General features: G+C 45.2%; 2 protein-coding genes, 4 non-coding genes and 1 pseudogene across 25 annotated transcripts; 1 reads left to right on the top strand and 6 right to left on the bottom strand.

The window, feature by feature from the left end:
* Nucleotides 1-56,355: 56,355 nt before the first annotated feature.
* On the bottom strand, nucleotides 56,356-94,499 carry SDC3 (syndecan 3). Of its 2 annotated transcripts, none has more exons than XM_060140798.1 (5): nucleotides 94,421-94,499; nucleotides 65,994-66,111; nucleotides 63,746-64,344; nucleotides 61,377-61,668; nucleotides 56,356-60,414 (listed from the first exon to the last, which is right to left on the bottom strand). In XM_060140798.1, the coding sequence occupies exons 3-5, from the start codon at nucleotides 64,310-64,312 to the stop codon at nucleotides 60,248-60,250; spliced, it is 1,026 nt and encodes a 341-aa protein (XP_059996781.1). In that variant the 5' UTR covers nucleotides 64,313-64,344; nucleotides 65,994-66,111; nucleotides 94,421-94,499; the 3' UTR covers nucleotides 56,356-60,247. The 2 variants fall into 2 exon arrangements, with proteins under 2 accessions (XP_059996781.1, XP_059996780.1); XM_060140797.1 differs by lacking the exon at nucleotides 94,421-94,499 and adding an exon at nucleotides 87,879-88,010.
* Nucleotides 94,500-106,358: 11,859 nt separating this feature from the next.
* PUM1 (pumilio RNA binding family member 1) lies at nucleotides 106,359-234,728 on the bottom strand. 19 transcript variants are annotated; one of them, XM_060140776.1, is made up of 22 exons: nucleotides 234,628-234,728; nucleotides 229,538-229,911; nucleotides 198,516-198,584; nucleotides 180,275-180,383; nucleotides 179,130-179,308; nucleotides 169,547-169,713; nucleotides 167,281-167,551; nucleotides 156,521-156,614; nucleotides 155,036-155,152; nucleotides 147,643-147,794; nucleotides 142,097-142,235; nucleotides 140,677-140,820; nucleotides 139,552-139,848; nucleotides 138,240-138,476; nucleotides 127,198-127,465; nucleotides 125,726-125,855; nucleotides 123,761-123,895; nucleotides 119,725-119,862; nucleotides 117,355-117,480; nucleotides 116,041-116,162; nucleotides 111,314-111,506; nucleotides 106,359-108,219 (listed from the first exon to the last, which is right to left on the bottom strand). In XM_060140776.1, the coding sequence occupies exons 2-22, from the start codon at nucleotides 229,898-229,900 to the stop codon at nucleotides 108,088-108,090; spliced, it is 3,582 nt and encodes a 1,193-aa protein (XP_059996759.1). In that variant the 5' UTR covers nucleotides 229,901-229,911; nucleotides 234,628-234,728; the 3' UTR covers nucleotides 106,359-108,087. The 19 variants fall into 19 exon arrangements, with proteins under 19 accessions (XP_059996759.1, XP_059996761.1, XP_059996766.1 ...); XM_060140778.1 differs by having other exon boundaries at nucleotides 123,767-123,895; XM_060140783.1 differs by having other exon boundaries at nucleotides 139,552-139,767.
* LOC132516568 (small nucleolar RNA SNORD103/SNORD85) lies at nucleotides 110,368-110,452 on the bottom strand. Its single transcript, XR_009539393.1, has one exon. It is a non-coding gene; the product is annotated as a small nucleolar RNA SNORD103/SNORD85 (small nucleolar RNA).
* LOC132516567 (small nucleolar RNA SNORD103/SNORD85) lies at nucleotides 122,777-122,861 on the bottom strand. The gene has a single exon (XR_009539392.1). It is a non-coding gene; the product is annotated as a small nucleolar RNA SNORD103/SNORD85 (small nucleolar RNA).
* LOC132516569 (small nucleolar RNA SNORD103/SNORD85) lies at nucleotides 141,905-141,981 on the bottom strand. Its single transcript, XR_009539394.1, has one exon. It is a non-coding gene; the product is annotated as a small nucleolar RNA SNORD103/SNORD85 (small nucleolar RNA).
* On the bottom strand, nucleotides 150,073-150,155 carry LOC132516570 (small nucleolar RNA SNORD103/SNORD85). The gene has a single exon (XR_009539395.1). It is a non-coding gene; the product is annotated as a small nucleolar RNA SNORD103/SNORD85 (small nucleolar RNA).
* A 9,891-nt stretch (nucleotides 234,729-244,619) lies between the features above and the next one.
* On the top strand, nucleotides 244,620-245,339 carry LOC132516307 (60S ribosomal protein L7-like; annotated as a pseudogene).
* The last annotated feature ends 43,019 nt before the right edge of the window (nucleotides 245,340-288,358 follow it).

The raw sequence follows: 288,358 nt of genomic DNA, 5'->3' as shown, positions 1-288,358 counted from the left end.
CTTGGATGGACACGTGTGCCTGGTGTAATGATCTTATTAAATCCTTACGAAACTCCTTTGGAGCAGGTAATAATACCCCCATTTTACAGAGCGGGAACTGAAGCTTAAAGGGAACAAGTACATTGTCCAAGATAACCCAGAACATACGTGGAAGAAGCAGGATTTGAACTCAGATCTGTTTCACTCTTCATCCTGCTATTACCCAAATGTCAGCTTTGGGCTCACGCCCTCCTGACTCCCCAGCAGGGTCCTCTGGGTGATTCCAAGAAGCAGACAAACATAGGCCTCAAATGGACTGGCAGCCCTTGTCCTAGTTTTCACTAATTCTATCCTGACTCTCAACCTACCCCAAATTCTAGAGAGCCTAATTCTGACCCCACCAGTAAAAGCTAACATCTACAAACAGATTACTATGTGCCAAGCACTTTGGATGCAACACCAAAACCTGATATGAGGCATATTATCCCCATTTTATAGATGAGGAAACTGAGATTCCAAGAGGTGAAATGATTATCCAAGGTCACACAGCTAATAGGTGGCAGAGGCAGGATTCAAACCCAGGGTGTCTATTTCCATGGCCCAAGCTCCTAACCATTACTTAAACTTACTCGTTCTCCCATCCTCCAGTAGATACTCCAAAGGTCCTCTCTTGGCCAGGCCTCCACTGGACTCATCCTGAAAAGGTATGACCTTCCTCAGCGCCCACCCCCGCCAACAATCAGAATCCAGTCCACAGCCCCAAACCCTGGCTTCAGTTTGGCTTTCTGGGATTATCATCCAAAGAGGAGGAGTTTTGATGAAACTAAAATGAACACCTCTTCCCCCTCCAGATGCATTGGGGCCCCCAGACACTTGTCCTAAACTGGGCTCTGAATCACACGTGTCCTGGCTCTGCCACTGAATCTCTCTGGGCTTGGGAGGGTCCTTTAATAGCTCTAAGCCTCCGTTTTCTCATCGGTAAAATGAGATAGTAGTATCAGGATCTCAGGGCTACAGCGGGGGCTCCTGGCACATTCAGGGGCTCACCCTAGGCTAGTTCCCTTCCCTTGAAGCTCCTAAGGCTGATCTAAAGGCCCAGCCATGCGAGACCTCCCATTTATTCATGCATTCATTCAGCCAACCTCTGGGCTCGGCTGATTTGTGCTGGGCTCTATGCTCTGTGACCTTGGGCGAGTCACTTCACCTGTCTGTGCTTCCACTGATCATCTGTAAAGTGGGGATGAATGTGGCACCTGCCTCCAGGGCTGTCGGGAGAACTAGAAATCATGCAGGTGAAGTCTTAGCACGGTACCTGGCACATAGGAAGAGCTCAGTGGTGGCAGCTATTTGGATATTATTGAGGAGTTTTCAAAGTCTGATTGAGGGAAGGAACAGCTAATCAAATAACTGTCATACAACTGGATCACTGCTAATACCAGGCCAAGCTGGGTGCTGTGGGGACACAGGGGATGAGGCAACCAGCCCTGACTGGGGAAATCAGGGAAGGCTGCGCAGAGGAGGTGCTATTTGGAGGATAAGGAGAATTTCACCACGAGAATGGAGGAGGCATTCCTGGCAGGGGAACAGCAGTTGCAGAAGCTCAGAGGCTCTTGGAGGGATAAGCAGATGTCCAATGAAGAGGCGGTTGTGTCTGGGGAAGTTTGAGGACACGGAGCTGGGAGGTGATGGTGAACCACATCACTGACCTGTCTGGGGGATTGGGACCCTCTTCTGGGGCAAGGAGCCAGAGAGAGACAAGATCCAGTCATCCTTGAGAAAGATGTTCCAGGTGGTGGCACGGTCCAGGAGGACGGTGCAGGGCAGGGCAGAAGGCAGAGACCGGTAAGGATGCTCCTGAGGAGGGAGGGGGAGGATGAAGGAGAGGAGGAGGGGCTAGAGGTTGGAGAAACTATTCAGACTCCAAGCTCCCAAGACCGCTGCCAGGAAGGAGGGGCTGAAGCGAGGTGAGGGCCGGGGGCGACCACCTCCCCAGTCAGCCAGGACCAGAGCTGAGGCCGGGGTCGGGAGGGGGGCTGCGGGCACACTGAGTCACTCACTCCACTTATTGGATTTCTGAGAAATTGTTCCCTCCCCCAGGCCCCAGCAGCCAAGGCCGCTCCATTAAAGTGGCTTTGTCAGTCAGCTCAGGAGCAAGAACCAGGTACTGACCAGGAATGGGCCGGGCACCAAGGGGACAGATACATGACCCTGGGAATTCTCAGAATGGCCATGGAAGGTCTGATGCTCAGGGCTGATCACACAGGAGGCAGGAGGGGACATGGCAGCCTGGTTCAAATCCCTGCTCAGCCTTTAAAGGCTGTGTGACCTGGGACCACTTCCTTAGCCTCTCTGTGCCTCAAATGGGATCCCCAAGCGTCTACTCAAAACAGAGGGTTGTTCTGAGGATTATAAATAAAATCTGACAGCGACTGGCCATGCTGCGGTCTCTGGGTGAGGGTTGGGTGCTACTGTTACTGTGGAGAGTGGGCTTATCTCATGCCCCCCAACTGTCTCAACCCTCAGCTTTCAAAGATTCCCCAAGATAAAATCCAAGCTCCTTGAATGTACCCTGTTCCCTCACCAGCCCATCCCCGCTCCTTCCGTGCTACACCTCCACACCCTTGTCTATAGCGGTGCTCGTGCCAGGATGCCCTCACTTCGTCCCCTTGTCTCTCTGATAGGCTCCTCTTGTTTCCACAGCAGGTCTCCACGGAGAGATGCTGTCCTCTGGTTTGGGACGCCTCTCCCGGCCCTCTCCATCCCCCGCCATCAGGAGTGGCTCTCTCTTCTGGACTCGCACTCAGGGCACTGGCTGATATCTGCTATTTATGGATTACAGGTCTGCTCCCTTCAAGGAGAGGGGGGATTGTGTCCACATGCCAGGGCCCAGCACACCTGTGGGCCTCAGCTAATCGTGGGTGACTGAATGAGCGTATGAGCACCAGCCAGCGCCGACGTCAGCTACCGTGTATGAAGCATCTCCTCTGAGACTCCATCCTCACAAGTGTCTTGTGAAGTGGGAGCGTTACGATGCCCACCTCACAGGTGAGGAAACCGAGGCTCAAGGCTGAGGGACTGTCCAAGGCCGCCCAGGAAAGAAGGGACAAAGCAAAGATGAGAATTGGGGCCTGTCCCGCCCCGCCTCAATCCACAGGTTGACCTCAGGCTCTCTCTCCTCCGTCTCCCTTAAACCCTCCTCTCTGTAGCTGACAAAACACACTGACAGGCATTACCTCCTTTTTGGGAGAAGCCGCGTAGAACCCAAGACTGCACTTCCCACTCTGACTGCCGGGTTTCCTGGCTGTGGACCCTGAGCACGTTCTAAGCGAGGAATGAGAGGAAAGGTCTGCTTGCCCAGGGTCACGGTGAGAATCAAGTCCGGCACACAGAGCAGGTGGCACCACGCTAGGCTCCCCGGGGGGGAGCTCGTGTTTTATTACTGATCTGCATAATAGTCAGCTCAGATGGACATTCCTCCCATTTTACAGATAAAGAAACTGAGTTTCCAAATGCTGAAATGACTAGCCCAACTCACAGATATAGTAACTGACTCAACAGAGTCAGAGGCTCAAACCACTGCTTTCAGCTCCAGACCTAGCACCTTCCCCTAGATCACTCGCAAAACAGTTCTCACCCCTCGGTAACCTAAAGGTGTCAAGGGCCCCGTCCAACTGACAAGAGCCAACATTTACTGGGCACTTAGCCTGTCCCCGTTCTAAGCCCTTTACTTGTACTGAGTCACGTAATCTCACAACAACCCTAACGTGGGTGTTATGATTATCCACAGTTTACAGACGTGAAACTGAGGCACGGGTGGCTTGAGCGACCTCCCCAAGGTCACAATGCCACTAAGAGGCTGGAACAGGAATTCGAAGGCAGGCAGCCTGACCCCAGGTCCAGCCACAGGTTGGGTGTGAGGTCAGGTAAATGTGAGGTTATAGGTAAGTCATCCAGAGACCAGACCCAAAGTCAGTGCTGGAGGGTGCAGACCCGGAATCCGAACCTGAGGGCCTCCCCTGCACCACCGCCCTCCGCTTACCTGTGGATCCGGGGACTCTGTAGTGGGCGGGGCAGGGCGGTGTACCTCCCATCCCCCGTTCGCAACCTGGGGGCTGCCCCCATCCCCACCCCGGCTAAGGTTAAGCTGCACCCGACGGGTCCCAAGTGCTCCCCCGGCAGCGCCCCGGAAGCGATGGCAGCCGTTTCATTAGCTACTTGGCCGCCGGCCCGCAGCGCCCGGGGAGCGAGGAGGGGCCCAGAGCCTGGGGCCCTTCCCGGCCTGGCTGCTCCTCCCAGCTCCAGTATCCCCTCCCCGGGGACACGTCCCAATCCATCCCCTCAGCGCAGCCGGGCTCCGCGCCAGGCCCTGCGTTGGTCCTGAAGACTCAGCCCTGACCCAGCGGCTCAGCGCACACAGTTACCACCGCGCGGAGGATGCCCTTCAACCAGGAGATTAATGAAAACAATAGCTCGCGTTGGGGCCACGCTTCCAGTACTCAGTGTTGAGAATGCTTCACACACGTTAACTCCTGCGATCTTCTCCCACAACTCTCAGAGGAAATGCTACAATTTCTCCATTTGACCGTCGAGGAAATTGAGGCCCACGGACATGCACTATTAAATGGTGGACACCCATTTTCTGGAAGTTGCTACGCTGAAGAAGGAGAGCAGCCTTCTCATTTACTGAGCACCGACTTCGTTTTAAACCTCACCACTCTCACTGTATATCAAAGAAAGTTCATGAGCTATCCTGTTTTTTTGCCTGTTAAATTAGGGAGGTGGATACAACCAGGGTGTTACCACACCATCTTCTCAGGAGAGGGTGGGCGTGGGGTAAATCTGGGTTTTGAATTTGGAGCCAGAGTTGATACCAAAGCGTCATTTTTGCATCCAGACCACATGCCCCGCTGTGCTGAGGCCTGTGCAGGAGGCCATGTGAGCACTGGCAGAGAGATATTAGGAGAGGGTCCCTAGAAGAGATGATAATTGGACTGGGTCTTGACGAATGAGTAGGAGTTCCCAAGAGGGCAGCGTGCTGCAAAGGTCAGAATCCCTAAGGACAAGCCCTGACTTTCCCTCTTAATTGCCGGGTGACTTTCACAAAATCTGTTCACCTCTCTGAGCCTCAGTTTCTTCATTGGCAAAATGGGAATAATAGTCCTGAGGTTGTGAGGATTGAGTGAGATCATGGAAGTATAAGTGCTTGGTCAGCTGTCACTAGGGGAGTAGGAGGGTATGCTGGACAGCTGACCACCCGCTGCGTCTTGTATGCTGCCCAGAGGGCTTATCAGTTCCTCGTGGAAATGATTCTCTGCTCATGAAAAAAAAAAGGAGCTAAATGATATCCCTGTTCCACCAATGAGTAAACTGAGGCTCAGTGAGGTTAAAGAACTGACCCAAGAAAACACAGCTGTGACTGGAAGAGTCGGGATTTGAACCCAGATTCACCTGACCACAAAGACCATCACCATTTCACTGGATCAGCACGAGTGGCTGCCCTGCATCCCATGGGTCCATCTGTCACAATTAAGCTTTTTCTCACCGTTTCACACTAAGGCAGTTTTCAGTTTTGCATTCTTATAAATAACGTTCAACTGAACATGTTTGTGCACAAACATTTGCCGTAGTTTACATTATTTCCCAAGACTGATCCTCAAATAAGATTATTGGAGGTAGGAACATTATAATAGCTTTTGATAAATATTTTCAAGTTACTTTCAAAAGGGTCACCATTTTGCAATCCCACCTGCAACCGAAGAGACAGGCTGTCACTGGATTCTCACCAGTTTGTTTTTTAATCTCCCAAATGTCCAAGATGAAATAGGGTATCACATAGATGTGTTGCCTTTATTATTATTATTACTATTACCAATAAAGTGGAGTGTTTTTAAGGGCTGTGAATTTAACAGGATGTGTATCAGAAGTCATGGGCCCTGGGGAGGGACTGGAGTCAGGTGTGAAGGCACCCAAAGCAGAGAGTGCTAGTTTCTGGTTGAAGGATTGCGAAAAGGAATGCATGGCCAGGGCGATCAGGGGTTTCTGGAGCCTGGGAACAGGCTTTAGCACTTGCTCTTTCCTCTTTCTGGAGCACTCCTTCCTGGCTCCTCACGAGCTGGGCTCTCAGCTCCACGGGCAGCTCCTCAGAGAGCTCCCCTCGACCCCCTCCATCACAAGGTGCTGTCCTCCCAGTGTCTCTCTGGTTTGTTCTCTTCACCGCCCTCAGCATACCTGAAATGCTTATTCATTTATTTCCCAGGCTGTTTTCTGCCTCTGCCTCTAGAATGTGAGCCCCTTGAGAAGAAGGTTTGTGCTTCACCCAGTGCTTGTATCCCGTGCCTGAAGCGATGTTTTTAATGAATTACTTAAATGTTTCTATTTCTGGATCATCTTACCATCCAGCAGTGCTATTCCTGTCGGCATCACTTTGCCCAGAAGTGAACCGACCCATTTTCTTGCATCCTGCACCCCCCATCTGCCCCGAACACCACTCGCACCCAACCCCACCCCACCTGCCCCCAACACCACTACACCCCCACCCCACCCCACCTGCCCCCAACACCACTACACCCCCACCCCACCCCATCTGCCCCCAACACCACTACACCCCCACCCCACCCCACCTGCCCCCAACACCACTGCACACCCACCCCATCTGCCCCCAACACCACTACACCCCCACCCCACCCCATCTGCCCCCAACACCACTACACCCCCACCCCACCCCACCTGCCCCCAACACCACTGCAACCCACCCCACCCCATCTGCCCCCAACACCACTACACCCCCACCCCACCCCACCTGCCGCCAACACCACTACACCCCCACCCCACCCCATCTGCCCCCAACACCACTACACCCCCACCCCACCCCACCTGCCCCCAACACCACTGCACACCCACCCCATCTGCCCCCAACACCAATACACCCCCACCCCACCCCACCTGCCCCCAACACCACTACACCCCCACCCCACCCCACCTGCCCCCAACACCACTACACCCCCACCCCACCTGCCGCCAACACCACTACACCCCCACCCCACCCCATCTGCCCCCAACACCACTACACCCCCACCCCATCCCATCTGCCCCCAATACCACTACACACCCACCCCATCTGCCCCCAACACCACTACACCCCCACCCCACCCCACCTGCCCCCAACACCACTACACCCCCACCCCACCCCACCTGCCCCCAACACCACTACACCCCCACCCCATCCCATCTGCCCCCAATACCACTACACCCCCACCCCACCTGCCCCCAACACCACTACACCCCCACCCTGCCGCCCTCTGTCACCTCACCACTTACATGAGGCATTGTGTCCATAGCAGCCTTTCCTGAAGTCTTTACACCACCATGTTCTCACACTCTTCCCTCTCTAGGACTCTTCTTCCTGGGTGTCAGGGGTCCCGTTCCTTAGGACTGCACCTCAGAATTCCATTCCCCTCACTGTGTCAGACAGGACAAGTTCACTCTCTCCTGTGGCCAGCCTCTGATGACCCACTAACATCCCTGCTCCCAGAAGGGCCACCCACTCCAGGTCCCCTGTGGAGCAGCAGGCTAGGAAGGCTGACAGAGGCGTTCCAGGGTCCACTGTCCCCTTCTCCCTCCCCCCACTGGGCTCTGTGCAGTGACGGAAGTTATCTAGAATGTTAACTCCCCATGAGATGAAGTATGCCATGACCACCCCACACTCATCCTCAGAACCAGAGCCAGAACTGGTATAGACTGCATGGGTTTTAATATTATTTTTTTCTCTGTGTTCTCAAATCATATCAGTCTACCATAACCTTCACATAATAGTATTTCTCCTTTGGAGTCTCTAAGGAACCCCCTGTGTGTGCAGGATTCTAAGTGGCCAGTGCCATCTTCCCTCTCGCCAGTTCCCCTGTGGGCAAGGCCCCAGTGACCCGCTTGAATGCCAGAAGCCACCGTGGCGACTCTGCTGCCAGCTCCACAGAGATCGCCAGCCAGTACTTTTTGGCCGAGCCCGAGTTAAGATGACGGCCTCAGGGGCCCAGGGTGAGGGGATCTGTGGGGTTCAAATGAGTTTCCATATACAGAGGGAGGAAAAGACTGTCACCTTTAAGAAACGGGTTGACCTGAATGAGTAGTTTTAACTGTAAGGCAAAGCATAGGAGTGATTTGGTGCTAATGAGTATTGATTACAGAGACGAAGCAGGTTAATTGAGTGAGTTGGGAAGTTGGTTGCTAAGGTAACATCTCACTTGGAATAAAATCATCACAGTGAGTGCAAACTGTATCTGGATAAGGACCAGAGGTGCAGCTGAATCCTTCCTGGTTTTGGACCAAGAATATGAGCATCGAAACATTGGAAAGTACTGGAGGAGGGAATTTTAACCAAGGCTAATTCCTTTCTACCAAGAAGATATATGCAAATGAGCTGGAGAACAGAAGCCCTTGTCTTCTCTGGATCTCTTTGTCCACAAGATGCAGGAGAGAAACCGGGGGCACCCCTCTATGTCGAGTGGGCAGGACGTCAACTTTCCACTGGAAACAGTGGAAGTGAGAAAAAGGACCTATTTTCCTGAGATTTAAAAGTCAAAGTTTATTTGTATAGAAGTTGATCACAGTTGAGCTTAAGAGAAAGGTGACAGTTTATGCCTAAGGTTTATATTTCTTTACATTTTGCTCTATATTCGATCCTTTTAAATGCTGAAAACCAGCCACTGGAAAGATCAGAGCAAACCTGACGTCCCAATCTAGCAAATATTCAATAACTGGAGGCATGTGTTTTGTTTATTAACTTTACTCTTTATGTCTTATTTTCATATCATTAGCTTTCCTTCACCCTGATCTCCTCAATTGTTTTTACCCTATTATCTGCATATATAATTTGGTGAGCCACTTCAAATTCTTTTTGAAATGAGTCTAAAGAAATAAAATCTGTCATTTCTGTAAGGTGTTGTAACAATAACATGTACATTTTGAATAGAAAAACCAAAGAAACCTAATCTCAAGCTTTATATCCCACTTCTTAGTTACCCCACCTGGAGAAGTCCTTCCTGACACGCCTGTTATGGTGCTCACGTGATGGCAACGAACAGAACCCCCGAGTTAATATCTAAAAAGAGATGATAGACCTCCATTTGCAACTAGCAAGGGAATGAAACTGTCACAGCCTGTAAAAATGAAGAAAATGATTATTTTTTTGAATGGGCCATGTCTCGCTCTAGCCTCTGCAGAAAAGTTAACAAAAAAATAACTGGTATAAATCTGTGTGAATTGATATGGATGAGGTGCAATTCAATTATGACCATCAAAGTCCTGCTGGATTATCACACTCTAGACTGTGAGCACCTGTTCTCCTTTCCTCTGAGGATAGAGCAAAAGGCAGGAGGGTGACCTCCTTGTGTAAGAATTCTTAATGCATAGACAAGATTTGAAATAACTTTAATTGTTTTTATTGTCACACACCACACTTATTACCTTGGTGATAAAAATTCCAGCTATTTCTCCATGCACACATGCAAACATATCTTTTTCTAACAAATTGGAGGTATGTATTGTACCTTTTTGAAACTTGCTTTTTATTTACATAATAATATCTCGTGAATATCCACACAAATGAGTTACAAGCTACAACATCATTTTAAAGGCTACATAGAAATCCATTCTGTGAATGGAACATCTTTTATTTATGTATTCACCTGTTTTGTGCATTTAAGGTTAGAAGTGTTTTTTGTTTGTTTGTTTGGGGGGTTTTGTTTTGGGTTTTCTTGTTTGCTGTTAAAAACAGCACTTGAAAATCATCCTTGTAATTAAACCACCAGTGCTTCCATGAGTTTTTCCTTTGAAAACGTTTTAAGAAGTGAAAATTCTGGGTCAGTTTGTCTTCAAATTATAAAGCTTCTCATAGGTAGTTCCAAATTGTAGAAAGTTTGAAAAATCCAGTTTACATCTGGAAACCCTGTCTTTATTTTGTTTTATTTATTTTATTTATTGTTTGTGGCTGCATTGGGTCTTCATTGCTGCACGCGAGCTTTCTCTAGTTGTGGCGAGTGGGGGCTACTGTTTGTTGTGGTACACGGGCTTCTCATTGCAGTGGCTTCTCTTGTTGAGGAGCACGGGCTCTAGGCGCATGGGCTTCAGTAGTTGTGGCACACGGGCTTAGTTGCTCCGCGGCATGTGGGATCTTCCCGGACCAGGGTTGAACCCATGTCCCCCCTGCAGTTGCAGGCGGATTCTTAACCACTGTGCCACAAGGGAAGCCCCTGGAAACGATGTCTTTAAAAAGATACTTATTTAAGTAATCATAGAGAAAAATCCGAAAATAATATGACCAAAATATGGAAGTCAAAATCATTCATAGTTTCGCTGTCCCTACATAATGTGTGTTATTGCCTTGGAATCCTCCACCTCTCTGTCTCTCTGTCTCTGTCTCTTTTTGTCTCTGACTCTTTCTCTGTCTCCCCGGTATCTCTGCCTCTGTCTCTTTCCCTCTCTTGCCCCCAAATCTATCTGTCTACCTACCCACCTATCTCTTGCCCGCTCTCTCCTCCCCCCGTCTCTCTCTCTTTCTTGCCCTCTGTCTCACTGTCTCTGTCTCCTGCGTCTCTCCATCTCTCTGCCTTACTCTTCTCTGTGTCTCTCTGTCTCATTCTGTCTCTGTTTCTCTCTCCCCCGTTCTCAACAAAGCCAGGGTCACATCTCACACGGGGCTCTGCGGCCTGGGCGGCACTACTAGCTCCCCACGCGCAGGCAGAACCTGCGAGCTGCCACGGCACTTCCTCATGTTGTTGTCGCCTTTTTCCAGGCAAGACCCCGAGGCTCAGGGCACTCGCTCCTTGCCCGAGGCCCACAGCTCCTAAATGTCTCCAAGTCAGGATTTTCAAGACTCCATGACGTCCCAGCCATTTGCTGAGCCCACACATGTGTCAGGCAGCTAAACCCAAACCTCACCCAGCCCCAGGCTGTCCCCAGGGAGCCAGGGGTCCCACCAGGACAGGGACTGGGGGCAGCGGAGGAAGCTGCGGACACTAGCCTTCTGCTTCTCCCCTCCACCCTCCGCCCTCCTCTCCTCCCTGGACACCAGGCTAACTCATGCATCAGGTCCCAGCCTCTGTGCTGCCTCTCCAGGAGCCCTCCCCTCCCCACACCCGAGTCCAGTTTGGCCACCCTCCTCGGGCCTCTCACAGGAGCCGCTTCTCACCCCTGGCCTCACATGCTCACACACATGCTCTCATAGCCGGTTTCCCTGCTGTCCAAGGCTGAGCGTCCCTGGACTCAGGGCGGGAGCTGGACCCACCATCTCCTCTCCAGTGCCTGACACACAACACACACCAGGGAAGGTTTGGCAAAGGAATGCACAGGGTCATTCTGGGCCCCAGCAGCCCTCCCCTCCCTTCCCCCTTCCCATCTCTTCTCTTCTCCTTTCTCTCATCTCCGCTTGTCTCCTCTGCCCATCTCTGTCTACACTTTCTTCTTCTTTGATCGCATCAAATCCCATGACTTTAAATACCACGTCTACACTCTCAGCTCCCAAACGTCTCTTCCCTGAATTCCAAACCCAGTATCTGTACTCACATGGCCCCCACGCATCTCAAACACAACACATCGAAAAACAAGCTCTGGGTGTTCTCCTCGAAAAGCCAGTTGTCCAGCATCCCACCCCCAGCACCATCCCGGGTCTGTGCCCTCTCAGTAAACAACATCAGCCATCCACCCAGTCGCTCAAGACAGAAATCAGGAGCCATCCTTTATTCTTTCCTGTTTCTCATCCCCTACGCACAGTCCGCCAGCTAGTTCTGTCTACTCTACGTGCAAACTACGTCACACTCAGTACCTCCCTCCCTCTCCATTGCCAGCACTGCAGCCCAGGCACCACCATCTCCATCCTGGATGACTACGATGACCTTCCTCCTGGCCTCCTTTCCTGCCCCTCTCCTACCACTCCCCATGCAGCAGCCAGAGGGAGCTGCTTCTTACCGAAATCAGGTCAACGCACTCTCCTGCTTAGAACCTTCCAGTGGATTGCACTGCCCTTAGAATAAACCACATTTCACATCCCAGCCTAAGAGGCTCTGCAGGGTCTGGCCCCTGTCTGCCTCGCCAGCTCATCCTGGGCCTCCCTCCCCCTGGCTCACCACCTCCAAGCTCCTCTGACCCCTTCCAGCCTCGAGGACACAGCAAACCCATTCCCACCTCCAGGCCTTTGCCCATGCTGTGCCGCCTGCCGGGGTCTCTGGTCCCTCTCCTGGCTAACTCTTCCCACCATTCAGGTCTCTCATCCTTATATGTCACCTGTGCAGAGAAATCTTCCCTGACCACGCACCCTCTCTAAAGAATGTTCCCTCGTTATCCTCTATCTCAATGTACGACTTACCACAATGTGTATTATACTGATTTCCCTTTTTCTCCATCTCTCCAGCAGATGCTCCATAGGGCAGAAACTAGGTCATCACATAGCAGGTGCTCAATAAAAATTAACTGACCAAATAATGAAATGGTTAAGTGCGCAAATCTGCCACGTGACAGCTGCGGGACCTTGGACAGGGTCCTGCACCCTCTTCGCCTCAGTGTCTTCTGTTATAAATTGGAAAGAAGAATCTGCCTCATAGGGTTATCATAAGGAGTAAATGAGACGAGGTTACGTGCAGCTTTTCGCACAATAAATGCATTAAAAGCACAATAAGTAAATAAGCGCTCAATAGATACAAGTATTTTTCAACACATTTGTTGGTTGAATAGCAGTCCTATAAAGCACGTATTCAGAGATGGGATCCAAGGCTCACAAAGAGGGAGTGACTTTTTCAGGGTCACGTGACTAATGAGTGTGGCGTTAGGGTCCCCTCCCAGGTCTGTCCAATGGCAAATGTGTCGATGATGTATCGATTCTCCGAAACAGGGTGTACGTGGGGGCCATGGTGTGTAGACGGTGGTTGAATAGACCTGGAGTTCAGAGACCAGCAGGGCCAGGGGAGAAACAGAATGAAGAGAATGCAGCCCTGGTAGGGGAATAGCCCAGGGTGCGGGGACAGAACGGGAGGGACATCAAGTGATGGCCACATAAAGACTTACTTACACCCAATTTGCCTAAGTAGAAGGGAATTTGGATCTCCATGTCCTGAGTTTAATGTGGGGTCCTGGAGCAACCGGCGGACTCTACATGCTGGAATTACCTCCTCTCTGACCCTGGGGACTCTCCTATCCCTGCCAAGGTGGAAGGGCGGGGGGGTGGGGGGACTCAGGCAGCAGAGTGTCTCCCTTGGGCATCTCCTCAGGATGCTGAGGCCAAGGGAGACAACGCATCAGCAGGTGGGCTAGGTCCAGGCCCATCCTGGAAAAGGCTGACTGTGAGTTGCCATGGTAACCAAACCTCAGCGGCAGGACTCCAGCAGAGCCAGGAAAGACAAGCTCCTTTCTTGTCCATATCCCAGGAGCCTAACAGGAGCGGGGTGCGGAGGGAGGTGGGCACAATCAGGCTTTCTGAGCCAGGATGGAGGTGGGGGCAGGGAGAAGTGGAGGTTGTCTTCCTGCTCAACGGGTCAGCCATAAAGCACAGGAATGTGGCACCCTATTTCACGCCTAGGTGCCTTTGCTCACCATTCCTTCCCACGGGCTGCCCTCCCCCAACCTCTGGCTCCCCGAGTACTCCCCTCAGTCACCCGTGCCTCACTTTCTACCTGCTGACCCTGCAGGCAGAATCAGCCCCTCCCACATCTGGCCACCCAGAGTCCTTCTTTCTCATACATTCCCAGTATGTCTGGCTCCCCCAAGAGCTTGGGGAGGGGGGGTGGTGGTTAAGAGCACAGGCTCTGGAGTCAGAGAGACCTGAGTTCAAATCCCAGCCCTGCCAATAACATGTGGGGTGAGTCACAGTGAGCCAGGTACCCCTCTGAGCCTCAGCTTCCTCCCCTGCCACTGTCCAGCTGTGTGAGCTTGGGCAAGTTTCTTTTCCTTTTTTAATACACTTATTTATTTGTGGCTGTGTTGGGTCTTCATTGCCGTGCGTGGGCTTCTCACTGTGGTGGCCTCTCTCGTTGCAGAGCACGGGCTCTAGGCGCGCAGGCTCTAGAGCGCAGGCTCAGCAGTTGTGGTGCACGAGCTTGGTTGCTCCACGGCATGTGGGATCTTCCCGGAAGACCAGGGCTCAAGCCCGTGTCCCCTGCATTGGCAGGCGGATTCCTAACCACTGTGCCACCAGGGAAGTCCCATCTTGGACAAGTTTCTGAACCTCTCTGAGGCTCAGTGTCTTCTGAGAAATGAAGTGATGCCCGTGTCTGAGGCACAGTCAGTATGTAATAAATGTCAGTGATTATTCTCGGCTCTGCCTCTCTGTCCCATTGGGAGTGGAGTTCCAGCCCCCACCAGGCCCAGTTTTTCCCCGGGCTCACACCCAGATCCCCAGCCCTGTACTGAGCCCCTCTTCTGCCAGGACTCAGGCCTGGCATTGCCCATGATTTTCAGGGCAGTGTCTTTGAGGCACGAAGTCTCCCTGGCACTCAGAACAGAGCTGACATTTCCAGTCCAACGCCTGTGAGGAAGCCTTGTTATGGAGGATAGATCCCCTTGGGCATGCTGACAGCAGGGCCAGCCTTTGGGCTGTGTGTGTGTGAGTGTGTGTGAACGGCTGGTGGCAGATGTTCTGATACACACTCAGACACACACACAGTCTCGTCGTGTACCCACATTCTCACAAATTCTCTCACACACGCACCCCACACAAACCTGACAAAGGAAGGTGCAAGGGCATCCCTGGTCACTTTGGTCAGTATCCCAGAGGCCACCCTGTGACCCTACTTCTCCCCAAACTTCCCCCTCTGGAGCCCAATCCCAAGGCTTTCTGTTTTTATGGAGCAGGTGAGGGGCAAAACAGCGACCCTTCTCAGTCTCCTGAACCTATGACTCAGGCTATGGAAGTGAAAAGGCCAGGTCAGCGGCCAGACAACGGGTCTATCTGGACACTGTTCTCTACCTTTGGAAGCACCCAGATACCTGGGATCACGCAGATAGCACTCCTGCTCCCAGCCCTGCTGAAGTGGGCCCAGCGAGGGACTGTCACACTGTCCCCCATCCTGCTGCCACCTCCCTTTGAGTTCCCTAGCTGAGGCTTGGGTCTCCAATCCCCAGCCCTTCTGTTCCATCCTGGGCATCCGAGTCCACAAGGAGGAGGCAAAGCCACACCCCCTGCCTTCCTGGTGTCCCTCCATAGCCATCCTGAGAAGGAGGCAGGGAGGTGGTCACCTCCCCCAAGCCACAAAGCTGAAAAACACTGGATGACACTGATGGAGCCCTTACTCTGTGCCTAGGTACTTTACTGGTACTGTCCCTTGATCCTCATGGTAACTCCATAAGGGAGGACAGCTTATAGTCCCCATTTTATAGATGCGGGCACTGAGGCTCGGAGAGGTAAAGAAATACGGCTAAGAGGGTATTCCCCAATGCAGGGTTCGATCCCTGGTCCAGGAAGATCCCACATGCCGTGGAGCAGCTGAGCCCGTGCACCCCAACTACTGAGCCTGCGCTCTAGGGCCCATGTGCTGCAACTACTGGGCCTGTGTCCTGCATCTACTGAAGCCAGTCTGCCTAGAGCCTGTGCTCCGCAACAAGAGAAGCCACTGCAATGAGAAGCCAGTGCACCTCAACGAAGAGTAGCCCCCGCTCACCACAATTAGAGAAAGCCAGCACGTAGCAACGAAGACCCAACACAGCCAAAAATAAATTAAAAAAAAAAAGAGGGTATCCCCATTGGAATTTAAATTCAGTCTGGGTGCAGAGCCCAGGCTCTTGAGTATTCGACACATTACGTCTCCTCAGCCACACTGCACTGAGCGCTGGGGGCCCAGTTCCCCTCCCAAAGGACTGTGAGATCCGTGCAAGTAAGGGACAGAGGCGAGCAGAATGCCGGATCCATTCATTCATTCAACGAATGTTTATTGAGCCCCTGCCACGTGCGAGGCCTGCACAAGGCTCTGAGAAGCTGCAGTGAAAAGAGCAAACAAAAATCCTTGGTCACATGGAGCAGTCATTTTAGTAGGGGAGACACAATAAACAAGGTAAATAAATAAAATACTAGTTTGTTAGGAGTAAGTGCTAAAAAGAAAAGTAAAGCAGGGAAAGGGGATTATGAAGTGCTGAGGGGTGTGGGAGACATTCTGATTCTAAAAAGCCAAGAAGGTGATACTTGTGTTAAGACCTGACGTGAGCAAGGCCATGCACTACGCACACGCATCTGGGGGAAGAGGACTGCAGCTTGCGGGAACGGCAGGTGCAAGGGCCCTGAGGCAGGAGCGTGGCTGGGTAGCCCAGAGTCAGCCTGGCCAGCGTAACTGGAGTGAAGTGAGAGGAAGGGGGAAAGTCGGAGTAAGGCTGGACGAGGCCGGGGGGCACCCAGACCTGGACGGTGAGACTCGTGTAGTTGATCATGAGGAATCTGGCCTGTACTCAGGTGAGATGGGAGGCCATGCAGCGAGGTGACATGACAGAGCTGCCGGGAGGAGGGCGCTTCAGACCTACAGCCAAGTGGGCTTTCAAACACCCAACCCCTGCATTAGACAGATGTCACCTCGGGGAGCACCTTGGCAGCACTGGGCAACCAGAGGCCTCCCCAGAGAGGCAAGGCCAGCCCGCCGAGACCACCTGGTATCAGAGAACCAACCAGAACACAGCTCTTCCGCAGGCCCAGAGGGAGCAGGGCTGAGTTCACCCAGTGCCTTCCCCCAGACTAGCTCTTGAGCAACAACAGGGGTCAGGGACAGGCAGAGAGAGGCCTGGTAGATGCCCCTCTGCACCCCTCCTCCCTATCACAAGCAGTTTGGTTATAAAAAGGCAGGGAATGAATCCGGCTCAGGTGTCCAGTGGTGGGGAGCCTGGCCCAGGCTGGGAAGGCTCTGGTTATTCGTGTCTACAGGGCCACCAGCTCCCTTTGACAGGAAGAATAACCCCTCAGGTCTGTAGAGATGTGTACATTCTGTAATTTGCTTCCCATTCAAAGGAGGGGAAAACTGAGCTCCAGAGAGAGGAAGGGTTTGCCCACAGCCCCACAGATAAGTGACAGAGCTGAGACTTGAGCCCACGTCAGCCTCACTCCACACCTCCTGGCTCTTCTGCATGCCCTAGCTGGTGACTGGGTTACCATTTAGGGTTAGCATTTCAGCCGAGGCAGCAGCACCGTCTATACTTGGAAGTTGTATGGGAAAACTTCCAAGAGGGAGCACATTTAGTATGAAAAAGAATAAGGCATGTGTATTTTACCACAATAAAAATAAAACAATAACAACAAATAGTAGATATAAAAGGGCGCACTATTATCTATACTTACCAACCAGCGTGAGACTCACAGTGATGGTGCCTGGCGGTTGTGAGCACTGCCTATGTGCTAGGACCATGCCAAGCACCTTCCAGGCTCCACCTCTCAGGGGACCACCACCCTCGCATTCCAGCCTTTGCATGTGCAACTCTCAGCTATTTCTTGGGATAATTTTGAGGGCCAGTGACCTCAAAGAGCTTTGCCTTCTCTGTGCCTTATGACAGCCTCTTGAACAGGCCCTTTCCTTGTGAAGCCAACACTCGGAAAAATCCTGCCCTGGGGGTCCTCACGCCGTCCCTTAACTAGCTGTGAGGCCCTGGACACGATTTCCTCAAGGTGAGATGAGCCTCAGGTTCCTCATCTAGACGATGGAGGAGAGGTTATTGGTGTTGCGTTGCTCTGAGGTCTAGATATGAGAACCCATATAAAGCAGCTGGGAATCCATGACACAGGGCATGGTGGTTGCCAGTGGGTGGGAACTGGTCCCTATTCCTGCCAGACTGGGAATAACAGAATGCTGCTTACAGCAGTGGCTTTGAAAATCATATATTGTACTTTTCAGCCTCTAGATCTGTGGTTGCCATTCTTCAGCTGCCTCTGAATCTTCTGGAGGGTTTGTTAAAGCAGACTGCTGGGCTTCTCTCCCAAGAGGTTTTAATTCTCCAGGAGAGCTGGGGTGGGGTCTGAGAATCTGCATTCTAATGAGTTCCCAAGTGTTGCTGGCCCTGCCGGTCCAGTGTCGACTGTGAGGACCACTGTTCCGGCTCTCAGCGTTGGCTGCACACTTGCCATTGACCTGGGAGGGCACTAAAAAGCTAATGTTTCTGGGCACTCACACATGCCAGTCACTGTCCTAAATACTTTACATCTAATAATTCATTTAATCCCCATAACAAGCCCATGAGTGGGGTAATAGCAATATTCCCAATTTACACTTGTGTCTAACTGATACACAAGGAAGTTGGGTCATTTGTCGAGGGTCAAACAGCCAGAAAGTGATGGGGTGGGATTTGAAACACTGGTGGGTCCTCACTTTGACCACTGGGCCACAGAGAATTAACTTTTGTGAAATAAAGATGTCTTCAATTGGGGCAGGAAATCCCACTTTGCATCTACTTTTTGCTCTGGAAGCCTTTCAGGGACTTTGGGCCAAATGCGATGTGATGCAGACTCGTAAGTATGTCTTTGGCTTACGTTTTCCAAAGCACATTTGCAGGCTTCCTCGTATTTTGATGGCAACTCTCACTACCACCCTTCCCCCAATCCATACTCCAGCCAAATAAATTACTTTGTAATTTAATCCAATTAAACCAACATTTATTAAATGCATACCTTGTGCCAGTCACCAGGCTACAGCCCGAGGACACAGAGATGCTGAGACTCTGAGACGCTGGAAGGAAGCAACGTGCCCAAGGGTGATTTCAAGGCAGAGCCCAGCAACTCCATCCAGTGCCCTGGCCCCGAGGAGCAAGGAGCAGGGAGAGGAAGGTAGCGGTGCAGGCCCTGCAATGCTGGGCTTTCCTCCCACGGAAACCCACAGGCCTGGGATCAACACAGCCTCTGAGGGCTCTGGGAGAAGGGACTCCATGTTGGCGGCTAGCAGGAACCAGGGGAGGGGCATGAACATCCAGGCTTAGAACAAGAAGCAGCTGCGGCTCAGACCTGCACCCTGGCTCTGTCCCTCCCCGCCCCCAGCCAGGCGCCTTTCCTACCAAAAGGGGCAATTACTCCAGGCAACCTGGAAGGCCCTACTGGGGATCTAATTTCCCAACATGACTGATCTGGGCTTTTATCTCCAGATGAGGTCATACATGAAATCCCCGTATCTTTGTTCATAATGTTAATTTGTAAATGTGACTAAGGTAAATAACCATCATTTTTGTCACCCCATTTTGGGCACATCTTCATTTTTTTTTTTTTTTTTTTTTTTTTTTTTTTTGCGGTACGCGGGCCTCTCACTGTTGTGGCCTCTCCCGCTGCGGAGCACAGGCTCGGGACGTGCAGGCCCAGCGGCCATGGCTCACGGGCACAGCCGCTCTGCCGCACGCGGGAGGGATCCTCCTGGACCGGGGCGCGAACCTGCGTTCCCCGCATCGGCAGGCGGACCCTCAACCACTGCGCCACCAGGGAAGCCCCTCTTCATACTTGTTTTAAACCATATCCAAAAGCCTTAAAAAGAGAAGTAGTCCAAGCCTCTCTCCATCTCTGAGAGGCTCTGCTGACAGACAGGGGGACAGCAGACCGGAGAGGACCTTGCCTAAGGTCACACAGCGAGCCAGCGTAAGAGTCCAGACCAGAACCCAGGACTCCCGAACCCTAGCCAGGTCTCCCTGAGGTTCTAAAGGACACCCTTACCTGACAAACCTGCTCTTAGGTGTCCCAGTCCTTAAGTGGCTTCCGTAGCCACCATTATGCTGGTCACCCTAGCCCAGACCTCCCCACAGACAGCCCCACCTGGACATCTCACAAGCACCTCAGGCTCTGTGGGTCCAACTCTAAATTAACCACCTTTCCCTTGAAATCGTTCCCCCCTCCCCATGTTCCCCCTCCTCCCATCCTCAGAGGCTCAAGCCAGAACCATGGGTGTTACCCTGGGCACCTGTCTCTCCATCACCCCCACAGCCTCTAACGAACCAGCAAGCCCCGTCCCTTCTACCCGTCTTTTCCATCTCTTGAACCCATCCACTCTTCCCATCCCCTCCAGCACCACACAAATGCCGGCCTCTTCATTTCACCCCTCATCTATCAGAACAACCTCTCCCCTCCAGTTCATGCTTTCCTTCAACAAAAGCTGGAGCCCCTACTGTGGACTGGCACTGTGCTCTGTGCTGGGACTCAGCGTAGAGCAAGACACATGAGATCCCAGCTGCCAGCAAGATTGCAGGATACCCACATCTGACCATGCCTCTCCCCTGCTCAGATCCCTTGGGTGGCTTCCCATCAGCCCTGGGATCGCATGCAAACTCCCAGGTATTCACATTCCTGGACCCTCTACCCACAAGGATCCATCCACTGCTATCCTGCTATCCTGCCCCACCCAAGCTGATCCGAACAAGCTATCATCCATTCGCCCAAACACATCAGCTCAAAGGATACCTTCTCCAGGAAGCTGCCCTGGCTGAGCCCTCACACCTGACAGGTGAGTTTTGCCCTCCTCTGGAATCCCAAAAAAATGAGCTTTGCCTTCCTCTGGAATCCCAAAAAAGCCCAAGGTTTGTATGTCTCCCTCCCTGACTGAGCTGTAACTCCTGGAGCCCAGGAGACTGAGCCAATGCCAGCACAGAGCAGCCTCGCCCCGAGAGGCACCCATATGTTGTGTTGATGGATGGACGGGTGGAAGGGTAGAGAAGTGCAACTACCTTTTTCGGTCACTCGTTCCAGTGCCTACGCACTTGTCGTTTTCTGGAAGTTCCCCCAGTTGTGTTACCTAATCCTCTCTGCTCTAATTACTGAAGTTTATGCCTGTTCCTTCGCTAAGTCTGTCCTCTCCTCCCTTCCTTGCTCCAAAGCACAGAACATCCGGCCTTCCCCTTGACTGGGTGACAAGTCAACAAGAACAAATACCTGTGAGGCACATCAGAGAAAGGCCTAGCCCGGGCCCTCACCAGGGTCTCAAGAGCTGGGCCCGGGGCCCAGATCTTTCCAACAGACTCGGGAAGAAGGTGCCTCGGAGGCTGAGGAGGCAGGCCTTGCGGTTTGAAGCAGTGAGTCACCTTCTGGCTGCAAGTCAAGGAGCTCTCACTGCGCCCTTGTTTGGAGAAGGCACCCGCCAGCAAGACAGGAGGGAGAGACGGCCGGAGAGGCAGAGCTGCCAGGAGAGACAGGGAGATGCACTCAGAGTCAGAGGGACCCTAAGGAAGAGACAGAGGGTGGGGAAGAAGGGGCCACCCAGCCCTAAGGGAGACAGATACAGACAGAAGGACCCAGACAACCCGAGATAGGAACGACGCGCAGAGAAAGAGAGAGGAGAAATTCAGGCGCAGGGCAGAGGGAGAGGGAGAGGAAGAGGGAGCGAAGGCAGAGCGAAGCATGCAGCAGAGGGCCTAATCACACGACTGAATCGGAGATGGTCCCAGGGCTCCCAGCGCTCTTTCCTCCCCACCGCATCTCCCACCCACAGCCCCGCCCCGACATGGACAAAAGCGGAGCCAATGAGCTGCAAGATCTGGGCATTACGTCACCAGAGCCAACTGCCATTGGTTGACCCAACCACCCGGGCGGGCTGTTGCTATGACAGCGCAGGCTGGCGCTGGGCAGGAATGAGAGGAGGAGGCTCCGGGTGGGAGAGCCCAGTTTCCAGGTCTTTGGAACCTATGGCGGGGCCCGGGGACTCCCCGCCCCCCACTCAGCCCAGGGACCTAAACTCCTCCAGAGACGGTCATTCACACACACACACACACACACACACACACACACACACACACACACACACACACCCCGTTACTGCCTAGCCCCCAGTCCCGGAACCGAGCACCCATCCATTCACCCTGCAAACAGCAGTGAGCACCATCCACCGTCCAGGTGCCGCCTGGGTTCTGCAGATACAGACACGAGCACACCTCATCCCCCCCCTCACGGAACCCCCAGCCTGAGCAAGCCAACAGTCCAGCAGAAAATCACAAGGCAGTGTGTTGAGGACTCAAAGGATGGCGAGCACCCGTCCTGTGGGAACACAGAGGAGGGCGTCCCTACTCAACCTGGCAGGCCAGGATGTCTTCCAGGAGAAAGGGATGCCGAGCTGGGACCTGAAGGAGTTAGCCAGATGAAGAAGGGTGGCGAAGGGAATTCCGGGCAGAGAGAATGGCCTGTGCAAAGACTGGGAGGCAAGAGAAAACAAGGAGCACTTGGGGCCCTTTGGCAGGAAAGTAGATGGTGGGGGAGGGGAGGATTGAAAAGGGAGAGGAGTTAGGGTGAAGCTGAAAGGGGAAGCAGGAACAACATCCCAAAGGGCTTGAGAGGCATGCCGGGGGATCTTGGACCATATTCCCAGAGGGGTTTGAGGGCAAAGGTTAGGTTAAATTAGGTTTGCATCGTAGAAAGGTCTTCACTCTTGCTGCTATGCGGAGGATGGGCTTGAGGGAGCTATTGCAAGGACTGGTGGGATGACTAGGACCCCTACAGTGGAGACGGGAAGAACCAAATTCAGGAGGTGGCGCCACAGGTTCAGTGACTGAGTGGATGTCACCACCACACCTGGGAAGCTGGGAGGGCTTTCCAGGCATCCAGACAAGACCATCACTCCCCCTTCCAAACAACATTGATGTCCTGTGTACGCAACTTTTTGAGTCATGCTGCATTGAAAAGATGTCTATCTGTCTCCACGTCTGTCCCACCACACACACACACACCCAGACTGTCATTCACCTCTGTGTTCCCAGCACGGGGCACAGAGCCTCGTCCCAAGTACAAGTTCACAAAACTGATCTGAACCGCCATCATCCTCCACCCCGTGACCTTCCGCTGGCCCCAGCCCCCATCCGTCCTTCCCATCCTCTGTGTACTTCTCTCCCCTCTCAGAGTCAAGCTGTAGCCACCACCTATGCGTGGGGCTAGTGCCCTCCTCTATCATGTCTCTCCCCCCTCTCACCCCCCAGCACAAAGGAAGAGTTTCTTCTCTGTTAGGTCAGATTTCAAAGACAGATGGGGCCTGTTTTCTGGTTAGCCGGGTCATTATAGTACCATCATAAGGTTGTTACTGGGAATTAAATAAGGTTTGTTGCCTGGCACATAGTAACTATCCAATCCATCAGCTAGCGATGACATTATTATTACTGAGTGTTAGAGGAGGATGGAAAGGCTGGGAGTCTCATACAGTACAGCTCTGCACTGGAATATGGGGCGTTTGCTTAGCTCATCACAAAGTGGTGTTTTGACTCCTCATTGGTCACATGTACTTGTTATACACTCTCTTGGGGAAAACACAAGACAAAGTGTGATGGTGAGACAAGAATCATGGATTTTTGTCATAATGCCATGTTAATACCATCAAACCTCTCCTACAACCTTAATACGATGGTTGCAGATATCCTCTCCAAAGGAACAAAGGTAAGACAACCTGGAAGCTTCTTAAATGTCAGGAGAATCAATCCAGATCTTATAATCAAGGACTCTTCATGATGTCAGAGCTCGTAGTGCCCTTAGTTGGAATTCTCTTGTTCAATCTTAGGGGTTTTTTGTTTGTTTTTTTGTTTTGTTTTGTTTTGTTTTGGGCCGCGCCGCACGGCTTGCAGGATCTTAGTTCCCCGACCAGGGATTGAACCCAGACCCACGGCAGTGAAAGCGTGGAGTCCTAACCACTAGACCAGCAGGGAATTCCCAACCTTTGGTTTTAGAGATGAGGAATTGAGGGTCAGAGAAGGGAAGTGACTGCCCAGAGTGACACAGTTGAGCTGTGTGGCAGAACCAGGAGATGCTGTAGGTTCTCCAACTTCTAATTCACTGCACTTTTCCAATTCTGGTCTATCTTGCAATTGAACAGTAGCTAGAACTTTCTCCAGCCCAGGGCACATTTGGGGTCTTCACATACATTACTACTTTAGACATTAATGAAAACCCTGAAAGGTGGGTATTATTTGAAAGTTTCAGAGAGATAAAGTGACTCACCCAAGACTACACAGCCTACTGGATCGAACCCAGGTCTGTCAGATTCCAAAGCCCACATTCTTGGCATGACAGTATGTTGACTCTAGGACCACTCGATATGGTTTGTTTGGGGCCTGTGGGCATCAGAGAGTGTGGCCGGTACAATCACTGGAAGGAGAAGAGGTGAACCCCTCTATGTGACAAAAACAAAAGAGGTCCTAGAACCTCCTGCATGTTTGTGTTTTATACACCCACCCTGTTTTGCAGAAGCACTTCTTAAAGTAATCATAGGACTCATAGAGCTACATCCCAGCCTGAGGATTTAGCAGGGGACCACCTGGGAAGCTGATTTAAAGACTTGGGCACGTTTACATCTGTGAATGAGAGAAGGTTGCCATGCAGGGCCATACAGAGGTTTGCACCTGGGGAAATGGCACCAGCAAGCTGGAAGGTAGGCGGCAAGCAGGGTGGGGTTAGTAGGTTCTGGGCTTCCATGGATTGAGTATTTTGAATTTTTCTTACAGCCCAAGGAAAAGGGGGTCCTCCCTCAATGCCCTGCTTCAGGGTCTCTGTTAGTTGGGAGTGTTGTTGTAACCCAAGAGCATCAGAATCTGGTAACAGAAGAGGCTGGGATGTTGGCTTAGCAAAGTGCCCACAAAGAGGATTGAGAGTTTTTAGTCAGGATCTCAAAACCGAGTCAAGACAGCAATTATGAAATATTCTATTGCAGGATGATAGCTAGGAGTTGCGGGTGGGGCTGGGGTCTGTTTTAGGAGCAGAGCTGATGGGACTTATTGGTGGACAGTCTGCATGTTGGACCTGAGGAAAAGAGAGGAATCTTGAATGATCATGAACTTCCAGAAACAGAGGGGCTGGTTTTCAAGACTAGCTCTCCCATCAAAAACAAATAAAGATGCTTGATAAACACGTAAAAGCTGCTTCAGAGCAATGAAGAATAGACAAGATCACAAGAAATGAGCAGGGCAAGTTGGATGGAAATATAAAAACCCAGAGACGAAGGTGATCACGGAAGCCACTTTTGCCCTGAGGACATTGACCAAAAATAATACAGAGCGGGCTTCCCTGGTGGCACAGTGGTTGAGAGTCCGCCTGCCGATGCAGGGGACACGGGTTCGTGCCCCGGTCTGGGAAGATCCCACATGCCGCGGAGAGGCTGGGCCCGTGAGCCATGGCCGCTGAGCCTGCACATCCGGAGCCTGTGCTCCGCAACGGGAGAGGCCACAACAGTGAGAGGCCCGCGTACCACAAAAAAAAAAAAAAAAGAAAAAGAATAATACAGAGCAGACACAAATAAACAATGTCAAAAATAAAAGGGGGAGGGGCATCAGTGCGGATGCTACAGACATCAAAAAGAAGAGGACATGGTTAGAATGTTCATGCCCAATAAATTTGAAGTTCTAGGTGAAATGGACAAATCCCTAGAGAAGTAGAGCTTCCTCATACTGACTCAAGAAAAAAAAATGTTACAACCACTTTGGAAAAGAGTTTGGCTTTTTCTGGGAAAGTTGAAAATAGATACACCCTGTGACCAGCAATTATAGTTCTAGGTACATACCTTAACCAAATTTATGCATTTATGTATCATAAAAATGTATAAGAATATTTTTAGAGTCGCAGAAGCACATTCATACTAGCTAAAAATTGAAAACAACCCAAATATCCATCAAGAGTAAACTGTGGGGGCTTCCCTGGTGGCGCAGTGGTTGAGAGTCCGCCTGCCGATGCAGGGGACGCGGATTCGTGCCCCGGTCCGGGAAGATCTCACATGCCACGGAGCGGCTGGGCCCGCGAGCCATGGCCGCTGAGCCTGCGCGTCCGGAGCCTATGCTCCGCAACGGGAGAGGCCACAACAGTGAGGCCCGCGTACCGCAAAAAAAAAAAAAAAAAAAGAGTAAACTGTGGCATATACATTATAGTGGAATAATATGCAACAATAAAAATGCATGAACTAGAGTTACACACAACGACAGGATGGGTATTAGCAACGTAAGTTTGAAAGGAAGAAAGAAGACATGAAAAAGATGTATTCAGGGTGACTCCATCAATATAAAGTTCAAATACAGGAAAAACTAAAATATAATATAAATACTTTTTTTTCGAGATTTACAAGAAACTTTTGGCCTAGATGGTAGTTACATGGGTGTTTATTTGTTAAGTTAGCATTTATTTTTTTACATACTTTCTGTTGAAAAGAATGCAACTAGGCAACTGGATGAATAATGGTGCCAACTTCTGATCTGGAAATAGTTTCAGGAGACGGGATGAAGTGGGAAGATGGAAAATCCAGAAACAAAAGTTCCATTTTTACCATATAAAGGTTGACTTGTCCATTGGACATTCAAGAGGTGATCTTGAGTATGCAATTGATTATAGAATTTCAGAAAAGAGACCCAGACTCTCCATTTCAACTGAGTGGAAGAAGATATTTACAACAGATGTATCTGGCAGAGAACTCACATCCAGAACACATATAGAACTCCATCAGGGACTTCCCTGGTGGTCCAGTGGTTAAGAACCCGTCTTGCAATGCAGGGGGCACCGGTTCGATCCCTGGTCGGCAAACTAAGATCCCACATGCCAGGGCAACTAAGCCAGTGTGCCATAACTACAGAGCCCACGTGCTCTGGAGCCCGCACACCACGACATGACTAGAGAGAAACCCACGCACTGCAATGAAAGACCCTGCCTGCCGCAACTAAGACCCGACGCAGCCAATAAATAAATAAATTTTTTTTTTAAAAACAGAACTCCAACAAATGAAGAAAAAGATAGACAGCCTTCTAGAAAAATAGGCAAGAGACTTGAGCACACTAGGTATTAATGTAAGAAATTATACAGTGGGTAGTTTTATGGGAATGTAGTGAAATGCAGTGGCATGGAATCCCCCTTGTTTATTTAAGAGACTGGCCATTTCCAAGAGAGGACCTGAGATGTAAGAAATTGAAACCTATATTATTGGTTACGTTCCAGCCAAAAGGCAAGGGTTCAGAAAGTGGTGAACACGTGGCCAACAGAATCTTACCTTGAGATGGAGGCCAACCCATCTGATGCCTGGAAAGTCTACCTATGCTTGGACCTCTGCTGGTCTTGAGCATTTTTGACTAGTGTCCCATGGCCCAATCTTCAAGATTCAACCCAATAAAGTCACCCCACCTATGTCATGGACCTGAGTCTTTTACTGAGTAACCTTAGCTTTAATGCAAGATAGTAATGTAGTTCATTTTAATTGGGGTGAGAAATTTATAAACTAACACACGTTTCTTTTAACAAAGTGAGACAATAAAGAAATGAATCATAATATTGCTACTTTTATACAAGCTATGTTTACAGTTGCAGTAAATTTTATAATCATTGTTTTGTTTTATGGATGTTCTACTTGGGTTTTTTTTATGATGTATGAAACGAAATCTAAGCAACTAATTTTATGTCTGATTAGATGTATAGAAGTTGTTTAAGTGCTTAGGAATAATTCGTTCGTCATATTTGTAAGTGTCCCTTGTCAGGTGTTTGAATCAAATTGAATTTGTAACTGTAGTTTGAAATATCTAAAGGAATTTGCTTAATTAAATGTGTAAATGGCGTTAAAAGTCTATGGGAATTTAATCTATGAGATGTATGAGTTAATTGAATATGAATCAATGAACAAGTAAATGTGATCTTGCTTTTATATAAAAATTACTAAGTTCATAAGTAAAATATCAAGATATATAAGTTGAAAGTGAAAGCTAAAGAAAGAGCTAGGGTCTGTCTATAACTTTAATAAATTGAATAGTGATGGAAATGTAATTGTAATTATTTCACAGTAGCTGAATCCTAATATCTGAATGGCTTACAAAAAGAATAGAAAATATGTGGTAATTAACAGACATGTGTTCCTCACTGCCAGAGCATTTACACTGTACACAGGTCCAGGCGGGAGAATGCACTGTGCACTGCAGGGGAATCTCCACTGTACTCCCATAGGGATCAGGCTTTTGCTTGATTCTTTTCCATACACTTTCCTTGCTTCTGCCAGACACCTGGGGGCACTCCCAGCCCAGGTCCAATTCAGATGGACTCTAGCATCTTAACCTATTCCTGTACTTGTTATTTACCCTGTAGCACGTGTTCATTGTGGCACAGAAGGAAAACCTCCTTCACACCCTACACTGTATACGTCAATATACACAAACCTACTCCCCGATTATTCATGCAGGGTTAAATAATTGGGTAATATTTTAATGATAAAATGTAGGAAATAATAAGTTCTTATTGATTTCAATTTTTCAATGCTTTATTTGAGGCAGAAATCCTTGAAAGGTTGTCATTTAGGTGTTTAACAGTGTTTTTGAGATATTTGGGTTAATTGGTTGGGAGTTTGGGAAACCAGCTGGGAAACCAGCTCCAAAGTGTCACTTTCCTACACATCTTCAGGAACAGATTCCGTTCGTGTGAGGAGAAATGCCATACTTCCCTTCTGGGCAGATAGTCCTTCTTGAAGAGAGGATTCAGCCTTCACTTCTCTGTTGTCCCTGGACCACTTTAATTTCCATTTTTGTTTTCCATCTTTACACGTAGAGACACCTGGGGAATCTCGAGGGAGGAGGATTGATGAGCCAGGAGGTGTCTTCCATTCCTGGGTCCTTGGCCGAGTCACCATGTTTATACCATGAGAACCTCACCTACTGCTCCGACGAGATGTCAATGGATGTCATTACAGACACTGAGAAATGATTCACCTCTCCCTGCACAAAGGATAGACTTTGGGGCAGCTTTCTAAAGGCCAAGGTTCAGTTCCTAGAATGTAAATATGTGTCAGAGCCCGGTGTGGGCATGTGTTGTCATCATCTCTTTTAACCCTTGAGTTTTACAGTTTACAGTTTTACCCCTTGAGGGTCGGAGGAGGAAGTGAGGTCTCCCAGGGCACCCCATCAAAGAGTGTCGGCCCCCAGACAGGCCAGTGCTTGTTCTTCCTCACTGCCTACATTGTTTCTTACATTGATTAGAAGGCTTCTGTTCCCGTAGGCACCATTCTGGGGAGCTTCACACACAGAATGGGCTGTACGGTTGCCATTTGTCAAATGAGAAAACTGAACACAGACTTGGTAAGTAACTTGCCCAAGGATCCTCACCTGGTTCTGATGATGCCAAAGCCCCTATTTTTTCCAAGGTCCAGGTCTACTCACAACTATTTATTTAGGGCACGTGGTTAAATTACCAAGAAGTGACCAACATAATAATGAATGGAGAAGGGCTCAACACTCCAGTTGACAAAAGAGGCTCTGAGGTCCTTCATATCCAGAGGGTTAATGCAGGGAACGTGCTTTTAGACTTTTCTCCACTGTAGTAAAATGACTCAGTGAGTTTTCACTCAGACCTTGGGTGAACTGTGCCGAGAACTCGTTCTTCTGGGGAGTATGAACCATTTTCAAGTTTATTTACGAGGCTGAGATGCTGACAAGATTTGCCACCCTCTATCTGGGAGCCGTAACCAAGGACAGTGGGTTTGATAGGGTCTCCGTGTGAATGTGGAGACCCTGAACATTGAGCAGCCCAGACGCCAGCCTCCTTTGCCTCTGAGGAGATGCCGTTCTGTACCCTGAACTGAGACACAGTGGTCCATTTTGAACATTTTCCTTGCCTACCTCTGGAAAAGTCTACAACTATGAACTGGGGGAAATTGTTTCTGGCTCAAGAAAACTCTCAAACCCCAGCTCTGGAAAATTCAATTCCTAGGCCTGAGAAAAGTTCCATCCATGGCTCTGGAAAACCCTCCATCCTTGGATCTGGAAAACACTGGTCCTGACCCTAGAAATCACTCCACTGCTGGCTCTGGAAAGCACTCCATCCTAAGCTGTAGGGAACACTCCCTTCATGACTGAAAACTACTCTGCCCAGAGCTCTGGAAAACATAATATCCAAAAATCTAGAAAATCTTTTCATCACAAGATCTGGAGAACCAGCTGCCCTTGGCAGTGGAGAATCCTCCACCCCTAAATCTGGAGGGCTTTCAGCTCTAAGTCTGGAGGTCTCTGAGTGGGGTGCTGGTGAATTTAACAGTGGGCTTTTGCTGGGGGAGGGGAACTACTGATCGGTAGCGTTTGCCGATTTCCGTGGCACTTGGAATACTCCCATCATGGCTGACTTTGAGCTATCAATCTGACATCGCTGAAAGGGGATTTGGGAAGGGATGCTACAGTCACCTCTTACAATCACCGGTAAGAACCGGCTGCCTCATCCTATACCATTCTAACCCCCGTGGGTGGGGGACCGTAACCGTGGGGTGTGGACTCTAAGTCCCAAAGTGATGACTCAGTCTGGAGTGATCAGAGCTCAGGGGTCTGAAGGACTCCCAGGCACTGGGTATGGAGGATTGCAAGGCATGAATGTAGCTAGCCCCTTGTCACTTATTTATGGCGTCCCTCTGTTAGGGAACCATTGATCTAAACAGCCCGCCTTGGCCAGGAAGGAAGATAAACACTTGCCCCAGTTGTCTCACAACAGGGGGTCCTGATAAAGAACACAGTGCCGCGTTGACAACGAACTGGGAGAATTCGGGAGGGGCCGAAAGGAGGAGGGAGGAGACATATGTCCTGCCCTAACCTCCCAGAAGCCCTCTCGCTGGAATCCCCATCTTGGCTGAGAGATGCATGTACCCAGGAAGGACCCTGAGTCAGACCAAATATGGGCCAAGCAAGATGACTGGCCAGGGCCAACCCGGAAACTAACCCCATTACCATAAAACCTGAGACAGTGGGCCACGTGGCAGAACAGTTCTCCTGGGTTCCCTCGCCCTACTGCTCTCCGCCCAGGCGCCCCTTTCCAATAAAGCCTTTTATTTTGTCAGTACCTGCGTCTCCTCGGACAGTTCATTTCCGAGTGTTAGACAAGAGCCCACTCTCAGACCCTGGAAGTGGTTCCCCTTCCAGCAACACCTCTCTAAACCAATAATTTCAACCCAAAGATTTAAGGGGACATGACAAGCAAGAATGTTCTGAAAAGCTGACATTCCTAATGTCCTGATATGTCCTGCCGGCCATTAATGTACGTATTGGAGGCATTTCCTCCCATCTGCGAGGCCTGGAAGGTGAGACCCATTTCAGGCTGCCGCATGGATGGAAATGGTGTTTAGTACAGGCACACGGCCCCATCTGTGTGAGCAAAGAGGCCCAGGTGGAAGAACATGGGATGGTGAGCTTGGGTGGGCTACCAGGGTGAATTTGGAGGTCCTGAGACGTTGCACAGACCGGTAGCAGGCTCAGTGTATATCGGGCTTGAAAGGTGGGGGAGTGGTGGACCTGACTAAAATGGAGGCGTCTGTATCAAAGACAAATTCACATCTACCAATCGCACAGCGCCTGGAGGGCTGGCCGGAGACATTGCCCAGTTCAGCAGAGCAAAGACCTGCCCTTGGGTCTAGTGGAGATGCCCACTTCGTGCTGAGCACAGTGCAATCCCATCATACCTGGCCCAGAAGACACCCTGCCTGGGGACTGTGAAACCCCACCCTAGCTCTGAACGGCACCCATCATGAGCTCTAGAAAATGCTCAGTCTGTGGTTCTAGAAAGGCCCTGCCCTGTCTCCAGAAAACACTACCTTACTTCAGAAGGAGCTCTTCACCAGCCCTGACCCCAGAGGACTCCCCACCCCTGGCTCTGAGGAAGGCCCGAGGGGTGCTTCATCCCTGCCTCCAGAGAACATTTGGTTTCTGACTCTGGAGGGCTCATTCTGACAAATGCAGGAAAAAGCGCTTTGTAAAACTGAAAAGCTCTGCCTGGCATGCGGCAGATGCTGAATAAACGTGTGTGGAATGAAGGAGTGGTCCTTGGAGATCTTTGCAAACTGCAGTGCACAGCACGATCTTCAGATATTATTCTTAATGTGACTAAATAAAGCAGTTATCGGAGGTATTATGGGAAACTCCATATTTCTCCCTAGAGAGATCTTTTTCTTGTGAGTTCCCACCAGACGGGGAGCGTAGGGCCCGGCTCACAGTGGGCATCAATAAACATTTGAGAGATGAATGGATACATGGATGGGTAAATGAGGGATGTATGGGTGGGTGAATCGCTGTGTGGATAATGAGTGAATGGAAAGATGGATGGAGTGGCTGACACATTTGCTTACTCAACAGCCACCTTCCTCTCCCCCTTCCTTCTTCCTTGCTTAATGAATCCCAACTTTATTCCAGTCTCTAGCAGCTTAGGAGGACACTGGGGCCCCAGGCAGCACATCTTGTTTAGTTCAAGGCCATCATGATGATACTTGTTCCCTTGCCAGAGAGTTGTTTAGAAACAGCCATGTGATGCAATTCTGACCCAGGAGATGCAAGGGGAAGTCTACTGGGGATCCCACAGGAGAGCTTTCCTCATTAAAGGGACACGATGAGGAGATGTTCTCTCTCTGGCCTTTGAACACTGATGTGTGAGAACAAGATGCTGAGAGATGATGCAGCCATGAGATCTGGAAGCCTGAGGTGATAAGATGGAGGACAAAAGCCTGACCTTCTGAATACCACAGAGCAAAATATAGACAAAGCCTGGGTCCTTGAAGCTTCTCGCTGGAGCACTGAATTAACCCATGAGTGTGTGGTGGTAGACGGATGGATGGGTGGGTGGATGGATGAACTGAGAGTGGATAGACATGTAGATGGATGGATGGATAGGTGTATTGGTTGATGAATCAGCAAGTGGATGCAAAATGTTCATGGGAATGGGGATACACGAGCGGATGGATAGATGCATGGATGGATGGATAGACGGATGGATTGATGGATAGATGGATGGATGGATGGATGGATGGATGGATGGATGGACATTTATGTATATTAAAATATAAAGGACCATCAGTAGTATCCTTGTCTCCCTCTAAAGAGCACTCATTCCAAGGCGTCAGGGTCAGAACTGGCTGAAAAGAACCAAGCTTTTCCAACCTCTCCTCCAGGCCCTCGTGACTTCTCCTTACTTCATGCGCCCTGGGCCCACCTGTCAGGGCCAACACTCACCTTCAGTATCAGTCACTTGGCTGGACGGGCTTTTCCCCACCTGGCCCTTTTGTGCAAGGCCTTACCCTGCTGGAGAAATGTTTGGTCTGTTAAGAACTTCAGGTGAGTTTGGAAGGCAGCCTGGCACAGTGGACTCAGACACTCCTGGGTCCAAATGCTGGCCCCATGGTTTATGAGCTATATGTCCACAGACCAGCCTCCTAATCCCCCACCCCTCAAGCGTCAGCCTTCTCATCCATGAAATGGGAATAATGGTGCCACCTCAAGGCTGCAATGCGGAGCTGAGATAATGTATGAAAGCGCCCAGCACCAGGCATAGCCCCCAACAAATCCTCAACAAATACTGAGTCTTCCTGGTTCTTCTAGCCAGCTCAGCCTCAGCTGGACGCACACGGATTGTGCATGCAAAGGAGCCCCAGACAGGAAGAGCAGCCTCTGCCCCTCCATCCGTCCTGCTGTGCAAAGCTATTTTGAGGCATTGCTCCTTAGAGCCAGCACAGGGATTACGGAAGGACCAGAGGAAACTGAACAAACCAAGATTGCTTCCTCCTTTCTCGTGCCACAGGGTCTGGCCTGGTGTGTCAGTGGCCGGGAGCCACTGGAGCGTGCAGGTTCAGAGATGCAGAGTGATCGGCTGGCTCAGGAGACTGGGGCGAGGCCAGTGCTGGGCCGCAACCTCCCATCCTGCCGCTTCTGGTGCCCTCCTGGACAGACAGGTCAACCCAGCAGAGCCCATGTTCCCTCACCCCTGTACCTTTGCACAGGCTGTTCTCTCTGGTTAATGTCAAGTACTCCAGGAAACCTTTCCTGGTTCCGCCCCGGGTCAAAACACATGCAGGACCCTGAAGTTCTGCATTTACTGAAGGTGTCGTACTGTCTTTCCCCATCTGTCTCCCCCACTAGACTAGGGGTTCCTTGAATTTAGAGATGATAGCTCATGGATAGCTGCATCACACCAGTGTGTGAAACAGTGCCTGACATGTCATCAGCTCGTCCGTTCTTCCATTTCTTTCTCTTTTTTTTTATAATTATTTATTTTTGGCTGCATTGGGTCTTTGTTGCTGTGCACGGGTTTTCTCTAGTTGCGGCGAGCGGGAGCTACTCTTCGTTGTGGTGCGCGAGCTTCTCATTGCGGTGGCTTCTCTTGTTGCGGAGCACAGGCTCTAGGCACATGGGCTTCAGTAGTTGCAGCACGCAGGCTCAGTAGTTGTGGCGCACGGGCTTAGCTGCTTCGCGGCATGTGGGATCTTCCCAGACCAGGGCTCAAACCTGTGTCCCCTGCATTGGCAGGCGGATTCTTAACCATTGCGCCACCAGGGAAGCCCTGTTCTTCCATTTCTGAGTGTTTATTCTCAGGCATCCAAGTGGTCCTCTTGCAGGCATGTGACCAGGCAGTGATAATGCCAGTACCTCAGCTTATCCTTGGTCCTGTACACTTTTCAAAGCACTTGAACTCTCTCCTCTCACTAGTACAAAGTACTCAGTCAAACAGGTTGATTCCTGGTTCTGAGAATTATTAACTCTGTATCCTCGGGCAAGTTACTGAACCCCCATGAGCCTTAGTTTCCTTATCTGTCATTCATTGATTCAACAAACATTTATGGGGAATCTACTAGAGGCCTGTCCTAGGTGCTGGGAATGCCAACATGAGTCCAAAATTATCTTGGCCTTTGCAGAGCTCACAGTCCAGGCAAAGAGATGACAGTTCAACCCCCAGGACCGTAAAGACCCCACCAATGTCCGGGAATGGAGATATAGAGTCATCTGGCCCAAACTGAGGGCTCCGGGAAGGCTTCCTGGAGGACGTGGCATCTTGGTCAAGTCCTGTTTGGAGGATTAAATGATATCTCATCAGTGATATATGAAAGGGGTTTCACTGCATGTGTGAAAGGCTGAGCACAGCACCAATCACTTGCTGAGTCTCGGCTTCCCTTCCTTCCCTGTGAAATGAGCAGGACCAAGAGCTTGCCTCATCTTCCACAGAAAGAGGCTGGAAGGGGAAGAGAAAGACTCAAAGCCCCCTGCAAACCAGCAGCTGGGCAGGAGCCAGACCTTACCCTGCTCATCCACGAGGCCTGGGAGGCCCCCCCCAGATGCCCACGCAGGTTGGCCTTCCCTCCTGTGGTGACTGGGATGCCAGTTAGATCCTGGACCATCCCCAACTCCATGCAGCTCTCCTGAGACACTTCACAATCACACTTCCTTCTGAGTTTGATAAATAAAGGTAATTGTGGGACAATTACACTCTCTTCTCTTCCAACATCTTAATTGGGACAAGATGCTTGATTCTTTCTTGCCCATGATTTTTCCAGCATGTTTGAGGCTTTCATCTGGGCCTCCTCCTGCACTATAGGAAGAGTGATGGCCCGGAAGCTAGGAGGCAGTTCCCCGTGGCCCCTGACTAATCATCATGGATGTCTCCTGTCACATGCTGGTAGGATCCCCAAGTAGATCATGGTCTTGTAACCACCACCATCTGTCACATGGTCGTGGTGCTCCCTACAGGGCCCGTGCAAGTCAGAAGCACATGTCTTTAAGAAACTAAAGATACAAGTTCAAATTCCAGTTCCATTACCACTTTGCTGTATGACCTTGGACAAATTGCTTATCCTCTCTGAGCTTCAGTTTGCCCCAAAGAGGGGTGATTATCCTTAACACTATCAAATGAAGCAACACATGTGACAACGCTTCCTAAGGGACTGGGCAGGTATCACCTGTATGCTGCACTCCCTCCCCTGCCCATGCCAGCCTCCATCCACATAACCGGCAAAGCAAAACCTGACCAAAGAAAGGGAAGGACAAACATAAAGATGGACAAGCCCTACCCTTGGGATCAGCAGCTCAAAACTGCACACTGGAAATCAGATGCACGAAGGAAAAGTAAATGTAACTTTCTTAGACTTCTCACAAACGACCTCATCTCATGCTCAAACACCCATCCCAGTGATGATGGGGGTCGGGGGAGGAGAGAGTGACTCTTAATTGGCAAGTTCATCACCAATTAAATATGACCCCCTCCAGTGTAACAGTGTCTCTCTGGGGTTATCGGTTGCCTTGGGGTGAAGGCTCAGTGTTTCCCCCTTCCCATCTTTCCTTCCAAATATGACAGCCAGGGTAAAGACATGTGGGGGAAGTTGACAGAGCTTCTTGGAGGCAGTGGGGTGAGGTCTCCCGCCTGTGTGTTGCCCACCTGGTCCACACTGACACCCATTTGAGGCCCCGTCTTCCTGCTCCTCTCAGTACTGGCTGCAGTCCACACTGTCGCTGCTGGTGATAGCGCTGGTCCAGCAGACCTGGACCTGAGCCAGCTTCCACTGCAGTGGCCCAGAGAGGCTCCCCACCCGTTGCCCCTGGTCACAAGGGGCCTCTCTTTGCTGGTCTCATGATCCTGGGGGCATGCTGGAATTCTTGACCTCCTGGTCACCCTACTCAGGTCATGGGGACCCAGTAGTGCTCTCAGTCGACCACATCAAACCAGACACCCTCTCCCACCAACGTCATGTTCTCAGCTCCACAATCCCACCCCCTTCCCCACACTGGATAAGTGGCATAAAGAACTGTCAGCACTGATGTTCTAGGACCCTGTGTAGGGGTCCCGGTGTCTGTGGTCACATCCTCTCCATAGGCTGATGCCCGGAAGAGTGGGCCCCTGGGTGTTTCCTTGGGACCCAGGCTCTGTCCCCAAACTAGTCCTCCCTCACCAGAATTTGTCTTTCCCACTCCTATAATAGCAGCCCCTCACTTCCTCTCCTTGCCTGGTGGGAATCTCCCTCTTCATCTCCTCCATCCTCTCCACACTCTTCTTGTGATCTCAGAGGCAGCCAGACTGGGCTCTTGATATGCAAAGAGGACTTTGGGGACTTAGAAAGACTTTCCTCTCTCTCAACAAAGCCTGGCTTTCAAGACCATTATCTGGCTAACGGCTGCAGGATCCTATTCAGTCAAAAGCTGAGCATCAATCCTTCCCCATTGTGCTTCTGTTCCCCAATCCTATTCCTCTCTAAGACCCTGGACGCCTCTGGCTGAAAAGGAAGAGAGTCACATAAAAGCAGTGAAGAAACACAGAGGTACATTCAAAAGCGATATCATTCTAGTTACACCAGACTCTCCGGATGTCAGAGTGAAACGAGTCCATTGGGAGAGCTTCTCCCACCCACTCTAGAGACCCAGAGAGGGCAAAGAGTCACTTCAGGCCACACAGCAAAGCCATGGCAGGACAGGAACTAGAAACCGTATCCCAACACTCAAAGGCTCTTCCCAACATGCCTCCTTTAGGGATGGGGTGCTGGGGTCCTTCCTCTATCGGACCTCTGTGTCTGAGCACCGTTCAGCAGCTCTCTGGAGCAGGGAGGCTGTCTGTCTTGCTCACAATACATCGCCATCCCCCAGCCCAGGCTCTCGAAGATAGCGACTGGCCCTTCATCTCCCTTGTCGTGCTGCTGCCCAGACTTAATCACTGCCCCAGTTTCCATCTCTGTCACCGTGGATTCCTCCATCCAAGTGCATCTGAGGCTCAGCTGTGCTCTCACTGTCTGCACCTGCATTCATGGGCTGCTTGCTGTCTGACACGGAATCATCCCTCCCTGCCCGCCCCTTCCTCCCTGCAAGGTGCAGTGAGGCCTCTTCATCCCTCCTCCTGCTACTCTCAGCTTGAGTCAAGCATTGTCTCACTGAGTCTCAGATTCCTCACATTTCAATGTCAGAGTTTGGGGGCCTCCCTGGTGGCCCAGTGGTTAAGACTTCACCTTCCAATGCAGGGGGTGTGGGCTCGATCCCTGGTCAGGGAACTAAGATCTCACATGCCTCGTGGCCAGAAAACCAAAGCATAAAACAGAAGCAATAATGGAACAAATTCAATAAAGACTTTTTTAAAAAAAATTTTTTTAATAAATAAATATAAGAGTTTGAAGAGATGGCAGCCTTCAGACATAATTTTAGCAGTGGAAAAACAGACCTTCCCTCTTTTAAGCAAAGAGATGGGGTCCTCCCACAGTGTCTGAAAATTGAGATGGATGGATAGATAGTAGATAGAGGACATAGATGGATAATAGAGAGATAAATAGATAGATAGATAGATAGATAGATAGATAGACAGATAGATGATAGATTTCAAATCAGTGGTTTTGCAGGTCCTGTAAAGCACATATGCAGCACAAAATTTGAAAAAAAATCACTGAACCGGGGACTTCCCTGGTGGTGCAGTGGTTAAGAATCCGCCTGCCAATGTAGGGGACATGGGTTCAATCCCTGGTCCGGGAAGATCCCACATGGCGCGGAGCAACTAAGCCCGTGCGCCACAACAACTGAACCTGCGCACCGCAACTACTGAAGACCACAGGCCTAGAGCCCATGCTCCGCAACGAGAGAAGCCACTGCAGTGAGAAGCCCACGCACTGCAACAAAGATTAGCCCCTGCTCGCTGCAATTAGAGAAGGCATGTGCAGCAATGAAGACCCAACACAGCCAAAAGAAAAAGAAAAGAAAATCACTGAACTGGGTAGTCTGTGACCTTCTGACACCAACTTGATTAGAATTCAAGATTCAGAATCTAAACCCAATAAGTCAGAATTACACTTAGCAGTAAGTAATAAAATTAAAAAGAAAAAACTGAACTGGGGTTTAAATCACAGAGGGTGTTCTTGTTCTCATGTAATAGGAAGTCCAGAAGAAGGCAGCCCCGGGCTGAGAGACACCCCCCTTGGCTCCTATCCTCTCTCTGCTCAGCTTTCCTCAGGCTGTGGCATCATCCTCTGACACGTAGCCTCAGGATCACACAATGGCTGCTCCTGCTCCAGCATCTTGTCTGTGTTCTGGACAGGAAGAAAGGGATTGGCAAAGAGGTAAAAGCCCATACCAGTTGGGTGGCCTCCCTTTAAAGACTCTTCTGGAAGCCCTGCTCAGTGAATCTGCTCAGATTTCATGGGCTAGAATGTGTCACGTGGCAACCCAATATGCTAGGGAGAATAGGAAAAAATGTTTGTTTTTTTTTAATCTGGGCACACTGCCACCGTGAAGAAAGCCTGGGTCCTGTGAGTAAAGATGGAGAAGTTGATGGTAGGCAATTAACTGTGTCAGCCTCAGGAGGCCTGGGGCCAGTCCCCGCCTGCCATTTACATGTGTGATTTGGGGCATGTCGCTTCACCATTCACGCCTCAATCTCCCCATTTCAAAAACAAGGGAATTGGGCCAGATGCTATAGGACTTTATCCAGCTCCAATTGCCTGGGTATAAATCCTGACTCTGCTACCTATTAGCAGTGTGTCCTGGGGTGAGGTATTTGACAATGTCGTACCACAGTTTCCTCATCTGTAAAATAGGGGTCCTCATGGTATCTACCCTGTGAGGTTGTGAGGACTGGATGGGCTGTTATGTGTAATGTATGCAGCTGAGTCTGACAGAGAGTCAGAGACCAAGATCCATTATTGCCACTGTAGCTGCTGAGAGTCACAGGTCCTGAGTTCTACTCCTGCCTGCCCCTGGGTGCTGTGTGACCTGGGCCAAGTCCCTTCCCCTCTCTGGGCCTCGGCAGCCCGTCCTATAAAATGAGGGAACTGGATGCTATCTTGGACCCTAGCAGCTCTGAGTGTGGCTCTCAAAAGGTATGCTGGGCTGTTGACAGGATAGCAAGTCCCTTCCTGGGCAGGGACAGGAGAGGAGGGCGTCAGCTGGTTTCCTGTGGCTGGGGCGGTGACCTGGGCAGCCTGGACCTCCTGTTTCCCTCCAGTCGCTGGGGCCACGGTCCCTACATCACCTCCCGGTGGGGAGCCGTGTGGGTGAGGGAAGCGCCAGCCACAGTGGTTCTTTGTCTCCTGCTGCCCCAGCCCCGAGAGCCTCGTGCCCATCTTCCAGATGAGGAAACTGTGGCACGGGGAGGTGAGATCATTTGCACAAGGTCATGAGGCTGGAGAGGAGCAAGGCTGGGATTAGAACCTGAGTCTCCTGAAACCATGGGCTGGCCTCACCCAGGACCCTCAGCACCAGCTGGACTCTCCTCCAGCCCCACCCACCCCACCCCCCCACACACCCTGACACAGAAAGAGCCTGGAGCTGAAGCCCTCAGTGGCCTGGTGACCTACAGTGTGACTTGCAGGCCGGCTCCCTGAGGTGCAAGGCCCCTGCTGGACCCCCTTTTCTGCCTTTATCCTGCTCACACTGAGCAGCCCCTTGACCCCTCCCTGGGCATGCAGGGACCCATGCCGCGGGCCCTGTGCACAAATAACCAGAAAACAGCACAGTGGCCAACCTGCCACTGAGCAGGAGCAAGGGCTCTGGAGCAAGGCAGCCCCAGGTTCAAACCCTGACCCTGGCGCTCGGCAGCTGCGTGCCTTGGGCTGGCGACTCAACCTCTCTGAGCTCCGGTTTCCTCATCTGTGACATGCGGCTCTGTTTGTTTCCTAGGGCTGCTGTAAACAAGTCGCCACAAACTCGGTGGCTTAAAACAACAGATGTTCATCATCTCACAGTTCCAGAGGTTGAAAGTCTAATGTCAAGATGTCGGCAGGGTTGGTTCCTCCTTGAGGACTCTGAGAGAGAATCGCGTCCATGCCTCTCTCCCAGTTTCTCATGGCTGCAGCCCTGCTTGGCCTTCCTTGGCCTGTGGCAACATAACTCCAGTGACTGCCTCCATCGTCACATGGCCCGTTTTCCCTCTGTGTGTGTATCCAAATTTCCTTCTCTTATGAGGATGCCAGTCATTGGATGAAGGCCCACGCTAATCTAGTATGACCTCATGTTAACTTGATTACATCTGCAAAGACCGTCTATTCAGATAAGGTCACAAGCACAGGTAGCAGGGGTTAGGACTTGACCATGTTTTTTGTGGGGACATGATTCAAACCACAACAGGCGCCATGAGAAGATGCTTGTGTTAGTGGATTGTGATGCAGATTTTATGAGTAATTCCTATAAAATGTCCACCCCTGAGTCAAACCCATAGAAAGCCCTCAAACAGTACATGCTGTTATTCTTACTTTGGTTCTCTCATCCCAGCAACAAGCTGCAGATTTGACTGTTTGCCTGGATCCCAGAGCCTGTGGGTCTGAAATCCTGACTTGTGCCGTCAAACACCCAGAGGCTGCACTAATAAAAGCCAGCATCTATTGAGCACTTACTGTATGCCAGGCACTGCCTATACACAAAACAAATATCATATCACTCTGTCTTCACAATAATCCTATGAAATAGTAACTACTGTAACCCCCGTTGAAAGATGCAGAAACAGGTTCAGAGAGGTTAAGTAACCTGCCTGAGGTCACCAGCTAGAAAGAAGCTAGCCTCAAACCAAGTGAGTCCAGCCAGCCTGCCAGGGTGAGGACTCTCAGCCATCCTTCCAGAGGGGAGCCTCATGCAGAGCCAGCCCTGGGCAGGGCCACAGGGGCCTCCAGAAGGGCATGTGTGTGTGTGTGTGTGTGTGTGTGTGTGTGTGTGTGACTACTGTCTGTTTCTGTATATCTGTGTCTCTGTGCATCTGTTTATGTGTGTCTATACCTCTGTGTTGGTCTTTATGTGTATTTGTGTGTGTGTACCACAAGGTTACCAAGCCCCAGAGGAGAGCGGTGCCCCAGACCATCCTATATACACGGTCACACTGAAGCAGACACACAAAATCCCCATATAAAATCCCACAGAGACACACTACACACGTAGTGTGTAGACACACACACTACACAGTCTAATATGCACGTAGGTGTACATATGTACATAGACACGCACTCATGACCACAGACACACACAAACAAACATATCTTCACATGGGGACACATGCAGACATCCAGGAGCTAGCGGGACCTGTGGTGTGTGTTGGGGGGGGGCGGCGGGGAGCAATCTGCTAACTAAGAAAAGTCAGAGATGGGCTTCAAAAGGCCTTCATACAGCACAGATATGGGGGTCCCTCACTGGAGCACAGGGGGAGCTGTGCCCAGATCAAGGGCAATAGTGGGAGCATAGGACCCAGAGGAGGGGGCCACGAGCTCTGCCAGACTGGGGAGAGGTCAGGGAGGGCTTCCCAGAGGAAGCGGCAGAGTGTGCTTTAGAAAGAAGAGCCTGACGTTTCTCAGTCCATCACGCTCATAGGAAGATACTAAGAGTCCAGAGACAGGAAGAGCGGGTGGGAGTGCATTTTGGAGTGTGCTCACTGCTGGGAAAGAGGTGCAGGAAAAAAACGTATCTCCAACAGCCATTAGCCTCTCCCCGACAGGCCTTCCTACCCCCAACCTCTCCCCATCCCGTCATAGTTTGACATCCTCCCATAAGTCCCCTCTCCATGTCTGCAGTCACTATTGATTGCTGTTGTCCACCCAGAAACCCTGTCCCTCGTCTCCAGGTAAAAGAAAAATGCTTCCTTCCTTAGGGGAATTTCCTCTCCCTCACTCCATGTGGCTGGCACAATGCCAGGACCCCAGGCCCTCGGCCCCAGGCTAAACAAGAGATCCAGGCCTGGCCATCATTCCATCCCATCTCCCTGACCACAGCGATCGGCCATGGATGGACAGGTGACCCCAGCCTGGCCGTCGGTCTCCTTTCCTAGGATTTACTGTGGCTTCTGGAAGGAAGAATCTCAGTCTCCTGCCTCAGGAGCTAAGACGGTGTGACCCCTATGCTGCCTGTGGCCACGTCCACCTCTTGCCCCAGCGTGGAGAAAGGCTGTCTGCAATGGAAAGAGGATAGGTCCAAAAGAGGAAGGCTGAGCGGAGAGAATGAGAGCCCTGACAACTCAGTCCGAGTCTCTGATCCAGGGGCATCTTTCCCAGGCTTGAGAGCCAGTTAAGTCCCCTTTTTGCCAGTTCTGGCTGGGTTTCTGCCACCTGCCACTAAAGGAGACGTGACTAGCACAGTCCCCCTTCTCATTCCTCTCGTCTGTCCTTCCCCCACCACCATCTCCCACTCAAACCCCCTCTCCACCAGAGGCACTGCCCGCCTACCTCTCACTCCTCCCAAATCCATCCTCCCAATCTCCCTGACTCCCACCCTCAGCCCCGCATTACCTACCCTCCCCAGAAGGAGCTGTCCTAGGGCTCCCATGGCAGCTGAGGCCAGGACAGATTCCCAGGCCTGGGTGAGGAACCTGGTCCTCCCTCTGTTAGCAGGGACATATAGAGCAGGCCTGCTCTGGGACAGGCCTGGGTATCTCTGCCCTATTCTTAGGCATCAACCCTTTCTCTGGTCTCCCTGCCTCCTGTCTCTCTCCCCTCCAACCCATCCTGCACTCTGCAGTCAGACAGATCTTCCAAAAGTGCAAATCTGACAGCGTCAAACCCACTCCCCCAGCCCCCAACCCCGCAGAACTCTGACCAGTCTCTGTGCCCTAGGGGATAATAGCCTTTAGCCTGGCTATTAGCTAGGGTATAGGTTTAGCATCTCTTCTAAGGCAGAGATGCCAAATGACACTGGCTTAAACAAGAGAGAAGTTTATTTGTCCCTTAGATAATAATTCACACATAAACCATCCAGTGGCTGGTTCCCTCTGTCTCGTTGCTCCGTTGTTCCCGGGCTGTTTGTTGCCTTCGTTCACATGGTCTAAGGTGGGACAAGTTCACCTTCCAGCCAGTTGTGACAAGGATAAAAGGTAGAGGAGAGGGCAGACCACTACCCTTTAAGGGAACAACCCTGAAACTGCCTACTGTACTTTTGCTCTACTGTATTGGCTACATTGGTCACATGGGAGGCTGGGAAATGTAGTCTTTCTTTCAAGCAACCATGTCTCATCACTGTGGAAGGGAAGGAGAATGGATATTAGGGGACAGCCAGTCTCTGCCACAGCCTGGCATTCAGTGTCTTTCTCAGCAGCTTTACTCTGGGGCTCTGTATCTTTAAGCATGTTGTGAACCTTTGCCTACCTTCCCTTTCCTGCCTCCCAATTCAGGAAGCCTTCCCGGATCACCATCACCCCAGCCTGGATTAAGGGTCTCAGTGTCCATTGATCACATGGTGTTGTGTGTAAGGGCCCATCTCCTACCCTAGTTGGGAGCAACTCCAGGGTAGGGACCATAACGGATTTAATTCTGTGTCCCCCTGCCCAACGCCAAGCCTGAAAGGGAATGGGCATCAGGGAATACAGAAAAAAGGAATGAATGAGAAAGTGAACCATCTAAATTAGAAATTTTCAATTGATAAATGATTATTGAGGGCTTCCCTGGTGGCGCAGTGGTTGAGAGTCCGCCTGCCGATGCGGGGGACACGGGTTCGTGGCCCGGTCCGGGAAGATCCCACATGCCGTGGAGCGGCTGGGCCCGTGAGCCATGGCCGCTGAGCCTGCGCGTCCGGAGCCTGTGCTCTGCAACGGGCGAGGTCGCAGCAGTGAGAAGCCCGTGTACTGCAAAAAAAAAAAAAAAAAAAAATCGTATAATTAAAAAAAAAAAAAAGATTATTGATTGAATGAATGAATGAGCCCGGAAAGGCGCCCGTGCGTTGACGCGGGGCTGATCAGGCAGGCGAGGCTTCCCTCGGGTCTCACCTCCACAAACGCGGTTCCCTCTGCCCGGAGTGCTCTCTGCCTCCTCTGTGACTGCCCAGCTCATGCTCAGCCTGTATGTCTCATCTTAAATGTCACCTCTCGAGAGGGGTCTTCCCTGACTCACCTCCACTCCAGTGCAGAGCAGCCCCTCCAGAGGCAGGCCCATTCACCACCCCCCACTCCACAGGCCCCTGTCCTGCCCTTCGGAGGCTCAGCCCAACTGTAATTAAATAATGTGCCCACACTGATTTGTCCACAAAACTGAAAATTCCATAAGGTGAGTCTGTCTCTCTCATTGTGTCCCCAGGGCCTAGCACTGTGTTGGACACACAGCAGCTGGCCAGTGAAAGTTAAATGAGTGAAACTCAGCTCTCCAATATCTTTAAAGGGGTTGACATTTTGATCCAAAGGAGGGTCAGGATAATGGTTGTCGCGTAAGTCGGTAGGTGGCAGCTTCAGCGCTGCATGGCAGGCGGCACCAAGAATCTGTGCGCCGGGCTAAGCCTGCCTGAGGGGCCAGCGAGGGACAAGGAGAAAACTGCCCGCCAGCCCCTAGTCACAGAGCCCTGCACTCAGCCTGCCACATAGAGAAAACAAAGCATTCGGGAGCCCCACCTTCACCTCAACCGCTGGGAGGAGAGGGGCCCACTGCGGGCAGAAGACACTGCGACATGGATGGCAAGTTATTCAGCTGCTCTGTGCCTCGATTCCCCACTGTGGAGGGCGATCGATCACAATAGTACCTTCTTCATGTGGTCTTTGTGAAGATTAAAGGGTTAATCCATGGACAGTGCCAATCCAGGGCCTGCTTCATTGTAAATGTTTGTGAATAATATAAAGGGACAATGAAAATACATGTGCTCTGGGCTCTGGCCTGAGAGGCCCCCAATCCACTGTCACTGAGCCTCAGTTTTCTCATCTGTAAAGTGGGGGTGCCAATACCCGCCCTCAGGGGCTCGGAGAGATGCAGTGAGACGAGGACGCCACGGGCTCAGCGCCAGGCATGGCACCAGGGAATCCTCTCCTCTTCTCCCAAGACAGAGAGGGACGGGGCAGAGAATGTCTGTCAGCCTCACCTGCCTGAGGCAGGAGGCCTGGGGAGGGAGGAGGCTGCCTGATGAATAATCTCATTAATGGTAATCATCACCCTGATGCTTGTTAATATAATAACACTGGGCTCCCAGCCACCGCTTGGCTCTGAGCTGGCTCCTCTGCGCCTCTCATCTCTGCCTGGCGGGGGCTCCGTAAACACTCATTACACTCCCGTCCCCTGGGAGGCCGCCAGGAGAAGCTGCTATTCCCGGCACACAGCTCAACTCTGGGTCGTAGGCTCTGCTTTTAATAAGCATCATCGGGCTTCCCTGGTGGCGCAGTGGTTGGGAGTCTGCCTGCCGATGCAGGGGACGCAGGTTCGTGCCCCGGTCCGGGAAGATCCCACATGCCGCGGAGTGGCTGGGCCCGTGAGCCATGGCCGCTGAGTCTGCGCGTCCGGAGCCTGTGCTCCGCAATAGGAGAGGACACAGCAGTGAGAGGCCCGCGTACCGCAAAATAAATAAATAAATAAATAAGCATCATCACACACACTCAGGCAAACACACACAGTTTTGCAACACTTTCCAAGCTCCTCGCTGACCACCAGTAATTGCTCACCATGGCTGAGCCTCACATCGTATCAATAACAAGGATAGTGGCTACTCATCAAACACTCCCTGCTTGCCAGGCCCTGGTTCTAGGTGCTCCACTTGTTTTAACCCATTTAATTTAAGTGAGCATTCCTGTCATGTCCGTTTTGCAGCCGAGGAAACTGAGGCACCTGAAGTAACTTTCAGCCTTGGCTGAATCACTGACCCATGAGCGGCAGAGCTGGGACCTGATGCTGCCTTCCAGAGCATGAGCTCTTTCAACCCTCATGGCAATTGGAATCCTCGTCCCCACTGCGCTCATGAGGAAATGGGCTTAGAGAAGTGATGTCATTTGCCCAAGAACACACAGCTAGGACCTGCGGGCCATGGGCTGTCCAACTTGAGAGTCTGTCATACTGCTCCCCCGGGATGGAAGCGGGGAAGGAAATCATATTCCTCTTTTAAAGACGGAGAAACTGGGGCTTCCCTGGTGGCGCAGTGGTTGAGAGTCCGCCTACCGATGCAGGGGACGCGGGTTCGTGCCCCGGTCCGGGAGGATCCCACATGCCGCGGAGCGGCTGGGCCCATGAGCCATGGCCGCTGGGCCTGCGCATCCGGAGCCTGTGCTCCACAACGGGAGAGGCCACAACAGTGAGAGGCCCGCGTGCAGCAAGAAAGGAAGGAAGGAAGGAAGGAAGGAAGGAAGGAAGGAAGGAAGGAAGGAAGGAAGAAAGAAAGAAAGAAAGAAAGAAAGAAAGAAAGAAAGAAAGAAAGAAAGAAAGAAAGAAAGAAAGAAAGAAAGACGGAGAGACTGGGACCCAAAGAGATTAAGAGACTTGCCTCACATCACACAGGCATCGATGCGGAGAGCGAGGGCTAGCTCAAAGCCTGGATTTCTGGCCATCTCTTCCCCACCTCCCCCCCTCCCCCCCAGCAAGGAGCCTCTTGCTCGGAGACCCTAATTCAGACCCAGAATCAGCTGGCTCAGACATAGTGGCGTTCAGCATCAGAGGGCCCCAGACCACCTGGGGTTCCCTCCAGGCCATGGCCATTCTGTGTCACCACTGACTTCCTAGCTGCGTGCCCCTGGGGAAGTCACATCACCTCTCTGGGCCTGAGTTTCCTCAAAATGGAAACAAGAGCTGACACTTAGGGAGCATTTACAACATTCCAGGACTGGTCTATGTGTTGGCCATGTAATATCTCATTTTATGCCCACTGCAACCCTAAAAGGAAGATATTAAAAGAGTCTATGATTTGAAAGATTCTGTTATCCTACAGGATTCTATGATTCCCACAGGGTCTGTTATGAAAGGCCCTGATCTTAAAAAGAGTCTAGAAAGATTCTATTACTCTAGAATTCTCAGGTGCTGGAAGGTTCCATCCATCTGTCTGTGAATCGTAATGATAAAGGATTTCATGAATTGGTGATTCATTGAACCTCAAGGGTAAGAGACAATTTGTCAGCCTTCAGTCAGCCATGAAGGCCACCAGTGTCCACCCCCTGCCCCCGCCCCCTCCCTCCGCTATGACATCAGGGCCAGCCGAGGCGGAACATCTGCCTCTATGACAGGCCTTGGGTCCAAAACCAGCAAGGACCGTGGAGGCCGCCGGAGTGCTTGGGGGTGGCTCCCAGACAAAGGGCTCCATGGACCCGCCTCCGCTGCCCTGGCCCCGTCTTTCACACAATGGAAGGACCTTTCGAGGCTGCATCCAGCTCGCCCCCTCCCTCAGCCAGAGACACCCAGAAATACAGCTGAGTGCAGTCTCAGAGCAGCCCCCTTCCTGCTCAGAAGGGCCCCAGCAAGGAGGTGGGGAGCAGAGAGAAAGGCAGGTGTCTCTTCATTCTCTTAGCCAGTCTGACCTCTCTGCTTTTGCTCATGCCCTGCTTGGCATACCCCTCTTCCTCTTTCTCTAAGAATCCTTCAAGGGCCAGCTCAAGCCCCACCTCCTCCAGGAAGACCTGCCTGGTTACTCTAAACTTCACTGATTCCCCCTGTCTCTGAAGTTCTTTCGCATGACATTGAGTACTAATGTGGGACTCAGATTCCAGAGCCTCTTTTCCTCTCCAGTCTATCCCCCCTGCTACCACCAGAGTGATCTTTCGGGAACACACATGTGACCTTGTCACTCTCTTTCTACAGATCTTGACCCCCAAGCATGGCATTCAAGACCATCCCTACCTCTGGTCCCACCTTTTCTGTCTGGCTTCATTTCCTGCCTCAGATCTATGCGCTAAGGCTTGACCAGGTGAAGCGGGGATCTGCCTCCCAGATTATGTGGGCACCGAGGCGGCCCTTCTGAGGCTGGAGCAGCTGGGACCCTGCCTTGATCCCAAGAGACAGATGTTGAAGGTCTCCTCTACCACCTCATTACACAAGCACACACACACACGCACACACACACGCACACGCACAAACACACCAAGCTGCCACCAGGGAGCCCACTGGGGTTTGCAGCCTTAGAGAGCATGTTAGTACCATGGACAGCGCCACAGGCAGGCTCTGGGTGCTACTAAAATCCATCTGCATGCATGCACGTCCCGGGACATGCATGGATTTCATACAGCAGGCATTTGCTGAGCACCAGCTGCATGCCCCACACCTGCTAGGTGATATGGAAAATGCCAGAAGGAGAGATATTGACCTTTGCTGCACCAAAGAAACTTACAGTCTTGTTGGGGAATTGATTGCCCTGGTACCAACTTCTCACCTCTCTCCCTGCAGGCTGCCAGAGCCATGCTTACAAACCGTAAATCTGATCATATCACTCTCTAAAAAGCTCCATGCACGCGCGCACACACACACACCAATGTTTATAGAGTAAAATCCAAGCCATTGAACGTGGCATTCAAGGCCCTCTCTGACCCAGGCCCAGCTAGTCTCTTGCCCTTGCCAACCCTTTTAAATGCAACACTCAGTCTCACTTGATTTCCATACATTCCCAAATATCCTGGGGTGTTTTTCTCACTTGAGGAGTAGTTCCCCTCTTCTTTTCACAGAGAACTCCTATATAGCCTTCAAAACTCAAACCAAGGGACTTCCCTGGTGGCACAGTGGTTAAGAATCTGCCTGACAATGCAGGGCACACGGGTTTGATACCTGGTCCGGGAAGATCTCACATGCCGCAGAGCAACTAAGCCGGTGCGCCACAACTACTGAGCCTGCGCTCTAGAACCCACGAGCCACAACTACTGAGCCCACGTGCTGCAGCTACTGAAGCCCGCGTGCCTGGAGCCTGTGCTCCACAGCAGGAGAAGCCACTGCAATGAGAAGCCCACGCACCGCAACGAAGAGTAGCCCCCGCTCGCCGCAACTAGAGAAAGCCCACGCACAGAAACGAAGACCCAATGCAACCATAAATTAATGAAAAAAATGAATTAATGAAAAAACCCTCAAGCCAAATATTTCCTCTTCCTGGAAGCCCCAACGTTCATTGTTCCCTCCTCTGTACTCCCAGAAGTTAATTGTTCCCTCCTCTGTACCTGCATCACCTGGCATCATTGAATTCTGACTTACCGTGCATCCCTCAGGTCAGACAGAAGTTAGCTAAATTTGCCCGGGCCCATTAGAAAACACTGGTGGTTACCAGAGTGCAGGGGCTTTCTAAGAACTGTAGTTGATTAACCACAATGCCAGCAATACTCATATCCAACAATGTCAGATTTACTTGGAAGTCTAAAAATAATGTCAAAGCTGTGCTTTTTATATCATTTTTTTCACTCTAGAAATCTGTCTGCCCTGTCTTTGGGAAGAGCGTTATTTATTATATAGCTCAAATGCCCAATAATTGTTAGCAAATAAAACATAGCCTCTAGTGAATCTAATGCAGATGTGAGGCTCAGCCCTGTTCCTTCCATGTCATGAGTATTCTCAAGTATCTGATTCCAGGTCTGTCTTCTCCACCCCAGCCTGTGAGTTCCCTGAGGGCCAGGACTGTGTGTCTTTTAATTCCATATCCCTAGTACCTAGCACTGTGGCAGGCACAAAGTAGGCTTCTATCAATATTGGATGAATGATTAACAAACTAGAATGAATCACATGGACTTGTTAAGATTGCCTACGTTCAAATCCTCATTCTGCCACGTGTTAGCTATGTAACTTCAGGCACATTTTAAAGAGATCTGTTTTCCAATCTGTAAAATGGGCATATTAATAGTATCGACCTCATGAGGTTATTACAACATCTAAATGGAACACCGTATATAAAGGCCCAGGCATAGAACCTGGCCAAAGTGAGTGCCCTATAATGGTTCACTGTTATTATCAATGCTGTTGGGTTGACTTGCATGGTTTATACTTAAGCTCATTTGAATTCACAGGAAAGAGAGCACCACGAAGTAGAGCCATCCAAGATGATGTCATGAGCTAATATTTACCAAGCATCTTCTATGTGCCATGTATTAACTTAATTAAACCTCAGGACCATTCTATGAGATGGGTACAATGATTCTCCTCCATTTCATCCCCATAGGATACTAAGGTATGGGAGGATAAATGAATTGCTGGAGATTACATAACCGATAACTAGAAGAGCCAGGATTCAAACCAGAACAGTGTGGCCCCAGTCCATTTCTTAACTTGTATGCCACAAAGCTAACCTCGAGAAAGCTAGAGGCTGAGCGGGCCTTGAAGAACAAGCCACAAGACAGAGGCACCCATGATAGGAAGGAGGACTAAGAACTTCCCCCTTCATACCTTCCCAACAGCCAACCCAGGGACTGACTCTCTCGCAAGCCTGCCTCCCTCCCTGCAGTTCTCTTGTTCCCACTTCACTCATCCGACCGCCTCCATCAGGCCCTGCCTTCTCTCGATCCTCCACTTTTCCAGGTCTAAGTATTTCCTCCTGGCCTCTCTTCCTCCCCTTTCCAGCCACAAGGACTAATGCTGCCTGGGAGTTCCCAGAGGGGGTGATGTTGGAGTAGGGCTTTGAAGGACCCATAGGAGTTTGCCAGGAGAAGGGTGGAGAGGGGTCAAGGTTTTCTTGACCAAAGATTTTCTTGGTCAAAGGTTTTACCATTTTCTTATCTACACCCTTAGCCTTCTCAGAATCTCCATGCATCAGTCTCCCCATCTGTAAACATGAGAGTAATAAGAGTACCTACCGCCTCTCAGAGTTTTTGTAAAGATTAAATGCGTTAGTCTGCTTGGGTTGCCATCACCAAATACCAAAGACTGGGTTTACTGACTTAAACAAGAGACATTTATTTTCTCACAGTTCTGGAGCCTGGAAGTCCAAGATCAAGCTGCCAACATGGCTAGTTTCTAGTGAAGGCTCTCTTCCTGCCTTGCAGATGGCCACCTTCTCACTGTGCCCTCATGTGGGCCTTTCCTATGTGCTCACAGAGAGGGGGGCACACAGTCTCTCTAGGGTCTCTTCTTATCAGGTAAGGACACCAATCTTATTGGACCAGGGCCCCACTCTTATGACTCCATTTAATCTTAATTACTTCCTTAGAGGCCCCATCTCCAAATACTGTCGCCTTGGGGGTCAGGGCTTCAACATATGAATTATGCCAGGGGAAAACAATTCAGTCCATTGCATTAAATATGGTAATAATGCAAACTTATTTTATTTAATAAATACCTATATAGCACTTGCCAGGCACTTTTCTAAATGCCACACATTATTTTATTTTATTTTATTTTAATTTTGTGGTACGCGGGCCTCTCACTGCTGTGGCCTCTCCCGTTGCGGAGCACAGGCTCCGGACGCGCAGGCTCGGCGGCCATGGCTCATGGGCTCAGCCGCTCCCTGGCATGTGGGATCTTCCTGGACCGGGGCACGAACCCTTGTCCCCTGCATCGGCGGGTGGACTCTCAACCACTGTGCCACCAGGGAGGCCCTGCCACACGTTATTTTAAATGCTTAGATCATGCCCAGCATGTGGTAAGTACAATCCACGTGTTCTCTGGTTGTCATTATTGGACGCTTAGATCTGCCTGCTCTTTGGATCCCCACAAATTCTTCAGTGGTCTTCACTGTGTCCATTAGACAGAGGAGGAAGCCAGACTCAGGAGCAAAGTGGCTTCTCCAGGACGATCCAGGAAGAATTTGCTGAGGCTGGTGGAGAGCCCACATCTCTCCACTCTCTTTCAGTATTTCCAGCGAGACATAATAAATGTCTAGACTTGGCCAGAGCCATGAAAATGGGGAGAAATGACCAAGTTCAATGTCCTTCAAAGTGGGAGGAGTCATCCTCCCCAACCAGTCCACCTTCCGGGACTGATGTGGACTTTAAGCAAGGCCAAGGATTCCCTGGAAAGTGCTCTGTGAGCTGTGACACCCACTCTGGAAGGGCCATTTCTCTTACTCTCTTTGGCAGAAGGCAAATACCTCTGGAGGAGGCAATAGCTGAAACCACGTCACTCATCACAGTTTCATGTGAATTTCTTCATCAGAGCTATTCACGAGAGCCAGTTTCCGTAAAAGGGAAGGGAGCGGTGCCCTTGAAGGTGCTGGCCATCTGGAAGTGGACGACATCAAGCCAGGGAAAATATATGACATTCCAGGAGTCCACAGCAGGGATAGGGTGAGGGCCAGGGGGCCTGGGCTTGGGGTCAGAAGACCCAGCTCTGCATTTCCCGGGGCGGGGCGGTGGCAGGGGAATTCCTCATGCTCCCTGGGAATCAATTTCTTTTTGTTAACATTTTATTATGAAGAATTTAACAGTTAAACTTAGAGCTGACAGAATAATATAATGAGCCCCCTATGTGCCTACTACTCAACTTGTATAATTATCAACTCAAGTCCCATCTTATGTCCTCCGTTCGCCCACCCACTCCTCCCCATGTTTTTTAAGCCAATCCCAGACATCCCACCACTTCATCTGCCAAAATTTCAGTCTGTATGAAGATAAAGACCCTTTAAAACAAAAACATAACTACAGGGCCATTATCACATCTAAGAACACTGACAATGATTCCTTTATGACAAATATTCACTCAATGTTCAAATTTCCACTTGCCCCATAATTAGCTCTTTTTTTTAGAATTTGTTTGGATCAGCGTTCAAACCAAGTTCCCACGTGGATCGGTTAACACGCCTTTTAAGCTTATCTATAAAATCCCTCTCCATCTCTTTTCCTTTCCCCTTCCTTACAATTTATTAGTTGAAGAAGCTGGGTGGTTTGTCCCAAACAAGTGTCCCACAATGTGGATTTTGGTCACAGGGTCAGTGTCTTTATCTGTAAAGCAGGGGAATCATTCTCTCCAAGAATTAAGTGAGATAATGTCTTGTGAATGGGCTCTGACAATTGGAAGGCACCCACAATTGTCATGTGTTAATGTAACTTTCAAGCCTTTCAATACCCTGTGCATCTGTTTTTCTGATGATATAATTGAGGTTCAGAGAAGCTTAGTAACCTGCCCACGCTCACACAACTAACTAACAGTAGAGGGAGGAAAGGGTGGTGGAACTGAAAGAACATTGACTCCATGTGGAAACTCACACTCGAATCCCACTACACCTTTTAATAGCATTATGGCCTCAGGTTTCTGCTTTTTTTTTTTTTTTTTGGCTGCATCGGGTCTTCGTTGCTGCACGCGGGCTTTTTCTAGTTGCGGAGAGCGGGGGCTACTCTTCATTGCGGTACACGGGGCTTCTCACTGTAGTGGCTTCTCTTGTTGAGGAGCACGGGCTCTAGGCACACAGCCTTCAGTAGTTGTGGTTCCTGGGTTCTAGAGCGCAGGCTCAGTAGTTGTGGCGCACGGGCTTTGTTGCTCCGCGGCATGTGGGATCTTCCCGGCCCAGGGCTCAAATCCATGTCCCCTGCATTAGCAGGCAGATTCTTAACCACTGCGCCACCAGGGAAGCCCTCTGCTTTCTTCATTTGCAAAAACCAGTCAGGAGGGCAGACCTGCACGAGGCTAAAATGAGCTAATGTGAGACGAGCCTGTCTCACGGTGCCTGGCAGTCAGTGCCTCACCCATCCCTTCTGCTGTCTGCTCTCTGGCCCAGCCTCCTTCTTCCCTGAGTGTGGATAAGGCTTGCAGCTCTGGCAGTAATAAACCTGGACCTTCGGTCTGTCCCGAGCCCACCCTCAGGCCAGCAGAGACGGGGTGGGCGGCCCTCGGAAGCTGAGCACACTCTGTTCTTGGGGCAGCTTGGCAGGAGTCTGCAACCTCATGGGCCTCGGGAAACAATCAGCTATTCTTCCTCCTTCCCCCTCTGTTTGTTGCTCATCCCTGGGCCAAGGGGCCCAGAGAGAAATGCTCCAGCTCCCAGCAGCTTCCAGCCCATCTGTACAACCTACATGGATGATTTCCAGGCATCAGCCTCATCTCTGAGAAGCTTCAGCCTAAGTCACAGTTCACTCCAGAGCTGACACCGATATTTTGATTTCTACCCAGATTCCTTGTCATTTACTCATTCAACAGGCAGCAGCCTGGACCCTGCAGATGATGACAGCAACAACAAGAAGAACAACACGAATAATATATAGCACCTACTGTATGCCAGGCATGGTTCTGAACACCATGCACATGACGCAGGCACTATTAGCCCATTTTACAGGTGAGGAGACTGAGCACTAGGAGTCTGAATAACCCGCCCAAGGTCCCATAGCTAGTCAGTGGTGGAGTTGGAATTTGAGTAAAGTTTGCCTGTTAAAGACTGATTGTACAAAGAGGGATTGAAGTCCAGCAGCTGGGTGCCACATATGCCAAGGTCCATGCTAGTTGCTTTCAATATGTTATCTCATTTAATCTTCACAAGAGTCTCCAAATATTGACCTTATTGTCCACATTCGCACATGAGGAAACAGGCTCAGAGAGGTACAGCATTGTGCCCAAGTGCACACAGCTGAGTCCACTCGACTCCAGGATCAGACTTTTTTTACTCTTCCAGGCTGAGAACACAATATGATGCAGGTCACTTGAATTCAGATGAGAAGGTGGTGGGGGCCCTGCAGGTGGGAAGATAACTCCAGGCTATAGGAACTCAGAGAGGATGGAATCAACTTCCAAAACTCCCTGGAGGAGGGACCGTGTCAGGAGCTGGGACTTGAATGGCGGCAAAACCACCCCTCATGGCATAGCAGGCTTCTAACTGGGGCCCAGGCCTCTGTGAGAACCTCAACATGGCGAGGCTGGCCCCTTCACCCCATTCTATAGCCGTGCAGCCTGAGGCCGTCAGGGCACACACAGTCTGAGGTCCCCCAGTGAGGACCCAGGCCTTGGGGCTCTGTCCCTGAATTGTCTGGCAGTGAGGGGAATGCTTGGTGGGGGGTGGTTGGAGGTGGTGGCTGAGGAAACACACCCCCACAGGCCAGTGTCATTACATAGTCATGAGCCCCTGGTTTTTAGCTCTCTCCCGAGTAGATCTAAGTGCTCGCCAGGATGGCACCTGGGGGCACTCAAGAAACTTTAGTGAAGGGAGGGCAGGATGGGTAGGATCTTGTACCAAATCCGGGGGCCTCAGCCTCCCACCCACCCCAGAACCATCAAGACCCTGTGTATCACATTTTAAGATGAATAGATCTCTAGAGGACATGGAGAGGTTTCCTTTGGAGGAGGAAGGGTTTTGACCATGACACTCATGCCTGGAGCTATCCCACAGCAAGGGGGCAGAGCCCTGCGTGCCTCCAGAGAAGAATGAGGACCAGAGGAAGGAAACACAAGAGAGGCAGATTTGGGCTAAAAATAAAGGACTTCTCAACAGGCAGAGTGACCTGGTCCCCAGGGTGCACCAAGTCCCCGTCATAAGAGGTGTGCTGGGGGGCAGGGAAGGCCCCCAGGAGGCACTGAAGAAGGGATTTCTACCCCAAGGGGCCCAGGGCTGGCTCTAAGGCCCTCCCAGCTCCATGACCCTGTGATCCCAGGAGGCCATCTGGGCTTCCAGGCCACGGAACTCCTCCTGTCCCGGGTTCAGTTCCGTCCCAACACCATCATCCGAGACCCCGTGAGCTGAGGCTGACCGTGCCGAGTGCTCCTCCTCACACAGTACTTGGGGATGTTGTTCACGCTCACCTCATTTCTCAGGTAAGAACACTGAGCCTCACGCCAAGTAGCTTCTCGAGTCAGAGCTCGGAAACGTCCCCTAGGCTTGAAACCAGGCCCTTTAGACGCCAAAGACATCTCGCCTTGGCCAGTCCAGTTCCAATATCCCGCGGTCCCGAGATTCTCTCCTGTGGCTGGAAACCACAGTTCTTCTTCCCCTGGGGCTGGACCACAGGCCCCCAGTGTCACCACAGCCTAACCCCGCCCAACCGCAGCGCCCACTCAGCCTCGCCGCAGTCAGCTCCACGGCTTCCCAAACGCTCTCAACCAAGAGCAGCTTTCACCATAACGGTTCCCGCGAGGGGCCGTCGCTCAATTTTCTTTGCTTGCTTCTCAATTTCTTTTAAAGGGGGATGTGGCTGAGGCCCAAATGGGACTGTGGGCTGCCCCTCCCCAAACGACCTCCATGCTTATCTCACACTCTGACCACAGGACATCATTTCGGTTTAATTTTATTTCCTCTTATAAATGGGCACAGCACAGGAAGTGTTAAAAAAAAAAAACAAAACAGAAAAACCACAGTTCCTTCACAAGGCTGGGACAGGTGAGCACCCACAGTGGGGCAGGTGCCTTGGTTTCTTTTTCCACCGCTTTTTCGTATTTAAAGTTTTGGCCATGAACTCAGGACAGGTATGGTTAATAAACAGGTTATGAGGGAGAGAAGGGGCAGGGAAGGCCTGGGGGAGGGAAGGACAAACTCCCCCCACCCCAGGCCGGGTTCTTGGAGGGATCGTATAGGAGAAGGGACGCACAGGAGGGACACTGTCTTCAGGGGGCTCTCCGGAGCCACACTGCTGCCTACGAAAAATATTTACATGCATTCGCCACGCTGGGGCTGGTGCGCTGAGTTGCCTGGTGGGCACCCGGGGGATGCTGGGGCCATCAGCCCTTAGATGGCAACTCGGGGGCCCAGCCTCGGCGTCTCTGTAAATCTGTACACAGTCTGTGGGCTTCTATTTACAGGCAGGAGGCCTGGGGAAGCAAGTCCAGGGTGGTGGCTGTCAGGAGAAGAAATTCAGGAGCGCCAAGTAGGCAGTGCCCACTCCTGTCCCATGAGGCAGAGGTGTGTCTGCTCCCCGTGCCCAGGGCCCCAGCTTGGAAGCCTGGACAGATGGCTTCGCCAACCCCAGGAGGGGCTGACCTGCCCGGCCCGGCCCCGGTGACCACCCATCTGCTTCCGCACAAGGGGACCAACCCTTCAGGGGAGGCATCCCTCTGGCCCCCTGGGGAGACAGAGCTTGGGCTCTAGGAGTCACAGCTGAGGGGTGGCCCCAGCCCGCCTTGCACTCTCTGGCAGCTGAGGCCCCAGGGAGGCTGTCAAGCACACACGCTCCCTCTTCCTTTGGAACTGGCCACGTTTCCCGGCAATGCCAGGGCCCTGCAGGACGCCCTCCCCAGGAGCAGCGGGGTGGCTGGGGACATGTTTGGGCAGGGCCTGCACGCATCACACCATGTATCCAGGCAGGGTGAGGCCTGCACTCACACTGCACATAGGAGAGCTCCAGCTCTTCCTCTGTACCGCCCACTCTGGGATCGCCCACTCTGGGATCGCCCACTCTGGGATCGCTGCGCTGGACTTGGGCTGGCTGGGATGGATTTGGGCTGATCGGATGGTGTGAAACTTCATGAAGGTAAAGCCTGGACATTTTTCTTGGTTCCAGGGCTCCATGAACGAGGCCCTCGGCCTCTTCTCACAAATGCTAAGGACACAGAGAAAAGGCCGGTGCCAGGAGGCCCCAAGTTAGAAGCCAGCCCACAGAGCATGAGGAGTTAGGCCTGCTGGGGCCAGGCTGGACCCATGCAGCCCCTCTGAGCCCACTCCAGCCAGCCTACGCCCTGCTCAGCCGTCCTGTGCTCCACCCTGCACCCACCACGGGCCCCAGCCCCATGCCAAGGCTGTGCCCACTGCTGGGTCTCTTACCCCAGACGCAGCATCCCAGAGCTCCCCTGGGTGGTCCAGATCCCCTCTCCTCGCTCCCTGGCTTCTCAGCCTTGGCCTGCCCAGGCCTTCTCACCAGAGCTGCTGCCCCAAGACAGCAGCCCGCCAGGAAGCAGGGTAGAGGGAGGCTGGGACTTTGGTCTCTCCTGTCCCCCAGCCCTTACACTCCAGGGATGACTGAGGCCAGGTCACCTCCAACAGATCGTGGGCCCAGGAGGCCTCCCCCTACTCCTGCCCCTCAAAGAGTGGGACCAGCTAGGTTCCTCACCAGCCTCCAGGCCCTGCCCAGGGGGCCTGCGAGTCTGAAAGATGGAGCCCCAGCCTGGGAGTAGGACAGTGGAAAAGACAGGCTGCAAAGCTCCCCGGGACCTCACCCTCACCGCCTCAGGCACCCCCAGCCCGCACCCTGCACAAGTCTATTGCCAGCGAGTCTTGAAAAGGGAACAGAAATAAAACCCGGTCTCCTGACTTGAATCTGGGTTGTGGGCAAGGGGTGGGGGTGTGAGGCCCAGACCATCACAACTCAGACCACATCCCTCGGCTCCAAGAGGCCCCACCAAGCACAGCCCCCATAGGAGATTCGTGGCCCCACATTTAAAGTATCTACATAAGAGGCCCCATCTGCAAGGGTAACAGAGACGGGGGAGGCGGGCTGCGGCCTGTGACACCCCCGCTCCAGCCTGGCCGCAGCCCTCGGCCTGGGGCAGTGCGTCTGGATGGGCTGCTTCCAGCTGCAGCCAGGACAACCGCCAGGTTGTCTGGCCAAATGAATGGGCAGGTGTCCACGGGAGGCCCCCAGGGGCCCAGGGGTGGGGCTGAGGTGGACCCGGCAAGGCCAAAGGGAGAGGGCGCAGAGGGCCCAGGCGCAGGGCCCACCCTCGCAGGCACTTTGGAGACTTGTGTCCTGGGAGGCAGAGTCAGACCCCAGCTCAGAGCAGGAGGGGGATGTAGGGAGCCCAGGAGCCCCACCACATGCTCCCTCCCGACCCGGGGCCTTCGGTCCTGGGGGACCCAAGCCCCCTCCCCAGCCCAAGGCTGAATTCCGGGAACCAGTCTGCCTTCCTCAGCAAGTGGGGGACTTGCCCCCGAGCAAGCCCTTTGCAGGCTACAGAGGGGAGGGAAGCAGGCAGGGTGAAGCCAGGCTCAGCAGGTGTGCAACATCCTGAGGGGGCTTGTGGCAATGGCCCCCACACCACACTTCATTCCAGGAAAGGCAAGTGTCCAAGTGTGAGAGCGGGGCTGTGTGGGTGAGACTGCCTCCACGTGGGATTGCATCAGACCTGCCAGGGTCGGTGGCAATGTGGTTGGTGAGGGTGTCGTGAGGGCTGAGTGTGACAGGGCACCTCAGGGGACCCAATATGGGCTGATTGTTCTGGCCTAATGGCACCCTCCCCAGTGAGCCTGAAAGCTGGAGGCAACGTGTGTGGTGTCAGGTGTATGGGTGGGTGGGGGGTGGGAGGAGTGTGGCAGAGAGGGAGGCAGGCCACACCGTCACCACTGGGTAACGATGATTAGTGACTTGCATTGTCATAAGCATTTGGGGGCACGTAAGAAATGAATAAACCTCTTTGGAAGAACGTGTGTGTCTCTGACATGTCTGGATTGGCTGGGTGGTCAAGACTGCATATGATTTTGTCACTGCGTGCTTTTGTCTGTGTGTGACAATACGTGTGACCATGTGGGAGACAGTGTCTGTGCAGAGACCACTCGGAAGGAGGTCCAAGCAGCCCAGCCCCTCCTCACCAGTGGCCGCCAGAGCCCTCTCGGGAAGCCGATTCCTCAGGGGCAGCCCGGGAAGGAGGTGAAGCCTGTGGGTGCATGTGCAACGGGCAAGGGTGAGGGAAAACGACCCCACAACCCCAGAGAGGCCAGGACAATACAGGTTGGTGGTGAGGGGTACTGTCTCACCCAGGCAGGGAGGGGGCCTGGGAGAGAAGCCAGAGGTTGCAGTGTCTCAATGATTTCAAGGGCTGAGTTTGCCAAATGCTTGTCCTGGAAACCAGCCTGAGTGCCTCTCTGCCCCCAGAAGGAAACCTCAGTCAGCCCCACGGGGCGAGGTTGGGGCTTAAGCCCCACCCCTTCTTCCACCAGCCAATCAGGAGTTTCCTTCCTCCTGTCCACCTGACATGAGGTCCTAAAGCCCCAGGCTGGTGGGGGCGAACAAGTGATGAGCTCATAAGGGCACAGTCTGGAGCAGATGGCAATGCCCCCTGTCCCTTGGGGAAGAGCTGTGTGAAGCTGGCAGTCTGGGCAGACCTTGGGAGGGTGGCAGAGATGAACTGGGGCCAGGCTGTCTCCCAGGCCCAGTCCCAGGGTGAGACTGGTGGCTCTGGGCCAGGGAGTGGGCGCAGGGGTGGCGCTGAGGCTACAGGGAGGCACTCTGACTCCGCTAGGCGTAGAACTCCTCTTGCTTGTCGGGCTTCTGGTATGTGACGCTCGCCTGTTTGGGCTCCTCCAGCGTGTAGCTGCCCTCGTCCTTCTTCTTCATGCGGTAGATGAGCAGTGTGACCAGGAAGGCGGCAAAGAGGGCGCCCACCACCCCGCCCACAATCACAGCTGTGGAGGAAGAGGGCAGAGGTCAAGAGCCAGAGGCAGGGTGGGACGAGCTTAGAGCCTGAGGAGAGGGCAGAGGGCCCTGGGGGATGGGGGCAAGAGTTGGGAGAGGGCTGGGAATCTCGAACCTGAGACCAGAGTTGGAGTGAAGTTTGGACTCAATGCTAAAACACCAGCACTGGCTGCCCTTTACAGCCCTCACTGCAGCCTGGAACTGTTCTAATCACCTGTTCTCATCACACGAATGCATGGAGTCTTCACACAGTGCTATGAGGGAGGTGCTGTGCTACAGTCCTCATCAAATGTAAGATGCCATCGATCAGAAGATGCTCCAGTGTTTTATATACCCTTAGGATGGAAAAATCTCTGCCATCTAAACTAGGACACATCCCAACTGCAGAAGGGTTAAATATGAATAGATGTGCACTTAGAATTGATTAAGTGCAAAATGATTATCCCCATTCCACAGATGAGGAAAAGGGAGCCTGGAAAGGTGAAGCACCTGGCTGAGGCCACACCGCTCCTAAGTGGGGAGCAGGGTTTGGACCATGAATCCAGAGACTCTTCAGGAGACAAGGCCAAGGGCAGGTCCTCAGGGCTGGCATCAAGGGTGGGAGCAGATCAAACCAAGGATGGGACCAGGGATTAGGATCCAGAGGTTGCAGTCCAGGAGGGGTGAATCAGCATGGTCCAGGGAAGCAGGGGTCAAGGGCAGAGTCTGAGGAGGGGTCGGAGGGTGCTGAGGAAAGTGCTGGAGGTAGGATGGAGGTCTGACCCTGGGGTAAGGAAGATCAGAAGAGGAACCAGAGGGTACATCCTGGGGTCCCCGAGTCCCCAGCTTTCCCTTCCTAGGAAACTAGGCTCCTAGGAAACCCACATCCTACCCTCCCTCCTGGGTTCCTAGAGGGCAAACTGGAGCCCCACCAGCTGCCCCCTCTGGGCTCCTCCCAGGCCCCAAGTCTCACCTACGAGCACTTCCTTCCGCTCCAGGATGCTCTTCTGGGGCAGCTGAGCCGCCGAGCTGCCCGAGTCGATAGCATTGTCCAGGAGGCCGGGGCCTGGGCGGGCACCCTTGGGCAGCGTCCCAGGTGGAGGTGACGGCTTGGCCGCGGCCCCACCCACAGCCACCACCTCATTGGCTGTGTCTGGCTGTGTGGTCTCTTCCTCCGGCAGCTCAAAGTCCCCACTGGGTCCCCCACTCACTGGCACCTCTGGCTCATCCCGGATCGTGGTCAGGAAGAACTCTGGAGTTGGGGTCTGTAGGGAGGGTAGCATGAGCCCAGGAGCCAGGCCCCAGCACCCCCTGCCACAGTGCAGCCATACACACATGCACACAAGCCCACTGCCACCACGCCACTTCCCTGGTGGGGCTGACACTCAGTAAGCATGCGCCATGTGCCAGGCCCTGTGCTAAGCACATCATGGGCGTTTTATCCTCACAATATCCTCATAAAGGAGGTATCATTACCCCTAATTTATAGAGCAGGAAATAGGCCCAGAGAGGTTAAATGACTTGCCCAAGGACACACAGCTAGTAAGTGGTAGAAGCAGAACTAAAATCCAGATCTATCCAACTCCAGAATCTGTGTTCCTAACACTATACTACACTGCCTCTATTCTCACCCTGGACACATCCCGGTCCCCACCCCATCTCCATTACTTCCTTCTCCAGCTGCCTTTCTAACAATCCTTAGGGGGTTCCTATCAGGGACTGCTGCTTGGGGACAGCTGGGTGCAGCTCTTAAATACGTGGGCCTGATCCTGGATCCATGTGCCTAGGGCAGGTGTGAGTCCCTTAGCCTGAAGGTCAGTCTAAGAGCACCACAGATCTCAATGGCTCCCACCACATGGAGGCAGGACCAGAGTTAGGATCATGCAGGGATGTAGCTGCTTCCCAAGTGGGCATGGAGAGCGTGGGTCTGGTGTCCAGGCCGAGGAAAGGCCGTGAGCAGAGGCTGCACCAGCAACCTGGTCTCAGTACCCTAGCACTGTCTCCCCTGCCTGCCTGGCCAAGCAGCTGTGAAACACCAGGTTGTCCCGACTGCTCAGAGGAGCAAAAAGCAGGGCCTGCGTCCTGCTGCAGCTGGCTGGGGAGTCGGAGGGCCTGACGATGACCCGAAGGCAGCTCCATAGCCTGAGGGCCCTCCTCTTCGAGAGACGGAGACAAAGGGCTTTAATACCCCAACCAACGTCCCTACATGCCCTCCTTGCCCAGCACACCCAGCAGAGACCAGGCTACTTCTGCCACTTCCTTGATCCCACCCATCCCGGCATTCCTTACCATCTTCATCCTCTTCCCTTCAACCTCCCCATCCATAATACCCCGAACACACACACACACACACACACACACACACACACACACACACACACACACACACACACACACACACACACACACACACACACACACACACACACACACACACACACACACACACACACACACACACACACACACACACACACACACACACACACACACACACACACACACACACACACACACACCCCTGAGGAGCTCTGGAGCTGACTGCCAGGTTCAAATCCTCAGTCTGCCATTGCTGCCTGTGAAGCCTTGGAAAGGGGCCTCACCTTTAAGGGAGGATGACGGCAGTGCCACCCCGTGGGGTGAGTGTGAGGGGGAGAGGAGATGGCACAGGTAACGTGTTCAGCACGGAGCCTGCCACCCAGGCAGCACTCCACGAACGTAAGATGCAGTATTCCTCTCACACAGCCCCACTCTTAATCCCCCTCAGATGGATAATAACAACGATGACGATAACAAAAGTGAAACTTTTAGCTTACTTAGTATTGCCAGGCACTGTTCTAAGCACTTTGGATATGTTGGGAAACTTAATTCTCACAACCCTATGATTTGCATTCTATGATTTTCTCCTTTTCACAGATAAGGAGACAAAGGTATAAAAAGGATCAGTGACTTCCTGAAGGCACATGGCAGTGGAAGAATTCCAACCCAGGCTGCAAGGCTCCTGAGTCTGTGCTTTTAATCAGAACACACAGGCCCCTGGCCCCTCCCCACATCAACACTCCCATTCACCCAGCTCCTTCCCCATTGATGTCTTGTCCTAACATCTAAAGACCCAGGCCTGGTCCCTCTTCCATCCCCATCCATCTCAATCTCTTTCCTCGTCCTGTATCTCACCCCCAGCCTTGGCCCTCCGGCCTCAGGCCTATCTTACCCTCCCCATCCCTGTCTGGCTCATCTTCAGAACCTCCTAGATCTCACCCCTGCCCAGCTCCGTCCTCCCTCCCCCAGGCCCTGACCCACCCTCCTCTGCTCTGATTCCCTGTCCTCTCCCCACCCACTCACCTGAGCCACCTCCGTGGGTCCAGGGGCAGTGGTCCCCAGGGGCAGGGTGCTCTTCTCAGGGATGTCAGGCTCCTGGGTGGTAGCTGGCCTGGGAAGGGTCCTTGGCCTGGAGGTAGCTGTGTTGACCAGCCTGGGTGTTGGGGCCTCTGTGTCCAAGACAGCCACTGTGGTGGGGGGTGAGGGTACCGCCGGGGTGGTGGCCCGGGCTGTGGCTGCCGTGGTCAGTGGAAGAGGCAGAAGCCTCCGTATGCCGGTGGTCCTTACGATGGAGGTGGTGGCCGTGGAAGGAGGTGCTGCAGGGATGCTGGGGGCGGCGGTGGCCACTGTGGCGGGCACTGGGACTGTGGTTGTGGCAGCCGTGGTTGCCGTAGGAGTGGAGATGGTGGTGGCTCTCTGGCTGGGCTCTTCTGGGACCTCGGTCACCAATGGGGGGCTGGTGGCTGGCCCTGGGGTGGGGCGCTCAGAGGGGAGCTCTTCAAACGGGGTGCCCACAGGCTGGATGTCCACGGTGGGCAGCACCACGGGTGTGGTGGACACTGCCAGGGCCACATCTGGGCTGAACCGCATGGCTGTCTCGAGGCCCGACTCCTGCTCGAAGTCTGGGGGGTGAGGGGGAGAGGAGAGAGCTCGGGAGCTGGGTGATTTGAGGGGCATGAGGATCCCAGGTAGCAATGGCCATCGAGATGGGGGGCTCCCAACCCTCACACTTGGCATAATTTTCCCAGGACAGGATGAGGGAAAGGAGGAAGGCACAATGTAGCCAACGGTTACCAGCTGGCTGACAGCCAGTGAATGTTCCCCAACTCTTCTCTGCCTAGCCAAAAATTCTAAGGGACCACGTCTTCCAGGAAGCCTTCCCTGACTATTCCAGCCCACCCAGCCTGGAGCTTCCAGCAGGTTGAATCCAGGCAGTGGCAACTCAGGACCTACTGGCTGCAAATCTTGCTGGAGGTTGCAGGGAGGAGGGGGAGAGGGGAGTGGCATTCTGGGAAGAGTCAGACATGGGTACAACCTACATGAACACACATGGTGGGTAAACTAAGGCTCCCTCGGAGGCACAGGCAGAGAGCAAGAGGGAGAACAAGCCTCTCCCACAGGGGATGCTTGAGCACTCCGGACTCCAAGCCAGGACAAGTGAAGGGAGGGCCTCGGGAGAAAATGAGGGGAGAGAGAGAGAGAGAGAGAGAGAGAGAGAGAGAGAGAGAGAGAGAGAGAGAGAGAGAGAGAGAGAGGCCACAGCAGCTCCCAGGGGCCTGAACTAGGCAGAGGAGGGGTGGGGAGGAGGTTTGGCAGTAGAGATGTGACCCATTGGGATGGATTTCATGAAGATTAACTCACAAGAGGCTTACAGGAGTGGGCTAAAGTGGGAAGACTAGAGGCAAGGAGCTGTACGTGGCCAGTTCCAAAGCGCACAGACCCCCTACCATCCGTTAGGCTCGTCCTGCCCCCTCAGGGGGCCCGATCTCAACACACACCCCTTTTTACTACCATTTTTAGAGCTCCATCTCTGTGCCAGACCCTGATGTCTTAAACTGAAGCCTTCCAGAGGCTCTGAGAAGGCATATTTATCACCATTCACAGATAAGAATAGATTGAAAGAGGGAAAACGGCTAAAGGTGGCACAGCTATTTAGTAGCGAAAGTGGGATTCGAACTCAGTGTGCCTCCCTGATCTCACGCTACTCTATTGGCCTTTCTGGCCCGGGCCCCGGAACTGGGTTGTCCCAGGCACCACAGGAGGTACCTGCCATTTCCCTTCACTGCCCTAACCCTGCCCTTGGCCACCGCTGATTGGACAGAAGGGGGCCGCCTGGCCTAAGCTGAGCCAATCAAATGGTCTCTGCTGGGGATCGGCCACTGCAACTGAAAAGGGGCTACTGAGTTCCTCCAAGTGGTCACAACAGTACTGAAAACTACGTTACTGAGGGGCGTCTGTGTTCCCTGTCAGAGGCCGGAGGTCTGCAGGGGACCCAAGCAGTGCACAGAGAGATGCAGAGACAGAAGCAGTGGGGAGCTGGGAATGCTAGGCTCTGAGGCCTCCAGGCCCTGGTTCCACCCCAGGAAGAGTGGCCTGCCCTTCCTGTGCTTGAGGTCCATGAGCTCCCCCTGCCTGACCCCCCTCCCCTCCCCCACCATTTAACTGAGCCTGCGAGGGTTCCTCTTCCTTGCCGTCGCAGCCTCGGATGGGGCACTGGAGGCAGACCGGCACTGCTGACACAACATGCAGGGAAAGGGAAGGGGGTACTTACAGCCCGAGCCCGACCCGGAGTAGAGGTCATCCAGCTCATCGTCGGGGAAGGAGTCATCGTCCCCAGAGCCCTCGAGGTCCACGGGCCTCTCGAAGTTCTCACTGCGCCAGCGCTGAGCCTGGGGAGGGCAGAGTCGGGCACAGAGCTCAGCACCTGAGGCCAGCAGCCTGGACATGCCCAGAGGAACCACAGACACTCTCACGGGCCAAGTGACAGTGGAGGGACAGCATCAGATGTGGCCTCCACGGGGGTAAACAGAGAGCCAGAGTAAGCCGGATTACCACTTCCTGCCTTGTTGGGTTGCTGTGAGCATGCAGCATGCTAATATGTGCTGAGTGCACCTCAAAGCAGCGGGTTCTCAGCCCAGTTAGCATCACCCTCGGTGTGGCCAGCACCATCTGACCCCGTCCACCGCGGAGAGGAGGGAGGCCCCATTGCCCCAGGTCACCAGAGAGCACGTGAATGATAAGATTCGCTAGGGACCCAAAGTCTCACACCTCAAAATCCCAAAGATAGGGCAATTAGTCCCATTAGATAGACATGGGTGTTGCGGAGGTTTGGGGCTCTGGGAGGGAAGTACCTTGGATAAGTGGGGGAGGGAGAGAAAGGAGTGGGCTCCAGCGCTGGGTCCTCCCCAAACCAAAGTCAGCCCCCCTGTCTACACTCCCCCCAAAGTATCTCAATGCCGAGAGTCAGCTCAGGGCACGGATGCCGCTTTCACTTCTGCCAAGGGTCTCCTGAGAGTCTGCAGGCGTGAGAGGGGCTTCTCCCAGGGTCCTGCTCTCCAGACCCAAGACACCCCCCAAAATCAGAACCTGGGAAGGCCAGGTGCTGTGGCTCCTGGGCCTGGACCATCCCTCCCCACTGCAACCCCGGGCTGAGAGCCAGCCCTAAGGGCATCCAAGACAGGAGCGAAAACCCCCAACCACACTTTTGACCCTGGATCCAGACTCAGCCCAGCCACAGTCCCTGCCCCCTGAGAGCTTACAGACAAAGATGACCTGGTGCTCAGATCTAAAGGATTAGCACTTGGATCTTAAGCAACTGAAATAGAGAGAGAAAGGCATCTCAAGCAGAGATAACAGGATAAGCAAAAGTTCCGAGGTGGGGAAGCACAGCCTATGCCACCACAGCTGGGACTGACAGCCTCATCCAGGGTCCCTCAGAACCCCTGCAATCACTGGATTCCTACCACCGGGCCCCTGTCTGTTCCTGGAACATGGTCTCTCCCGCCTCTTTCACTCATGCTGTTCCCTCCAAGAGAATACCCTACCTTCCCACCCCTTATCCTCCAGCTTCCCACCAGCTAACTCCGCTCCCCATCGCTTCTTCTGAGAAGCCCTCCTGCTTTGATCTTTCAGAGTATCCTGTGCTTCTGAATTCACAACTACCACTACTTGTGAGCGGTGCTGGCTTTGGGTATATACTTTTTCTGTGACTGTTCCCACCCCCACTAAACTACACCTCGATGGAGGCAAGACCGTGTCAGACACACAGTAGGTATCAGGAAGTACCTGTTAGGGAACAGGCTTGGAGTTGGGGGATGTAATTCCCGGGACAGGGGTGGGGCAGAGACAGGCTGGAGTTGAGTTTGGGGAAGCCCCATCCATCACAGGCTCTCAGTGCTCGGCTGGTGACTTTTATCTTGGAAACTGGTCATGTTTTATCCTGACTGCACATCAGAATATTGTGAAAACGGAACTTGGCGGCTCAGCGGGTGTGAGGTGGAGTCTGAATGTCACTACTGTTGGACTGACATGGGGAGCCATAGAAGGTGCGTGAGCAGGAGAGGGGCTGGACTGGCGCTGTGATCTCTGCTCAGACTCTCACACTCCCACCCCTGACAGGCCCCCTTCTGGAGTTCCTATGGAGCTAGAGAGAGGATCCCAATTCTGGCTTCCGGCCCCGAGCCTCGACCACCTGCTCCAAAGCCCTACACAGGCCACGCAGGGCAGGAGGCCAGGGCAGGGAGCCAGGAGATTCCCCCCACCATACCCGTTACCACACAACCACACACGCACACACAGTCTCAAAATAATGAATTAATCAGTATTTACTTGCTACCAGTGAGTCATGGAGTGGAACAATTAGAGTAATTGCTCTGTGACTAATTGCTGGGTCTTCCTCCCTTTTAGACATTTCAGGAGCTCAGAACAGCTACCATCCAACCTTCCCCAGCTCCCATCTCTGCTCCCACTTCCCAGAAGAACAAAGCCCCAGGACCTGAGGTGAGGGGGCTAGGAAGCTCCCACACTACCAGCCTCTACCACCTGGGCCAGCTAAGTTGGGGTCCCTTGGAGACTTTCTGCTCCATTCTTAGGCAAGTAGCCTGAAGCCAGAGACATGCAGCAGGATGGGGACTGAGCAGGGACGGGGCTCAGACTGCCTCTCCTGAGCAGGTCCATCTTCACTGTCTCTCCATCCTTCCAGGCAGCCAGCGAAGGCTGGAAGCCCTTTAGCTGGGAGGAGGGGTTCTAAGAAGTCTGTGGTCCCAGGGGAACCCCAAAGTGGGGTAAATGCGGGGGCCAAAACAGGGTGTCCTCATGATTCCACAGTGACCAGCACCACACACCAGCCCCTAACACCCTGCAAAGCCACACAGGCCCTTGAAATGACACACCCAGAGACATAGAAAGAACACATACAGACACACCCTGACACACACTCACCTAAAGGCAGAGAGAGGCCCCGCGTGTTGGCGTGCCTTTGGGTGCAAACAGGCACATGCATGGGGGCGGGCACTAGATGGGGGCACACACTGTGCAGCTCTGAGGCTCAGAGACGAGTATGGAACCTCCTGTGAACCCATCAGCCTCCACTCAGGTAGCTCTCACCTAGATACTATTCATCCCTAGCTCAGTAGCCATCGGCATGACAACCGTTACCATGACAACCATCTCCTCCATGCTAAGGACCAGGAGCTCCAGATCCCCACAGAGATTGGGGGGGGACAGGAAAGGGAGAGATCATGGAAGAACAGAGAGAATGATGGGGGTGGGGGGAGACACTGGATGGAGACAGAGATGCAAGGACAGAGGGAAGCCAGGGGGTCAGAGGGGCGGTGTGGGGGGACAGGGAGGAGGGAGTGGAGGGAGGACTGGGTGTGCGAGAGAAAGGGAAGGCAAGAGTGGGAGGCTGAGGGAGAGAATTCTCTCACATCTTAATTTAGCCTCACGCTCATCAGACAAAGCTGGGGAAGGGGCCACCTCAGTGATTTTCCAAGCCTACATCCAAGAGAACATTCTTTCCAAATAATAAGCAGCCCCCAGATGGGGTAGAAGGGGTGATGGCCAACAACAACCCAGTCACCCCTGAGCTCACCCTGGGAAACTTAACACCGGGACACCTGAGACCTGGCGGGTGGGGGTGGGGTGCATGATGCCATCTTGCCCAGCCCCCTCCCCGAGTCTACTCAGTGGCAGCTGTACCCCCCCCGGGGGACCAGGGCTCACGGGGACCTCCCAGGAACACTACAGGGGTGCTGGAAGCTGCAGCTACGAGGGCTACAGAGAGGAGAGAGATGAGGGGTGGGGAACTGAGCCTGGGAGGCAGCAGGGAAAGCCTCAGAAGTCACAAATGCCAGAGGGGGATGGTGAAAACAGCCTCTGACCCCCAAACGACCTCTCTATTTGCATAATTCCATGCATAATTAGCATAATTATCCACGCCATTCCCTTAAAGGAGAACTGAACTCAAATGCCGGCCTCCCCCTGACCCTCAACTGTGTCCCCTCCAGGTAAACCACACACCCTCCCATGCCTGATAAGCACATCTGCACACCCAACCCAAGTGTGCGCGCGCACACGCGCACACACACCAGCACAGACGCATACACAGTCATGATCCACATTTACTGACCCTAACCTGTGTACCCACCACAACTCAGACAACAGCCTGGCACATACCACTGTGGGCTCACCCGTTTACCACCTCTCTAGATGAACACACACACAGCTGCACCCCTCTCCTCACCTAACACACCCCACACAACGTCCGTGGGTTGTGGCACACACCAACCCTCCCCACGTCCAAGCATGCCCCCTGAGTCACATATCACAGCCCACATTCCCCATGGCAGCGACACCCTCGGACTCTGACAAAAACCTCACGACCTGTAAACAATCTTTTCTCACCCTCACATCCCCACACGCCCCACACAGCCCACTGCAGAGGCCCCTGCACCTTCTGCTTTCTGCCACCACCAGTCCCGGCCACGACACCCAGCCGGAGGCTCCCCCAGCAGGGGGTAAAGGTCTGAGCTCCCCTGGGGAGCTACTGAGGGTCCTCAGGGGGTTCCAGAGGCCTCTGCCCACCACTACGGAGGCCCTGTCCCAGGTCAGGCGCTGGAAGAACTCTACCTGCGCCACTGCCTTCAACCATCACAGCCTCCCAGGATTTTATTATCCCCACTTCACAGATGCAGGCACTGAGGCTGGGGTTTAGAGCTGAGACATGAGCACGGGTCCTTAGCCCCTGGAACCCTTGCCCCGAACACTCCAGGGTAGCCCCCAATCTGCTGCTCATCTGGGGTTCCTACACCTGTGACCCACAGCCCCTGGACAATCTCAGCTCAAAACTACCACCCCTCCACCCCTGCACACCATACACACCCCCACACACCATACACACGCCCGCACATGGCAAACACCCCAAATGCTCCCAAATACCCACTCCTGCTCCCCACATGCTCCACCCATGCGTCCCTGAAAAAGCACCCACTGCACCATACATGTACCCCATCTCAATCAGCCACCAACAGGCCCCTAACACCTGCATCCCACTCCCCTCCACACCTGCACACGTGCACACACACCATGCACACTTTCCCTCTGGGGTATGTACAAGCACACCTGCAGTGCGGGGTGAGACATGGCACCTTTCCCAATGGACTGGGACAGCCCCTGGCACTTTCCCTCACTGCCCCCTTGCCACCATCCTACCCTGAGCTGACCCACAGCCTTGACCCAAAGAAGTACCTCAGGCCCTCTGACCTGATGGGACCAGCAGTGACCAGAGCTGCCGCCACTCACCCGCCCCCACGCCTACCTGATCCTCTCCATAGTTTTAGAACTGCTGGGATGGGTGGGTAACTTCCACTGCCATCCCTCTCCAGTGGGGCTGGGTGGGGGGGACATGTTCAGGTAGAAAGGCAGGGCATCTCCCTCCTCCGGCCCCCAGCCTCCTTCCAAGCCCTCCTTGGAGACCAGAAGTCTGGGTCTTTCGTGCCCAGCTCCCTCCACCTGCCCCTGCCCCCATCATGAGCCTTCCCAGAGAAACAGGATAACACAGAGGTTAAAGCCAGAATAAATCAGCTCCTTCCCTCACTACCCATTGGACATCAGGCAAGCCACCGAGTCTCCTGGCACCTCAGTTTTCTCATCTGTAAAATGGGGATGCTAATAACAGTATGGGACTCATACGGGTGCCGTGAGGATCAAATAAGATCATGCAGGTAACGGGCTGAGCACAGAACCCAACACTGCGAGCTGAATAAATAAATGTAGCTGTGATTATTGTTAGGTACGTGTTAATACTTCCATGATGAATTCTGAAGCTTTTATCTCATTTAAGCCTCACCAGCCTCCTGAGGGGAGTAGAATCGGGATGATTACACCCATGCTGCAGACGAGGCTATTCCTGCCCAAAGAGCCTAAGCGGCATCGCCAAAGCCACAAAGCAGGGGAGAATGCAGAGAAAGAAAAAAGGAGAGGCTGGATGCGGGGAGAGGAAGGGCGAGCTACAGAAACAGGCGCGGACACACAAATTAGGTCAGCTGTAGGTGGGCCAGGAGCCCGGCACCCTGTGCAGTGCTAATCATGCCGCAAAAACTAAGAATAAAATCAAGTATAATGAATTCTGCCCGAGCTTCCTTCCCCACAGTAGCCAGTCGCAGGCTCCGCTCTCCTGGTGACTGGAGGCGATGTGAGCAGGGGTTGGGAGCCCAGCTTCAGGTTCAAGTCTTGGGTTCAAGTCCAGTGCTGCTTACTTGCTGGGTGACTCTGGGCAAGTTACTCAACCTCTCTGAGCCTCTATTTGGTTAAATAATGATATACTCTTCATGGAGCTGTCGTGAGAATCAAGTACGACGATGCACCAGAAGCCCTCCTGCGGCCCAGCGCACAGCCGGCACTCAGTAACCATTCGGGGGTCTTACTGTGGTACATTCTTCTCACCTTCAGGCCTGAGTGATGACTGAGTTCAGTTCTCCCTTCTTACAGATGTAGAAATTGAGGCTCAGAGAGGGGGATAAGAGGGGCAGGTGGTGGGGAATTAGCCTGCCAAGCAGCACTCAGAGAGGTAAAGTGATTTGTCCAACGACACACAGTGACTTAACACTAGCTCCCAGAAGCACGGTGGTCTCAGCAGAGCCCTCTGGATCCCCACAGGCTCCATTCTCCACCAGCCCCCGTCCCCAAAAGGCCCTCAGTCCTGTGAGAACTCAGTGCCCCTCACGCTCACCAGCTCCAACCCGGAGACCCAGAGCGTCACCACAGGAATGTGGGCCGGGGCCAGGCTCTGGGCAGCAGGACAGCCAGGGGGCTACACAATGGAGAGCCTGGACCAGGAAGGGGGACGCTTCAGGCTCCACCCCCTACCCATCCACAGCTGCCCTGGCTGGGAACCGAGCCCCCACCACATTCACTGGCTGCCGGAGGGGTGAGGGGCACGAAGGCTGCATCGGCCAGGAAGGGGCCACGGAGCCCAAGTCCCAGAGAGCAGAGGGGTCTGGAGGAGAAGCAGGGGGAGGAAGGGCTGAGGAGGCTCACTTGACAGACCCCCCCCACCCAAAACAATCAGCAAAGCCCAGACACACAGTCACCCACTCACCCTCCCACCACCCTTCTTCCAAACACCCACCCCCAGACCGCCCACAAGGGCAACTGAGAGGGCAGGAAACACCCCTCTGGGTCCATCCCACCTCAGCCAGCTGCTCTGCAAGAGACCTCCCGACAGCAGAGCCCTCCCTACCCCACACCCGTACTCCATCAGCTCCAGCCCACCACCCCCATCACCTTCGCCACTACCCACCCCTGTGCTCCCACCATCCTCTCCAGAACCCCCTTCCCCATGGTGGCACTGCTCTCATCAACACTGGACGAGAGAGCTAGCAGCATCCTGGCTCAGGAGGCCGCAGCCTCCCAGACCCAGACAAGCCCCCTCCCCCTTTCTCTGCACTTCCGTTGCCCCATTGGGAAATGAACCCGTTGTCAGCTTGGTGCTCTAAGTGCCTTTCTGATTTGGACACTCTGGGTGTCCAAGAATTCAGCCCTCAGGTCAAAGAGAGCCAGGGCAGTGTTATTTATAAGAGAGAAAAAGGGGAAATAACCTACATTCCCAATATCCGACGACTAGTTAAATAACTTAGGGCACAACCACGACATGGAATATTATGCAGCTATCAAGAACTGTGTTTTCACAAATCCACACTAAGTCATTCAAAGGCATAAATGCATAACGAAAGGCTTTTTTTTTTTTTTTACTTGTTTCAAAGAATATGCAAGGACAGGAGAATGTACACTCTGGTTGTCAAGAGGCAATGCAGCACAGCTGTTGATAGGATCATACAAACAGTTCTGTCTCTCAATACCTGGGTGACCTTGGACAGGTACTTAACTCTCTCGGCCTGGTTTTCCTGGTAAACAAAGATAACAATAGCCACCTCCTGGGGTTCACTGTAGGAGACTCCGGGTGCCCACACGTTAAGGAACTGCTCCATAAATGCTGGCTATTAATACTATTATCATTAAATTTAAAAATAGGTTATAAAAAAAATACGTAGAACTTGATCCTGTTTTAATGAACTCAGTACCAAAGTGTATTTCTAAACACTGAATTCTAAGACTAAAGGTTCCCAGAGGCTCTCTCTGGGTGGTGGGATTACAGGTAGTTTTTCATTTTTTACTCGGGACCTGTTTGTATTTTCCAAACTTTCTACAGTAAACTCAAGAGTACTTTTGTTATGAGAACTAGCACGCTCTTTCTGAGTCCCCATGCCCGCAGTGCCCTGGTCTCTGAAACTCCTTGGCCCCTTCCTTCTGCTGAGACCCCACTGGGGCTGGTCGTGAGTTAGGAGCAAACAGAGGAACCAGCAGGAAGGAAGTGAACACAAAAGCCTCCAAGGGAGCTGGCAGGCCCAGTGGCCCGGAGCTCCGTAGCTGCACCTCACTGCAGACTGGCTGGCTTAGCAGAGCCCGGTTCCCTCCCCCGGCATTCACCGGCTGGCCGCCACGGTTGGCTTACAGCGCTCAGACACCTCGCCCACGGGCCACCTGCCAGCTTCTTCCATCAGCCTAGCTCCTGGCCCACCAGCCCCGCCGGCCCCAGCCAGGGTGCAGGCTGGCCACCCTACAGCTGCTCACCCTTGTCACCTATACCTGGACAGAGGATGGCAGCGCAACCCTGGGAACACCAGCCCTCTCCTCAACTCAGGGCTGGGGCATTCCCCGCTCCTTCCCCCCGCCCCCCACTGTCACTGCTCCATCCATCCCAGCCACCTGCCCTCTAGCATCACCTTCTCGGCCACCCTGACTCACACCGCTCATTTATTCCTGTCCCCAAGGCTGTGTCTGAGAGCAGGACCACCCACTGAGGCCCCCAGCTGCCCAGCTCCCATGCTCCTCCCGCACTGAATCCTTTATGGATTCCTTCCAGGCCTTGCACATGCTGTTCCTGCTTCCTGAACACCCTTCCACATCTCTGCCTGACCAGCACCTACTCCACCAGAAAGTCAGTACAAGCAATATCTATTAAGCACCTACTGTGTACCAGGCACTATTCTAGACACCCGGTGACCCACAGTCAACAAGACAGGGATGTGCTCAGGAAGCTCAAACATTGCTTCCCCTGTGAGGCTGCCGCATGCCAACCACCTGCCTGTTCTGAAGTCCCTTCCTGGGGACTCTGCCTCCACTGTGTTGTCATTTACTGGGGAAGGAGGGGCCACCAACCATCTCCCATCACTCCAGTGGGCCCCTTCTACCAGATTCTCATGGAATGCACTTGGCCACCCTGGGAAGCAGGTACTACTGTCCCCATCTACAGATGAGGAGACGGAGGAGGCTGTTAAACCACCAGTGGGGACACAGGATGTTTTTTTGTAGAAGGCCTGGGGCCGTTATTCCCTGACCATGAACAACCGTTACAGCTCCCACAGAGGAGCACTCACTGTATGCACATGGCCCCATTTCTCTTCACAAACATCTTACTGGTGAGAGATTATTGTCCCCATTTCACAGATGGGCAAACCAAAGTTCAGAGAGGTGAAGCAACTGGCCCAAAGTCACACAGCAATGGAGCCAGATTGGAACCCCTGGATTAGCTGAACCCTAAGGACCCTGCTCTGCACACTGTAGCACACACCCAGTCCTCACCAGTCTCCCCCACCAGGAATTTCCTCGGGGTGGGTGACTGGCAGCTTCAGAGTCTACACACCACCACCCCACCCTCCCCAACACCCTGCACAGAGACAGACAGAGAGATGGACTGTCTGGGAATGAGAAGAAATGGAAGACAAGCCCTGTTCCCATGACAGGTGGCCCGGTTCCACTGAGCAGCCCCACCCACCACCCCATGACTCACCAGCAGGTGCCCCTGGGATTGAGTCTCCAGGCTCTGCAACCATCCCTGCCAACAGACTCGGCAAGGGCCCACGTTTCCCAGAACAACCCAGTGTGGGGTTAGATGTTCTGGTCCTGGCTTCCAGAGAGCTCTGGTCAAGTTCCTTCACCTCACTGGGCCTCAGTTTACCCACCTATGAAATGGGAATGATGATTCCCAACACACCAAGACACCATCTGTGACATGATGAGCAGTTATTAGGCAATCAGTAAGTGCTGGGGCGTGACTTGGTGTCCCTACTCAAAGCTCACCTACTCAGAGAGGCCCTCCCTGACCACCAAATGCATCCACGTGACCTCCCCACACACCCCATCACTGTCAACACCAGGCTTACTCCTCATAGCTCACCACTGCCTGAAATTAGCTTGTTTACTTACCTCCTTGTCTAATGCCTATCTCCCCCTCCAACAGCTCCTGGTGGCAGTGAGTGGGACACAGTTGGCCTCCATCAATATTTGTTCAGTGAATACCGTGAATGGGATCACCCTTACAGACCCACATTACCTACTTTTCTAATCACTATGTGATCCTGGGCAGGACCCTGTCCTCTGGCCTCAGTCTCCCCATCCAAAGTTCTCTCTGGTCCCTCCAAAATCCAACCAGGGCTCCAACTGCCCCAGGAGGAGGGAAGAGAGGCTGAGACTGATCCCAGCAGTTTTTGCATAAAACAACTATGCAAATTATGTACAAAAACATGCAAGACAGCAGGTTCCCAGCAGAGCCTACAGTTCTGGCCACTTTACAACCAGGCCTGGGCTGGAAGGACAGTAGCATTTACTGAGCACCCACTTAACACCAGGCCCCTTACTGATAGGACCAGGTGAAATGGGCCTCCTTACTCCATAGTCTCAGGCCAGGCAACTTGCTGGAGGTTACAGAGAACTCAGCTGGTGAGTCAAGATGGAGTTAAGGGGAGCAAGGCATTACCAGGGGGGGACTGGTAACGGGGAAGGGCCTGGGAGAGCAGAGAGAGACCCAATGCTGTGTGTCTGGTTCTCATCCCACAGGATAGGACCTAAGGAAAGGCAAGCTCAAAGGGCACAGGACACCTCTCCCAGATCTTAGGGGCCACCTGAAGCCAGGGGCAGAGGCCCCAGAGATCTCACCAGCCCTGGGGTTCTGCTGGGCCTCCAGGAAACCAGACAGACCCTGCTGAGTCAGCCCGAGGCAGGCCCAGTCCTTCTAGCTGTGCTGGGACACCACACAGTTCTTCCGTCCTCCCCAGAGCCTCCCCAGGCACATGCTAGGCACACACCCTGGGAACACACAACACACACACACACACACACACACACACACACGAGAAATGTGCCCGTCTGTGTGTGACTGTATCCAGGCTCGGCCTCCTGAGGGGTCCGGCTGTGGTCTCCGTCACCCTCCCGTTTGCCAGATTATTTATAACCAGCACAAACTCACAAACAGTGGAGACATAGCTCCTCACCCCAGGCCTATTCTGCTGGCTTCTGAGCTGCTCCATTTCGAGGGACAGAACAAGCCAGACTCAGCATGAGTCATGGGGGCCTCCAGGGCCACCACCACCATCACCTAGATGGGAAACTGAGGCCTAGAGCAAGGAGTCAGAAAAAAAACTGGAGGAGGCCCCAGAGGCTTGCCTAGGGTCACATTCACCTCCAAGGCCACCTCCAGCCCCAGATAACACTGAGATATAGGGGCAGACGGATGCCCCAGCCCTCACCCTCATGTCCTGCATCCTGGGAGACAGGTGGGACCTCGCAGTAAGCAGGAGCTCTGAAGCCAGATTGCCTGGGTCCAAATCCCAGCACTGGCCCTCAGCGGCTCTGTGACCCTGGGCAAGGAAGTCCACCTCTCTGAGCCTCATTTTCTTCTCCTATGAAATGAACATAATAATAGTACCAAACTCAAAGGGTTGGGAGGATTAAATGAGATTATCCAAACAGGATCTCAGCCCAAAGCCTAGCTACCTCTTGGCCGAGCGACCTTGGAGCAAGCAAACGGGACAACAGTACAGCCCAGAAGGTCATGAGAACTGAAGCAAAGGTTCTGACACAGAGAAGGTGGTCAAAACACACAGACTCCTTTCTCTCTTCCTCTGCTCTCACAGGGTCCCGTGATTCCCTGACCACCCTCAGCTTCTCCCTTTGATAATCTTTATCTCCCGTCACTAAGCGCATGGAGGTTTTTACAGCTATGGTGCCACTGAATCTTCTAAGCAACTCCTTAATGGATAAATTCTCTCCCCAATTTTGCAGTGAGCACCCTGCCTTGTCAAATACAGGTGTTCTATAAATACCTGAGGGATGAATGGACGCAAGAATGAATGTGATCAGAAAGTCAGAAAATAACAAGTAGCGGAGAGAATGTGGAGAAGTTGGAAACCTCATGCACCACTGGTAGGAATGGAAAATGGTTCAGCCACCCTGGATAACAGTCTGGCAGTTCCTCAGAAGGTTAAACATAGAGTCATATGGTCCAATAATTCTACTCCTAGGGTATATACATCCAAGGGAAGTGAAAACATATGTCCACATATTTAAAAAAAAATGCAACATTATTCGTAACAGCCAAAAAGTAGAAATAACCCAAATATCTATCAACTGATAGATGGATAAATAAAAGGTGGTGTGTCCATACAATGGAATATTATTAAACAAAAATAGAAATGAGGTCTTGATACACGCTACCACATGGATGAACCTTGAAAATATTATGCTGAGTGAAAGAAGCCAGTCACAAAAGACCACATCCTATTTGATTCCACTAATATGAAATGTCCAAGATAAGCAAACCCATAGAGACAGAAAGTAGATTAGTGACTCCTAGGGCTGAGTGATTGGGAAGAAAAGAGGAGTGACCCTTTTCTAACCCTAATAGGTATAGGGTTTCTTCTGGGGGTGATAAAAATGAGTAATATTGGTGATGGTTGCACAGCTGTAAAAATACTAAAAACCATTTAATTACATGCTTTAAATGGGTGGATTGTGGGGTATTTGAGTTAAATCTCAATAAAGCTGTTGTTTAGAAAAAAAGAAAAGAATGAATGTGTGATTGAGGATCAGAGAGGGTGAGGTACTTGCCCAAGGTCACACAGCAGAACCTGGACTCAAATGCTCGGACGGGAGGGAGGTGACCTCTCTCTGAGTAACGCCTAACCAAGCCCCAGGTGAACCCTCTCCAGCCCCCACCTCCGAAGGGCAAACACTGACTCTGCAGACCCCAAGTGGGAGGGGCCAGTGCGGCAACTGCTTCCCCTGTGCTCGCCAAAGGCTACTTTGTCAGGTGGGACCAATGGAAGCAGCAGGCTTTGCCCAGCGGGACCCAAGAGAAGGGAGGCAACTCCAAACTCAGGCTGGCTGCCATCTGCACCGCTAGACCCCAGTGTCCCCAGCTCCAACCACCAGTGGTTCCAGGATGTTCCCACTCAGACCCTCTGTCCATGTGGCTGGCCCCTGGCCGCCCTCAGCAAGAGACATGAGGATACGTCCCTGCCAGGGAAGGGGTCAGGAGGATGGCGAGGCCCTAGCGGTGAGGCGCATCTGAGTGTGAAGTCAAGTCCGCCTGCCCCTCCCCCCGTGGCTGTCTAGGGCAGCCTTGAGAACAGACACCTCACCGGGCCCAGCCCCTCACCCTGCCCTGCCTCCACTTGGCTCTAGCATCAGCCTCCACCCAGCCCAGCTGGCAGCCGCTGAGCCCCAGGCTGGTTTCCACTCCCTACTCTCTGCGCGGAGGCCCGTCTGTCCTGAGGGCTGGGCTGAGGCACGAGCTCAGGCTTCTGACAAGTGTTTGGTGTCCCCCAAACCTCTACCAGGCTGAACCCAGGTTTGAAGCCTGCACCACCTTAGTTCCCTGCTCCACCCCACAACCTCAGCAAGCTTCGCCACCCCTGCCCCCCAAGCTGGTCACTACGGGGGGAAGCGGTCTCCCCGCAGCTCAGACTGCAGGGCAGGAGCCCCAACGAGCCCCGAAGAGGGGGGAGCCAAGAACACCACGAGGACCCCCCAGCCCTCAGTCCCAGCTATGGGTGGAGGGAACCAGAGAAAACCCCGGCACCCCATGTCCTCTCCCCGACACCCTCACCAGCCTCCTGCAGGTCCAGCGCATCCTTGTGTCCAGCCAATCCATCCTCAGCCCCCTGCCATAGGTTCTACCCTCCACACCGAGCTCAGACGGAGTCCAAACGCCCCCAGGGCTTTAGGGACACTGAGTGCCCGGCCCCCATGTGCCCTGAAGTCCAGGGATGAGACACACCCTCCCCTCCTCATACGTCACTTGAACATGACTCCCTGACCAAAAACTCCTCAACTGACCCATCACCTGACCCTCTGCAGGCAGGGTCAGAGGCCCTGGTCCTGGGATCCTGCCACCAGAGCCCCAATCACACCAGCTTGGCCTCCCTCCCCACAGGGGGACTGCACCACAGCCAGCCCCATACCAGAGCAGGATGCCAGGGACATCCAGATGAATGAGCCCAAGTGGTCCAGCCCCAGAACTAGAGCGCAGACAGTGTTTGTGGGAAAAGGGCCTGGCCTGGAAAAGCCGGGCTCGAAGATGGACATGTGGCAAAGGGCTATTCCTGGGATCCAGCTTGCTCCCCAAACCCCAGGACAAGGACAGTGTGGTGGTTGCCACCTTTGCAGGGATAGAGGCCTCTCATGACCACTGCCCCCACTACAAACACTACTGGTAACCAGCCCTGGGCAACATGCTGCACTCTGAGCCAAGTAAACCCGAATTCTTGAAGCTACCCCGCGGTGCAGTGGTTACCATCCGGCTTACAGAGGACACGGGCGAGCTGCCCAAGGTCACCCAACTGACGAGCAGAGGTCAAAGACAGACCCCAGCGGGGCTGCTGCCCAAACACCATTATCCCAGCCACCCCTTAGAGACTCACACACATGCATCCAGGGAGGGGAGGCGGGGTTGGGAGGACTCAGCCCGCGCAACCTCGGCGCACCTCTACGGCACCCTGGGTAGCGGGCGTGGCCTTGCCTCCCACAGCGTGCTGGGGACAGTCTCACCTCTGAGCCGAGGCCCACGCTGACCCGCCACGCCGCAGGACCTGACAGCTTTTCTCAACAGAAGCACTGCAGACCCCTGGGCGGGACAGTTCTCCAGGCCCTGCAGCATTTAGCAGCCGTGACCTCCACCCCGGGAAATGCCAGCAGCACCCCCATTACGGTGACAACAAAAAGTATCCCCGTGCATTTCCAAACGCCCCAGGCGCTGATACCTTCAATGCCCAGCTCAGGCCCCACTTCCTCCCGGAAGCTTCCCCATCCCCCTCCCTGCTCAGGACCCCAGATTCAGCGTCTCCTGGTTGGGCCTCATTTTCCCACTTAGTCCAGCAACCCTCTGACCATTAACAGTGTTCCCAGAGACCAGAATCCCTGGACCGCCTCATACTGCGGATTCTGACTCAGGGCCCACAGCAGGCAGGTAGTTAAACGAAGGGACTGCCTCCCCTGGCCTCTCTGACCCAGCTGTCACTTTCCTTGGGGACACACAGCCACACCCCTCTCCCTCCTCCCCAGCTTGTCTGTACCAGGGTTTGGTAAATCACACATAAATCTCCGAAAGAACCCAAGTTCTGAGCTTGCAGCATCACTGGAGGTCATGCAGAAGACAAGCTCTGAGGCCCTCTGCACCCCACCCCCAAGCCCCACCTTAATCACCTCTAAGGAGGCCAGATGAGCAGCTGCCCCTTTGACCTGCGCTCCCTGGACTCTGGGATTAAGCGCTGGGATTAAGGACGGACACACTCCTGGTCGCTTAGAGCTCCCGCAACATGCATGTGTGCATGTGTGTGTACATGCAGCTGCACACACGTGAGCACACTGAGGGGCATTTCTGGGCATGTGTACAGGTACACGCGTGTGTGTATACCTTCAGGTTGTCTTAGGTGGGCTCAGATGCCTGTGCAGGCCTGGGTGTGTTGGTGTGAGTACAAGGGCCGCATCTCTGCGAGTGGTCCGTGTGCACCTGGCAGAGTGTGTCCCTGTCTCTGGGTGCCTGTGTGCGTTCAGGTACGTTTGTGGGTCTGTGTCTCCACGCGTGTGCACAGGACAGGGTGTGGGCTCAGGTCTACCTGTTCTTTCACGTACACAGATGGGTCTGCACGTGCACGTACTTCTACCTGGGCATCAACCCCCCCCACCCCGAGGTAGGAGAGCTTCTCCCAGCTTCATGCACTGTTCTCCCAGGAGCTGTTAGTACTGTGGCCACCCCAGGTTGTTGGCAGCAAGCCCCCTAGAGCTGAGAAAGTGGAGAGACAGCAACTTGGGGGCTCCTGACTCCCCTGGCCTGAGTCACTAAAATAGCTGGTGGCAAAGGAACAGGCCACAAATGCCCCTACCTTCCCAGACCCCAGGGCCCCCATGCATCAGCACAGACACACAGTAACACACCACAACACACGCATGCACCCATAAACCCAGCCCCTCGCCTGAACCTAAACAGAAACATGGCCTTAGCTCCGCACGGATAAAGGATCACCCTGGGTGCCACCACAGACTTGCAGACGGTCCCCAGAACTCAAGAGCCGGAACCGCCTCTTCTGGAGCTGAGATTGTCCCAAACCAGCCTCCTGGCTCCCCCGCCTCACGGGAGAACAGGATTCACCCATCCAGGGCTCAGCTCCCAGGGGCCACCCAGGGACCTGCCCTGGGGGAGCTGTTCTGCCTCTCAGTGCTGGGGACCCTGAACATCCAAGCTCCATCTTTGGGCTTGGCATCCTCATCTGAACAGCAAGGTGAGGGGCTGACTTCCTGTGGCCCTTTGCCCTTGAAACTACACTTCTGGAGGGGCGGATGAAGGGAATGGGGGGTTCCAGGCCCAGAGGGCAAGGAGTAGAGTCGTCCCTCTAGCCCTGTCCATAAACACCCCCTCAGCCCTCAAGACCCCTGTCCCCCAGGGGACTCTTCGGTTCCGGGCCCCTGAGTCACAGCCGGGACCCGAGAGGTTCCCATCAGCCCTGAGGAGTGAGTACGGCAGAGGCCTCGGGGGAACCAGAGAAGGAGAGGGAGAGTGAAAAGGATGGGAGGGAAGGGGAAGAACAGAGGGCCGCAGAGGAGGAGGTGTGCAGGAGGATGGCCGGTGGAGGGAGATGGAGGGCAGAGGGGGACGATTTCTCATAACCAAGCCTGAACCTCCCGTAAGGAGGCAGGAAGTACCCTCTTGCCACAGTGCTCCCCGCTGCCAGCCTCCACTCTCCTCTTCTCCAAGCTCGGGGATCACAGGAGGAGGGGGCTGGGGAGAAAGGAGGAGATGGGACAACAGGGGAGAACCAGAAGTGAAATAGACTGAGGAGGTTCGAAAACATGAAGAAGGAACAATGTAGCAATGTCTGAATTGGGGAAATGAAACAAAGTAATATGTGTGAAGCTGACCAGGGAGATGATATAATGGGGGGAGTAGCTGCTGCAACAATGTATCCAGGTGAGGGCTCCAAGGAGGTAAGGATGTAACCCTGTGGGGAGCCACACACTATGAAGGAAGTAACAGAATTGGGGCTTAGCAAAGAATCCTACAGCTTGTAGAAGAAGAGCAGTGCCTGGGAATCTAGAACAGGGAGACAGGAGAGAAGGGTCTGAAAAAGGGCTCACTGTACCTGGGAGCTGGGAGAAGAGGCTGGTAAATGATTCCCAAAGAAGGGGACATGTGTGCTGGGTTTTGGAGGATGAGCAGGAGTTTGCTGGAGAAGAACAGTCCACAGAGAGTGAACACCATGTGGCAGACATGAAAGCAAGAGAAACAATGTTGTGCTCTATACCCAGCAAATAGCCAGGAGTCTTGGGTGGTAGAAGGGGGTCAAAGGGATGAGGCTGGAGAAGCACACTGAGTGCACTGAGGGGAATCAATTCAGTATAGAGTCTTGGGCATGAGGGCAGCCGGTTGGGTCAGGAAAGGCTTCCTGGGAGAGGTCAGTGGGAGCTGGGCCTGCAGTCTAGGCAGAAAGAGACAAGTAAAGAGAAGAAACGTGGTACAGGGGATGGTGCCCTGCCTAGGAGTCAGGAGACATAGTTCTTAGTCCCAGCTCAGCCACCAACTTGCTGTGTTACTTTGGGGAAGCCATTGTACCTCGCTGAGCCTCGATTTCCCCATGGGCAAAACAAAAAGGCTGAACTAACAGCTCTCAGAAGACCTCACTATGACTCGAGAGCATTCCTTCGGCCTCGGTTTCCCCTTCAGGACAATGACAAGTTGGACAACAGTGTTTCCAAAGGCCTTCCAGCTGAAATCATCTTCAGTCCTCTGATCTTTCCCCAGCCTGGGCTGGCCTCAGTCCATGGCCCAACCTGAACAGAAAACATGCAGCAAAGAAGCCCCGTGTGGAAGCCAAGAGTCCCAGTCCCAGCTCGGGGCTCCCCCAGAGCGGCCACACAGGCTCACCCAGCAAGGCCTGACTGGCCTTAAATTCATCCTCTCGGGGCACCACACTTTACAGTTTGCAGCACACGTGGTAGCATGGAGCAGAGCTTGTGCATCAGATAGTACTCTGAGGCTAGACTGTTTGGGTTCAAATCCTAGTAAGTGTGCCACTTACTAGCTCTGTGACCTTGGACATGTTTCTTAACCTCTCTGTGCCTCAATTCCCTTTTCTGTAAAACCAAGGTAATAATGGTAGCTCCTTCATAAGGTTGTAAAGATTAAGTGAGCTTTAACTTTTTTTTTTTTTTGGCGGTACGCGGGCCTCTCACTGTTGTGGCCTCTCCCGTTGCGGAGCACAGGCTCCAGACGCGCAGGCTCAGCGGCCACGGCTCATGGGCCCAGCTGCTCAGTGGCATGTGGGATCTTCCCGGACCGGGGCACGAACCCGTGTCCCCTGCATCGGCAGGCGGACTCTCAACCACTGCGCCACCAGGGAAGCCCTTAAGTGAGCTTTTCTACATAAGACATTTGGCAGAGTAACTTGCACATGGCAGGCACTCAACAGGCATAATTCAATATTAACATCACCACATCCATGCTCTTGCTGTCATCCCATGCCAGCCCCTCAGTGTGGGGCTGCACCCATTTTACAGACCAACATCCTCTACCTTGAGGATGGAACCCAATGCCTTGGTTTGGACTCAAAGCCCACCTTGTGAGCCACTGGAGAATTCTCCCATGCTGAGGCCCTCTGGCGTTCAATTGTTCAGCCCCAAAACACCCCGTGGCACAGGGCCAGGCACCCAGGAGGTGACCAGCGAATGTCTGTTAAATGTAAGAAGCAATACACTCTCATTAGAAACAGCATCACCTACAGCAATGGCTCTTCCACCCCAAAGGGAGGTATGTTCCCATCTCCACACATGTCTCTCCCCGAGCTGGGACTTACTACCTTTAACCACACTTCGGTTCCCTAACATACCATGACTTTTCCCACCTCTGAGCCTTTGTCCACCTTGATCCCTCTGCCTATCAATGTGCTGCCATCCTTCAAGGCCTGGAACAAAGGACACCTCCTCCATGGAGCCCTCCCTGATTTGCCAGAGCCAAAACCAACTTCTCTTTCCCCTGACTCACTTCCTCAGCCCCTCATCTAACTGGGAGCTTCCTGAGGTCAGGGAGCAGGTTGAGCCCCCTCAGTGTTCCTAGAGCTCAGCACAGGCCAGACACAGAGCGGACAGCAGTAAACAGTGCCTACAGTGACTGGCAGGTCAGCAGCAGAACTGGGACAAGAACCTAGGCACTGGACTCCCTGCCCAGTTGCTCCTCTCTGCCCAGGAAACCAGACTCACAGCCCAGCCTCCAATTGGCCTGGATCATGTCCCAGAGGCTGGGAAGGAACGTGGTGCTCAGCGCGATGGGCAAGGAAAGGGCCCCTCCTACCCTGGCCCAGGAGGAACCATAGACAGGCCACTTGAAGGAAGCAGGCCTCCTATCCTCCCCACAACCGAGCAGGTCTGCCCTCCCTTCCCAACTGGGCTACCCCAGGTCAGGCCCTGCCCTCTCCGGCCTCTGGTCTTTCTGTTAGTTCCTCAAATGTGAAGACTGGAAAGGCCCCTGGGTCACCCAATCCAATCTCCCCACTTTGCAGATGTGGAAGTAGAGGCTGGGGGGCAGGGGGGGTAGCTGCCCATGGTCACATGACAAGTCACCTCTCAGATTCACCTCTGAGACCTAACAATCTTAGGGAAAATATAATCATTGAAATAAGTAAAATAAAAGTAACTATTCAGGGCTTCCCTGGTGGCGCAGTGGTTGAGAGTCCGCCTGCCGATGCAGGGGACACGGGTTCGTGCCCTGGTCCGGGAAGATCCCACGTGCCGCGGAGCGGCTGGGCCCGTGAGCCATGGCTGCTGAGCCTGCGCGTCCGGAGCCTGTGCTCCGCAACGGGAGAGGCCACAACAGTGAGAGGCCCGCGTACCGCAAAAAAAAAAAAAAAAAAAAAAAAAAAAAGTAACTATTCAGGAGCAGCTTCCTTTTAACTAGCTGCCAGCTCGTTAACTAGCTGCACCTCCCCCAGCACTGCTCCTAACCCCAGCCTAGTGAATGAGGCATTATTGGCCCATTTGACAGAGGAGGAGAGTAAGGCTGAGTCAAGGAGTCGCTTGCCCAGGTTCACGATGCTTCTGTGGCAGAGCTGGGATTCGAACCTGTCTGGGGGAGGGAGGCAGGGCCTCCTCCCTGCTTCTCTTCAATGCCTGCCCTCACAGCACAACACGCCTGCCACAAACCCACCAAGCAAGGCTCACCGACAAGAGGCAGGACACACGCAAGATACACCTGCACACCCACAGCCCCCAGCACAGGGCCAGGTAGAGAGCAGGTGCTCGATCAATGTCTGCAGAATGAACCAACTAGTCCATCAAAAGACAGGCCCGGTGCCCGAGCCCACGCAGCCCTGAGCCTCCTCGGCCTGCCCGATGCCCCCAGACAACATGGCATCTCAGGAAGCGGCCTCCAGCTGCTTGCTAACTGCCTCACCTGGGGCACACTGCTTAACCTCTTGGGCCTCTGTGTCGGCATCTGTAAAGTGGGGTAACAATACCTACCTCATAGGGTTGTGGTAAGAACTGAGATAAAGCATGTTAAGCACTTGGAACTGTGCCTGGTACGCAGCACGCACTCTCTAAGTACCGGCCACTATCACTGTCACCATCACCATCAGGCCTGGCTCCCTGACAAGGGAGCAACTTCAGGGCAGGAGCCAGGTAGAATTCAGCTGCAGACACCCTCACCCCACCCTCAATGGCAGCCTAGCCGTGAGGAGGTGGCAGGAAACATGTGGTAGGTGAGCAAAGGGCTGAGACAGACATGGGCACCCACCCCGGCTGTGGGCCCTGGAGAGGGTGTCAGTACATGGATGCTGCCAGGCACCCCAAGAAGCAAGAATATCCTTCCCCTGCTCCCACTGTAACAGCCCCCCCGCCTCTCCAGGAGCTTTGCCTGCTCAGTCCCCACACAGCCCCCCAAATCCCACCTCAGGAAGGGAAGACAGGCCTAATGAGCCGCCCACAGTGCCCTGGTGCCTGCAATCGAATTGGCAATCAGTTTGCTGCAATTAGATTCCCCAGATCCTGCTCGCGATTGATTCTAAATTACCCTTATTAAAGTCTGGGCCGGTGAGCAGGGCTTCGGGGGTGGGGGCAGGACAGGTGGGGCCTGGCTGGCAGCTCAGGAGGTGCAGAGTTCTAGGAGGGCTTGGGCTAAGGCTGATCCCAGGGTGAAGCAAGCCCATGGCCCAGAAGCGGGGTCCAGGCCCTAACTAGCATCATCCCCCACCCCACACCCACTCCTCAGATTCCTCCCCAGCCCCCCAAGCCCCCAGCACTCATCGCTCATCTCAGAAGACCCCAGTCCTGAAGGGGTGCGATAACACGGTCAGCAACAGCGCAGCCAGAACCCGGAGTAGTTGAAAAGCAACTGAACACCCAGCTCCACCCATGCCCAGCCGTGTGAGCTCTGACAGGTAGCCTGACATCTCCAAGCCTCACCAGCGTCAGAAGGCTCAATGAGACCACCTCCCCAGTCCTTGGTCAAGGCCCCAGGCCATCTCTGGGCTTCGGGACTCCCATCTGTGAGACAGCAGGCTACAGGCTGCAGGGCTGCGGGGCCGATGGTCTCTTTAGGGCTCTCTCACCCCTGAGGTCCTATGCAAACAACAACAGTCACCTACTCTGGGCCAGGACCTGTGTGATGAACGGAACACAGCCGAGGTACTCCCCAGCTGGGAGGAAAATGGGAAGAGCCCAGTGTCACCATGTCCATGGCTATATCTCAAACAGCAAGGTCTCTCTGGGGTTCCAGGACTGGAAGCGCGGGCCTGAAGAGTCATCAAGTCCAATCTTCTGCCTCCAGACTTACCCACAGGCTGCCAACAGCTCCAAAGAACCGAATTCCTCATGAACTCAGTACCACGAGGCACTGGAAAGTGCTTCCTCTAATCTGGCCCAAATCCTGCCTGCTGCAATTGGGAGTCCAGGCCCACGTTCTCCCTCTTAGGGTAGCCTGGCGGCGATTCTGCTTTGGGTCATCCACGATCGTTCAAACTTGGTTCCCAAATTCTCCACCCCCAAAAAGCAATTCCTCGGTGAGATCAAGAAAGGGACAGGACCGGAGCCTGTGCTCCGTAGCGGGAGGGGCCACAACAGTGAGAGGCCCGCGTGCCGCAAAAAAAAAAAAAGAAAGGGACAGGAAAAGAGCAAAACCAAAGCAGGTATACGGAAGAGATCGCTCTTTGCAGGAGCAGAGCCCACTTCTCACCAGGCACTTTATTATTTTGTGTTGTTCATTCTCAAGGAACTCGGAGGCAGAGGTATTCTTAGCTCATTTTAAAGAGGCAACTGAGGCTCAGAGAGGTTAAGTGAACTTGCCAAGATCACATAGCCAGAAATTGGCAGAACCAGGACTTCAACCCTGGTCCAGTTGGCTCTGGGGCCCCTCAAGCTGCACCCTCAGGTTTGGCGACCCCAAAACAGACATAGCACGAAGGCCCAGGTGGGGACCCAGGGGTGGGAAGAAGGCAGACCTCAGCCAGCTGGGGCACGTAGAACCCTCTCCACCTGGTATGAAAGGCCAGCACAGGCATTCCCTGCCCTCCACCCTCAGCAGCCAGGTAGGGAAGGGGCCAGATCACTTGTCAGGGGCCACCCTCACCCCATCCCCCCGCTGGGCCCTCAGCCATTGCCGCTCAGACTCCCCCTGTAATCACGGCTTCCTGTTTGGCGCTGAGACTGGGCCTGGTCAGTGGGGGAGGGGAGCAGACACCCCTCTGGCCAGGGCCTGCTCTGGAGGGAGGGGGGCCGGAAGTGAGGCCTACCCGGCCTCCTGGAATCTTGGGAGGCTGGGAGCCAAGGCAAGGGGAGTGGGTGTCAGCCAACAAATATTTACCAGGCGTCGGCCTGATGTTCCCAGGATGTGGTGGAACGTTAGGGGGGACAGCAAGACAAGCCAGGTGGTCTGGGACCAGCACAGACCCTGCTCGCTGCTTCAAGGGGCAGTTGGGGAGTGAGCACGGGGCTGGACCCTGGGGCAGCCTCGGGCTCCAGTCACCCTGCCCCCCACCGCGGACACAAAATCACAGGGCCCCAGCAGCTGGGCTGGAGCCCAGAGCCACAGGGCCTGCGTCCCACACAGAAGCGATGACCGCACCTTGGCGCTCAGACCACAGGCCCACCCCATACGGCCCCCTGGCGCCTCCGAAGCCACGGGCACACACCTTGGACCCAGCAGGACTCTGCCAGCCTCACTGTCACCCCAACTCACCTCCAAAGTAGACAACACAAAGCCCCAGCCTGGGCTCCAAAGTTCACAGTCCTGCCTTCCTTCCTTCCTTCCTTCATTCATTCACTCATTCATTCATTCAAACCATTCAATTCTGGGCCAGGCAAAGAGTTGGACTTGGGGGTTCAGCAAAGAACAAGGCAAACACAGAGCCTCCCTAAGGCGCTCATGGTCTATCAAGAAAGTATTCTGATACTTCTCCTGACTGCTGTGTGACCTCCAAGTCACTCCCCCACTCTGAGGCTCAGACACTCAGGCCAGAGAAAACCTTAGGTGCAAGGGGGCCAGGACTCAGGGATGGGGTGGTAGGGATGTACATTTGGGCTCCACACAACTTTCTAAGGGCCAGAGGGGATTAAAGGCAGGCCTGGTCGCCTGTGCAGAGAGTGAGCCCACACTGGGGGCAACCAGTGTGTACAGGGGGAACGGTGGCTTTTTTAGACCCCTCTCATTCTGAGGTTCTAAACATTTCCCCTGTCCTGTGCCATGATCACATGATCCAGACACAAGCCCCCGCACCCCCCCAATCTTGTTGACTCCCGGCACAGTTTATAAAGCTCTCCCTTGACCCGTCGCCCATGACCTTCAGAATAGCTCGTTTACAGATCACAGAGCCTTGTGAGGCAGTGGAGGAGCAAGGGCTCCAGGGCCAGACCCGTCCCCCGCCCCATGCAACATGCCTCCAAGGCTACAGTGAGAATTAAATGAAAAAAGATAGGAGACATGCCCGGCCCAGAGCCTGGCAATGAGCAGGCATTCATGATACAGGTAATGTGGGCATAATTTGCGGGTAAGGAGGGCCCAGAGAGGTAAGTACCTTGCCCAAGATCACACAGCAAGAGAGGGTAAAATTAGGACTGCGGCCCAGTTCTATTAGCCTGCCAGGCCCTGGCTCAATCCAGCTCTGCCACTTGCCAACTGTGTGACGCTGAGCAAATCACTTAACCTCTCTGTGCCTCAGTTTTCTTCATCTGTAAAATGGGAGTTCTAACAATTCCTACCTCCAAAGATTATCATGAGGATTAAATGAGCCAATGCATGTAAAGTGCCCAGTGGGCAGGGCTCTCAGTATGCTTTAGCTGCTCTTTGTATTATTAAGCCCTCAGAGGTGTGGAAGCTGCCTCCCAAATCATGGCCTCAGCCACTGCCAGGCTCACCACCTCCCATCCCCAGCTGTCTCAGTTTGCTCCAGCCTTCAGGAATCCTATTACAGCCCCTTCTAGAACAACCCATCCCTCTCCCCGCAAGCAGCTCTGGGGCATGGTCCCAGCTCCAATGGGAGGGGCAGGAGGGAGGCCTGCAGCAAGACCTGGTTTCTAGGGGAAGCTCTGTCTTGACTCTCTCCTCTCCACGATGCCCCTCTCATCCACCCCACTTCTGCCCCAGCATTTTCCAGATGTCAAGCCCAAAGCTGTCCCTGCCCCAGCGCTGCCCTGGGGCCTCCCAGGACCCCATGCCCCAATCCATGGGGTAGGAGCAGCCATTTGTTTTCAAAAGGCCACACTGCTTTTTCTCCAGCGGAGGTCAACCCCACACCAATCCCCAATATGAGGGAACGAGAAACACACTGAATTTGTAGCTGGGGGCACTGTGCTGCTCCCCAGGGAGCAGAAAGCACCAGGTTCCAATCCCAACTCGGGCATGAGAATGGTGTGACACACACCCCCCCCGACCAATAACACCCCTAATAATCATTGTATACATCAAGTATTTGTCCCCAGTTGACAGGTAAGAAAGCTGAGGGTCAGGGCAGGCTACAGCTTGCTCAGTGTCACATGGCAACCATTTTTATAGCTTAGCTTAAAACCTCCTCCTCCAGGAAGCCCTCCCTTGCCCTCCGGGCTCCCTCCTGGAAAGGCCCCATCTCCTGAGAGCTCACTGGCAAGCTGTGCTCAGTCTCCCCAAGGAGATTATTTTCTCATCACAACACCCCTGTGAGGCTGGCACTGTTATTGTCCCCATTTTACAATGAGGACGTTGAAACAGAAATCCCTTACCCAAAGTTTCTGTCCCTGGAGCCCCTGCCACCTTGGGTGCTAACAGCAACAGATCCCTATGGTATCCCTGTGTCAGGGCCTGGCCTGGAACAGTCTAGGGGTCCCCAACGTTTAATTTTTAAAGTGAGAACAATCTTGCCCTGGCAACCCAATGTTCACAGTCAACCAGAGGAGCTGGAGGGAAGAGGAGTAGGGAGCTCCTGGATACCTGAAATTGTGGGGGTGGGGAGGGAGCAGGAACCACCAGGCATGGGGCTGGGGATTCAAAAGAATTCCCTGATTGATTTCCCCTTCCCATGGTCCCTCACCCTACCACCCCCCATCCCTACCACATTCCCAAACACAGAATGGCAACCTTGTAAAAGAACAAGTGAACACTTGCTGAGTGTTACTATGCGCCAGGAACTGTGCTAAGAGCTTTATATGTTAACCCCGCTCATTCTCCTCTTCTCCCCATTTTACAGAGGTGGAAATGAAAGCACAGAGAGGTTAAGTAACTTTCTCAAGGTCACAAAGCCACAAAACAGTGAACTCCCAACATTGGGAATTCAAACAAGGCTAAGTGACACCTAAATCCCTTTCAGCCCTGAGCATCTAAAGAACACTTTTCAAGCTGAAATTTCCAGGATCCCCACACTCTGGGTCTTTCTGGGCAGTGACTTAAGTACAGCAACTGAAGCGGCCCTGAAGGCAGATGTCTCTCAGAGTCATAATTAGCTGGTCTCTCAGGAGAGGACTCCCAGAGCAGATGCCAGGACACACATGCACACACCCCAACTCACCATCTGCAGCGCGAATGAGCCCCACTACTCCTACTGAGGCCATCCTGGAAGCTGCTGCTACACACACACACACACACACACAACACACACACACACACACACACTCCTTTTCAAGCTGGTGGGCACCTAGGTGTCATCCTGCCCTTCCCCTACCCTGAGCCAGCCACTGCCCATCCCAGTGATGTCCTGGGAGGCCCCCGCCACGGAGGCGGGGAGGCCACTCCTGGAGCCATCCTGGTTGGGGCTCTTCTGGTCTAATCTCAGTCCCTCCTGCTGCAGGCATCACCCTCCTCCTCTGGTGTGCCTCCCTGGCCACTGGTCACCACCCATTAACCCTTTGCCTCCCAGGCCAGATGAGGTGACGTCCCTGCTCGGCAGCCGGGCCCCTGGAAAGGTGTGAAGCCTGGAGAGGGATGCCCCCCTACCTCATCCGGAGCCCCACCCCTCCTCTCCTCTCCTCCAAGTCAAGCCCACCATCCGAGCCTCCAGGCCCAGACCCCGGGGGTGCGATTTACCTGCCACCCAGCACTGGGTCGGAGCCACACCCACTCTACCTCGGCCTCAGATCCAGGGGCACCCTGCCTTATCGGGGCCCTTCACCTCCGTACGCTCATTTAATTCTTTCCACCACCTCACGGGGCACGGATTACGAGCCTTGTTCTATGGATGAGGAAAAGCTGTTCGGCGAGGGACGTGACTTGCCCAGGGGTCACCCAGCTCGGGATCCTGCTGGGCGGCCAGGTCTAAAGCATGCTGTCCGGTGTCCCTTTCATTCATCACACACCAAGCATTGACTGAGCTCTTCCTGTGGGTGAGCACACACATCCTCTCATTTAATCTCTCAGGAGGGTGTTATTAGCCCCGTTCCACAGAGGGGGAAATGGAGGCTCAGAGAGGTGAGATAACTTGTCCAAGGTCACACCACGAATCAGGGGAGGGATCAGGATTTGAACCCAAGGCTGTGGGATTTCCACATCTTTGATTTCAAAGATGGTCTTCCACAAGTGTAGCTGAGAAAGTAACCCAGCTGCTAGGATGGGCTGGGTCCCTGTCCCTCCCAGGGACCTCTTTTCCTCACCCCACCTGGGGAATAACTGGGGATGAGGCACCCAGCCCACCGGGCCCCATACTCAGCCCGGCATTCAACACTCCCCCCCCACCCCAGCTCATAGTCCCCAGATGGGAAAGGCTGAGGAGTAGCCTGCCTGTCCAAGATGCAACCTCTGAGTCTCTGCCTGACCTCCTCCCATTTCACAGACTGGCCAACTGAGGCCCAAAGAGACTTGCAGTGGAGGAGTAGACACCCGGGGCGGGGGGTTTGCCTGAGAGGCCTGGGTCCCTCTCAGCCTGGGGAACGGGGGACAGGCATAGCTCCTAGAACCAACCAAGGGGATCAGGCCTAGAAACCCCCCAGTTCATGCCCAGGCCAGGCTCCAGACACGTGCCCATAGGGAACTCACTTGGGACCTGGGTCCCTCAAAGGGGAGGAGGTGGCCTTTCCTCCTGCTCCCCCTGATGGAGCTGGGACTGAGCTCAACCCCACGGCTGCTGCGGTCACTCAAAGGAACACCCAGGGGTCACCTCATACACATACATACTCACCGCTACCTGCACACTCGGCCCCACTCAGGGGCGCATGCTCCACGCACGGGGTAACCCATGCACCTGCCAACACACGCCTGCACACACACTCCCATGGGCTGGAGCACACACCCACCACAGAGATCTCCCCCTCAACACACTCACCTCTTGTAGGCACACACAGCATGGCCAACAGTCCCCAGCCCGTCTCCGGCACACACCGTGCACAATGGGTCACCCTGACACGACCACACGCAGGTAGGGCACGATGGCCCCCATCCATGGGGACGGACTGGTCCTCACGCCTCATCCTTCACCCGTGCACACCCCACAGGTCCCAGCACCCTCCACGGAGGTGGCCACACACGCGGTCACACTCACCCACCCCCTCAGGTCACCTTCACACAGGTCCCCTTCACCCCTCCCCCTCCCCGGGCCCCCCTGCCCTCCCGCCGCGACCCTCGGAGGGAGGAACCTAACGCACACCCTCCCCCAGCAGGGGGAGGCGACCCGATTCCCTAAAAGTGGCCGCGGTCCGGGCACACCCACGAAGCAAAGCCACGTCTGCTCAGACCCGAGACACGCCCAGCGCGGCCCCGCGCCCGGACCCCAGGCCGCCCACGGGGAAGGGTCCCGCCCCCGGGGAAACGAGCCCCCGGGGAAACGAGCCCCCGGGAGGCGCGGGCGGCCAGGCACTGGACCCCCGCCCCCCCCCAGGCCGGCGCGGCGCGCAAGCCGGGGCGCGGGAGCGGGAAGCACTCACCCCCGCGGCGCGCCCCGCCAGCAGCAGCAGCAGCAGTGGTGGCAGGAGCAGCCCGCGGGCCCCCGGCCCGGCCGCGGCCCCGGCCCCAGCGCCAGCCCCGTGGGCGGCCCCGGCGCGGTGCGGCGGACCGGGCTTCATGGCGGCGGCTGCGGCGGCGGCGGCGGGCGGGCGCCTTTGTTCCCGAGGCGGCGGCGACGGCGGCGCGGCCCGGCGGCTGGCCCGGCGCGCTCTCGGTCGGCGCTCCGGCTCGGCGGCCCGGCTCCGCCCGGCAGCTCCGCGCCCACGACCGCCGCGCCTGCAGGAAGCGTGCGCCGCCGCCAGGCCGCCCCCAGCGCGGGAGGCGGGGCGGGGAGGGGCGGGGCTGGACGCTGAGCTCCCCCCGCAGCCCGGGCCGCCCGGGTGCCCCCGCGCCCCACACGCGCCCGCCCGCCCGCCGCGGGATGAGGCGGGGGGGGGGGGGGGTACGTGCGACCCGGGACGGGTGGCCGGCCTCGCGGAGGCTTGCTCTGGGGACGGGGCCGTCGCAGGGCTTGGAGGGGAAGGACCCCGCGTGGGGATGCGGGGTACGACCCGGCTTGTCGGAGGGTCTGGGTAGATGGGTCGCATCTGCGTGACCATTAATACCCTCCCCGCTAACGACTCGGTTCACTGGCTCTCCCAGGACCCATCACCCCCGCCCTCAAGCCGGTCCACAGACGGGGACAGAGGTCATCCGAGTCCACTGGGCTTTGATGTCTCCACGGGTGGGCAACGGGAACTCAGATCAGGCGTGGCCCCCTTTGGGCCCTGTCACTGGGGTGGGCAGACTTGGCCTAGTGCTGCTTCCCCACCAGCTGTGTGACCTCAGGCAGGTGTCCCCAGCTCTCTGAGACTCAGATTCCTCACTGTAGGATGCAGACCCCCCTACCCCTGCCCCACATTCCTTTTCCCAAACGTGGTCATTGTGCGTTTCTCTGGTGCCTTTATCCCCACCTGACATACGATGCACTGCACTTACCCACTGGGGTCTCCCACCACTAGCACATGAGCCCCAGGAGGGCAACGGTTTGTGTCGTCTTGTTCACTGCTGTGTCCCCAGCACTAGCCCAGGGCCTGGTGCGTAGCAGTGGCTCAATACAAATTTGTTGAATCAATGAATGTGTTTCCCACTCACCTCCCAGTCACCCCCCCCCACCTGTTTTGGGAGAAGAAGGGGGTAAATATTTATTTAGCCCTTACCCATGCCAAGTGCTTTACAGGGGTTATCTCATCTCACCCTCTCAGTGACCCCATGAAGTAGGTGCTGTCAATAGTTCCACTTCCTAGATGGGAAACCGAGGCCCAGAGAGGGGAGGTTATTCGCTAGCACTGGCAGGCGGAAAGTCTTTGCCCTCAGCCCCCATGTCCCCACACCCAGCGCAGGGCCTGCCCTCAGGAGATGGGAAATCATTGAGCTGAAACTGGAACAATTCTCCCAAGGAAAAGGGAACTGAAACCAGGACTCACGGAGCCAGTAGGGGTGAGTGCCGGGTGGGCCGGTGGAACAGACTCGGGCACCAGCCATGATTTGGGGGTGTCGGAGGAACCTGGGCTGGTCCTTCAGGGGCCTTGAGAGGAGGTCCAGAGGACAAAGTTCAGCTCATTAGGCAGAGCTGCATTAGGTGTTCCCTGAAAGGGAGTGAGAGCCCCATCCCTAAAGGGTATGTAAGGCCAGGCCAGCTGCCCTTTGGCAGAGATTTGGAGAGGGAGGGAAACTTTCCAACTCTCTGAGATTCAAAAATTCCTAGGAATTCTGAGGTCCCAGCCTCTGGGAATCCCAGTGCCAAACCTTGAGGAATTCTGACCCTTGGGCACCTTGGGAAGATGGATGGAGAGGGGCTGATGGGACCCAGTAGGTGGGGAGCTGGTTCCAGTTGAGGCAGCACAGCTTGGAGTTGAAGAGTTCTGGCTCTGGGTTGGGCAGATACCTGGGTTCAGATCTCAGTTCTGCCAGTTGTGAGCTGGGTGACTCTAGATGAGTGAGTTTACCTCTCTGAGCCTCAGTTTCCCAACTGTAATATGGGAATAGTGACCACATGGGGTTCATTTATTCGTTCATTCATTTATCATCCAAAGGTAAAGTGAGTGCCTGTGTGTGCCACACACAACAGCGGCCCAGGGCCAGGTGCCAGGTTGTGAAGATTAAATGAGCTCTTCCTGACTTTGTACTGGGGGTTCAATAAAGGTGGCTGGGATGATGTTTATAAAGTAAGGGACCAGATGTAGGGACAGTCACCTCCCAGAGGGGCTGCTACAGACCCAGGGAACAGGCTGGTTCTGAGGAGCCCCCAAAGGGCAGAGTTGGAGCCAACAGGGTGAGGGTGGGGGGTATGAGACGCCAGTTGTCAGCTCTGTGCAAGGAAGGACTTTGGAACAGTTGGAACTGGCCGCAGATGGCAGTGACTACTCTGAGAGGTAGTGAGTACTCTGTCTTAGCAGGTATACAAGGCTCCAAAAACTAGCGATCAGGAAGGCCATTAGAACAGTCTCCATGCACAGGATGGGCCGTGAGCATGGCCCACCTTCAGAAGTTCCTGCCAGTTCTAAGACTTCTGGGGACGTTCCTGGCGGCACAGTGGTTAAGAATCTGCCTGCCAGTGCAGGGGACACGGGTTTGAGCCCTAGTCCAGGAGGGTCCCATATGCTGCGGAGCAATTAAGCCCGAGCGCCACAGTTACTGAGCCTGCGCTCTAGAGACCGCGTGCCACAACTGCTGATCCCGCGAGCCACAACTACTGAAGCCCGTGCGCCTAGACACCGTGCTCTGCAACAAGAGAAGCCACCGCAATGAGAAGCCCACGCACTGCAACGAAGAGTAGTCCCCGCTCACCGCAACTAGAGAAAGCCCGTGTGCAGCAACGATGACCCGATGCAGCCAAAAATAAATAAATAAAATAAATTTATTTTTAAAAAAAAAGACTTCTGGCAGCAGCAGCCCTCTTCCCTGACATCCTGAGGAGAGGGAGGGGGAAGATCTTTGGGCTGGGCAGGCCAGGAACGCCATCTGCTGCTCCTCAGAGATACCGGTCACAGCCCGAACTGAGCCAGGTCTGGGCCCCGCCGCTCTCATGCCACTCCTCACCAACCCCACCCCCCACCCCTCCATCCCCCCCATCCCCCGCTCTGTTCCTCTGGGGTTCACAGCTGCACACATTCACCGCATTCCAGCACCCGATGCTCCGTGTAGGTCCCCTCCCCCACGCCTACCTGTGCATTGGAGCCAAGTCCCCGCATCTCAGGGTCTCCCTCACCTGCCCTCCCCATCCACACAGGCACCTGCTGCTGCCCCCCTCCCGGCTCAACTCCCACGGCCCACTTGGCCCCTTGGGAGAGCCTGCCTGACTTCCTTGGGCAGGGCTGGTCTCCTGCCCTGGCCAGTGCCCATCCTTGCCCTCCCCCGCTTTCAGTCTCTACTGTCTGTCACCACCCCCCACTGAAGTGGGAGCACGTCAGTATCCCCAACAGACAATAATCACGGAACCCAAACAGAGCTGACTATATGCCAGGCATGGCTTTACAAAGTGCACACTGACATTATCCCCACTTTAGATGATGAGTCGAGACACAGAGAAGTTAGGAGATGTGTCCAAGGTCACACAGCTGGCGAGTGAGAGCTAAGCTCTTGACCCAGGGTCTTAATGGTCACACTGTAATGCCAGGGGCAGAGGTCTGTTGGGGAGTATTTGATGAGTGAGTTAAAGAGTCAGTGAGGGGATTCACACTGTCACATGGACACAACCAATTGGTGGACGCACTCAGATGAGCCTGGAAACCAGATAACCCCCCACAGGCATGCCTGACAGCCAGGCCTCACCACCCTTCCCAATGAGACCTTTCTCTGCCCTTGGCCAGGGCTCCTGGCTCCAACAAGGCAGCAAAAGGGAAGTGGAGGCCTCAGCCGGCATCTCTGAGCTCCAGGCCCGAGCTGCCTTATTTGGAGTTGCATTTCTGGGCCTGGCACACAGTAGGTGCTCAGTAGTGGTTGCCTGACGCCACCTGCCCCCGGAGGTTTGACTAAACAGACTGGCTCTTTGGAACTCACACTGCCATGGAATAATGAGAGCCAGGACCTCCTGAGGGCTTGCTCTTCGCCAGGCACTGTTCAGGGCACCTGCCAGGAGCGCTGTCCCTCACTCCTCCCCACAGCCGTGTGATCTGTGTACAACAAACACACTTGCCTCCCAGCTTTGTAGCCAAGAGGAGCCCTTCCAGCGGAGCCTGGCACACAGGGAGCACGATGCATTCGTTCGCTCCTTACTGGTTCCCCATTTTACAGTTGGGGAAACTGGGGCCCTGAGGGGCTGGGTGACTGGCCCCGGGTTACAGCCAGGAAGTGAGAGTGCTGACAGACCACTGCTGTGCCCTCCCCTGTGGCCACAGGGGACTCGGCGATCCTAACTGACCCTCCAGCTCAAGACAGTCACAAGCCTGGGAAAACCAGTCTTTGCCTCTCCTGGGCTGCCCCTACCTCCCCCCTGCCCCCTCTGCACCCTCCTTCTCCTATCGTAACTTCCAGCCTTGCCCAGGACTCAAGATGGAGGCCAGAACCCGGGTTTGCTTCTGAGAAAAGTCTGAATGAAATCAGTCCTGACGTTATTGACCCCGAAATCAGGAACCAAAGCAGGATTCTGGCAAGAAGGCTCTGATCTAGGGCCCACAGAGGGCACTTGGGGAGACGCTGGCTGTCTGTCTGCTGCCCCAGCAAGTATCACGGGATAAGCTGAGCGGCTGCTGAGGGAGTCCACAGGGCCCGGGCAACAGTGGGAAGGCTTGGCCTCCATCTGTGGGGGGCCCCCTACCTGCCCAGGGACCTACCTGTGTGAGGGTCTCAAAGGGCCATGCCTCGAGCCTTTGCTGAGCACCTCACCCCATGTTCTGGGCAAGTCCTTTCAAGATGAAGGGTGGGTGATGCCCCCCTGGCACACAGCTGCCAGGCATGGGGCCAGGATTTGAACCCAGGCCTCTGCTAGGTCTGTGAGCTGGGGGTTGCAAACTAAGGACCCAAAGGGTTCCCGGGAGGCCCCCTGAGTCAGGTGTGGGGATGGGGGAGGAAGTCTGATTTTGTTTGAGATGAGTGCGCGGGGGGCCTCACAGCAGGGCTGGCCATGCAGGAGGGGCAGGTGGATGCAGTAACCCTGTCTCCAGGTCAGTCCGGCCCAGGTGCCAGGCCAGCCAGGGCAGGGTGGGGGGGGCACGTGGAGGAGGAATTGCGGAAACAGCAACTGTTCCGAGAGAGGTGGGCTCTGCCCTCAGGCTGGGCAGGGATGAAAACAGGTGTAGGTCCGACTCTGTGGGGCCTGAAGCTTATACAATTTGAGGGGGTCACGAATACAAAATTAGGAACAAGGCTTTGGAAGGGGGTTGTGCCAGTGAGGGGCCCTGAAGCTTAAGCTTAATTAATTTTACATTAACTGTGAACAGAAGCCCACGGCCCCGCCAGATGCCATCCACAGCCTAGCAGAGCCAGCAGGGAGACTGGGCAGGGAGGGGCTAACCTCACTCTGAGGTTTTGGGTGTCGTGGAGGGAATACAGGAAGGCTTCATGGTGGTGGTGACGCCTCCGCTGAGCCATGGCGGGCCAGCCTTGGAGAGCGGGTGCTCTGAAGTGGTCACACTGAGGCTGCACCCACCCAGGAGGGAGGAGAGCTTCTGAAGTCTTGAGCTCGAGCTGGAGGCTTCAGAGGTCCTGTGTGTGGATGAGGCTGAGAAGATTCTGCAGGTTTGCTCCCTGTAACCTAGAATGACAGTACGTAGGGCCTGGAGCTGCTCTCCTCACTCCACCCCTTCATCTGCCCATCTCACAAGTAAGAAAACTGAGGCCTGAAAGGTAGAAGTGACTGACCGCAGGTCACGCAGTCAGTCTGTGGCAGAACCTAGGCTGCTTTGCTACCTGCCCTGGGGTTCGCTCTACCCACCCCCTTCTCTTTGACTGATTGCCCTGTTGTTTGCAAAGACTCTTGAGGTAGGACCCATCCCACAACCAAGACCTCATTCAAATCCAAGACCCTGACTCCTTGTGGCCCCTCTAGCCAGTGTAAGGCCACAGGGCTCAGAAGTGACTGTCGGGTTGGGGGAGGGGGGAGAGCCCAGGCCCAGGAGCTGTGTTCACACACCTGCCCTCTTCCCTTGGATGGGGGAGAGGAAGGAGAGAGGGGAAGGGTCAGCAGAGATGCTGAGGAAGAGGAGACAGCAGGAGGTGATGAGGGCACTGCCATTCCAGAAGCCATTTCACTCACACACCCCCGTTCCTGGGAATAAATTGCACATTTGAAGTCATTTCCCTGGAAGAAAAAAAAGCCTCTCTAAAAATATATTTTCTTTCTCACCTCATCCTGGGGCTAGAGCAGCCCAGCTGGGTGACAACCAAAAAAGCCAGTGGAGGAGAGTGACCTGGAATTGGGGAAGGTGGGGCGAGGGGAGAGTGAGAAGGATTGGGGGGGGGGTGGGAGACCCTCCTGCCCCAACACCATGGAATCTGAGTGAGTTCGACTGTCACCGAGATATTTCATGTGTCTTGTGGGGCTTTTATCTTTGAGACTCACAGAGGCTAGCAAAGCTCACCCCCATGTTCCTGAGCCCCTGCTGTGGGCCAGTCACAGATCCAGGTGCTAAGGGAGTTGCCATCCCAGGGCAGGGGGTGGGCAAGGAGCAAGGCCAGTTGGCCCTCCGCATCCTCGGGTTCTACATCCATGGACTCAACCAACCTTGGATGGAAAATACTTGGAAAAAAATTCCAAAAAGTTTCAGAAAGCAAAACATGAATTTGCCACACGCCGGCAACTATTTACATAGTGTTGACATTGCATTAGGTATTATAAGGAATCTAGAGATGATTTAAAGTGTACGGGAGGATGCGCGCAGGTTATATGCAGATATTACGTCATTTTATATGAGGGACTTGAGCATCGGTGGATTTTGGTATCCACAGGGGTCCTGGAACCCATCTCCCATGGATACTGAGGGGGCGACTGTAACTGCATTCACGTGGCACAGACAGGTCCCTGCTTCGTCCCTCACCCTCTGTGTGGCCCTGAGCAGGTCACTCTCCTTGCTCTGGGCCTCAGTCTTCTCATCTGCAAATGGATCAGACCTGGGGACACCAAACTTAATTCCCAGCTTCCTGCAAGGGGCCCTGGGAAGGGGCATGGCAGAGGGCAAGTGTGGGGGGGACTCTGGCCCCTGGGCTCTGAGGAGAGGCCTGGGGGATTCTGGGGTCAAATTCTGGCTCTGCCACTTCCTGGCCAGTGACCTGGGGCCACTTTTCTTCCCATGGAGGTTAAAGCAACTGCTCCCCTCTCCCAGAGTTTGAGGCAGGTGAACAACGTAACACAGGGCAGCACCCAGCTCAGGGCAAGACCCACAGTCACAACTCCATTATCCACTGTTTTTCAGTCATTCTCAGCTTGGTCCACTCCTGGCCTAAGGAGTGTGGGCCGGGGAACTCTCCACTGGGTGTGAGAGACGAGGCTGCGGCAGCTCCGGCACAGGACAGCTGTGGCTTCCTGGGAGTCCCTGGTGCAGCCCCACCCAAAGACATGTCTCTACCCTGGGCTCTGAGGAGCACCAGGAAGTTTCCCGGAATCCTGGTGAGGGGCAGCTGGTGGGGGTGGGGTAGCCAGGGGCAGAAACAGGCTCTCCAAGGCCAGGACAGAGCAGGGCAGCATGTGCCTCACTGGAGAAATGAGAAATGGGCCTTCCTGGGCTACACCAGTTCTTGTGCTGTGTATTAGTTATCTACTGCTGTGTAACAAATGACCCCCCAACCCAGCAGCTTAAAACAGCAATAAACATTGACTATCTCACCCAGTTTCTGTGGGTCAGGAGTTCAGGGGCAGCTGAGAGGGATGGTTCTGGTTTGGGGTCTCTTATGAGCCTGCAGTCAGGATGTCAGCCAGGCTTACAGTCATCGAAGGCCTGAAAGGGCTCCAGGCTCTGCTTGCAAGATGGCAAGTGTGACTGGCGAGTTAACCCCGGTCAACAGCAGGGGCCCTCAAGTCCTCATCATGGGCCTTGCCACAGAGTGTCCTACAAAGTGTCCCAGAGGAGCAAGCTGGAGCTACAGTGTCCTGTGTGGCCCAGGCTCAGAAGTCATACCCCACCCTTTTCATAATGTCTTGTTGCTTCCAGGCAGCCCTATTCCACGCAGAACACACAAGGGTAAGAACATCAGGAAGCCGGGCCACCTGGGAGGCTGTCTCCACATGAGGTAATAATTCAGTGCAATGACTTTCATGCTTAAAATTGTCCGACTTTGGAGGATAAATAAATAGTCACCCTTAGTGAAAATTCCAAGGGCCCCAAACATAGCAGGGAAAAATTGGAGGCAATAATAATCATAATAGTAACAGCTTTTATGTATGACTTGCCATGTGCCCTGCTCTGTGCCACATGCTTCCAGTGGGCCCTATGAAGCAGGACTATTATTATCCCACAATAAGAGGTTAAATAACTCACAAAGGTCACAGAGGGCTGGTCAAGCTGGGATTTGAAGCTAGGCAGCTCTGGGTCATGAAAAGACTTGGACATTTTCATTGTTTGAAAGCTTGACGCATAAGCCAGAGACGTAGCCCCCAAAGAGACACGAGGGCCTCGGATCACGTTAACAGAGGCATGGGGCCACCCTCCTCAGCCCCAACAATCTGACCTCATACCATCCCTGTGAGGGTGGCAGGGCTGGGCTACCATGCCAGGTGACAGTTGGGGAAACTGATTTGCCAGGGGTTACACAGTGAGGCAAAGGCAAAGCTAGGGTCTGTGAGCCAGATCCGTGACCATACCCTGCCATCCCAAGCCAGACGGAGGGAAGGAAGTGGGGAAGCTTAGTCTTAGAGCAGATGCCAGACCTGAGGTCTCTGGATGAGATGGGATCTTCACTCCGGAGCCCCTCCAGCCAGGGGAAACCATCCCAAGCCCTGACCTTGGAGCCTGGAGCCCTGACGCCTCTATAATGCTTTCGTTAGGCAGCAGCACCCTCATGCGGCTACAGCTGGCAACTACATGAAGTCACAGTTTCCCTCCCCACAAAATGCCTAACTACCCAGTGCCTCACACTTCTCCGGAAACCCAACTAGAGAGACGAGACCAGCTATCCCTGGAGCTGATGGAAGGTGGCAAGAGCAAGAAGGCAGGGACAGAGCACTGAACTTGGAGTCAGGAAACTTCAGATAAAATCCTTCCTTGGTTACTAACTCATTGTGTGTCTTGGGTCCCAAACACCTCATCTGAATAATGGGCTGATAACATCTACCTTACCTTACTCCCTCAGGCTTTCAAGAGGATCAAAGCCATCACAAATGTGAACGTGCTCTGTAACCTGTAAAGTCCTGTGACGAGGCAAAGGATTATTGTACAGAGTTTGAGGAATCCATGTTGGAGGGTCTCTGGAAGAGATCTAGAATGTGGCTATCTACGCGGCGGCAGCCCAGGACCTCACATCCTTGGGCAGACTCGTTAGCAGGTGGTAAAATGAGGAGGTTCAGCCTGCTCCCTGAAACCCACCCCAGCCCCAATCCCTCCCATGAGACACCAAGGGAAGAAGCCTCAGGCCGAGCACTGGCCTGACCCAGAGACTTGCATCAGAACCCAGAACCCGTCTCCGTATCTACACGATCAGGACCACCACACTTCCTGCAGGACTGTTGTGAGGAATTAGAGAACGTGTAAAAACCATCTCTTGGGTGCCTGGCACAGAGATGGTTCGTGACAAACGACTTTACGTAAATTTCTGTACATAATGGACAAGCATTGTTTTGTTCCCCAAAACCTGTGCACAGCCATTGGATGATTTTTTTTTTTTTTGCGGTACGCGGGCCTCTCACTGCTGTGGCCTCTCCCGTTGCGGAGCACAGGCTCAGCGGCCATGGCTCACGGGCCCAGCCGCTCCGCGGCATGTGGGATCTTCCCGGACCGGGGCACAAACCCGCGTCCCCTGCATCGGCAGGCAGACTCTCAACCACTGCGCCACCAGGGAAGCCCTGGATGAGTGATTTTAAAGGTAAAAAAACAATAAATACCATTCATTTATTATGCCAATGTGCCAGGCATTCTGCTAAGCCTTGTTATTTCATCCTCACAACCAACCTTGGACATAAAGTACTATTTTTCCCACATTTCACAGAGAAGAAAACTGGGCCTCAGAGAGATGACCCAGGTAAAGAAGGCAATTGGGATTAAACCCTGTATTTGTCTGACTGCAAAGCCTCCCCAGGCCTCAAAGACACAGAATGGAAGTAAGGCGCGGGAGGTATCACATATCTAAACTAGCACCTTGCTTTGTTACCACTAAAAACACAAACACAAAACATTACACTAAATGCTAAAGGGAGAGAAAAAACACCCAAATTACAAAGTCCAAGTATAAATAGTCCAGGTGGAAAAGCAGCAAACCTGAACGAGCGCCTCACACAAGTGCCAGGCACTTGACACGTTTATTAACAATTCCATCTTACTTCAGCTCCGTGAGGTATTACTCCAATCTTATGGAAGAGGAAACTGAGGCTCAGACAGGCAAAATTACCATCTCAAGGACACAAAAGACAGTAGGCCCATGGAAGGGAAAGAAATCCAAGCCTCCTGCTTTGCCTAATTTGTACATGGCCTCTGCAAGGGTCCAGTAAAACCATAACCAGCTAATGGCTATAACTTTCCATGACGTGATGTGAGAACCACTTCACATACACGATATTGCCTTCCATCAGTTTCCAGCAAGGGATTCGGTTAAACATTGGGTGAAGTAACACCAGCCCACACAATGAGTAGTGGGTGCCGTATGTGAACCCTGGTCTGATTCCAGAGCCACCTCCATCCAGCATGCTGTCTCCGGCAGGCCCACCAGCTACGGCCTGGGAAGAAGGTTGGGGAATGACCCGATTACAGTCACTAAGGCAAAATCAGGTCCTGGACTGGAAACCTCCATTAGCTCAGCTACCTTTCTGTCCCTTTCTTCCCGGGACCCACAGGGCCTGCTAGTGACCGTCCCTCACCCTTGGGAGGGGACCATGCAAAGTCCCTTCTGCAAGCTCCACTTTCAGCACCAACATTGGTCTAAGTTTCAGTGGTGGCTTTTTGCCAAAGCTGCTTCTGAAGCAAAGGTGGTAAAGAAGGGAAGGTGGGCATCTTAAGGCACAGGTGACAGGTACCTCAGTGAGCTAGAGCCTCCTGAACTCAAAGCTGGAAGAGGTCCCTTATGTGAGGCTAAGATGAGCAACCTAGGATAATGGGCCAGCCTGGGCCGGCCCTGGTGTGTGGGCCCGGAAGGGCAGGGTGTGGAGAGAAGCAGCCCAGACAGAGGAGAGGAAAGGGGACCTCAGGGCAGGGAGGCCTTGACAGATGCCTTACCTACTGCCCTGCCTCAGAAAATTAGGAGCCAACATTTGGTCAGGAGACATTTGTAATCTGTTGAATTCTAATCTAGACCCTGGGCCCACAAATGGTGCAGAGGCCAGAGGGAGTGAATGAAGAGCACCGCAGAGAACCAGGCAGATCGTGGGGCTCAAGCTTTTTGAGAATGCGCCCCATGATGTGTGTACAGACTCTGGGCCCAGGAAGGCGAATATTCTGATTTTTCAATAGCAGTTGGACATCCTGATTAATGTGGTTATGTCTTTTTTTTCTTTTTTTCGGTACGCGGGCCTCTCACTGCCATGGCCTCTCCCATTGTGGAGCACAGGCTCCAGACGCGCAGGCCCAGCGGCCACGGCCCACGGGCCCAGCCGCTCCGCGGCATGTGGGATCCTCCCGGACCGGGGCACGAACCCGTGTCCCCTGCATCGGCAGGCGGACTCTCAACTACTGCGCCACCAGGGAAGCCCTATGTCTTTGATTTTGAAACAAAACAAGCAGAAACAAAAAGGGACAAACAAGGAAAGGGCTGTCTGTCCTGGGGCACTATATTGGAAAAAAATAATAATAAAGCACAAACTCAGATTCCAAAGTTCTGTATTTTTCAAAATAAAGATCACACATTGTTTAGAGACAATCTACACAAGAGTTACAAAAAATAGTTGCCCAGGCATAAGCATACACAGGTTTGTTAATTATACACATATGGTTACAAGTGTGCTTGCAAAAAAGTTCATTGGAAATATACACAAGGCTCTGGAAATGTACACCGTGTAGTGTTACAATTCTATATTCAAACAAGGAAAATTGACAGTATGTTACATTCACTTACAAGTAGACAAAATGCAAAATACAGTTCATCTTCTGTACAAAAAGGAAGGGCAATTCACACTTTACAAGGTGAGAGGGGCTCTGATTGTAAGGAAAGTTAGGGCGGGGCTGAACTTTGCACGTCCTTTTGACTGTCACAAAATAAGCAAAACATTACTTTTTTAGGATTAAAAAAAACCCAAAACCACTAGTATGAACTGAATCATCTTGAATAACATTTAGAAAGGATCTTGCTACTATCTGACTAGGTGACAAATAAAACCAAGCAATTTTTTTCTTTTTAAAAGTTAACTAGGCTGTATAAAGAACATTTATTCCTTCAAAAGAAAAAAAAAATTTACTTCTGGTTGAAATTACAATTTACAATATACAACACTATATGCTACGACCATAAAAGGTGTGAATATACACTGAATGCACAGGGCTGGCTAATTTTCTTTTCTTACCAAAAAACGTGTTTATGTTGATTCAAACTTCTCCACATTTACATTACAGGTATACAAATGTACAATTGTACAATCAAAAGTATGTTCGACTACTAGGGTACATTATAGATACAGATTAGACATCAAAACAAGAAAATACTACAAATTTGTATATATGCAAAGTCTACACCAAGTATACACTATATATTTATAGAAGCAAGACCAAAAGCAGAGTTGGATTTTCTTTTTTCTCATGCTAAGTAATCAGATTTTGCCTTTCAATGTTAACAGAAAAAAATCCAGTAGGCAGTAAACAATTATACCCGCCTGGCCTTGAAAGACATTCTGGGTGCTCACATCTCCTCCTCACAAAACAGACTACACTATTTTCTTCAGCATAGTAGTCTCCAAAAAAGGCAATTTTTAGAAGTTCCATAAACTTAATGTCATAAACTGAAGCTTTAGCAACTCTGAAAATGATTTCCATTTTATATATATATATTTATATATATATATTTTTTATAAACATTGTTAAATGCCAGTTTGGGGTCATTTAACTAAAATTCAAACTTCTCAGGTTTTTTTGTTTGTTTTTCTTTTTTACTAAAATGAGGAGTTGGGGAAGAGCTATTTGCAAAACTTGCCAGCGAGGCAAATGAGTTAAAAACCTTTTTTTTTTTTTTTAAACTTTTTTGTTAAACCAACCACCCTGAAAGTTTCCACATGTGGAATATAGATACAACGTTGAACAAAATATGTGGCCTCCCATGTACATTGGTTACCTATGTACAAGTATCCTATACACCAGTAAAACAACAGGGCAATTAGTCAATTAAAAAAAATAATTAGTACATGTTATGCATAATAAAATTAAACAAATTTACAAAGGCTTTTCCACTTGTGGATTTGATTCCTTTTTTGGGAGGAGAGGGTAATCCTGGAGCAACCATTTACCCATTTCAGATTCTACACTAGAATATTTCTGGTTGCTGGTTGGATTCACCAGTGGGCCAGTGAGGTCAGTGGGAACAAGGGGACGGGGGAGACACTGCCTCAGATAATACCGTTAGGGGGGCCACAGATGGGCCCTAAGTCAACGCCATTCTTCATGTAGTATTTCTCCAGCTTGGCCAGAATGTGCTTGCCGTAAGTGTACTTGCGAAGAGTCGCGATGTGAGGCCGGATCTGGGGAGAAAGCAGAGTCCATGTCACTCTGGCCTGAGGCAGGTTCAGGCAGGCTCCTGGGTAACCTGCTCCCAGGCACCACAGGGCGCCCGCCAGCACGCACGCCTCACAAGCAACACCTTTCACTGGCTCAACCCGAGCCCCTGAATTCTCAGGCTGCACTGACCGAACAGATGAGGGGAGCAGCTCCTAGCCTAAGCGCTGAGGCAGGACCTGAGAGCTCTGGAGGTCAGACGGCCACAGACCACTTCCGGAACAGTATGTGGAGAAAGTGCATCCCAAGACTGACAATCACACTGTCCACCACCGCCTGCACTGCATCGCCCTCAAGGAGGCTTTTGGCCCCTCTGGTCCCTCGCAAGGCACCTCAGCTCTCCTGAGCAGCGGGGGTTTCTTTCTGGGCACCATGAATCCTGTGCTCTCCAGTCCATAGAGAATCACAAAAAGCTACTAATGACGACAATAAAAATGACTAACATAAGCCAAGTACAGTTCATTTTGAAGCTTCCTAAGAGAGGTGTGATTATCCCCATTTCACTGACGAAAAAATGGAGTCACAGTGGGTAAGTCACTCATCTAAAGTCAAATGGCTAATAAGGGACATTAGAGGTATTGGGAACCCCACTGTCTAGCTACACCAGAAAATTTTTTTTCCTCCAGAAATTATTCTTCTCCCCACTGTCTCTCATGGCTCTGCTCCAGTCTCACCCTTCACCCTCTCCAAGCACGCTGAGATCAGCCCTGCGAGCATCTCTTCTGTTCTCTGGGCCGACCCACGTCCGCAAGTCCTGTGCATCCCAGACAACTCGGGAGGCACTTCCTCTCTGGAACCCCCTTTCCTCTTCTGTGAGTTCATGGAGCCTTCTACATACCTCAGCTACAGCACGTAGCACACTGTGTTCACAATCATTTGCATAACCACCAACCGTCCACACAAACGGTGAAGACCCACAACATTAACCTGCTTCCCCATCGCAGCTCGCGCTTATACTCGAAACACAGGACAGTGTACCAGGGAAGATGGATGCTCTCAAGCCTGAGCGCTCTAGGCAGACTATTTTGTCTGTTTCGTTGTGCCCTCAAAGCAAAGAAGGATCAAGTGGCGCTAGAAACCATTTCTGTACCCCTCACAGGACACAGACCTGTATCAGCTATTATATTCTCACCTAGGAGCCTGTCTGGAAAACTATTCAGTCCTTGGCTCAAATTCTGAGCTGTGTGACCCAGACCATTTGCCTAACCTTCCTAAACGCATCTATAGAAAGGATGCCACACTTTCATTTGGGTTGCAGTCTGGACTCTATAAACAACTGATGTTTTGGTCACTAGAACTGGAGGCTCCAACCCCCCCTTGCTTTTGGTAGCTCTTCTTTTAGAAACTAAGTGAAATTCAATTCATTCACCTGTCTCTCCCCAGGAATGGCTCACTGGTAAGACCACTTAACCTTCACACCTGTCCTCTTCCAGTCAAAAAACTAACAACCCATGTGCGTGTACGACATTGCTGAACTCCATTTTTCACTTGATTTAAAGGAAATGCTGAACTATTCTAACAGTCCCCCGTGCAAGTCCTCACTGCTCATCTGCCGCGGCCTCCCCTCCTCCAAGTCACTCGTCAGCCAGGACCATTATTGGAAACGTAAATGTGATTCTGGCACCACAGCCCTGTCCCACTGGACTTGCTGTACTTCTTCAAATACACCGTCTTGTCTCCTGCTTCCAAACCTTCAAGCTCTAGGTTCCCTCTGCCTGGAAAAGGTTCAGGGCTTTATTCCAATGTCACTCTCTTGGGGAGCCTTCTCTGCACCCCACAATAGAAGAGGCACCCTCCATATTCTCCCACAGCTCTCCCCAGCATCAGCGTAACCATCTATGACACTGCTGTGTCTACCAACACGGTGCCCTGATAAAGGAGCGCTTGCTGTAGAGCATATGTGCTTGTTAACTATTTGTTGAAGGAATGAATGAATGAACTCCCAACCTGCCAAGTGTCTCCAACATTCCCCCTGCCTTCACCAGCATCCCGACATGCCTATCTGAGTCTCACGGCTTAAGGACTTTGGACTCCCCAGCCTTCAATTGCCATTGCTGACACCAGCGCAGCGTTCTGTTGTGTTTTGTTTTGAACTGGAAGTGGTGGGTGCCTCGTCTGGCTCAGAACTTGAGTCCATAACAAAGATTCTCATTACTGAACTTTGTTCTCAGAGAGGGCAAGTGGCTCATCATTGCCAGACCACGGCCATCCCCTCCATCGAGAAGGGCTGAGTGAGTTCGGAGCCCAAAGGCTGAGGGTTCAGATCAGCAGCACCTGAAGGCTCACGGCACTGCCTAGCGCAGACACAGCGCGGCACACCTGCCTGTGGGCTGGTCAGGCTTCCCGGGCCTCGTGGTCTGTGTGGGGCCCGTTGGACCTGCTCTGAGGCCATCGGCCTCTTCACGTGCTTTCTGCGCCAGCTCCCACTCACAGCACCCAAACAGTTCAGATTTCTGTCCCTTTTTTCCTAACTCCTCTGCAGCCCAGACTTCTCCTCCTGCAAAGCCTCCCCTCAAAGCCTCGGGCACGTGCTCTCACGTCTCACCGCTGCTTCCCGCCACCCTTCCCCACGCGTGCTCCGTGGGCAGGGCTCAGTCTCGGCCATCTCTGTGCTGATGTCTGGCCCACAGTGGGCACCAGGTCAACGCGCCAGGCCAGGTGCTGCCCTGGGCAGGCGCTCATTCAGTAAACAGTGGTGGAATGAATGATGAAAGGGAAGAGGGAGGAAAGGAAATAAGGCAAGCAGGTTGATTTGCTGAACTGAGAAGCTGGTCTCCTAGGAGCCAAGGGGTAGAAACATGGGCTTAAGATCGGGGAGGGGACTCCCTCACAAAGACTGAGTTTAACACTCACACCAGTGAGTTACTGATAGAGGGCCGGCAAACACAGGGATAATGGCCATTCCAGATAAAAGGAAAAAGAAGCACAGCATGAGACACAATCCAGTGACAAACTCTGCAGAAAGAAGCAAGATGCCCACCCTCCTTTACATTTCAGAAATGAGAAGAACCAAGGGCCCTGCACTTTCTCTCTGGTTGAGATCTGCACAAACTGGCCTACCTTATGCATGACGATCTTCCTCTGGGCTGGCTCTGCCACATCAATCATCTTCTGGACCACATAGTTGGCGTACTGGTCCTTCATCATGGTGTATAAGGCACTGTGGGGACCATCGTTCATGGTGCACACCTCGTCGATGAGCACAGCGCGCTCCGTACGGGAGGCATGAGTGACACACTTCTCCACAACATTGCTGTAATGAGATAAATCCAGGGACAGCTCTTAGAGGGACCCTGTTAGGCTGTGCTTGTCTGGCCTCTGCCCTGACCTCAGGATCAGCAGCAAAAGAGCTCTTAATATTTTTGGCAGATTAATTCCTCTTCTGTTTGGCTATATGAGACTCCACCTTTGCCATCTGTGACTTCCAATGTGAACCATGGCCGAGACCAGGTCTTGGAGGATACCAGAACCCAACCCTCTAACAGGTGAAGGTAACAAGCCCAGGTAAGTGAAGGTTCACAAGACTCGTTAACAGCTGAATTGGTTAATAAGCATAATTTCAACAGGTATCAGAATCTATCAATTCTTTGCTCACCTCTGTGAGCTTAATGAGGCCAGGAACAAGTCTCACTTACATCTAGATCTCTAGTGCCAAGCACAGAGCCTGGCACTACAGACTTGGTCTACAGACTTATTGGGTGAAGGAAGATACAAGTAGGAACCACAGCCCTCATTCAACTACTTCACGCTGCCTCTGAAGAACAAGAAGAACCCCCAGGTATGTCTGCATTTCTAAACACTTCACAGATGTATCATCTTGGGAAAGGAAAAAAAGAAATGTGGTTACATTAAATCAGAGTTCTTCTACAATCCAGAGGGGCTGCAGCAGCTGATGAAATTACACCCGGCCATGCTCAAGGGCGCTCACCATCCAGGAGTGACTGATTGACTACTCGTGAATGTTTGGTTTTGTTAAGTCAGCACTACTCTGCACCTGTGGCTCTGTGGGTATGACGAAGTTGTGTGATGTCAAAGAACAAGAACAATACTTATTCTTTGTATTTGTATTACTGGAGCCCATACTTCGCAGAGAGAGCATTTGGTAGGTGGGCCTCGCAAAGAGTTCGTGACTGGGGGAAGAGCTGCTCTGCATCACAGGACACTCAGGTAGAAAAGGAACGTTCAAACCTAGCTAATGCAGAAAGGTCTTTTCTGACAATCCTGAAAGACGGCCATTTAGCCTCTGCTTGGGAATTTCCAGTGATGTGGAAGTGATTCTAGGGCATCCTACCATACGAGTGAACGGCTTTGTTAAACATTCTTTACATACTGAAATAAAATATGCTTCCCTGAAATTTCACCCATTTGTCTTAATTTTGCCTTCAAGGGCTGAAAAAACGATGTGTATACCCACTCCAGAAGCACCAAAAAAGCAGAGATAGTGTCTTACTCCTTCTTTCAAAGGCCAGCCCCGTCAATAACTGAACAGTCATCACAAATAACCATCACCAGAACAAGTCCCTATTCCAGAGGTTTTTAAACCATAAGAAGGTGTTGCTTCCATGGAGCTCTGACAGGACCCCCTCCATGTTACCTGGTTTAGCGTACTGAGTATTTGTTATTCACATGCTTTTATTTAGAAAACAAAATTCTCAAGCTAAATGTCCAAGAACTACCATCCTACCAGATATTTTTTCGATCTTCCTTCTTAAGATACACAGAGTAAATCAACTGATAATCAATCAGTTTAATTAAGACAACAGCCTCTCCCTTCTGATACAGGAGCAATATGGGAAAACCTTTACCCCCACCTTCCTTCCACAGTACTATGCAATTCTAGCACAAGCTGAAGGTGTGGCATGTGGAAGTGAATCTCCTAATAGCCACCGCCTTCTCCCTTAGCAGAAAAGGGAGTTAAGACATTACTGAGCTGGTTCAGTAGCACAAAGCCAGTCACGATCTCCAAATGTTCAGGCAAAGAACTCATCACTTTTTAGAACTGCCTGGCTGGGTTGTACCTTCATCCACCCGAGAACTGCTTCCCCTACAAAGTGGTCAGGATTAGAATAGGATTTTCTACTAAACTAGGTTGCAGACAGGACACACATTCTTCTGGGTGGAGGACTGAATCCTCAGCAGTGACCTGTCTTCCAAGAAAGTAAGCAGGTAGATCAGCTACCACCACTTGGTAGGATCACTGATCAGGATCCCACTTGGCCAAAGGCTTCCTTCCACCTTAACACACAATCCATATTGTTCCAGTCTTTAAAGTCTATTCTAGCGTTTCTGAAACTGTGGTTCCCAACCCATTTATGGCTGAGGAAATCAACTTAGTGATTTGAGACTCGTTTTTGTTTTTTTTTAATGAAACAGAATAGTAAGTGTCAGAATTAATTATGAGCAATATATCTTCAGTTACCTGTGCATGCACATGCCTATGCACTCAAAGTCAATGAAATATTTACTTTGTATTCCGTATTAACATCCAAAATGTCATAAGGTCACTAATCTGTTTAATTGATTTGTTTCTATTATTTGATTTTCAAATTTACTGGCTCCTTCTTCTGTTATCTCTAATTTACTGTTGAAGCCATACAGTGAATTTTATTTCAGATGTTATATTATTTTTCTACTCTATAATTTCCATGTTATTCTTTCTATAATAAAGCTTCTAATTCTCTACTAACATTTATCTTTTCATTACAAGCATATTTTCCTTTACATCCTTGAGTATAATTAAAATACTTTATAATACTTTAAAATATAGTATTTTAAATACTAATTACTTCAAAATATAATAACTTTATAAAATGCTTTATAATCCTGCTCTGCTAACTCCAACATCTGGGTGGTATAAAACTATTCATAGGGTTTTTTCTATTTTTTTCTTTTTTCTTGAGTATAGGCCACATATTCCTGTTATCTAGACACGGCAAATGATGCACTGTATAAACAGCTCTGTCATGTTCCTCCTCCGAGTGTTACTCCTTCACCCCCCCCTTTTTTTGTACGCAGTTAACTTGGCTGAACAAAAACTGCAAAATTCTCCCATGCAGTAGGCAGCAGATGAAACCTCAGTTCAATTCTTTTAGCCTTAGTTGGGTTGCCTTGAGTTTGTCCTATACAAATGAGGTTCAGGAGTCAACCAGATATTTAGAAAGTTTAAATTTAGGCTTCCTCCTCCTCCCTGGTTCTCTTCCTTTCCAGGATTTCTCCCATCATTTTGTCACTCCCATGGTCATCATTTTGTAACTTTCCTAATTATAGTCAATACCGTATTATAAATTTCAAAGTTGCTAACAGGCTAGATCCTTAATGGTTCTCAACATAAAAATGATAATTATGTAACATAACAGCTAATGCTACTGTAGGAATCATATTACAACATATAAATGTATCAAACCAACACGTTGTACACCTTGAACTTGCAGGATGTTACATGTCAATTATATATCTCCGCCTCCCCAAAAAAAGGAGGGGGAGGAGGACGGGGCAATTTTCCCAGTGCAATTAACCTTCTTCCAAGTATCAACAACCTCCCCTACTCCTCTCTGGTTATCTCCCTGCTCTCTAATGTCTTCAGGTAGTTTTGGGCATTTTGTCAACAATTTATTAGTTGTTATCTGTGAGAGGACTGGGCCCAAAGTAGCTACTAGGTCATTATCAGACCACAACTCTATTATAATATTAATACTTAACACTATATCCAAGAGTGAGATATTAAATACACTGAACAAGAAAGTAAATAGGACAGCGACCCCAAAAAAAGAACTAAGAGATTCTGTCCCCTATTTCCCTGATCCCGACAAATGTCCAAAAATAGCAATACAAGGTCTAAGAGATGACCCTGATGTGCTTAGGCTGTTGAGACACTGGCTCTGTGGGTGCTTTTATTTCTTTTCTCTATTTTCCATGCTGTAATGTTATAAGATTTCACAAATTAAAAGTGAACAATTTAAAAACATCAAGGTTGTATGAGTCACACCTGCCTTGCAATTTATTTTAAAAACTAGAGAAGAAAAATATTCCAAAAATACAGAATACTATGTTATGTGTATGATAGGATATACAGACTCTACTCAGAGTATCACACCACTAAGCCGCTGGAGGGCCATTCATTCATTCATTCATTCAGCTGCACCTGGTCTTAGTTGCGGCATGCGGGATCTTTACTTGTGGCATGCGAACTCTTAGTTGCAGCATGTGGGATCTAGTTCCCTGAGCAGGGATCGAACCCGGGCCCCCTGCATTGGGAGCGCAAAGTCTTAGCCACTGGAGCACCAGGGAGGCAACAATTTCTTCTCCAACCTCTGCCACTTATAAGTTACCTAAGACATCTTTCACAACCTGGGAATAACTAGTACATTTTATTCTTGGGCTGGTATGATATGAAGACTGAAAAGAGATTTTTAAAAATACTAAGGCCTATATATAGATATGGTCACCTGCCCCTTAATTCAGGTATCAAAAAGGAAATTGGGTAAAGAACATTTCACAATTCCAAACAAGTAAGTTGCTAAAATACCCAGTTTACCAAAGTACAAAATGTGTATGCTTTAGAAACATATTCCCCAAATTTCAAAGTGGCGAACTCTGGGGGAATGAGGAGCCCACTAAGAGATGTCTTATGTTTCATACTTTGTAGCAGAACTCTTTGACTTTTTTAGCTATGTATACTTTGAGGAAAATAAACATTAAAACAAAAAAAGTATGAAAATTTCTCTAGAGCTGAAATACTATTTAATCATCTCTTCTGGAAAACAGTCTGAGTAATTCAAAGCACATACCTTGCAAATTTGTGCTGACTCAATACAAGTACATTCCCTCGAATTTCTGCTACAATTTTACTTTTATCCTCAGGACGACCATGCTCCAATACATGCTGGATTACATAATTTCCATATTGATCCTATTTGAGAAACAAGAGAAATTTTTAAATTTATATATAAACAGGCTCTATGTTACTTAAATCCTTATATCTAATCAACACCCATCTTCCTGTAAGACCATGATGGCTTACCTGAACACTAATGAACACATAAGAATTTTTTAAATGGATAGGTAGTGACAATTTTTCCCTGTCATTACAAAACAGGAACACATTATTACTACACAATGGAATGTTTCTATATGTATATATATATTTATGCCCAAAGGTCCTAGTCAGGGTCTTCATAAAGTACTATACACAGAAATGTAGGCCTCTTCTCATTTAAAAAAAAAAATAAAAAAGAAGAGAAAGTAGGTGGGAATAAAGAGCTATTTTTCTCTCTAACAGAAATACACAAATGGGTCTGTGCGCCTGTCTTTAACAAAGAAAAACTGGAAATACTCACAACACCTAATTAAATAACATTACAAGCACACAATGGAGATACTCATCTAAAGTGAAAGATGCTTTGAAAGAATAAGTGTGTGTGAGCAAGGAATTCCAAAGGCAGAAACATTTATTTGTAAGATGTAAAAAATTAAAAGTGCACATATAATGCTTTTTAAGAGCGCCTATGCCAAATGTGCCTGCTTCTGGACAGCAGGGTTATGGGTGGTTTCTTCTGTTCTGCTGCTACTTTCTGTACTTTCAAGCTTTTCTACAATGAATATTTAATACACTTATAATCTCACATCTCTCACCAAAACAAGCAACAAACACTGCCCAAAAATTGCTTCAGGACAACATACTCTATGTAGAAATTGTTCAAACAGTATGATATGGGAGACAATTTTAGTAGAAGCAAGACAAAGTACCAAAACTAGAAAGAAGAAATCAACTAATCCACTTAGTCCATTTGCAAAGATGAAACTGATAGACTAAATGGCCTGCCTAAGTGGCCACAGCTAGCTTAATCCATGACAAGAGTTCTGGCTTTTGACAGTTCTTGGCAGATCTCTTGATGAATCAGAGGCAGATCTCAACTCCAAGGCCAGGGTTCTACTCATTACCCCTATTCATAAAACACGAACCAGGCTGGTGCAAATGAAAACTTGCCCAGAGCTTCAATGGGCATTTTAAGCACATTAACCTCTTCTGGAACAGATACCTGTGCTAAGAAAACACAAAAGCCCACAGGTGTTTGCAGTTACTCTACTGGCAACTCCACTACCTGTACAAGTTGCTCTGTGTGCTGGTGAAGCTCCTCTAAAATAGGGAGTGTCTGGTCAGGGAGACAGTGCTCCAGGATCCTCTGAATCACTCGGCAGCCATAAGGATGTGTGGACAAAGCAAACACCTAGGGCAGACCAACACAAACAAGAAAGCCAAAAATAACAGTTGCCACTTTCAGTGCTTCAGTATTATTTACATACATTATCCCATTAATCTTCCCAATGACCCTGAGAGAGAATCATGATTAAAACTGAAGCTCCTAGAAGTTTACATAATGTGCCTACAGTCATATAGGTAGTAAATGACAGAGCCAGGATTTTATTTCCTACTCTGACTCCAAAGCCCAAATTATAAGTATGGCATTTAAGTTCTCTCTACATACAATAAGGTGAGCATGTATGTGTGAGGATAAACTTATTTCTTAAACCCATTCTAGGAATTCATAGATGTACATAAATTCAGAGCTAAGAAGGACCTTATTGAGAAAAAGCTTATTTAGAAAGGAACAGAGAATTGGTCAAGGTCATAGAAAACACACTTAGTTAAGAGTCCACAGTGTCAAAGGATGGGTTTAAAAACAGAAAAAAGAAGGGCTGGGATCAAAGCCTGAATGCTTTCACATAACTACACTGTAATGTTCTGAATTTCAGCTTTATAAAAACGCTAAACACTCACAGTCTGGAACAACTTGACTTATTTCACTCAACATTATGTTTCAAATATTTACTTATAATACTGTGGGCTTCTATCGTTTATTCTGTATATCCGTATAGTATAATGTTGGGAAAATATGTGGTTTGTTTTTTTGGGGGGGTCCAATCCTCTCCTGATGGACATCTGGTTTATTTAGTCTTTTCCTATTAGGAGAATAATGCTGCTTTAAACATGTCTAAATACGTCTCATGGTATACATGACCAAACATTTCATCAGGTATATACCTAGGCCAGGAGTGCTAGATCGCAAGAAATATAAATGTTGAACTTTAAAAGATACTAAATTATTTTCCAAAATGGGTCTATTCCCACCAGCAGTGTATCCAGATCTCACATCCCTGCCAGTACATAGTAACCAATGGTAGAAAATGGTCTACGGGACTTCCCTGGGGGTCCAGTGGTTAACACTCCACGCTTCCACTGCAGGGGGGCACAGGTTTCAATCCCTGGTTGGGAAACCGAGATCCCACAAGCCGCGTGGTGCGGCCAAAAAGAAAAAGAGAGAGAGAAAAGAAAGAAAATGGTCTACTATCTGTGGTCTTAGTTTGCATTTTCCTGATTACTTCTTCTGTCTATTCAGGATTTAAGCCCATTTTTGCATTAATTTGTATTGTTCTCCTTGATTTCAGTTCTTTATATATTCTGGTTATCAATTCGTTGGCATTTTCCATCTTGAAAATATTATCTCCCATTCGGTGGCTTAATCCTTTTACTTTCTTGTATATTTCACACACACACAAAAATGCAAAGATAAACAGATCTACTCTTTTCTTAATTAACTCAGAAAATCCCAATAACCCTCAAGTTAGTGTCTGTAATCTACTTAACCACTGTAGTTTTAAGTGAGCAAAATCTAAACAATTCTAAAATCCCATTTCGATCTAGGCTTTAGCAGTACCCATGACTACACCTGAAAATCTATTTGGTATTTCCAATTTTTCTCTTTCCAAAAACAAAAACAATTTTACACACCCAAAAAGATGTATTTTACTCTCTTGTCCCACCTAGCTTAGGAGACTGGGAGAAGGTTGTTTTTTGGCAAAAGAAATTAATGATAACAGCCAATTGAGGGGCAATTCTGGAAAAACTAGGGTATGACAAAATATCAACTCTGCTTGGAAGCTAGCACTAAAAGCACACTAGTCCTTACGATATATAAGTAAATAGGAGAAACTGGAAGCTATCTCTGGTTGTGTGCCACTTAACAGAGTTCAAACCAACCTGATCACTGCCCCACCCAACCCCCCCAAATTAAGAAGCACCTTGTTATTTTAAAGACATAGTGACACATAACCTGTAAGATTAGTTCTGTAAATGACCTAAATTTTAAAACATGATAAAAACTTTTAAATATCAAGATAAATAGTACTTAACCAAAGGAAAAAATTTATTCTTCAAGTATCTGATGACAGTACCTCATCCTGACATGAGCGGATATCTGCATTAATGATGGAGAGAACACCCATGGACAATTAAGGGAAGAACCTTGGGTGCACAGAGCTAGGTACCTGACCCCACTGAATAGGACTACTACTTACTGCAGTCTAACGTACACTAAGCTCTTTAGAACACTCCACAAACCCCATCCTGTTCTCTGTTCACAATGGAAACATCCATCAACTTGTTTCCCTTATTTCTTTCCTAAGGCACTTACCTGTCCCTTAAACGCATCGATGATAAACTGCAAAGATTGGGGTTGCACACATTCAATGCATTTCTGAACCACGTGATTGCCATTCTGGTCTTTCACACACTTCAGGACATGGCCATCTAGCTCCCGAACCATCTCATTCTATTGTAGACAAGGAAAGAAAGCACCACCAGAATCACAGAGAGCAAACACCTGGACGGTCAACGTTCTCCTCACCAAACACAAAAGCACTGATCAGGGAATCCGTGACAATTAAAGTGGGACAACTCAGCTGTGGCACTCTGACAACCTGGTAACAAACGAAGACTGGAGTTTTTTCACATGTTAACAAACTTCCTATAATAATAACCAGTCTTTTTTTTTTTTGATTCTTTTCTTTTTTTAAAAAAAAATTATTTATTTATTTTTGGCTGCACTGGGTCTTTGTTGTTGCATGGGGGCTTTCTCTAGTTGCAGAGAGAGGGGGCTACTCTTCGTTGCGGTGTGTGGGCTTCTCATTGCAGTGGCTTCTTTTGGTGCGGAGCACAGGCTCTAGGCGCACGGGCTTCAGTAGTTGTGGCTCGCGGGCTCTAGAGCTCAGGCTCAGTAGTTGTGGCGCGTGGGCTTAGTTGCTCCACGGCATGTGGGATCTTCCCAGACCAGGGCTCGAACCCGTGTCTCCTGCATTGGCAGGCGGATTCTTAACCACTGTGCCACTGGGGAAGCCCAATAACCAGTCTTAAGAAAGTTCTCTAACTTGCAAAAGACCTGTCTGGGAGTTACCAAAAAAGTGCAGTCATCTTCAAATTATAAACGAGCCGATATCAAATCAACTACACTGTATTAGAGAATTTCACATACAATTCATCATGTTTTCACCATGAGAACCCTGTAAAGTACATATTACTAAAAATGAGAGTAGTTAATCTAGAGCTTACTCTAGGCTAAGTAGACCTCTAAATGCTTAACATGCTTTGACTCACAATCTGCCTCACAATCCTATGCAGTAGACACTATTACAGAGGAGGAAATCAAGGCACAGACAAATTAGCTGACTTGTTAAAAATCACAGACCTAGACTTGCTCCTATTCAAACCCAAGCAATCTGATTCCTGTGTGTGGCAAAACAGACCATGTCAGCAAACCACCTGTCAAATATTACCCTGCACACCTTCCTCCACCCATATATGTGAATATATGAAGATATTGAGTCTGAGAGGGGTTAAGCAATGTATTAAAACTACAGACAGTGACTGAATCAGAATTCTAGCCCAGTCTGTGGCTCCAAAATGATCTTCCCATCAGGCCAGACTGACTGCAACGTCAGCTGGAGCAATATTCTCAGTTCATGAAATGTGTCCAAACTCAGGGAAATACAGAAGGCCAGGGACTTCCCTGGTGGTGCAGTGGTTAAGAATCCGCCTGCCAATGCAGAGGACATGGGTTTGAGCCCTGGTCTGGGAAGACCCCACATGCCGTGGAGCAAATAATCCCGTGCGCCATAACTACTGAGCCTGAGCTCTAGAGCCCGCGAGCCACAACTACCGAAGCCCACGCGCCTAGAGCCCGTGCTCTGAAACGAGAAGCCACTGCAATGAGAAGCCCACACACTGCAAAGAAGAGTAGCCCCCGCTCGCCACAATTAGAGAAAGCCCGTGTGCAGCAGTGAAGACCCAACGCAGCCAAAAATAAATAAATAATTTTTTTTAAAAAAAAAAGGCCAGACAATGAGTAAGTGACTCTCTGTGTGTGTGTTTGTGTGTGTGTGTGTGTGTGTGTGTGTGTGTGTGTGCGCGCGCGCGCGTGTGTGTGTGTAGGTGCGTTGGGATTTTGACTGGACCCCATCCCCAAACTTGCTGCCTCAGGTCTCAGGCATACTTAAGCTGAATACCTGTACCACGGCTGGGCCCTGGTACTTGCTGCCTAATATCCTTGCTATATACAACCTCTGTATATTAGTTCCACTGTGCTGACTCCATATTTATGGTAGAAGACTACAAGCCAGTTTATAATGGTGACATTTGTGAATGCAATGTCTTAAATCCCTGAGATGTTAAACATGTCAAAGCAACTAAACGATTTTCTAATTAAAGAAATTCAAGACTACAACGCCAGGGACTAAACAAGCAAAACACAAGAGACTCAGGAAAGTTTCCTGAAGCAATTAATCAAATGTCAGAAAAGAATAATTTACTACGGAAATATAATTATAGGAATGATAAATAGAGAAGGACACCTATACAAAGATAAACACAAGGGACACTTCTAATAATCAAAATGAAGGAGGGGGGCTTCCCTGAATATTTTCTTGAGCCCAAAGAGGTAAAAACTCCACTGGAGATGAGTTTATTTCAGCTAAAATACACTTACATCTGGAAAAGAGTAAATTATTCATACCAGGAGCAGTAGTTTAGACCCAGAACAAGAATCACAGAGAAACCAGACCAGGAAAAGATATGCAGGAATAGCAGGCAGAAAGAACAATTGCCAGGGGGAAAGGAAAGGGGGGTAAAAACTACTACAGTGTAGCCATTGGATCAGAAAAACAAAAAACAAAAAAACAGGAAAATCTGGAGAAAAAATCAACAATTTATCATAATCCTGGGAGAGGGCAAAGATGGGGAAAATACCTGGGAAACCGTAATTTCCTGCTTGCTCTCAGTAAGCGGGCATTATGGTCAAAAGAGGAAAAAAAGTTCCATGTTCAAATCAAACAAGAAAATTAAAGAGGAAAGATTCAGCCATTAAATTTTCATCCCTCAACATCCCAGGGAAAATTAAAACTGACAATGATCTGAACATTAAAAGAAAACAAACTAGTAGCTTCACCCCTGCTTCTAATTACTCACACACAGCACCCTATTACTGCTGTATCTCCAGTACTGGCACTAAATGAATGAACTCCCAACCTGCCATGTGTCTCCAACATTCCCCCTGCCTTCACCAGCATCCCGACATGCCTATCTGAGTCTCACGGCTTAAGGACTTTGGACTCCCCAGCCTTCAATTGCCATTGCTGACACCAGCGCAGCGTTCTGTTGTGTTTTGTTTTGAACTGGAAGTGGTGGGTGCCTCGTCTGGCTCAGAACTTGAGTCCATAACAAAGATTCTCATTACTGAACTTTGTTCTCAGAGAGGGCAAGTGGCTCATCATTGCCAGACCACGGCCATCCCCTCCATCGAGAAGGGCTGAGTGAGTTCGGAGCCCAAAGGCTGAGGGTTCAGATCAGCAGCACCTGAAGGCTCACGGCACTGCCTAGCGCAGACACAGCGCGGCACACCTGCCTGTGGGCTGGTCAGGCTTCCCGGGCCTCGTGGTCTGTGTGGGGCCCGTTGGACCTGCTCTGAGGCCATCGGCCTCTTCACGTGCTTTCTGCGCCAGCTCCCACTCACAGCACCCAAACAGTTCAGATTTCTGTCCCTTTTTTCCTAACTCCTCTGCAGCCCAGACTTCTCCTCCTGCAAAGCCTCCCCTCAAAGCCTCGGGCACGTGCTCTCACGTCTCACCGTTGCTTCCCGCCACCCTTCCCCACGCGTGCTCCGTGGGCAGGGCTCAGTCTCGGCCATCTCTGTGCTGATGTCTGGCCCACAGTGGGCACCAGGTCAACGCGCCAGGCCAGGTGCTGCCCTGGGCAGGCGCTCATTCAGTAAACAGTGGTGGAATGAATGAATAAGAGGGTGCAAGTGAAGAAAACTGGAAGGTGGGTTGGAAAAAAGTTTTGTCTGTTGGGTGGTCAGTTCAGGTAGAAGAAAAGGACCACTTTACCTGCTTCAACTCTTGCCAAACAAAAAACCCACCTCTAAAATCACACCTACTAAAGACTACGGTCTGGTCAAAGGGAAAAGTGTTTGAAACCACTGGTTTTAACACAAGACACTTGATCCACTATAAACTTACAAAATTAATTGCACAGTTCATGCCTGCCATGCACAGAAGGTAGCCACAAGCACCAAAGAAAAACTGTGAAAGAAAACTAAAGACTGACAAACTTACGAGGTTCACTACATGTACCATGAAGAAACATCAAACACCAAGAGAAAAGTTAAAGGGGAAACTTACAATTACCTGCTGGTCTGAGGGAATAAACTCAAGAGCTTTCTGGATAACACGGCAGCCATACATCTGCAGTGCCAGTGACAGGACATGGCCTCGAATCCGTTCAGCCAAAGCCAGCTTCTGTTCAAGGCTGCCAAACTAGACATAATGTGTGGGTGAACACCATTACTTAGGTAGAAAGAAAGAAACCAGAGAAAGCAAAGCATTCATTATTCTGTATCAACCATTGGCATACCTCTTTTAGCCCTGTATTCTATGATAAACTAAACCTCTTATTTAAAAAGCCTTTGTTTCTTCAAACCAGTGGTTATCAGCCTCTGATTATGAGGAACTCTTTAATGTTAAAAAACTTCTCAGATATCCAACTGGAGTGGTTTCACTACTAGTATCTGCTAAACAAATAGGCAATTCCTCAAAGCTGTCCTTAACTCATCAATACTATTAAATATACCTATATGTCCAAGAGCATTTACATTTATTCTTAAAACAACAGTACATGTGGAAGACATTGTTTATTACGGCTTTAGACAATGTCTGGGGAAGATTCAAGAACTTCTTGCAACAAATCTACATCACTTCAGTTGTCTGAGCCTCATAAGCTGAAAACAAGTTCTTCTTTCATCTCTATGAAGTTTAAGCCAAAGCACACATGCACACTGCTCTGAATATACTGTTCTATATTACTATAAGAATTGATAATGTCTATTTATACAAGTCAACAGAATAGGGGGAAAGTCAGTAAAATCAAGGGGTATGACAGCACAATGTTAAAACTCTTCCTAGAATGTTTCTCCATCCCTGGCTTTTTATTTTCATTTGAATAGCACGTGAGACTGGAAGAGACTTTGTGAATAAGGCTGCCCAACCCACTCATTTTCCATACAAGAGAACTGAAGTCCAGGGACATTCTCTAAGTCAGAGAAGTTCTCTAGCTTGTCCCAAAATCATACTGCTATAACCCACTGTTCATTCAGCCACCCCTAGCTGCATTAACCTCTGGAGCTGGAGATCTCTCTATTTTTATATCTGTGACAAAACGGCATTCGAAAGTCAAAATTACAAGAGTCGTGTTTAGGCTGATATCTTAATCCGTAGCTGGAGAATTCAGAGTCAAAGAACTTAGGTCTTTATGAGAAAAGCTGGGAAGATAGAGGCTGTGAGTGAGCCATTTTTTTAATCTTCACACAAACCAAACAAAGTAAGATGTAAGAAGTTTACAAATTTCTTTTGTTGGGGGGCAGGTAATGTGCAGAGTTGCAGCATTTTCCCCCTGTACCAGATGTTTCATCTCAATGCTTCACTCCTTTCTGGATTTATAATGGGGTTGTTGATACCAGTACACCACAGCTACAATGATTAGCAAAAAATCCCTGCGTTTCTGACATTTTAGTTTAGAAGAGGAAATAGACATTAATCCAACCATCTCGTTAATCCTTTCCAAGGAAAATGATAACAAGAGTGGACATTGTCCACATTAATGAAGGAACAATAAGGAACCAAGGCTGAAGGATCACCCAAGAAGCAGCATTTAACAACCCTCATGACTGTGGTTTATGATGAAAAACACCAGAGTTGGTGTTCAAAGATAATTCTCTAGGAATCCATTTTTAAAAATTCATTTTCAGAACTTTACTGTGGTCCTGCTAAAATTATCTTACAAGGATTTTTCCTCCAAAAATGACACTTTTAGTGAAACTATTTTAGCAATCAGAAATATTGTGCGGGATCCTAAATGGGGAGAATGGTCCTACAAACACATTTCTAAAATACACTAGCATCATCTGCTTGGGTATTTAAATGATGCACTACTGCTAATGAACTGGAGAAACATTTAAATGTGCCTCAAAAAGGCCACTCACGCTTCATTTTGAGGACTGGAATGAAATTGCAATTCTAAAAACAGCTAATGAAAATCAAAATGCTATGGAGACTGTCTAAAGTCAAAGGACAGAAAGAACAAAGGCTTACTTCAAAGAACTTCTGAATGACGTAATTTCCAAATACATCCACCATAAGCTGGTAAGCGGCCTGAAGGATTTCATTGAAGACAAGCTGGCGCTCAGCTGGTGTGGCACGCTCAAGTTTCAGCTGAATGAATCTGAAGTACATAGTAAAAAGGGCAATCACAGCATTTTAGGAAGACTTGGAAAGTATATAAAGATTAGCTCACTTTATATAATGTGTCAGTTCTGAAACTAAATGTATGTGTGTGCATGTGCATATACACAGAGGCACAACAGTGTTATTTAAATAAATCACTTGAGCTCACTTCAAATTGAAGAATTACTGAAAAGGAAAAAAAAGTTATATTGTGAAGTATCCCCTAATTTAACTGAGCTTTTAGAAGTATATTTAAATTTTAGTATACTTCATTACAACAGGACATGTATTTATGTGTGGGACTGAGAGGGAGCTGAAAAGGGGGCGCAGGAAAAGAGAGAAGAGGGTAAAAACAGGCACAACACAGGGAGAACTCTACCGGACTTTTTCTTTTAGGAACCAGTCCAACATCAATAAACTCAAAGCCTATGGTCCTTATTATAGTCTTTAACTCACATTCATATGAAGCAGTACATATTTATTAATGATGTGGAACAGTTGTCATCTATGTGCAGTCTCTTTCTAAAGTAGTAGCTATTCAGTTTGCCTTTTTTAGCTCAGGTGACTATATCAGAAAAACCATGTTCTTCTCCCAACCTGGCCTTTAGGATCTAAATATGAGAAATCCTTGCCCAGTAGTAGCAAGCTGGCAGAACTTAAAGAGGAGGTAGGTTCTTTGGGAGTTGTTTTGGTGGAACTGTCAGAGAGAAAGAAAGAGAAAGGGAGAGAGAAGGATGGATGATGTCACCATAAATCTGCTTTTTTCTGAGGACCAGGGTCCCTTTCTGTGAAGTCCATTGGAACAGGGAGTGGTAACCAAAGCTAAATTCTGTGTTTTATAATAGCATCTTCTAACCTCTGTGCAGACTCTCACTTCTACAGAATATGGAACAACAAAGAAAAGTGGTGGCACCATCTTACTCCTGAGCCGAGATCCAAATTTGCATTTGAATAGTGTCTCTTTGAGAGCAAGATTCTTAATAGCGATTCAAGTAGCAAAAGTGTACACATGTCTTTGTGTTAGCGTTTCTGTATTTCTTAAACTGCAGACATTCTGGGAGGTTCTCATGAACAAAGGAACACCAGACTAATCTTTCAGAAAGGTAAAAAGGTTTGTTTCAGCATGTGATCCAGATTACTAAATGGCTACTCTCCATCACTTGTATATCTGCTGACTCTCATAGCCACATCCCTCTGAAATAAGTAACAGGAAGCGTACTAAAAAGCAAACTTTGTTTCAATTATTATATGGCAATTTACTTAATGTATACCTTATCTGAAGCATGGAATTTAAGGCATTAAGAGTTCAGTTACCTTAAGTGGCAAAGCCAAGTCCTCACCTGGACCCATGCTGGTCTTGGGAAAACTCCATTATATGCCCAGCAATCTCCCGCAGTTGTAAATTGGGATACCGGTTATTTCGAAAATCTTCCAAAAGCCTGCTCCTGCCAGAGGGCATGACATCAGACATTCCATATCGCAAACGGGAAGAGGAAAAAAGGGTGCTGCTGGGGCTGAAGAGGCTGGAGGCACTGCTCGCGCTGCGGTACTTGGCTTCAGCGCCTGGAGCAGCAGAGATGTATCTTCCACTGCCATTTGTGAGTCCTCCTGTTGGTTACAGAACAGGAGAACTCAAGACTCATTCTTAACGAACTTTATTCAAGAGAGGAAAAAGCATCCTATAAATGAAATCCTGCATCACCTCTGATTTCTTTTCAATTCTGCTGCTTTCGTGTTAAGATTCAATTCTATTAGTGCCACGACTTTCATAAGACAAACTCACCAAGCTGGAAGAAAACTTTTGCACAAAAATTGAGAGGGGAATGCTGTTAACCATTGATAGGAAACTGCTAGCAATAATGGAGCAATGGTTAGTATAGCCCTTAGTAAATAAAATGAGGAAAGGTCCTGCTGTGTGAACCAGCACCTGAACACCAGGATCAGAAAAGACAAAATGCACAGAAACTTCAGTGGTTTTCCACTCTGATCTCTGTGGAGATTCCTGCCATCAGTGGATAATCCCCACTCCCATCTGAAACCCTCCCTTAAAAAAAAAAAAATCTGTTTTTTTTTTTTTAGGGTACCCAGATTAGTCTGTTTTATATAGTGGACCTCCTAAAAAAGCTTTGAAGGCATGGTTTTGCCACTAAATAGAAGTCTGAAAATCACTAAGGCAACCAAGGCCAAGGATTAGACATAAGGGATAGAAAAAAAGGACGTGTGCTTTGAAATGGAAGGTTTTCCAGTTCTTCACCAGGAATGGACAGCATCTAACTCCTTCTACTGGAACAGAGCCTGAAGTGACTGCAGTAGCAACAACTTTCAGGCTACCGATATTGCCGTTTTGACTGCTGACAAGGGAATAATCATTGTGAATCCGAGACACATAAAACAGAGATAAGACTGAAATGCCTATCAAAAGATAAAACAGAATTAAAAAATTATGAGTATATATTTTCAATATTTTTTTTTTACAACAGAGGGTTTCTTTTTAAACTTTAGATTGTACTATAAAAAGGATGTGAAGCCCTTTTTCTGTTTTTTCCCCCATTCCTACTTTGCAAAGTAGATAAGAAATACCAGTTAAACCACGAAGAGTGTAGGTAAATAACAATTCAGGAGCCATGAGAAAAGTCACCCAACATGATCTGCCTGTTAACTTCTACAGAGCTTCAGTGAATGTCTGGTCTGGAGTTTAATGGTAGCTACAAAAAGATACTCAGCTTGGATTTCTCCACAGAATTCCAGGGCCCAGTTTCAAAGGTCTGGGTCTCAATGAAAACAGTGGAACCAAAAGGAAATGGCTCAACGTTAAATTTTGTTTAAATAGATAAATAAAAATAAAAGCTACTTGCTGAGCATTTGTCCTATGCCAGGCTCTATGCTAGAAGTATTTCATATCCACTTTCTATCAAATTCTCACTGGCATTATGGAAAGGGAGTTTTTAATTCCCATTTATGTAACAGAAAATTAAGGCCCAAAGAGGTGAAATGCTTGTCCAAAGATACAAAACCCAAAATTATCATGGCCAGAATCTGTCACTGCCCTTACAACTACACGAGACTCATTTTCAGACTCAGTTATATAATTTTCTTGTTCTAAAGCAGCGGTCCCCAACCTTTTTGGCACCAGGGACAGGTTTCGTGGAAGACAATTTTTCAATGGACGGGGCGGCGGGGGGTGGGGGGGGGCAGGATGGTTCAGGCGGTAATGCAAGTGACGGGGAGGGATGTGGAGCGGCAGATGCAGCTTCACTCGCTTTGCCCGCCACTCACCTCCTGCTGTGCAGCCCAGTTCCTAACAGGCTGCCAACCCTGTTCTAAAGGACATTGTTTTTCTTGTCAAAATTCCATAATATTTCTTAACCCAAAGGAAAACATTTCTTTAAGGAAAGGAGAGAGGAGGTTTACAAGAAAAGAGAATAGTAGCCATATGGCTGCTCTTTATTCCATTTCAAAAACAATTCTTTCTACCCTGGCTTGAGACAGGGGACAAACAGGCAAAGAGGTGGTAATCAGGTAAGTCAGCAGGTACTGGGAGAGTGTGGTTAAGAAGAAGGAACAGCATGAACATACAAAGTTTTGAAAACAATTTAAAAGGTTAAGAACCTGGTCACTAACAAAGGCACTTAGGGAAAAGTAACATATCAACAGAGAAACAATCAAACTCTTAAAAGGCCTGACAAACATCCAAATTAACATGCAAGGTAGGAGACAACAGCATTCTGCCATGGAATGTGTATCTCTGTAAATAAACTCTCTTTCACTTAAAAAAAATAAACATGGAAGGTGGCCAGGTCCCTGATGACAAGGCTGAATGACAGGAACCAACCCTGAGCACTGCCGTACCCCTAAACTTCCAGTTATACGAGCCAACAAATGAACTTATTGTTTAAGCCACTATTCGATGGATTTTCTGTTACTGTGGCCAAAAGCATACTGACTAATCCATAACATAAATGGCTGGAGTGACTACTGGGTAGATTTATACACCTGCCCTGAAGTTTTGATTTTTGGCTTTGGTGTCTTTGGATGCCAGACAGGATACACAGACACACATATACACACACAGCTTTTATTATTGAGAAAGGAAGTATACAAATCTGAAAAAGAAAATAAATTTCTCCAGGTACTATATTATAAATGGCAAACTAACAGTCAACAGGAGTATTTTGCTCAGGCCAAATAATTTTCTTTAAACATTAAACCAACGGTTAAAGTAGATTTTTGCTTAAAAATGTGGTTTTCTGGTTGTTTTTCAAAAGGTACCTGGCAAATAGTAGACCATCATTATTTGTGGACTGCAGCTCCTTTATATGGGGAATATGCAGAAAGGTGTTTTCCAGTTCACTATAGTTTACACACCTACATGTGCTAATACCCAAATTACTATCCCCTGGAGATGGCCCCTGAAAGTGTTTGAATTTTAACCTCATTTTTAAAGGAACATTTCACGTAGGCTCTTTAAGCCTCCTAGTGATTTCACAAAGTTTTTCTATAATATTTTGACGGTAGTGGATTTCACAGAGCTCTGTCCTATGACAACATTTCCACAGAAGTCAAAGGCTTAAATGTTTTGTGTATGTGCAGGTTTCCCACTCCACATGTAAAGAGCCTCACCATTCCACCCTAACAACAAGCAAACGCTGAAAAATCAACAATTCTTCTTAGATCCACAAGAGAGAGGAAGACAGAGCAAACGACTGTCCCCAAGACTGGAGAGACAGACATACAGGTCACCACAGCTAACCAGACCAGGGACTCAAGTGGACACCACTGCCTGAACCAGTACCAGACTAGGAAAACCTGAACTGTAACTGACAAATTAAGAAGCTCAGTGTGGATGACCCTGAAATACACAACTCCAGCCTACTCAAACTATCCTGTTCCACCAAAGGGAGGAGGAAAAAAACTAAGAAACACTTGTGAAGTTGACAGTCCAGAGGCACAGGCTCACTAAAAGACTGAGACCTAATCATAGGTCTATAGAACATTTTCCCTCCCTCCACACCTCACCACCACATCACTAAAAACCTATTTACAGCAGTTCCTTTCACTCGATGTACCAGGCATGGCTATCAAAGATAAACTGCAAGGCATATCAAAAGGCAAAAAATAAAATTTGAAGAGGAACATCAGGAACATACATGGCAGGGATGTTGAAATTATCAGACTGGGAATTTAAAACAATTATGATTAATATGCTAAGGACTCTAAAGGATAAAGTAGACAGCATGCAAGAATAGACAGGCAATGTAAGCAGAGATGGAAATCCTAAGAAAGAACCAAAAAGAAATATTAGAGACAAAAAACACTATAACCAAAATGAAGAATGCCTCTGACGGGCTTATTAACAAACTGGACACAGATGAAGAAAGAATCTCTGAGCTAGAGGATCTATCAACAGATTCCTCAAAAACCAAAAAGGAAAGAAAACAAAGACTGGGGAAAAACAAAATCCAAGGACTGTGGGGCAACTACTACAAAGTTGTAACATACACATAACTGGAATACCAGAAGGAGAAGGAGGAGAGAAAGGAACAGAGGGAATATCTGCAACAATAATGACTAAGGATTTCTCTAATGCCAGACACCAACCAGCAGATCCAGGAAGTGCAGGGAACACCAAGCAAGATAAAGACCAAAAAAACTACTCCTCCAACTATCATTTTCAAATTACAGAAAATCAAAGATACAGAAAAAATACTAAAAGAAGCCACAGAGGGGAAAACACCCCACCTACGAGGAGCAAAGGTAAGAATTACATCCAACTTCTCCTCAAAAAGTATGCAATCAAGAAGAGAAGACTGTAAGTTTTGAGAGGAAAAAACCCACCAACCTAGAATTCCGTATCCTGCAAAATTATCCTTCACAAATGAAGGAAAAATAAAGACTTTCTCAGGCAAACAAAAATTGATGAAATTTGTTGCCAGTAGATGTGACTTGCAAGAAATGTCAAAAGAAGTTCTTCAGAGAGAAATATAAATAATACAGGCCAGAAACTGATCTATATAATGAAAGGAAGAGCATCAAAAAAGGAATAAGTAAAATAAAAACTTTTATTTACCTTATTCTTCATTGATCTGACAACAGTTTGTTCAAATAATAGCAACAATGTATTCAATTATGTATGCTTATGTTTATATCATATACATATATATACACACATATGCTTTATATAGCTGAAATGAATGACAGCAATGACACAAAGGATGGGAGGAAAAGGTTAAGATTATTTTGTTATTTTAAGGTCCTCACACTACATGTGAAGTCGTATAGTCTTATTTGAAAGTGGACCTGGATTAATTGTAAATGTATAATGATCCTAGGGCAACACTAGAAAAAAAAAAAAAGTAGTAGTATAACTGATAGGTTAAGAAAGGAAATAAAATGGAATCATATAAAATGCTCAATTAAAGCCACAAAAGGCAGAAAAAGAGCAGAAGACAGAAACAAAGAAAAAAAATAGAAGACAACAGATATGGTAAATATTAACCCAACTATATCAATAATCACTTTGAATGTCAATGGTCTAAATGAACCAATTAAAGAGATTGTCAGAGTGGATCAAAAAATGTAGTCCAGGGGCTTCCCTGGTGGCACAGTGGTTAAGAATCCACCTGCCAATGCAGGGGACGTGGGTTCGAGCCCTGGTCTGGGAAGATCCCACATGCCGCATAGCAACTAAGCCTGTGAGCCATAACTACTGAGCCTGCGCTCTAGAGCCCGCGAGCCACAACTACTGAGCCCTTGTGTCACAACTACTGAAGCCCGTGTGCCTAGAGCCTGTGCTCCGCAACAAGAGAAGCCACCGCAATGAGAAGCCCACACACCACAAGGAAGAGTAGCCCCCACTCGCCACAACTACAGAAAGCCCGTGAACAGCAACTAACACCCAACACAGCCAAAAATAAATAAATTTATTTTTAAAAATGTAATCCGACTATTATGCTGTCTACAAGAAACTCACTTTAAAAATAAAGACACATACAGATTAACAGTAAATGGACGGACAAAAGTATACCACGCTTAAATTAAGATGTGCTTCAGTTACTTTATACAAAGGGTTTTCTAGTATTTCTAGCCATCTAGTATTCCATCCTTTTCCTATGTGGAATGTTTTCATTCATCTTGTTTTGCTTTCTGTACTCAGAGATTTAGTAGATGCCTAATGGGCAAAGTCCTGCCTTCTTTGCCTTTTAAAGAAAAATTCCAAAGGTGCCCAACATCTGGCTCTGTATTTATTACAGGCGGAGGCAATGTTGCTCACCAAAGTGTTTATAAAAAGTTCTCCCCAATCCACTCCCTAATATCACAGCCAGGTAGTCCTAAATGAAAATAAGCCTAAGAGTAACTGTCTTTAGTGCGTAATACTGAATCCTAACTAAGTTGATTTTCACATGGTTTGTTTTACGGATGACAAGTCACCTTCAGAGAACCAGGTGTCACAAAACACTACATTTCCATTTAGAACAGAGAAGTGCCTAAAGGGGCACACATGACTAGTAAACAACCGGAAATGAATACAGGTTACTGAACAATAAATTAGAAACAGCTACTGCAGTTCAGGCAGGGACAGAGAAAAGCATTTTGTTTGATCTTTGCTTTTCTTAAAGGACTAAGGGCACATACAACCTTGAATTTAAAGGACAGGAAGAATTTATTTGAAGAAGACAGGAATTCTACCATGATGATAAAACTAAATGCTTGCAAGCAACAAACAATCCAAAACAAAACTAGAATTCCATTCAAGAAAAATAAAATATACACTAACTAGTTTAACAAAAGACATTTAAGACCTACACACTAAAAATTTCAAAACTTTGCTGGGGAAAACGGTGCATGCAAAAAGATGAACCATCACCTCATGCAATACACAAAATTAATTCAAAATAGATCAAAGACTTTAAGAGCTAAAACAATAAAATTTTTAGAACGAAACACAGGAGAAAATCTTTAAGACCTTGAGTTGGGCAAAGATTTCTATACCAGAAAGCATGATAAACTGGACCTCATCAAAATTAAAACTACTGCACTTCAAAAACATCCATTTAAAAATAAAGGGCCTCCCTGGTGGCGCAGTGGTTGAGAGTCCGCCTGCCGATGCAGGGGACACGGCTTCGTGCCCCGGTCCGGGAGGATCCCACATGCCGCGGAGCGGCTGGGCCCGTGAGCCATGGCCTCTGAGCCTGCGCGTCCGGAGCCTGTGCTCCACAACGGGAGAGGCCACAACAGTGAGAGGCCCGCGTACTGCAAAAAAAAAAAAAAAAAAAAAAAAAGATACATATATTAAAAAAAAAAAAAAAAAACAGAAGTTTGGGGACTTCCCTGGTGGTGCAGTGGTTAAGGATCTGCCTGCCAATGCAGGGGACACGGGTTCGAGCCCTGGTCTGGGAAGATCCCTCATACCGCGGAGCAAATAAGCCCATGTGCCACAACTACTGAGCCTGCTCTCTAGAGCCCACGAGCCACAACGAGAAGCCTGCGCACCACAACGAAGAGTAGCCCCCGCTCGCTGCAACTAGAGAAAGGCCGTGTACAGCAACAAAGACCCAACACAGCCAAAAATAAATTAATTAATTTTAAAAAATAGAAGTTTGATCTTTAAACAAGTAATGAAAAAAGCATTGAAGAGTCTATAGTAGGCACTCAACAAGTGATTGTTGAATAAATAATGAGAAAAATAACTCTGCAGGCACTGATGTTTTTTACAGTGCCCTAACACGTGTCTGTCTACTGGGAGGAAGTGTGAAAACGATATCATGGAGAAAAGATCCACACTGGGATAACAGAGATATAGGCTGGAGTGTGCACTCAAACACTTACTAGCTATGGGGTATCACGAAAGTCATTAAACCATGCTGAGTTTAAGTTTCCCTGTGTAGAGCAGAGTTACTTGAGTATTTAACATAATGAATGAACACAATGAATGAATGCTTACTTAGTATGGCTGTTAGTGATCCAAGAACTGATAGCCGGTGGCAGCAGTGTAGTATCAATAGTAGAAGCTGTATTAGGAATGGCCCAATATATATTTGGTAAAGAAATGTTACATTTCCTTGGTGACAAATGGTAAATAGACTTATTGAGGTGATCACTTTGTAATAGTTAAGAATAAAGCATACACGAACCCTTTTCTCAAGGAAACAGACTGAGCTGAGGCAAAGCACTACCAATCAAGACACAAAGTTTCTCAGGAATGGCATGTATGATTAACGTGGTACATGCAGCAATGGAAATCCAATGGAAATACATACATCTAAAGTGCTTAAACAAAGTAAAAAAATTTTTAAGGGAAGGTACGTTAAAAATAAAACCAGGCACAGCTCTATTTACAATAGCCCGGAGATGGAAACAACCTAAATGCCCGTCATCGGATGAATGGATAAAGAAGATGTGGTACATATATACAATGGAATATTACTCAGCCATAAAAAGAGACGAAATTGAGCTATTTGTAATGAGGTGGATAGACCTAGAGTCTGTCATACAGAGTGAAGTAAGTCAGAAAGAGAGAGACAAATACCGTATGCTAACACATATATATGGAATTTAAAAAAAAAAATGTCATGAAAAACCTAGGGGTGAAACAGGAATAAAGACACAGACTTACTAGAGAATGGACTTGAGGTTATGGGGAGGGGGAAGGGTAAACGGTGACAAAGCGATAAAGAGGCATGGACATATATACACTACCAAACGTAAGGTAAATAGCTAGTGGGAAGCAGCCGCATAGCACAGGGAGATCAGCTCGGTGCTTTGTGACCGCCTGGAGGGGTGGGATAGGGAGGGTGGGAGGGAGGGAGACGCAAGCGGGAAGAGATATGGGAATATATGTATGTATATAACTGATTCATTTTGTTGTGAAGCTGAAGCTAACATACCATTGTAAAGCAATTATACTCCAATAAAGATGTTAAAAAAAATAAAAAAAATAAAAAATAAAACCAGGCAGACAGCAAGAGTCATTAAAATAAGAAATAACTCGCACCAATAGTTAGTTCCTTCTCCACAGGGGAAACGTAAATTAAGGAGAAGGAGGTATTTTATTAAATTGTTGATATATTGGAAAGAGGAAAGGCACCATGCATGCAAGTAATGTTTCCAGCTCCATTTTCAAACACCAAGAGCCATAGCATTTGGTTCAGAGGTTGATACAGTCCACAGGACAAATCTGGCCTGCCACCTATTTTTGTAAATAAAGTTTTATTGAAAGATAGCTGCACATTCTTTTACATTTTGCCTGTGGCTGCTTTCACACTTCTACAGCAGAGCTGAACACTGACTACATAGACCATCTGACCTGTAAGCCTAAAATATCTACTATCTGGCTCTTTACAAAAAACTTCTTGCAGATTTAATTTGTTTACTACTCAGTATATGTTAACACAGTTCAAATGTTTAAACCAAGGAATTAAAGGGTACGATTTCTGGATCTGATAATGCACTGGTTTAAAAGCTATCCTGGGTACATTATGTGACAGGATATACACTGACACTACATGCTTTGGAGTCAAAAAGGTTTTGACTCTAAATCCGTTCAGATATGAGAAGACCTAGCAAGATATTTAACTCAGTTTCCTCACTTCTGTATCATAGACATAATACCATATCTTCCAGAGTGATATGTACAGCACCCAAAACCGTTAACAGTAGCCACTAACAGCTATTCCATAAATGTTAGTACCTTCCATCTACATACTAGACTGGGACTTTCATCTCCCCCTTAAAAGTCTGCATTAACCCTCATTCTTTAAAGCCAGGCATCCTGTCACAAGGAAACACTGTTGTGCAATATACCCTATTCCTTATCTATCCGATATGGACTTACCAATCTGGAACGTCCCTACAACTTTTCTTAAGTAATGTCCATATACAACATGAGACAGTGAGCTTTACAACTACAGTTCTCATCATGTGAAATCTCAGGATACACACATACACTCTCTCTCTCTCACATTTCTATGTACATACATACATACATAGTTCTGCCTTAAAACTCATCTCTCAAACTCAGAGACAGCACTCTTAGTTCTAGAATAATAACTATATTATCCTGTCCCCTTCAAGACTTTTTTTGATTTTTATAATCATTTCCCAGTCTTTGTCTTTCCAAATAGAAGTACACTATTCGTTTTTAGTCAGTCCTCATTTCTGAGTCCAGAAAGCCACTTTTAATCTTGCCAGTTAAAAACAAAAAAAGGTCCATGTAAACTATGGACTTTGGATGATAATGATGTATCAATGTAGGTTCATCAATTGTAACCAAGGTACCACTCTAGTGGGGGATGTTGATAATGGGAGAAGCTATGCATGTGTGGGTCAGAGGGTGCAAGGGAAATCTCTGTACTCTCCCCTCAATTTTGCTATGAGCCTAAAACTGCTCTAAAAAATAAAATTTTAATTTTAAAAAAATAATAATAAATAGAAGATTTTAAAAATCAGAATCTTCCAGCAAAGTGGCCATACATGGTATTTCCCAGGACAGTACTGATTCAGGCCTGTCATCACAGAGTAATTATTAACAGCAACCCCATTAACTCTCAAAAGCATCCTGGGTTGCATGATAAATTATATGGTCACTGTACTTCTATGCCTCAGCTTTCCCCATCTAAGAAATAAATCAGTACTTCAAAATCCAAACTCGATAAATAACTAGAGGAAGGGAGTGCGTACCATCTTCCATCTCTTGAAAGATTTAAACATTTGCCACCCAAATTGTTAATACAAGTTTCTTTTCATTTTTATAACTGTCTGCTTACTATCCTCTTTTCCCTCCTCATTTTCCAGGATCTAAATGGTAACATTCTTTTAAACCCCACACATGTAACAAGCTAAACATATAATTGGGAAATATACATCTATACTCATTAGCATACTATGTAGTTTAAGAATGTATATACAAATTTTTTTAAAGAATCTGACAAAATTTTTAAAACAAAATGCTTTATGTGAGAAAGTAAGATATTAAACATATACATGGGGGAGGGGAGGGGAGTCTGAAAAACAAGGCTAAGTATTAATTGTGGTGATATTTCAGTGGTGATACGAGGTTAATACACTCTTTGTCTCTATTTTCCAGCTTTACTTAAAATGAATCTGTACTGTGTTTATACTGAAAGATTCTCACATGTAGCCAAAGATGTTCATACTAAAGCTGAAGTGAATATACAGGGGAGGCGCCCAAACTTGAATAAATCCCAAACTGCTGTGCTATCTAGGTACAGCCTAAATAACATGAGGTACCTTCAGGAAGGCACAGAACACCCAGGACACGTCTTAGGATAAAGGGATTGTCCTTTGCTTATGCAAAGTACTTCTAATGTCATCAGTGGCAAGAGATTTCTAGAGTTCAAGGTGGTGTTAGAGTAATGGTTCTTACCCAGGTTTAAGCTTGAAGAGGATCCATGTGAAGAGAGGGAAGGAGGTGGTGTCTGTGAATGTCCTGGTCCCTGACTAGGGAGAGGCATGCCCACGGGTCCAGGAGAGGAGGAAAAGCTAAGGCCGTTATAAAAACTGTGTCCAATGGGGGTCAAGCTGCTCGATGTCCTCTTATAAAGGTCACTGCTGCCAGTCAGGGAGTCACGGCGGGAGCCACTGCCAGTGTTGGAGTTTGCAACTAAAATGGAATTAAAACAATGCAGATAAGAACAGGCCTGTTCTTCGAAGAACAAGCCCAGTGACCTGTTCCTAACACTTTGATCCAGACTCCTTACCACCGCAAATTTGTCAGCAGAGACAGCCTAACTGTTTATGTGGCAGTTCTAGGGGCAGGTAAAGTAATAAAGAGGACATGGCTCAGGTTAACATGAAACTCTTTTTCAAACCATCACACGTATGCTAAATTTTCCTTCCTTTTGTGTCTCATATTATGGGGGTGAGGGTGGGTTAAAATCCTCTGATGGCCACATAAGTTATGGGAAAGGTGAAAGAAAATGGGCTAGAAAGAATGCCTTTCATCAACCCAAAGGTTCTAGTAGAAAAATGGAGTAGAAAAAAGATTTGTGAATGGGGTACTGCCCCACTACCCAAGACTTACATATGAAAGCCTGGTTTCTCAAAGGGCTCAATCAAGAGTTATTGCTAGCCCCCAGCTCCAACTTAAGACACTTTCTCTCAAATAAACCCTTCTGTTTTGAGATCACATTGTTTTACAAACACTGCAATTATCCCATCGTTTACCTTACTACTTTCCTGCTTTTTTCTCCCATCAAAACATTTAAAATATCTCAGTTTAATTCCTTCCTCCCACTTTTCCATAATATCCACCTTAATTCTTCTCAAGAGACTGGAGAAAACTCATGACTCTTTTAAGGCCTGCAGATTGTGGAGTACACTACCCTATGATCTTTGGTAAGTCCTCCTCCCTTGGTTCTTAACATCGACATTTGTATAATTCCCTCCACATTCTTCCAATGCCTGCAAAAATCCTCAAGGATTTTCTAATCCTTGAAACAAACGGACTTTGAGAGTATAAATAAGTAGCAACGTGAGTGTAAACCTGAAATAGGCCCCAAATGTGTAACTTGAATAGTCCATTATCTCAAACACATGTGGAACAGCTGGGTTCCCACGGGGCTCGGTCCAGATCTGCCTGTGGTATCTGTCCAGGGTTCCATGCATTGTCAGTGTTCCATAAAGATTGTAAAAATAATTAAAATTCAGTTTCAACAGCACATCAGTCTGATTTCTACCTGCTGTTCCAAACCCTCCAAGGGCTGATCCCAGAGTGGCGCCGAGAGAACTGCTACTTCCAAATCCCAAGGATGTGTTGGCAGGCTGGGCAGAGCCCTGGGAGAAGAGGGAGCTGCTCTGTGAATTGCTGCTCAGAGAGTTGTTGCCATAGAAAGAGCTGGATGCCAGGTTGTTACTGGGCTGCTGCTGGGGCTGGGGCTGAGGCTGCTGAGTTCCTAAAGGGCGAAATGGTCCATTTGTTGTTCCAGCAAGACCACCGGCTGCTCCATTTGCTGAAGCTGCAGCCGCTGCAACAGCTATGTAGAAGAAAGCAAACCATTTGGCTATGAAAGAGATTGGCCACATTTCCAAACTACATTGTTATCCTTTTGAAAACCTTTTAATGTTGCCATATTTTTTCAAAGCAGACACAAACCTTGTAAAGAACTATACAAATCTGTCTTTGATCCCTTCATCTGAAGCTTCTATTTTCTATTTCTACTTTCAATTCAAAGTCAAAATACCATTGAAGCCAAGTTCACTGTATTGACAGCTCTAAAGAGGCTATAGTTTAAAATAGAAATGGATATCAAAAAGTTGTATTTCAAATACAACTACTTCCTAAAATCTCAAGTTCTACAAATATCTACATTAAGGACATTTTTTTCCAGAACCAAATACTGAAGTCCCTCAAATTCCTAGGACACTTGAGCATGTTGCTCTCCCCTAGATGTCCCCACTGTTGCTCCCAAATTTATAATATATATGACTTAAAATAAAAACCTATTGCCCCACCCCCTCAAGCAAAAAACAAAAACAAAACAAATACCACATCATCTTAAAATAATGATATGAATTTCACGATATGAAGTGAAATTAGCCTTGGACTTCTGCCAACAGTGCCATTTTGTATGAGTAATCCAACTTCCTATGCTCACAGTAGAGCAGGTCCTTGCTGCTAACCAGCTGGTACATGCTGTCAACAGAATCAGAATCTGATCACTTGCTGCTTCTGATTCTCTCTTTGAAAAATTACAGGGTAGAATTCCTACACTGAGAATGTCAAAGTATATTTCAACACAGTTTAAGAATATCATCCATTGCCCCTTTTAGATCTGAGTGAGTCTATTAAGACGTAAGCTCACCTGCTTGTGCGGCTGAGGAGCTAATGATGACTGGGGCAGGAGCTACAAGTCGAACAGGAGCGCCAAGGCCGTTTCTCGCTCCTGCATTCACCACAAGGGCACCGGTTTGGTCATAGTAAGCAGCAGGAGCCAAGACTGGATAACCTGAGAATATTAAGTTAAGTACACATGAAACAGATAAGTACATATGAATCTAACAAATGTCTCCTGGGCACCAGAATATCTTATTGATAGACACTTACAAACTCAGCATTGGGATCCTGGCTTCGCCACTTAAGGTAGCTGTACAACCCTGAATCTCTGGGTATCCTCATGAGGATAGTAATAACAACAGCCTCACAAAGTTCTTGTTAAGATTAAAAGATGAGTGTGAAAGATGTAACATGCTACCTGGCACAATAAGGGGTAGTGTTATTTATTATCCACCAAGTGTTAGGGAATTCGGTGGGATAGGGAATACCTGTGCTCTTCAAAGTGCTAACCACAGTTATCACCAGCAACCATACACTGACAATTTTTTTTATGTTTTCTTGCCTACACAAGTTAACAGTAGGTACAAATGATTCCAACAATCAAAGAACTTTCATACCACATAATCTAAGCACAAATATCCTACAAGTTAGCAGGGAAAACCTAGACAGGCTTCAATTAACAGGGTCTTTCAATATTCTATGAGATGGAATCTTCAAATCCTATTGAGCCATAAGAGAAATTATAGGTGACTTCATAATAAAACATAAATGCTTAGTAATTAACAACATGCATGATGCAAGTTCAAGTTACTCAGCGAATTCATAAATAGATCAGTTGATTTAGGGATGTGCCATGGTAAGAACCCATAAACGTATACTGAGGTCTCAGAAGGACCTGTTTCAAAGGAATAACCTCAGACTACATGCAATCCATGCAAAGAATAAGACCAGGAGACAGTGAGCTAAGAATAACCTATATTCAGGATATGTATCAATCACAGATAGACAGCTACAAAGCACCTCTACTGTTGGTTCGAGAGAAATCCTAAAAATCTAAGGAGGACACTATCAAGGAATACTAGGAATGTCTTCCTAATAATACTATTCAAAGACATCAGCCTTGGAGTGACGCTGATGCAGTCTGGCCACTCTTTCCACTCTTAACACTGAGGGAGAAAACAGATCATCACCAAAGGAAAATAGCATACTCCAAGCTATGTGTGGAGGTTCACATATCTCCAACATTTAAGACTGAGACTGGCTCAGAACACTAGGTGCTCTCATCAACGAACTATGGTCTAAGTGAGGGCAAGTGTATGTCATCCTCGCCAGTGCCAAATGATGACAAGCCTAAGCAAGCCAAAAGTACTGCCCATTCTCTTCTGAATCTTCCCCAATAAGCAGACTTTTTCACCCTCAAATGATGAGGAACAACAATGCAGCCTCACCTGGCATGCCTGCAGCCAGTCCTTGTCCAAAAGCAAGGGCAGAATTCACTGCTGCAGCTGCCACTAGTGGATCTGCTTGCTGTCCCTGCTGGTTCTGATTTGGGGTCAAAGGACGCTGGCTGGCTCCTCCACGGAGAACCTGGGAGACAAAAATAAATCAACTACTTTCTTTTCATTGGAAACATCTAAGACCCGCCACATGCTTCAGTTGGATCAACTTTAAAACTGATGGTTGTTAACGATTTTTCTGATAATGGTTTTATGTGGCATGGCTGTTAGGATAAAAAAAATCCATTAACAGCATTTCATATAGTGAAATTTCATTCTACCATTCTTAGTTTAAACATATTACCTTTATAAGGAGCCAAGAGCATACAAAAGTGATCATTCATTCATTAATCAAATACTTAATGCCTAACATCTGGCAGGTAATGGGGCTACAGCAATGAACAAGACACACAAAGCTCCTGCCCAACTGGAGCTTTTATTCCAGCGAATGAGAGCTAGACAGTAACTCTACAATAATTAAAAAGTGGGTGAGGGCCTCCCTGGTGGCGCAGTGGTTGAGAGTCCGCCTGCCGATGCAGGGGACACGGGTTCGTGCCCCGGTCCCGGAGGATCCCACATGCCATGGAGTGGCTGGGCCCGTGAGCCATGGCCACTGAGCCTGCGCGTCCGGAGCCTGTGCTCCGCAGTGGGAGAGGCCACAACAGTGAGAGGCCCGCGTAACCACAAAAAAAAAAAAAAAAAAGTGGGTGAAAAAAAGAGTATGGTGGAGTGGAGGAGGGGTTTAGATATGATAAACAAGTGTAATTTACCCACATCATTAAGTTATAGTATCTGTATCAAAACACAGACACACAGACACACACAGACACACACACACACACACACACACACACTAAACTTTCTTTATGGAATGTGAGAACATTTTCTCTACCCTATAACACTATTCCCATTTATCAGGGCCCAAATGGCCCCAAATGAAATCAACAGGTTTGATTTAGGAGGCTTCTGACTTGACCGTTTCTATTCTTCCTCTCATAAATACCACAAACGCACAGTAATCTACATGGATATGAGTATTAGTCAAGAACACTGACATTTCAGCACAGAATACTAGTTCTGTCACCGTGATAAAGGATCTACTTTTCTTTTTATTAATGAAACATAGGTAGTAAGATGCTGATAATCATTCTTATTCTGAATGCTCTGAAGAATCTATTCCAAAAGATCTATCTATGCCAGTAAGTAAAAATGCAAAACCCAATACCAAGGCTAAAATTACCAACGTTTATGCATTTTGCAATGTTTTCAAAGGCAAAGTTCTTATCAGATCATTTTCAGTATCACTCTGCTACTTATAAAAGTTACACATGTAATCAAGAACCCGTGCACAGATTTTTCTTGGTACCATTTGGTAAAAAATGTAAAAGAGAAACACCACAATCAAATATTTATTAAATGAGTATTTTAAATGACCAACACTGTCCATATTGGCAAGAAGAGATGTGTAGACACTTAATTTACCCAAACTTTCTTATTTCTTTATCTGTAAGAATAGTGAGAGTAACAGCTGATCATGCAGATTTGTAGGAAATATTAGAATTAATGTCTGCAAGGCACAGTGCCTAGTACCCAGGAGCTAATCAATAACCAATAGTTAATTCCTATCAAAATATTAGGCAATTCATTTCTGTTTGTGAACCAAAGAATCTAACGGACTTGACAACAGAAGGAGTGCTTCAATCTATATAGGTAGAAGACTCAAGGGAGGCTGCACAGGTGAGAGTTTGTAGAAAATGCCTAACCAATAATCCAGAACAGCTCTCACCCTAGAAGTAAACAGCAGGTACAGAGATATGGCAAATACTAATAGTTCAAGAACTTAAAAAAAAAAAAAAATCAATGAAAACATCCTTTTCATAGGGCAGAATGAATTAGGCTTATGTTTGGTTAGGAGTTGTGTGAAACATCAGAGGACAGGGAAATGGACAAGGTACCTGAAGAAAGGGGTAGTCCAGACTACTGAGTCCTATTTTACAATCAGGAGAGCAATGTGTTTCCTTTTTGTCAACTCTCTAGAAATCTAAGTGGTTCCCTTGACAATAAATCAAAGTTCTTAAGTCAGCTGCCAATATTCATATTTTAATTTCATAAATGTCAAGCCTGAATTTTATGGAAACAAATATGTAAAATTCCACAAGTAAAATTTTATATACTATAAAATCAACAAAAATGACTATCTACTTGTAAAACACTATCCTAGGAGTTAGTTTACTACCTATCTTCATGATGCAAAAGGTGTTAAATTCAAATTTCTTTTCAAAGGTACTGATTTAAACACAGCATTTAAAATGTAATAAGCAAGTAGATGCTCAATGGAGATATTTTCATTAATAATCATTCATCCTTCTACAGTTCACCATGCTTAGTAGAATCATAATCTATACAGTCTCCCCTAATCTAGAAAGTTCAGAAGCCATTCTAAACTTTTCTCTCTCAAAATGCAACATCCAACACCAAGCCACCACCTGTGCCTGGGTTCAACCTAATATCCAGGATTTTTTCTTTAACAAACATTTTGAAATAGAGAATAACAGTTTTTTTTTTTAATCAGGTGTCAAAGGAACCTTCAAAAAGAATGAAAAAGAAATCAGAAGGAAGGTGAAGTGGCCAGGATGTCAATGACTCTACTGAAAGTTTCAGCAATTACATTTGGAAGAGTCAGCATGCCTAGAAGAACATAACAAATGCCTTCTGATAAAACGTAAAGGCCAAAAGGCCGAAAGCAAAGTTTAAAAAGAACCTCTCATTTCAATGACTATGACCAAAAAAGTTCACCAAGAATATCGTATTTTCCTGAAACATCTGACGCCAGAAACTGGCAAAAATATCACTGGAACTAAAATATGGCTACTTGTTAAAAGGTAATGTTAATAATAATAACTTTTTCATAGTAAGGTTTGTTATTGTGGATGACAGAAAACTCTGAAATAATGTACATGATTATCATACCCATTTTATAGCTAAGGATATATTCAGAGAAATCATGCAACTTGCCCTAGTTGCAACCAGTTAGTGGTAGAACAAAGACCAGATCTCAGGCTTTCTATCACCATGGTCAGAAGACGTAACAAGTTGTGAACTTACAGATTTGGGTTCAAATCTTCTTCTTTTTTTAAATTTATTTTTGGTTGCACTGGGGCTTTGTTGCCTTTAGTTGCAGAAAGCGGGAGCTACTCTGTTGCGGTGCTTAGGCTTCTCATTGCGGTGGCTTCTCTTGTTGTGGAGCATGGGCTATAGGCGCACGGGCCTCAGTAGTTGTGCCTTGCAGGCTCTAGAGCATGGGCTCAGTAGTTGTGGTGCACAGGCTTAGTTGCTCTGTGGCATGTGGGATCTTCCCGGACCAGGGCTCGAACCCATGTCCCCTGCATTAGCAGGCGGATTCTTAACCACTGCGCCACCAGGGAAGTCCCAGGTTCAAATCTTACCACCTTAATAGGTGTGTGATCCTGGGCACACAAATTCCATTTCCTTAATCTTATGCTGGGAAGTCATATAATCTACTTATCAGAATAAAAGAAATTATATGTAGAGCACTTAGCTTTAAACAAAAAGCTTTCAATAAGAAGTACTTATTACTATTTTTCTTATTCACTCTATTAGAGCAAATTTTAAACAAAGCAACTACTTCAGTCTTCTAAATCCATGATTTGGCAGCCATTTAAACACAAAGATCATGACTTGATAAATACCAACTATCCACAAAGAGTAGCTAAGAAATTTATTAATAGGGATCACCCATTCTGTCAACAAACTATCTGCTGAATTCCCTATGCATGTGGTACTAGAATTCTATCTATTGCAACAAAAATCATGCATTAACTTACAAAAAAAATCTGACTACAAAAATACTGACTCAGAGGGGCTTCCCTGGTGGCGCAGTGGTTGAGAGTCTGCCTGCCGATGCAGGGGACATGGGTTCGTGCCCCGGTCCGGGAAGATCCCACATGCCGCGGCGCGTCTGGGCCCGTGAGCCATGGCCACTGAGCCTGCGTGTCCGGAGCCTGTGCTCCGCGATGGGAGAGGCCGCAGTGGTGAGAGGCCCGCGTACCACAAAAATAAATAAATAAATAAAATGCTGACCCAGAATAAACTAGCTAGAATTTCAAGACCTGTGTTTTTCCTATAAACTTGTAAAATCTAAAAAATTAAACATACACTCTCTTACTAAAACTGATAAAAAGCAAAGGATTCTTGTTTGGATCATTATCATATGTACATATATGAGCTGGTGTTTTTCCTCAAAAGACAGCTTTAATTTGACGATGCTTATCAAAAGCCTAAATGTTCACTTTATTTACTTGGGGAAAAAACTCCATTTCTAGGACTTTATTCCATGGAAATAATCATGTACTTATGCAAAGAATATTAATCTTATTTATAACACCAAAATATGGCTAAGTTATAACTTAGTTATATAAATATAACATAAATAATAATGGACTGGTCAAAATAAATGAGATACTCTTTAATAGATTTAAAAACGTTAAATAACATGGAAGAGTATAACAACAAGATGCAAAGCCATGTGGACAGCATAATCCCAATTTTATAAGAAATTAATTAAATAGTAAGGCTAGAATGACAGATACCCAACATTTATATTGCTTTTTATCTGACAGGAGGATTTAGGGGATTTTTTTTCCTTCAAGTAATCCAATTCACCACAATTTTCAGCAATAAATAGGTGTTATTCTAGTAAGCAAGAGAAAATGGCCTATCTAATATAAAAAGACACATAGTATTGCAATTAACTATCCTTTCTCATCTTGGTTAAAAAGCTTACTCTAAGTTAAAAGAGATAAAATAGGTATAAGATTTATGTCCAATTCAACAGATGTTACTATATATAAAATAAACAACAAGGATCTACTGAATAATACAAGGAACTATATTCAACATCTTATAATAACCTATAATGGAAAAGAATATGAGAAAGAATATATATACATACACACACACATATACATATGTATGTATATATGTAGGTATAAATGAATCACTTTGCTGTACACCTGAAACTAATACAACATTGTAAATCAACTTACTTCAATTTTTTTTTTAATTGATGCTATAAATAAGCAATCTGAAGAACTAGTATCTCCCCTTTGGTAGCAAACTACTTAAAGAGAGAGCCAGAAGTGATCAGAGAATGGTGCTTAGAAACTAACTACAGTATCAAAGAAAGAAAACTTCACTATCAGTATGAATACTCAATTTGCCACACTTAACTGGAAAATCCTCTAAGCAGTATCACATGATATGTAATACCATGATCTCAACTAGTCACAATGAACAAGGACCTGATATGTAAAAGACATTCAGTAAAGCACAATCAAGTCTGAGCATGAACTCAGATACCACACAAGGGAACTCACCCATTCACAATTCGATTTCTCTATCAGGGACGACACTACCTTTTACCTACACACAATAACTAATATTCGCATTCAGGTGGCATAAATTTTGTCTGCACTCACCTGCTGCTGCCCTTGCTGAGCCTGAGGGGTGGTCTGCTGATTAGCAGAGTTTGTTGCTGCGGCAGCGGCAGCAGCTTGCTGCTGGAAGAGGCTGGCAGGGTAGACTCCCCAGGGAGTAACTCCATAATACTGGTGAGGGACCACAGCCGGGCCTAAAAAATAGCAAGAGAAAGGTAAGAAAAGTTTAGACTATTAACAATCATCTCAGTTTCCAAAGACAACCTGACTCAGCAGACACTACTGTAAAATATTAACTTAATATATCGATTCATTCTAGCTACTCATGAATTCTATTTTTAAAAAACAGAAAATATTATACATGATCCCCAAACCAAAGTCTTCTAAAGTCAGTAATATACTCCAGGCCTAGAGGAAGAAGCTAGTGAAGGACCAAGCATTGGAGATACTGAAAGAAAGCATAAGTGATAGAAGCTGGAAGGGGTACGTGTAAGAACAGATGGAGGAATTGGCCTTGCTCAATCAAGAAGGGAAATAAATGTAGAGTTTGTGTGCTTAAAGTGATGGAACACAGCAAAAGATTAAGTTGTACCCTGCTTTCAGTGGTAAGGATGGCACCTGAGGTGACTGACAGGGACAGGGATCTTGGTGCTTCATTAACTCCAGAAGCATGAAGATCCATCAGCTGCCTAACAAAGCCCAAACATGCCACTGAACCTCCACGGCTCAAATCTAAGAGGCTTGGTTTTCCTATTTCTAATGTCACAAAAAGCATTCAGCACAACTACAATCAGACATTGGTATATGAGATTCAAATTTGTCAAAGCTGAAAACAAGCAGAAATAAAAAATGTAACACCTTGACTTCTTACAGACCTGAGTATTCTATACAAAACTAAGCGTTCTGGGCTTCCCTGGTGGCACAGTGGTTAAGAATCTGCCTGCCAATGCAGGGGACACAGGTTCGAGCCCTGGTCCAGGAAGATCCCACGTGCCGCGGAGCAACTAAGCCTGTGTGCCACAACTACTGAGCCTGCGCTCTAGAGCCCATAAGCCACAACTACTGAGCCCAAGTGCCACAACTACTGAAGCCTGCGCGCCTAAAGCCCATGCTCCACAACAAGAGAAGTCATGACAATGAGAAGCCCGCACACAGCAACAAAGACCCGACACAGCCATAAAATAAATAAAATAAATAAATTTATTTTAAAAAAACAACAACAACTAAGCATTCTGCTTTAGCCTAAATAATCTGTTCACCCTCTTTGGAAACAAGCTACAGCTGTAGTCTCTGCCAAACAGAACATGCAACAGAGAAGTAACAGAGCTATGCAGAAAGCAACCTGGGAGGGGCAGAACTCTAAACCACAGAATTCTCTGAAGCTGGTGGCAAGAAACACCAAGGCTTATTTGCCAACTAAGACAAGGACTCAAAGCCAGCTTCTCACATCTGCTGGAACACATCTCTAATAAGAACCTGCTTAGTTAAAGCACAGAGTTTCAAATATTTGCAACCTGATTAAATAATTACTGCACTTTTCAGTGAAGCTCCATAAAGCTGTTTCAAATATATCCATTCTGACATAGTAGCCAACTCTGTAGAAATATGTACTTCATTAAGTCAAAATCAATTTATACATGTTTTTTGTTTCTCCATTAAGTTCTAAAACACAAATAAGTCAAATTATATCACTGTCCAATATTACTCTGACATTTCTAATTCGGTATTTTCTGTGTCTGTGGTCTTAGCCAAGATCAAGAAGCTCTGTTCATAAAGGTGCCCACTGTCAAACACAGGGCAAAATGGTTCAAAATGAAGGTGCTGCTTAGAAAAACTATGCTACAAAATGAGATATTTTTTAATAATAAACAAATGGGCTAAAAAATGTTAAACATGTAGGCATCTGAATAGTCTAAAAACGATACCTCCAAGTAGGAGAGACTGGTGAGCCCCCAAACTCAGCTGACTATTGTTTATAAAGTGGGGTGGTCTTGGGACAGTTAAAGAAAGAATGAAAAAGAACACAATGAAGACTACCTATGTCTTAGTTTCCTCACCTGCAAAATGGGTGTAATAGATGTTAGGGTGTTGTCACATCTGTTGTTAAAGGTTGGGGTGCAACCTGCAGTGACAGTCCCAAGGCTCCCCCAAAAGTCAACAAAAGCAAACCTCTACTGTGCAGAGAATGATGTTACAATAAACAACTGCACTGTCCTTTAAGTTTTCTCAACTGGCATTTCTACTACTTTCCTTGGTCATGTCTTGGTCATGTCTTTCCTTGGTCTACTACTTTCCTTGGCTCATGACACAGAGTTTAGGAAAATAGCTCAGGGTGCATCATTAATTGGGCTTGGCTCCTCAGGATGCCTGCTTCAATTCCTGTGTGATTAACACTACACAAGAATATGCAGTTTCACAGTTTGGGCAGTTAACAGTTCTGGCTCTCTGTGAAAGCCCTTAAGTCATTTTCAGTCTGGCTCAGCTGATAAGTACAAAAGCAAGATTCTCATCACCAAACTATGATCTCAGTGAGGACAAGTGTGTCATCCCTAAGACTAGTTCTTTGTTTCAAATAGCATATAGTAAGTTAGTAGAGGAAAGTTTGCAGAGGAAAGAAAGTACAGAGAAGACAATTCAGGATAACACAGACATTGTATACTACAGTGGAGTGCATGCATAGGCTTTGAGCTAGATCTGTGTCAAACCCGAACTCTACAACATTTAAATTGTGTGACCCCTACTACCCTAAGCAATTTACAGAATGAATGTGATCCCTATCAAATTACCCATGACATTCTTCACAGAACTGGAACAAATAATCCTAAAAATTATATGGAACCACAGAAGACCCAGAATTGCCAAAGCAATCCTTAGAAAAAAGAACCAAGCAGGAGGCATAACCCAGCCAAACTTCAGACAATATTACTAAGACACAACAGTAATTGAAACAGTGTGGTACTGGCACAAAAACAGACATATGGATCAATGGAACACAAGAGAGAACCTAGAAATAAACACACACACCTACAGTCAATTAATCTTCAACAAAGGAGGCAAAAATATACAGTGGAAAGAAGACAGTCTCTTCAGCAAGTGGTGTTGAGAAAGCTGGACAGCCACATGTAAATCAATCAAGTTAGAGCACAGTCACACCATACTCAAAAATAAACTCAAGGGCTTCCCTGGTGGCGCAGTGGTTAGGAGTCCGCCTGCCGATGCAGGGGACGCGGGTTCGTGCTCCGGTCCGGGAGGGTCCCACATGCTGCGGAGCAGCTGGGCCCGTGAGCCATGGCCGCTGAGCCTGCGCGTCTGGGGCCTGTGCTCTGCTACGGGAGAGGCCACGGCAGTGAGAAGCCCGCGTGCCGCAAGAAAAAAAAAAAAAAACAACCCTCAAAATGGCTTAAAGACTTAAATATAAGATATGACACCATAAAACTCCTGGAAGAGAACATAGGCAAAACATTCTCTGATATAAATCATAGTAATCTTTTCTTAGGTCAGTCTTCCAAGGCAACAGAAACAAAAATAAACAAATGGGACCTAATCAAACTTACAAGCTTTTGTGGACTTCCCTGGGAGTCCAGTGGCTAAGACTCCATGCTCCCAACACAGGGGACCCCGGTTCCATCCCTGGTTAGGGAACTAGATTCCACATGCCACAACTAAAGACTCCGCATGCCACAACTAAGACCCAATGCAGCCAAATTATTAAGTAAATATTAACAACAACAACAAAAACTTACAAGCTTTTGTACAGCAAAGAAAACCATAAACTAAACAAAAAGACAACCTACAGCCTAGGAGAAAATATTTGCAAATGACGAGACCGACAAGGGCTTAATTTTCAAAATATACAAACAGCTCATGCAACTCAACAACAGCAACAAAAAACAAACAAACCAATAGAAAAATGGGCAGAAGACCTAAAGAGACATTTCTCCAAAGAAGATATACAGATGGCCAACAGGCACATGCAAAGATGCTCAACATTACTAATTATTAGAGACGTGCAAATCAAACGACAATGAGGCACCATTTCATACTGATCAGAATGGCCATCATTAAAAAGTCCACAAATAACAAATGCTGGAGAGGCTGTGGAGAAAAGTGAACCCTCCTACATTGTTGGTGGGAATGTAAGTTGGTGCAGGCACTCTGGAAAACAGTATGGAGGTTACTCAAAAAACTAAAAATAGAGTTGCCATATGATCCAGCGATTCTACTCCTGGGCATATATCCAGACAAAACTATAATTCAAAAAGATACATGCACCCCTATGTTCATAACAGCACTATTCACAATAGCCAAGACATGGAAACAACCTAAATATCCAGTGACAGATGGATGGATAAAGAAGAAGTGGTACATATATACAATGGAATACTACTCAGCCATAAAAAATGAAACAGGGCTTCCCTGGTGGCACAGTGGTTGAGAGTCCGCCTGCCGATGCAGGGGACATGGGTTCATGCCCCGGTCAGGGAGGATCCCACATGCTGCAGAGCGGCTGGGCCCGTGAGCCGTGGCTGCTGAGCCTGCACGTCCGGAGCCTGTGCTCCGCAACGGGAGGGGCCACAGCAGTGAGCGGCCCACGTACAGCAAAAAAAAAAAAAAAAAAAAAAAAATGAAATAATGCCATATGCAGCACCATGGATGGACCTAGAGATTATCATACTAAGTGAAATAAGTCAAAAAGAGAAAGACAAATACCATATGATATCACTTATATGTGGAATCTAAAATATGACACAAATGAGCCTATCTATGAAACAGAAAACAGACTTGTGTGTGTGTGTGTGTGTGTGTGTGTGTGTGTGCGCGCGCGCGCGCGCGTTCGGCGGGATGCCAGTGGGGAGGGATGGATTGGCAGTTTGGAATTAGCAGATGCAAACCATTATATATAGAATGAATAAACAACGAGGTCGTACTGTATAGCACAGGGAACTATAGTCAATATCCTGTGATAAACCATACTAGGAAAGAATTTTAGGGACTTCCCTGGCAGTCCAGTGGTTAAGACTTCATCTTCTAATGCAAGGGGTGTGGGTTTGATCCCTGGTCAGGGAGCTAAGATCCCACATGCCTCAAGGCCAAAAAACCAAAACATAAAACAGAAGCAATATTGCAACAAATTCAGTAAAGACTTTAAAAATGGTCCACATCAAAAACACAAAACAAAACAAAAAACTTTAATAAAATTTTTTAAAAGACTGTATATATGTATAACTGAATCACCTTGCTGTATAGCAGAAATTAACACAACATTGTAAATCAACTGTACTTCAATTTAAAAATATACAAAAATTTTAAAACAAAAATTAAACAATTTTGCACAAATAAAACAAGGTAAATATGGGATATTATAGATATAGTAGTTAACTCGATGGAGGGAATCCTTTCACAATGTATACATATATTAATGTTGTGTACTCTCAATACATTACAATTTTGTCTGGCAATTATATCTCAATAAAGCTGGAGGGAAAAGTAGAGACTAAATAAATAAATTGTGTGACCTCAAGCAAGACAGCTCTCTGAGCCGCAAATTCCTAATCTGAAAAGCCATCATCCAACAATTCATATGAATGAAAAGCACTCACTGGCAAACAATTAATAAGGGTTCAATAAATATTAATGGTAATTAGCAAAGATTCTACTTCCCCTAAAGGCAACAGGGGCAGAGAAATTATACTACATATGTTCCCATCACAACCCATGCCAAAATGTGAACAATTCTAAAGAAAACAATATGAAATTCTATGCTGCATTTGAGTTCATAATTACAAATCACATGCTATAAAATATGTGAAATCTTACAAATAATATTTAGTCACAATTAACATGACTTGGAGGGATGTCTCCAAAGAATATTTACTTTGGAAGACATTAAGTCTGTCCTAACGTTGAATTCAATCTACCATATATTTATGACCGCACCATGTTGACAGCTACTGTGCCACACAGAGTCAAGTAACAAAAGTGTCTGCCTTTGAAAGAGTTCAGTCTCAAGGGGAAGAAAACCCAGTCATGTACACGTCCACAAGCAAATAAATACAAAGTGATGATTAGAGAAAGAATAGGGAAAGGTCAGCAAAGGAAGGCTTTCTAGAGGTGACAATAGCAGCTAAGAAGCTTCCCAGGCAAAGAATGGAGAAAGAGTTTACTCTAGAGGACTAAGAAGACCATAATGTCCAAAGACACAGAGGCCTAAACCAGTGTGGTATGTGTAGCAAACTAAAATCAATTTAGTACGGCTAGAATGTACGGTATGAGCCAGTGGGAGCCAATTTGAAGGGGGAGAAAGTGGCGCACATGTAGAGACATCCATATAGTCGTGGAGAGATCCCTATACATAGTGGGTCCAAATCCTCACTAATCCTCACAATGTCATGGCAGTTCCTTAGAAACACTGATTCCAAGGAACAACCCACCACCCACCATCACCACCACCACCCAAGTAGTTTGGAATGACCAGCCATACTGACATTAACTGCAGTATGCTATATTAGAGTGGGTAAGACAGAAATCAATGAAGGGTTTAAGTAGAAGGATAAAAGGGTAAGATTTGTGGTTGAGACAGTTTTCTTGAACAATCTAGGTGGATGAAGAAGGGGAAGGAAGGAAGAAAATTGAAAATATGTAAGAAAGGGGCTTCCCTGGTGGCGCAGTGGTTAAGAATCCGCCTGCCAATGCAGGGGACACGGGTTTGAGCCCTGGTCCAGGAAGATCCCACATGCCGCGGAGCAACTAAGCCCCTGCACCACAACTGCTGAGCGTGCGCTCTAGAGCCCGTGCTCCGCAACAAGAGAAGCCACCTCAATGAGAAGCCAGTGCACCACGACAAAGAGTAGCCTCTGCTCGCCACAACTAGAGAAAGCCCGTGCACAGCAACAAAGACCCAATGCGGCCAAAAATTAATTAATTAATTAATTAATTAATTAAAAAGAAAGCACATAAGAGAGAACAGCTGTAAAAGTCTACGTAAAGATTAAACAGACCTGGACTAGGGTAGACTAGAGGTAGTAGGAAGACCTGAGCAAGAGGAGAAATTCCCGAAATATATATGAGCAACTGGTGCCTTAGTGGATCAAAAATATCTATACAGTAACACAACACTGTAAATGAACTATACGTCAAATAAAAATTAATTAATTAATTTACAAAGGAAGTGGCCTAAAGGCATTTGCACCACTTTAAAAAAAAAAACGAAAAACAAAAACTATACAGGAGGTGGCTGATTAACCTGCCTTTAAATGTGTTCACGTCTGAGGTTACAGCTAAGCAGAGATGTCTAACTGGCCGACAGATGGTCCTGGAAATCAGGAGAGAAATCTCCACTGGAGACGTGGATTTGTGAAAGAGTATAAAGAATGTGTGCCCATCAGAATGACTTTTTAGCAGGTGAGAAAATCCCTCGTGTGGCAGAATGTCTCACCTAGTGTCGCTGCTGCAGCCAATCCAGCTGTGTAGGGGTCCGTCCCTGGGGGCGCAGCACTGATGATGTATGGGTTGGGGACAAACGCAGCGGGAGCTAAACCTGCTGAAAACATACCTGTCAGTAAAAACAAACTTGACTAAAACTGCAGCCCTACCAAACACCTACACAGTTTGGCTAATCATTCCAGGCTGTGGGTGAGGAAAAAAAGAAAAAAGAGAAGATAGGATAGGTTGAGACTAAAAAGGATTTTAAGAAGATAAAATAATCCTTGTACTAAAGATTATGGTGACATCTATCTATCGTCTATTTTTTTTAGCCTTTGCTAAAGACGTACAATTAAAACTGCTATGCAGTTTTTAATTCAGCACAATTTCTAAAGGACTATCAAAATTACATTATAACAAGCTAAAATAAAGCAATTTAAAAGACTTTGTAATGGGATAGAAGGATTTATTTCCATTTAAACAATTTTCCAGTTTTCCACGAAGAAGATGCATGCATATTTATAAAGACTACTACCTACAAGAATAAATTAAGTAAGACCCAAGCAAAGGCCTTTATGCCTAGACTTAATACTGTTGACCCTTTAACAAAGCAGGGGTTAGGGGGTGCTGACCCCTACGTGGCCAAAAATTCATGTACAACTTTAAAGTCAGCCCTCCATAGCCACATTTCTGCATCAACGATTCAACCAACCGAGGATCAAGTAGTACTGTAGAACATTTACTGAAAAAAAATCTGAATATAAGTGGACCTGCGCAGTCCAAACCCATGTTGTTCAAGGGTCACCTGTATATCTAGGTTGGAAGCAAGTCTTTTCTTCCACAGCATTCCACAATCCATGATTGGTGATCTTCTATCTATTCAATCGTGTCATTTTAAGATATTAAAAAAAAAATTTCTACTTGCATAGCACTTTGTTTCAAAGAGACCTGAAAAAAGTGGGGGAGGGGTATAGGGGGTCTAGGCAATAAGACAAAAATATGCACATCAAACCATTAATAAGTGCAACAGGAAAAGGGCAAAGCTACTGTACTTTAAAAACCAGTGATTATATGATAATACTTTTTAAAATTTTCAATACATGCTACTTGGAAAATAGGCTTAAAAGTACTACTTGCTACTTAGTAAGATGTGACATTGATATATCCATAGTCTACACAAGCCCAACAAGCACAAAATTACTGTTATTTGAGTTCATCCAAACCTACCAACAGAGTTGATGCTAGTCACTACTACAGTAAATACTTTAAATACTGAAACAGCTGAGGCAGAGCAATAACTGGATACCAAGAAATCTTATCAGTTGAGGTCTAGAAAAATAAGAATGTTGCTAAAGACAACTGGACAAGAGTAAGAGGCCATTTATTGTACCTTGAGGGATTTGTCTGGACTTTGACAATCAGTCTGCTGGGTTCCACAGCAGCCGCTATCCTAAAATGGGGCCACCCCTATAAGGGAGCTTTCGGCTCAAGGACTTACCAATGTGGGGTTGATGCGCGGCTGCCAGCGCGTACTGCTGCTGCTGAGCGGCTGTCAACTGTTGGACAGCAAGTGCGTTAGGTCTTTGGAACAGCTGAGGGAAGAAAAGGACATGATGAGGTTAGAGAACCTGTCTTGTGAAATAATTTTAAAACCTCTCTGAATAAGAATTTCCATAAACCCTTGTTTAGACAGGATGCTTTAGACAAAAATGTTCTCATGTTCTACTCCATTCCCTTGGTATCTATGATGCTTCATAGTTCCGTTTTCCCTCTCTTGCTTTACCTCAGTTTGGTGTGCCTGGTTCCCACATGCTAACTACTCACAGGTTATATGTCCCCTGAACCACAAACATACATACAAATGCCCTAAGAACTATTCCAGGTCTGAGGTTGCTGCCTGATCCAGAGCAACTTAAAAACTAAATGAGTATATTACAAATGACTTACCACGTTGCACTGAGTGCTGTTACCTCCCTTCAGTTCTTTTACGAACCCCACAAACACTTTGAATTAATTCTCACCTATTCATACTTTGGAGTATTCATTTCATCCTCTGGCTGCCTCTTCTTGGGGAAATAATATTGGATACCTTCCTCAACTAGTGGCTTATCATAATGGGTAAATTGGACAACTGTGCAATTTGGGGGGGGCTCCCGAGTTTCCTAGAATACCAATTCTTTTATACATAAGAAAAAAACAACAACAGAAGTATAGCTGCTACTAACGAAACCTGGATCATGAGCTCAGACCTAGCACGTTGTTAAGTTCCCAAGGAAAGGAGTTCAAAGGTCTTGACAAGAATATCCCAAGATTCTCTCTTATTACAAAGTCAATCACTCATTCTTTCATTCATTCTACAAATATTTATGAAATAACACCTGCTAGGTACTGTGCAAGGAACGAGGAACACAGCACTGAATAAAATGTTCATACATTTTAATAGGAATAGTTTTGGTACAAAGAAAGGGGATTCCTGATTTTGGATTGCCCTGATGTGCCTCCTTCCAAGGGGTTACACTAAAGTCTTCTTTATTTTCTGAAATCAGACTAGGAGAATTTACTGATGGGACCTCCCTACAGAGGACCTTCAACCTACCTGCTCTTTCTACAGGACTTTTCAATGTTTCAGCTAACTTCACTGGATGATATATAACAGACACCATGGATCTTGCATTACAGATGTCTTCATAAAAAGACCTGATTGTTTCAGACATTAGGAGATAATGTCATTCTGACAACTCGGCTTAATTATCATCACAACTGAACTTTTGACTTCTTATTTATTTATTAGGCTGTGCCAGGTCTTAGTTGCAGCATGTGGGATCTAGTTCCCTGACCACGGATTGAATCTGGGCCCCCTGCGTTGGGAGCACAGAGTCTTACCTACTGGACCACCAGGGAAGTCCCCAACTGAACTTTTTTTTTTTTATGGTACATGGGCCTCTCACTGTTGTGGCCTCTCCCATTGTGGAGCACAGGCTCCGGACGCACAGGCTCAGAGGCCATGGCTTACGGGCCCAGCCGCTCCGCGGCATGTGGGATCTTCCCGGACCGGGGCACGAACCCGTGTCCCCTGCATCGCAGGTTGACTCTCAACCACTGCGCCACCAGGGAAGCCCCCCAACTGAACTTTTAATGTTATCTTAGGTGGTGGACTTTATTCTATGATCTGGTTACTTCTGTGCCTCAAATATGTGAGTAGACTGATTTTAAAAAATTGTTTTTAAAAGGTGAATATTCTGAACATACTGGCCAATTGTATTTGTTACCTCTCTTTCTATATATTCATCTTTCTAAAAACCAGAGTAGGGGCTTCACTGGTGGTGCAGTGGTTGAGAGTCCGCCTGCAGATGCAGGGGACACGGGTTCGTGCCCCAGTCCGGGAAGATCCCACATGCCGCGGAGCGGCTGGGCCCGTGAGCCGTGGCCGCTGAGCCTGCGCGTCCGGAGCCTGTGCTCCACAACGGGAGAGGCCACAACAGTGAGAGGCCTGTGTACCGCAAAAAAAAAAAAAACAGTAAAATAAGCCTCTGCTTTCACAGTATGAATGACAAAAGTAAACACGTACTACAGATTTCAAAAATACTTTAGAGTTTTTTATTTTCAAAGGTTAAAGAAAAGAAAAACTTCATTATGATGCTGGTAAAAAGATAGTACTACTTTACAAGCATTGATTAAATATCAAGTATTCAAAAGAAATATAGAGGGCTTCCCTGGTGGTGCAGTGGTTGAGAGTCCGCCTGCCGATGCAGGGGACACGGGTTCGAGCCATGGCCGCTGAGCCTGCGCGTCCGGAGCCTGTGCTCCCCAACGGGAGAGGCCACAACAGTGAGAAGCCCGCGTACCGCAAAAAAAAAAAAAGAGAAAGAAATATAGGAATCTATTGACAAACATATCAAAACAACTGTTCGCTCCAGGAAAGGAGCCGACCAGTACTATTTGGTAACTATGCCCTGTGATCATTGCCAGGCTGGTTTCTGTTTCACCTCAAGGACAGTGCCTCTGGAGTGCTCCTACCAACAGCTCCTCCCCCACCCCCCGCAAGACAGGCAGCCAGGAGGCAGGAAACAAGTAAAATAGTGGAAAGCTGTTTAAAAATGTTTTCCAAGGTTGTGAAAATACCTCACAGTTCCACTAAACATCTGCTGTCCCTTCAATGGATCTCTGGAATTTTCCTAGCCTAAAACCTTTTGAAATATTTAACATCTCAGACACCGCTCATGCTAGCCTCTTCCCTCTACCCTTCTTGGGCCTGCTGCAAATAAAATAACTCATTTCATTCAACAAACATTTTTTTGAGCACTTATTATTAGCTAGGCACTGCAACATGAAGTTAGGGAAATAAGGATACTAGTGTGTTCAGAATACAACTCTTGAGGTTATCTTGACTTATTAACTGAAAACAGTACTCCAATACCATTCCATTATGACTTATCCTCACTTCACATGCTTTTAACATTTCATGTAACACTATACGTATGTACTGTATCTGTAAATATACATATAAATACACAGTGTGTGAATAAAGTAACCATTCCGCATTACATCAGTCTGTGGTCCTCACTACCATGTTACCACCGAGAGTAGGGACTATTACTTTTAACTAAAAACATATAGGCCCTATAAAAACACCCATATATCCTGCGTTTGAGAGCTGGTTAATATCTCAGTGATTATGGCAAAAAGAGAAGGAATTATTTTGAGTGCATTTTGCAATAAACAATTAACATAAGTAAATTATGCATTGACAACAGGCAGATTTGATTATAGTATAGATTACAGCAATTCTAGCACATTTTCTTTATGTAAATGGTCCAATATTAACTGGAAATACAGGTTATTCAAAACAAAATTGGGTAACTGGCAAGTGATGGATTCTAAAGGATCCTGAAAAACTCATACAAATGCCATCTGCTGGGCAAAGTGCTGAACTCTGTCAACATTTTCATGATTTTCACAGAGTAAGCCAATAATAACTGAGAAACACAATACTGTGAAACTTGGGGAAAATGCTTATTTTAAGGTCAGTATAATGATAAACGTGCCACAATTTATTGCCATTTACTTAGGGAGAATTCATAAGCTATTCAAGAAACTGAATGCAGGGGAAAATATGTCAACTATTTCAAGCTTATCAAGGTTCCTAATAAGAAATCCTGAAGGCATAATTTGGGAACCACACAAGCAAGCTTGTTTAACTCCCTTCTGTGACACTATATGAACTAACAAAAGATACCCTGCATGGTTTATATTCCAGAAGTGATTCCAGGCAGTCAAAAACACCCAACATAGTGACTGGCATACAGCTGGCACCTGATAAGAGACAGCTATCACTACTATTGTTATCAATAATAATTGCTGGCATAAAAACACTGTTGTTGAGTTTTCAGAATCTGGAAGAGTAATATCTAAATATGGAGTTAGCCAATGTCAAAGACTATCCTTTCTCCCCCCAAAATAAAATGTACTGCCAGGCCTGGCTTCTTACCAGTTTAAGGCAATATACATAGTGGAGAGAGGACAACAGCACAGAGTCTGGGGCCAGAAAGCCTGCATTCATGTCTCAGCTCTACCACTGACTGTGTGTGTGAGACACTGGGCAGGAAAACCTCTGTGCTTTACTCTCCTCCTCTCTCTAACAGGGACAATAAAGATTTGTCTAACTCATAAGGTTGTTCTAAGTATTAAAATCAATACACATAAAGCACTTGAAAGTCCTTTATATGTGATATTCTTTATGATGAATGAGGAGAGCACCCACACACACGGACAAAGCCCTTCTGTGGGCCACCTCTTACAGCTCATCACCCAGTACAGCAGCCCAGGATGGGGACAAGGAAAGCAGAAGGCAAGACTCTTCTGAGTCAGTGTTAAAGTCAAAACCCCACTGAGTTCATGAGCACCAGCTGCCGTCAGGTCACAAAAAGGGAAGAAAGAAAAACCTTTTTAGTTTTTGTTGTCGATGAGTATTTTTTAAAACATACTCCTTGCAGAAAAAACTAAGAATGCAGTTGAATACTCCATGCATCAAAAGGCGTTACATTTCTAGTACTAGGTCCAAAGGAAACAGCTAGGAGCTAGAAACCAAAACAAAGATGTTTGCATAGCTGGTAGTATATGATCTGCAGTTAAGTCTGTAAGCTTCATGATGTCTTAATTTTCTTATCTATAAAAATAAATAAATAAATTCTGCCCAAGTAAATTGTAAAAAAAAAATAAATCTATAAAAATATAATAGCTGCCCTACCTCATGGGGCTATTGTCAGAATTCACAGAGAAAAGCCCTTCAAACACTACGAGTATTACATCAATAGTGGGGCTATAAATTTTTAAGAAAAAACTATATCCTGGAGCTAGTCCTCAGTATATGAAATTTGTGAAAGTTTGCTACTGTCTGAAGCTTCTAGATCAAAGTTCATTTTTGACCAGGTTATTTGAACAGCTGCAATAATCAACTAATAATTATAATGATTTTTGGTTTAACAGGTACATACAAACTATGCTGTCAATTTTTTAAAAAACAAAAAATTCATATTTCTTTAGCAGAAGAAGAATTGGATTCCAAAATAAATGATTTATAAATAAGGTGAGGAAAAATATATCCTTCCATCAAATAAGTTAGTCTTTTGAGAAAAATCATATTCTAAAATTTCAGCAAAGTCAAGTAACAATAAAGGCAAGTTTCAACTGACCTAACTGCTAGCTAAAGTCAGCATTTTAACAGTGACTGTACGCATGACACTGACAGAATAATCTTCCTCTTATTTATAAACTGAAAAGAAAGCCAAGAATTTTAAACACCTATATTAAAACTATGCACACACCTGGTCTCATAAGAATGACATTTAAATCACTACCACACTTTAAAAAGCAATGCATGCCAATTTCCTCTCCCATCTGACTAGGGCTTTCAGAGTACTGTCTCTTTGTTTAAAATTCATGCTTAACAGGTTAGAGCTTTAGTACTTCAGTACACAATTTTGTAAAACATGCCACATCATTGGGTTATTTTTATATTAACTGAACCCTAAATAAAGAATATCAACAATTAACCAGATTAACCCACCTGATTACCAATCTTGGCTTTGGTTTCTGTTACATATGATTGTAATACAATGAAACCTAGTAATATTTTTCTAAAGTATACTTAGGTAAATATAGATAACTGCATAGCTATTTATTAAAATAAAGAATATTGCTCAAGCATCAAAACACAAAATGGTATGAACACAGTATATGTGAGCTGTTCACTTTGTTTTCCAGGATTAAAGAGAAGACAATGAGGGGAAAATGAGGAAAGAGATATCAATGAGCATTTCAAACTACCCTAAATTAAGGGTTCCTAACCCCAGATCTTTGTACCTGGGGCAGATAAAGTTATCTTTATTGTCATGAAATTTAGCATGTCCTTCAATTATTATTGTAGGCAACAAATCACATTAAATTTAGCCACAAATCTGTGATTTAATCACCAACAGAAATCATATATACTTTCATGTTACTTTATGATTGTTAGACATTTCAAAATCTTGCTTATGCTCATTATGACGGCTAGTACAACTACCTCTATCTCATGCATCATATGATAAAGAAGCAAATCTGTTCAATTTGTTGCCAAATTTACTGTCAAATTTGTTGTCAAATATTGTTATAGCTATTTTTATATAATTGCCTTTCTCTGTAATCCTACTTACACTATACATTTTAAAACAGTATTCTAAGAATTCAGTCTGAGATCTTACCTAACTGCTAAGGGGTTCATGGCACCAAAAAAGGAATCCCTGCTCTAAATACATCTCAGGTTAAGTTTATGGTTAACAGTGGCTAGACAAGTAATTTAACTATCCAAAACCAAAGTATCCCTAAGTACAGTTAGATTGTAATAAATTAAATGAGAATTACCTTTTCTGTATTTTTCAGGCTGCTTTATATTATGTGTCTAAATATAAGCTGATATTGTCTTATGAAACCAACTTATTACACCAAATGAAATGAAACAGGACACAAGAAGGAATTATTTATTTTGTCAATTTTCAAACATAAAAGCACAAAGCTACCCTACCAATTATAGCAAATAACTCAAAACTTAAAAAAAAAAAAAAATCCTCTGATGCCCGTTTAAGAAAGCCATGATAAAAATGTACAGAAAAATATGTGCCACATGAGACCTTTGGTTCAATCCTCACAATCATTAATATTGTCTGTACTCAGTCGTGGCTCTCAAGGCCTCTGTGACCTGGACTCAATAACCAAATGCATCTATCTCCTTTTTACCTTCTACGTGTATCTTCTACTCTTGTCAACCAATGACCACACCACTGTCATTTCCATCTCCATACCTCTGTTCTCTTAACTGCAGCAATATACGTACATTCCACGTGTCATTCAAGTTAGGTCTATGCAAACTTGGTCCTCATTGAGCCCTCCCCTGGTCTGACAGGATCCTCGACCAAGCAATTTAGCACTTAGTTCCTCAACCATTCCATAATTGTTTCATGTATGATAGTCACTCTATGAACACTAGCTCTGTTCTCTATGGACAAAACCTAAAGTTCCTGGAAGGACACAACAGTCAACAGTTAACTGACTAATATGGGCAAAAGAATGCTACTAAGCTAACACTCAGCACAGAAAAACTAAACCATGATAATTAAGTCATTACTTCTTAAAAATGTCTTGTTAATGACCATAAGGCAGCACAGCAGTCGGTAAGACTCACAACACTATCTATGCAACCCCACAAGTCACTTTTCTTCAACCTCAACTACCAGCTAGGGTGACTGTTTGTTTCTACATTATCTATTGAACACATATATGTTCATTTCTAATTTTAAGCCTTTAGTTTACTATTTCCTCCACTAGAATTTTCATTCTTCTCCTCGTATAAACGTCTTGCAAGGCACAGCTCAAGATCCACCTCTTCCATAAGTCCTTCCTTCCCCAGGTTAAGAGTATGCTCTCCCTAGGACATGGGCATAAATGGTCTCATCACTTGTCATGCAGTATTTCCTTGTACTATTTAAATGACCAAATGAGCCATAATAACTAAACTGAGAGCCATGGGGTTGGGGGAGCCCGTTCCATTCATGAAAGATACGCTTGGCTACAGGTGACAACAAGAAATGCGAACAGAAGGTTATAACCTGCAGTCCACAGATCTGTGATCTCCCTGAAGTTATCCACAAAATAGAGTGTCAAAAGAATTATGTTTTTCTGATGAGAGGACTATGGCTTTTGATCAGATGGCAAGAGGGCTCTGACAGTAAAAAGGTTAAATACTGATTCAGGAGGTAAATTTACTGGATATGATAACAGGTCCAGTTATTTGTCTATGAGGTACACCTACTGGGCTAGACCTAAACGACTCACATATTAGAATAGATGCAAGGCCTCAAAGAGTAGCCTCCAGACCTCTTAGAAGGCTAGTTTCCAATTTTAGTTTTGGGAAGTATATTAAATACGGGGGATGTTCTGAGATAATATAATAGGGGTATGGAAAAGGTTCCCTGGAAATTTGTTCCACTAAAGCAAAGCAGAGGACACAGAGGAATCAAGACCCCAGCTTACCCTCTAAGGAGATTACAATCTAGCAGAGGACATGTAATCATAACACAAAGCAGAACACGATGACTCCTTTTCTTAAGGGAAGCACAAAACACTACAGGGTTCGAAGGAGACAGACATGACAACTTTTTGATTTGGAAATCAAGAAAGGTAACAGCACTGGACCTTGAAGAATGAGAACCATTTTAATTAGTAGAAAGGGGAATAAAACGTTAACGAAAAGCAAAAGGGTAAAAAAGATTAGAAGGATAAAGTGTAGGAACAAACACCAATTTACAGTAGAGCAAGGATCCTTCCTTCTTAATTACTACTGGCTTTTATGCTGGAGCCTTTGGGAAGTTAAGGGTCTTGAAGAGTCTTGGGCCAACGGTTCCCAGGCATGCTATTAGGCTGCCAAGTACAAGAATGTGTACAGCCATCTACTCAGAATAGCAAGAATTATGAGCCCATGGGACAAAGTAACAATGATCACATCCTATGATGATGGTGTACCTGTGTAACAATGTCCCTATACTGCAGCAACCAAGACATGCATGGGAAGTCAGAACCCAAAAATAGTTTAACTTGCAAAATAATGACGTTAATGTCCAAAAACTGCTGAAATGGGATACATGGTAAAGGCACCCAAGGTTTTATAAATCTGAGTGGGTGGTGTCTTTGATTTAATTGTGTTAACTATTTGTGGGTATGCAAAAGTACATTTCTGTTCAAGTCCTAATAATTATCCAGGCTCCTCAAAAATTGACAGAATTATTTTGAAACCCAAGATCAATAAATCAAAAGAGAATCCCAGCTCTGATTATGACGTAAAGAACAATTATATGAAAGAGAATCAGATTTTCATTCATAAGAGGTTGGAGACAAACACTTTTTTTTTTTTTTTTTTTTTGCGGTACGCGGGCCTCTCGTTGTGGCCTCTCCCATTGCAGAGTACAGGCTCCGGATGTGCAGGCTCAGTGGCCATGGCTCACAGGCCCAGCCGCTCTGTGGAACGTGGGATCTTCCCGGACCGGGGCACAAACCCGTGACCCCTGCATCGGCAGGCGGACTCTCAACCACTGCGCCACCAGGGAAGCCCAAACACTTCTTAAATAAACACTTCTTCAGCAACAAGCAAAGAGTTAGATTAGGTTAGATTGGGAATGGAAGCTAAGAACCAAAGCCGACTAGAGTTCTACGGGTTGCTAGGGGAAGTTCAGACCAATGAGACAGAGTAAAAGAAAGAATTCAGATAAAACTTCTTGAGATAACTAGGTTAAAGGAACCTGATTAGAATCAGCCTGCACTTAACATACCTCAATTTAGATAGAGAAATTACCACATTAATGTTCTAAGCTGAACAAGTTGAATTCTACACAGTAACAGTGTGTCCCTATGTTTGCTGATGTGACACAAAATATCTTGAAGTCTATGATCTCCTCAGCGTCTGAAGTAATTTCTGGCTTCACTTAAAAGTGCTGTTTTGAGGATTCATTGTGAGAAAACATTAAAAAGAAGACAAAAAGCACAGGAAGTCAAATTCCTATGGAAAGGTGAGCATAACTACTGGGAACTACGGGGAGAGTAGTGTACACTTTTAGTTCACTTTCTCTCTGGAAAAAGAGTTGGTTAATTAAACCTAATATATCCATCTGATATGAGCACAGATTATGCACATCACATCACCCCTTAAAGGGGTTTGTTTTTGTAAACTTCACATGGTTAACTTTATTATCCAATCATCTATCAATCAAAATTCATTTAAAATCAGCCATTTATGACAACTAAAGGGACAGTATGGTACAACTGATCTACAAAGACCATAAGCCAATTTTCCCCATAGAAAAAAATTATAGATATGTAATTTCTAAACTTCAAAATGAGATTTTAACCTTTCAAACCTAGAAGTTTATATTTATATTCCAAAATTAAGGAGCATCAGAATTCATGGCCCATAAAACTGCTTGTAGCCACAAAGGAGAACCTGTGGTACTTAACATATCAGGAGGCTACCTACCCCCGTTTTATAATTCAGACAGCTAATTTTCCTTTAAAAAAAATTAAACGAAAGAATCAGTAAACCCTAGAGTTAGTCATACCATGCCTTCAAAACCAGAAGGCACACATACAATATATTCCAAAGACTTATGAATAATAAAAGAAAAGCCAGGTCATTTCACTGCAGATTTTATGTCGCATGATTTGCGTTTTTCCCCTAATTACACTCTAACTCTTTTGAAAGGTACCGGGTATGTCTGTTACCTGCAGTAACTCACTTAATTAAAAGACAGGACTAATAAGACATCTGGCACTGGACTCCTGACAGTGGCAGACAACAGAGTTTACTATTTTAAAAACAAAAACCAACAGCAGTACAATCACATTAATCTTCAGTGAATTAATTTAACATTCAAGAGGATTGTGTTACAAGAGGTAACACCACCACATCCCCTCCCCAGGCCCTGAAGAAAGAGAGGAGCCAAAGGAAGTACACAGAGCAGGGTGGTCTCTTGCCAATAAACCTCAACATGGGAATAAGCTTCTGGAGGGGAAGATGCAGAGGCTTTGTAATCCACATCACTGTTGGGTTAATAAGGACTGGCTATTGAAGGCCTAAAATAATGCCACCCTCCTCCCATTACCCGATTCTCAGTTACTTGAATAATGTGCTGGCTGCAGGGAGAGCAGAGAGAGTGACAGAGACACACACAGTACCTGTTGTTGAGAATTGTAGTCAAAAAGTCCCACAGTTGCTGCTGCTGAGTCCACAGGTACCTGCGTGCCTGAATAATCAAACTGAAGAGGCTCCATGCCCACATGTTCCATGGGGTCCAAGGGGACACTCTGGGACTCCATGTTGGAGAAATCCTCCACAGGCTTGGCACCATTGGTGCTGGTCAGCTGGGCTAAACCCTCAGAACCATTCTGGTTTGGACCCAGAAGATCCACTTCATTAGCAGAGTTCTGGCAATTACCAGGGGTACGGCTAAACAGAGAAAGTAAAGGGCATTAAACCTTATTTTGAGTGGGGAGGGACACTACAGCAACCTAAGTTTAAGGACAACGTGCTTGACACAGCTCATTACCAATAGTATTTAAAACTATTTCTATAAAATGACTGGAGACCCTTCTGGTGCTTATATGGTCTATCCTATAAAATGACTCTTCTATTGCTTGCCTCTCCACCACAACCCACCCCTTAAATTTACATTAACTGCTATTAATTTACAATCCCTTTAACCAAGGGGCCCAGATTTGAGGAACACTGGATGAACTGGGGAAAAAATCACTGCCTGTGGCATCCATGAAAACAGAGATCCCAAAATACAGGTAGTAAAGTATGCCCCCCAAAAGCAACGTCTACTCTTTAAACAGAGTCAATGGACAAAGTAGTTTCCAAGGGGAAATTCCACATCTGAGAATAATTCTATTTCAAAAAAATATTTTTTAATAGGTGAAAATTTTGTGTGTGTATTTCCTGGGTACCACTGGCCACTGATAAAACTGTCTCCCCTTTTCCCCTTCTAAGAAACCAGAAGCAGACCATTACAAAATAATACAAAATAAATTCATATCTAGGATAAGCCCCTGCTAAGGAGACAACTCTAAGAATTAAAAGTAATATGAGGATGTAATTTATCATCCAAACCAGGACACTCCTAAGAGCAAAAAAAAGGGCAGTGTTAAGAAATATCCTGGGACACAGGTATAAACAAATACTGTCCTGGGTAATTCAGGACACATGATCACCCTATGTAAAAAGATTACAGGACTATATTATTCCAATTCAGACTAATATAGAATAATATTATATTCTAGTCAGGGAGTATAGCCTGTGACTACATTCTAAGCCTAAAAGAAATCTTATCGCTGGTACAAATGAAAGCTCTTGTCGTGTTCCTTGACAGACACACAAACCCCACCACTACCACCTGTCCCGGAGTCAAATACCATAAAACAATGCCACAGGCTGCTTGAGACTCAGGATGGAGAGGCTACCCAAACTCATCCGAAAGACCTTAGATAAATGTTTATTTCTCTGTGTCTCAAATTTCTTCCAAAGACTGTAATTCTTTACACTCACAAGATACAAAAGTTAGGTTAGGAAGACTAAACAATTGAACGCTGTTCTACAATGACCCGAAATATATTTTAATTTGACTCTGTAGATTATTAGGATAAGGGGTGGGTGGGCGGGTGGGTGTGGGTGTAGGTACACACACATTAGTTTTAGACTACAATTACATTACTAAAAATTAAATTCTCTTAACTATACATGAGTGACTAAGGATTTTTAAATTTTAAAAAATCATATACCATCACTAAAGTTTAGCTACATAAATGAAGAATAAACACAGTATCGTTTTATTACTGTGCATATTAAAATTATAGGGTAAAACCTGCAAATCAATTACCACCAGAGATGGAATGAGAGGCCTCCATGGAAGGGATATGATTAAGAACAAGTCACTTGAGCTGCATCTCTGGTTCTTCAAAATGAAGAAAATGATACCTAACCTGCCTACCTCAAAGGGAGCTTATGAGTCTCAAGTAAAAGAATGCTTAAGTTCTCAACTGTTTTTCCTTCCACTCTAACATGCCAGAGCCATATGACACACTTCCATTAGTAACCAAGATTTCTCCCAAGACAGTGATTTGGGAGAAATCCCCAGGCACCCATCCAAGGTGATTTTGATATTTGAGAATCACTGAAATGATCTTTATGAAATCATCCTGCAAATTACAGAGCTCTATACAAATGGGAAGTCTATTGTTTTGGCAAAACATCAGGCATGGACAAATCTTAGAAAGTTCCATCTTACCAGTTAATTTACAATCTTTGTGGTATGGCCTACACTAGACCCAATAATTTAAAAGGACACATGGGGAGGGAAAAAGAAAACTAAAATCAAAATAAAACTGAATGAAAACAAAAACCCATAACCCCCATTCAAAAATCAGAAGTGTAAAACATACAAACCTAAAATCTTTGACGTCTGCGTCAATCCCATTCTGCACTGGTAAACCATTGGTCTTGTCCATCACATCACCCTCCTCCTTCAAATCTCCTAGCTTATCTCCATCAAACGTACCCTTGTTCTTCTTTTCACCTTTGTCGTTTTCATCACTGTCTGCATCCCTTGGGCCCTGTTTAAAAAATAGCTTCAGCTTCACTAATCATCATCAACTAACAATAGTGGGCTACCACTGTGGACACCAGGCTACACTAGATGCTAATTAGAACAGGAGAGTGTCCATGACCTTTCAAGACATTACAATCTAATTAACAGACAACACAGAGGCAGGAACACTGCAGAAAGTCTTGCCAAATGGGGGGAGACAGACATACATTTATGTTACAGAGATTGGGACAGTCTTATCATGCCCAGTGTCCCACCACCCCATTTTTTTCCTTTCTGCCCAAAGCCCAACCACAACTTTATATCTCTTGGTTCTACTTCTGTGCTCTCAAATCTAACTCTATAGAGTAGCTCAACTCCTAATAAGCCCCAGGAATGGCAGCTAATAGTATAGTTGGAATGTACTAAGCCTACAAAATGAATTTCCTACTTCCACTGCCGATGTAAACTCCTCCCTTACTTCTGAATATTGAGCTAAGTGTGGTCTAACATCATTCCAATTCGATTACTCTATACACTTCATCTTGGGATATATGCCCTGCTAATTTGCACCACCACCACCCCAGTTCCACCCAATATCTCATGGTTTACTAAAACTATAATTCACCAAACATCCTACACTTGATTTTTTTAATCCTTCAAAACATGTTAAATATAACTATAAAATTCTTTCACAAAGAGTACTCTAAGAAGTGCTTACCAGTTGCCTTCCACTGCCTGTCCCATACCAGGGACTACATGAGAGCGTGTTAAGCTGAATCATTAATGCAACAGAATTTATCTCTGAAGTGCTTCAAACTACAAAGATTAAAAGACTGGACCTAAAAGAACTGATGTGGTGCCAAGCATACTGATGTCCTGTTTTTTAAGGAAATTAAGTCTGTCTCCTCTTACCAATATTCTAAGTTAAGACATGGACATTTAAAGCAAATATGTCTTGATTTCCAGAAGGAAAAGAAGGTTTGGTATAGTGACTTGACATGGTACAGAAAGCTTTGCAAAACCTTATCCAAGGGTTAAGTAATTTTGCTTTTGTAAAACTAGAGAGAGGTAATCTTGCTTGTCCCCATCACTGACTTCTGGTTTAAGGAAGAAACAAATAGACCTGGACCAAAAGAAAGTTCCTGGTAAAAGGGAAGATCCAGTCAGAAGATGATGAGAACTACTGCACAGCATTTCCAGTCACCACAACCAAATTTCATTTGGGGGTGGGGGGGTGGGGAATCACAAATGGAAGCTAAAGCAGCAGACACTCAGTTATGAATGGGTAGGTAGGCCTGCAAATGCAAAATAAAAAGATGCTCTCAAAGTAGTTCTTAGCCATCTCTGGCCCAGAAAGACCAGACTCAGGGACCCTGACGATCTTAGACCTTTCAACTACCAGTTCAAAGCCCATTTTGCTTTCAAAATCATTCTCTGTTCAAATGTGACACAGAAAAAGAAAGATTTCATGGCCAGTATGAATAAAGGAACATATACCAGAAGGGAATTAGAAAGGATATAGTTTTATAAAACTTAGTTTTATGTAGCAGCAAGATGGTAAACTATAGTTTTGGCAGCAAATGAGACATAACTTCTACATCTTCAAAGTATTATACTGTTATTGGTTCAAAAGGAGTAAATGACAGCCAATTAAGCATGACATTGAGATCCCAAACCAGATATGGGAATATGACAGGATTCTAAAGAAAGAAAGAGCTTTCAAAATGTCCAGAGATAAAAGCTCCCTCCTCCTACAAAGGTAAAACTGACAGAAGCTATGTACTCATTTTTATATCCCCAATACTGAATACTGTGCTGGGCAGAAGTTCAAAAAATATGACAAAGAAAACTGAAATGACCAAAAAAATCCTGCAAAACTGAACTGATATGGATCCTCCCATTATCTTTATCATCAGGTAAGAGTCCAGGAGGTGGTGATAAACAACTGTACCTGAATTAGACACCACTAATGTCAATAATAAAAAAAAGTATTAGAAGGATCATCCCATCCTACCAACACACTTAAGTAATCTCCCACAAATCTACAAATCAAGTCACTGGCTCAGGAGGAGCAGTTCAGCTCCAATTTCTCATAAGGAGTTCAAAAGGCCTACAGGCAGGGCTTCCCTGGTGGCGCAGTGGTTGAGAGTCTGCCTGCCGATGCAGGGGACACGGGTTCGTGCCCCGGTCCGGGAGGATCCCACATGCTGCGGAGCGGCTGGGCCCGTGAGCCATGGCCATTGAGCCTGCGTGTCCAGAGCCTGTGCTCCGCAACGGGAGAGGTCACAACAGTGAGAGGCCCACGTACCACAAAAAAAAAAAAAAAAAAGGTCTACAGGCAAAAATGGGAAGGAAATTTGATAAAGCAGCAATAGCAAGTTTCACCAACAAGCAAGAAATCTGGGTCCAGAAGAGACTCACTCACCAAATCAATGTTCTTCATGATCTTTCCCCACTGACCCTTCACAAGGGCTTGCTGAGAAGCTGCTTCCCTTCTGTAACAGCCAACGGCTCTGGCCTGAACACTTAGTCACTCATACTTACATTCTCAATTTTACTACCAAGGGCAGATTTTCAAAGATATCCCTGGGATGGGTTGGTTTTTGCCAATGTTATACAGTCCACTTATATAAAATATAGCTACCTGGTTTTCTACTCTGACTAGGCTAGTAATGCCTCAGCAGAACAGTAGGTTCCTCCTATTTGACGGTGAGGGACCCAAGGAAGGCTTCCATACTTGATCTGGATGGGTTACAGTGGGTGTTTCCATTTGATAGAAATTCATGAAGATAAACGTTTATGACTTGTACACGTTTCTGTACATGGTTTTAACAAGTTTTAACAAGTTCAGTAAATCAACAAAAGCCCTAAATTAAAATAGTTGACATGAAGTCTGATTTCTGAATGACACCAAGAACACAAGTAGGAAGCTATTCTGTCAAAAGTCTGTTATTAAAAGAGAATACAGAATACAGGGTTCAGGATCATAAAAATGGTCTCTTAGAAATCTGGGGACCCTAGAGAGAGAAGAATAAGGGTATAAATGGGCTGGTATGTTTTATGGGATTTTAAAGTTTTTTTAATGTGTAAGATAAAGTATTCCTTTAGGAAAATACTAACCCAGATTGCATAGAACCTATACTCTATCTCAACTGCTAACATTTACTGGACTTTGGACAGGTCATTAAACCTGAGTCTTAGTTTCCTTTTCTATAAAACAGGGATCATTTTGTTTAAAACAGAGTAGTTGTAAACATCAATGAAATGATGCATATGCAAAAGTTTATTATAAAGTATAAACCATTTTATATAAATATGATACTAGTAAAAACTATGCACTGGGATAATATTTCTTATATAACATTATCTGTGATTTTAAGATTAAAAATCTTCAATGCTCCCAATTAAGTGGTTTAACTCAAAGAAAAGGGTAGAGCCCATCTGGCCCTCCCAGAGACACTGTCATTTTCACAATGCAGAGTGGCTCTATTGTTAGTGTTGAACATCACAATCTTTTTAAAACTTTGCAAGTGTCTGGGCTTTCTCCCAGAGATTCTGATTTAACTGGTCTGTAGAAGCTCCCACAAATGTTTTTAAAAGTTTCTCTTCCAATAAGCACTCACAATTGAGAACCACTACAATTAAGTCCAAATAAGTATCCTAAAGGCAAGGGGTTATGTTTTGCTTTTTTGTCACATATTACCTAGCACATATTAATATTAAAAAAGTCTATTGAATAAATGAAATAAAAAAACAAAGAAGGATTAATAGCATCCTTTTGTTGTAGGCTCCCTTTAGATAAATTACAATCCAGAACTGTAACCCAAATTCAGGCCTCAGAGAGTGCTCAAAATGCAAAGAGGCCAAGCCCAATCAAAATCTCTAGAGTAGGGCCAAGGAGGGTTCTTGAGAGATCAGATCCCAGATCTACACAGAGATGGAACAATATGTTCTGTTGCTAGATATCAAAGAACCGAGAGAAGAGCAGACAGAAAGAAGAACCAGGTACAGCGCGGATCACAGTCCACCCAGCCATGGCTCAGCTTCCTCAAAAGCCTCACATAACAGGGGGAATATTTCAGGGAATACCTATTTTCTGAATGAAGTCAGAGAAATGAGAACTTAATTTTTCCTGTGCAGAGATCCCACCACAAAGCTCCACATGGCAGAAGTCACATTCAATGAGATTAGTAATTTTCTTCCCTTTTTTTCTAAAACAGTATTTTTGTGTATTTGCTTGACACTCAAGTCCTAAAGCCATAACATTAACTAAAATATTGGTTTCTCCTGCGTACACTTCTCAGTTTTTCACAAAATGCCCCCAAAACACCAAAATGTCAATTTTCTTTGAAGTTCAGCAGCTCAGTAGCTCCACTAGTAAAAAATTTCAAATATTAAAAAAAAATGAGTAAAAGTTTGAAATTACTAGTCATGTGAATTACTTTTAAATTAACATATTAAATATAATCGTATTGTGAGAAACGAATAAACAAACCAAAGTAGCATATACCTTAGTAAAAAGCAATATAGCTAAGAACTGAAATTAGAACAAAGTTTGAATTCAGGTCCCACCACTTCCCTTCTAACCCTCATTTTCCTCATCTATAAATTCATAGGGACAACATCAGCCTCAAAGGGTTGTTGTTTCAGGTATTAAATAAGGCAATTCATGAATGTGCAATTCCTTTTAAAAGATTATTTTAAATATTTTGTCTAATTTTCACATTTTTCCCACTGCCTTTCTCAGACACACCCACCTTCACCTTCACTCCCCCTAAAGCTTCAAATTTGCTGGATAGCTTATGTTTTCCCCCCTGGAAAGACTATGGCTTTAATTATTAAACCCTCTGTCCCATTGACTTTTCTAAAATATCTGTACAGAATCAAGCCACCACCAATTATTACATTTCATCAAATCTGAGACACCATCAATTTATAAGACATACCATCATTTTATGTGTTGCTAAAAAGGAAACACTGGCAATTAAACTATATCATTTAACGCATCCCAATTTCAAAATGAACAAAAGTGGGGAGGTGTGCGCTTTAGAAACAGTGGAATGTGGAATATACCAGGCATTGTGTATATGATCACCCAATTCCTGGTATGCAAAAAGGTAAGAAGAGTGTTCCCCTCTGCTGTGGTACCCACCATATCCAGGAGGAAAAAGAGACGAAAACCAAAAAAGGTTTTCTGAAAGTTGTGCTTTTTTAACTTTTTATTTAGTCAGTGTCTAAAAGCTTGACATCGCCAAGCAGAGCACACAGATTTCTTGTTCAAAGGAAGCTCAAATCTGAAGGGGCTCCAACCTGAGATAAAAGTTTCTGAATTTGATCTGTAATCTTCCAAGAAAATTATAGAGCAGTATTTAATCTAACTTTAATTTTATACAAATCACCTGTGGGTCTTGTCAAAATGCAGACTTTGATTCAATAAAGTCTGGAGTAGAATCTGAGAGTCTGCATTTCTAATAAGCTCCCAGGTGCTGATAATTTTACTGGCCCAAGGACTTTGTGGAGCAAGATTTTATAAGGCTTACAAAGCATTTTCATATATATTACATAGCCATATGAATTAGACTTTGTGCAAATGAGGAAATTAAGGTCCAGTTGAGACTCAAACCCCTGCATTACACTCCACAAAGTTTTTAAACAAAAATCAATTAAAGTGGCACTGGCTGCCTGAAACAAATGCAGTGGAGGCTAGAAAAGCAAGTCATCAATTTTGTGACCTAAGTGAATTGCCATGAGTGTGCAAGCATCCTCTAGGTCAGAAGGCAGCCAGTCTCTACAAATAAGCAGAAAGGTCTTCCCAAGATATTTTTTTCTAAAAGTCTTTCTTCTGCAAATTTAGGGTGGCCTTGACCCTAACTGAAGTTTACAGTGGTCTTCTCATTTACCTAGGAACCATAAACCAGAAAGGTAGAAATGACGATCCACTTTTCTGACTGGCTAGGCTTCAATCTATGTGATCATCAGCTGGTATTTCAAAAGACCAATAGCAGGGTCCTTGGATGGGTAATTTCACCCAGTGGCCTCAAAATATAGTAGTTACATATGATTGTGTAACCACCCAGAACCATGCTTTGTTTTGTTTTGGGGTGTTTGGGGGGATGGGTAAGGGGACCTGTCTTTTTCCACGAATCAGTAAAATAAAGGATATAAAAAGGAAATAAATTAAAAGACTTGACTCTGACTTAACTGGTATTCTGAGTTTTCCCATTATTCTGAAAACTGCTACCCTGAAGTTTCTGATTCATACTCAGAATACTATCAAAACTTTACAGTGGGTGCTGAGAACAAAACATTGCTGTCAGATTCTTTTCAACAGCCTGCAAGTACTCTTATCTCAGAAGCCAAAACAACTAAGCTGAGTCCATTTGTACACTCAAAATGAACTTACGAAAGGCTCAGGAAAGCTAGACAGAGTTAAATACCTTCATTCAAGCTTTAACCGTAAAACAACCTTATTGAAAATGGAAAACCACTGCAAATGAGTAATTACTTTAGTTCTAAACCCCTTTAACTGAGAAGTTAATCAGAGTCTGGCTTATCTGTTGTCAGTATCTGAGAATAGCCCCTTAGTACTTGATTTGAAGTCTACATTCATTATGCCATCAGCGATGATGTTTTTTTAGCTCTCAGGGGATTAAAATGCGGCTTCTCCAGGGCTTATTGGAGGTAATGTTGATACAGCCACCCCAAAAAGAAAAACATCTGAGTGCTCTGATCCATAAACCATCAATTACTACTCTTTAGAACAATTATCTACAAGAAGCAGATATTCTGTCTTCCTTGGCCTCTGAACTCAGCACTCTGAATGACAAACTATATTTAAAAAAAAAAAAAAAAAAGGCCCACCTCTTCCCATAAGATCAGCAGGATACAACCAAAAAGCTCATAAAGCAGTTCATTGATCCTCAGTTCTCCATCCACCAAAAGTTTACACGTGCCAATATGATGGACTGACGTCACTAATCAGTCTTCCTGTATCACCATTTAGGTGCAACTCAAGTCAAAATACAGCATAATAGGATACTATTTCATTACCCACGACCTTCCTTCTGAAAAGTTGGAACACAGATTTGGAGAATTTTCATTTATCGTTATGCAAACCTCAGCAGCTCAGTAACGCAGATGCTTTTTAGAGAGTTCAGTTTTCTGACCTCTATCCTGAGTTCCTCTATCCTGAGTTCTTCCAACTTCCTCTGGTGACAATACTAAAAATCACCAATCTCTCAAGACAATTAAGGATAGAAGCCACCTTTACAAAATCAAATAAGATACTGAATACAAATGATACAGCCTCGTTACAGATTAATGAAATAATTGTTTAAAAAGACAGAAACAGGAAAAAAAATAATAAGTCAGCCCCAGTGTTTTACCTTTCTCCTAATTCTAATTATTTTTCTTCTTCCTACAAACTTCACAGTAACCCAGGCACATGCCTGGGTGGCTAATGCCCAAGACTTAGAAGCTGGTCACACATTATAGAGAATTCATGGCAAGAGTCATACAGGTTCCAGTTCACCACAGTAATGACCTACCTATGCATGACACTAACTTTTCTCCTACAGTAAATAAATAAAAGTTATAGGCAGAAGTTGGAAGGCAGCACTTCCTCTGAGGAATCTGCACTCTTGAGATGAGGGAAGTGTGAGGTAAGAAAAAGAGGTGAGCTGGGGATAAGCTGAAAGAAGAGAAGAAGTAACACCATCCTTCCCATGAGACAACAGGCAAATGATCATTTTGCCTGATCCCATTCCTCACATCCAAAGGGTAGATCTTGTTCTTCCCAAGTAGCCTCCTGGGAAGGTTCAAATACAAGAAGTCTTTTCCAATCTGATCTACAAGCCACTAAACCTGACCTATGCCGCTGCAGGGTCAAAAGACCCAGAAGTAATCAGGTCAGCTTTGGAACAGCTACAATGCAAGACTCAGACAAAAGCCCCAGTTTAGTCCCTTGATCTTCCTGAAGGTAATTATACAAATGAACGATCCTGTTCTGGCTAAATTCCTCAAACCAAATTTCTAGCTGTGGAGCTGGGAGAAATCCAAACCAGCCTCTTATAAGTTCATTTCGCACCCCCCACCCCCCATTTTTTTGGTGGAATCAAAAGCTCCGGCCACGTGTCAAATGTCAACGTCAGCTGAAGCATCCATCATCTTTGACGTGCCTAGAATAAAGCTAACTCCATGGGAATTCTGGTTACCTTGGATGCCACCTGTTATCTTCCCGCCAAGCAAGTCAACAATCATTCATTTCATGTCCACTAACGTATTAAAGAATTGAACTTGACACTTGAGAAAGCTGCACCAAAAATGTACTACTGTGACTCTAGAGAAGTTTCAAGTGGAACTGGGAAAATAGGACCAAGCCTCTGATACCTAACAACAAATGTCTAACAGTAAAAACACTGACAACAAATGCTATCAAGATAAAAGAATGTAAGATAGTTGTAAAGGCAAAGTTATTATTATGATTTGGGGGAAAGAAGGTCTCTTAAAATGATTGCCAACCAGTAGTATTAGCCCAGAAAGACTTCAGGGAGAAAGTGCTTTGAAAAGGTACAAAACAAGTTGAGTCGGGAGAAAAGGAAGGAAGAAAGATTCAGGGTGCCTTTCATGGCCTTCCTAGCTGTGACTTGGAATATAAAACCAGTCACAGAAAACAAAATGAGGAAGACTCAAACAGAAATACATCTTAAGACTTCTAGATCTAGAAAGTCAATGGTATAAGAAAGAACTAGTTTTGAGAAAGGCTATCAAAGATGCTTGAGGAAGACTGCTTTAAGACTTCAAAAGGGAAGAGGCTGTAGACAGAGAAGCTGCTCTAGCTACAATTTAGCATCAGAGACGTCAATGGTGATGAATCTGAAAAAAACTGAAATACAGAATTAACAGAACTTCGAATTTCCTGATAGCCTGGGTAGGAGAAGCAAAGCTACTCAAAGAGGGCCAAAGATCATTCCATAGTTAAAGCCTAGCTAGCAAAAACAAGAATGACCCAACATATCTGATCCATTTTAAGGATCCTAGGGTATTGGCAAATCACTCTCTCAGATCTATTCCCTACTGACACCTGCCTTCAGCTTTGTGTTAATTCCTTCTCTTTTTATTTTTGTTTGTTTGTTTTAAACTAAAAATGGTGTTTTCTGGTAGGCCAATGAACTGCGATCTAGATTTAAGTCCTTACCTCACATTACTATCAATGAGTCCCAAAAAAACATCATTTCTCTATTTTTAAAAAGTTTAGTTTACATCTCCTGCTGTGTTCACTGAAATCTAATTGCAATAAAAGCGTTTTTTAAAACCCTGCACTTAGTGCTGTGAGTATCTAAGGAAACTAAACAGGCATGTTTTGCTTTAGGGGAAAGGGGAAAGAGAGAGAGAGAGAGAGAGAGAGAGAGAGATAGGAACAAGTTCCTCAAGCCAACTTACAAATCCTCCTTTTCTTAGACAGGAATCGCCCGGGGATGAGCTCAACACATACTCCACCATGCTAACGCCTAGTCCCCCACTCTCCGACCGTGGGGACAGTACAGAATTGACCTCACTGTTCACATGGAAACTCTGACCAGGTCTTCTCTGCACCATGATTGGCTGGGAAACTGAATGATCTACAAAAAAGATACACAAGCATGATACAGTGCAGCCAGAGGCTCAAACAAATTATGAGTGATGTCTCATGGATAAACCAATGACTGGGTATCAGGAAACCTGCCATGGTCAGTTGAGCCAAAACCTCCTATTGTGTTTTCCCTAAGTATAATATACTACATAAGCTAAGGAAACGGAACACACCCCTCATATATCCAGGATAGCAGAGCAATACAGCAGTTCACATAACTGGTTTATCTAGCTAAGTGGATAAATTAATGTTTACCCCTTTCAAGTAGCAGAATTTCTTTTTAATATATTTTATTGGTAATGTTACTGAAACAAAATGTGATCTTACTACCCTTTTTAAAAAAACATAATTTGATCTTTTCTGATGACCACTGTCATCTGAGGTTCCATTCTTATATTGCTATAACACAGCACATCAGCTTTTGAATTTTCTGTCTCCTTCCTCCCTATCAACTGTCATTTCTTTCTGCTGTCGGTATGTCTGCCTCTACAAGTTCTCCCCATCCCTTTCTTCAGGGGTAGTCAGTCAGAAGAGTGTCCATACCCAGTGACTTATTTGGCCCAAACCACATTTATAGATAGATCACCCCATACACAGTACACAGGGGCAAAGGGAGGAGAAAGAAACATGAACTTCAAATGGCAGGCATGGATTTTCTAATTCCAAGTATGCTGACAGCAGTACAGAACAAGAAGTTGTAGCTGAAATTACGGTCATTTCAAATAAGACCATTCCCCTGTGGCTAGCACTTCAGTAAAATATTGAAGACCTGATTTTGTGTTAATTATGTTTTAATAAATTACATCATATAAGCTCCCTCATGGCAATTATACCACAGGACAGGACATTGCTTGACATGCTTGTCACTGATGTAAAATTCACAACTTGCCAATTGCTGAGGAAAGGAGCTCTAAGACAGGCATAAATCACAGTACAGATGCTAGATCTAGATTACCTGATGTTCCCCAGGCACTGTCTCGCCATTGATCACCCAGGAATATTCCTTTTGGTCCATCTTTGCTGGATTCATCTGTTTCCCAAAACTTTTTACCTGGCAAGAGCTGCTGCAAATTAAAAATAATAGATGCTTTTAAAGAATTCATAAAGGATGAAAGTACAGCAGTCAACACTTTCTTTTAGACAAGGGTACTGAAGATGCTCACGTGCCCTGAAGGTCTTTAATCACAGTGTTCTGACTCCACAGATTGTGGTCAGAGCACTACTATATGTTTGGTAAAAGTCACAAAGAGGCCTAATGCAAGGGGGGCTACAGATCAACCCATCACAATAGAGGCTCAGCTTAAATATCTAGAATTATTCACTTAATCTATGCCAAGATTTTTAAGGGGGGGGGAGAATTCATACTAGACCTAACTGCTAAGAAGATTCTTACTGAAAAAGAAAGTACCTACAACTACTAAAAGGCTACTTCTGCCTACATGTATACTAAGGGGCCCTACAAAGTTACTCAAGCTGTGGCATGAACTCAGACCCCAGCTATGGAACACTAGAGGCAAAATTCACCTCCTTCATACACAGAGATTCTGTTTAACTAAAATACTTTCAACATCACAAAGAAAAAACTAAAACAAACCAAAAACAAAAAAACTTCCCAACCACAACATTAACCTGTTCCAAGATTTTGGAAAGACAGAGCAGCTATTCCCCCATTACTGGAAGGGAAATAAAAATCTCCTCACCTCAGTTAATCTTAAGAATACTTAGTAATGCCATTAAAGTGACTTCACAAAACATTCCACACCTCATAAAAATGCAGGCATCACTAGCCTTAAATTAGCTTCAACCAAAGAAATGCAAACTACCCTTTCAAGCAAAACACAGTACAGTTTTGCACAAGATCAAAGCATTAGTGACTTGTTACAAAGTAAATTTCCACTAGAATCCCATCATTCTTCCTTCTGGTTATCAGCTTCACTCACTAAAATGTCCCTCTTATTTCTTCTAATTATGTTTTCACTTCAGCTGCTACTAGTCAAACAAGAAACTCAGAAGTCTGAGATAGTACACTGCTTTTGAGCATAAAAGAATGCTTTTGAGCATAAAAGAGCTGAATTTCTCAGAGGAACAGAATAAAAAACCAGAAAGTACAAAACATTTGCTCTCTCCTTGACAATAAAGGTTTACCTTTTCTATTTATAACCCATAACCCAATGATAATGAAGAAACATCTCAACTTTGCCCTCACTAAAACGAATCTCAGCTTTCCAACCTAAATTCTGGGTTTTCGACATCAATTTATTCTAGCTCTATAAAACTATCTGGTAGACACGGGTTACTACCTGGAGCAAAGCAGTTTCCCTTGTACTTTTTTCCCCTACCTTGTTATCTTCTAGTCCAAGAAGGTCATGACAAAAGACACATTTCGGTCTGACACTTAATTGCACAGATGCATTGGTTTACTTGAAGATGAGCAGTTACAGCAGTCAATTCCTAATGTGCCTCTAGGGTTCATTCTCTGAGAGAAGCAAGGACACAGCTGGTCTGTTAACTTGAGGGGGAGGGGGAAGGAGTGGGAGGGAGAGCCCAGACCATAGCTAGGCAGTGGAGTCAGGAAGCCCTGGACTAGACAACTCTGATGTGTCATAGGACAAACTGCAGGACTGCCCTGGGCCTCATCCTCTTTGCATTGATGAAGGAAGTATTTTTCAGGTTGCTGTGATGATTAGAGATGTTGCTGATGCGGGCCTAACACAATGCCCACCACGCAGGAGGTTCTCAATAAATGTATTCAGTGGCATTACACCAAGGCAAAACAGCTGTAAACCACAGATGGGACCCTGAAAATTAATGTGTACTAACGCACAACTCTAGAATTCTTGCCTTTGAACTTATTTTTCTCCTCTTAATCTCAAAAATGCCCTCCTATAAGATTACAAATAGAATTTCTTTCCCTATTGGTTGTACCCTTTCCAACTAACATTCCAATTTTTCTCTTGTATTTTGTAGGGAGTGTAAGCAAACAGGAGTCTGCATCAACTTCTCCTCGGTGTACCAGAAGAAAGAATGTCAGCACAAGGGACTCCTCACTTGCTGGTTAACTTTAGTCTCCATATATTGGAAAGAGAGCAAAGATGATCAAATATATTCATTATGGTGCTCATCCCTCTCAACACAAATTTGGAAATCTTTATTCAAAACTCAAGCTTCTCTAACCCACCAGCCTCCATGTGCAAATATAGTCTGTCCACAATTTGTCAAATTGCTTAGTGAAAGCAGCAGCCCTTGAACTCAAAGCTTCAAAAATGACTTCTAAGATCTTGTCATCTTTCCTCATTGCTTGCCAGGTTGTCGCAACATGCAAAGCCAGCAAAAGCAGGTCCATATATAAGCAAGGCTGTTTCCAGGCCAAATTCTCTCATAAGGAAACAATAATACAACAAACATGTAGAAAGGTACTAAAAAGTGGAGACTATACTTCAAAGTAGTAATAGATGCAACAAATCTCAAAGGAATACAGTCATCCCTCAGTATCCATGCGGGGCTGGTTCCAGGAGCCTCCTTGGATACCAAAATCCTCAGACACTCAAGTCCCTTATATAAAATGACGTAGTACAATGCATACAGTACACACTGAAAAATTCAAGACCCTAGTCACATACCAAGAGGAAATGGTGTCTTCCACTATTAACAGTATGTATAAACATAAATCCTAAATAGATGCTAGGAGCAGCCCCCAAAGTAGTAAAACCCCATATGCTTTGGCAAAGTAACCAAGATCAATTAACTATTATTAATGAAAACAGCAGGGACTGAAAAGGCAAGTCTGTACGAGATAAAGAAAAAGGAAGTGGTAGAAGAAGGTGATAGCAAGCCAATTCTGGGAGGAATAAAAACAGAACCTATGGTTTGCAAGAGTGCTCTGCAGATGAAGAAAAGTAAACTACTGTATCAAGGTACCTGGGCAAGGACAGAAGCAAACTTAGCAAAGCTCCTCAGCATCTCTGGACCTTCCACAGCATTTCTCTTTCCTCCAAAACATACCCTTCTCCACTCTTCAGCTGTGTGGCAAGCAGCACCTGAAACAACTCCTAATGTCTGTATCTCTTGGTACTCAGTCCCTTGTGTAATTCCCCCTCTTATCCTATCTGTGGGCTGAACCTACTGACTTGCTCCTAAGGAGTAAGAGAGGGCAAAAGTGAGGGGGTGGCGCTTTCGAGACTGTCTAAAATACTGACTTCCATCTTGCCTCTACTCCTCTCTCACCCTCTCACCTTCTCACTTTAACGAAGCTAGCTGCTATACTGTGAGCTGCCCAACAGAGAGGCCCATATGGCAAGGAACCAAGAGAGGTCAGTGGACATCAATTCCTTAGGAACTGAGGCCCTCAGTCTAGCAACCCACAAGAAACTTAATCCTGATATCAACCACATGAGTAAGCTTGGAAGCAGCCCCTTCCCCAGTTGGACTTTGAGATGACTGCAAACCCAGCTGAAATCCTGACTGCAGCTTGTGAGGGACCCTGAAATAAAGAATCTTGCAAAGTCATGACTGGGTCCCTGACCTACAGAAACTGTGAGGCTTAAACAACATGTTGTCTTAAGCCACTAAATTTTAGGGTAATTTGGAACATAGCAATAGATAACTAATACAGCTGCGAATATACGGAAGCGTTTTCTTTTATTGAAAACATCTTTAAGAGTCTGTTTTCAAGAAGCACTTCTTGTTCCATTTCTAATATCTAAAATCAAAGTGCTTTTTTTGAATTTGGAAAAAATTACATCCATTCCATTTCATGTTTTCCCCTATTTTGTCTTATAGCCCTTCTGTATTAAAAAAAAAAATTGGCTTTTTAAATTCGGCAAAATTAAACGGACTTAGACTTGTTAAGCTTACTGAGAATTAGTAGCAATCACATAGTCAAGAGTCATCTAAAATAAAGACATTCGAATCTGATCATATTAAAAGGAGCTATAATCTACTGAATATAAAACAAAGTGATGATGAGTATCCAATTGTTATTTCAAATTCAGATTCAACCCCTCTAAAGGTAATATCATCCACAGCACTGGCTAAAACATCCTGGTTCACCAACCCACATCAGGAGTTGCCAAACCTTCACTTAAGCCACACCTAAATTCAATCATCAAACATTCAAATGCAACTAGTGTATGAAAAGACAGTTACTGCTTACCCCATCAAGAACTTGGAAATATTGTTCTTTGACAGGACAACAAAGAACAGATCACAGAAGAGGTTTACAAAATTCAATTTAAAGAAATATTAGGCAATTAGAGGATTAAAAAATTTCACAATTCTAAAGGAAGATAAGGGAATTAGAAATTGGTCCAACAAAAGAAAAGGAGACCCAGGGAGTCAGATGTAGGCAGTATCAACCAATATGCATGTTTAGGGAGAGGACATATGATGCACAAACAAGTCTGTCCTTATAAAAGCAATTAATGCATCAGGCTAGATAGTAGCTTGGGTACAGCAGCCACTAAAAACATCCAAGTAACTTCCCTGGCTCAGACTGCTTACCAAGCAAACTTAAGAGAACTTTGCTTCCTCCTATAGCCAAACATGCTGATCACTGAACACAATTATCCTGTCCACTTGAGAGTTGTTGTTTCTCCTTATAAATTAGTAAATTGCATTTTAGTTTTCATACATTAATCTCTTGTGGTTCTAGTCAGTATAGGTCAGTTCTATAATCCAATCACCTCTAAATTAGTAAATCCCTTTCAAGACCTACAAACTGAGAACCAGGGCTTGGGAGGTCCTACCATCCGACACAGCAATACAACAGACCTTGTACTCTTCCATGTACTGTCCCATTAAATGGGATTCCTAAGTGCCTCTCCAGTAGTATCTGCTCTCCGGTCTTTAGGAGAAAAACACATACACTACTTATCCCAGCTTGAACCACAGGAAAAGACTTAAGGAGAGTAAAGAAATCAGTAAGCTTATTCATGAGGCTTCTGGAGAACAAAGTAGAAATCAAGCACTGGTTTATGAGCAATGTTAGCCGCTTGGGAAACCTCTAAATTGTGTTTGGAAACACCTTTTTTTTTAAATCATCTAACAGAAAAGACAATACACAAAGCCACACTTGCACAATCGACCACCACATTAACCCCTACCAAGAGTCCTTTAAACAGAGGTGGAGACAATAAACTGAAAGGCTGAGAACATCAAAAACCTCTAGGCTTCTTATTTTAAGTAATATAGTGGTAAAACATACACAACTACTCTGAAATCACTTTAAAAAACAAACAACAACAAAAAACTGGTTTCAGGGGGCTTCCCTGGTGGCGCAGTGGTTGGAGAGTCCGCCTGCCGATGCAGGAGACACGGGTTTGTGCCCCGGTCCAGGAAGATCCCACATGCCGCGAAGCGGCTGGGCCCGTGAGCCATGGCCGCTGAGCCTGCGCGTCCAGAGCCTGTGCTCCACAACAGGAGAGGCCACAACAGTGAGAGGCCCGCGTACCGCAATGAACTGTTATGAATATTAAATAATATAGTGGGTAAAGGAGTAGTACAATGCTGGACTCACAGTAATCACTCAAAGAATTAGCTGCTAATATTATTTAATAACAAAATAGTAACCAACAGACTTCACACTACTAATGGCATAGCCAATGAAATGCTGTGTACTCAGCTAGCAGATGTGAGCACAACATCACCCAGCCCACTTCAGTGAAAATCTATAAAATTAGGAGCCCTAACAAAACACTGCAGGAAGAACTATGATTAGAGCTTTGCAAAAACTAAGAGGCAAGCTGATTATTAAAGACTGGATGTGTTTGACCATACCACCATTAATACTTGCATAGATGGAAACTCCAATAAGCACTCTGTACTCAAGAGGACTGCTTACACACAACACAGGCTGCATAGAGCTATCTCTCAGAGCAGAGATTTGGCTTCTCAAGGAGTACTGTTCACAGGGATGCTACAACCCCGAAGGCATGAACAGGTTTAATCATCTCATGTGGCAATGCAAACTTCCAACACAAGCTTGGTTTCACTGGAATGTAGCCAATGCAGGAATCAAATACCTGATATTTTAACTAGCTGGTAAGATATAGCCCCACCCCCAATTTTTTAATCTCTTGATAAATATTCTCATTACATTAAAAGAACTTGATATCAACTCAGAGAAAGGACCGCTCAGTACTGATAGAAATAAATAAGTATTATTGGGGGCTGCCCTGGTGGCGCAGCGGTTGAGAATCTGCCTGCTAATGCAGGGAACACGGGTTCGAGCCCTGATCTGGGAGGATCCCATATGCCGCGGAGCAACTAGGCCCATGAGCCACAGCTACTGAGCCTGCGCGTCTGAGAGGTGCGATAGTGAGAGGCCCACGCACCGCGATGAAGAGTGGCCCCACTTGCCGCAACTAGAGAAAGCCCTCGCACAGAAACGAAGACCCAACACAGCAAAAATAAATTAATTAATTAATAAAAACTCCTACCCCCAACATCTTAAAAAAAAATAAGTATTATTGGTAAACACTGTCACATGCTCTAGTCAAAGCTCTAACTGTGAAAATTGTGTAATTTTCAGAATTCCCTTCTCAAAATCTTAATGCCCTAGGGAATTTACCTGGCCCTCCATACCACAGAGGGTTGTTGTGAAATCTAGTAAGACAGTTCATAATAAATATTATAAACTACACACAGAAGTTACTACTAAAGTTTTAACAAGAAACGGTTTAAATATAAAATAAATTGATATCCTTTACAAGGCTTTAAAAAAAAGGTACAAATATCCATTCACTGTTATGACAATTCTTTTGGAAAGGGTTCTGAAAAAATATACATTAAGAGTCATGTTCACCTCCTACACTGTTGGTGGGAATGTAAATTGGTGCAGCCACTATGGAAAACAGTATGGAAGTTAAAAACTAAAAACAAAGTTGGCATATGACCCAGCAATCCCACTCCTGGGCATATATCCAAACAAAACTACAATTAAAATACAATACAAATGAACACATCTATGAAACAGAAACAGACTCACAGATATAGAGAATGGACTTGTGGCTACCAAGGGGGGAAGCGAGTGTGGGGGAGTGAAGGGTTGGGAGTTTGGGGTTAGCAGATGCAAACTATTACATATAGGATGCATAAACAACAAGGTCCTACTGTATAGCACTGGGAACTATATTCAATATCCTATGATAAACCATAATGGAAAAGAATATGAAGAATACATATATGTACAACTGAATCACTCTGCGGTACAGCAGAAATTAACACAACATTGTAAATCAACCATACTTCAATAAAAATTTTAAAAATAATAATAATAAATTAAAAAGCTGGGAAAAAAGCCATGTTCATTCCTGAGAATTTATCTCAACATTAAAGAATTCAAAAGGAAAAAAAAGCTTCACATTCAAAATATAAGAGCAAAAAAGTTGGGAGCAAACTAAATGTTCAATAAGGTACAACTATATGCAACAATACAAGCTCACCCAAAACAGCTATCAGGACTATATGTAATATTTATAAAATAACATTAAATTTTAAAAGCAAAATACAAAATTGTACACGAAAAGACTGCTTATCCTCATGCACCCTTCCCTTTTGGTTCAAGATTGGAAAGAAAAATAAAAACTGAAATAGGTGCTCGTTGATGTGGGATTATGGATGACCTGTTACAAAATACACTTTTAGTATGATTTAGAACTGATTTTTAATAAATAAAAATTGAGATTATGGTGGTACAGAATTCACTACAAATAAGGCATTTTCTCTTAAGCAGATACATTTCACTTCAACATAATTTCAAAGTGACAAAAGTTAGTGGGAATTTTGAGAGAGCTCACACCACATGGTTCAGATATGAGTTGGCCAAAAAAATTTGTTCGGGTTTTTCCGTAAGATGTTACAGAAAAACCCGAGTGAACTTTTTGGCCAACACAGTATTTTTAAGCAAGCAGATAATAATTTCCAACCACTTTGAAAACTGTAGCTTAAATAAGGGATGGTGAAAATCTTCAATGGCTTAATCACAAGCCAATCATTTTTTAATTAAAAATACCTAAGTATATTTAAAAAATAAAGAAAGAAAGAAGATGGTGTTTTCATTTTTCCCTTCTCTTCCAGAAAGTTTAAGGAACATGACCCTCCAAATTCTCATTTCCCATTTATATAACTACTAATTAAGTATCCTGCATTTTTTTTTTTTTTTTGCGGTACGCGGGGCCTCTCACTGTCGTGGCCTCTCCCGTTGCGGAGCACAGGCTCCGGACGCGCAGGCTCAGCGGCCATGGCCCACGGCCCTAGCCGCTCCACGGCATGTGGGATCTTCCCGGACTGGGGCACAAACCCGTGTCCCCTGCATCGGCAGGCAGACTCTCAACCAGTGCGCCACCAGGGAAGTCCTCCTGCATTTTTTTTAATCAGTTACTCAATACTTACACGTAAAGATTATTTTTAAATGTTTAAACATTTTTGTTCTGTTTCATTTTATTCAAATCGTCAAAAAACTGTCTAAGAATCAAAATTTGCTATAATTTATTTCACATTTCACTACTAGGCAGCATCACAATCTGGCATCTAGTAATTACTGCTTAAAATTTTCAGTCTATGTGGCAAGATGATTACTAGTGAAAACAAATTTCCATATTAATTGTCTCTCAACTAAATCTCTTTTTGTTGAAATCTAATATACTCCTTTTAAGAAAGAAAAGTTTAATTTTTTGCATAATTATAACTGCAGTATATAAAATTAAGAGATTTTTAAAAAATATTTTCCAGGGTTATTAAGCACTTTTCATAATAAACACTGTTAATAGTTGTATCTAATGTCCTTTAATAACATTTCCACCACTAAGGATGAAGTTACACAAATCACTTAGGCCTGGCCAATATGAGGTAATTTGATCTTCTCTCTCATATCTGAAAAACCAATATTGTTTTTCTGACCATTGAAAAAATAAAATTTTAGCATCTGAAGTATTTGAACTTACCCTGAAATGCACAACCTGCATGAGCCACTACTGGAAGTAACAAAAGCAGTAAAAAACAAACAAAGTTCTCTGCCCTGAAAGAAAAGATTAAAAAGAAAAACCAGGACTTCCCTGATGGCGCAGTGGTTAAGAATCCACCTGCCAATGCAGAGGACACAGGTTCAAGCGCTGGTCCAGGAAGATGCCACATGCTGCGGAGCAACTAAGCCCGTGCTCCACAACTACTGAGCCTGCGCTCTAGAGCTCACGAGCCACAACTACTGAAGCCCGCGAGCCTAGAGCCATGCTCCACAACGAGAGAAGCCAACGCAATGAGAAGCCTGTGCACCACAAGGAAGAGTAGCCCCCGCTCTCCACAACTAGAGAAAGCCCGTGTGTAGCAACGAAGACCCAACATAGCCAAAAATAAATAAACAAACAGGCCAAGAATTAAAATTTTTTTTTAAAAAAGAAAAACCTACCAGGAATCAAACTGGAAGAGTATCTGGCACAGGATGGTCAAGGAACACCTTAAAGGATGGGGGACTTCAGAGCGAGAAGACAGCGGAAAGGACTTTCCACAAAGAGCAAAGGTAGAAATAAAAGCAAGTGGGGCAGGTGCCCACCAATAAAAAAGGAATCCCGCCACCAACTAGAGGTGCAGTAAGGAGAGGGTGAAAAAACAAAACTAGTCCAGCTGCCAGTGAGGCTTTATGGAGCACTGAGGAGCTGGGCTCTAATAATGCTCCAGGCAGTAACAGGGAGTAAAATCATAAAAATTCATTTTAAAAGATTAATTTGAGGGACTTCCCTGGCAGTCCAGTGGTTAAGACTCCGCACTTCCAATGCAGGGGGCACGGATTCAATCCCTGGTTGGGGAACTAAGATCCCACTTGCCACGAGACGTGGCCAAAAATGAAAGATTAATTTCACATTCCTTTATAAAAAGGAGTGAGGGAAAGCAAATGGATGCTGGGAGGCTAAGCAAAGAGGTCACTGCAGTAACCTAGGCATAAAATGGTAAAAGAAGGGACCTGTGGAAATGGGAGCTGGAAAGGTATAAACTGCTGCTTAGATGTCTCTCTCAACTTTCAAGGCATTTTTTTTAAAGTTATTTAATTTCAAAAGGGAAGATTCATAGCCCATTATGGTGATCAAGAATGAAGTCACTAAGTATACATAAGCCAGTCTACCACTGAAGTTATTTTAATCAGGAATCTATTCCACAGAGTCAGCTGAGTCCAAAGCCTAGATGAAAACAGGATCCAAGTATGTAAGAATACGGTGCTGCAAGTTTAAGTCTACAACTCCAGTGGGTAAAGTTTTAAGGTTGTCCTGAGGATCCACTGTGAGTTGCTGGGGAACAGTAAGAGCAAAAAGAGCAATCAAGTAGAGATAAGAAGAATCTGGTAGCTCTTAAATTTTAGGTCCACCACAAATTAGACTGAATTGCAAACAGTTCTTTAATTGATGACTACTGTTAAACTTAAAAATGCACTCTGGGGAATTCCCTGGTGGTCCAATGGTTAAGACTCCATGCTTCCACTGCAGGGGGGCACGGGTTCGATCCCTGGTTGGGGAACTAAGATCCCGAGTGCTGCGAGGTGTGGCCAAAGAAAAGAAAACAAAACAAACAAACAAAAAAACCAAAAACGCACTGTCTTCAAAGGAGCACAGGGGTTTCCCAGTGTTCTTTACCACACAAAAAACACAATCACTGTTAACAACTTCATCCTTGAAACTAAACACACAGAAGACGTTGGTTGTTCTTTCAGAAAGCATGCCCTTCAAAAATAAAAAATTCAGAGATACTGTTAGCACCTCAAGCTCCATGAATATTTTGTGGTAAATTAACCTGGGGCAAGCGCCACACTAATCCCTTCTCCACTGCACATCCCTTCCTGAAGCCACTGAAAGTAAAGTTTTCCTTATACCTTCCCACTTCAAGTTATTAGAACAGAGCCAAAAGAAGTTTCTTTTCTCTGATATCTTCATAAAACTTCATGAACAGTAAACTATGTTCAGAAAATGAAGATATTCCCCAGGTGAACTAGGCTTTTCTGCACGATATAGAAAAGGCATGTAAGGAAACAGAAGACAATGTCATCCCGGCCACCTTTAAGTTCCCTATAAATAATGTCATTTGTTTTTATCAAAGTATAAATTACATGGTTTGATCTATAACATAACCATATTAAAGTTATACTAGGTCTAGACTTTAAATAATTATATAAATGATTCCTTTCAATAGTACCTGAGAGCTCAGTGTGTAAAAGATAAACCTCCAGATCACTTAGGAAATCTGTAAAGCATGAATAAAACCATGAAAACATCTAGATTGCTTCATGATCTACCCCCTTCATATTCCCAAAGCAGGAAGCAAACAGCTCAATTAAGAGAGGATAAAGAGTCCTTTGCCTCAAGATGGGACCAAACACTCAAACCCACCCACACATCCAGTCAGCCTCAGGGTATTTTTAATTATTAAATTGACGAGAAGTGTCTTAGTATGCCAGATATGGACAGGTTCCCTCTTTCATGTGTTCCAGGAGTGGAAAATTTCACAGATGTGCATGTATATCACAGACGTGCATGTATACAAGGAAGACCAACACAGAAAATAAACTATTTCTTCTACACATTTTGCTATAATGAGGACCACAGAATGCATAATTAATTAAGAGACAATGAATTAATTTTGGTGTTCTGGTTCCTCATCAGCAAAACAAAAGTAAACAAGAAAGAATTACACACAACATAGTTTAATACAAGCTTGAACAAGAAATATAATAACAGCAATTCCAATTTTCTAAACACCATTATGTCTGGTTGTATATATATAATGAGAATATTTCCATGCCCCAGCAGATGGCCCAGAGGAAGTGTCCTATGATTACAACTACATTAAATAAAAGATCCTTTATAATAAATGCCTTTATATAAGATTCAACTTGGATAACAGCACTGCTGACATGCTATTCATCCTATGTACTCTTCATAAAATAATTACTGAATAATTCAAAAATGTAAAGATTTGCAGAGAAGACTGAATAAATGCTTTTCAGTTTTGTCCGCTCCCCATCCTCCCCTTCACACCCCCACATCCCTGAGGGTGGAAAAGTAATAGGGATAGAGAATACAGGCAATATTAACTGAATTGAACTGAGGTCCCTTGGGGGGAACTTCTGATGTAAAAGAGAAAATAAAGAGGGATCCATACTTAGAAAAAAATATTTACTGGTACACGATTTATTCAACACAATATATTAGGCAGCCACTGTTTACAAAGTACATATTAGCTGAAGCCCCTGCCCTCAGAAAACTTATGTGCAAGGAAATAGAAAACATTTACACAAATCACTATATATAAAATAAATTAGGGCCATAAGAATTATATAAATAAATAATGTGCTACTGAATTCCCCTCTGTAGCTTCTGGTTGGTGAGAGCAAGAAAGCTTTCATAGATGAGCTGATAACTGAAGCTGGACTTTTGCGTACTGGGTAGGCTCTGGACATGCAGAAATGAACAGTAGAAAAGCTCAGGATCTGAGTGATAGAGATCTGGGTTTAAACAGCTGGCTCATGATCATGTTAACCTCTATAATCCTGTTTGCCCAGTATATAAAGGACATCCTAATATTGCAGGACCACTGTGAAGACAATAATGTATATGTGATTAGTACAGTACCTGGAAAATCATATATGTTCAATAGACTGCAGCTATTATTATTTCTGAGCCTAATGAAATAGAACTTGATGTCAATCCACATCTTGACAGTTACAATCTTAGGTGGAGTCACTTGACCTTAGAACTCACTTCCCTCATGTAAAAATAGTCGTGTCTCTCAAAAATCTGTTGGGAGATTCACATAGGTAATGAAATCAATGCCAAAGTGTTTTGAAAAGTGTTAATGTATTACTGTAGTTAATTAGCTTACTTTCAAATAAAGCATACTGATGTGGATAAAAAGAATAAAAACATTTTAGACAAAGGAGGATAAAAGGGAAGAAATTTAATGAAGACAGATTAAGCAGCATGTGGATCAGCTATTTCCTGATGCAGAGAAGCATGTTTTACTGCATTCAAACATTCCAAGATAGCTTAACGTATACAGGGTTAAGTCCACCCATTCTTCCCAGTGTAGGACAGAAGGCAGATATTGGAATGCATGGGGTTCGACACAGGTCTCAAAGTGACAGGACAGAACTGGGCACCAGGTTCTAAATGTCAGATGCACCCATGTTCTCAGGGTTAGAAGATACCTTCTTATCATCTTCTTCAAAACGCCCAATCCTAATCCCAAAACTATTATGAGATCCCAGGAACTTCCTAAACAAGACTCATAAAAAGGTCACTTCACCTCTAACATGGTCATTAACCTAATAAAGGAAAGTTATTAACTTTCTCCACAACACTTGGCCTGGCTAGCTATGTCTTCTCTAAAGGAACCATTTCATTTTAATAACAAGATGTCAAAAATGCCCAACAACCAAATGGTATTAATACAAAGTTAATGGAACTAGGCAGCTTTTACCATTCCTATGCATACTCAAAAGCTGCATTTTGGGGGGAAAAGGATGTGTTACACTGCTTGGCCAGATATTTTTATAATGCACCACAGGCTCTATTTATTTTTCATCCTTTCTGCAAGAAAGGCTGCATGATCTTGCTAGCAGACAACACATCTCCTTTCCAAAATTCAACCCAGTTTAGAGTCAACTGAGTTACTCTTATGGGACCCTAACTGCAAGGAATTTACAGTGTGAGGTTAGCCCCTCTAGGGCTGTGGATCATAAAAGTACTTTTAGGGCTTCCCTGGTGGCACAGTGGTTGAGAGCCCACCTGCCGATGGAGGGAACACAGGTTCGTGCCCCGGTCCGGGAGGATCCCACATGCCGCGGAGCAGCTGGGCCCGTGAGCCATGGCCACTGAGCCTGCGCTCCGCAACGGGAGAGGCCACAACAGTGAGAGGCCCACGTACCGCAAAAAAAAAAAAGTACTTTTAGCTACCCAAAAGCCTCCAATTCTGTGAGCCATCATGCCATGATGGAAAGATGTGGACTTGGTATCCACATTAGGCTCCTACTTGTCCCGATTTCACAATTACCACCCTATGAGCCCTGATGGACAGACACTTCAATGTCTTATGTAGCTGCACAGTGAATGAGTCACTTAGAGAATCCAATGAAAACTTACAGAACCTCTACATCACACTCTAAAAAAACACATCTTTTAGATACCCTCTGGCATATCCTAGAAAAAGGAGAACTAGTCCTATTTTCTATCTTTTTAAAGCTAGAAATAAGGGCAAACTCCAAGAATCTTAGACTTAAAAGGGTCCTGGAAAACTATCTAGTCCAACATGTGTGTCTTATGGATGAAAAAAAGCAAAGTCCAAAGAAGATGAATGCCTGAGGAAAGGCCAAAAGAGGTGGCATCAGGGTTCTCATCAAGTGAGCTCTTCACCCCATCAAGTTATACCTTTCTTTGGGTTAAGAGCTCTCCAAATCATTGTCGAATTCCTTCCTCTACAAGCCATTCTGCTCTCACACTTACAGGCAGAAATCCTATGTAATGTCTAATGAGAACCTGCAGCTATGTTTTAAATACATCTCACCTTACTCTACTTCCAGGAACGTGGTAGGATTCATTATCACTCTACATACAGATGCACCTTCCAGATTTCATTCCTCAGGTTTACAAACGTGTTTGTAAAAAAGCATAGAAAGCTTTTCTATGCTTCAGTTTTCTAAAACAAAGATGAAGGGCCACATACCTAAATACATTCCATTTATTCCAGAAATAATCACTGTTATTTTAATGTCCCTGAACGCTGTCAGGTTTACTACATGTAAAACATTAAGGACTCTTAAAAAAAGTTCCTTGGTTTTTAAAAGTGAGAAAACCAATTATTCAGAATAAGGTGGCTTTTCTGTCGAAGACTCTCAAAGTACTTTCAAACGAGAACCACTATCCTCTTTGCAAATGCTTTTTCAGGACGTAAAATAAATAAGTCATGCAAGACCATAAACCAACCAAGGCAGAAACAGAACCCAGAAACATCAGGTCAATGAGCCTTCCTCAGTACTACAAAGACACACTCTTGAATACTCAACTAACAGAAATAATCTGTGCCTTTAAACTTTTCAGGACTGGACTTAAAGTTGAATGAAAGGGGCTGCTAGCAAGGAGAGTGAATGAAATATTTGAAAATAATTTGTAGTCCTAAGCCTAAGACATTTTCCTATCTTCCTTTTTATGTTGACTTTTTAGAATAGGAGGTAAGTAAAGCACTTGTAGAGTGTCCTTCAGCTAAGAACAGCTAGCTGTACTTCAGACAACCAGCAAGGTTTGAAGGCAAAGTTTTAAGTAGTCACCTCTGAGCAAGATTTCTAAGAAACACTATCTAGCAAAGTGACTCCAGGAGTCTAGCACTGGCTTTGATAAGGAAAAAAAAAAGTTGCAAGAGCCAGGCAGCACTAACTTTACTAGAAATCAATTACTTTGAATCGAGGCAATTCTCTTTGAACTCTAAAGATTCACAAACTCTTGAACATAGGTATCATCTGCCCTAATGGGGACTCTCACACAAGCACACAGACACACACAAATACAAATAAAATAACTGCAGCAAAAAAATACTGTGCCTGGCTTTATAAATCCATGCAAGTTACTTGCAATTTTAGTTTTTATATGGGTAAACACTACATTTACACACAGCCCCTCCCAGAGATGCTTTATTGTTTAAAGGGAAGTAAATTTAATGACGTTAAACTAATTAGAAACTATGCTTTTTTATTTTATTATAAAAGCTAGCTTTCTTCATCTCTCTTTTGTGCCCATCTCCCTTGTATCTCTGCAAAAAACATTCCCCCAACCTATACCTATGTGAATCCTAACTAAACTAGAGGACGTTTCCCAAGTCCTATACCTCCATCCAAGTAATCACAAACTACTCCTGCCAATACTGATCACTCTCTTCTCAAAACAGGAACCATACAAAGAAACGCAGTGAACTCTTTCTGTTGTCATGTGTATTCACTCCTTCCTCAACTAGCTAAAGAAAGAGTTCCTTGAATACAAAAACCTCACTCCATACTTAACTTAGTTGTCCCCTTTGTGCCTGGACACTGGGTTATGCTTTCAAAAAATAACTTCAGTTAAGTGTATTTTGGAAGGGAAGTGTATTAAGCGTTTTTTAAAATCCTTCCCCAAATATCAACTGTTATAAAGCTTACTAAAATGAGATTTTACCATCAATTATTTTATAAGTATTGGTTTCATTTACTCTAAGGGCACGTGCTTTGGAGAGGTAGCCAGGTCAGAGTCCCAGCTCCATCACTTTCTAGATGTGTGACCCTGAGCAAAATTTTTCCTTATCTGGATAACAGAACCATCCTGAGAGAGTTACTGATGAGATAATGCATACAAACCTCTTAGCATCTGCCTAATAGATGGTCAACAAATGGTAGCTATTATTATTACTTTGTTAATAATAAGGAAAGAAGAGTGACACTGCATTACTGTTGGAATGTACTTTGTTTAGTTATTTACATATGCCAACACCTAGCTCTGACGAATTAATTACATACAAACATCAAAAAATGACATCTCTAACAAAAATAAGGAGGTGCGGTCTGGAGACCTTGTGGGGAAGGGATATTTTTGGAAGAAGAAAATGATTTTTTAAATATTTTTGTTGTTAATTTAAATAAAATTCACTTTCTGTTCACTCTTCTTCAATTAAGTTAAGTCTTTAAAGATTATGAAGTGTTACAAAACAGTAACAGGGCATTATTTTTATACTGCGTAACTAATTTTAAAAGACTGGGCTTAGAGTGGACCAGGTTAGAACCACAGGAGTGCGGAAGCAGATGAATGCAGTTTCCCCATCTATAATTAATATGACACATCTGTTAACTTTCTGTGCAAACTGTGCTCCAGAAATTTAGTAAGAAAATCACTTACTCAATAACCAGATAGGGTTTATTGATGTGCACTGTTTCATTAATATTAGGCAGGCACAGGAAACATAAGAACACCTACCAATCTGTTCTTCAAGGTCTAGAGGAAACACAAAAACAGGCCAAAACCCCATGAACCCAAGATAATAGGACACTCGACTCTGACCACAAGATGATTCAGAAAAGTTGGAAACACAATCTTATAACCAAGGAAGCAAGAATCTTAGGATCAAAACACAAAGACTTTAACTAATGCCCAGCCACAATGGTAGTAAATGAATATTTGTTATAAATCAGGAAATTATCTTAATTTTGAGTCCTTGGAACCTAGAACAGTGCCTGGATCAAAGAATATTGGCTAAATCAAAGAACAAATGTATTTAATGAATAGTATAAAAGAGAATCCAGAATACAGCTATTCTCCCTCCTTTAAAACATTAAAATAGATATGGGGGCTTTTAAATATTAGATATACAAAATATAAAACAGAAGAAAAAACCTAAGGCTACTTCTCCAGAACAAAAAAAATCACAAGCAAATGCCCCCAGTTTGTGAACCTGTGACATCTTCAGCCATTAATTCAACCTGTATGTTCTACCTATCACCAATACACTCTTATTGTCAACATCTAGAAGCACCAGAAACCTGCTATACTTGATTTATATTCCTCTTTCTTTTAGAATTATGGCAATCTTCACTATCAATATAATGGATGGTAAATTTTGTTTCTGCAAATTTTAAACATTACAAACAAACCAAAATTCTTATTTCTAAATTCTATCTACATAAGGGATGACTGGCTCAGGCCTCAACCTTCTGGAATTATTTCACCAGAAATCTAACAATTCCCACTTCACAATGGAAGTCTAAACAACTTCCTCAAAAATAACACTGCTCTAAAAATAGGTTATCAACATATTCTGACTAGCATCCAATCTAAAACTCCCTTCCACTGCAAAAGAACCTAACAACTGGAAAATGAGCCAAAGGTTAAGGACATTTTATGCATATAAAACTATTTTGTAAAATTTTAACACCTCAATTTACAACTGACTGGTTAAGATAATATTAATTTGTGCTCACATTTTGGTTTTGTTTTATTTTTAAGACATTAGGCTAAAGTTAACATTCTTCTTATAATGAGATTGTTTTGGCAAAATTCTGCAATACCCCACTCCTATCATGAGGATGGCAACAAGGAAAAGCAAGCACATACTTCTGGAGACTAGATTCGGACACATTTGATGAAAGACAGCTCCAAACTTCTCTTAAAAACAGGCCCACTTTTCTGGCACACCAATTCACTTACCTCTCCCATCGCTCTTCCCTCCAGAGCAAGTGCTTGAAAATCGTGATTCAGCTCATCCATAGAACGTACCTATTGTTTAGAATAGAGGAGGGAATAATTCCAAGTTAGCATCTTGAATTTTACATACACATTAACACAACTGAAAAGCTTTTCTATGTTTACTTTCAGATATTGACAAGACAATAACAATAATCAAGTGACTGAGATTAAACATTCACTTACCTTTAACCATCAGCGTTCAGCAATGACCCCTGCTTTCTCCCCTCCCATTCCCTTTTGTTTTCAAACATGAAAAACACATAATGCAGAAAAAGAAAAAGCAAATTCCATCACACAAGAATTACAGTAGGGACTTCCCTGGTGATCCAGAGGTTAAGAATCCACCTTCCAATGCAGGGGATGCGGGTTCGATCCCTGGTTGGGGAACTAAGATCCCATATGCCATGGGGGCAACTAAGCCTGCGTGCTCTAGAGCCCACACGCCACAACTAGAGAGCCCACATGCTGCTACTACTGAGCCCACGTGCTGCAACTAAGACCCAACGCAGCCAAATAAATAAATAGATAGATAAATAAATAAGGAAGCAGAGTCTTTAAAAAAGAGAGGGAGAGAATTACTGTAGCTGTATTTCATACATTTTGACTTAATAAGTAAAGATCAACATGTTGAAAAGCAATAATGTATGTAGATGATTATGTGACCTAAACCTTGCTACTGACTCAAAGACCACAGTCCTTATGAAAACTGACTCAGACCACAGTCCTTGTGAAAACAGTTAAGTACAAATTAGGGGATTCATTTGATCCAAGCCAGTATTTCTTTGATAAACCTCAGGTTGAAAGGCGCTACAAACTATATAATGGAGTGCCCCCAACATTTCTCCATATTGGAATATCTCTGGGGGCTCCTAGTATCTGAAAACCAGAAGAAATAAAAAATAGCACATATCACAATGATCTCTTCAAACTTTACTTATCATTAAATGTACTACCCACATCATAACAATCTTTCTAGACTTCAATTAACTCATCTCCAAGGTCATTACTACAAGGTAATATTTAAGAGCAAGAATGAAGTGTGGAATAGATTACGCAAAACAGTCATAATTCAAAAACCCTTTACTGTCCAACAGTCTACTGGTCCTCTCAGTTATGAGCAACAAGTCACCTTTGCTGCCTGAGGCTAGAGTAATGTCCCTTGTTTATTAAAGAGGAAGGTTATTCTTTTTCTTTTTTTAACACCTTTATTAGAGTATAATGGCCTTACAATGGTGTGTTAGTTTCTGCTTTGTAACAAAGTGCATCAGCTATACATATACATATATCCCCATATCTACTCCCTCTTGCATCTCCCTCCCACACTCCCTATCCCACCCCTCTAGGTGGTCACAAAGCACAGAGCTGATCTCCCTGTGCTACACGACTGCTTCCCACTAGCTATCTATTTTACATTTGGTAGTGTATATATGTCCATGCTACTCTCTCACTTCGTCCCAGCTTACCCTTCCCCCTCCCCATGTCCTCAAGTCCATTCTCTACATCTGTGTCTTTATTCCTGTCCTGCCCTAGGTTCTTCAGAACCATTTTTTTTCCTTTAGATTCCATATATATGCGTTAGCATACGGTATTTGTTTTTCTTTCTGACTTACTTCACTCTGTATGACAGACTCTAGGTCCATCCACATCACTACAAATAACTCAATTTCATTTCTTTTTATGGCTGAGTAATATAAAGAGGAAAGCTATTCTGCCTACCTGAGAAAGACTGCTGATTGTCTGAAGCAGGACTTTCTCAAACCCCCTCATCCAATCATCACTACCTCCAAATGTATGTGAACAATTTCTAGCAGTGGATAAATGCAAAGAGAGTCAAACTAGGGACAGGCAGGGAGAGGGTAGAGTATGGAGCACGAACCTGAATACAGCTGGGGGAACCAATTTAAGGATTTTATTAACATGCTGACTGAATACCACCCCAATAATCTTAATTTGACTGAACTGTCACCACATAAAAATACAGTCGCATTGTTTTATTTTTTTAATTTATTTATTTTATTTTGTTCGCTGTGTTGGGTCTTCTTTGCTGTGCATGGGCTTTCTCTAGTTGTGGCGAGTGGAGGCTACTCTTCGTTGCAGCGCGGGCTTCTCATTGCAGTGTCTTCTCTTTTTGCAGAGCACGGGCTCTAGGAGCACAGGCTCAGTAGTTGTGGCACGCGGGCTCTAGAGCACAGGCTCAGTAGCTGTGGTGCTCAGGCTTAGTTGCTCCACGGCATGTGGGATCTTCCTGGACCAGGGTTCGAATCTGAAGGCGGATTCATAATCACTGCACCACCAGGGAAGCCCGGGTCGCGTTGTTTTAAATTACACATTTTCAAAACCCAGAGCTGACACTATGCTACAAATGATACATCATGTCACTAAGATGTAACAGCTTTGGGATGCTTGACAAAAATGTAAATTTATAAAATTCAAAATGACACTAAATTTAAGCCATATGAGAACAAAGACATAGAGATAAGGCCTGTTACTGTGGTAAAACAGTTTCAAAGGGCCTTGAAACAGAAGCTAGGCTCACAGTACAAGGCATTTACATTATTTCAGTAAGCACACTGAATAAGCTCCTAAACTACAGGTGGTAAAGGAGGGGAGGGGAGATGAGGACAGCATCTTAGCTAAACTCTACAAACGTCAGATAAAATCATTTTGAACCTTCAGGCCAGAGTTAACATTTACAAAGCATGTAAATTAAACACATAAAGTTCTACATCTAGCTTTTTCTGTGGAATCTAAACATGCATTTAACTAGATGCTAGGCGTTTCTTGAAAATCCAAAAACCTACAAATAGTTTTAACCAAGAATGTTGGAATTCTATTTATATTTCCCAAGAAAAAAGTAGGAGTGGCTACAAAAATGAAAAAAATAAAGTAGGAATGGTAAGGGAAGGCAGAGAACATGCAATATGCATATTTATGTAATCATTACAACAATCTCACAGTAATTATTCCCATTTGAGAGATTAGAACTGAGCCTCACAGAAATGCCTTCCCCAACCACTGTTGAGTAGAGAAGAGTGTTTAGATGGCATTTCCAGGATCTAAATCCAGATGTTCCAATTCAAAGTGCAATGTCCTTTCTATGTTATCAAGCTGCCTCCAGGGCAGCCACAGGAAGTTTCCACCCCCAGATAGAACTGCCTTCACAGCTTTTGCTGTGGGCTTTGATGAGTCAGCTCTCTTGGTCTTCTTGCCTTTGCTTTCCACTGTCTCCTCCCCCTACCTTCAAAATTTGCCCATCCTTCCCTCACAGCAATTTCCATCCCTTTCTATACTGCCTTCCCACCCACCCGTCATTCTCTCTCCTACCACGTTTTATTTGCTGGCTCGCTCACCCTCTCAGGTCTCCTCACCCTCTCTTTATCTTCAGCTCTCTGTTCACCTCCTCCAGCTCTCCCTCTTCCAGGGTGTGTCTCTCTCTGCCCCACATACAAGGTGAACCACTACTCCTCCTACCTCCTATAGACAACGAGAATGGAGCCTTTGCTAGTACAGAAACTCCATTTTAAACCATTTACCCACAGTTGAGTAGACAAGATAAACCAAGTCACTCTCACAAAAGTGTTTTTAACTAGTCAGGAACTTATTGTTTATAATGGGAGCTATACCTGATATGGTCATCAACACCAGGCAGACTCTCAACAAAATTCTTCCTAGGAAACAAAACTAATGATCAGAAGAAGACGCTCAGGAATCAAGAAAAATCAAATGATGAAAACAGACGACTGTAAGAAACTTCTTGGGCAGGTAACAGAAACCTTTTCTATCATAAAGGAGAAAAGCTGGCTGTAAATTATAATCAAAGAAAATGCTCCCATCAGGACAGAACTATCTTTTCAAGTTCTTGTACTCGACACCTCCCCCTCTTTCTCTAGTATTCAATTTGAGTGAAGGGTTAATGTTAATTTCTACTACGACTTACTAATTCCATCTTCACTTTTGCTAAATGTCTGTAAGGCTTCCTGCCTTCCACTAAATAACCTATCACCTCTGGTTTCACAAAACTATTTCCTATTTTTCTCTGTGGGCTACTTGACAGCTGCCCATCTCACACCCATCCAGGACTTTCTCTACTGAGGCCCCACCCCATAAAAGCATCTCTTACTCCCTTTACTGAAGAGGCAAAGTGAGAAAACCACGTTAGTGTCTGACCTACCTCATATTTCCTCACTTCATCCCACCCAAGAATATCATCTGTACAAATGACCTAGCTTCTGAGTTTCCTTTCCATTTCCCAGATACCAGAACTTCCTTTTGTAAGCCTCAACACCTGTCGTCTTCTTCTAACACAGATCTTGTCCTAACTAGAATCATAATTTTGCAAATTAAGTTGGTGTTTTACCGCATAGGAAGTTATAAAATCAAAACAGATAAACCCGGAACTACACATCACATTTGAAAAATTACGCAAAAGCATCACTTTACAAATCATTAAGAATGATATTCTAAAGTGCATTCCTTGAGAAGCCCTACTTACCATACCCAACATCCCATACACTTATCAGAATCAATGAATGATATACACTTCACTATTTCCATCTGTAAAACTGAGATAACACTGGCTACTTTATACGTTTACTATGAAGACTAAATGAGGGACTTCCCTGGTGGCACAGTAGTTGAGAATCCTCCTGCCAATGCAGGGGACACAGGCTCGAGCCCTGGTCCAGGAAGATCCCACATGCCACGGAGCAACTAAGCCGGTGCACTGCAACTACTGAGCCTGCGCTCTAGAGCCCACAAGCCACAACTACTGAAGCCCACGTGCCTAGGCCCATGCTCCACAACAAGAGAAGCCACCACAATGAGAAGGCACCACAATGAGAAGTCACCGCAATGAGAAGCCCGCGCATCGCAACAAAGAGTAGCCCCCACTCACCGCAACTAGAGAAAGTCCGCGCACAGCAACGAGGACCCAATGCAGCCATAAATAAATAAATTCATTAAAAAATATATTAAGTGAGACATGTCCAATACCTAGTAGGCATTTATTCAACTATATCCATCTCACAGGTTATTCTCTTTAAGTTACTGAAATGTCCCCATACATCCATCTCTTCTTTCCCTATCCTCGGTTAGCAAAGGGTAGGTTTTGGTCATTCCAGGGAGGTGAGCCTCTCTCTATATAGGTCAGCATTTTCATAATCAATATTAGAAGTACCTAGATCACACAAACGTCTAACTTACTTTCTAAAACTTAGCATTTCAAAGTACAACCATTTTTCTCTCTTCTCAATTCCCAGCTAATCCTCAATTCAGAGAAACTTCCATTCTAACCCATTCAGAAACTTCCAACATATAAAAATAAAAATCATCACTCGTTCAAGCTCATGTTTTTTCCGTTCTCATAAGAAAAAAAAAAACATCTCAATAAAGTCACCTTCTCAAATTCCTTCATTCCCTGACTTCCATACCACTATGATCTCCTGGTTCTCCTCCTACTTCTCTATTCAGATTTTTGTCTTTTGGCCAGCCAACATCGCAGTCAAGGAAAAAAAAAAACCCACTGAAACTCAGACTTGGGTATAAAGGAATCCAAATTTAAGGAGTTAATGATCCAAATATGTAACAAATTACATTTATCAGATTTTCAAGCAGATATATATTACTGAACATTAAATCTCAAAGAACAAAGCGGTTACCATGGTGGTCCATGCAGTCCAATATAAAAGACCTAAAAAAGAAGCAACTTTTGACAGCATTCTGGCTCAGTTCTTGGCCTTACTTTACTAGCATTCCTGCCCTTGGATTGCTGTCACTTAACTGCTCAGGGTGTCTTTACAATGAATGTCCCCTCACTTGAGCTAATTTGGCCACTTCTCTATTGATTGTATACAAGAACCAAACTCAAACACAATAGGTACCACTAAGTTGGTATTTATGAAATCACACTGGAAGTCTATATTTTAAAACAGTAATCAGAGCTATGTAGTGCACTTGGAAAAATAAAGTTCAACAAAGCAACACTTTTTTGAATATTTTCTGTAACAGACCTATTTCAAGACACCTGCCTAGAAAGGGCAACTTTGTGATTCCCACCACCTCTGGCCACAAACAACTATAACAAAAGTATTCTCCTAAATGGCCAAACCCCTAGTACCTGAAGAGAAGTGATAAACTGACCTAATCAGATACTTCTCCTTAGCATTCAGGCCAGATAGCAATGGAGAGATAAAGTGAAATTCCCTAAACACTTGGCAGTTGTAGCTGTCATTTTGGGTCAAGTATAACCCGGTGAATAAGCAGTAGATGGTCAACACAAAGAAGAGAAAGAATGTGCTGAAAAAAATCAGAGACAAGACACTATGGAACCCCTATGGAAACAGAAAAGCCTCCTAGTGCCCAGGAGGCCCACGTATATATTTCCTGCTCTGGGGTTCAGAGAGAATCCCTGGTGTTCCTTCATTTAATGCCCTGAATTTTTGCCAAGCAGAAAAGACTTCTATACCTTGAGACTAAAACTGCCTTTACTAGAATATTTATTTCCTCAACCACTGAATCTCAGTTCTCAGGCATTTTTCTCCTCCACACCTTTGTTCCCCTGGAGGATTTTTTGCAAAGGCAAGCCTAGATCACGATGGCTCCATTTCACTAACATAGATCCAGAACAATACAAGCAGAAGAGCTGGTGCCAAGAACCATTACAGGAAGGGGATACCAGAGAGAAAAAGCCAGCAAATGCAGGAGAAACTTGAGCAATGAGAAGAAGAAATGGAATACGAGGATTAACCTAATCTGAATTTAATCATTAATGGAAAAACATTTAATAAGTCTGTTCTACACCATCTTCTGCTTTCTTGTATCTGTATTATAAATAATAACAACAACGAATATTTACTGAGACTTACTTTGTGCCAGGTCCTGTCCTATAAAAATCTTTATATGCTGTATGATCTCTTTAATATTCATAACAATTTGAAAATGCAGGTATTCTTATCCCCATTTTGTGAGAAAAGCAAAAAGTTATCACATTCCTCTAATAAAATATAAATAAATCAACATTCTTCGTGATTACTGGGAAAAAACAAAAACAAAAGACTACTCTTTAAGCTTAGGAGGAGGCACACCCTACTACGTGATCTTATTTATTCACTGTTAATAGCAACACTAAATACCAGCATTTGCTGAGTTTTCAAGGCACTGTACTGCAAAATAGACATTATTCCATTTTATAGATGAGGATCAAGGTTCAGAGGCATGATCTGTCTAAAGTCATATAGCAGATAAAGATCAGAAGTGGAATTCAAATTCAGCTCTCTATCCCCTTTACTAGCACTTCTTTCTGTTCTCATCAAAGATAAGCACAAGGGCTCCAGGACACCTGGCTTAAACAGCTGTTGTTCTGGAAACTGATTACTACACTGTTTTTTTTCTAATTCTATTTATTTATTTGTTTATTTTATTTTTGGTTGCATGTTGGGTCTTCGACACTGCTCGTGGGTTCTCTCCAGTTGCAGCGAGCGGAGGCCACTCCTCGCCGTGGTGAGTGGGCTTCCCAACGCGGTGGCCTCTCCCGTTGCGGAGCACGGGCTCCACGGGCACCGGCTTCAGCAGTTGTGGCACGCGGGGTCAGCAGCTGCGCCATAGGGGCTCAGCTGCTCCACAGCACGTGGAGTCCTCCCGGACCAGGGCCCGAACCCGCGTCCCCGGCATTGGCAGGCGGACTCTTAACCACTGTGCCACCAGGGAAGCCCTACATTATTTTTATACAGGAGGAAAATGAAGTCACCACAGCAGCCAGGATTAGGCTGAACTTCCATTTTTTTTTTATTATTATGTATCATTGAAAACTACTACTACCTTGGACTTCCTTAGTGACGCAGTGGTTAAGAATCCGCCTGCCGGGCTTCCCTGGTGGCGCAGTGGTTGATAGTCCGCCTGTCGATGCAGGGGACACGGGTTCGTGCCCCGGTCCGGGAAGATCCCACATGCCGCAAAGCAGCTAGGCCCGTGAGCCATGGCCGCTGAGCCTGCGAGTCCGGAGCCTGTGCTCCACAACGGGAGAGGCCACAACAGTGAGAGGGCCTGCGTCCCGCAAAAAAAAAAAAAGGAATCCGCCTGCCAATGCAGGGTACATGGGTTCAAGCCCTGGTCCGGGAAGATCCCACATGCCATGGAGCAACTAAGCCTGCGCGCCACAACTACTGAGCCTGCGCTCTAGAGCCCGCTAGCCACAACTGCTGAGCCCGCATGCCACAACTACTGAAGCCTGCATGCCTTGAGACCATGCTCTGCAACAAGAGAAGCCACTGCAATGAGAAGCCCAGGCACCACAACGAGGAGGAGCCCCTGCTCGGCACAACTACAGAAAGCCTGTGAGCAGCAATTAAGACCTAACGCAGCCAAAAGTAAATAAGTAAACAAATTTATTTAAAAAAAACTGCTACTACCTTTAGCAATTAAATACCATTGAAGTTCCAAATTATATAATGTGTTGATGGCATTCAGCTAGGATAGTTAACAGACCCAAGTGATAAACTGTAAGTTACCAAAATTGATTTGCTACCATACTACCATAATACATACACTTCACGGAAATGTCAGCACTTCATAAACATAAAAGAAAACAATTTATAAAGTAAAAAGAATAAATAATATTTTCAGAAGCAGTTAATAAAGCCTATGATACTAGTGACCTTTAACTACAAAAACCTCACAATTGCTGGTTCTGACGGTCTTCATCTTAATTTCACCAATCATGATCAAGCTGAAATCAGTAAGGAGAGCAAGGACATTTTAACTGGAGAGAGAAACTGTCTAATTGATATGGAAGAACCTAATAAGTGTAAAACTTAAGATGATGATAAATCTTATCTCCACTTGTCTGGAAACTACTACCTGTAGCAATCTGTCTGAATGGTATACTCCTGACTTCCAAAAGAACAAATTCCAAAAGCATGAAAGAGACTCCTACACAACTACTATTATAGATCACACTTACAACAAAAAATGGTTATTTGCAAATAGAGGATACATCAAGGGTCTTCATTAGCAGTAAAAGTTTCATTCTGAAATACCAATCTCAAAAGATGACATATGGAAAAAGCAAAAAAACTAAATCAAGAATGTTCACCAGAAGTTCTTAAATCGAGTTGTGGCAAATGTGTATCAGGCTCTTTTCAAACAATGAAACCAAATTTAATATATTTGCCATCACTGGAATCTTACCAGCACAGTGTAAGAATCTATGTAAATAATGTGAAAATAACAAATATTTGTCCACAAAAAAAGACACAGAATTTGCTTTTCCAAACTTTTACTAATATTAAATTTTTTGAGATTCACTTTGTCATCCCTGTGCTCTCTAATGGACATGTAATAGTAGGCATAAAAGGCTTGTAAGAATTTTTACCATAAGAACAGTCTGTGAAAGAAAACAAATTATGGGCCTCCACAGCCACTGATATAAATTTTCTACAAATTGTAAGACAGTGAATATTTTTTAATAGATGTACAACTTAGACTACCAGTGAAAACAACAATTGTGAAAAGTAAGTGGAAGAACTATCAACTACAAGGCATGCCTACAGTGGTAGTCTCTGCGGATTGATTCGGGGGTGAGAGGGCGACTACTTATATAAAGCCTGCTTCTCTAGTTAATCTGTTCTCCCTTTTCGACAGACTAGGAGTGGAGAAATTTACAATGAAGTTCAAAGACCATGATACAGGTGTCTTACTGCCTTCTCAACTACTGAAATAACATCTACTAAGTAGCAAAACTGCACTTTAGCAATAGTGCCATGGCAGTTTGTCTTATCTCCCTAAAAGTAAACCCCACAGTATTAAAAACATGACAGGCATTACATACAAATATTTGTAACGTGAGAAATTACCCTCAATCTTCGGAGTGACAAAATAGCAGAAACATGACTTCCACAGCCAGCTTCTTTAAAATGATTCTTATCTTGTTTAAAAGAACACATTGTCATGCTTTTTCGAGCTTTTCAAGAAAGAAATTTGACAATATGCATCAAGTTTTATAAACGTTCATGCCTTTTGATCCAGTAATTCTACTTCTAGGAATTTAGCCTAAGCAAATAACCAGAAATATGGGCAAAGATTTGTTATCGAATATCTTCATCGTGGCACTGTGATGTGAAAAGTGGTTTGAGGGACTTCCCTGGTGGTCCAGTAGTTAAGATGCTGCGCTTCCAATGCAGGGGGCGCAGGTTTGAACCCTGGTTGGGGAACTAAGATCCCACATGCCACATGGCCAAAAAAATTAAAAAATAAGAAAAAAATAGCAAAATATTTTTTAAAAGTGCACAATAAGCACCTTTGCTTATAAAGCTTACTCTTTTTTTTTTTTTGCGGTATGCGGGCCTCTCACTGTTGTGGCCTCTCCCGCTGCGGAGCACAGGCTCCGGACGCGCAGGCTCAGTGGCCATGGCTCACGGGCCTAGTTGCTCCGCAGCATGTGGGATCTTCCCGGACCAGGGCACAAACCCGTGTCCCCTGCATCGGCAGAAGACTCTCAACCACTGCGCCACCAGGGAAGCCCAAGCTTATTCTTTATTTTAGTTGATTAAGATGTTTCTAGAAGAGAATTATTGGTTTGAAAGGTAATAATATATTAAAGACTTCATAAATGTTAAATTTAGTTTCAGAAGCTTCTTTCTGATTTTTTTTCATTGACTTATAGAAAACGTAGAAACTACTGATGAAGTTTTAGGTTAACATTTGAGTATATTACCTTCCAGTCTTATTTTGTGTATGTCTCTATATGGAAATATACACATATCATTTTATGTATGTAGATTTGTGGCCTATTATAGAATCCTTACACATAAACGTATTCTCTAAGACTTTAAAAAATGTTTTAAGTAGCTACATAAAATTCTGTAAATGAATATATGCTGTATTTAATAATTCCTGCTGTATTTAAACTTTTTCAAACCACTTTTTTAAAAATAAATTTTTATTTTACTTTATTTATTTATTTATTTACTTATTTATTTGGCTGCATCGGGTCTTAGTTGTGGCATGCAGGATCTTCGTTGAGGCATGTGGGATTTTTTTGTTGCAGCGCATGGGCTCTTCATTGTGGTGCGCAGGCTTCTCTCTAATTGTGGAGTGCGTGTTTTCTCTTCTCTAGTTGTGGTGCGCATGTTTTCTCTTCTCTAGTTGTGGTGCGCAGGCCCCAGGGTGTTTGGGCTCAGCAGTTGTGGCCCGCGGGCTTAGTTGCCCTGTGGCATGTGGGATCTTAGTTCCCCTGTGGCATGTGGGATCTTAGTTCCCCCACCAGGGATCGAACTCGCATCCCCTGTATTGGAAGGAAGATTCTTAACCAGTTTAATCCTTGGTGGGGAACTAAGATCCTGCAAGCTGCCATACGAAGTACTGATACATGCTACAATGTGCATGAACCTTAAAAACATGCTAAGTGAAAGAAGCCAGACACAAAAGGCCACATATTATATGATTCCATTTATATGAAATATCCAAAACAAACAAATGTAGAGAGACAAGAATAGGTTTTTGTTTGCCAGGGACTTAGGAAAGGGGGAAATTGACAATGACTACTAATGAGTACAGGGTTTCTTTTGGGAGTGCTAAAAATGTTCTAGTGTTAGAAAGCATGATGGTTGCATAGCACTATAAAAACACTAAAAACCACCAAATTGTAAACTTAAGGGTAAACTTTATGGTATGTGAATAATATCTTAGTAAAGCTGTTATTTAAAAATAGGAGAGGCTTCCCTGGTGGTGCAGTGGCTAAGAATCCCTGCCAATGCAGGGGACACAGGTTCGAGCCCTGCTCTGGGAAGATCCCACATGCCGCAGAGCAACTAAGCCCATGCACCTCAACTACTGAGCCTGCGCTCTAGAGCCCACCAACCACAACTACTGAGCCCATGCGCTGCATCTACTGAAGCCCATCCTCTAGAGCCCGTGCTCAGCAACAAGACAAGCCCGCGCACCGCAACTAAGAGTAGCCCCCATTCCCCACAACTAGAGAAAGCCTGCGTGCAGCAACGAAGACCAAACACAGCCAAAAATAATAAATAAAAATAAATAAATTTTTTAAAATAAAATAAATCTTTTTTTAATAAATAAAAATAGGAGATGGCAAACACTTTCTGTAACATGTCAAATAACAAATAATACAGGCTGGGACTTCCCTGGTGGTCCATTGTGGTGCACAGGCTTCTCTCTAATTGTGGAGTGCATGTTTTCTCTTCTCTAGTTGTGGTGCGCATGTTTTCTCTTCTCTAGTTGTGGTGCGCATGTTTTCTCTTCTCTAGTTGTGGTGCGCAGGCCCCAGGGTGTTTGGGCTCAGTAGTTGTAGGTAGCCCGCAAAGCGTCTTTGTCAGGTATTCTTTGTTTTTATTTTCAACTACACATTTAAAAATGTAAAAACCATTCTTAGCTCAAGAGCCATACATAAACAGGCAGCAAGCTAGATTTGGCAGGGAGGCCATAGTTTGCCAAACCTGGTTTAAAAATAAGCCATTCCTAAAATGTTTACAAGGGAATGTGTGCTAAGTTAACGCTGATCCAAAAACTAAGCAAAGCTCTCTTATCAAACTTATAAATGGAGCTTCCACAAATGTTATTGGATAAAGGGAACACAGGGAAACATATCAAACAGAATTTAGTACTTTTATTAATAATTAAGATCACATATTGGGTTGGCCAAAAGGTTCATTCGGTTTTTCTGTTAAGATGGCTCTAGTAGCACTTAGCTGTCTTTAACTTCATTCGAAACAATTTTGTTAGATTGCATGTGACAGCTGTCATATCAGCGTGCATTTAAAAAAAGACTTATCGGGCTTCCCTGGTGGTGCAGTGGTTGAGAGTCCGCCTGCCGATGCAGGGGACAAGGGTCCGTGCCCCAGCTCGGGAAGATCCCACATGCTGCGGAGCGGCTGGGCCTGTGAGCCATGGCCGCTGAGCCTGCGCGTCCGGAGACTGTGCTCCACAACAGGAGAGGCCACAACAGTGAGAGGCCCGCGTACCGCAAAAAAGAAAAAAAAAAAAAAGACTTTATCAAAATTGGTGAATTTTTATGTAGCCATTTTCATACTGAAGCTGGAAGAAAAAAGCAACATTTTCAGCATACTATGCTTTGTTATTTCAAGAAAGGTAAAAATGCAACTGAAACGCAAAAGAAGATCACACAGTGTATGGAGCAAGGGCTGTGACTGATCAAAAGTGTCAAAAGTGGTTTGCGGGATTTCCCTGGTGGTCCAGTGGTTAAGAATCCGCCTTCCAATGCAGGGGACTCGGGTTCAATCCCTGGTCAGGGAACTAAGATCCCATGTGCCACGGGGCAACTAAGCCCGAGAACCACAACTACTGAGGCCGCAAGCCACAACTACCGAGCCCGTGCACTCTGGAGCCCGCACGCACCTCAATGAAAGATCCCACATGCTTCAACAAAGATCCTGCATGCTGCAACTAAGACCCAACACAGTCAAATAATTTTTTTTTTAAAGTGGTTTGAGGGGCTTCCCTGGTGGTGCAGTGGTTAAGAATCCACCTGCCAATGCAGGGAACACGGGTTCAAGCCCTGGTCCGGGAAGATGCCACATGCCGCGGAGCAACTAAGCCCAGGCGCCACAACTACTGAGCCTGCGCTCTAGAGCCCGCGAGCCACAACTACTGTGCCCGCGGGCCACAACTACTGAAACCCATGCGCCTAGAGCCCGTGCTCTGCAACAAGAGAAGCCACCGCAATGAGAAGCCCGCACACCTTAACTAAGAGTAACCCCCACTCACCAGAACTAGAGAAAGCCTGCACGCAGCAACGAAGACCCAACGCAGCCAAAACTTAATTAATTAATTAATTTTTAAAAAGTGGTTTGCAAAGTTTTGTGCTGGAGATTTCTTGCTGGACGATGCTCCACAGTCGGGTAGACCAGTTGAAGTTGATAGTGATCAAATCGAAACATTAACTGAGAACAATCAACGTTATACCACTCAGGAAATAGCCGACATACTCAAGATACCCAAATCAAGCGTTGAAAATCATTTGCACTACCTTGGTTATGTGAATCGCTTTGATCTTTGGGTTCCACATAAGTTAAGCCAAAGAAACCTTCTTGACCATATTTCCGCATACAATTCTCTACTGAAACATAACGAAAACGTTCTGTTTTTAAAACAAATTGTGACGGGCAATGAAGAGTGGATACTGTACAATAATGTGGAACGGAAGAGATCACAGGGCAAGCAAAATAAACCACCAACCACCACACCAAAGGCCGGTCTTCATCCAAAGACAGTGATGTTGTGCATATGGTGGGATTGGAAGCGAGTCCTCTATTATGAGCTCCTTCCAGAAAACCAAACGATTAATTCCAACAAGTACTGCTCCCAATTAGACCAACTGAAAGCAGCACTCGATGAAAAGCATCCAGAATTAGTCAACAGAAAACGCATAATCTTCCATCATGCCTTTTGATGACCAGGCAAAAACTGTTACAGCTTGGCTGGGAAGTTCTGATTCATCCGCTGTATTCACCAGACATTTCACCTCTGGATTTCCATTTATTTAGGTCTTTACAAAATGCTCTTAATGGAGCACCTGGAACAGTTCTTTGCTCAAAAAGATAAAAAGTTGTGGGAAGATGGAATCATGAAGTTGTCTGAAAAATGGCAGAAGGTAGTGGAACAAAAGGGTGAATACGTTGTTCAACAAAGTTCTTGGTGAAAATGAAAAACGTGTCTTTCATTTCTACTTAAAAGCCGAAGGCACTTTTTGGCCAACCCAATAAAACTAAGACAAGAATTAAAAACCATATTAAAAAATAAAGATAGCTGCTCACATATTAGAAGAAGTTGAAAACCATTAGCCAATCAGGGAAATACAGATTAAAACCACAATGAGATATCATTACGTATGTATCAGAATGGCTAAAATAAAAAACAGTAATACCACCAAATGCTGTTGCGCGCACAGAAAAATTGTATTATTCAAACATTACTGGTCCAGAAAACAACTCGGCCGTTTCTTTATAAACTAGACATGCAACTACCATTATTACCTAGCAATTGGACTCCTCGGCTTTTATCTGATGTTCACACAAAAACCTGCACATGAATGTTCACAGCAGCTTCATTTACAATAACTAAAAACTGGAATCAGCCCAGATGTCCTTCAACGGGTTAAACAAACTATGGTGCATCTGCACCATGCACACTATGCAGCAATAAAAAGGAATGGCCTACCACAGGCAACAAGTTGGATGAGACTCCAGAAAAGTATGCATAGCAAAAAAGGCCAGTCCCCACCAAAGGCTATATGTATGGTATGACTCCATTTATATGACTTTTTTGAAATGACAAAATTGTCGAAATGGAGAATAGGATAGATTAGTGGTTGGGGGGAGGCCCCCCCAACCCCTGGAAAGGGAAAGGGGGTGTGTAAAAAGGGCTACTCAAGGGTCCCTTGTTGTTTTGGAACTATTCAGTACTTTGTGGTGGTTAAGTATATGAACCTATACAGATGGTAAAATTATATTGAACTTCGTACACACACACACACACACACACACACACACACACACACACACACACACACACACCCCAAATGAGTACAAGTAAAACTGGAGATGTGAATAGGACTGGATGGATTTTAACGTCAATAACCTAGCTGTGATGCTATACTACACAATGTTACCTACAAAGGTTATACTGTAAAATGGGGAAATAGAGGAACGTATACAAAGGATCTCTCTGTATTATTTCTTACAACTGCAGGAATCAACAAATAACTAAGTCAAAATTTTAATTTAAAGAAAGATGACTGCTATGAAGAAACAATGAAGACACGACTTAAAATGATGGTTCCCAAGCACGAAAACTAAAATAATCAAATATACAACCAAAGGAACCTTTCTCAAGCTACAAAACTATGCAGCTCTCACCCACATAGCACACAAAAATCACATCCTGACCAAACTACCCTAAATTTGGAGAATTCAAAAAAAAATAGAACTTACCCTTGGTTCTCTAAAACACTACCCGCCAAAGACAATAAAATGAGATCTACCATCAATGGCCCGAAGATTTTTATGTCCTGACACAATTGTCTTTCATGTATAAAGGCTATAAGAACACAATATACAAAAGAAGTAATAAAATACGCCACCCACACGTCACCTTTCAAGCAATGACTGTATCAAGCACTCCAGCCAACCAAGACAATTAAAATTAAGCACACAAAAATGGATAAACTGTCATACAACTATTTAATGGGATACTACTAATTAAAAGGATCCATTTATTGTTATATATAACATGGATTCTCAAATGTAGTATGCTAAGTGAAAGAAACCAGATTCAAAAGCTACATACACTTACAGTGTGTATATATATATATATATATATATATATATATATATGACATTTTGGAAAAGACAAAACTATAGGGACAAAAAACGGATTAGTGGTTACCAGTTGCTGGGAATGGAGGTAAGAGCTGACTATGAAGGGGCTCCAGAGAATCTGGGGAAGCGTGAAAACTTTTGTATCTTGGCATCCGGTGGCAGGGTCTGGGGAAGGGGCGGCAGGTGCCATGTCGGGCTGCAAAGGTGGCAAGAAGAAGCCCCTGAAGCAGCCCAAGAAGCAAGCCAAGGAGATGGACAAGAAAGGTAAGGCATTCAAGCAGAAACAAAGAGGAGCAAGGCCACGGGAAAGGCCTCCTGGCCACAGGTGGAATTAAGAAGTCTGGCAAAAAGTAATGTTCCTTGTGCCTGAGGCAATGATGATCCTTAATTCCATTCCTGTTTAAACATCTGAATTAAACATCTGGATTCCCTGCCATCACATCTCTGCCACCTACAGCTAGAATCAAGTGTTGTCTTGGAACCCATTGTACATTTAAGAATAAACGTTTGTTAAAAAAAAAAGTTTATAACTCGACTGTGGTGATTACAAGGATATACGCATTTGTCAAAATCTACAGAAGTGTATATGCTAAAATATTAGTGAATTTCACTGTATGCAAAATTATATCTTAAAAATGAGGGAAAAAATAATTACACAAGAGGTAGAATATAGCATTATAAAGACTAACAGTATTATTCCCATTCTAAGAACAGAGGTGAAGAAAATAATCTAAACTACAAGTATTGATAAACAAAAATGTTCATTACAACACTACCAACATTAGTAAAAATTAGAAACCTAAATGATCAATATTAAGACATTATTACAGAAAAGAATGAGGTCACTACACAGAGTAGAATGTGGTATAACCTTAAAATTATCTATGGAAATAATCTATCATAAAAAAAATTTGGATATGTTAGACCCCCCCAAAAAAAGATAGAAAACTATAATCACAGAAATGTTTTTATTTTATCTCAATTGTTTCACAAAAGATTTCGAGTGACTTAGAAAATCATATAACTTCCACTAGTGAGAAAATTAAGGCAAAGGGAAAATGAAGAGCCTACTTTATAAACTGTATGCAATTAAGTCCTATATACTTATTATAAATGAGCCATAAATTTAGTTCTAACCTCTCGTTAATGGTTAACCAAAACAGAGAAATGATTAATAAAAACTCATACTTCCCATCAAACTTTTAAAAAAGCACAGCTCAAGAAATTATTATCCTTGTTATTAGAGATGCGATGATTTACATTTTTTTAAGTTTTGAATAAAAACACTAGATGGACATGTTACAAAAGGTAAACTAACAGATTCTTAAGATTGAATTATAGTTGGGGGTTGGCTGGGTTTTCGTTTGTTTCTAGGGTGTTTTTATTTTTATAATTTTATAATTATCTATACTTTCCGAAATGTTTACAATGAGCATTTACTGATTTTTAGAATTCAAAAATACTTACAAGTCATTATTTTTAATGGAGGGAAAAAAACATTGTATTTGATTTTTAAATCACTGTTTATTAGGATACAGAGTATGGAATTAGGCCATGGAAAGAGTCCTTAGTTCACTTACAATATTAAGAAACAAAATTACATTCATCACCAATAGAAATGACTCTTGTTTTAACATATCTGCAAAAGTAGTTGATATATTTCTAGATGTAACCGAAATAAACTCTAGTGTGGTAACAAAGGTGATCTATATTATTAATCTAACATTTCTCAAGTTTGAACAGTTATTACAGTTACAATGTAAATAGTTGGCATAGGAGATAGGAGCTCCCTTATCTAAAAGGTCTTCTGCCCGGGGAACCTAGTAAATGTCTTCCTCCATTCAGCAGCCTGGAAGCTAACCCTCACTCCTCCTTTGTTTCAACATTCTATTGTTTGTAGTATGTAAGGGAACAGGAATTCTCAATGAGTAAGTCTATCCAGATAAATCACTGCAACATAATTAAAGAGGGCAGCTACCAAACACATCAAACAGCTCATTCTGGACTTCATGAGCCTGAGAGAGAACATAATACATAAATCCAAAACTGTATCTGTGGGAGAAAATATTTTAATAGAATTCTATCTCTTCTGAATTAAAAAAAAAGCTAAAGATGTACTAATCAAGATATCAGTGATTCTTAACCAAGAGACAGAATACAAGGGAGGAGGCAGAGCTTAACAAACTTTTAATATTATATACACTGGTATGTATTTTGTGTGGTTTGTTTAATTCTTTACAGAATTCCACCTAATGTTATGCAAACAGTAAACCTTCATTTGCTCTTTTTTGAGAACAGCTACTATCTTTAGTTTCTTACCCTGTTTGTATTACTGTGAGATCATGAACCATGGAAGTTTTCCCTCTTGGGGTTGAGAGGTACTTCAGGTATAACAAATTTATTAGGTTTTAACTTGGAGACTGTGGGTGCTGTAGAATAATATTTGAAATTGGATTTAAAAAAAATCAAAACATGTTTTTATTTCCTACATTAAAAATAATGGCTTTTAGGAAATTTTGAACTCTAAAAACAATAAATCCTCACCGTAAACAGTTTGGAAAGTAGGGACAGCAAATTACAAAATGGCAAATGAAGGCTATTAAGAAAATTAAATCAGGGAAGGGAGACAAAGTTGCAATTAAAATAATGTTCACAGAAAGCCTCACTGAGAAGGTAACATTTAAGCAAAGGACTGGAAGGAGGTAAAGGAGCAACTTTCATAGACATCTGAGACAGGAGCACTCAAGCAAATGGAACTGCAAGTCAAAACCTTGGGGGATGGGGCATGCCTGTGATTCTAGAAATAACAAAAATTGCTTTAATATCATTCCAAATACCATTAAAATACAACAAATAAAAGCCCAGACCTAGGCAAAAAGCAGATCAGTGGTTGCTGCTGGGAGGAATTACAAAGGGCCAACAAAACTTGCAGAAGATGGGAACTGTCACTATCATGATTGTAGTGATGGTTTCACAGGTGAATACTTTGATATTTCAAAACTTAACAAATTATTCATTTAAAATGGGTGCATTTTGGGCTTCCCTGGTGGCGCAGTTGTTGCGAGTCCGCCTGCCGATGCAGGGGACACGGGTTCGTGCCCCGGTCAGGGAGGATCCCACATGCCGCGGAGCGGCTGGGCCCGTGAGCCATGGCCACTGAGCCTGTGTGTCTGGGGCCTGTGCTCCGCAAGGGGAGAGGCCACAACAGTGAGAGGCCCATGCACCACAAAAAATAAAAAAAAGAATACTCATAAGGTGTTGGTGGAACTTTAAATTGCTACAATCTATCTGGAAAACAATGTGGAACTATGTATCAAAATTTTAAACATACTCTTTTGTTTGATCTGTCACTTTCACTTCTCCAAATATATTCTAATACAAAAATATAACTGCAGTATTGTTTACTACAGCATTGTTTAGAATGTCAAAAGCTGAAAACAACCTAAAAGTCCATCAAACTGGGATAAATCAGTCAAATTATTGTACTTCCATATACTATGGCCCTTAAAAAATATATATATAGACGTAATTACTGACCTAAAAGGATGACCACCAAAAAAAAAAAAGGATGACCACAATGTATGAAGGAGGAAAAGACTACCATGCAGCGTGTGTGTGCCTGGGCTATGTTTGCATGTAATATGTTTAGAGAGAGAGAGCGAATGATCCCATTTAGTTTAAAACTACAATGCATTCATATATCTGTTTATATATGCACAGAAAAAGTCTGGAAGAAAATGAACCAAACTGTTAAAAGTAGTTAACTCTAAAAAACAAATTATTGACATTTTTTAGAACAATCATGTACTATCAAACAGTTTACATTTTAGACAGAAAGTAGATTATTGGGGACTTCCCTGGTGGTCCAGTGGTTAACAATCCACCTTCCAATGCAGGGGACTCAGGTTCAATCCCTGGTCAGGGAACTAAGATCCCACATGCCGCGGGGCAACTAAGCCCACGCACCACACAAAGAAGAACCGCGCAGCACAACGAAGACCCAGAGCACAGCCAAAAAATAAATAAATAATTTTTTTTAAAAAGTAGATTATTGATTGCCCAGGGATGGGGGGGTAATGACGGAAGTGGAAAGTGACTAGTAATGGGTACAGGTTTTCTTTTGGGGTGATGAAAAACGTTCCCTTTGATTGTGGTGATGACTGCACAACACTGAATATACTGAAACCCACTGATCAGTACATTTTAAATGGGTGAACTGTATGGTGTGTGAATGATATCTCAATAAAGCTGCTTTACTTTAGAACAAAATCCATAACCAAAATATAGAACAAAAATTTTGCAATTTAATATTCACACTGTACTTTATACTATGTCCCAACGGAAACCTTAAACCCAGACAGCAACTGTTAAAAAGCTTCAAACAGGAAAAATGAGTCACTATTCTTAAGAGCAGTTAACCATTGACAATACAGGGGTAAATTACAACCTTCATTCTATCTTCATTAGGATACTATCTTTCTTGAACTATCCTAGTAGATAATATTCCCTTCTGAGAAAAGGAACGAACTTTGAAAATGTATTAGGTTGCAACAATATGGCAGTTTCCCAATACATGATGTGACTATGAACAAAGTTTCAGTGTTTTACAAATTAAGGAAAGTAAACCTTGTTCCTACAGCCGCTTCTGTTTGCCTAACTCTGATATGGTTTCAAGAACTCTCCTCTCCCTATACCCACCCCCCACCAAAAAAAGCATAAAAGCAGAGTTGATAGGAATTACTTTAAAAGTTCCTTAATACAACTCTCCAATAAATGCTTACTGGCTCCTTATCTTCAGGCCCAAGACCCTACATTCTGTTACATCTTACACCTTAACAATTCAAAATGACTCTTCAAAATAAAATACTCTACTCAGTAAGTCTCTTCAGCAAGCCCTGATGACATAATGTATTCATTCATCATTTATACGTACATACTATTTGCCAGGGGCTAGAGATGTAAGGCTGAAAGATTCTATAAGAAGAACCATCACAGCAGTTCTTAACCGAGGTGGACATGAAGATAACCCGGGAGTTGTTTTTAAAACATACATAAACTCCACCTCATCACTGGATATTTTGATTCAGTAGGTCTGGACTTAAGCCCAAGAATCTGTTTTGAAACAGATTACTAGCACCCAATGGTGAAGGAAAAAGTAAATATTTAACTCCAATACTGAGAGCCGAATGCTTCAATAAAGATGTGTACCAAATGATGGTAGCACCAAAAGAGGACACCCAACCTATAAGAAAAGAGGTAAGTAAAGGGGAAGGTTTATCAGAGATAAAGATACTTCAGTTGAAGATGAGGAAAGTAGCTAAGTGGATGAGGAAGGAAGGAGATTCCAAGAAGAGAAAACTACATAAATGAAAATAGCACAACTACATTGAGGAATTGCACAAACTATAAAAAATAGCATGTGTTCAGAAAATTAGGATACTTCAATAAAGCTGAAGTGGAGTGCCAGTAAAGACTGGAGAGGTAAGCTATCTCAGAACACGAAGTGTGTACACTACGCTATGCTGAGGAGATTGAAAGTTAATTATCCTAAAAGCAACCGAAAAGCCAAAAACAAAATTTAGGCAAGGATGAGACATAAGCAGATTCGTGTCTTCAGAAATAACAATTTGGCAGCAACACAGAAAATAGCCAGAAGGAAGAAAAGAGGGAGGGTGCAAAAAAAGTCAGAAGACTACTGTAAATGTCCAAGCAAGAAATATGAGCCTATCAAATAAGGCAATACGGATATAACCTTGGAACTGTTTGAGGCAGGAGGCAGGAATCTAAGATTCCTGGGTTGCCTGCAATGGAGATGCCACACACAGAAATAGGATATAGGGAATGAAACTAATGAGTTCAGTTTTGAAGGTCATCTGTTTGAACATGCCATTTACTGAGCATCTATTATGCATCAAGTACTGGGCTCCTATAATTAGATGTGCAAATTAAACTTTTACTGGTGTCCCTAAATTATAAATATATGAGCAACAAGTGCAGTTTAAAACGTGTGAAAATGTGTAAAAGAGGCCAATGTGTGTGTGTTATGGATAAGCTGACTACTCCATGATGAAGAACAGTAAGGTCTCCAAACAGATTGGTCTTGTGGAAAGAGCATGCGCTAATCATCTTAAAACACGGCATCTCATTTTTCTGACCCCGCATTTCCCCATCCATAAAATGGAAATAATAAAAAACAACATAGAGTTACTGGTGGTTCAAATCATATATAAGGGCTTCCCTGGTGGCGCAGTGGTTGAGAGTCCGTCTGCCGATGCAAGGGACGCAGGATCGTGTCCCCGTCTGGGAAGATCCCACATGCCACGGAGCGGCTAGGCCCGTGAGCCATGGCCGCTGAGCCTGCGCGTCCAGAGCCTGCGCTCCGCAACGGGAGAGGCCACAACAGTGAGAGGCCTGTGTACCGCAAAAAAAAAAAAAAAAATCATATATAAAAAGACTAGATCAGTTCTGCCACACAGCTTACGGAGTACATGTCCATAAAACTTATAGATGCAGAAACGTACTCAATACTAAAATAAAAGTACCTCTAGATCTCATTAGATACACTCAACCCTTCCTAACAACCTCAGTTCAACACACTCACTAACAAGCTTTTAATTAAAACAGAGATAATTAATGTAAAGGAAACCACTGCACTGGAAAAAGAGTTAAATGATTTCTAAGATCTTTTTCTTTCATTCATTCATTTATGGCTGTGTTGGGTCTTCATTTCTGCGCGCGGGCTTTCTCTAGTTGTGGAAAGCGGGGGCTGCTCTGTTGCAGTGTGCGGGCTTCTCATTGCGGTGGCTTCTCTTGCTGCGGAGCACAGGCTCTAGACATGCGGGCTTCAGTAGTTGTGGCACGCAGCCTAAGTAGTTGTGGTTCGCGGGCTCTAGAGCACAGGCTCAGTAGCTGTGGCGCATGGGCTTAGTTGCTCCGCAGCATGTGGGATCATCCCGCACCAGGGCTCGAACCCATGTCCCCTTTATCAGCAGGCAGATTCTTAACCAGTGTGCACCAGGGAAGCCCCTAAGATCTTTTCCAACACCAAAATTCCACTGGAAATGTATCAATTCACCAATTCGCTTTCATTCAATATGGTAAACCAAACTCTTAATAGAAGGTATAAAATTTGTCTTTTTTCTTTTTTTAACATATAAAAATTTCTGGGTTTAAGTTCTCTGGCAGTTCAGTGGTTAGCACCAGGCACTTTCACTGCAGTGGGCCTGAGTTCAGTCCCTGGTTAACTAAGATGCCGCAAGCCACACAGCGCAGCCAAAAAAAAAAAAAAATTTCAGGATTTGAAATTTGTAAAAATTCAAAATGTACAAGAAACCAAATTACCTATAATCTCCCCTCCCACATAAATAAAAGTAAGATTTTGCCATATTTCCTCACAGTCCTTTTTCCATGTACATCACTCTTAATGGATACACAGAGCTTACAGCCTATTTTCTAGATAATAAGTTAATAAATAAAGGAACTGTATCTCTAAAATTATTCTCACCTGATTTGTTTCTGCCACCCAAACACACGACATCCCCATCTTAGCAGTCATTTCAATACAGACACTCACTGAAATCCTCATTTTGAAACAACTTTCTTTATAATTCCTTCCTCCCTTCATGAAACTGTTAAGTTTCTCTGGAGAAAGAACAACATATTAATTTCATTGTTTTTTATTTCACTAGGCTTCTGACCTAAATAAGCAGTAGCTCCCTAATTTGGCCAATTGGGGGAAAAAAGGACAATCTGAATCAATAAATTCTTAGCAAATTAAAGATTATTTTTTACTTAACAGCAGATATGATGCTTTTAAACACATATGATAACTAGGATTAAGTTAATGAACCATTCCCTTGTTAAAGTCCTTGGGGAAACTTTCTTTAATAGAGAAAAATTATTTGTCATTAGCAGATCAACTAACTGTATATTCATGACATCTAAATAACAGAGCTCCCTGAAAACACCTGTTCTTTATAATGTAAGCATTCCTCTTCCCGGGGTTGTAAACAAGTTTATTTATGCTGTTAACCTGAAAACACATTCTTCATAGATAGAGAAGAAAGTTGCCGTTAGGCCCAGTAAAACTTGTCACTTGGAAAAATTCCAATCCATGGTGTAAAGCTGTAGATAAAGTAACCTCCAAACTCTATTTCTAAAAAGCACCGGCATCAGTGAAGAAATCTCCATTATTTTTGTGCCTGTATATTAGACTTATGTACCTTTAAAAATCTTTACGTACCCCAAAGAAATGAAAGTATATGTCAAGACAAAAACTTGTACACGAATGTTCACAATAGTACTGTTCACAATAGCGAAAACGTAGAAACCACCCAAAGGTCCATCAACTGATAAATGGATAAATAAAATGTGCTGTATATCTATAAAACAGACTATTATTCAGAAATAAAAAGGAATGAGGTACTGATCCATGCTACAAGACAGATGAACCTTTAAAGCACTGTTAAGCGAAAGAAGCCAGTCACAAAGGACCACATACTGTATGATTCCATTTATACGAAATGCCCAGAAGAGACAAATGCATAGACACAGAAAGGAGACTGGTGGCTACCTAAGGCTGGAGAGTGACTGCTACTGGTACAGATTGCGAGGAATAATGAAAATGTTCTAAAACTGATTGTGGTGATGGCTGCACGACTCTGCGAATATACTAAAAACCAATGAATTGTACACCTTAAGTGGATGAATTATATATCAATAAAGCAGGTATAAAAAATCTTTAGGGACTTCCCTGGCAGCGCAGTGGTTAAGAATCCGCCTGCCAATGCAGGGGACACGGGTTCTAGCCCTGGTCCTGGAATATCCCACGTGCCATGAAGCACCTAAGCCCGTGCGCCACAACTACTGAGCCTGCGCTCTTGAGCCCACGTGCCACAACTACTGAAGCCCGTGCGCCCAGGGCCTGTGCTCTGCAACAAGAAAAGCCACCACAATGAAAAGCCTGCGCACCGCGGCGAAGAGTAGCCCCTGTTCGCCGCAACTAGAGAAAGCCTGCACGCAGCAATGAAGACCAAAGGCAGCCAAAAATAAATTAATTAATAAGAATAAAATAAAATAAAAATAAAGAATTAAACAGGAAATGCTTTTAAAAAAAAATCTTTAGGGCCACCAATTTCCACAAACCTAAAAGAGTTTTCCTAATGAGATTCATAAAAACACTAAGAAAGGTATTTTAAACATAAAAGAGCATTTACTAAAGGCAATAAATAGACAAATCCACGTATGCTAAATCTTCTGAAACTATTAACACGCAATTTAAAAACAATACTCAAAAAATATTACATGAAAAAAACGACGAACACTCCTCTTCAACTGCAGGTTTTACCACCAATGCCATGTACACCCTTCAGCCCAAGTTCTTCAATCAAGTTTCCAAATATTAAATTCACCCAACCTATTGCCAATCACTGACCACCACTTCTCACAATATTCGTAGCAGGGAGCAAAATGCCAGAGCATTCTACTGAGCTGAAGCCACACTCCCATTTACAGCTCTTTATTACATCTAGAAGATACAGAAAGTAAATGTAAAAATTAGGGAAGAAATTCCTCAACAACAACAAAAACTCTTACCCTATCCTCAGTACTTAGTACTTTTTTGGCATTGTGTTAACTGTCAGTCCTGTGTTTCTCTATGAGTGTTAAGTCATTTCCCAAGAGTGAATAGATTCTAAGCAAGGGCTAGAACATTTTTTTTTTAAGTTTTTCCACGATACCAAGAAGCGTAATTCTGTACTCAGGTTCAGCCTGTAGAAAATATTAAGCAAATGCTGTTGTCCGAGAGAAAATGGACACATGCACAAAAGATGTGTCTCGTATGCAAGTACAGAGAGTTGTGATGAAAAACAATATCATATCACTTTATGATTTACAAAGCACTTTCAACCACATCCAAACTGAAATCTGAAACACACCTCTTCCTGAGAACTACTGTGTTTTTCTCTTACTAAGAGTCTCATGATTCATCCCATTTCCCTCTTTTCTTTGGCCACACCCAGAGCAGATTCTATAACCCACCACTCTGGTATGTATTTCTAAATTCTACATTCAACCCTTTCATCTTCCTCACATACCCCTATTTTCCCATTACTGCATCTCATTACCACCTATCCTATAAATTTTTTTCCTAATTCCACAGCAAAAACCTTTTGAAACAAAACAAAGTAAAGATATATCATAAACTGCTGCAAGGTGCCATCTCGGAGGCACATACAATCTAGTATCACACAGCATTAGAGAATGAATACTTTTTTTTTTACACTGGAATCTAATCCTTAACACTGGAAAATCATTCTTAAAGTTATAGTCAAAGAAAACCTGCTGATGATCCTTTTGAGCAAGTATGTAACGTTTTAAGTCTCTGTGAACTCCAAATATAATGAAAAAGGCTCCAAGAGTACAAGTGAAACAGAAAACATTGAAAAACATGAAAGCATTGATTACTCAGCTTTAAACCATGTTAACTAAATGCCACTGGCCCAAATGCTGAGGAATCTAAGCAATCTACCCAGAAAGAAAAGAGACGAATGGTCTAACAGAGTCAAAGAGCAGGGGCAACAGAAAAAGATCTCCAGGGAATGAGGAGATTCTCAGTATGGGAATACTTGGGTTCCCTCCCAGTTTGACATAGTATTTATTAATTATAAAGTGTAAGGATTAACTCACAGCTACCGGAGATTAAGAAGGATAGACATGTCAGGATACGACTAGAAGACAACGTTACCAAGTGGAAAAAAAAAGGGGGGGGGTGCAAATAATAGAGTCAAAGAATTTATCCACTGAATTCTGCCTGGCTATCTAGAATATCTCCCACCAGCTGTCAATCTATGGTGGATACTGATAACACCTAGCACCACAAGACTACTAACAAAAGCAAGAAAACTCTGGAGTTGTCCTCTAACTTTCCTTTCTCCCAAAGCAGAGTTTTTAACCTATCTCTGCCCCTTAAAATCTAGTACAGAGGCCACAGTTCAACTGATCAACCTTAAAATTTTTTCCCTATTTCATCACACACACTATCTCACAACAGTTTACAGAGAAAACAGATTTCACAATGAGAGAATAAAATAATCACAAGTCAAAGACCTGACCCTGGCTTTCACATGATGAGACCTTTAGAAAAGATCTGAAGTTATAAAAATTACTGTTAAAATAAATATGTAAGTTTTGTAAGCAGCATTTTTAAATAGTATTATTTACTTAGGGAGACGTGTTTTCCTGTTTTTTCTTTTTTGGCCGAGCCACACAGCTTGTGGGATCTTAGTTCCCCGACCAGGGACTGAACCTGGGCCCTAGCAGTGAAAGCGCCAAGTCCTAACCACTGTACCGCCAGGGAATTCCCTCTAGTGTTTTATACATAATATCTTGATCCACATCCATTGTCTTGTTTACTATGAGTAAATTTTACAGGCCAAAAAAGAAAAGAAAAATTCATGGTACTACTTTCCCTCACTCCCCTCCAAAGACCTCGATCTGGCCCAAAAATGAGGACTTTAACTGTCCTCATTCTAACTGTACCAAATACAATAATTTTATGTATTAAAACAAGTGATATTTAATATGTTTATATTCTTAAGGTAGAAAAGACAAATACAGAGGACTTCCCTGGTGGCCCAGTGGGTAAGACTCTGGGCTCCCAATGCAGGGGGCCCGGGTTCGATCCCTGGTCAGGGAACTAGATCCCACATGCATGCCACAACTAAAGATCCCACATGCTGCAACTAAACATGGCACAACGCAGATCCCGCGTGCTGCAACTGAGACCCCTCGGCACAGTGATTCTCCACAGAGAGATGTGCCCCCCACTCTTCAATTATATTACACTCTCCACTGCTGCTTGAACAAGTGGCCACTACCTATTGCCATGTGTTTCTCAGCAGGACAGCTGAGCTGAGATTCACTGCTTTACCTGAGTGCAAATCTGAAGAACTTCGTGGTCTTCCCTCATTCAATCAACACAAAAACTTCATATACCTCCTGGGAAAGGGGCATGAAAAACAAAACAGTCTCTGCCTTAGCATAGTTCAGTCCAGGAGGTTAATCTCAACACCAAAACCAGTAAGTTACAGTACACTCTGATGACTACAGGAGAGGTAATTTGTGGGTGGCCCACACTGCAACACAGCAACTACCCTAATGCAGTTCCCTAAGGATGTTCATTATACCACGTATCCAGACCAACAGAACTGTGTATGATGAGTGCCAATTCCAAGTTGGGTCACTGGTTTAGGCCCCCTTGGTATGAACAGGTTTTGCCATTTAACATCAACTGTGGTTTGCTAACTGACCTGGATAAAACTGGTCAAAAAGTCAGATGTGATTCCGTATGATGTGGCTCAGCACTAGAGCCCAGAGTAAGCCTTCACAGCACAGCACAGCACAACCAGATTTTAGATCTTAGAGCTCTGCTAAGGACTGACCCAGAGCCTGACTTGCCCACCTAACGAAGAACAAGCCAAGCACCTCGATTCTCCTTTCAGCTTTTACCCATCAGCCCATCATTAGAAAAGCCAACACAAGATTTTACAGATCTATATCTCTAAATTTACAAATTCATCTATAAATTATAAAATATCTATAATTTTACAGATCTTTTATAAATCATAATACAGATTTTAAAAACCAACGTTCATGATTTTTAAACAATGTTTAGCCAAATAACGCAAAAGTTACAGGCCTTCCACCTTTGCCCCCTAGACAGATACCGTCCAAACCAAACACCTCCCACCTTGGTCTCACTCTACACACACAGCTGCCTACATCTCAAATTCAACATGTATTCTACCAAATTTAATTACCTTGTCCACAAACCAGATTCCCCTCTATACTCCTTTTACTCTATTACTTCATTTTCCCAGGGACCAAAACTTTCCAATTCAATCACCAATTCTGTGCATTTCTGGGTCCCATCCCATCTTTTCCACTGCTCACACCAGGGCTGTTACAGTAGTTATCCAATTAGTCTCAGCCTTCACCAACTCCAATCTCTTATTGCCAACTCAACCTTCCCAAAACACCACTGGATAAAAGCCACTCCATACATACACAATAAAAACTCCTGCTGCCTACTGAATTAAACCTTAGCCTGGCATCCAAGGCCCTTTTCTTTACGACAATGTCCTTTTTCCCCAGCTTTATTTTAAGGCCACAGGATTAGGGGCTTATGCATTCAATAACTTTCTTCTGAAGCTCTATCACATGCCAAATTCTAGGAACTGGGATACCGAAATGAATAAAATTTGATCCCCACCTCCAAGACTCCAAGCAAACAGGAAACAAATATAGTACCTTAAGTAATAGACACATAAGAAAGATAAAAAGTGCCCTAAGTACCAAAGAAGAAGCCCCCTATACCTCATATTTCTTAGTACTGCTCACCTACACATAGTAGATGCTTACGAAGTAGCACTGATGAATGATTGTTCCAATAAACCAAAGACCTATGATCAATATGCTCAATAAATTTCTGTTGACAAATTCCACCTCCCCATTTCTACTATGGTAAAGAACTGTGGTACACTGGCTGCCTCTCTTGGAAGGGTCAAGGGGAAGCACAACTGAGAGCACAGATTTGCAAGTGTGCGTGTGACTAACTTGTTTCTAAAGAACAGAAGCACTAGAGGCCTCATGAAAGACGTTAGTTCTTTTTGCTGGTCAGTACTCAGATACCGGCAACATAAAATAAACCTTTGCAAATTCAGCCTATACCCAATTCCAAAGAATAGCCGGATGAAAACATTCTAACCCTTTCATCACCATCAGGAAGTCAGCAAACACAGCTAAACTCTCTTCTCAGTAAAATATGCTGTGATTCCAGCTTTGGTCTTGGATTAGTAAAAGCAAGCATGTTAAAATTAACCAAATAAAACAAGTGCTTAGAACAAGAGAACAAAGATGATTAAAACCTAAAAGCCACAACCACTCCTCTCTATACAAAACATGAGATATATCAGTTCACTTGAGCAGCTGATTTTTTATCAACTTCCTACTACTTTCAACCATAACATCTTAAAAACAGAAGTCACCAACACCCAACAGGAAAAGCTCTAAAATATGTATTCGGGCTATAAACAGCTCAAACAGACCTTAAAAGATTATATGTTAAGAGCAAAAAAGTATACTCAGAAATGCAACGTGCACATTAGAACAAGCTTAAGTCTTTCTTTAAATGAATTGGTCATTTGCTCTTTAGCGCCAGAACGATAAAATGACTCGGTGACAACATTACAACAATCATCCTTTAAAACAGTGGTCCCCAACCTTTTTGGCACCAGGTACCAGTTTTATGGAAGACAATTTTTCCACGGATGGGGGCGGGGCGGGGGTGTATGGTTCAGGTGGTAATGCGGGCGATGGGGAGCGGCAGATGAAGCTTCACTAGCTCGCACGCCGTTCACCTCCTGCTGTGCAGCCCGGCTCCTAACAGGCCACAGCCCGGTACCGGTCCGCGGACCAAGGGTTGGGGACCCCTGCTTTAAAACAAGTGACTGTTTAGTTTAGACCAAATGAAATCATTAGCAATTAAGGCTTTTAAAGACATTCACTGAAAGTAGATATCCTAAGTGGACAGTGATTATAAAGAGTTTCAAAGCTGAAATAGTGAACGTTTTTTACCTGATGTTCTGCATGAATGTTATCCCCAGTAGGCCATCGATGTTTGCTATTATTATAGCCGCCTCCACCACTTCCTCCTCCCCCAAGCTGCTCACCATGCTGCCTCTGAAAGAAGTAGTCCACCATAGCGTCGTCCTGGGAACGGCCTGCAACTCCTATGGATCCTGGGACAGGGCTGGAGTGTGTCCCAGCTGCAAGAGCCTGATTTGCAGCTGGTTGTGGCTGCGCTTGCGACCCTGTTCCAGATGTCAAAACAACAGGCATGTTGGGATTAGCTGGTTCTTGAGGGTGATGTTTCAGGTGGGGGCTGAAAGAGTCCTGCCAAAGCACTGCTTTTCTCTTCAAGACACATGCAACGCTCATTCCACCAACACCTAAGGACAAACAGGTTACAAATGTTTAAAATTTGCCTTTTTTAAAACATAACTTGATATATGCACCAAGATAAAAACATGAGACCCCTGGCTTTTGCAATATATCATCTAAAACCAGTTTCTACCAAGCAGCTAAATGTTTTGCAACACATACATAATTTTCTAAACTGAAACTTCGGGCTTCCCTGGCGGCGCAGTGGTTAAGAATCCACCTGCCAATGCAGGGGACACAGGTTCAAGCCCTGGGCCAGGAAGATCCCACATGCCACGAAACAACTAAGCCTGTGCGCCACAACTACTGAGCCTGTGCTCTAGAGCCCAAGAGCCACAATTACTGAAGCCCACGCGCCTAGAGCCCGTGTGTGGCAAGAAGAGAAGCCACCGCAATGAGAAGCCCGCGCACTGCAACCAAGAGTAGCCCCAACTCGCAGCAACTAGAGAAAGCCCGCACGCAGCAACGAAGACCCAACGTAGCCATAAATAAATAAATACATACATACATAAACCAACCAAACCCCATATATAATTAGCAACGACTCAAGAGTGTCAAAAACGAAAGGATCCTTTAAAATGTCCAATGTATTCATGGGATGCTCTGAAAAAAAGCTTAAATAAGGCCCTCTGACTAAGAACAGCAACAGAATGTTCCTAGCCTGAAACTTCTTCTCAGCTGCTGTACATGCATTTTTGCCAAGAACTTACAATTATAATTGTAATCACATCATCATTCTATTAGTACTCTGACTCTTACAGAGTCAGAGATGAGACCAAACCAAATTCAAACACTCACCTTACATAGAAAGTATCACTGTAAAAAAAGAAATGCTTCAATAGAATAATAATTGTATGGCAAATATATTGCAAACATTTTTTCTGATCATTCCTATTTTACAGATAAAAACACTAAGGTACGGAGGAAAAGTTATGTGATGTGCCCGAGGTCATTCAGCTAGTGAGCTTTTGAAGGAGGGATTCAAACCCAAATCTGTATGCACCCAAGCCTCGTTCTTTCTACCAACCCCCTTGCTACCACACCCCAGTAAACCAAAACAGATACTATTTCTCTCACTTGAGTCTGCTATTCTTCTCTGGAAGGATCAACAAAGAAACTCCAAAATGTTACTATGAAACATTACTAATATGTTTCTTAAAATCAAAAACTACATTTGTAGAAAACATAGAACAGCCTATGTATGGGTGCTTAAGAAAAAAAAAAAAAATCCTTCAAAATAATCAGTTACCAACTAGAACATACCTGTCCAGAGCCACTAGAGTCTAATTTCAAGGCTATCAACCTAACAGTCCACTGCTACAAATGCCTTATCTCTCTTTAGCCCTACAGTGATGTTTCAAAAACAGACTCAAAAGATTTATAAGAAATCTATTAAACTATTTCTCAGTATAGAATAAACATCCTGGACTTCCCTTGTGGCGCAGTGGTTAAGAATCCGCCTGTGGGCTTCCCTGGTGGCGCAGTTGTTGAGAGTCCGCCTGCCGATGCAGGGGACTCAGGTTCGTGCCCCGTGTCTGGGAAGATCCCACATGCCGCGGAGCAGCTGGGCCCATGAGCCATGGCCGCCTGCGCGTCCGGAGCCTGTGCTCCACAGCGGAAGAGGCCACAACAGTGAGAGGCCCGCGTACCGCAAAAAAAAAAAAAAAAAAAAAAAAGAATCCGCCTGCCAATGCAGGAGACACAGGTTCGAGCCCTGGTCTGGGGAGATTGCACATGCCACGGAGCAACTAAACCCGTGCACCACAACTATTGAGCCTGCACTCTAGAGCCTGCAAGCCACAACTACTGAGCCCGCGTGCCACAACTACTGAAGCCCACGTGCCTAGAGCCCATGCTCCACAACAAGAGAAGCCACCACAATGAGAAGTCACCGCAATGAGAAGCCCATGCACCGCAACAAAGAGTAGCCCCCGCTCGCCGCAACTAGAGAAAGTCCATACGCAGCAACAAAGACCCAACGCAGCCAAAAATAAATAAAATTAAAAAAAAAAAAGAACAAACATCCTGATAAAGAAGGATTCGCTTCTCACAACTAATTCATGTTCTGAAGACAGGAGTAAGAAGATTTGTAATTTGTTCAAAGCCTAATTTGGAAATGCCTAGTTTCAGTTAACAATTCCAATCCATCAGAACCATACTGGAGTAGTCCAGCTTTCTGGACTTCAGTTTCTGCTTTCATGAACAGAATCATGTTCATGCTTAAATACCAAAACCGGAAAGTCATGGCTGTGTTTACCATTGGTACTAGCAAAGTCCTAACCAGCCTAATGCCTTCCTGTTTGATTTTCAAAAGAACTCACTGCCCTCTTATTACCAATAGTAGCCAGTCCCATTTTCTTCCACAAGGGAGTATCAAACCGTCTTTGTTGTAGAGCTAACCAGGAATCCTAAAACTAAAGTTTTACCACTAAACTACAACCTCCCTGAACCTGTTTCCTCATCTAGAAAATTAAAGAAATTCTTTCTCTGTGACTCACAAGTTTTTTTTTTAATCAAAATAATAGATATAAAAGTTTTTGGTAAATTCAAAGTCACCATGCTGAGGCCCAAGGAATTCAGTTCCCACCAGTTAAAGCAATGGAGCTCCAGTCCCTAAGCAGATTCCTAAAATAGCAAATGCAACCTTTTCTGAAATAAAAGATTTGCTGTAAAGATTTGCCGTAATACTTATTTAACAAAGAATTTCCGAATGAAAAAGGTATTCACCACTGAAACACACCCGACCACAACTTCATTCTATCAAGGCATGGGGGGGAGAGGGGGAGGCGGGGGGAGGGTTCTATAAAAATGTTCAAACGAAACAATTGGCTTTTGTAAAGCTATCTGTATCCCCTGAGACTTCCTGCTTTACCTAATGAGGCAAGGCAGTTTCTCAAACAAGAGAAAACCTGGCAGAAGGGACATTTTGAAAGTGAGCAAATACCTAAGCAATTAACAAGTGTCTTGGGTAGTTTTGTAATATCTTGGCAACTACAACATAAAAATTAAGAAATCAGTCACTTAAATAATAGAAAACATTTAAATTGCTGATGCCTTTTAAAGAACTCTCAAACCCACTAAAAAGTTATGTGTTAGCACCTGAAATGTGACTTTTCTTTTTTACAAATGGTACATTATAAAAATAAGTTTTTCAGCAACTAAAAATAAGTGCTGATTCTAGTTTTCCACAGTTTTCAAACTGTTTACACCAAAGTTGTTTTTGTTTTGTTTTGTTTTAATATCACTAATAGGCTTTATTTCAAACAAAGGAACATGATCTAATCTATCTCCACTGCTCACCTTTTATTTACTAAAATTCTTTGTGGTTTAAAAGGTGTTTATTTTTACCACACTGGAAAAAAAAAAATTCTGTGGTCATAAATTTATTTTAAAGCAGTTCATCTCAAACCCAAACTAAGCTTCAAACACAACTTCAAAAAGCCGTGGCCTTGAACAAAATGAATCCAATTGTGGCTAAGGCAAAATGCTCAGTTCAGAATCCAGTATTTCCCAAAAATCCAGATAAAGAATAAACAGCACCCAAGAGTGTTTTATAAAGTTAAAACTAGCAACGGGTCAAAATGTTTATTTTGCTTACTAAAACTGCATCGGGAGCCACCCACGTCTATCTTGGTGAGTTTTGATTTTTTTTCATAAAACAAACAAAAAGCTAAAACCACAAACCTATGATTTCAGCAATAACTGACTTTAAAAGAGAATCCCAAAAAAGCCTCATAAAATCCCATTCTTAATCTCAGGCAGAGAAGGAAGTGAACGAATTGATGTAACTAAGAACAGTGTTCTCTTAATTGGACAATGAAGAGTAACAACCCTTCAACTTACGGGGAGGATAAAACCTTTCCTGATAATGTGGGGGAGGGGGGAATATAGTGGCGGGGGGGGTACGGGAGTGTATTCCTCACTTGACGTGGGAGTGGTACCGACAAGTATTAAACGATCTAGGTTTACCAAGGACATCCATGAGGACTAAAAACTATCTAGTATTGTGTATCTGTTTACCTACTACGAAGGCATGAACGCTTCTTAGAGTTAAGACAGACACGCACCAACACAGGGAGGCTCAAAGAGGAAGAACCGACCAAAAACAAGCTCTCACAGAAACAAAAGGCCACAAGTACCCAGGAGCCTAAAAAGCGATCTGAAACTTCCTGATCGCCTACTTCTCCACATTTAAGGATCGCAAAGTTCCCCCGTGGTGGGTCTCGTCTGCAGACGAGGGCCACGGCTGCTTCTAAAGCGATTTATTGTTCCTCTTGCTTCGGCGCTGCCACGGAAGCTCAAGAAGTCGAAGAAATCCTGAGTGGCACAGAATTACACTTCATGGCCACACAGAAGACTCGGGGCTTCGCAAACCCATCAAAAAAGCAACCCGAATGGCAACATCAATCTTCAGGGGCTCCAACGGGGCCGAGCAGAAATGTAGAGACACGTCTATGCCCTGGGCCCGGGCCTAAACCCCCGGCATTTTCCTCGCTTCGACCCAGCTCCCCACCCCCTCCCTCCTTTGATAACAATAGGGGCCTTGCTGCTGACTCCAAAACATGTACGAGGAACAGCGAGTGAGAAGCCTCAGCCAGGGCCCCGGCGGCTTTTCCAAAGCCCTTCTCACCCCCCCAGCCGCTCTCAAACACCAATACAAAGGGATAATCTGCTCGCTGGGGGTCCGGAGCAGCGTTTGGGGCTGGCGGGGTGCGGGTACTCACGGGCGGAGCGGTAGGATGAAGATGGATTTCAGCCCCCCGATCTTCTCTCTCCGGCGCTCTCGCTCCCCCTTACCTTTCACTCCGACAACATGGCGGCCCACTGGGGACTGGGCTGGCGCTGTGCATCATGGGATAGGCTCGGGCCCCGGCCCTGGCTTTGGCAGCGGCATGTGTGGAGAAGGCAGGCGGCTGTGGAACAGGTTGCCTGGTTGCCATGCCAACCCAGGGCCTGTGTGAACTTGGGAAACTCGCAGGCAACACTACCGCTGCGCGCGCGAGTGGCCGCCCGCGAGGGGAGCGCGCGCCGTCCCCTCGCGGGCCGCCGCGGGCAGCAGGAGGAGTCCCGCGGGCCCACACCGGAGCGCCCGCGGTGCCCGGTTCCCGGCCCAGCACCGCACGGAACTGGGCACGCGGTGTCAGGGTAGTGACCTTAGCCGAGGCGCCACCCGCCTCCGCGCCCTCCCTATTTCACCTCCAGATTGTAACGGCCTGCAGGATTAATGGACGCTTATTCCAAGGCTCTGGCGGGACAGGAGCTGGGTTCAAACCCCTTTGCTGCAACTTTCTGGCTCTGTGGACTTACTTAATCTTCCTGCTTCCATTGCCCCATTTGTAAAACGAAAAGGAAAATGAGAATTGCTACTTAACTCTGCCCTGAGGATTAAGTGGATAATATGGCTTATTATTCCATTTAATAATGTGAAATGCTTAGTACAGTGCCTGGTACTTGTAAATAGGCCCACTATAGAATTTGCGGGGGTCTAGCGCAAAATGAAAGTGTGAGGACCCCTTGTTCAAAATTGTTAATGAATTTCAAGATGGAGATAGCAGAACATTAAACCCAAATCAAAGATTCAAAGCTGTCCTTGTTTGTAAGCACTCATTCAGTGTTACCTGTTGTCATTCTGTCCAGTTCCGAAAATGAATAGAAATAGAAAATGGCCATTTGATGAAAATGACTTTTCAAAATCAGTAGTATTTCATAAGATATAGTTATTATATATAAAACTAAACCCAAGATGGATTGAAAACATAAGCAAACCACAACACTATAAAAGACCACAAGAGGATATAGGGGGAGAAAGCTTTCTAATTAGAGAGGGGAAATGTTTATAATGAATCAAAATCAATACATCCCTTTAAAAATTTAAGGAAAATTAAACATTTATATAGTAAGAGTGCCACCATCAATGAATAAGCGAGAAAATAGCTTTAAAATATTGTAATACTCGTGGTAGACAAATGGCTAATCTTCATGATAAATACAGAAATTCTCTAATCAGTTAAAAAAGAGCAATCCAGACATAGAAACCAAACTTATGTTTACCAAAGCGGAAGGGGGGGAAGGGATAAATTAGGAGTTTGGGATTAACACATACACACTGCTGTATATAAAATAGATAACCGGGAGTTCCCTGATGGCACAGTGGCTAAGACTCCCCACTCCCAAGGCAGGGGGCCCAGCTTCGATCTCTGGTCAGGGAACTAGATCCTACATGCCGAAACTACGAGTTCACATGCCCCATTGAAAATCCCCCACGCGGGAACAAGGACCCAGAGCAGCCAAATTAACAAATAAAATTAGTTTATAATGATGGTTGCACAACTCTGACAATATGCTAAAAACCACTGAACTGTGTGCACCTTAAATGGTGAAGTTTATATTATTTGAAATATATCTGGACTTTCCTGGTGGTTAAGAATCCACCTGCCAATGCAGGGGACACAGGTTCGACCCCTGGTCCCGGAAGAGCCCACATGCCACGGAGCAACTAAGCCCCTGCGCCACAACTACTGAGCCCACGAGCCATAACTACTGAAGCCTGCACACCCTAGAGCCCGTGCGTGGCAACAAGAGAAGGCACTGCAATGAGAAGCCCACGCAACGCAACGAAGAGTAGCCCCCTCTCGCTGCAACTAGAGAAAGCCCGCATGCAGCAACAAAGACCCAACTCAGCCAAAAATAAATAAATAAATATTTTAAGAAAGAAATATATCTCACTAAAGCTATAAAAATAGGAAAAAGTGAATAATAAAAAGAAATGCAACTTTGAAATATATTTTCATCTATTAAATACACTGGCAAAAATTTAAATGATCATTAACACCGTGTTTTGGCGAGTTTTGTGAGAAAATCAGCACTCACATTGTTTATATTGTTTGAGGAGATATTACTGTTTTATGTTATTTTTTATTTAAAAGATAAAAGGGTGAGATTTTTATTTCTGAAAAAGAAGATAAGACTTGGAAGTTAAAGATCTGCTACTTCCAGGCTATGTGACCTTGGACAAGTTCCTGAGTGTCAGCACCCTCAGTTGCAAAATAAGGTACATACAGGACTGTTACAACGGTTAAATAAACTAACATATATAAAGTGCCTGACAGAGAATTAGCACTCAATAAATGTAGCTGTTTTATTGTAGTTGTAGTCTTGTATTCATTTCTGAATCCCCAGAGAGCAGCTTAGTGCAAGGCACAGAGTCATTGTTTATTAAGTGTTTGTTAAATGAATGAATTCAACAGCCATTTAGAGTGACAACTCTCAAATCCAATGGTCCTAAAAGTAATATGCTGTATTCAAAGATCCCAGCTCTTAAGCCAGACCAGAAATTACTTCCTTACCTCTCTGAGCCTCCAGTTTTCTCCCATGGAACATAAGGTTAATATAACAGCACTAAATGAAATAAAGCAGATAAAGCATTTAGCCCCATGGGGCCAGGACAGTGGAATGCGCAGAGTAGTCATATTAGAAAAACATATAAGAGGAGGAAACTTAGCAGACATGAGAAAATTACAAAATTTCCAGAACTTTACCAGGCTCTGTGCTCCATGATGTCATTCTGAGATCCATGATTAGCTCAATTTTAAGCTTTAGCTTTCATTACTCAGTCCGAGATTCCATTATCAGCTTAGCCACAGTCATGTGGTACCACACCCCATCCAGGCCTCTCCTCCATCCAAAGCCCAACAGAATACCAGCCAGCCATCCCTGCTTTCCCTTAAGGAATTCCTCTCAAAAAACCTTAGGCCCCCGCCAGGCCCCCAAAATAACTCTATCACAACATCACCTGCAACAAACTCATGAGACATCCTATTATGCTTACCTGTGTGCCATGCACTGTAAGACTTTTATATACATTATTTCATTTAAAACTCCCCAAATACCTATGATATGAGCAACATTATTATTCCCATTTAAAAATGAGAAAACTGGGACATCCCTGGTGGTCCAGTGGCTAAGCCTTCATGCTCCCAATGCAGGGGGCTTGGGTTCGATCCCTGGTCAGGGAACTAGATCCCACATGCATGCCGCAACTCAAGAGTTCACATGTCCCAGCTGAAAAGATTCTGCGTGTCACAGCTAATGATCCCGAATGCCACAATGAAGGAACCCAAATGCCACAACTAAGACTCGGTGCAGCCAAAATAAAAATAAACAAATAGATATTAATTTTTTTAAAATAAAAATGAGAAAACTGAGACTTGGGAGGTTATGGAACCAGATTAGTATTTATCCAAGTGTGTTATCTAAGGCTATTTGCTGAGAGTTGTCTGTTCAGGAGGCTGTCGAAATCATCCCTAAATCTTGAAAATCTCCACAATTCAACTGATTAAACCCATGCATAACAGATAATGTAATCAATCTTTGGGAGTTTTCAAAAACCAAGAATCTAATCAAACTGTCCTGGGATGAGGATTAGGGTGGATTTGGGAAGAGTATTCTAATCTAATCAGTAATCCATTCCATTGTAACCTAATCAGACAAAGAGAGATCTTAGACAGAAACATTTAGTGAAGGCCATTCAAGAATGTCTTTGTTCAAGAATTTCAAATGTTACCTCTTCCTTCAGGTGGAAGTGGTTCTCCATGTATGGTCTGAGGCTCACCAGTGAGTCAGCAAACTGGCCATGCTGACAGCTGAGAACAAATCCTGGAGTGGACAAATGCTGTTCAATTCCACAGACTTTCACTCTCTTACAGCCAACTGCTATTGGGTGATAAATGTTACTATAATATTGTATTTGTAAACTGAATATAAGGCATTCTCAAGCAAAGTTGGGACACTCCCAATTTTCTGGAAAGATGCTTTGTTATCAGTGTCGATTTGCTTTGCTTTTTCAACTGTGTTACACTTGTGTTTTTGTATATTTGTAGACTCTCCCTTGGGTTGCACTTCCACTCTTTGTTTTGGTACTTGGGTAATTGTTACACTGTTAACATTTCCATTGTCATTCTGTTTTTTTTAGCAAATCTTGGTTATTAGAGTGCTTTTCCCATAGGAACAGAGGAGGGAGGGAGGGTTTGGGCTTCCAACATTGGTGACTAAGTAATTCCAATCAACTCTCCCACTGAGGAAAACTAGAAAACTGGAAAAATCTGAAAATCTCGTCTTGAAATCATTGGAAAGTTAACAAGTTAGTGAAGAATTACTGAGCCAGGATCTGGGAAAGGAGAGAGATTGAGGAATGTAAGCCCCATAAATAGGACTACTTTTCCGGGTGGGGCATTTCTTGAGACGTAGTTTTCCTGAGAGGTAGCTAAGAGACAGAATGATGCTTACAACAGCCTTGGGTACTTAGCAGAACAGAGATTGGAGTCCAGAACCTGCTGAGAGAAAGCACCTAGTAAACAGCTCTCACTTTGGATTGGGATCCCAACAGACTGTACCCTAAAAGCAAAGGTGAATAGAGTAGACAAGCTCTTACAAAGATTGAAACTCAACTTCAAAACATCTCAAACACTGAAATTGTCTTAAAGTGATCCCAGAGTGCCAGTGCCCAAGAACCTGGCAGAAAACAAAGTGAGGGACTTCCCTGGCAGTCCAGTGGTTAAGACTTCGGCTTTCAATGCAGGGGGTGCAGGTTCGATCCCTGGTCAGGGAGTTAAGATCCCACATGCCTCATGGCCAAAATACCAAAACATAAAACAGAAGCTATATTGTAACAAATTCAATAAAGACTTAAAAAAAAAAAAGTGGTCCACATTAAAAAAGTCTTTAAAGGAAAAAAAGAAAAGGAAACAAAGTGAATCCTCTCTAAAGATATCGTTATCTAGGCCTCAAATTATTTTTATGAACACTTATGCAAATATAATATTCAGTGAACAAACAAAAATAATCACGCATACTAGGAGACAAGATAACATGAACAAAAAATAACAGCAACGAAAGACAATTGAAAAGCATGCAAAAGAACCTCATATTGAAGTCATCAAATTGTTTGTTCAAGAAGATAATGGAAGATGGATAATTCTGACAGAAAACTAGAAATTACAGACAAAAGCCAATTCTATGACAGAAAAATATAATAGAAATTAACAACCCAAAGGATTGGGGTTAACAGCAGATTAAACACTGCTGAAGAGAGAATTAGTAAATTTAGAGGTGGGAAGAAAATATCCAGAATGAAACATAAAGAGGCAAAAATGGTAGGAAAGAGAGAAAGGATAGAGTTACAGAGGAGAGAATGAGACTGTTTAACATACAGGGCACTGGAAAACTGAAAGGACAGGAAGGAAGGAGTGGGGCAGAAGAAATACTTGACATGAAAGGGCTAATTTACCAAAACTAATGAAAAAAATAAAGCCACAGAGTCAAGAAGCACTATGAATTGTAAATAAGAAAAACCTGAGGAAAATTAAAACTGGTATGTCGGTGAGGGTTGAGAGGATGGTGACTGTCTTTTCACCCATCCTCCAGAGACATGGGGTCAAATCAGGCAAGTGGGAAAGCCTTAATGAAAACAAAACTGAAGCAAATTCAATACATGCGAGAAATGGAGGAAGCAAAGTATAGTTTTGACAAAAAAAAAAAAGGAAAGGAAGGAAGAAAGAGAGAAAAAGAAAAGCTAATACCAAAGAAAAAGAATTAGAAAGTTTATTAATAAAATCCCAGAACTAAAGTTCTAGACAATACGTCCATAAATGACCTCACAGAGGAATCTGATGGCATATAAAAAAGATGTAACAGCACTGGCTTGTTAGGAGATGTCAGTATAGATAGATTTTAGAAACTGATAGGAATTAAATAAACATGAGTATGAGTTTTAAGGTTAAGCAATTCCCAAAAAATAAAATAGCATTTATAACTTTCAAACTAGCAGAAGAAAACCTCATCATGCAAAGTACAAATATATGTATATATACATATATACAATCCTATTTACTACATAGGAAATAGGAAATACAAAATAACATAGCAGGAAAAAAGTCTTAAGAGTAATTCCAATAAATATTGAAAGACTTGGGAATTCCCTGGTGGTCCAGAGGTTAGGACTCTGTGCTTCCATTGCAGGGGGCCTGGGTTTCCATCCCTTGTCGGGGAACTAAGATCCCACAAGCCAAGCACCAAGTGGCCTAAAAAAAATCTGAACAACACAAAAAGCTCATTTTACTGGCTATATGTAGAATTCTATTCTCAACCAACAGAAAATCATACTTTTTAAACATACATAGTAAATGTTTAAAAATAGAACGTGTATAATACTATAAAGGAAGCCACAAGAAATTCCAAAAAATCAATATCATATAGACCATGTTCTCCAACCATAAGATGTGAAAGTTAAAACCTTTTTATTGTTGAAAACTACAAATCCTATAAGTTGGACACTATAAGATTACATTTTTAAGCAACCACTGTGTTTTTTAAAAAACATAAAGGAAATAACTTAGAAACAAATAATAAGGAAAACACTGTGTGTCAAAATTTGTGGGACAGAACAAAAACAGTATTGGAAAGAAGTATATATTGACAATTTTATTTATTTATTTTTAAAATTTATTTATTCTATTTATTTATTTTTGGCTGTGTTGGGTCTTCGTTGCTGCACACGGGCTTTCTCTAGTTGCGGCAAGTGGGGGCTACTCTACCTTGTGGTGCGTGGGCTTCTCATTGCAGTGGGTTCTCTTGTTGTGGAGCATGGGCTCTAGGCACACGGGCTTCAGTAAGTATGGCACTCAGGCTCAATAGTTGTGGCTCACAGGTTCTAGAGTGCAGGCTCAGTAGTTGTGGCGCATGGGCTTAGTTGCTCTGTGGCATGTGGGATCTTCCCCAACCAGGGCTCCAACCCATGTCCCCTGCATTGGCAGGCTGATTCTTTTTTTTTTATGTATTGCATTTTTTTTAATTCTTTTTTTAAATTTATTTTATTTATTTATTTTTGGCTGTGTTGGGTCTTTGTTGCGGTGCATGGGCTTCTCACTGAGGTGGCTTCCCCTGCTGCAGAGCACAGGCTCTAGGCACGCGGGCTTCAGTAGTTGTGGCACGTGGGCTCAGTAGTTGTGGCTCACGGGCTCTAGAGCGCTGGCTCAGCAGTTGTGGCGCACAGGTCTAGTTGCTCTGAGGCATTTGGGATCTTCCCGGACCAGGGCCTGAACCCGTGTCCCCAGCATTGGCACGCTGATTCTTAACCACTGCGCCAACAGGAGAGTCCATATAACTTTTTCTTATACTTTTAGATAATTTTGTATCTAAAGATCTTATACCTTATTAGATTTACTCCTGTGTCATAGTTCTGTTGTTATTTTAATGTTTTCTTTTTATAATTACATCATATGAAGTTACTGGTGTATAGAAGAGCAATTGGCAATTTTGTATACAGACCTTATAATCAACTACCTTGCAATATTCTTCTATTACTCTAGTAAATTGTCTAGAGATTATTGTGTTTTTTAATGAAAATAATCATGTCATATGAGTATAATGAAAATTTTATCTCTTCCTTTACAATAGTTATGCCACGAATCTCTTACTATTTTCTTATTGCACTGGCTAGGGCATCCATCACATTGTTGAGTAGAAATAGCAATAGTTGGCATGTGTATCAGGTTTATAATTTTAAAGGGAATGTTTTTAAAGCTTCCATATTTATGATGACATTTATTGTATGTTTTTTATAGGTGCTTTCTTTGGGTTACCATTCTATTTCTAATTTATGTTCAATTTTGTCAAATACTTTTCCTGCATTTATTGAAATGTTTATATGGGTTTCTTTTTCCTCTTTAATCTGTTATTACAGTAAATGACATCTATAGATACTCTAACATGTATATATATTATTCCTGTGATGACCCCAACCTGGTCATTGTATTTGTTTCTTTTATTCATTATCGGATATTATTCACTAATATTTTGTTTAGGATCTTTTCACCTATATTCACAAGTAAAATGTATTTGTAATAACTTTTCCCTGTTTTAACTTTATCTGAATTTGGTATCAGGTTATATTGGCCTCATCGAGTTGGCAGGAGGTGGGTATTCCCTCTTTTTCTGTGCTCTGGAAGAGGTTGTATAAGATGATCTGTGTATAAGAATAATCTGTGGCTTGAAAGTTGACAGAATTTGCCTGTAAAGCCATCAGGGCCTGGTGTTTTCTTTGTTGGAAGTTGTTTACTGCTCCAATGTTTAAAAACCTTTCATTATGAAATAATGATAGATTCACAGGAAGTTGCAAAAAAATGTACTGGAAGATCCTCTTTACCCTTCACACCCAGTTTTCCCTAATGGTAACATCTTGCATAACTATAGTACAATATCAAAACCAGAAGATTGGCCTTGGAGCAACCCACATGGCTTATTCATATTTCACCAGTTTTACATGCACTCATTTCTGGGTGTATGGGTGTACATTTTTATACAATTTTATCACATGTGTGGACTGGTGTAACCACCACCACAATCAAGGTACAAAACTATTTCATCACCACAATGATCCTCCTACTTCCCCTTTACAGCTATAACCACTCCTCCCCCCACCCCTTATCTAACTGCTGGCTACCACTAATCCGTTCTTCACCTCTGTAATTTTGTTATTTCAAGAATGTTATATTGGGACTTTCCTGGTGGTCCAGTGGTAAAGAATCCTCCTTACAATTCAGGGGACACAGTTTTGATCCCTGGTCAGGGAACTAAGATCCCTACACCACGGGGCAACTAAGCCCACCCACCGCAAGTACTGAGCTCATGCACCTCAACTTGAGAGCCTGTCCGCCACAACTACAGAGCCCACATACCCTGGAGCCTGCACACCACAACTAGAGAAGAGAAAACCCACGCGCCAGAACTAGAGAGAAGCCTGCGTGCCGCAACTAAGACCCCATGCAGCCAAAAATAAATAAATAGATTCAATGAAGAATTTTTAAAATATATATATTGTATTAGTGGAGTCATACAGTATGTAACCATTCAAGGTTGGCTTTTTTCACTCAGCATAATTCCCTTCGGTTCTATCCATGTTGCATGTATCAATGTTCTTTTTCATTGCTGAATTAACTAGTATTCAGTGGTATTGCTGAACCATTGAATTCAACCATTGAAGGACATTTTGCTTGTTTCCAGTTTTTGGCTATTACAAGAAAAACTGCTATAAACAATTGTGTACAGATGTTTTGTTTTGTGAACATAATTTTCATTTCTCTGGGATAAATTCTCAAGAGTATAATTTTAATCATTATAAGATTACTTGCCATTTGGGTTTTTCTTGAGTCAATTTTAATTGTTATATTTGCCAGGCAGTTGTTCATTTCATATAAATTTGGAAATTTATTGGCATAAGTTTACAACAGTTTTCTCTTAATATCTTTTATTTTATTATATTTTTTTTGTGGTACGTGGGCCTCTCACTGTTGTGGCCTCTCCCGTTGCAGAGCACAGGCTCCAGACGCGCAGGCAGAGCACAGGCTCCAGACGCGCAGGCCCAGCGGCCATGGCCCACGGGCCTAGCCGCTCCGCGGCATGTGGGATCCTCCCGGACCGGGGCACAAACCCGTGTCCCCTGCATTGGCAGGCGGACTCTCAACCACTGTGCCACCAGGGAAGCCCCTCTTAATATCTTTTAAATCTAAGTTTTCTCTGTAGTTATAGCCCCTTTATTATTTACAATATTATTTATTTGTGCTTTTCTTTCTATTCTCATTAAATCTCACAAGAGATGTGTTTACTCTGTTAGCTTTTTAAAAAGAAAAACATTTTTTCTTCCTCTTTTCCATCTGGAACCATGGAGGGTACAGAAAAGGAGAAAAAGCTTCCTGCTGTGTCAGAAGCCCTTAAGAGTGAAGGAATTTTACAGAGCTGCTGATCAAGCATCTAAAAAAGAAGTTTGCCCCAAAAATGCTGTGAAATGCAAGGAGGAAGCTTACCTTACAAAAAAGCTAAGTACTATCACAAGGAATATAGGCAGATGTACAGACTGAGATTTGAATGGCAAGGATGACAGGAAAAGCTGGCAACTTCTATCTACCTGAGAAACCAAATTGGCATTTGTCATCAGTATCAGTGGTATGAGCTCAAAGGTCCGCAAGGAGTTTCAGGTTCTTTGCCTTCGCCGGATCTTCAATAGCACCTTCTTTGAGCTCAAGTTAACACTGTGAGGATTGTGGAACCATGTATTGCCTGGGGGTACCAGAATTTGAAGTCAGTAAATGAATTGATCTACAAATGTGAGTTATGGCAAAATCAACAAGAAGTGAATTGCCCTGACATATTAACACATTGATTGCTTGATGTCTTGGTATATTTGGAATCATCTGAATGGAGGATCTGATTCATGAGATTTATACTGTTGGAAAACACTTCAAAGAAGCAAACAACTTCTTCCAGCCCTTCAAATTATCTTCTCTGACAGGCAGAATGAAGAAAAAGACCACCCATTTTGGAATGTGGAGTTGCTGGCAACAGAGAAGACCAGATGAACAGGCTTATTAGAAGGATGAACTAAGGTGTCTACCATGATTATTTTTATAATCTAGTCAGTTAATAAAAAGTGACTGATTTCAAATTGAAAAGCAAACACTTTTTTTACTTTGGGTCTTTTTCATTGATTTCTACCATTAATTATTTTGGTTATTACATCCTTATGTTTCTAGGTTTATTCTATCAATTTTTTCTTTTACATTTAGTTCATTAATTTTATCTTTTATTATTTTCTGATACAAACATTTAAAGCCATACATTTCCCTTGAGACTCTATTTTCTCTGCATCCTACAAATGTTAAATGTAATATCTTTATAATAACTTAGTTCTATGTATTTTTCTATTTCCAATGTGATTTCTTCTGTGGCCTCTCCCGTTGCGGAGCACAGGCTCCGGACGCGCAGGCTCAGCGGCCATGGCTCACGGGCCCAGCCGCTCCGCGGCATGTGGGATCTTCCCAGACCGGGGCACGAACCCGTGTCCCCTGCATCTGCAGGTGGACTCTCAACCACTGCGCCACCAGGGAAGCCCTGATTTCTTCTTTGACTCATGATTTGTTTCTTTTTAAATTTCTAAATATATGTTTTAACTTTTATTTAACTTTAATTTTTTAATTTAACTTTTATTATCTTCTAATAACTTCTAACAATAGTGTTGTGTTATTTTTTTAATGGTTTTTAATTGTGTATCACCCTTGCTGTAATTTTTCAAAAAGAAGTTTCAACTAAACCAAATTAATAAGAACAGGTAGCATATTATCTTTCTTTTTTTTTTAATGAATTTATTTATTTATTTTTGGCTGCGGTGAGTCTTTGTTGCTGTGCATGGGCTTTTTCTAGTTGCAGCCAGTGGGGGCTACTCTTCCTTGCGGTGTGCGGGCTTCTCACTGCAGTGGCTTCTCGTTGTGGAGCACCGGCTCGAGGTGCGCGGGCTACAGTAGTTGTGGCTTGCGGGCTCTAGAGCGCAGGCTCAGTCGTTGTGGTGCACGGGCTTAGTTGCTCCATGGCATGTGGGATCCTCCCGGACCAGGGCTCGAACCCATGTCCCCTGCATTGGCGGGCAGATTCTTAACCACTGCGCCACAAGGGAAGTCCCAGCATATTATTTCTTGATAACTTTTACCTCATTGCATCAAATTTGTGTCCTCTTGAAATGTTTATTCTCTTATTTTTGAAGTTATGTACTAAAGTTCTAAATATTATGACTGATTTATACTGTAAGATGTACAGTTTATAAAATGATACTTAATATCCACCCAATATCCAGGATCTAAGATATTGTGTAAATTAAAATAAATGACCACAAAATATAATTACTGGGGAAATAATATTAATAAAACATCCCAGTTGTGTTAACTCTGCTTTTTGTTTTGTTTTGTTTTGAATTTTATTTTATTTATTTTTTTATACAGCAGGTTCTTAGTTATCTATTTTATACATATTAGTGTACATATGCCAATCCCAATCTCCCAATTCATCACATCACCACCACCCACCCCCATGTCATGTTTTTATGATACCTATTTAAATCTGTTGAGACTTGCTTTATGGCTAGCTAACAGCTCTATTGAGATAAGATTAACATACCATACTTGCCAGATAAATAAAAAATCAAAAGTTTGATAATACACTGTGTTGATTAAACTGCGAAAAATTCAGCACTCTCATAAACCACTGATGGAGCTATAACTTGTCACAACCCCTAATGGAATATAATTGGACAACATCTATAAGAATAACAGATTCATAACATATTCTTAGAATTAGCAATTCCAATCTAACATTTTATTCTACAGAAATATTTGCACATATGTAAAATGGTATAGGTACAGTTACTCACTGAAGCATTTTTTTGTATAGCAAAAAATTAGAAACAATCAAATAAAATATTATGTAGCTACCAAAAAAAATTCACCTAACATACAATTCACCCATTTAAAGTGTACAATTCAATCCTTTTAAGTGTATTCACTGGTATCTGCAATCATCATCACAGTCAATTTTAGAGCGTTTTCATTACCTCAAAAGGAACCTTGTACCATTAGCTATCATCCTCCTGACCCCCCATTTTCCTTACCCCCAGTCCTAAGCAACCACTAGTCTACTTTCTTCGCTATAGATTTCCATAGTCAGGACTTTTATATGATTGGAATCATATCATACATGGTCTTTTGTGACTGGCTTCTTTCGTTTAGCAAAATATTTTTAAGGTTCATCCAAAATGTAGTATGTATCAGTACTTTATTCCTTTTATGGCAAAATAAAGTCCTTCCATTGTATGGATATACCATATTTTGTTTACCCATTTGTCTATTAATGGGTATTTGGGTTGTTTCCACCTTTTGGCTGTTTCTGTGTGGACATACGTTTTCATTTCTCTTGTGTGTATACCTAGGAGTGAAATTGGTTCGTTACATGGGAACTCTGTTTATGTTCCTTGTTTGAGAAACTGGCAGACTGTTTTCCAAAGTGTCTGAACCATTTTACATTCCCACCAGCAGTGTCTGAGAGTTCATATTTCTCCACATCCTCACCAACACTTGTGACATAATTTTTTTTTTTTTTTTTTTTTTTTTTTGCCGTAACGCGGACCTCTCACTGTTGTGGCCTCTCCCGGTGCGGTGCACAGGCTCCGGACGCGCAGGCTCAGCGGCCATGGCTCACGGGCCCAGCCGCTCCGCGGCATGTGGGATCCTCCCGGACCGGGGCACGAAGCCGTGTCCCCTGCATCGGCAGACGGACTCTCAACCACTGCGCCACCAGGGAAGCCCTGTGACATAATTTTTGTAAAAGTTCAAAGAACTTGAGAAAAATATATAAATTCTCTAATAGTTGAATGCATTATTCTACATATGTCCGTTAGGAAGAGTTGGTTAATCATATGGTTCAAATCTTGAACTCTGCTGATTTTTTTATTTTTTATTTTTGTCTTCTTGACCTATCATTAATTGGGAAAGATGTATTGAAATCCTCCCATATGATGGTGAATTTAGCAATTTCTCCATATAGCCTATTAATGCTGGCTGTGTGTATGTTTATGCCATCTTCTTAGGAGCATACATGTTTAAAATTTTTATATGTTATTTGTGAACTGAATTATATAGTGGTCCTCTTTATCCCCAATGATGCTTTTTGTCTTAAAGTTTATTTTTCTTCTGACATAAATATATCTTTACAAGATTACTTTGGTTAAAATTTACCTGAAATGTCTCTTTTTTCTCTTCCATGGCCTCATGAATTTTGCTTCTTTTTTTTTTTTTTTTTTACGGTACGCGGGCTTCTCACTGCTGTGGCCTCTCCTGCTGCGGAGCACAGGCTCCGGACGCACAGGCTCAGCGGCCATGGCTCACGGGCCCAGCCGTTCCGTGGCATATGGGATCTTCCCGGACCAGGACATGAACCCGTGTCCCCTGCATTGGCAGGCGGACTCTCAACCACTGCACCACCAGGGAAGCCCATGAATTTTGCTTTTTTAATCCAATCTGACAAACCCTGACTTTTACCTGGTGAGTTTTGTCCCTTTTTGCTTATTGCAATTATTAATATATTTAGACATTTCTACCTTCTCTTTTATTTAATTTGACCTCGAAATTAAACCTCTTTGAATTTCAACCTGATATTTATATTGTTCCTCTAACATGAGAACTTTAGCATGCTTTCATGTTCCTTTGTGTCTCTTCACCCATCATGATGATATTCTCCAAAATTTTAATAGTTGGCCATTATAAAATATGTTTTCCTTTTTGAGGGAGAGGAAGGTATTCAGTTTTTGTTTTTGTTTTGTTGTTTTAAGACTACAGCAAGGGGCTTCCCTGGTGGCGCAGTGGTTGAGAGTCCGCCTGCCGATGCGGGGGACGTGGGTTCGTGCCCCGGTCCGGGAGGATCCCACATGCCGCAGAGCGGCTAGGGCCGTGAGCCATGGCCGCTGAGCCTGCGTGTCCGGACCCTGTGCTCCGCAACAGGAGAGGCCATAGCAGTGAGAGGCCCGCGTACCGCAAAAAAAAAAAAAAAAAAAAAAGACTACAGCAAGGACTTCCCTGGTGGCACAGTGGTTAAGAATCCACCTGCCAATGCAGGGGACACGTGTTCGATCCCTGGTCCAGGAAGATTCCACATGTCGTGGAGCAACTGAGTCCATGTGCCACAACTACTGAGCCTGTGCTCTAGAGCCTGCAAGCCACAACTACTGAGCCTGCGTGCTGCAACTACTGAAGCCCATGCGCCTAGAGCCCATGCTCCGCAAGAGAAAAGCCACCGCGATGAGAAGCCCTCACACCGCAAGGAAGAGTAGCCCCCACTCGCCACAACTGGAGAAAGCCCACGCTCAGCAATGAAGACCCAACGCAGCCAAAAAAAAAAAAAAAAAGACTGCAGCAGACCTTCCTATAGACCTTGGTTAACCTTACTTCTTACAATATCTCCTGGATTTGTTTCTCGAATTCTCTCCAAGAACATTTTTTTAAAATATTTATTTATTTTGTTGTAAGGGCTCCTTAGCTGCAGCTCGCCAGCTCCTTAGTTGTGGCATGCAAACTCTTAGTTGCAGCATATGGGATCTAGTTCTCAGACCAGGGATCAAACCCGCGTCCCCTGCATTGGCAGGCAGATTCTTGTTTTTTTTTTTAATTAATTTATTTATTTTTGGCTGCGTTGAGTCTTCATTGCTGCGTGCAAGCTTTCTCTAGTTGCAGTGAGCAGGGGCTACTCTTCATTGCAGTACACGTGCTTCTCATTTTGGTGGCTTCTCTTGTTGCGGAGCACAGGCTCTAGGTGCAAGGGCTTCAGGAGTTGTGGATCATGGGCTCTAGAGCGCAGGCTCAGTAGTTGTGGCGCACCGGCTTAGTTGCTCCGCGGCATGTGGGATCTTCCCAGATCAGGACACGAACCCATGTTCTCTGCATTGGCAGGCGGATTCTTAACCACTGCACCACCAGTGACGTCCTGTTTCCCACTATCTTGATTTTATCACTGTGATCCTAACCCCACAGGTCTGGGCCATGACCCCAGATTTCTGCCACGAGTGGCCAGGGGAAAACTGAACCGAAGTGATGGTGGAGGGGAAACAAAAGCAGAATTTAAACTGCTGTTTTTGTTTTTTTTTTCCGCGGTACGCGGGCCTCTCACTGTTGTGGCCTCTCCCGTTGTGGAGCACAGGCTCCGGACGCGCAGGCTCAGCGACCATGGCTCACGGGCCTACCCGCTCCGCGGCATGTGGGACCTTCCCGGACCGGGGCACAAAGCCGTGTCCCCTGCATCGGCAGGCGGACTCTCAACCACTGCGCCACCAGGGAAGCCCTAAACTGCTTTTTACTAATTTATCCTTTCGTAGCCCTACCGGCTACCCTCTGTCTCTGGCTATACACCCATGCTTGTATGTATGCACACCAATTAAAACTAGTATTTCCACAACCTACTGAATGGGAGAAAATATATGCAAATTATATGACCAATAAGGGGGTAGTATCCAAAATATATAAACAGCTCATACAACTCAGCATCAAAAAAACAAACAACCCAATTTTAAAATGGGCAGAAGACCTGAATAGACATTCTTCCAAAGAGGACATGTACATGCCACGTGAAAACATGCTCAACATCGTTAATTATCAGAAAAATTCAGGGACTTCCCTAGCGGTCCAGTGACTAAGACTCTGTGCTCCCAATGCAGGGGGCCTGGATTCGATCCCTGGTCAGGGAACTAGATCCCGCATGTTGCAACTAAAGATTCCACATGCAGCAACTAAGATCATCGGCATAAATAAATGAATATTTTTTTAAAAAAAGAAAAATGCAAATCAAAACCATAATGAGACATCACCTCACACCTGTTAGAATGTCATCAAAAAGAGCTCAAATACCAAATGGTGGCAAGAATGTGGAGAAAAGGGAACCCTCCTATGCTGTTGGCGGGAATGTAAATTGGTGCAGCCACTGTGGAGAATAGTATGGAGGCTTCTCAAAGAACTAAAAATAGAACTACCATATGACCCAGCAATTCCACTCTTGGGTATATATCTGAAAACAACGAAAACACTAATTTGAAAAGATACACGCACCCCAATGTTCGTAGCAGCATTATTTACAATTGCCAAGGTATAGAAGTAACCTAACTGTCCATCAACAGATCAATGGATTAAAAAAAATGTGGTTTATATATACAATGGAATACTACTCAGCCATTAAAAAAATGAAAGTTTGCCATTTGCAACAGCATGGATGGACTTAGACGGTATTATAGTAAGTGACATAAGTCAGACAGAGAAAGACCAATACTGTATTATATCACTTATATGTGGAATCTAAAAAATACAACAAACTAGTGTATATAACAATAAGGAAACATGCTCATAGATATAGAGAACACACTAGTGGTTACGAGTGGCAGAGGGAAGTGGGAAGGGCAAGAGAACGGTAGGATTAGGGCTTCCCTGGTGGCGCAGTGGTTGAGAGTCCGCCTGCCGATGCAGGGGACACGGGTTTGTGCCCCGGTCCGGGAGGATCCCACATGCCGTGGAGCGGCTGGGCCCGTGGGCCGTGGCCACTGGGCCTGCGCGTCTGGAGCCTGTGCTCCGCAGCAGGAGAGGCCACAGCAGTGAGAGGCCCGCGTACCGCGAAAAAAAAAAAAAAAAGATAGGGGTAAGATTAAGAGGTACAAAGGATTATGTATGAATAAATTACAAGGATATATTGTACAACACAGGTACTATAGCCAATATTTTATAATAACCATCAATGGAATATAAACTTTAAACATTGTGAGTCACTATATTGTACACCTGTAACTTACATAATATTGTACATCAACTATACTTCAATAAAAGAAAAAGAAGTCTTTCCAGGGGTTTCTCCCTTTTCTCTTGGTTCCTTATCTTCTATATCTGTTTCAGCTAGAGTCTCTTCAGGTGTTGACCTGGGGGAAGAAGCAGCAGCTCATGCCATTTTGCCATTTTAGTAAGAAGTAGAAGCACATGTTTAACCTTGATTCCAAACTTGGATTAAGGTAAATTCCTCAAAATTAAACATAGCATGCCATATGACCTTCAATTCCACTGCAAGGTATATACTCAAAAGAATTGAAAACATATGTTCGCACAAAAAATCATACTCAAATGTTCACAGCGATACTATTAATAGCCAAAAAGTGGTAACAGGTGTTCATTGGATGAATGAATAAACAAAATGTGGTATATCCATACAATGGGATATGATTCAACCATAAAAATGAATGAAGTTCTGATACAACGTGGATGACCTTGAAAACATTACGCTAAATAGGAGAAGCCACAGAAAGCCATATAGTGTATGATTCCATTTATATGAAACATTGACTAGGCAAATCCATAGAAACAGAAACTAGACAAGTAGTTGCCAGGGGCTGGAGAAAGGGAGAATGGGAGTAGCTCTTCATGGGTTCAAGGTTTCTCTTTGGGGTGATGGAAATCTGGAATTAAATAGTATAGTGATGGTTGCAAAACCTTGTGACTACTAAAACCCACTGAAATGCATACTTTAAAAGGGTGAATTTCACGGTATGTGAATCATGTCTCAAAAGTACAAACTATTTTCACTTATAAATGGAAACACAAATATGTAAATAAAATATTAGTTAAGCAAATAAAAGTTAGACACTATAGTATAGCAGTTAAGAGTGTCAACTCTAGAGCCAGGCTGCCTGCTACATCCCTTGTTCCACCCCTTCCTGAGTGAACTTCAGCAAATCATTTAACTTCCCTGTGCTTCAGTTTCCCCATCTGACAAATGGTTATAATATGCCTACCTCAAAGGGTTGTCATGAGGATTAAATGCAAAAAAATATTAAGTAGCTAGAACTGTGCTTGTCACATAGTGTTCAATAAAGTTTGCCCATACTTATAATAAAAAATAATACATCTTAGGGCTTCCCTGGTGGCGCAGTGGTTGAGAGTCTGCCTGCTGATGCAGGGGACGCAGGTTCATGCCCTGGTCCGGGAAGATCCCACATGCCGCAGAGCGGCTGGGCCCATGAGCCATGGCTGCTGAGCCTGCGCGTCCGGAGCCTGTGCTCCACAACGGGAGAGGCCACAACAGTGAGAGGCCCGCGTACCGCAAAAAAAAAAAATAATAATAATAATAATAATAATACATCTTGGGAATTCCCTTGTGGTCCATTGGTTAGGACTCTGTGCTTTCACTGCCGAAGGCCCAGGTTCAATCCCTGGTCAGGGAACTAAGATCCCGTAAGCCATGCAACACAGCCAAAAAAAAATAAAACAAAACATCTTGATCAAGTAGGATTAACCCCACAGAAAAAAGCATGGGTCAATATTTTTTAAATCTATTGATGTAATTAATTAATTATTTATTTATTTATTTTTGGCTGCATTGGGTCTTCATTTCTGCGCGAGGGCTTTTCTCTAGTTGTGGTGAGCGGGGGGCTACTCTTCGTTGTGGTGTGAGGGTTTCTCACTGCGGTGGCTTCTCTTGTTGCAGAGCACAGGCTCTAGGCACGTGGGCTTCAGTAGTTGTGGCATGCGGGCTTAGTAGCTGTGGCTCATGGGCTCTAGAGCCCAGGCTCAGTAGTTGTGGTGCATGGGCTTAGTTGCTCCACGGCCTGTGGGATCTTCCCAGACCAGGGCTCGAACCCATGTCCCCTGCATTGGCAGGCAGATTCTTAACCACGGCACCACCAGGGAAGCCCTATTGATGTAATTTTATATTAATAGATTAATGATGAAAAATACAAGATTATTTCAATTGAATTTGGAAAAAAGGCACTTTATAAAGTTCACCTTATTATTACAATACTTTTTAAACTCAGCAACCTCAACTTGGTAAAGATTTTATACCAACAATTTACAGCAAATATTACATTTAATTGAGGCTTCTTAGTGTGTTGCTTTTAGACTCGGAACAAGACCAGGATGTCCAATCACCACTATTGTTTAACATATTACCGGAGGTCTGGTCAATGCTGTAAGGAAAGAAAAAAGACTGAAGAGACATGTTTTAGGTGGAGTAACTCAAAATTATATAGATGTCAACTCTCCCCAATGATCTACAAATTAATTGCAATCTCAAAAAAATAATTCTAGATTAAAGATCTACAAGTAAAGTTCCACCTTGAAAAGGCTTTGTGAAGAAGGGAGACTAACCTTATCAGATACTAAAATACACTACAAAACCATAGGAATCAAATATATTGAACACATTTTTGTTCAAGAACAAACAGACCAATGAAATAAAATCCAGGTAGATATGAGAACTTAGTATACAAGAAAGGTGGTACCACAATCAATGTGGAAGGGGTGGTTTCTTTTGTACGTGGAGGTGGGAAAACTGACTCACAGTAAACGTGATATACAAAAGTAGGCTCAAAATGGTATAAAGACCTGAATGTGAAAGGCAAAAGTCTTGAGTTAAAAGGAGAATCTATTTCACCTAGGAGTCGTTAAGTATTCCTTAAATAAAATTTAAATCGAAAGCACAAACTATTTTGATCACATTAAAATTAAGGATTTCTATTCAAAGCATGATATAATGGACAGAGTTTAAAGATGGAATACAGAGTGGAAGAAGATATTTGTAATAATTAAAACTGACAATGACTAAACAAACTAGAATTCCTGCAAATTAGCATTGGCAAAGGATATATGAGCAGACAATTTACAGAAAAGTTAAAGTGAAAGGCTAACAAGCAAATGAAGAGACGCTCAAGCTTATTAGTCATCAGAAAAATGCAAATTAGAACTATGGTGAGATCCCACTTCATACTATTAGAGTAGCAAAAAGTAAAAAGGCAGATAATCTGAATGTTGTCAAGGACAGAGGCATATAGGACCTCAGGTCTGCAGCCATTTTAGGGATCAAAATATCTGAACTTGATCAGATTAAAGATAAGCACATCCTATGATACATTATTCACTTCCTATCTTATATTCCAAAGAAATGTTTACAATGGTCCTAACAGAACTTGTACAAGAATGTTCATCACGGCCTTGCTTGTGTTTTCAGAGATGATGAGGCACAAAGTGTCCATCACTGGGGGAAGGGAAGGATAAAATGGGGCAGATGCACTCAATGGAGTGTTAGACTTTGGTACACAGAGCACTAGGAATGGATCTTTGAAGCATACTGTCATGGAAAAATAAATTTTTTAAGTAAGAAACACAGTCCCCAAACACCCAATCAAAAAATGGGCCGATGGTCTAAATAGACATTTCTCCAAAGAAGAGATACAGCTGGACAAGAGGCACATGAAAAGATGCTCAACATCACTAATATTAGAGAAATGCAAATCAAAACTACTATGAGGTATCACCTCACATCTGTTAGAATGGCCATCATCAACTATAAATAGCAAATGCTGGAGGGGTTGTGGAGAAAAGGGAACCCTCCTACACTGTTGGTAGCAATGTAAATTGGTGCAGCCACTATAGAGAACAGTATGGAGCTCCCTTAAAAAACTAAAAATAGAGCTACCATATGACCCAGCAGTTCCACTCCTGGGCATATATCCAGAGAAAAACATAATTGGAAAGGATACATGCACCCCGTGTTCATTGCAGCACTATTCACAATAACCAGGACATGGAAGCAACCTAAATGTCCATTGACAGATAAATGGATAAAGAAGATGTGGTACAGGGGCTTCCCTGGTGGCTCAGTGGTTAGGAGTCTGCCTGCCAATGCAGGAGACATGGGTTCGAGTCCTGGCCCGGGAAGATCCCACATGTTGCGGAGCAACTAAGCCCAGGCGCCACAGCTAAAGCCTGCACTCTAGAGCCTGCAAGTCACAACTACTGAAGCCCGTGTGCCCTAGAGCCTGTGATCCTCAACAAGAGAAGCCACCGCAATGAGAAGCCCACGCACCGCAAGGAAGAGTAGCCCCCGCTTGCTGCAACTAGTGAAAGCCCACGCGCAGCAACGAAGACCCAACGCAGCCAAAAAAAAAGAAAAGGAAAGAAGATGTGGTTCATATATACAGTGGAATATTAGCCATAAAAATGAATGAAATAATGTCATTTGTAGCAAGCGACATGATGGACTTAGAAATTGTTATACTGAGTGAAGAAAGTCAGAGAAAAACAAATATCATATGATATCGCTTAAATGAGGAATCTTAAAAAATGGTACAAATGAACTTATTTACAGAACAGAAATTGAGTCACAGATGCAGAAAACAAACTTATGGTTACCAAAGGGGAAAGGGGCAGGGGAGGGATAAATTGGGAAATTGGGAATGACATATACACACTACTATATATAAAATAGATAACTAACAAGAACCTACTGTATAGCACAGGGAACTCTATTCAATACTCTGTAATGACCTATATGGGAATAAAATCTAAAAAAGAGTGGAGATATATATATGTATAACTGACACACTTTGCTGTACAGCAGAAACTAACACAACATGGTAAATCAACTACACTCCAATAAAAAAAATAATTAAAAATAAAGAAAAACTGTCTCATTCTCATAAGTTAAACTCAAACACACAAAGGTACTGTTATTAAAACATTATTGAGGGCTTCCCTGGTGGCGCAGTGGTTGGGAGTCCGCCTGCCGATGCAGGGGACACGGGTTCGTGTCCCGGTCTGGGAGGATCCCACATGTCACGGAGCGGCAGGGCCCATGAGCCATGGCCGCTGAGCCTGCGCGTCTGGAGCCTGTGCTCCGCAACGGGAGAGGCCACAGCAGTGAGAGGCCCGCGTACCGCAAAAAAAAAAAATTATTGAAATTTATAATAATACTTAATTATAATTCCAAGGATTAACTAAATTATTGTCCTTGAGGGGAGAGGAAGGAGAATGGGATTGGAAATGAGGGAAAGAGAGATGTTATTCTGGTAGCAGTGGGACACTGTATAATAAAGGGGCAGGAATGTAAACGAGGTGAGAAGTGTGATGGGGAAAGCTCTGCTATCAATTCTGTACTTGGATCTCTTCAACGGTTTCCAGATAGGCAAGTGAAAAATTTGACCCTGGGCCTTTGGGTAGAATGATCATATGCCAGTTTGCTGGCAAAAAATCTTGATTTATACTCAAGATATCCCAGAAAATAATGCCTCCTTTCACTCCTGGTTGGGATGATAAATTATGGTCACCATACTTTTGGGATATATCAGTGAATAAACAAATGTCTTTGCCCTCAGGGAGCTTACACTCTACTCTGGAGAGAAAGACAATAAACAATAAACTTAGTAAATTATGTATTTCATTAGAGAGTAAAAGTGACAAGGAAAAATAAAACATAGATTAAGGTAAGAGAAAAGAAGATTTAGAGGACTCAAGTGTGCTGAGGGTGGGGGTGGGGCACACAGATTGCAGCGTTTAAAATGGGTCCCAGGGCTTCCCTGGCGGCCCAGTGGTTGAGAATCCGCCTGCCAATGCAGAGGACACGGGTTCGAGCCCTGGTCCAGGAAGATCCCACATGCTGCAGAGCAACTAAGCCTGTGCACCAAAACTACTGAGCCTGCACCCCTAGAGCCTGAGCTCTGCAACAAGAGAAGCCACCGCAATGAGAAGCCCACACACCACAACGAAAAGTAGCCTCCGCTCGCCACAACTAGAGAAAGCCCACGTGCAGCAACAAAGACCCAACAACGAAGACCCAATGCAGCCAAAAATAAATAAGTAAATAAACTTTAAAAATAAATAAATAAAAAAATAAAAAGGGTCCTCAGGGTAGATAAGCCACATTGAGAAGGTGACATGTAAACAAACACTTGAGGGAGGTCAGGGAGTTGGCCAAGCTGACACCTGGAGGGAAGAGCAATCTAGGCAATGGGAACAGCCAGCTCTCGCAAAGGCCCTGGCGTAGGAACAGAAAGAGCAAGGGATAGAGAAGAAAGAGTAGGAGAGGAGGTCTGGCCTAAGAGGCCATGGCGAACACTGAGATGAGGAGCCATTGCAGGATATTGAGCAGGGCCTCCACGTGATGTGACTTACGTTTCTATAAAAGATCACTCTGGCTGTTGCCTCAGGAATAGACTGAGCGGGGGCAAGGATAGAAGCACAGAGACCTACTTGGAGGCTGTTTACAGTGAACCTAAAAAAGAGATGATGGCAGCTCAGACAAAAGTGGCATCCCTGGAAGTGCTAAGAAGAGGCTGGCTTCTGGCTCCTTCTTGAAGGTAGAGTTAATAGGATTTCCTAAATAAAGGAATGAGGCAGGGGAGGGTGAAAGAAAAGAGAGGAATTAAAGAAGGTAGCATAGCAAGGGGGGTGGTCATGGTGATGAGACGGTTCTCCCTGGATTTAGGCAATAAGGAATAAAGGTGTGCATTTTCTGTAGAGAATATAAAATAATAAAATGGGCTAGATGTTGGTCTGCTGTTTGTTATCAACATGCACCAGCAATTTTAAGCAATGTCGAAAAAGTTATAAAATACTCCCTCTCCACCACAGCAGACCACTGCATTGTCTGTCCCACTCTCCATCCCCACCTTTGGTATACCACTAAGATCACTTGAGGATTTGGAGACCTGAGTACTGGAAAGGTGCCCTCAATTTGGGGGGGGGAAGGCTATGGAATGAGGAATTTGGGGGAGCAGAGGGAGAGATTAGGAGTTCAGTTCTGAACTTTTTTTTTTTCTGAACATTTTTTTAAAATATTTATTTATTTATTTGGCTGCATTGGGTCTTAGTTGCGGCATGCAGGATCTTTGTTGCAACGCATGGGCTTCTCTCTAGTTGTGGCGCCTGGGCTTAGCTGACCCTGCCATATGGGATCTTAATTCCCTGACCAGGATGGAACCCGCGTCCTCTGCATTGGAAGGCCGATTCTTAACTACTGGACCACCAGGGAAGTCCCAGTTTTGAACATTTTAAATTTGAAATATCTATTCAACTTTCAGCAGATTCAAGCAGTATGTGACTAGACAGATGAATAAATTTGGAGTTCAGGAAAGAGGTCTGGGCTAGAAATATAAATTTGGAAGTTGCTGGCATACAAATGGAATTTAAACTATGAAACTGGACGAGATTGGCAAGGGGGTGCAAGTAGGGAGACAAGAGAATAGGATCAAATTTTGAGATGCGGAGCACTCCTACATTAAGAGGTCTGGGAGAAGGGGAGGAATCCACAAGGAGACAGAGAAGAGATGGGAAGTGGATGATGTGGCGTCCTGGAAACCAAGACAAATAAGCGTATCGAGGAGGAGGAGGGAATTTAACAAAATGGAGGTCATTGGTGACCTTGGCCAAACAGTTTCAGTGGAATCCTGGGGCCAAAACCAGATTGGAGTAGGATTAAAAGAGAATGAGAGGAGAGGAATTAAAGATAGTGAAGAGACAAGACATAACTCTTTGGAGGACATTGGCAGGAAGGTAGAGTGAAGAGAAGTTTCTTTTAAGATGGTAGAAGTAGAATGTTTGTAAACTGATGGGAATGATCCAGTAGAGAGCAAAAGTGGGTGATGTAGAGAAAGAGGAAGATCAATGGAGCAATGTCCGCAAGACTAGTGACTCGGGTGATTGGCTTTAGGTAGGAACATGAAAGTTCATCTATTGTAGCTAATAGGAAGCATGTATGTAGGTTTAGAGTTTGAAATTACCATTGTTTCTAGACCATTTCTTTAACTAAATCTGCACCACGAAGTCAAAACACATAGGCCAAAATTTTATATTCAAACATAGAAAAATGTCATCAGGCACCTAGTAAGTGCTCAGGGAATGATAGATATAATAATATTATTATTCCTAGCTCTTTATTTTCAGCAGACTCAAGTCTCTCCCGACTGGCTCAACTCAATCTCTCTCTTCCCCTTCGTAGCCAAAGTACTTGAAACAGTTGTCGACATAAAGATTCTACTTCTTTGCCTTTCCTTCATCCTTCAACCGTCGAAATCTTGCTTCACTCTCACCACTCCAACTAAAATCTCTTAATGCTAAATCCAGTAAATATGGCTCATTCCTCATTCTCCCTGATCTCTCATTTGACCCTGATGACTATGCCCTACTTGAAACTTTCTCTTTTCTTGCTTCCAGTAATACCACCCTCTTCTGGGGTGCACCTTCTACCCTTAGACCCACTACTTTTCACCTCCTTCCTGGGTTTATATCCCTTGCTATGTAATGGGCATTGGTGGCTTGTGCATACACAGGCTCCACTTCCCCTTCGACTGAGAAGAATAGATCCATTTTCCTGTGGGGAACCATCCTTCCACCTATCTTGGTTCAAGGGACACCAATCCCACCCCCAAGACAAGAGAAAGCTTATGACCTAGGCCTAGCCAATTCATTATGGCTCAAGAAATGTCTAATGACTCAATACGGACCATTGAGAATCATTCCCAGGACTTTTGCTAGAACTATTAAGAAAGCACTATGTTCTTCCTATGGACTTTAGTTGTTATCTTTTTGTTTTTGTTTTTGCGATACGCGGGCCTCTCACTGTTGTGGCCTCTCCCGTTGCGGAGCACAGGCTCCGGACGCGCAGGCTCAGCGGCCATGGCTCACCGGCCTAGCCGCTCCGCGGCATGTGGGATCTTCCCAGCCCAGGGCACGAACCCGTGTCGCCTGCATTGGCAGTCGGACTCTCAACCACTGCGCCACCAGGGGAGCCCAAGATCTGCTTTTTTGACTGCAGTATTGACCAGTTATCATCTAAAAAAGAAAAGAAAAGAAAAACATCCTATTGGTATCTGTGGCCTGGCCAAATGTGATATATTTTATCTATATTTTATAGTTCACACCATCTGCTTCTATGTGTCTGTACTATAAGGTTACTGTTATTATTAGTAGTAAATTAAATTTACTAATACTTTCATAATGACACAAATTATTATGTAATAACTATCATGAATCCACCATTAAAAATCTACAGGGCTTCCCTGGTGACGCAGTGGTTGAGAGTCCGCCTGCCGATGCACAGGACATGGGTTCGTGCCCCGGTCTGGGAGGATCCCACATGCCGCGGAGCGGCTGGGCCCGTGAGCCATGGCCGCTGAGCCTGCGCGTCCAGAGCCTGTGCTCCGCAACAGGAGGGGCCACAACAGTGAGAGGCCCGCGTACCGCAAAAAAAGAAAAAAAAAATCTACAAAGAATGACATAGATAAAATTAAAGATTATTATATAATGACCTGCCAATTATATCAATTGTTTATTTACTGTTATAGAAATTTCATTACTACAAATATTATATACTGTTAAAGTTTATTAGTACATAACACTGATAATATTTTAAAGTGTTATGAATAATAAGATAAAATACTAAATTATAATATTATTTCTCCTCAGATAAAAAAAAATTTTCTTTTTTTAAAGCACCATGAGATCCAGGGACCTCCCTGGTGGTCCAGTGGTTAAGACTGCACTTTCACTGCAGGGGGCACAGGTTCGATACCTGGTTGGGGAACTATGATCTCTCATACTGGGCAGTGTGGCCAAAAGTAAATAAATAAACAAACAAATATTTAAAAAATAAACTTAAAAAATTAATCATGAGATCCAGAAAAAGAAATCAGAAAGCTGTTAAATAAATTTTATTTATTTAAAAAATATGTGTGTAGTTGCTTACAATGATCTAGGCACTGTCTTCAGCATTCTGCTTCCATTAACCATACTTAGCAATGCCTCTAGATGATTAGATTTCTGGAAAAATTAAATGGATTGCCAGAAGAAAGGGAAACAGTTCAGAGGTACTAGTTTTAGCAAAACACAGCACTAACACATGGCTGGTGGGGCAGGATGGGAGTTTACTTTGGTCTTCCACACTCTCATAACTGATGGAATTCAAGAAAAACTAGAAGAGAGGAAAAAAACAAAAACTAAGAATCCATTAAACCAAATGTACTTGCTGCCTGTCAGGTACCTGACCACAGAACCACAGAACTTTGCATATTAAACAGGCAACTCTGGTTGAAATGATGTATCTCAGGTAAGAAATGTTAAGTTTCCAAAGAACAACATTGGTAGGAAGTTTTGGAAAATTAATACTCTCAATTCTTCTAAAAAAAAAATCACTAAATCCTGGTTACTTTATTCTACCTCAAAGGATTCTTTAGTTTACATTGTAAAGTCTTTGGGGATGGGAAAAAACACACACACACACACACACAAAACAAATCAACACTAGAATGAAAATGAAAGCAAAGATTGGCAGCATTTACTGCATATTCCTAATAAACATGAAGAAAGTTAAATGCACACCCACCAAATTGAAATCTGATTCCAAAAATATATCTGGTGAAAAATGAGAAAAAATGGGTGCTGTTTTGAACATATGATAGTTATGATTCACTTTTTGATGAAGGAATATCCAAGCTCATCCAAGAAGTTTGAGTGTGGGAAATGTTCTTAATTTGGCAGTAATCATAGCAGAATTTGATACAGTTATGTCAGAATATTTATGCAAAATATAAACACTGACACAAAGTAATATTACACATTGTTTAGGGAATAAAAGACAAAACAAAATAATTAAATATATGTAGATATAGATGCAGGGAATAAAAACATGTTGAATAAAGTAAGAAATGTTAGACATTACTCAGTTATTTTAAATACAGTTCTAGGAACAAGTTATGTAGAATACATAACAATTATTTCAGGTTTGTTGATTTCCAAAATACAAAAATACCTATACGTGAACATATTGGGGAATTTTGTTTAGCAGATGAATTGACTAGAGAAGGACTTTACATTCTCAGTAGACCACTTACAAAAACTGAATCTAGACAAAAATAACCCAAGAAGCCAGGAATATGACAATGCAGCAAAAATGCATGGAAAACCATAATAGATTGTAACAAAAGGTTCTTGAAAAATAATTCTGGGAAATCTGTTTTGTTTTCTGTATTCTTTAAAATTAATAGTGAATGATGTGGTAAACTATTCTTTTGACATCACTGAATTTTTAAATATTGTCCAGGAAAAATCCAGCAAAATTTCAGTTTTGATGAAATGCTGGAGTGTTTTTTTGTTTTGTTTTTCGGGGGTGTACGCGGGCCTCTCACTGTTGTGGCCTCTCCCGTTGCGGAGCACAGGCTCCGGACGCGCAGACTCAGCGGTCATGGCTCATGGGCCCAGCTGCTCCGCGGCATGTGGGATCTTCCCGGACCGGGACACGAACCCGTGTCCCCTGCATCGGCAGGCGGACTCTCAACCACTGCGCCACCAGGGAAGACCGCTGGAGTGTTTTAAACATGTATTTTCAAACATAAATTTTCCAACACTGAATGCCAATGTTGAATTCACAATGAGAAAGTTAAGTGAATGCCATAATGTCACTAAAAACTCAAGAGGCAGGATGCAAAGCCCTTTTTAGGAACTGTTAATTATATTATCAATAATAATGATATAGATTCTAGAATGCAAAGTATATGCTAGCAAATTTCAACTTTTAAATGTATTTGCTCAGGGCTAATATGAAATGGTGTTTAGGTAAAATCTTTTAAATAAATCTTACAGGAACCAAAAGTTAATATACATAATGCCCTTGAAAGCGCTGAAAACGTTATGTTCTCTGTCTAAAACAGGAAGCAAGATTTATGAAAAATAGGTTATTGATATCAAATTACAGAATTTCAACATTGATGCCATTCCCATGTAGAAAATGCTAAGAAAAAGAAGGAAGACTCATTTTATTGTGATTTCCAAGAACTAAAATTCAATTTCAAAATTATTTCAATTTATTTTGCTATACCCAACCCACTAATAACATCCTTAAAAGAAAGATTTATGATACTGAAAGAATATCATGACCTTTTAAAAATGTTCTAATCCAGACAACATATATAACTTGAAGAATATGATAAATATGGACTACTGCAACTCTGTATAAAATTTACAATTGAAATAAACTTTATACATAAAAGAAGATTTTGATGGACATTAATGTATTAAGAACCAAACATCTTGTTATTTTCTGAATTCCAATATGACTACCATTGAAGAATTGTAATACATTTGCAACAATGATAATTTTCTATTATTTTACATTCAATATTTGTGTAACTTACTCAGAATGCCTTAATGTTTGTCATAATTGTAATATTGAGAAATAATAAACTAACTTATAAAATGTCTTACTGGAGAACAGGGTGACTTTTTCTAATTCTTTAAAACAGGGATCAGCGAATTCCCTGGTGGGGCAGTGGTTGGGATTCTGTGCTCTTACTGCCAAGGGCCTGGGTTCGATCCCTGGCCTGGTCGGGGGAATAAGATCCCGCAAGCTGCGAGGCACAGCCAAACATTAAAAAAACAGACAGAAAACAACAACAAAAGAAAACAACAAAAAACCCCGAGGATCAGGCTTTCCTGGTGACGCAGTGGTTAAGAATCCGCCTGTCAATGCAGGGGACACGGGTTCGAGCCCTGGTCCGGGAAGATCCCACATGCCGCGGAGCAACTAAGCCCGTGCGCCACAACTACTGAGCCCACATGTCACAACTACTGAAGCCTGCACGCCTAGAGCCGGTGCTCCACAGCAAGAGAAGCCACTGCAGTGAGAAGCCCACGCACCACAACCAAGAGTAGCCCCTGCTCAATGCAACTAGAGAAGGCCTGTGCGCAGCAACGAAGACCCAACGCAGCCAAAAATAAATAAATAAGGCTTCCCTGGTGGCGCAGTGGTTGAGAGTCCACCTGCCGATGCAGGGGACACGGGTTCGCGCCCCGGTCCGGGAAGATCCCACGTGCCGCGGAGCGGCTGGTCCCGTGAGCCATGGCCGCTGAGCCTGCGCGTCCGGAGCCTGTGCTCCGCAACGGGAGAGGCCACAACAGTGAGAGGCCCGCGTACCGCCGAAAAAACAAACAAACAAACAAAATTAATTAATTAATTAAAAAAAAAAAGAGGATCAGCAAAGTACAGCCTGCATGTTGAATTCCCAACCTGCTCCCTGTTTTTATATAATCCCTACAAGCTAAGAATGGTTTTAACATTTGTCGATGGTTGAAAAAAAAATCAGAAGAAAACTATTTCTTGACATGTAAAAATGATATGAAATTCAAATTTCAGTGTCCATACATAAAGTTCTGTTGGAACACAGTCGTGCACATTTGTCTGAGCATTGTCTGTGACTGCTTTCATGCTCCAACAGCAGAGTTGAGTACTTTCGACTGAAACCGTATGATCCACAAAGCCTAAAATATGCACTATCTGGCCCTTTACAGAAAGAATTTGCCAACCCATGTTCTAAAAGGTACCCTATGAGCTTGGTGCGGACCTGCAGAGCTGTCAATCCAAGCAAAGTTCCCTGCAGATCTCCCTATCACCTAGCTGCCCCTTGAGCATCTCACCTTGATGGGTCACAGACATCTTGAATTTATCCTGGCCCATACTTCCCCACACCTGCTTCTTCTGGCACCTCTATCAACCCAATGGTTCAAGCCAGAGCTTTAGAGGTATTCTTGAATCCTCTCCACTTGAACTTCCTGCTCCTCCATCATTAATACCTCCTCTGCATCTTGCAAGCGCATACCCTTCTCCATATACTTTCTGCCACCCTGGCTGAATTCATTAGCATTTCCTGCAGGATGACTAGACCAATGTCCTCAGTGGGGATCCTGGCCCCTACTCTTGGGCCCTCTAATCCATCCTCCACCAGGGAGCCAGAATGGTCTTCCTAGAATACAAATGTGACCATCATTTCCCTCCTTCTATCACCTCCATGGTAGAGAGCTAGACCATTTGTCTATCCACGATCTCTTCCAGTTATGGCACCATCTTTCCTCTGGCCTCTTTGCTGGATTGACAATCGCAGCATCCGGCCAATGGGCCACCCCAGGTGGGCAAGAGTCCCACAATGGGCCAATCAGGCTCTCTTTCCCGGGATTTTTTTTTTTTTTTTTGGCCACACCTTGGAGCTTGCAGGATCTTAGTTCCCCAACCAGGGATTAAACCTGTGCCCCCTGCAGTGGAAGCGTGGAGTCCTAACCACTGGACCGCCAGGGAATTCCTTCTTTCCTGGGAATTTTCATCTTGAGTGAAGATACATAGAAATGTTAAATCTATTGATATGAGAGGCAGCTTTATGGGGTGGGGTTTTGGGTGTGGGCTCTGGAGCCATATGGCTTAGATTTGAATTTCAGCTCCACCATTCACTGAACTGTGTGACTTTGAGCAAGTCACATAACTGTCCCACGCCTCAGTGTCCTCACCTATGCGGTGGGGAATCAGAACAACTGGCCACACTTATTGAGGCTTGGCCACTTGAGGATTAAATAGGTGCATGCGTGGGAAGGGTTGAGAGCAACACTTGGCACATGGCGGGAGCCTAGTAAAGGAAGCTCTCCTTGCTACCTAGAGAGTTAGCACACAAGTTCCTGTAGCTGGGACCCCCCCGCTTCCTCTTCCCTGGGCCTGCCTGTTTGTTCTTTCAGCTCTCTTTAAGAAAGCCTACGTCTTTCTTTCTTTTTTTTTTTCTTAAAGAAGATGTTGGAGGTAGGAGTTTATTAATTAATTAATTTATTTTTGCTGTGTTGGGTCTTCGTTTCTGTGCGAGGGCTTTCTCTAGTTGTGACAAGCGGGGGCCACTCTTCATCGCGGTGCGCGGGCCTCTCACTACCGCGGCCTCTCTTATTGTGGAGCACAGGCTCCAGACGCGCAGGCTCAGCGGTTGTGGCTCACGGGCCCAGTTGCTCTGCGGCATGTGGGATCTTCCCAGACCAGGGCTCGAACCCATGTCCCCTGCATTAGCAGGCAGATTCTCAACCAATGCGCCACCAGGGAAGCCCTGTCTTTCTTAAAATAGTTCAAGTGGAATTTTGTTCATTTTAAACAAGGAACTCTAGCCAACACTCTGTGGTTTCTCACCACCCCAGGGGACACAGGTCAGAAACCTCCACAAGGGCTCGAGGTCCTGGGTGCCCCAGCCCTGTCAATCTCCCTTTCCACTGTTCTCTTCACCACCTCCCTCTCCAGCTCCTTGTGTGTCCCTGAATTTGCCAAGCTCTCCCTTTGAACCCAGGCTTCAGATTCTGTGCTTCCTAATCAGAAGTGCTCTCTCCTGGCTTCCACACACCTATCCCCTTCCCCGCTTCACGTAACAACTTTTTTTTTTTTAATTTATTTATTTATGGCTGCATTGGGTCTTTGTTGCAGTGTGTGGGCTTCTCATTGCAGTGGCTTCTCTTGTTGCAGAGCACGGGCTCTCGGCGCACGGGCTTCAGTAGTTGTGGCACGTGGGCTCTAGAGCGCAGACTCGTAGTTGTGGAGCACAGGCTGAGCTGCTCCATGGCATGTGGGATCCTCCTGGACCAGGGCTCGAGCCGTGTCCCCTGCATTGGCAGGCAGATTCTTAACCACTGCACCACCAGGGAAGTCCCAGGTAACAACATTTTAAACTCCTTCCCATTCTGGTAAATAAAAACAGGTCACATCCACCCACTCCTGATAGGCCTCTGGAAAGGGACAAGGCCCTGCCCCACCCCACCAGGTTTGGGATCACTGATAAGAGACTTGTGACAACCCCTTTGACCAGATTTCTTGACCAGATTTCCTTCCATTTTACTTTTTATAGTCTGCATTAAGAAAAAAAGATCCGGGGTACTTCCCTGGCTGTCCAGTGGTTAGGGCTTGGTGCTTCCAATGCAGGGGACGCGGGCTCAATCCCAGGTCAGGGAACTATTGATAAGATCTCACATGCTGCACGGCACGGCCAAAAAATTTAAAAATTAAGGCTTCCCTGGTGGCACAGTGGTTGAGAATCCGCCTCCAATGTAGGGGACATAGGTTCGATCCCTGGTCCAGGAAGATCCCACATGCCGCAGAGCAACTAAGCCCGAGCGCCACAACTACTGAGCCTGAGCTCCAGAGTCCGTAGGCCACAACTACTGAGCCTGCGCGCTGCAACTACTGAAGCCCACATGTCTAGAGCCCGCGCTCCGCACCAAGAGAAGCCACCACAATAAGCCAACACACCACAAGGAAGGGTAGCTCCCGCTCACCACAACTATAGAAAGCCCGCACGCAGCAACGAAGACCCAATGCAGCCAAAAATAAATAAATAAAAAATAAATAAATTTATAAAAATAAATAAATAAAAATTTAAAAAATCAAGGGTTGGGGGAGGGATAAATTAGGAGTTTGTGATTAGCAGATACAACCTACTATATAAAGTAAAGAACAAGGTGCTATTGTACAGCATAGGGAACTTAGGGAACTATATTCAATATCTTGTAAAAAACCATAATGGAAAAGAATATGAAAAAGAATGTATATATATGTATATATGGGTGCACATATATGTATTATACACCAGAAACTAACACAACATTGTAAATCAACTATACTTCAATAAAAAAATAAAAGCTAAGAGTTTTGTTTTGCATTTCCAAATAAAAGTGCTGTTGTAATATATTAATATAATATTCTTTTTTAAATGGGGGTTCTGCTACATGCCCTTCCTTCCCTCTCCTTTCCCACCTCTCTCCCCTACTTTCCTGGGGACCCCCACATTCAGTACCTCTTACTTGTCCCTTGTCCCCAGGCTGAGAGCTCTTGGAAGGCCAGGTCCTCAGCTTCCCCACCTCGGAGGCCCCACGGCCTGCCCAGGGAAGGGGTCGGTTAATGTTTAATGAGAGAGTGAATGGATATATTTTAAAGGGAGAGATAAAGGAGAGAGGAGTTTACCCTCTGCCCTCTGGGCCCCTTTCCGCTGAGTAAAGGGGCCGAGACGGAATCTCTGGTCATCTTATTGGTCACAGAACCCTTTCCCCCTTGCAGCAGCAGAACAAATTGTTGCCACTCCCCGCCCAATCCTCCACTCCAGACCCCGCTTCCAGGTAAACCTCTCCCAGAGCTGCGCCCTTGACTCCGCCCTCTCCGCGCGGGAGGGGTGCAGGGAGTGAGCGGGCCCCGACTCTTCGTGGACCCAGGAGGGCTGTAACAGGTGAGGACGGGGTGTCTCTGTCCCAGCCCGACGGGTAAATAAACGTCACAGATGTCCTGTAACCCAAAGAGAAGAAACAAACTGTTAACAGAAAGGTTAGCTAGTACCTGATGCCGGGAGTCGCTGTGTTTTCATTTTGTGTTTTCCATTTCGTGCTGTCTAGAACATGTATTACCTTTTAAAAGGAAAGGAAAACCAGAATAAATATTGCTTTTCAAGTTGTATTTTTGTAAATGTGTCTTGATTTTGTGGTTTACTATTCTTTATTTTCAGTTGTGTAAAGCCAGGCTTCTCTCCCCAGGGCACACACAGACTCTGCACACATACAAACCCCAGGGATGAAGCCGCTCTACGAAATTATAAGTGGGAAGAAAGGGCTGGGAGAGGAGCCAGGCCCTGGAGAGGTCCGGGTGTGGAAAGGGCATTGAGTACGAACAGGAGAAGATGCTTACACCCGCTGCCCTCTGGACTGTGGCCCCGCTGCAGGCTCTACGCCACCTTACCCACCCCCCAGCTTGGCCACACTCAGTCGGGGGAGGAGGGGGGTGGGGAGAGGAGGAGGGGGAGGAGGGAGGGGAGGGGGAGGAGGGAGGGGAGGGGGAGGAGGGAGGGGAGGGGGAGGAGGGGGGGAGGGGGAGGAGGGAGGGGAGGGGGAGGGGGGAGCACAGGTGCGGGCAGCCTTGAGGAAACTTTAGATTTTTGCTACAATCCCTCTGTGACCTGTCTTTTCATAAAAAAGAATGATTTCGCATCGGCTATTTTCCTGTAAACATCTAAAACTTTTCAAAACCAAACAGCTAAGATTTTTTTTTTCTTTTCTTTTTTCTTTTTCTTTTTTTTTTTTTTTGCTGCGGTACGCGGGCCTCTCACTGTTGTGGCCTCTCCCGTTGCGGAGCACAGGCTCCAGACGCGCAGGCCCAGCCGCCATGGCTCACAGGCCTAGCCGCTCCGCGGCATGTGGGATCTTCCCGGCCCGGGGCACGAACCCGTGTCGCCTGCATTGGCAGGCGGACTCTCAACCACTGCGCCACCAGGGAAGCCCCAGTTAAGATATTTTTAAAATGTGATTTTCAAAGCAACTGTTGGGATGGAGCTCTCTTTTTCTTCTTTCACCCTTCCTCTGTCCCTACAGCGTCCCCAGGGGTGGGGGAGGGGTGCGTCCGGCTGGACCCTTGAAGTTCCCGCCAGGCCTGCCTCCACCGCCACCACCCCCAGCTGGAATCTTAGAGGGAAGCAGGTCCCTCGGGCCTAGAAGGAAATGAGTCCCCACAAGATGGCTGACCCCGGAGACCCTCCCAGGGACTTGCACAAATTCGTTTTACAACCGGCCTAAAAATTCTGGGGACCTTGGAGTGCGAAGGGCTTTGCTTCTGGCTTTCTTAAGGCTGTCTCCTGCTTAATTAAGGAAATCACTGCTGTGCTCAACAGTTGAAGACACACGAGAAGGATCTAGAAAGGAACTTCTCCCAACTCCACCTCCCCATTCTGCCTCAGAGTCCAAGCGAAAGCTTGGCTCCATGAGTAGGGCTGATGGAAGGACCAACAGGCTCAGCTGCAGAGCCAGGCCATTGGATGTGGGCTAGAATCCCTGCTGAACTACCTCAGTTTCTTCATCCAGGCACTGCCCTACAGGCTTGATCCGTATCGATTCATCCTGACCACAACCCTATGAGGTGCGTGCTATTATTATTATCTTCATTGTCTGGACAAAACCAAAGTGGAGAAAGTTGCTAAGGTCACACAGCTAGAAAATGGCATAGCTGGGATTTGAACCCAAACAGTTTGGCATCACTAAACTTCACTGCTGCCCTTTGTGGAACACATTTTCACCTCAGAGAATCTCTTAAAGGAAACAGGAATGTAAAATGCTTCCCTGAGCCTTCGTGAACTCTCAGTCAACAGCCCATCATCATGGATTGTCCTATCCGGTCTGTTCGGAGGCAGCCACAGCCTTGGCCCTGACTGCAGAAACGTGGCAGTGTCCTTAGGTGCTTAAAAAAAAAAAAATCACACTGAATTTAAAAGAAGGAAGGGCTTCCCTGGTGGCGCAGTGGTTGAGAGTCCGCCTGCCAATTCAGGGGACGTGGGTTCGTGCCCTGGTCCGGGAGGATCCCACAGGCCACGGAGCAGCTGGGCCCGTGAGCCATGGCCGCTGAGCCTGCGTGTGCGGAGCCTATGCTCCGCAACAGGAGAGGCCGCAACAGTGAGAGGCCCGCGTACCGCAAAAAAAAAAAAAAGAAAGCAGGAAAAGGAAGAGGAGGAGGAGGAAGAAGTGGAGAAGAAGAACTAGGAAAGAAGGAGAGAAGGGAGAAGAGGGGGAAAAAACCAAAAACCAGACCCTGGTGATTTAGACAGACCACTGGATTTTTCTCTTTAGTGCTTTTGCTTTAAAAGAGCACTTAGGTTTCATTAATTTCTTTATTGTTTAAAAAGTTATAATTCTCATATGTGCTCATTATAAACATCTCAAATATAACCCAAAAAAGTCACAGCCATTATGGCAAACAGTATGGAGATTCCTCAAAAAATTAAAAATAGAGCTACCATATGATCCAGCAATCCCACTCCTGGGTGTATATCCAAATGAAATGAAATCAGGATCTTGAAGAGATATCCGTACTCTCATGTTTACTGCAGTGTTATTTACAACAGCCAAGATACGGAAGCAACCCAAGTGTCCGTTGCCAGATGACTGGGTAAAGAAGATGCTGTGTATGTACAATAGAATATTATTCAGCAGTGAGAATAAAGGAAATCCTGCCATTTGCTAAAAGCTGGGTGAAGCTGGAGGATGTTATGCTAAGTGAAATAAGCCAGACAGAGGAAGATAAATACTATATGATCTCACTTGTATATGGACTCTTAAAAAAAAAAAAGGAACTCATAGAAGCAGAATAGTGGTTACCAGGTGCTAGAGGGCTGAGGGAAATGGGGAGATGTTGGTCAAAGGGTACACAGCTGCGTTAGGTAGGATGAATGAATCTAGAGATGCAATGTACAGGCAGGATAACCACACTTAATACTACTGTACTGAGCACTGGAAATACACTAAGAGAGTAGGTTCCAGGTGCCTTCATTACACGTACAAAAAAGGTAACTAGATGAGGAGATGATATGTTAACTAGCTTGACCATGTATATGTAGTAATCATTTCACTATGTATATGTGTATCAAATCATCACATTGTATGCCTTAAATATATATATATAACTTTTATTCTTAAATATATAAATAAATTTAAAAGAAAACCCCCAAAGTCCAACGTGGATGTCTTCTCTCAGCCCACATCTGTTGCTGTACAACTTATTTTTCTCCTTCAATGAAATATCACAAACGGGGACTTCCGTGGTGGTGCAGTGGTTAAGAATCTGCCTGCCAATGTGGGGGTTCAATCTCTGGGCCAGGAAGATCCTATATGATGCGGAGCAAGTAAACCCGTGCACCACAACTACTGAGCCCGAGCACCCAGAGCCCATGCTCCACAACAAGAGAAGCCACTACAATGAGAAGCCCACACACCACAATGAAGAGTAGCTCCTGCTTGCCACAACTAGAGAAAGCCCTAGCGCAGCAATGAAGACCCAATGCAACCAAAAATAAATAAACAAAAATTATTTTTAAAAAATCACAAACTATACCTTCAGCTCTACTGCATCCATTTTACCAGCTGCATAGTATTTCATAATGTCATTTTTTTCACGCATCCCCCTTATTAGGGAATATTTATTTTGTTTGTAATTTTCTTTTCACTATTTCATATAATGCTTCAATAAATATTTTTACAGAAATGTCTTTGTCCCCTTATGAAAGTATTTTTCTTTTTTTTAAATTTATTATTTTACTTATGAAAGTATTTTTCTTTCTTTTTTTTAAAAAAAATTATTTATTTATTTTGGCTGCACCAGGTCTTAGTTGCGGCACTCAGGATCTTAGTTGCAGCATGCGGGCTTCTTAGTTGCGGCATGCGAACTGTTAGTTGCTGCATGCATACGGGATCTAGTTCCCCGACCAGGGATCGAACCCAGACCCCCAGCATTGGGAGCGTGGAGTCTTACCCAATGGACCAACAGGGAAGTCCTCATGAAAGTAGTTTTCAATGATAGATTCCCCGGCATAGAATTTCTGCACCTAAAGAAATATAAATGTTAAATTCATGCATTTCTTTAGTAAGTTAAATATTTATCAAAGGCTTATAATGCTATGTAGTCTTACTGGTGCTGAGAACACAACAGTGGGTATGACAGATGAGGTTCTTGCCATCATAGAGGTTACATTCTTGGGGATGGGAAGGGGAAGGCGAGAAAGCAAATAATTCAAGGGTTAAGATACACAAATTGCTCTCCAAAATGGTGGCCCAATTTCAAATCCATTAGTAAAATATAAGGGTATACAAACACACACAAACACTTCATCACCAGCACAGGACATCATGAAACTTTTTTAATTTTGTCAATCTGATAGATGAGAAAATTGTATTCTTTTGTTGGATTTTTGTAACTTTGCATAGTTGGGATTTTAAAGCTCTCTTTATCTTTCTCAGCCATTTCTTTTGTGAATTGCCTATTTGTATTCTTTATTTTTCTATTAAGTTGTTTATTTATAGGTGCTCTGTGCTTACACTATGTTTATCAGTTATATATGCTATAAATATTTTCTCCCAATCTAACATTCGTCTTTTAACTTAGTTTTGGACTCTTTTGCGGTGCATAACTTTAGATTTTTTTCTCATCAAATTCATCAATTTTTTACATCCTGGCTTCTGTTTTTTTGTCCATTAGGAACACCTTCCTCAACCCCACATTATAAACTTATTCACCCTTTTTTTTTTCCTGAGTTTTAATGGTTTTAGGTTTAATATTTAAATCTTCAAGGGAGCTGGACTCCATCTGGATGAGAATCCATCATCTCTCTGAGAACTGTCACTCCTCAGTCATGAGCAACATGGGGGGGGGTCCTTAAATCTGATGGCCCTGTGTTCCCTGCTACAGAGGTTGATACATACTAAGCCATCCTTAAACAAAGAACTCTTTTCCAAATAATCCTGCAAAAAAAATCACTGCAAACTCCCAAAATGGACTGCCTTGGTTCAAACTCCAGCTCCACTACTTAATAATTGTGTGAATCGGGGCAAATTACTTAACCCCTCTGGGGTTCTCTTGGGGCCCTCATCTGCAAAACAAGGATGAGGACAGCACGTAACTCACCCTGTTGATGTGAAGATTAATTGAGCCATTGCGCGTGAAGTGTTTAGAACAACAGTCAACCAACTACAACTCATGGGCTACCCATCTTTAGAGACCTCACTATCTGGGGCTTCCCTGGTGGCTCAGTGGTTAAGAATCCGCCTGCCAACACAGGGAACGTGGGTTCGAGCCCTGGCCGGGGAAGATCCCACATGCTGCAAAGCAAGTAAGCCTGTGCACCACAACTACTGAGCCTGTGCTCTAGAGCCCGCGAGCCACAACTACTGAGCCTGCATGCCGCAACTACTGAAGCCCACGTGCCTAGAACCCATGCTCCGCAACAAGAGAAGCCACAGCAACGAGAAGCCCACGCACCACAACGAAGAGTAACCCCCGCTCGCCCCAACTAGAGAAAGCCAGTGCGCAGCAACGAAGACCTAACGCAGCCAAAAATAAATTAATTAAATAACTTTAAAAACAAAAACAAAAAAACAGAACTCACTAGCTGAAAGTGGTTTTTACATTTTTTAAAAAAATTTTTATTGGAGTATAGTTGATCTACAATGCTGTGTTAGTTTCTGCTGAACAGCAAAGTGAATCATACATATACATATACCCACTCTTTTTTTAGATTCTTTTCCTATATAGGTCATTATAGAGGTTTTTACATTTATAATTTTATAAAAAATTAGTGGAAACTTGTTTTCTGTCCTGTTATATACATCCCTATTTGATAGTGTCAATTTTGGCTCTTGACCTGCAAATCTTAAAGCATTTACTGTCTGGCTTTTTACAGAAAAAGTTTGCCAACCCCTGGTTCAGTCTGATCCCTGACCCCTAGCAAGAGCTCAGTGAATGTTAAGTATTTATTAAATGGGAAGAGATAAATATTTTTTTCTGTTTTTACAGATGGTGAAATTGAAGTTTAGAGATGGAAGTGACCCTGGCCACGGCTATGATTCTTGCAATATTGCTCTGGGATGTTTGAGATGCTGTGAGAGTGCCCTCGGGACCACCCATACAGATGCCTCTTTAATCATCACTTAGTCATTGGGAGTCATGTTGGAAAAGACTTAGAGACTTCCTGGCCTCAGCACAGGAGGTGAGGTACAAATTCCCTTCACTTGTAGATCTCCCCTCAAACTGTCTGGGGATTCTAGCAGCCCTGCATCATCCACCCATCACACATTCATAAAATAATATTTATGGAGAAACTCGGGACTTCACTGCGACCCTTCTGGGGCTGCGGGTGGAACAGCTAGGCAGCTGGTGGGCTCCTGCCCACGGCCTCACTGCTGCAGCTCAGAATGGGACAGAAAGCTCTGTGGGAAGATGACGGATGGTGGATGCTGAGAACAGCTGGAGAGACAAGAGACCTGGCCACATGCTGACCCCCGAACAGAGGTTTGTGTGCCCATGAAGTTGAAGGCTGTTTCCCTGTGAACTGGGCATCGTAAATCTGTACTGGTTTAAAAGTTCAGGGTTTGGAGTCAGGTGACCTGGATTTGAATCCCAGCTCTAGCTGCTATATATGTGGCCTTGGGCCAACTGCTTCCTCCCCCGGGCATGGAAGCAAAAGTGACCTTAACAACCATCCAGGCTGAAGCCTTCATTTGCAGTTGAGAAACTGTTATGAAACTATGTCCCCCTAAAATTCACATGTTGAAGTCCTAACCCACAATACCTCAAAATGTGGCCTTATTTGGACATAGAGCCTTACAGAGGTAATCAAGATAAAATGAGGTCATTAGTGTGGGCCCCAATCCAATATGACGAGAGGAAGAAATTTGGAGACAGACATGCACACAGAGAGAACACCAATTGAAGATGAATGAAGAAATTGGATGATGATTCTATACGCCAAGTACCCCCAAGGTTGCCTGCAAACCACCAGAAGCTGGGGTGAGAGGCATGGAATGGATTTTTCCTCACAGTCCTAAGAAGGAACCAACCCTGTCGACACTTTGATCTCAGATTTCTGGCCTCCAAAACTGTAAGAAAATAAATTTCTGTTCTTTAAACCAACCTGTCTGGGACTTCTCTAGCAGTCCAGTGGTTAAGACTCTGCATTTCCAATGCAGGGGGTGCAGGTTCAATCCCTGGTTGGGGAACTAAGATCCTACATGCTGCGCAGTGCGGCCAAAAAAAAATAAAATAATAAATAAATTTTAAAAAATAAACCAACCGGTCTGTGGTACTTTGTTATGGCAGCCCTAGTAAACTGCTATACAAACTGAAGCCAGGTGACCTGTGTTCTGTAGACCTGTAGAATTAGCTGTGTAACAACATTGAATCCTGTCTTAAGCTCAATTTCCTCATTTGTAAATTGAGATCAGGATCCTACCAATTCAAAAAATATTTCGGTCTCCTCTTGTGTTCCAGGTTCTGGGAACTCAGAAGTAAATAAAACCCTGTTCCTGCCCCTGGAGAAAGCACAATGGGGGCACAACTCTGCAAATTTGTTGCAATTTATAATGCAGTAAAAGATTATCAGCAGGTTGATAGAAATCAGTATAGAGTACAGTGGGAGCAGGGAGGAAGGAAAGGTTGATCCTCCCTGGGAGGTACTAGATGACATGTGTGCTGGGTATTGAAAAATGTGTTGGTGTTCACCAGCCTGGCAAGGCAAGGCAGGAGGGGTAGGTGAGGCATTCTAGGCAGGAGCAGCTTGGGCAAAAATCCAAAGGCATGAAACAGCAAGATGGGTTTGGGAAATTGCAAGTCATTCAGTAGTGTCAGTCCTCCAGCAAAGTAGACAGATGGGAAGTAAGGCTGCCCCTGAGTGTTAGCCTGGTCAGAGGAGTAGCCCTGGAGTCACACATTGCCTCCTATCAGGCATCCAGTGTGAACATGGGCAGGTTAATCGACTGCTCTGGACCTCAGTTTCCTCATTTATTCATTCATCTGACTATTAAACATCTACTCTGTGCTGGGCACTGTGTTGGATGTTCATAATACAATGGCAAACAGGGTAGTCAGGGCTGATGGGTCCTTGCGATCACGGAGCTTCAAGTCTATTGGGAAAGAGACTATAAAACAAATAGTGTGTGTTTTTTTTCCTTTGAGGTTAAACTTTTTTTTTTTAACTGATGTATAGTTTATTTACAATGTCGTGTTAGTCACAGGTGTACAGCACAGTGATTTGGGTATATATATTCTTTTCCCTTATAGGTTATTACAATATATTGAATATAGTTCCCTGTGCTATACAGTAGGTCCTTGTTGGTTATCTAAAAACAAATAATGTTTATTAGGGTTAGGTTTAGCTGCAAATGCAATTAAGCCCAAACTAACTGTGTCTGGGTGGTGGTTCAGGATTTGTATGTCATTCTATTGCCAAGATATATTTCCTCTATTTTTGTGCCTCCACCATACTTGGTCTATAACTTCACAGTGCAAGAAGCCAGATCTACACTCCAGGAAGGAATTAAAAAGAAGTGAAAGAGGCATGAGCCATCACACAAAGTTCCTTAATAAGAGTTTATGCTTAGGACTCTTAAGAAGAGTCTCTTAAGAATAGAGCACTTCCATCTCCATCCCATTGGCCAGAGCACTGTCATATGGCCACACTAGAGAGATGCAAGGAAGTCTGGGAAATGCAGTCTTTATTCTAGGTGGCTTTGTGCCCGTTGAATACTGGGAATTCTATTATCAGAGAAGAAGAGGAGAAAACTAACAGGCTCTGCCATGCAAACATAACAGGAAATTGTGTTGAAATTTTTTTGTTGACCAGATTTGGGGATTTGGCCCCAAAGGGGGACAAAGGTGATAAGTGCCTCAAATTCTGAAAAGAACCACAATAACTGGGGAACCTCCAGATAGCGCCGACTTCAGGCATGTGAACTCTGCAATCTCAAGGGGCCCCATCCTCCCCAGGGCCTCAGGCTTGGTTAATGCTCAGCTGTTGCCATCCTGACATTCTTAATCATTCCGTCTTTGAACTTGTGTTTTGTATGAGAAATCTGAGGGAATGACGAAGCATGCTCAAGAGCAGAATAGATAAGCACGATATGTGTCTGCCATTCCTCGCCGCCTCCATTTGCAGATAGTGTTCACAGGTGTCCAATGGACCCGTGATGTGCGGAATTCAGCAGGATTCAGTAAGTGTAAAGTAAGGGGGTTACATCTAATGGTTGAGTAAGCAGGAACTTTGATAGTCCCAACAGGTCATGGTTCCTGTTCAAACCAGAACTTGATTGGAATGAAGAAAGAAGGTGATGGCATTCTAAGAAACAAAAATGACCAGGGCAACCTTCCATATCCTTTCTTATCCATGTTACTTCCCTGTATTAGCCAATCACCCTGAGAAGGACAACAAGAAGGAAAGAGAAAGATAGGCAACTCATAGGTCATTTCATTCCTTATTTATCAGTATTTCATATGATTAACTATTAGTAGTAGTGCTTATTATTTAGATTAACATTATTATTATATATAATATGTATTATTATTATATTTCATTTCTTTCCTCATTCATCAGTAAGTCAAAGGTAGACGGTGTTGATAGAATCTGTGCACATCCAGAAGTGAAATAAAAGCAGCTGAGTTAGTTCAATACAGTGTTTCCATTATTCTGGTAAAATCAAAATACATATGCATGTACAAATTATGAAATACAAATTGTGTTAAGTTTGGTGAGTTAAATGCTCTTGTATCTGCGTTTAAAAGCAGAATTTTAGGGAATTCCCTGATGGTCCAGTGGTTAGAACTCCTCACTTCCACTGCAGGGGGAACAGATTTGATCCCTGGTTGGGGAACTAAGATCCTTCAAGCTATGTGGCACGGCCACAAAATAAATTTAAAAATATATAAGAGCAGAATTTTACATAAAATGTAAAAATATAACGTATAAAAGTACATAAACATAGGGACTTCCTGGTGGTCCAGTGGGTAAGACTCCACGTTCCCACTGCAGGGGGCCTGGGTTCCATCCCTGATCGGGGAACTAGATCCTGTATGCATGTCGCAACTAAGAAGGCTGCATGCCACAACTAAGATCCAGCGCAGCCAAAATAAATTAAAAAAAAAAAAAGAGCTGTTTATTTTTTTTAAGTACATAAATATATAAAATATAAAGAATGGCAAATTTAATTTAACAATTTATCATTTTAATTTTTTTACTTAAATGACATTAAAAAGCAAACGAAAAACACCATGACAAGTCAAGAGCAAGACCACACATTATTAGCATTATGTTTTCAAGGTTCATTTAAGCTGTAGCCTGTATCAGTACTTCATTCCTTTTCATTACAGAATAAAATTCCATCGTGTGAATATACATTTTATTTATCCATTTATCAGTTGATGGAGATTTGGGTTGTTTGCACTTTTTGGATGTTATGAGTAATGCTTCATTTATAAACATTTGTGTACAACTTTTTGTGTGGATATAATGTTTTCATTTCTTTTGTGTATATACCTAGGAGTGGAATTGCTGGGTCATATGGTAACTTTAACATTTTGAGTAACTGCCGAACTCTTTTCCAAAGCAGCTGTACCGTTTCACATTCCTACTAGCAGTGTATGAGAGTCCTAATTTCTCAACATCCTAGCCAACACTTATTATTTACCCTTGTGATTATCGCCATCCTAGTGGGATTGGCTAATTTTTTCTGTAGAGGGCAGGCAGTTACTCAAATATGATGACGTAGTGTACAAGCAGCCATAGACAATACAGAATGAATGAGTGTGACTGTTTCCAAAAAAAACTTTATTTACAAAAACGCGGCTGGGAAATTTGGCCCAGAGGCCATAGTTTGCTGATCCCTGTTGTAGATCATTGTAATGTGTGAAATCCAACACATATTTAATATCTGAAAGTGACTGAGGATTTGTGGACTCTGACCTAGAAGTCATATCATTAAGGGTTTTATTACTCGGCTGAGGGTAAAGATGGAAGAAATAAGGAACTATCATGTTTGTCACACCAGCAATAACAATGAAATGGTATAACTGCTATGGAAACTCGTTGTATGAGTGCCTAACCTAATTCAAGATGAGGATGAAAATATGGGGGCAGGGGGAAGCGATCTGGAGGCTGAAGCCTGAAGAGTGAACAGCATCTGGTTGCAGGAAGAGAAGTAGAAGAGTGTCCAGGTGGAGAAAACCCAGTAGCAAGAACAAGATTACTATGTTTGAAGGAAAAGAGAAAAGTTCAAAGTTGCTGGAACCCAGTGTGCAAGGCAAGGTGAGAGCAGTGTAGGGGGCTGGGTGTTAAAGTCCCTTATTATTATTATTTTTTAATAAATTTATTTGTCTTTATTTTTGGCTGTGTTGGGTCTTCGTTATTGCATGGGGGCTTTCTCTAGTTGCACTGCGCAGGGGCTACTCTTCGTTGCAGTGTGCGGGCTTCTCATTGTTGCAGAGCACGGGCTCTAGGCGCGCGGGCTTCAGTAGTTGTGGAACGCGGGCTCAGTAGCTGTGGCTCGTGGGCTCTAGAGTGCAGGCTCAGTAGTTGTGGCGCACGGGCTTAGTTGCTCCACAGCAAGCGGGATTTTCCCAGACCAGGGCTCGAACCCATGTCCCCTGCATTGGCAGGCGGATTCTTAACCACTGTGCCACCAGGGAAATCCTAAAGTCACTTATAAACCAAGATAAGGAAACTTGAGTCTGAGTGTAACAGGAAGCTGTGAAAAGATTTAAGATTTAGGAGCTGTGTTTCAAAAAGTCTTGCTGCACAGACACCTTCACTATAAAATGGAAAAGTTAATATCTACTTCCTAGTGTTGCTGTGGCAATGAAATACAATTATGTTCATAAACTACTTAGCACAATGCCTAATAGGAAATACACAGCAAAACTGTCATCAGTAGCAGAAGTAATAAAAGTGCCCCATAAATCATATGTGATTAGATACCTAAGGGAGTAAATCAGAAGTAACAGATGTGGCCTTATAGCATGTTTTCTTTTGGCAGAACTGTATTTTACAAGTTTAAAATTTAGTTGCTAACATTTAAAAATCTGGAATTTTTACATACATTTTAGATTCCCAGTTTCTCTTAAAATCAGAAGACCTGGCAACTTTGGTCACATAACCAGACGGCAGAGATGTGAAGAGTTGTCTGGTGGCAGCTCTCCCACTAAGAGGCACAAACTCTCAATTTTCCCCAGTCCCCACCTGGCCCAATTCATTCATTGATGATATCTGCCTAAATCCTCCAGGCATTTGAATTTGAGAAGCAGGGAGGAAATTAATTGTGTGACCGAGGATTTAGGAAGCAACCAAAACTCTGATGCTGGGTACCTGGGAGTGATCTCAAGCAACAAGCCAGGACCCTGATCAGCTGCACTGCAGTGTCTTTGCAAAAAGGCTGAGGGAATGGGGGGGCCTAAGCCGAGAGCAGAGAGAGAGAGAAATTGACGATGTCCCTCTATCTTAGAAATGTTTTGGTTACTGGTAGCACAGGCAAGTTTCAGCTAGCTTAAGCAGAAAAGGGAATTCTATGAAAAGGTGACCAGAGAGGTTGTGGTTCAAGATGGCAACCTGACCCTTGAATTACATTCTGTCTGGAAACCCAATTAAAATGATAGAAAATGACTTCCCTGGTGGCGCACTGGTTAAGAGTCCGCCTGCCAATGCAGGGGAAACGGTTCAAGCCCTGGTCCGGGAAGATCCCACATGCCGTAGAGCAACCAAGCCCGTGAGCCACAACTACTGAGCCCTTGTGCCTGTGTGCCTAGAGCCCATGCTCCGCAACAAGAGAAGCCACCGCAATGAGAAGCCCGGCGCCCTGCAACGAAGAGTAGCCCCCGCCCACCGCAACTAGAGGAAGCCCGCGCACAGCAATGAAGACCCGCTGCAGCCAAAAATAAATAAATAAAATAAATAAATTTATAAAAAGAAATAAATAAAATAGAAAAATATTTAGAAGTTATGTATCTGCACCTTAAGAAAAAAGGAGATTCATTCAATAGTGTACTGGAAGTTTCAACAAATTTCAGGATGATGGCAAATGGATGGCAAAGAGTTGACTGAGGAAGCATAAGCCAGAAAGCAGCAAATCAGAAGATGTGGACAGAGGACTGTAGGAAGAGAGAATCTATAATCCTGGCAGAATTCTAGAAAGGTTCCTGACTGGGAAATGAGAATTGGGATAAAGGGTTGGCATCGGAAATGGGCTGTAAATGTAGGTACTAATTGAATGTCCCACCCAAAGGCTCTCCCACCCCCCAGAACGGAAGGCTATAATGGAAGGCTCCTCTCTAAAGCAATTGAACAGTCTCTGCAGACTATGAAGACAGCTGGAGTGGGAGCTACTGCTCCAGTAAATCTTTCCTTTAGAGGCCCTCTGGCACCACGACGGCCCCTCCCACTCCTCCAGAAAGGAGGTCTTCAGTCAGAAATCCTCTGGCAAGTTCTTGCCTTTCCATTGCCTCTTTCTTTCTTTCTTTTTTTTTTGGCTGCGTTGAGTCTTCTTTGCTGCGTGCAGGCTTTCTCTAGTTGCGGCGAGTGGGGGCTACTCTTCGTTGAGGTGCACAGGCTTCTCTTCGCGGTGGCTTTTCTTGTTGCGGAGCACGGGCTCTAGGCTCACAGGGTTTCAGTAGTTGTGGCGCACGGGCTTAGTTGCTCCGCGGCATGTGGGAATCTTCCTAGACCAGGGATTGAACCCGTGTCCCCTGCATTGTCAGGCGGATTCTTAACCACTGCACCACCAGGGAAGTCCCTCCATTGCCTCTTTCTTAGAACTGTACACCACACAAGGCTTCCCAAGGCTTCTCTCTTTCATTTGATGAAAGCCTGCTGCGTGCAAGCGTGAAAGAGGAAGGCCAAGATAAACAGGTAGAAAAAAAGATCACAGAGGTAGCAAAGATAATTTAGCCACCCTAGTTAGTATCCTTGGAAAAATTCGAAGTTATTGTAAGCCGTGAAACAGCAACAGCATGTTTTTTTAAAATGAACTGAATAAGACTTCTTGGAATTAATAATATGCTTGGTTTTCAAAAAACAGTGCAGTTGAAGAATTTTAAATAAAAGTTCTCAGAATGTAGAACTGAGAAGACAGGCAGAACATTTGAGAGCTGACCCAAGAATGAATAGAAAGCTTGAATCACGGATCATCAAGAAGACATCGGAAAGTGACTAAAGCTCTATTACTTTTTTAAAAAGGTATGAAGTCAGATGTTCAATGAGGAACAGGTTACTTAAGTGATCTCAAAGTAATGCCCCATAAATATTTATTAATTTCAAAGAGAAAAAATTGTAACTTTGCAGTGAAGAAACTTGGAGGACACTAACTTAATCAAATGGTCAAAGTTAACATCACCATGATTGGGACAAGCTGATTTTATCAGGGTACTATGCATTGAAAAGGACACAGCTCATTTCTGTGATATTCCTGCTGAAAAGGTATAACCTGAATCCAATCATGAGGAAACATTAGACAAAACCATCTGCAGGATATTCTACAAGATAACTGACCTGGACTCTTCCAAAATGCCAAGGTCAAAAAAAACAAATAAAGGCTGAGGAACTATTTCAGATGAAAAGAGATTAAAGACAGGACAATTAAATGCAACTCATGCTCTTGGATTAGATCTTGCACATGAGGAAAAATAGCTCCTAGGGCATTATTGCAATAATTTATGAAATTTGAATATGGATTATATATTAGGTAGTAGTCATGCACTAATATTAAATTTCCTGATTTTTACAATTGTACTGTGGTTATATAAGAGAATGTCCTTATGTGAGAAGGTGGGAAAGAGAGAGAGAGAAAGGATGAGAGAATTATGTAGGGCAAAATGCAAACAATTATTGAATCTGAAATTCCTTGTTCTTTTTTTTTATAAAATTAATTTATTTACATATTTATTTTGGGGGGCGTTGGGTCTTCGTTGCTGCACGCAGGCTTTCTCTGGTTGTGGTGCGCAGGCTTCTCACCGCAGTGGTTTCTCTTGTTGCGGAGCATGGACTCTAGGCGCACAGGCTTCAGTAGTTGTGGCACGTGGGCTCAGTAGTTGTGGCTCGCAAGCTCTAGAGTGCAGGCTCAGTAGTTGTGGCGCAAGGGCTTAGTTGCTCCACAGCATGTGGGATCTTCCCAGACCAGAGCTCGAACCCATGTCCCCTGCATTGGCAGGCGGATTCTTAACCACTGCCCCACCAGGGAAGTCCTGAAACTCCTTGTTCTTATGACTCTTCTCTAAGTATAAGATTATATCAAAATAAATAAAAAATCATTTTGAAAGATGCCAGATTATTTCACGGCTGAATTCTCTCTACTCATTAAAAATCAAGTATATCTAAGATTATTTTAGATCATAAAATTGAAAGCCTCACAATTTATTTATATGAAACTAGAATAACCTTACTATGTAGACTTGATAAAGAAGCATACAAAACTACATACCAAATCACATTATATAGATGTAAAAGTTCTTAATAAAACTTTGGCAATTCAAATTCAGCAACATATTAAGAAAATAATACACTATGGCCAAATAGACTTAATCCTAGGTATATGAATGCATTAACCATGAGAAACTATATTGACATAACTTAAAGAAAACCCATAAGATTATATGAATTGAGGCTGAAAAGGCATTAGCAATTGTTCCTAATAAAAACTCTTAAGTAAAGTACAAATAAATGAAGACAGTAGCAGTTGTACTAATAATGGCCAAATATTCATCAACAGGAGATGTGAAAAATGAATATCTTATATTTAAATAGTGGAATATCATAGAGCAATGAAAAAGAATCAGCTCTCACTCTACACAATAACATAGGTGAATTTCATGGACAAAATATTGAGTGAAAGAAGCCAGATGTCAAAGAGTACGTGCCATATGGTTACATTTATATGAAATTTAAAAATAGGCATAATTGCTCTATCATAATAGAAAGTTGAGGGGTATTGCTGGGAGGGGCAAGAGAGAAGCTTCTGGGGTGCTGGAAATGTTCTCTATTTTGATCTAAGAGTCAGTTCCATGGGTATGTTCATTTCTAAAATTTAAGGAGATATACATTTAAGTTTGTGCACTGTATTGTATCTATGTTATACCTCATTAATTCCTTTAAATATGGATAAATTAAAACTACTTAAATATGATTTTTTTAAAAGCCCAACAACTTATTAATCAAACATTAACAGCAAGCATCATTCTAAATGGTTGAACCCTGGGACTTCCCTGGTGGTCTGGTGGCTAAGACTCCGTGCTCCCAATGCAGGGGGCCCGGGTTCGATTCCTGGTCAGGGAACTAGATCCCACATGCTGCAACTAAGAGTTCGCATGCTGCAACTAAAGATCCTGCATGCTGCAACTAAGACCTGGTACAGCCAAATAAATAAATGTTAGAAAAGGGTTTCCCTGGTGGCGCAGTGGTTGAGAGTCCGCCTGCTGGTGCAGGGGATGCGGGTTCATGCCCCAGTCCGGGAAGATCCCACATGCCGCGGAGTGGCTGGACCCGTGAGCCATGGCCGCTGAGCCTGTGCATCCGGAGCCTGTGCTCCGCAATGGGAGAGGCCACAACAGTGAGAGGCCCGCGTCCCACCAAAAAAAAAAAAAAGTTTGAACCCTAAAACCATTTTCATCAAAATTGGCAAAAGATTGGGATATCTACTTAAATGTTATTACTCAACATTGTTTTCAGAGGTTTTATCAAATTAGACAAGAAAATGAAGTAACTAATATAAATATTGGAAAACAAAGGATAAAATTGTTATTTCCAGATTCCTTGAAGCCTCCACCCCACTTCTTTGGTTCTCTTACTGCAAAATATCTCAAAATAATAATCTAGTCTTATTGCCTACACTTTTTCTCCCATTTTCTCTTAAATGTACTCTAATCACACTTTTGTCCCCATTCCTCCACTGAAACAAGGTCACTGATGACCTTCATGTTGCCAAATCGAATAGTCAAATTTCAGCCCCCTTTACCTGCCAGATGAGCCGTTTCTGACCCAGTTGATGACTTCCTTCTCCCAGAAACCCTTTCTTCACTTGGCAGGTGGGGCACGACACTCCTGGTCCTCCTACCTCTTTGCCTTCTCTTCCTCTGTATTCTTTGCCAGATCTTCCTCACTTTTCCAACCTCTAAGTGTTAAAATTCCCCAAGACACAGTCCTTGGATCCCTTCTTATCTACATTCTCTTCCTGGGTTATTTCATCCAATTCCATGGCTTCAAATTCTGTTTCTATTCTGACAATCCCAGATTTGTATCACCAGCTCTGACTTTTCCCCTGACCTCCAGACAAGGAATTCCACTGCCACCTAAACTTTTCCACTCCGCAGTCCAAATAGGCACTTCAAACTTAACCTAATCAAAATGGAATCTTGAGGGACTTCCCTGACTGTCCAGCGGTTAGGACTCGATGCTTTCACTGTGGTGGCCCGGGTTCGATCCCTGGTCAGGGAACTAAGATACCGCAAACCTCCCAGTGTGTCCAAACAAAAAAAAGGAATCTTGATTTTCCCTGCAAAGCCGGGTCCTCTCCCAATCTTCCCAATCTCATTAGTGACAGCTCCATTCACCGAGTTGTTCAGGCCAAAAATATAGTGACCTTCTTGATTCTTCTCCTTCTCTTATGTCTCCCCTTTCCAATCCATCAGCAACGCTGTCAGCTCTGTCTTCAAAATATACCCCTAACTGGGACACATCTTACACCCGTACAATCACTGGGAGAGCTGCCATCATCTCTCTACTGAATTATTTAATTTGACTCCTAATTGCTTCCACCTTTGCCCCGATAGTCTATACTCAGCAGCCAGAGTGATACTTTTAAAACTGGTCACTTCTCTACTTAACCCTTTATCTCCCAAACACATCAAGCACATGCTCACCTAAGACCTTTACCTCTGCCAAGAATATTCTTCCAGTAATTTACATGATTCGAGTCACTGCTAAAATGTCACCTGATCACAGTGGTCCTCCGTGATCACTGTATCTAAAATAGCCCTGCTGGTCACTCCCTATCTCTAAGCCTGCTTTATATTTCTTATGGCAGTTTATCGTCCCCTGATAGATATCGTCCCCTGATAGATTATTTATGCCTGATTATCTATCTCTCCCCACTAGATTGTAAGCTCTGTAAGGACAAGGAGTTTCCTATGTTTCACATATTAATGGTATCCCAACACCTAGAACCTTTGGCCCATAGTAGTCCTTGCCTGATAGTAGGTGTTCAGTAAATATCTGCTGAGTTAATGAATGCTGAATGATATTTTTATTTACTTAGGAAAACCCAGTAAACTCTAGTTAGAAAAACAAATAACAAAAAACACCAAATTAGCTGTGGTAGGTTGAATGGTGGCTCCTCCCAAAAGATATGTTTACCTCCTGGGTCCTGTGAATGTGACCTTATTTGGGGAAAGAGTCTGCAGATGTAATTAAGCTAAGGATGTTGAGACAATCCTGAATTATCTGGGTGGGCCCTGAATCCAATGACAAGTGTCCTTATAAGAGAACACACAGAGCAGAGATGGACAGAGTAGAAAAGGGACCATGTGAGACAGAGACAGAGATTAGTTATTCAGCCACAAGCCAAGGAACACCTGGAGCCACCAGGAGCTGGAAGAGGCAAGGAAGGGTCCTTCCTCAAACAGCATGCCCCTGCCACCTTGATTGTGGACTTCCAGCCCCCAGAACTGTGAGAGAGAACAACTTCTGTTGTTTTAAGCCACCAAGTGTGTCATAATTTGTTATGGCAGCCCTAGGAAACAAATACACTACCAGACTATTAATGGAATTTGGCAAGAAGGATGACTGCAAGATAATGACAACGGATGACAAAATCAATAGTTTTTCTTTGTATTCTCATCAAGCAATCAGAAAAAATTAGGAGAGCCACACACACACACACACAAAGTTACTGCACCTACTTGTAGAAAAGTATAAAATTTTGTAGAACAATATAAAATAGGACCTAAATAAATGGAAAAAATATACAATTATTTCAGACTTCATGCAGAAGAGTAACATTTTCAACCAGCCAAGAAAATGATAAAAAAAAGAATAAGGATGGGGTCTTGCCATACCAGCTAATAAAACTTGCAGTAAAGAAGTTTGACAAATATTATAACTTAATACATATATTAAATACTATA

The sequence above is a fragment of the Lagenorhynchus albirostris genome, chromosome 2, assembly GCF_949774975.1.
Source record: "Lagenorhynchus albirostris chromosome 2, mLagAlb1.1, whole genome shotgun sequence".
Taxonomy (NCBI): Eukaryota; Metazoa; Chordata; class Mammalia; order Artiodactyla; family Delphinidae; genus Lagenorhynchus; species Lagenorhynchus albirostris.
The sequence above is the reverse complement of the archived record's forward strand: the minus strand, read 5'-3'. Positions and strand labels throughout refer to the sequence as shown.

Excerpts from the sequence above, each read along its gene's own strand:
- SDC3 (XM_060140798.1), bottom strand. The coding sequence starts at position 64,312 with ATGCGGTTCAGCCCAGATGTGGCCCTGGCAGTGTCCACCACACCCGTG. Across the intron at positions 61,669-63,745 it reads GACCCACGGAGGTGGCTCAG|ACCCCAACTCCAGAGTTCTT; the intron begins GTGAGTGGGTGG and ends CCCTCCCTACAG. Across the intron at positions 60,415-61,376 it reads GCGGAAGGAAGTGCTCGTAG|CTGTGATTGTGGGCGGGGTG; the intron begins GTGAGACTTGGG and ends CTTCCTCCACAG.
- PUM1 (XM_060140776.1), bottom strand. The coding sequence starts at position 229,900 with ATGAGCGTTGCATGTGTCTTGAAGAGAAAAGCAGTGCTTTGGCAGGAC. Across the intron at positions 139,849-140,676 it reads CTCCTCAGCCGCACAAGCAG|CTGTTGCAGCGGCTGCAGCT; the intron begins GTGAGCTTACGT and ends TCTTCTACATAG. Across the intron at positions 111,507-116,040 it reads AGTCAGCACAAATTTGCAAG|CAATGTTGTGGAGAAGTGTG; the intron begins GTATGTGCTTTG and ends ATCTCATTACAG.